Source organism: Phascolarctos cinereus, unplaced genomic scaffold (genome assembly GCF_003287225.1).
Source record: "Phascolarctos cinereus isolate Bilbo 61053 unplaced genomic scaffold, phaCin_HiC Scaffold_1;HRSCAF=81, whole genome shotgun sequence".
NCBI classification, from domain to species: Eukaryota; Metazoa; Chordata; class Mammalia; order Diprotodontia; family Phascolarctidae; genus Phascolarctos; species Phascolarctos cinereus.
The window spans coordinates 217,861,390-218,149,747 of record NW_027555514.1 but is presented as its reverse complement, the minus strand read 5'-3'; the positions used below and the strand labels follow the sequence as shown (position 1 = coordinate 218,149,747).

At 39.8% G+C, this 288,358-nt stretch overlaps 3 protein-coding genes, 1 long non-coding RNA gene and 1 other non-coding gene across 6 annotated transcripts; 2 read left to right on the top strand and 3 right to left on the bottom strand.

Annotated features, from left to right (window-relative positions):
* Positions 1–13,697: 13,697 nt before the first annotated feature.
* NEUROD4 (neuronal differentiation 4) lies at positions 13,698–14,733 on the bottom strand. Its single transcript, XM_020979452.2, has one exon. It carries the CDS (start codon positions 14,731–14,733, stop codon positions 13,729–13,731), a length of 1,005 nt encoding a protein of 334 aa, XP_020835111.1. The 3' UTR covers positions 13,698–13,728.
* A 16,460-nt stretch (positions 14,734–31,193) lies between these two features.
* Positions 31,194–31,255, bottom strand: LOC144455189 (U7 small nuclear RNA). The gene has a single exon (XR_013483901.1). It is a non-coding gene; the product is annotated as a U7 small nuclear RNA (small nuclear RNA).
* A 53,494-nt stretch (positions 31,256–84,749) lies between these two features.
* TESPA1 (thymocyte expressed, positive selection associated 1) lies at positions 84,750–130,942 on the top strand. Its single transcript, XM_020979453.2, is given in 15 exon segments — positions 84,750–84,911; positions 92,189–92,327; positions 100,714–100,796; positions 106,332–106,542; positions 107,687–107,729; positions 114,414–114,463; positions 115,067–115,120; positions 116,706–116,742; positions 117,312–117,410; positions 118,608–118,816; positions 119,645–119,827; positions 119,830–120,225; positions 120,228–120,616; positions 121,190–121,286; positions 129,859–130,942. Coding segments are annotated over 12 exon segments (1,830 nt in total). The 5' UTR covers positions 84,750–84,911; positions 92,189–92,327; positions 100,714–100,796; positions 106,332–106,379; the 3' UTR covers positions 129,969–130,942.
* Positions 130,943–143,311: 12,369 nt separating this feature from the next.
* On the top strand, positions 143,312–216,683 carry LOC144454217 (uncharacterized). 2 transcript variants are annotated; one of them, XM_078145654.1, is made up of 9 exons: positions 143,312–143,924; positions 146,616–146,695; positions 148,266–148,330; positions 163,175–163,325; positions 186,888–186,962; positions 210,270–210,314; positions 212,224–212,352; positions 214,980–215,060; positions 216,528–216,683. In XM_078145654.1, exons 5-9 carry the CDS (start codon positions 186,950–186,952, stop codon positions 216,605–216,607), a joined length of 348 nt encoding a protein of 115 aa, XP_078001780.1. In that variant the 5' UTR covers positions 143,312–143,924; positions 146,616–146,695; positions 148,266–148,330; positions 163,175–163,325; positions 186,888–186,949; the 3' UTR covers positions 216,608–216,683. The 2 variants fall into 2 exon arrangements, with proteins under 2 accessions (XP_078001780.1, XP_078001776.1); XM_078145650.1 differs by having other exon boundaries at positions 212,221–212,352.
* On the bottom strand, positions 148,952–156,741 carry LOC144455927 (uncharacterized). The gene is made up of 3 exons (XR_013484805.1): positions 156,663–156,741; positions 149,696–149,830; positions 148,952–149,058 (listed from the first exon to the last, which is right to left on the bottom strand). It is a non-coding gene; the product is annotated as an uncharacterized LOC144455927 (long non-coding RNA).
* Positions 216,684–288,358: the final 71,675 nt, after the last annotated feature.

Here is a 288,358-nt window from a genome sequence, read left to right as displayed (position 1 = left end):
TCCTTCCCACATTCTACAGTGCATCCAAGCTTCCCTTCTTCCATTCTATCTCCCATTATGTGCTTTTGAACTGATTGCCCCATGCCTAGAATGTACTGCCTCCTCAAACTACCTACCTCATATAAGCCCTCATTTCCTTCAAGACAGTTGCATCACCAACCCTTTCTTGATTCGCACAATTCTTAGTGCCCTTCCTCACTGTCTTCACACAGACAATAGATGGCAGTGTCAGGACCCAAACCCAGCTCTGCCGATCTCAACTCCAGTATTGTTTCCAATATGCCATGCTGACTTTGTCTACAAAAGTCCTGTTTCCTAGTCTCAAAGAGTCCTTGGAACCTTGGGAGAAACATTGTCAGTTCTCTAACCAGGCAAACTCTCAATGGTATTTGAAGGCAAGATCTTTAATCTAATTCACTTCAATTTAATTAAACAAGTATTTATTAAACACCTGCTAAGTGAAAAGTATTGTGTTTAGTGTTAGGAATACAAATATAAACAACATCACCCTAGCCCTCAGAGCTTGTTTAAAATCAACTCAGTTATTTGGGAAAGCAAGGGAGATTAGACTCCTGCACAAAGAAATATGATACTAGCTGGATTGGGAAAGGGGGAAGGAGAGAGCCAGACAAAATGGCCTAGGAACATTTGAGGAGCAAAGAGGAGGGACACCGTTGTTTTTAGCTGATAGGGATCAGTGAGGACTTCACAGAGAGGACAGCTGGCTAAGGCTAACTTTTAGTGCCCTGTTTAGAGGAGTACACGCACCCTCCACATTCCTCTCTTACACCATAACAGTTCAGGCAATGAAATTTAGGTGATTGGTCATGATCTTGGGATAATAATAGTAATTATTAAAAAAAACCTAATGTTTATTTAGCACATGAAGGTTGGCACAACACTGTACCTGTATTATCTCATTTTATCCTCACAGTAACCTGATGAGATAGTTGCTATCGTTGTTTCTATTTTATTGATGCGGAACCTGAGGTACAGGAAGGGAAAATTATCTGCCCAAGATCATATAGCTAATTAGTTCCACAGCCAGGACTGGAAATTTTTTACTGTTTTCTTGCATATCAAGGGAATCAATTACTCAATCAACAATTATTGAATGTTGTTTGGCCTTCTTTTGGAAGAGGACCAATGACATTACGGGTGATGTCTTGACTTGAGCATAAATTGGATTCAAGTGAGGCAGAATTTCACAAAGTCCTCAGCCTCACTCACTCTTCCAGGGTCACTGAGGTCTGGTGGCAAGATAAAAGTCAGGACAACTGACAGTGGCCAAGGATGTAGTTCATGACCTTGGCGTCTTCCATGTCTGACCAAGCTCTAAGCCCTCCACAGCAGCTGCTTCATCCACCTTCAGGGCTATAGGAACACATTGTTCTCATTGGCCCATTATGGCAGGGGAAGTCTTTATTGAGGTAGACGTCCTCCCATCACCAGTGGGTTTGAGGCCTATCAGTACAATGCCTACTGTCAATGAGCTTACATTCTAATGAGGGAGATAATAGACATATATGCAAATATATACAGCAAAATATAAGGTTAATTGATACAGATATAAACAAAGTATTTAAATGCAAAGCAGCTTGGGATGGAAGGGCATTGGGGGAATCAAGACAGCCTTCATATAGATGGTGCCTGACCTGCATCTGAAAGTTGAGAGATTCTTTGAGATGGAGTTAGGGCAGTGAATTCCAGGTCTGGGCTACAGCTAGGGCAAAGATGTGGAGGGAGAGGCAGTGCCCATTGTGAGAGAAGAGTGTCCATAGAAAGAAAGCCAATATTGATAGATTACGGAGTGAGAGAGAAGGAGTAATTTCCAATGAGCCTAGAAAGACAGTTTGGGGCCAGGTTATTTAGGGCTTAAAAAGCTAAATAAAGAGAGTTAACACTTGATCGCAGAGGCAGTAGGAAGCCACCAGAGTTGGCTGGGTAGAGGAGTCATATGGTCCCATCCACATTAAAAGGAAAATTGCTTTGCCCGAAATGTACAGGTTAGACTAGAATGGGAGGAGATTTGAGGCAGGGAGACTAATTAGGAAAAATTGAGAAGACTGGTGATAAGAGCCTAAACTAAGGTGGTAGCTGTCTGTGTGAATGGAGGCTGAGATGAAACATCTGTAGTGTTCTTGGTGGCCAATAACTCAGCACTGGGACAGGCTTTCAAGAGCTGTATAGGAAGGGAAGGGAACTGGAGGAGATAACTTCTGAAAGGTTTTCCTTTGCCATCTGATTCTTTGCTTTCTATCCATATCTCAGCCCTGAGAAAAGTCCCAATATCTCCAATCTCTCTCCTTTCTAAAATTCCTTTCAGATTGCCATCCCTCTCTATGTGTAATGGAATCTCCCAAACTGGGTCCCTTGGTCCCTTGCCTGGCTCCTCATCACGTTCTTCCCCCTTCTCTCCCCCTCTCTCCCGGCTGCTGTCCTCTTTCCCTGGGAAGCCAGGGTTCTTGGAACAGCTGCAGACCATAGTTCCGGAAAGCAGCTGCAGCTCAGAAACAGGGCAGCATGGTTCAGCAATGCTCCATCACAGAAGAGATCTGCTGCATTTCCCCCCTAACACTGACCCTAAAAACCTTGGTCAATTCATGCCAAATGTGGGCACAGTATCAACTCCCCCCCCCACCTCCCTCTTCTGCCTGTCCATAGCACCCCTGCTCAGACCAAACTACCCTCAGCCTCTAAGTGAGTCACCCACTCCAGTCCATGGACCCCTATTTCTTTTCCTAACCTTACACTAACTGCTCTATTGCTTTCACATCCAGGGATCATGGCCATCTCTATGCTGCTCTTTCCCTAGGCCAGGCAGACAAGGTATCTCAAAAATGAGAGGTTGAAATTTTCCTCTAACAATCATGCTGGCTTCTGATCTCTTTTTTATCATTCAGAAAGTTTTCCCAGAGACTAACCTAAATCCTTCATGTTGCAGCACATCTCCTCCAAGTGAGACCCAGGAGCTTGGAAGCCATCTGGATTTCAGTCTGGTACAAGGGGAATGAATATGTGGATTTCCTCTTATTAAGGAGTCTGGAGACTTAACAGAGGGAGAAATTTTTTGTTCAAAAACCTTCTTTTTTCCCACAGTTATCTCAATTTCCTTAATCTCCCTCTTTACTCTTCATCATTCTCTTTTTATCTCTCAGATTTTTTTTTTTACTTTTTATGTTTCTGGGGTGTTTTTTGTCTTTATGTATCTGTATTTCTCTCTGACTCAGTATATTATACTGGTGTCTCTCTAGCTGTCTTTGTCTCTGTGATACCTGACAAAGAGAATAATTCATTGTCTGGAAGCTTTCAAATATCCATATTATATATGATATATGATGATTCATATTATGATGATGTGTGAACCTCCCAAAAAAATAAAAAAAATTAAGATGGATTTGTCTGGCTTTGATCCATTTCTTTGACATTATACAAATGCACTCTTTCCATTGAGGGCTTTCTCTGGCTCTGTTCATCATTCATTCTGTGCCTCTCTGAATATCAGGCTGTCCCTGTTTCTGTCATTGCTTCTACTTCTTTGCTTCTCTGAGACTCTTTCTTCTCTCTGGAGCTTAGATTTTCTGCATTCCTCTCTCCCTCTACCAGACTGATCACCTCTGGCTAAGGAAGGTTTCTTGAGCCCACTTCCCTCACCCTCATCCATGCGGGTGAACAGACTGCTGTCTTGAGATCTTCTTAGAGAATGAGAGGTGGGGGATATGTTGGTTCTTCCTGGAACATAAGCCAAACCACTCGTGAACTCTTCCCTCCCTCCCCCCTCGAGCTCCAAACAGCTCATAAAACCCCTAGTCATCTCTCCATCTGCCTACCTTCCCCACAAAACTCACTGGGCAGAGATTAGGTAATGTCGCCATTCCCACTGGCAATGCCCAGAGAATTGAGACAAAGGAGCCACTGCTGGCTGGCTGGCAGCAGACGGGCTGAGAGGGAGCCCTGGGATCTATCCAGAAGGCCCAGAACTGATTGCAGGCTGTGCCCAGTCTTCAGAGGGCAAACCCATGTGCCTGCACAACCTAGCCTTACCTGATCCCAAGGCTGAACTCTCCAGTTAGATAAGGATATGTTTCTGGCAGCAGGACAACAGACAGGATGGATTCTCACTCTATCTTATAAATTCTATCAAAAACAAACTATGTAAGAATAATAATAGAGGCTGCTGGGTGGCTGGGCCTGGAGACAGGAAAACCTGAGTTCATCCTTGGTCTTCAATATTTACTAGCTGTGTGACCCAGGACAAGTCATTTAACCTCAGTTTCCTCAACTGTAAAATGGGGATAGAATAACATCTACCTCCCAGGTCTGCTGTGAGGGTAAATTGAGATAATATTTGTAATGCAATTTAAAAGTCTGAAAGTGCTATGTGAAGATGATAATTATACCTTATACTTACTATTGTTTTCAGTCATGTCCAACTCTTCATGACCTCATTTGGGCTTTTCTTGGCAAAGATAATGAGTGGTTTCCATTTCCTTCTCCAGCTCATTTTACAGATGGGGAAACTGAGGCAAACAGGGTAAAATGACTTGCCCAGGGTCACAGCCAGTAAGTGTCTGAAGCCAAACTTGAACTCAGAAAGATAAGTCTTCCTAACTCCAGGCCTGGAAGTATCCACAATACCACCTAGCTGCTCCTACCTTACACTTATATATCATCTTAAACCTTACAAATTGATTTCAGGTCCATTACCATATCACACCCACGATCTTTGCGATAGCCTTGTGAGGTCTAGAGGGTGGCTATTATTGTCCCATTTTACAAATAAAAATACTGAAACTCCCAAGAGTCTAAGTAATTTCCTTACTATGACACAGTTAACAAAGGATAGATCAAGGACTAGAGTACAAGGCTTCCCACACTTATAACTCTTACATTTTAACTTATTCAATGAGAAAACAAAAGCAGGAAGTGGATGATGCAATAGCACAAATAATTCAAGACAATAGATAATTTTGAAACAATTTCTTTTGCATTTTTGGAATACATTCACTATTTTTTTCTCTGATAAATTTTACCTTTCTGATAATGTTTTTCTCATGATAAAATTAAAATGAGTCTGTGTTTGCTTAGCACATACCACATTGGGGTGAGGGAGAAAGACTCAGAACTAAAAAAACTCCTAGAAATGTCATTTCTTATAATATTGGTATCTTGAGGATCTGTAATTCTTCTTATAGCTCAGATGAATTGGATTTAACTCATTCAAATGACCTTGCCCTTCACTGGACAAGCATCATAAAATGTCTGGGGCAACATGATACAGCAAAAAATGCCCTGTATTGGGAATCAGTAGACCTAGCTGAAAGTCTAGTTCTGCCACTTATTAGCTCTGTGACGCCTCAATTTTCTCACAGAAGAAAGGGTAAATGATATTACCTGCCACACAGTTAACAGGGAGGAAAAACACTTTTTTCATCCCGAGATTCCTAGAAATCAGGGCCAGAAGAGGCCTTAAAGACCATCTGATCCAAACTCTTCCTTTATAAATGAGAAAACTGAACCCCAGAGAAACTGAATTGTCAAGATCATACGCAGCAAGTTGGAGGTGGCACTCCAGTCTTCTGATGCCAAGGCTAATGCTTTCCACCTGGGTTTTCTGAAGCATCAATACCAAGTGTGACAACTGTATTGACTAGGACCACAGTGTTATGTTGGAGGTTTGCTAAAACACAGCTGCTTATGGAAAAGAATTCCGATTAAGGTGGGCTTGGCCTGAAAGGTTTAGTTAGGAGAATTCTGGAAGGAGGATGCTGCTATCAGGCAGTCTTGCCTCTGGGTGTGTTGCGGGGAGAGGTAGGAGGCATCCCTGAAGATGAAGTCATAGAAGAAGCTGGGCTAGTATATATTCCCTATATTAATCGATTAGTTTTTAAGTACCTGCTGTGTTCTAGACACCATCCTAGATGGCACTGGGGATGCAAGTACTAAGAATAAAACAATCCCTACAAGCAAGGTACTTCTTATGATTTACCTGCAGACTATCTATTCTTACCTAATTGGAACTCTATTACTACTACTACTACTACTACTGCTGCTACTACTACTACTACTACTACTACATCTACTACTACTATTACTACTACATCTACTACTACTACTACTATTATTGCTATTACTTCTACTACTAATAATAATAATAAATAACTAGCATTTATTTATATAACACCTGCTACGTACCAGCACTATACTGAGCACTTTACATTATCTCATTTGGCCCTCACAACAACCTTGTGAGATAGGAGCTATTATTATCATCCCCATTTTACAATTAAGGTAATTAAGACAAATAGAGGTTAAGTGACTTGCCCCAAATCTCATAGCTAGTGTCTGACTCCAGATTTGAACTCAGGTTTTCCTGACTCTGGCAACTATGTGCCACAGTGGATAGAGCACCAGCCTGGAGTCAGGAAGACTAATCTTCATGAATTTAAATTTGGATTCAGAAACCTATTAGCTGTGTCCCTGGGAGAGTCACTTAACCCTCTTTGCTTCCGATTCCTCATCTTTGCCAAGGAAAATCCCAAATGGCATCACAAATAGTTGGACATGACTGAAATGACCGAACAACAAGAATGAATTTCCTGACTCAAGACCCAGTACTCTACCCACTGAGCCACTTACCTAACTGAGCAGATTACAATAATGGGTAGAAGGACAGAAATGCCCCCATGATATAGCCCAGGATTTGTTCGTTTGTTTACCTAATCCTAGAATCTTAGAATTGGCAGGGACTAAGAGATTATCTAAGGCAGCTAGGAGGCACAGTAAACAAAGTGCCAGACCTGGAGTCAGGCAGACTGATCTTCCTGAGTTCAAATCTGGCCACAGACACTTAATAGCTATGGGACCCCGGGCAAGTCACGTAACCCTCTCTGCCTCAATCTCCCCATCTATAAAACGACCTGGAGAAGGAAATGGCAAACTACTCTAGTACCTCTGACAGGAAAACCCCAAATGGGGTCACAAAGGGTCAGATACAACTGAAACAACTAAAAAGTAACAACAACAAGAGGTAGTTATCTAGTCTACCCCAAATCTGCACAGGAGAACCTACAATAATCTCCCTCACCAATGAGTACTCAGCCTTTGCTTGAGGATATATCATGGAAAGGTACTGCCTTCCCCAAAGTATCCTGCTTTGTTTGGGAACAGTTCTAATTATTTTAGGAAGTTTCTTTTCTTTACATGAAGCCAAAAGGTGCCTTCAATGAACCTCCCACCCATTCTGGCAAGTTCTGCCTTCTGGGCCTGTTATTTTGAATATGTGATTATTACTACAACTTGAACACATTGTTTTCTAAGTTATTCTTTGATTCATTGTGACTGTACTGGGCTGACCCATTTATCACCCCACACCTGATGTATAATCAGATGCACCATTATCATGGCTGTTGATCTAATCCCCAGAGGCCAATGTGCCACCTCTACTCATCTGCTCTATTGTGTGCCCCCCCCCTTCTCCCCTCTCCCACCCCGGTAGCACAAGTTTCTTCTCCATCCATTGCCCTTGCCAACCACATTTCCCTCACTTGGCCTCAGCGCTCCACAGCAGCTGCTGTATCCTGAGTCACCAGTTACCTGGGGTGGCCCCAAATTATCCCCGTAATCTTGCCTAGCCAGATGCAGGAATTCAGTGAAGTACGATGAAAACATACACCGGGATGTGGATCCGCGAAGATCTGAGTGTAAATCCTAGCTCAGCCACTTACTGCTGTGTGACTATGAATAGCTTTCTGTAACTGTTTCCTCATCTGGAAAACTGAAATAGTCAGGTCTGCCTTGCTTCATAGTACTGCTATGAGGTCCAAATGAGATAATATACAGGAAAACATTTAATAAACCCCATTATGTCATGCAAATGTAAGAGGTCATTAAACCCCTGAAGCTCCTTTTGCCTCTATGCCAGTAAGGAGACAATGGGAATGAAATAGGGCCTGGACCTTGGTACAGTGATCTCCTTGGTACAGAGAATCCTCACCTATGGAAACTCCCTTGACCAATGTAAGTTAATACGGCACTTTCTCTGAAGGTTATAGCTTTAGAATGTGTGTGCATGGGTGGGTGTTGAAAGGTTAGTATGCCTGGTTCATACTAACAGTATGTGTCAGAAGTGGGACATCAAGAAAGATCTAGGTCTTCTGGTTTTGAGGCTACAATTGAAGGGCAGGTCTTCTTAACTTGAAGTCCATACATGAACTAATGGGCTTCATAAAAAATATATTTTGACAAAATCTTTAAAAATGAATTTTTAAAATTGTTTTTAATTTTAAATTGGAAAATAGGAAAATTGTTAAATTGGGAAAAATTAAATATTATTCAAAAATAGATAATTATTTCATTATAATTGGTTTCTTCTATAATTCTATTTTGTTTTAAGCATTTTAAACATTATTTTGAGATGGGATCCATGGTCTCGCCAGACTTCCAAATCAGACTAAATGGTTTGAATTTCTAGAATTCATAGTGTTTTTCTCTAAAGCTGGTTGTTTGAGGTGCTGGCGTAAAACATTGTCAGTTAGTTCATTAGACACTGGCTTGCTCTGCAATCTCAAAGAATTTGTGACACTTTCTAGTTCTTAATTTCTCCATCAATCATCAACACTTTCCCTCCCTCTCTCTAACATCCATCCAAATATGATGAGAATAAAAAAGAAAGTATTGAGAGAGAAGAGTTTGAAGTGATGATAATATCTGATTTTTATGTAGGGATTTAAGGTTTACAAAAAATTGTCCCTATGTTTTTCTATTTGAGTTTTACAACAATCCTGGGAGGTAGAAAGAATAGCTAACAATTGCTAGTCTTTTTATAACACTTTAAGATTTGCAAAGCAATGTGTGTGTGTTATCTCACTCAATACCCACAATAATTTCATGGAGTAGGTGCTATTGTTAATCCCATTCCCAGAAGCAACTAGGTGCCAGGAATTGGGCCTATGTACTGGAAGACTCAAGTCCAAATCCATCCTCAGACACGTATTAGCTATGTGACCCTGGACAAGACAATTAATTTGTTTGCCTTGGTTTCCTTGTTTGCCTTGGTAAAATGGGGATCATAATAGCACCTACCTCCCAGGGTTGCTTGGAGGATCAAATGAAATCTTATTGGTAAAACACCTGACACATATGTTAAGTGATCTAAAAATTCATATTTCCTTTCATCTTACAGATGAGGAAACTGAGACTGAAAGAAGATATAAATGACTTGCCCAGGGTCACACAGCTAACAAATGTATGAATCAGGATTCAAACTCAGGTCTTCTTAATTTGAAGTCCAACCCCCCGTCCACCCAAAGGTAGATACAATTAGTGTTATTATGAATGTAGAGGATATATATATATATATATATATATATATATATATATATATATATATGTATGTATATATATATATATGTATGTATATATATATACATATATAAACATATATATACACATATATGTATATATGCATATACACATATTATGTATATATAGATAGAGATGTATATATGTGTTTGTATGTGTGTATACACATATACATAGGGATCTGTGTAAGGCTTCAATTGTTTATGATCCTTCAATTGTTAAATGATTTTTCTGAGTAGGAAATTGTGAGCACACAAGGTAACACCTGTGAACAAATTTTGAATCCTTTGAAGGGAAAGTACCCCAGGAACCCAAAAGATTTTTGGTCTGAGTCTAGCCTATAGTAAAAAATTTACATCCCCCTCCATCTTTCTAACACAAATGAAACTGGATGCCTCCAGTTGTGGGGAGGTAAGGGAAGTAGGCTCCCCTTCATGGATTGTCTTCAATCAGTAGTTGGAAGATCACTTGTTGGGAGTGTTATATGAAGCATTTCTCTATTAGAATTCAGATATGGTCTGGGCTAGGTAATTGATGAGTTCTCTTCCAATCTTGAGTTCTACGGTTTGCTTGAGTAAATGATTTTAGGAGAACAGGGACTCTAGTCCAAGAAAGCTGAGAGTTGGGTATGCCTTGTCCCACATTTGATTTGGGAGAAGAATAGGACTGGGCCATCCTCAGGGATTAGTAGTCCAATACTATGTGTATGGTAGAATTTTGGGAGACACAAAAGCCACAGTTCAATCACCACCAAATTCTACCTGAATTTTTCCTATTAGATATTCATTCCTCTGACTCAGACATTTCCTTCTCTAGGCTTCTCTCCTTTAAAATATAAATCTTTAGAGACATAATACATTAAGTCCCTAATACTTTAGTGTGAAAAGTTTTGCCACCTACTCCACCTCTAGAGCATTTGATGAACTCATTTATTGTGAGCCAAGTTAATGCCAAGAGAGTCTGGACTAAGTGAAAAATTTGGCCAGTGACTGAAGCAAGAACTTAAAAAAAAAAAAGGAATCCTTGACGGAAGAGGTCCTTGGACCTGGGGAAGGTAAGGAGCAGCAATGCTTAAACAAGATCTTGCTGACTTCACCATTTTCCACAGTCAGCCCTATTCAGTTAATTACTTAGCCATGAATTAGCACTGTCTAGAATCCTAGGAAATGGATGAGCTTCCCTAGGTAGGAGAATACATTCAACTGTAAGATTCTCTAGATATAGTCAACTCATGAAGGTAAAGAGATATGAGTGCTATGAAATGTGTTCCTGGGCCCCTACTACATCAATTGGTAATACCAAATAGGACCCACCAAGTCTTGTTTGTGTATGTCTGCCCCAGAATATGTGAATCTACCCTGTCTTCATGGTTTTACCCATTTTTTTCACAGTGAATTCAGAAACATAGGAAATGGAAGGAAGGAAGGAAGGAAGGAAGGAAGGAAGGAAGGAAAGAAAGAGAAAGAAAGAAAGAAAGAAAGAAAGAAAGAAAGAAAGAAAGAAGAAAGAAAGAAAGAAAGAAAGAAAGAAAGAAAAGAAAAAGGAGGGAAGAGGGAGGGATGGAGGCAAGGAGGGAGAGAAGAAGGAAGATTCACAAACTGACAAATCACATTTAACAAGATTCACACCTTTATTCATATTATCAAAGGGGTCAAACATTGGCTTTTGATACCCAGAAGGACTCTTCAAAAGAGTAAGATACCTCTCGTGGGTCTGTCTATACTCTATGACATTCTCCAAATCCAAATTTTCTACAAAATCCCTGTGCAGAATCACTGGGCAGAGGACACTAGTCCTGGCCCACTAGCATGTGAAAACAGATTCCAAAAATATATCTGGCTCTTCTTAGTAGGAAAACACAAGAAAACAATTAGCTTGCATAGCCATTCACATTATTGCTGCTTTGTATAAAATAGCTTGGAGTGGGAAATTTGGCATTACCTGACAATCCCTACCCCCCAACCAGGATCACCCTACTAAGGTCATGAGCCATCTTCCAGCTAAGGTCCCAGCTACTCTGTTGATTGGCACTGAACGCCACATTTGCAGAATCTGAAAAATGGGCACAAGAGGAAAGGTAATAATAAATAAATAAATAATATCTAATAAATATGCAGAACATTACACATTATATATAAACCTAAACACAAATGTAGCCAACCTTTCAGAGTAATATTCATACACTCATCTGGGACAAGGAGATGAGACAATGGTGGACATGATAGTGGTCTTCAAATATCTGAAGGACTGTTATGTGGAAATAAGATTAAACTTGTTTTACCTGAATACAGAGAACAGAATAAGAAGGAATGGGTGAAGGGTACAAGGAGGCAGATTTTAAATCAATATAAGCAAAATATGCTAGCAAATAGATACTACCCCAAATGACATAGATGGCCCGTGGGAGGTCGTGAGTTTTTAATCACTCAAGGCCTTCAAGTGAACATTTTCAGGGGTGTTATAATCAGGTTTCATTTTTGGCTATAGGTTGGGAAAAAGTGACCATTGAGGTCCCTTCTAGAGCTGAAATGCACTAAGATCCTAAACAACAGTCTATGAAAAGTGGGGGCACCGTATGCCACTCTCTTTACTTCTTCCCTTCTGGGCTAATAGAATGATGTTGGGCTAGTCTTTTTCTGCAAGACTGCCTTAAAGAGTATTTGCAACTCCAGAGAACACATAAAGAGAACATTCTATGTTTTACACAAAGCTGAAAAAAAATAACTTAGGCTTACAAGGGAATAAGTAAATGAGAAAAACAGGTAAGGTACATATACTTCAACAGTTGTTATTTGTTTTGCTTTTTTTTTTTCCAATGTGGCCTTTGGGAAATAGAATGCACATCAGTCTGACCTCACTCACACACACTGGTCCAATTGGTGAGCCAGGTCCTCCTTTCTCATGATTGTTGGTGGCTGGTGTTTGTTAGTGCCCCATGCTTCTGAAAGGTTAGCACCTCCACACAATGGAACTCTTGTTTTACATACAAAGTATATTTGGCCCTTGGCAGCTTGAATTAAACTAGTAAAGAAGTTCTCCTCAGTTCTTGGGTCATGGGAGAAAAGTCATTTCAGATGTACTAATAAAGATGGAGATGACAAGGAATTATGGGGAATAGGAGAGTAAACTATTCACAGGGAGGTATGAAGTAAAGTTTCAGAATAGAAGAACCCATTGACTGGTCTTGAGTTTCACTCTAATTCTACCATCCAAACTGTAAATCAGCATATGCATTAGCATGATCCTCAATTCACTTTGTTCTGTTCTGGAAATTAAAAGTAATGCCTAGTAGACTGGAGTTGGGTGGAGAGGCAATGGGAAGTATTTTCCATGGGAAAACACACATGAGACACCTAGGAAATGTTTTGTGTTGTACTGGGAAATGATGGCTGAGGGGACTAATGTCAGTGGTTTCAGTATGGTTTACTTAAGTCCAATGAAATGCACTTTCCCCTGGAGAGCTCAGTGATCTGATGGTACATTATGGAGAGACCTGACAGGCAGAAATCCTGTAGTGGGAAAGAGGGATGTTGGTGGCTATTTAATTGCTCCTGTCAGGATGCTTTGTTGGTCCCTAAGTCCATCAGATCTTTACAGATCTCTGAAGGGAGGGAAGATGACTTCTTTAGGTCCTCTTTTTCCAAGAGGCTTAAGGATTGGAGGATCTCAGAATTCCTTATTTCAGCTCCAGTGATGAAAGAAAAGTGCTGACATGCCAATTGGCATGGGAATGCCCATTCCTGGACTGCCAATTCCTGAAACTAAAATATTCAGATCCTAGTCCTCCTTATTAATCCAAGTCAGCTCATGAGAGAATTACAGCCCCCCCCACACACACATGCCACTTCCAGGTTCTCCAGGAAGGCAAATAATATGAGGTGTCTGCCTATCACAAATTTCCTTGAAGACTTCTAAGAAAAGGAAACATTCGTGAAGTCTATGTCCAAACCAAGGCTTTGATAATCAGAAGCAACTTCTGTCACACCAAATTGGTGGCTTCCTTTGGTTATTCCACTCATGATCTTAATTTATTTTATTTTATTGCTTGTCTTGTCCTAGGTACAGTAATTTTGCAGAGCTTTCCCACCAAATCCTGAGGAGAAAAGCACATAGTGCCTTCTGCTATCAGCTAAAAGTTAAATCAGTAGATCAACACACTGTCAAGAGTTTATGGAAAAGGATGGTTAAAAAAAAAAGTCTTAAAGAATAGATGCCCCAAAGAGCAGAGACCATGTATTACATGGTCTAAGTTACTGAAAGATGACAACTTTGAAGCTTATGAAACTCCCACAATAACAAAGAAATATCACCACATCATACTTGGGCTTCTCTGAGGTTGGGAGTTCTGAGGCAGGTGAAATACAATTAATCATTAAAGATAGCATTGATTTGGGCCCCAACTCCATGATGTGGGTATGGGTCATAGGACATGTCAATGGGAATCTCATATCGTGGAGTAGCTGTCTGAAAATGGGATGAGTGCCCATGTCCCCCACTCAGACTTACAGTGGGGTAGTGAGGCATGAAGCTATATGATTTATCTAGATCTGGAGAGCCATCTTGCTTTAAGGAGAAGTTGCCACTAATGCTTAGAGGTGGAGTAAGGGGGCCTTCATAGGGTGGAGTGGTACAGTCAGGTGGGTGACCACCAAAGGATGGCTCCCCCAAACTCTTGAATGTAGGTGGCTTAAGGTGGAGAAGATGGGTCTCCATGTGGCCATAGGGTGGGCTGGGGAGCCCTGGAGATTGATAGCTGAAACTGTGACTGGGGATGGTGGAATCATGAATAGCAGCCTTCTCCTCACGCTTCTCCACGAAGAGAGACTGTGGTCCCAGCTGGAGGCACCCGGCCACCAGGTTACTTGTAGGCTGGGAGAGCCCTTTACAAAGCATGTCCACAAAACCTTTCCCTTCGGGTGTCTGGCCAGTCTCAAGCACTTCAGACAATGCCCAAATGTAGTTTCTGGCCAGTCTCAGTGTCTCAATCTTGGAGAGCTTTTGGGTTTTGGAGTAGCATGGCATGACTCTCCTCAGGTTATCTAAAGCATCATTCAAGCCATGCATCCGAGTCCTCTCCCTGGCATTAGCTTTCACCCTTCTGGCCCTGAATCTTTCCAGTCGTGCTTTGGTCATCTTCTTCTTCTTTGGACCCCTCCTCTTGGGCTTCTCTCCATTCTCTTCCTCTTCTTCCTCCTCCTCTTCCTCTTCAATGCTATCATGCTCTTCAGCCAAGCCACTCAGCATCCTATAGTTGTCTTGTCTTTCATCCTCCTCCTTTATCTCATCCTGGGAGTTCAGGGCTCTGTCCATCCAGGATGAAGTGCTGGCCAATTCCACCATCTCTTTGGGTTTCACATATGTTTTGGCCATCTCTAGACTCTGAAACAAAGGGAAGAGAGAGGGTTAATATCTGGCTAACTGCTGTATTCTTCTAAGTCTAAACTTTTTTTTGGGGGGGGAGGTAGGCAATGGGGTTAAGCGACTTGCTCAGGGTCACACAGCTAATAACTGTTATATGTCTGAGGCTGGATTTGAACTCAGGTCCACCTGAATCCAGGGCTGGTGCTCTACCTACTGCGCCACCTAGCTGCCCCAAGTCTGAACTTTTTACAGGAGGAATAGATTGTCAAAGGAAGAGCACAGAAATGTTAGAAAAGTAGTCTTGTCCCTCTACCTACCACAAGAAAAGAGTGCAGCCACCCTCAGCAGATAAGAACTTCATTGGTTCATAAGAACCTCCAGAAAGGGATTTTGCAATTTCTTTTGGTTATCCATTCCAGTAATTTAGCCCCTTTATTGCCAAGAGAGTCTTTCTTATCTTTTAAAAAGCTTGGGCAAGTAAGACTAGCCATGGAAACATTAGCCCTGGGTTAGAATCCTAGCTCTGCTGTTTGTGACATAGGCACATTACTTACTTTCGGTAATCCTTAGTTTTTCCATCTTCAAAATTAGTATAAAAATAATAAAATAGTATAACACTTAAAAGTCTGCAAAATGCTTTATATGCATCATCTCATTTGATGCTACAATCCTGTGAAGTAGGTGTGGCTATTATATCCATTTTACAGATGAAGAAACTGAGGCTCAGAGACTTTAAATGATTTGCTTAGTGTCGCACAGTCACTAGGTGTCTCATGCAAGATTTGAACCCAGTTCTTCCTGAAGGAGAGGACATTTCTCTCCCTATTGACATGCTACAGTACTGGCCTTAGCCACCAGCATGCTCCAAGGATGGTAACCATTACCTGTAGGTCTCTTGCTCTTCTTCTACTTCACTTCCTTCCTATATTTTAGATCTAGTAACACTGGCCTCTTGTTTTTTTCCTTATTTAAGACATTCCATCCCTGACCCCTTGCCTTTTCACTCATTGCTTCCCGTATTTGGAATACTCTCATTCCTCATCTCCTCTGTCTGGATGCTTCCTTAAAATCTCAGTTTTGCAATAAGCCTTTTCCTTTTTTTTCCCCAGTGCCCCATAATGCTAGTACTTTTCTCCTTAGAGAATCCCCATCTTGTTTGTGCAGAGCTGTTTGCATTAGATTGCAAGCTCTTCCATGGCAGGGGCTGTCTTTACTTTTCTTTATATTTGTTGCTGTTCAGTCATTTCCATCATGTCCAACTCTTCCTGACCCATTTGGGGCTTTCTAAGATAATGGAGTGCTGTGCCATTTCCTTCTCCAACTCATTTTGCAGATGAGGAAACTGAAGCAAAAAGGGTGAAGTGACTTGCCCAGGGTCACACAGCTAGTAAATGTCTGAGGTAGGATTTGAACTCAGATCTTCCTGACTCCAGACCTAGTACTCTAGCTGCCTCTTTATTTTTGCATACTCGGTGCTTAGCACAATATCTTTAAAAAGTACTTGTTGGTATGACTCTAAATCTACTGTTCTATCTGCTCTGCCACCATATAATATAATAATAATTTCTTTAGCAACCTTTAGAGGTCATTAAATAATACAGTGGATAGAGCACCGGGCCTAAAATCAGGAAGACCTGAGTTCAAATCCAGCTAGTTGTGTAACCCTAGGTAACTCACTTAACCTCTGTCTGCCTCAGTATCTTCAACTGTAAAATGGGAACACTAAAAGTATCTATCCCACAGGGTCTTCATCATGAGGATCACATGACATAATATTTGGAAAGCACTTAACACAGTGCCTGGAACATAGTGGGCACTTAATAAATGCTTAATCTCTATCCCTTTCCCTTCCCTTCTTTACCTCATTGGGTTATTGTACTGAACAAATTAGGTAATAGAAGTGAAGCTATCTGTTAAATATAAAATGAATTAGAAATGTAAATTGTTATTCCTATTAAGGATGCAGACTGGACCTGACATTTTAATGGTCTAGGAACTCCCAAGCAAGGAAAGTCTCTCTGCCAGTGCAGGTCAACACTTCCTCTGCAACTTATAGCCTTAGAGACTTTACTGAAGCTCTCTGGGATGAAGTGTCCCACAGCCCAGGGCCACACAGCCACTTATGAGTCAAAGGCAGCATTTGAACTCAAGTATTCATCTCCTCAAGGCCAACTTTCTTAGTACAATGCTTTTGTTTATGTAATTCTTCACTCTGAAGCTGCTTTCCTTGATTGACCACCCTTAGAAGATACTTAGGAAGAAAGTAGCCTCACTTAACCACTGGTCTAACAGAAATTATTATTAATTAACTTATTAAGTGGTAAGTCGAAAACCAGTAGTGAAACTAACAGAAAAAAGCCTGATGGCTTGAATTGCATTTTTTTTGTCTGACCTAGAGAAGCCTAATTTGCTTTGGAGGTCAGTGCAGGAATCACAAAGAGTATAGTCTCCCAAAGAGTTCTGATGAGTCTTGCTCTGTATGGTCTTGGGAGAAGACAATTGGGCACCCAGTCTGGGAAATCACATCCTCTTTCACCTGGCTTCTCTTTCCCCTTCTTCTCTGGACTTTAGAAAGAAAAGAACAGGTAAGCTTTATCATTGAACCTAAAACCAGAGAATGCTGGGACTTTAATTGTTTTGCTTCCCCTAATACACATATACACACACATTCACACACACACACACACACACACACACAAATCCACCCCCACCCCCATATTTTTGCCCTAGGTACCTGGTAATCAGAGCTTTTTTTTCTCCCTGTAACCTCATTTACCTCCTATGAATAATTAATGTCACCAAACTGCAAAAGCAGCCTAGGTTTCATGTTAATCAGCACGGAAATCATGTCAGCTTGACTTACTCATTTAATAAGAGCTCCTGGGTAAGCAGCTTTATTGAAAACACACGTTGGAACCTATTGATCAACTGGCTGCCCAGTTCAAGTCAGAAAATCCCATGTTTAATATGGATGATGGAGCTGGTTTGCTGAGCTGCACTGTTAACTCCAGCAGATATCCAGGGGGAAGGTAAAAGCCCTAATTAACTTTCTGTTAAAGTAACATGGACCTCTCAAAGGCAAGGTTATCTGGGGAGCCAAAGAGGACTTAGTACGCAGGGAAAGGATGCCATGCTACCTCTGGACACAGATGTTGGGAAAAATAAAAAGAACCATTGACTATTGGAGGTGCAGAAAGGGAAAGCTGGGTCAATGGTTCCAGGTGTCACCTTCAGAGGACCACTTTGCCATTACCATTCCTTGTCTTCTTCATCTTTCTCTACCTTGCTTCCTCCTTTTTTGTATTCTCTAATTCATGCTCCTCACCAAAGGCTTCACAAAGATACCAAAAGGGGAAAAGGCAGACAACACGGGAGATAAGAACCTTACCTTGCTCAGGTTCTCCTACCCTCATCAAAATACTTTAGCTCTGAGTTATTCTTTCCCTCCCTGCCTTCCTACCCAGGTCTGACACCACCCCCTAGCCATCCACTGGGATCATTTGGACAGGAATGCTCGATCTTTTTCCCCTTTAGAGTATAAGCCTCTTGAAGTCAGGGACTGTCTTTCAGCTTGCATTTGCATTTCTGACACTTAGCACAGTGTTCTGGCATATTGTAAACCCTTAATAAATACTTGTTGACTAACTTTCTTTTCTAGAGGTATTTAGAGATAGTCTCTTCACAAGCTGTGACTATAACATTTCTCTAAGATTATCTTTGGGCATAGCCAGGAGGCCATCTGATGTGGGGTATAGCTAAGAGAAGTAGATGGGAGATATGAGAAAGGATAACCTTCTGGTCCTCCAGCCAGGCCCTCTTCCAACACCTATTTTTTTGTTGTTCTGTCTTCAGTAGTGTCCAAATCTTCATGATCCTATGGGCTATATCCATGGAGCAAAAATGTTGGAGTGGTTTGCCATTTCTTTCTCCAGTGGATCCAGGGATTCTTTTGCCAGGCAAACGGAAGTTCAGGACTTGCCCACGATCACACAGCTAGGAAATGTCTAAGACTGGATTTGAAGTCAGGTCTTCCTGACTCTAGGTCCGGTGCTCTACCTACTGAGATATCAGCTGCATATTAGTAACTTAGGGCCACTATAAAGTATTATGGCATTTTAGTGCTATGCATTCTGAGGCCCCCAACCCCAAATGGCTCCAAGGGTCATCCCAAAGAGACTGGACCACCAGAACCAGTGACCCCATTCTTCTCCTGACCAGAAGAGATTGGTTTCAAGTCTACAGAGAAAGTTCACATCCTCATTATGCCTAACTTCTGGCCTTATCTCTAGTGTCTCTCCTTTCTAATCTATTCTTCACATGGCTGCCAACATAATTTTCCTAATGCATGGGTCTGACAACATTACTTTCCTACAAAAAAATCCTCAGTGGTCCCCTTTTATCTATAGAAGGAGAAGGAGAAGAAGGAGGAGAAGGAGGAAGAAGATGGAGGAGGAGGAGGAGGGGGAAGACAAGGAGGAGGGAAGAGGAGGAAGAGGAGGAGAGGGAGGAGAAGAGGAAGAAGAAACATTTATGTAGCACTTCAAGACTTGCTATCTCATTTGATCCTCACAACAACCCTATGATGTAGGTGTTATTATTATTCCATTTCATAGATAGAGAAACTGAGGAGGGCAGCTAGGTGGCTCAGTGGAGAGAGTATCGGTCCTAGAGTCAGGAGAATCTGAGTTCAAATGTGTCCTCAGACACATGATACTTACTAGCTGTGACCCTAGGCAAGTCATTGCCTCACCAAAAAAAAAATGTGGCTGAGAAAGGTTAAGAGACTTACCTAGGGTCACACAAGTGTTAAGTGCTTGAGGTTAGATTTGAACTCAGTTCTTCCTGACTCCAACATCTTTTTCCATTTCACCACCTAGCTACCTTCATAAAAATATAAACTCCTTGACCTGGCACTCCAGTCACCCTTCCCCCCCAACCTGGCTCCAGTCTACCTTTCTCCCTGATTTCATTCCAATACCTTTCACTCAGTTTGTGCTCCAGGCAAATAGAAGTTCTCAGTTTTCCAATCACCTCTCTTCTGCCTCAATGCATCAAAGCAGGCTTTCCTTTTTCCCCACCCATCCTCACTTCTGCCTTTAGAAATCCTCTTTGCAATCCAGGCTACACTTCTTCCATGAAGCCTTTGCTCATTAGAAGGTTATTGGTGTCTTCTCAATTTTTCTTCGAGCATTTTATCATGCCTTCATGTTTGCCACCATCCTGTGCTACCTTGTATAACACTAATGTGTATATTTGTCTTCTTCCCTCCAATAAATTGCAACCTCCTGAAGTAAGGAACCATTTTTGTTTTCATCTTTGTATACCAAGGAAATTGTTTTGCACATAGCAGGGGCATGATAAATGCTTATAGAATTGGCAAAGTGAAAGTGGGTTTTTCCATATGGCATTTGAGAAAAATCTGCAGGTGTGTGTGTGTGTGTGTGTGTGTGTGTGTGTGTGTGTGTGTGTGTGTTTAAAGTTTTGGAGAAAGCAGCGATGTGCTGAACCATTGGAAGCTCTACCTTGCACCTCTGGCATATTCTTGAGTATTTGCTTCTCTTATTTTATTTTATTTTTGCAGTCTCCTTACTGAGAAAACCAGTCTCTGGCTATATCTATATCTATATCTATATCTATATCTATATCTATATCTATATCTATATCTATATCTATATCTATATCTATATCTATATCTATATCTATATCTATATCTATATCTATATCTATATCTATATCTATATCTATCTATGTATATATATACATGTACATATACACATACATACATACATACATATATACATATATATGTGTATATATATATGTATATATATGAAATTTTTTCTTGCTTGTAACAGTTCTTGAAGGAAGGTAGCATTTATGGTGTAGAAAAAAGATTCTTAATCTTTTTACGGGTCTTGGACCTCTTTGGCAATCAGTCTGGTTATGCTTCTGGACCCCTTCACAGAATCATGTTTTTAAATGCATAAAATAAAATGCACAGTATTTCAAAGGAAACCAACTCTACTGAGATAGTTATCAAAATATTGTGTTTTTTAAAGTTCACAGATCCAAGTTAGAAAACCCTGGTGTGGTGGCAAGAGCACTGATCTAAGAATCAGTAGACTGCACTAACTTGCTGGGTGACCTTGGGTGGGCATGTTAAAATGGAAACACCATTACTGATCTTATGGTCACAGGGATTTTGTTCAGATCCCATGCCTGTTACTGTCCATTGATCTGGACAAGTCCTTTAACCTCTCTCAGTCTCTGTTTCCTCATCGATAAAAATGGGAGGATGTGACCAGATGACCTTAAAATTCCTTTCCAGCACTAAAGCTAGGATAGTATTTTTTTTATTTGTTTGTTTGTTTTGAGACTGGGTCTCCTCATCTCACCTGGACTGGAAATCTAGAAGCCACTCACTGCCTGATCGGCCTGGAAAATTTGATGTTCTCCCATTTTTCCAACCTGCACCCATTTTCAGTCCTCCCTAGGCAACCTCCACTCTGAGGAGCTGATTCTATTGGTGCCAGACTTATTTGGCTTATCCAATTGGCTTTAGCCCTACTGCAGCTCAGAACTCTGGAGCTCAATTGATGCAACCCATAAGCCTCAGCATCCTTAGTAACAAAGGATTACAGATGTACTGCCACATTCAGCTTAAACATGTGACCAGCCTATGAAGTGACTTACTCTCCAATTAAAGGGTCATACCATATGGCCTCTAAGTCCTTTCTAGCTCAAACATTCTATGATCTCCATGCTGGTGCACTTCTGGCCTCAAATATGTGTGTGTATGTGTGTATGTGTGTGTATATGTGTATGTATATACATACGTATATGTATATGTGTATATATATGTACATATATGTATGTACGTATATATATTTCACTTGTCCCAACAATTGGAAAGTTCCTCACTCTGGGTTATATTGGTCTGGCTATCAAAAGCTGGTCTACTCTTTGAGGATACTTTCAAGGCCATCCTCTTCCACTACCTTTAGTGAACAAATATTACAATTCCCTATTCTACTACACTAACCCAATAGCTCTCATTTTTCTGTGTAGGAGTATATTGGTCTCTCCTCTTAGGTTTCCCTTTCCGTGCTAACCAGAGGTTTTGGGACTTCCCTACTGTATTCCATGGCCAAAGTTTTCAGTCTATCCATTGCTTTACCTAAAGGGCTCTATAGAGGGAGGCATAAGAACTTTAGCTCTTCCCTTTCCATTCCTCTTTTCCCCACTCCTCCTCCCCCCTCCTCACATAAGAAACTGGTTTCACTCCAAGTGTTCTCTCTTCCAATCTTTGCTCAGGGCCATTTTGTTAATGAAGGTCTTGATCCCAGATGTAGGAAAGCTAAAGGAGAAAGATTAATCTTCTTAAATAGGAATCCGGCATCAATTTTCCCTAGCTACCAGCGTGCCCCAAGATAGAGGAATATCTTTTTTTTTTATTTTCGTGATACCTATTAGTGTGAATAATAAATCTCATGAAATGGCTACATTATTCAAATTCATATTTCCATTGGGTTGGAACCAATTACCATTTTTGGTAATTACCATTACCAGTTACCATTTACAAAATTATAACTTCAAATAGTGCAAATTCAAATACATGTGACCACATCATGAAATTCATTGCTGGCACCAATTGGGACCTTTCCCTAGCATTTCACATAATGCCTGGAACATAGGAGGTACTTGATAAATATTTATTGACTGACATATTTAGCATAAAGAATGCTGAAATAATAATAACAACTAGCACTTATATAGGGCCTACTAAGTGCTAAGCTCTGAAATCAGGAGAGTCTGTGTCCTACTTTTGACACTAGTTATATATCCATGGGCAAGTCATTTAAACTCTTCAAGCTTCAGTTCAAGACTGAGAGGCAGCAAAGAGTCTGCCTTGAAGCCAAGAAGTTCAGAGTTCAAGACCTGCCCCTGATACATTGTGGCTGTGTGACCCTGGGTAAGTCACTTAACCCATATGTGATCAAATAACTCTCTAATTTATAAATTGCCAAGAATGTAATGACCTGCATAGGAAGCAGGAGTTTCATCATCAGGGAGTGCCTGTTATCAATGAAATCACAGGTCCCAGAAGGAAGAAAGGAAGCAAGCATTTATTAAGTATCTACTATGTTCCAGGTACCATGTTAATCTCTTCATAAATATTAAACCATTTCATTCTCGAAACAATCCTGGAAGGTTAGGCTCTATTATTATTCCCATTTTACAGTTGAGGAAACTGAGGCAGATAAAGGTTGTGGCTTTTCTAGGGTCACATAGCTAGTAAGTATCTGAAGCTGATTTTGAATTTAGGTCTTCCTGACTCCAGGCCCAATGCCATCCACTATGTTAGGTGAATACAACAAAATAGTGGCTGTCCTCATGGTGTGTATATATTACTGGGGGATATTCCATGTGCATAAATAAGAAAATACAAGGAAACTCAAAGAGGGAAAAAGCCTTAAAAAACTGAAGGGAAACACAGGCATTTTTACAGAAGAGGTAGTGGGTGAGTAGAGCTTTACAGAAAGATAGGGATTTTGGAAATCAGAGATGAAGAAGGAATATATTGCAGGCATGTGGAACAGCTTATGCAGATTACTGGAGGTGAGACATGCCATTTTACATTTTAGGGTGTTGCTAGCTCTTCACAGAATGCATGATGAAAAAATTTAATTCAACAAACTTTTAAAAGTCCCTATTATGTGAAAGGCACTGTATGATAACTCTAATTATTACAAACAGAGCTCCCTAAGGTATACAAAACACTTTTCATTCAATCCCTAAAGCAAAGCAGAGTAAGTCATTTTCCACATTTCACAGAGGAAGAAATTAAGGTGCAGCCTAGCAAATGATAGAACCAAATTTGACCTTGATTGACAGAACCCTGTGTAGCTTTTGGGTGTGTGTCTAGTGGGAGGCTAAGGGGGGATCTGGTACTTCTTAGGCCAGCACATATCGGGAATCAAAGGATTCATAGGATTTACAGCTGGACGGATTTAGAGATAACTAGTCCCATGCACCTGTTTTACCTGAAGAAAATAACATCGAGAGAGGCTAATTGGTTGACCTAAAGTCAAACAGGTAGTAATCCCACCAGTGATAACCTCAGATGTTTCTCTTGCATCACCTCAGCTTCCCCCCACATACACTTCTAACATTACATCTAATGCTCTATCTATTACACAAAGGGTCCTGGGCATCAAGACAGAACAAAATCACACTCAGAGAATAATATCATAGAATCATATGGTCAGAAGCAACCTCAGGGATTGATGATCTAATCCACCCCAGCCCAAATTATGAATCCTATCTAAAAATCTTGAAAATATGCACCTAATCTTTTCTTGAAGACACCCCACCCTCAATAATAGGGAACTCATTACCTTCTAAGGTAGCCCATTCCACTTTGCGATAGCTATATTTGTTAGAAAGACTTTTAAGTGTATTGTTATATGCCTCTATAATATTTTAACATCCACTGGTTCTCCGTCTGCCCTCTGGAGACAAATAAAACAAGTCTAATCTCCCTTCCGTATGGTAACCCTTTAAATATTTGAAGACAAGCACCATGTTTCCCATGATTTCATGCCCTATATCATCTAGGTCACTCTCCTCTGAATGTGCTCCAACTTTTCGCTGTCTTTCCTAAAATATGGCTCCTAGAGCTGGAAGTAATACTCTACATGTATCCTGGTCAGAGTAGAATACAGTGGGACCACTTAGTCATCCACTTTGAACATTATGTTGAACTTGGAGGACACCTGGGTTAGAATATTTCCCTCAGTCTTATTAGCTGTATGACCATGGACGAGTCACAAAATTTCTTGAGTTTACCTACCTCACAGGGTGGTTGTAAGGAAAGTGTTTTGTAAACTTTAAATCACTGTGTGCCTTTGAGTCATTATTATTATAGAACCACAGCCACAGAGTTGGAAGGGACCTCAGAGGTTACCTTATCCAACCTGGACCTGGAAAGTAATCCTCTCTACAGCATCCAGGATGAAAAGAGGCCAACCTATCTTCTTCTCAAAGGCCCCTATAGATGGACAACCCTTTTTTCTTCTTGTGAGGCCATCCCAGTTTGGGACAACTCTGATTTTAGGGAAGTTTTTACGTCCTCTGCAATTTCCACCCATTACTCCTAGTCTTCACCTTTGAGCTAAGTAGGTCTCCATCTAATTATATGTGTATATGTGAGTGTACATGTATAGAAATGTGCATGCATGTATATACGCACATATTTATATATACACATATCATGTGCTCATGTGCATATATGCACGTGTACTACATGTCTACATATATGCTGTATGCATATATGACATGCGTGTGTGTATACATATGTACACACATGCATATATACACACCCCAGTAAACACTAGATTCAAAATCAGGCCTCCTAAATCATAACTAACATTGATATAGCATCTACTATGAGCCAGACACTGTGCTAATGACTTTACGATTATTATCTCGTTTGATCCTTATAACAGCCCTAAGAAGTAGGTGCTATTATCATCCTCATTTTATAGATGAGGAAATTGAGACAAACAGAGGTTAAGTGATTTACCCAGGGTTACCTAGCTAGTAAGCATCTGAGGCCAGATTTAAACCGAGGTCTTCCTGACTCCAGGCCCAGTGCTCCTTAAGCTGTGCTACCTACTTGACTATAAGTCCAGGACAGTTTTTCTATTAGAGAAAAAGTTATGTCCTCCTCATAAATTTGTATTTTTCTACCACAGAAAGAAAAAGAATAGGGATTTTAAATAGAAACAAATTTCTCACTCATCACTAAACTTGAGAAGATTGAAATCATAGTCAGAATCCCAGGAAAGAAACTTCAATTATTGATTTGGCCAAAGATCTGAATCCCAAATGGGCCACTAAGTGTTTACATTAATAGTGATGGGAGGGGGGTGAAGGTTGGCAAAGGGGAGGGAAATATTATTTGTAGCTTCTGTCATTTTATGAGCTGAATCAACTTTCATGCATGTGTTCACTCTTTCATTCTTAGATTCTAACCATTAAGTAAGCTCATTTTCCTTACCGAAAAAGCAAACCTCAGGGAAGTTAAGTGACTTTTAGAGTCATGCAGGCAATTCATAGGTCTGTATGAGAATCAAAATCACTTCTTAAAGTGATACAAAAGGTAACATCTGAGTAACAACAGAGTGCTACTGGCTGGATTACATTGTCTAGAGTTCTAGCATCTTGGGCAAGTCAAGCAGTTGGACTAGATGGCAATGACGATAATGATGACGATAACAGGGATGAGGAGAAGAAAGATGAATATAACTTACCTATCTATTTAAAGTTTACTATCCTCCAAGTTTGGTTGCATAAGTATGATTAGATAATTAGTTGGTAGCAGAGCTGATACTTTAAACCAGATCTTCTGACTCCAAATTGGGTGTTCTTCTAACTTTAAGATTTAATGATTCCATATGGTGCTCATTTTGATTTCTTTCTCTCATCCTATATCAGCCCATACACACACACACACACACACACACACACACACACACACACACACGAACGAACACTTGTTTCAGGCCTCCTGGGCCCTCCTTCATCTTTCACATGATCAGAGAGTTCTGGAATTTTTTTTTTCCCAAGAGAAATGCCTTCTTCATCATCCCCAGTTGTCTGTCCAACCCTGAAAGGGACTTTAATAAAGATGACATACTGGCACTAAGCCTGGAGATTATTTCTTGGTTTTGGTGATGGGGGTGGGGTAATAATGGTGATGCAAAAGGAACATCTGAGGTTGTCTATTTCCCCTTTCATGTTCCACTTGCTCCAGCCTGGGAATAGGATACCCCACCCCCAAGGAAATGTAGCCTTCTACAAATACAGACAGAACAAGGACTTTCTGTTCCCTAAATTCTTTCTCTCTCCTCTACCTCACAACCACACCTTTGCCTCGTCCTATAAGTATGTGAACATTTGCCCACGGGAAAAGTATATTCAAAAAAAAGTCCTGAAAGGGGGGTCTAGGGTGCCAGTCTCTGCTATTAACTTACCGGTTGTACTTTGCAAAATGCCTAAGACTCTTTTAGACTTAGTTCCCAATGTGTGAAATAATAACGCCTCACACTTACATTTTCAGGTTCACATATGACTTCCTATGTATACTCATTCCATCTTCACAACTGTCTTGTAAAGTAGACAGTGAAAAATATTATTTCCGTTTTACCAAAGGAGGGAAAAGAGCCTCAAATAAGTGGAGAGGTTTATCTACAGCTATACTTCCTCTAAGTGGGAAGAGCCAAGATTGTAATCCAGGTATTTTGTTTATAAATTTAGTGCTTTTCCCACTATCTCACAGAAATGAGTTCTAGCCCCATCTGCCTCCTGTGGATGCTGTGAGGTTGTACAATTGTGTCTGTGAGAGCACTGTGGAGGAAGGATGCTAAAGGAATTTGAGGAAATAAAGTTTCCTGGGGACTCCTGGCTTTGAGATAGGAAACTCTCTATTGTCCCCCCTCTCTCCAGAACTCTGGATAGTTGAGGCAACTGTACAGTGGTAGAAGAAGTCTCCATCTTGAGATCATAAGACTTCAGTTAGGATTCTTGCTGTGCCACTTACTGCCTCTATGACCTTAGCCAAGTTCCTTCCCTTTTCCTAGCCTCAGTTTCCTCCTCTGCAAAATGAGGACATTGGATTAGATGATCTCCAAGGTCCCTTTTCATCTTTAACATTGTCTTGAAGCTCCTGGATGGCCACCTCCTTCCCTCCTCTGCCCTTTCTACTTAATATTAGAGAGGAAAGAAGGAAGGAAGGAAGGAAAGAAACATTTATTAATTACCTACAATGTACCAGGCACTGTGCTAAGCATTTTACAAATTTTATCTCATTTGATCCTCACAACAACCTTGGAAGATGGAAGCTATTATTATCCCCATTTTACAGATGAGTTAACTGAGACAAATAGAGGTTAAGTGACTCACCAGGGTCACCCAGCTAGTAAGTGTGTGAAGCTGGATTTGAACTCATCTTTCTGACTCCAGGTCCAACGCTCTATCCACCATGCCACCTAGCTGCTTCATAAGACACACTCCTTTACCCCCAACTTCTCTCTTAGATATGCATGGGTCCCCTACATCACTGATGGGCAGGGGGAAGGTTTCCCCACAGATACTTTAGGACTTCCCTAGGTCCCACCTCACCTCTGTCTGCAAATAGCAGCCTGGCAGCTTCTGGAAGGTCACTTGGTCCCTTGAGCAGTCACAGGATCCAAGTTCCTCTAAGCATCCTGTCTGTGGTTACACCAATTGACTTCAGCTCTCCATATTAGCCCTCTGCTCCTGTGTCTTAGGGAGCCACCTCTCCTTCCCTGATTGTACTCTCTGCCCTGGTTTGGTTCCGCTGTCTCCTTCTCCCAGGTCCTGGTCCCGGTCCACAATGCCTTTGCCTGAGATCTAGCTTCTGTCCGCACTAGTGGACAAGTTGGGTTTCAGAACCTTGCTGCCTTGGTTAGCTCCTCGGCATGGAATTTCAGGACCACTGCCTCTGGGCAGCTCCTCTTCTCTGGTCAGCTGCTCAGAGTAGCTGCAGTTTTGATTACTGCCCCCCTCCTTCTCCCCCACCCTCAGCACCCAGGCTGGGGTGATGGCCCTGCCTGCTGGCTGACTGACTCCTCCTCTTACAGAGAGCACTGGCTGAGAAGCCTCCCCTCCTTTCTCCTCCCCTTTGCTAGCTCCTCCCGACAAGTTGCTGCTAGCCTTTCATGGGAGAAGGGGAGGGGGGAGAGGATGACAGCAGAGTGAAGTCTTTCTTCCCTGGGGTCCACTGGAGAAAATAGGGAAAGGAAATATGGTGATGAAGATCCAGGAAGGTTCTGAGTGTGGGCAGAACTGTCAAGAAACTTTCCATGTCAGAGGAGACAGTGTCAGGGACTTCAGGCAAATTATTTAACCCCTCTTGGACTTCAGTTTCCTTATTTTTAAAACAGCAAGAGTAGTAACTGCACTAGTGCCTTTCTCATGGAGTTCCTAGGAGGATCAAGGGAGTTAATGTATATAAAAATGCTTCGTAAACCTAAAAGAGCTAAATAAGAGTGTGCAATTATTTCCCCAACCATGTCAATTAGTGAAGACTATGAAAAATGAATATTTAAAATAATGATGGCATTCATATAAAATAAACCACTTTCCTCACAACATCTTTATAAGGTAAACTGTCATTCTGTCCACTTTACAAAAGAGGAAGTTAAGATTCAAAGGGGTCAACCTGTCCATTGTCTTGGGTCCAAGTGCTAGGACCAAGTGATTTAATTCCAGAGCTCTTGCTTCCAGGTCTAGTAATGCCATCATGATACTACATACATGTTCTTTGTCATTCGAAATCTCTAAACTTGCTATTTTCCTTACTCCTTAAGGTATAAGGGATAGCTTTGATTAAATGATTAAGGTCAGTGTTTCAGTGTGCTTACCTGTGATTAAAAGGTAAGAAGAGCATAGGGCCCCTAAAGGGAGGCAACAATAACATTTGGAGAGGCAAAAGTGATCATTTTTAAATTATCATTTAATTATTTAATTTATTAATTTGTTATTAATTATTTAATTATTGTTTTAATAGGAGAAAATGTGGGACTGAAGCAGGAATGATTAAGGTTAGAGTAAAGGAAGCCTTGTCTGATAGGGAAACTTGCCTGTCCAGGACAAAGACCCTACAGGAAACGATGATCTCTGCTTTCTGAAGAACTTCAAATATAAAGAGCGTAGGTTCCAGAGGTCTTATTCATAGGTATGAATGCTTTGAAGTTGGATAATAATCTCCAATAATAGGGAGTAGGGGGAAGGGGGAATGGGAAAGATGATTCACTATATGCCTTACCAATAAATGTCTGTCACCGCAAAGGCCTTGTGATCACAATAGGGAAACCCAGGAAGAGGTGGTGCTATTATTTGAATCAAAGCAATAGCTATGTGACTTTAGGTAAGTTATTTTACCTGTACAGTTTTATAATCTGTAAGATGGAAATAGGTGGATAAGATGGTACATGACACATTTGCTGCAGATAAGCCACCACTGCAAAGTCAGTATAACATAGTGGATAGAGTGCTACAAAGTTAGGACGACCTGAGTTCAGATTTCAACACTGACATTAGATATGTGACCTTGGGCTCCTTCCACCTTCTAAGTCATAGGGATTGAGATTTGCTCAGTGGAATATATTCCTTCATGGGGAGGGCACTAAGCTAAAACTCAAGAAACTTACAGATCAAATTACAAATCGTTATTGTATGGGGACGCTCATAACAACAATTCTTTCTTCAGTGGGTTTTCAGGATCCAAGTCAGTCAAAACCTCACTGTATGGAGATTGAATAACTTCCAACCCAAGCTTCTCCTTCCACCTTGCAAATTGTCACCAGACTTCCTTTTTAATACTCAGTACCATTTCTCTTATCTTCACAAAAAGGTCCGGGCTCAGCTTATTCTCCCTGTAGTGATATGAGGACCCATTTCACTGATGGGAGAAATGAGAAACAAAATGCACAAAGAAACCAGGCACAGTAAAGAGAACAATGGACTAGGAACCAAAAAACCTTGCTTCCACCCATTCTTCTGTCACTAACTAGCTCAGCAGCCTTAGGCAAATCACTTCACCTCCATGGACCTCAGTTTCCTCATCTGTAAAATGGGAGAGTTGAGACCAGATGCTTTCCAAGGTCTCTGCCATCTCTTACAATGTAAAATTTTAGGAAGCTGAGTAACTTTCTCCAAGTTGCAAGAGTTGAAACTTGAAAACACAATGTTAGAATTGGAAGAGGTTTTATAAATCGACTTGTTTCAACCCCCTCATTTTACAGATGAAAACCAATGATATCCAAAAAGAAATGAATTGCTGAAGGTCACAGAGGTGTTTTGTGGCATGGCTGAAATCTGCACTCAGGTTTTTGAATGAAGAAAATGATGTTCAAATGAAATGAGTTGAAAAAAGACATTCTCAATTAATTAGTCAACCAACAAGTATTATTTTATTTTATTAATAATTTATGGAATACAACAAACATTTCTAAAACATAGTATAATAAAACAGATGATTACACATGAAATTGCAAATCTTTTATATACAACTTGTTATTCCTTTTAAATATATAATAAAATTATCATTATTTTTTTTTCCTTTTTTCCCTTCCCTCCCCTCAAACCACCCTAGAGATGATTACCATTAGACACACACACACACACACATATGTATGTATGTATATGGATGTAAAATTATTCTATACATACTTAAATTTATTAGTTCTTTTTCTGGATGCAGATAACATCTTTATTTGACTTTTATAGTTAATTTGGTTTTTAATAATAGAAAAAATAACTTATTTGCTCAAAGTCATTCTTAAAACAATATTGCTATTGCCGTATACAATATTCTTTGGTTAGGCTCATTTCACTCTTCATTATTTCAACAAGTATTTTCTATTTTCTTTTTTTTTTTTGAAGGCTGCCCGGCAAAACCCAGAAAACCTACTAGACAAATTCTGAAAGAGCTGTATCACTAAGTATTTTCTGTTTTCAACAAGCTTTTTTTAAGTGCCACTATGTGTTAGGCACTGCACCAGGCACTGGAGATAAAGTACAAAGGAGAAAACAAACCCTACTCTCCACGGGTGTACATTCTAGTGGGGGAGATGCAAAGGGCACATAAGATGTGTACAGTTTAAATATGAAGTTAATGAATACAAATTCAAATAAATACAACAAAGTCATCAAATGAAAGTTAGTTTCTGAGAAATAGCACTAGAAGTTGGGTGGAGAGGGTCAAAAAAAAGTTTCATGTAGAAGATGGTGCTCAAGCTACATTTTAAGGGAAAAGAAAGACTGTGAGGCAGACAGAGGTAAGGGAGCAGTGCATTCCAGGCATGGGGGACGGCCAGTGCAAAGGCACAGGGATGGGAGAAAATGCCATGTGTGAGGAACAGAGAGAAGGCCAGTTTGTCTGGATTTCAGAGTGTGGAAGGGCAAGTATTATCCAATGAGGCTAGAAAGAAAGATTGGGACCAGGTTGGACAGGGCTTTTTAAAAAACCAGTAGTGGAGTTGGTTGAGCAGGGGTGTTCAAATCTGGGCTTCAGCAAAAATTACTGTGACAGAGGTATGTAAAATGGATTGGAGTGTGGAAAGACTTGAGACAGGAACAATCAGGATTAGAACTCAGATCCATTGAATCCTAGACAGGTGGTACAGTGGCTAGAGTGCTGGGCCTGGAGTCATCTTCCTGAGTTCAAATCTGGCCTTTCTTTCTAGTTATGTGACCCTGGGCAAGTCACTTAACCTCTGCCTACTTCAGTTCCTCATCTGTAAAATGAGCTGGAGAAGAAAATAGCAAACCACTCCAGTATCTTTGCCAAGAAAACCCCAAATGGGATCACAAAGAGTCAGACACAACTGAACAACTATTACTGAATCCTAGACCTCACCTTCCGGCTATAACACACTGCCCCTCTCTGAGATAAAGTCCAATCGATGAGGAAGGGGCGGCCTGCTGAGCCTTCTCAGCTCTAACAGATGTAACAGCCTCAACACAATAGGATTAGCTCCTGGCACGTGGGGGGGGGGAGGTGTCGAGGTGGAGGGTGGTGGTGACATTGGGGACTGAAGAGAGAGAAATATGTACATAGGCCCAACTCTGAAAGAGCCAGGTTGGTCGGCAGACAGGGTCAGTCCCAGCCCCTCCAGGTCTCCTAAGAGCTGTCCAGTCTGCTGCTCCATTCTGTGAGCTCAGACAGTTAGGTACAGGGAACAGGCAAGGGTAATGAGTGAGAGGGGAGTGGGGGGTGGAGGGGGGGGTGTTAGTTGTAACCAACTGCTCTCTGAGAAAAGACCCTAGGCTATTTGCATTTATTTTCCCCCACCCCTTTGGTTTGGATCCATTGCATGAGCTGGAGAGCCATTTCTTTCCCCTCCTCTATGTCACCATTGCCTTTGTATGGTTCTGAGCTAACCTGTTGGAACCATCTGCTGGGTGGTGTGAATGGGGCCAGGGACAGCGCTGCCTGCAGCCGGACACCATTAGTCTCTGGAGCAGAGAGGAGGGAGGCAACAGGCAGATTTATGGAGTGGCAATCTGTTCTCCCCAAAGCACCCTTAGCCAAGAGACAGAATGGTAATCCATCAGCCCCACTAATGAATTCATTAGTATTCCCAGTAATCCTGGCCCCCAAAGGGGACAACTGCTTGTGTGCCTGATGAAGCAGGAGATGCCTTAGGGGGAGGGGGGGTGCGCAGAGGAGTTGGAGGAGCTTCCACCAAGACTGTGTTCAAAGATGACCTCCAGGATATGAGCAGACTGTAGGCCAGAGACCTTAAAATTTTTCCTTTCTTCTTTCTTTCTTCCCTTCTTTTTTCTTTCTACCCACACGCAAACATACATATGCATACATGTCTATGTGTATAGCCAATCTGTGCATACATGTACATTTGTGTGTATATATTCATGCATGTGTGTATATGTATGTCTTCATATGTGTATATAGCTGTGTGTGTATGTATGTGTGCATGCACACACATGTTCTTCCTCTAGTGACCTCTTAATGATGGACTAGAAATATTCTAAGACAGGATTTAATCTATTATTTAAGTTTTTAGTAATTTTAAGTAATTTAAGTTAGTTTGAAATCCATGGACTGCTAAAAGTTTATGGTCAGATTTGAGGGGGATAAATAAACTTGGATGAGAAAATTACATCTTTGTTTTAATTAATCTTTGACAAAAATTTAGCATTTCCTTCAATTATGAATTAAAAAAAAATTTTTCTTAGAAGTATTCCATGGGCTTCCAAATGTTAAAATGACCCATGACACAAAAACAGTTCAAAATCTATGCTCTGAAATCCAGGAGCCAAGCCAAAACTTCTAGGGGTTGGAGACTGGTGGCAAAAGGAAACAAATGAAAACTCATATTAATATTCTGAGAATAATAATACTAATGAGGACGACTTCCTCAAAACCCAACCCATCATCCCTGTCCAAGTGATAATGGCAAAGTAAGGGAATGTCAGCTAGTGTGATATACAGGACTTTATGAGCCCTGATGTCACTACAGTATTAGCAAAGAAATAGCAAGAGCCCTATAACACTGGCCATGTAACTGGCGATCCCATTGCTCATGTAAGCACCTCAGCCAGTGTGGAGAAAGTGGTTCCTGTGAACCTAAGAAATAAATGGGCCAGTATAGAATTGCATTCTGGTCCCACTGAAAAGGTTATCATGGAGGACTGTGGAGTAAGTTGCACTTTATGTTTTGATATCATAAGAGAACAGGATACCCCAGAATAAATCAGAAATGCCAATATCTCACCTACTGAAAAGGCTTCGGTGAAGATGTTATGGACAGCAGGAGGAGAACCACCACAACTGTGTATGGAGTGGACTGAAGACTTGAACACTTCCATTATACTCAAATACTATATCTTAACAAAATCAGAAACAGATTTCACCAAGTATTAGGCAGGGCTTCATTCTGCGTTTTTTGTTGACGTTACTCTCAGCTCCAAGTCATACAACAGCATGTAGCCAATTATCCCTAAGACTAGTTTAGACTAAATAAAAGACAAAATTGCACAGCTATTAAAATGTGAAAAGGGAAAAGTTGAAGAGCCCAAGGTCTCTGAAATGCTTCATTTAATGCAAACTCCAGAAATCACATGCAATAGAAAAATTGTTATCAAGAACAGGACTGATATCTCAAATGATTTTCAAAAGGGCATGGGCATAGTTGGTTCAGAATTTTTTTAAAGTCATTTTTAAAAATTTGATGACATGAATCCAATTAACAGACCAATTGTGTAAAAATAGGCTACTTCACATAAGCTGGTATCTACTGTGACCACCATGAATGAATAGCCTTCTACACAGTATTTGACAGAAATTATAAAAACATTTCGGAACTTCTAGATAGCAGTTAATATGACAGACATTGATGTGGTAAGAACCATAAGAGAAAAGATAGAGCTATCAAGGAATATAAATAAGGACAGGTGTTTTGACACCACCATGGTGGAATTAACTAGAGAGAACTCTTGAAGATTTGTGGAAAGACATTTCAAGATTACATCCAGATCTAGCTGGTTTGTTCAGCAGAAAACTGGAACACCAGGCACATTGCTCAGTGAAAAGCAACAGAAAGAAATGAATAGAAAGAAACAAAACAAACAAACAAAAAAAGCATGATCAAAAACTTTATGCCAGAGGCTTGAGGCATCAAGAAATCATCAGAGAGAGAGAATGCCTGAAAGACAATGTGGAGATTTTCTGTTTGACCAACAAAATGAAAATGCAAGCTGGATCAAAGGAAAAACAAAGTTTGTGCATTGTTAATATAATGAATGACAGAACAGTTATGTCATCAAACTGGAAAGCAGTAAGGCCGGATAAGATCCAAAATTCTTGGCTCAAATGCTTCACAATAACATATGATTTATTGGTAAAGCACTGTGCCAGCTTACTGTCAGATCTGAAATTGACTCCTATCTTTCTTAACAGAAGGCATTTCTTATCTATTATCACAAGATGAGAACACCAGTAAACCCTCCAAATATTGTTCAATTACCATTTTGTGCATTTAATACAAAGCATTTGCAGTTTGTATAATAATTAAAAATCTATAAACACTTAGAAGAAAAGAATATATTAGCTGAAGAGCTAAAAAAGAGTGTCACAAAGTCAAATAGTTTAAAGAGCAACATTATCATTTTGATAATTATTGAACAAAACTGCTGCAAAGTGCCACAATATTTATATTTCCTTTATTGGTTAATGAAAAGCCTTTGACTCAATCACACATAATTTATTCAATTGCTTCAAATGTATAAAGACACCTAAGTATACTTAAGAACACCAAAGAATTTGATGTTGACTTGGAAAACTGTTGTCAATTTGGAACACACCATCAATGCAATAATGTCAACCACAGCTGATATAAAATGTGGAATTTTTCAGGAGAAAAGTTTAATCCCTGTGTAGTTTTGTCTAGCCTGAAATTCATTATCATGTTTCCTAAATGGAATTGAATATTGCTTCCAAATTAAAGGTGGCATTGTGCCAAACCATCTTAATGAACATATGACATTAAACTATATGACTACCAAAAACATATCAAAAAGTTCCTTCAACTCAGAAAATATTTCTCAAATTATATAAAAAAGTTCATTTGGATTCAGCAAATGTAAAGTTATTAAGGTATACCCAGGAAAGAGACTGAAGGCTTCAAGCTTGAATCTGGAGTTCGCATTGAATTAATGGCTGAAGATGATACTTATAAACACTTTGGTCTCCTCCAATCAATACACATTGAGCCTAAAGATGTTGAAGGGAAGGCAGTAACTGAGTCCATTAACATTAAGCAACTGATTGGTATTCTGAAATCAAAGCTAAATGGAAAGAACATATTTAAAATGATTAATACCTGCATGATAATAGTCTTAATATTCATTTTCAGAACTATAAAGTGGGCCATAAGATTTGGAAAGTATCCTATTAATGAAATATAGGGCTCAGCTGGCCTTAAGATAGCTATAGAAATGTTAACATTTCAGGTGGTGCAGTAGATAGAGCACTGACCCTAGAGTAAAGAGGATCTGAGTTCAAATTTAGATTTACTAATTGTGTGACGCTGGGCAAGTTACTTAACCCTGATTGCTTCAGAAGAAAAAGAAGGGGGGGGGGGTAGAAAAGAGAAAGAAATGCAAAAACTTCCTTTCCAAAAAGAAGGAATGAAATTAGAACCCATGATAGATACATCAAAGTCTATAGTAATACTTTTGGAAAATGCAGATATTATGTTACGGAGCGACAATCAAGGGCAGTAACAGAGCAACACCACTGAATTTGTTCAACGTAATTGAAAGAAGTTTACCTCAGCATGGAGCCTGTGAAACAATGAAGATCTGAAATAGGGATACAAAGTGGAACTGCTTTCATTGGTATAGGGAACTATATCATACAGGATGAAACTTATAGACCTGGAGAGTGGCCTAAAGTTGAGGTGACTTGCCCAGAGGCACACAGTCATAATGTATAGGAGGTAGGGCTTGAACTCATGTCTTTCTGGCTGCAAGTCCAGCTTTCTATGTACTACTCCATGGTTACCCCACCTATCAGACTGGCTTATTGTAAGAAACAAATCAGATAATAAATATTAGACGAGATATAATGGATGTGCAAGTTTTGAAAGTTTTCACATTCCGTACAGAAATCTAGCTATAACTTTGTAATGTAACTTCTCCCAAGCAAATCTTCTTTTTCCTTTTTTTTTTTTTTGGCAATTGGGGTTAAGTGACTTGCCCAGGGTCACACAGCTAGTAAGTGTCAAGTGTTTGGTCAGAGGCTGGATGTGAACTCAGGTCTTCCTGACTTCAGGGTAGGTGCTCTATCCACTGGGCCACCTAGCTGACCCTCCAAGCAAACCTTCTAATGATCTATGAGGTCCTTAGATTTACCCCCTATAAGGATAATGATAAATTTTTTGTTATTGTTCAGTTGTTTCTGTTGTGTCTAACTCTTTGTGACCCTTTTGTGGGTTTTCTTAGCAGAGATACTGGAGAGGTTTGCCATTTCCTTCTCCAGCTCATTTTACAGATCAGGAAACTGAGGCAATTAATAGTCAACGTTTATATAGTTTTTACTATGTGCCAAGTACTATGCTAGGTGCTTTGCAATCATCATCTCTTTTAATCCTTGAAACAGCCCTGGAAGGTCGGTGCTTTTGTTATCCACAGTTTACAGTTGAGGAAACTGAGGCAAACAACAGTTAAATGACTCATCTGGGGTCACACAGTTAGCAAGTGTCTGAGTTTGAATTTGAATTCAGGTCTTCCTGACCCCAGGTCCAGTGCTTTATTCACTGTGTCACTTTCTATGTGAAACTTTTCCTGATACTCCTGTTATTAGTACCATTCCCCTCCTCAAATTATTTTCTATTTATTCACTTATCTATATACTTGCTATATGCTGCTCAATAGTTGGAATGAAAATTCCCTGAAGGCAGAATTCATTCCATTGTTTTCTTTGCATCTGGAGCACTTAGTACAGTGGTTTACATGTAGTAGGCCCTTAAAGTTGGCTGAATTTATGGTTGAGTTGACAAGAAAGGACTAGGCCACCTTTTCAGACATCTTTCCAGGTATGCTTTACTTAAGAAAGTAGCATAGCACATTACTTCTTGAGTTAATGCCAGCTCACTGTGAATATATTATCCAGTAGGGGCAACACATCTGGGAATTTAAAAAGGAAACATGTAGAAAAACTGGGGGTTGACAAGAAGCCTAGAAGTTTTTCCAGCTGGATTTCTTTGTAGGTGAGAGGGAGCCAATAATAACAAAATAATTAACAATTAAATAATACGTGTATATATATATATATATATATATATATATATATACACATACATACATACATATATATGTATATATATATACGTATATATATATATATATACACACACACACACATATATATGTAATATATATGTAAATTTCATCTGATCATCAGAAGTCTACAAGTTATATCAGTGCTAGGATAATTACTCCCTTGTTTACAGATAAGGAAACTGAGGCTCAGAAAAGTGATTTGTCTAAGGTTACACAGCTAAAAAGTAGAAGAATCAGGATTTGAACTCAGGTTTTCTGAGTCCACAAAATACCACATCTGCCTTCTCTAATTGGTTGACACTGGTTATTCTATGATATTATCCTGACATAAAGTGATATTCCGGAATAATGGCATGCTGGGCCAGCCCAGACCAGGTCCAGGAGAAATGACCTTGAATAACTATAAGACAGACTAAGGTTAGACACCCTGCCATCACAGGTAAGTAAGCTCTAGAACAGATGACCTGGGATTGAAGCCTAGGTCCTCTGATTCCAAGTCCAGTGTTCTTTCCAATGAAGCAAACCACTGTCCTCTTAGCATTCCTAAGTATTCACTCAGATGTGCCCTACTCCTGGTTGGTCTAAGACAGATCTTAGGGACTGAAACAAGGGACTGAGTGTCAAAACACCTGACAGCCATTTTCAGGGTTGCCTCTGTCTTTGTACAGGGCAGTCCACCACTTCCCATTCATCTTCAAGTCATGCCACTAAGTTCCACCTCATACAGGAATTCAAGCTCCTTTCCCTGAAACTCTGAGGGCTTCTGACTAATGACCTTAACCTTTCCTGATCCCAGACCCACTGCCCAAATTCTAAGCCATCTCTATGCCATGCCAATAACTCATCCCTTTTCCTTGATCCCCCACTTGATTCAGCACTACCATTCCCAGAAAGGATGGGACAATCAATTTCCCTATGACTCCAGTCACTATTTCTTCAGTTTCCTAACCAAAACACCCCTCCCTTATTAATTTGAGGAAGTAATTGGGGTATCAGGAAAGGTTTCCACAAAGGAGGTAAAGGTGAGGATCTTCCAGGTCATTAGAAGGCATTCCTATATATGTTGTCTTCATCTACTGGAATGTAAGTTACTTGAGGGTAGAGACTGTCTTGTTTGTATTTTTCTATACCCAAAATTTTGCATGGTGCCTGGTATGTAGTAGGCATCTAATAACTGTTTTTTATTCATTCATTCTATCATCCTATCATCAAAGCCAGGGAACATCTTTCCAGGTTCTTAATGGGAGAAGGGAACGAAGATAAGTGAGGATTAATCCTAACTCAAGGATAATGATAAAAAAAAATGAAAATTTATGTAAAAGGGGGGAAAATCCCTCAGTCATGTATATTAAGTAGTTAGTCAATATTGCTTTTTCTGGAGTTTTTAATTTGAGGCTTGTAATTTTGTGTGTGTGTATGTGTGTGTGTACAAACACATTTATTTATATTTATATACATATATCATATGTGTGTGTTTGTGTACATGTGTTTATTGGCATACATGACTATTTCAGTAGAATTGGTTTCATTTGTAATCCTATGTATTTTATTTCACCATTTAAAAACATGATTCTGAGAAGGGGTCCATAGGCTTCACCAGACCATGGCACAAGGGATCTAGGACATACAAAAGGTTAAGTACCTCTGTTTTATTCTCAGTCTTCCCTTACATTCAATTTTGCAAACTTCCGTTGAGCTCCTACTCTGTCCTCCATTGAAAACTCTGCTTAGCTGCTGGGTATAGTCTGAGAACGCAAAGATGAACTAGACATTCTTCCTCAGATGTTGAGTCCCCTCAGGTGAGCTCCTGTTAGCCCCAGGATGGTATTAGGGCTTGAGGCTGTTACTCTTCCCTGATGTATTTGTCAACTTTTCACTAATTTTTTCCCAAGTTGCTAGAACAAGAGGTTACCCTCAAAGAACTAATTTCATGTAGGTAATATTTTGTACTTTACAAAGCACCAAGTTTTTGTGATCTTTTTAGCATACTACGTTGCTTATTCTTCTCCAGATCTCTGTCACTCCTCCCTTCCCAGCTAATCTGTTTCAACAATGATCCGTTGGGTCACCAATAGCCAAGGACAATGAAGACAATGTGGTGCAGTAGCATTAGATCAGGAGTCAGAAGACTTGGGTTCTTTACCCAGTTTTGCCATTGGTTTTCTGTGTGGCCTTGGGAAATCCCTTCCCTTTTCTAGGCCTCAGTTTCCTTGCCTATAAAATAGGCTGCGTAATGACTAACCATGATTCAAAAGGACCAGTGATGAAGTATGCTATGCACGCCCTAACAGAGAAGTGAAAGACTCTGGGGACAAAATGAAACATATATTTTTTGGACATGGCCAATGTGGGAAGTTGAGTTGCTTGACTACTCATATTTGTTACAAGGGTATTGTTTTTCTTTTATCCCCATGGGAGAAAATAAATTCATATTAATTTAAAAAATAAAATTTTAAAAATAAATGTAGAAAAAAACAAAGTTAACAATAAATTTAAAAATAAAATTTAAAAGTTTGCCTAGATGACCCCTATGGCTTCTCTCACTTCTAACATTCTATCTCTAGACCCAAGACACTTAGGGGTTGGGCATTCTGCTCAGAACACCTCACTTCAGAATCTGTCCATAGAAAAAGTGCTCATGGAAATATTGCTCTGGCAGTAAATGGACATGAGGATCCTCCCTTTGTTGGAATCCAGATTAATGGGGCAGAAGAATTCAATCCCAACTCCCCAAGGTTTCAGAGCCGTTCAATGTTCTCCAGGGAAGAGCCAAGACAGAGATTCTGCCTATTCACAGATGCTGTAAGAGTACCTGGGAAAGGAAGAGACTAACAGAACTCCTCCTGCACCCAGAGTAAGTACCACAAACCAGGCCTGAGGCAAGTAGTGTTTTCACAAATTTTAAAGTGAAGTATACTTAAAAAAAAGTCATTTTAGTGCTGGATACCTTGAGTCAATAGGACTGAGAAACAGAAGATGAAGCTGGAGGTAGCCTTAAGGATCATCCTAGCAGGATTTCAAGAGCAATGGATAAACTCATCCTAGCTAGTGGTATGCTGATTTAACATACAGCTTGGATGGGGGGGGGGAAGGGGAAGACGGAGAGAGAAACAAAGGAGGAGGAAATACACACAAGACATACTTTTAAATTTAATCTGCATTATTAACACTTCCTCCATCACTTACTTAAGTCTAAGCAATCCACAAAATAATAAATCAAACTCTGATTTGTAGCATTTGCTGATTTCTGTGCTGGAAATGTTCACAAGTGCTGCAGCCCAGCCCAGATCCCAGCCCACCATGGGGCAGATTTCTGTTTAACTTTTTCTTGCTTACCAAGTGCTCAACTGCAGAAACCACACTGATGAAGGTTTGAAAGCACGTTCAGCATCCGCTAAATTTGGCACCCTAAGGACGAAGTCACGATACCCTGCCCTAGTTAGGACTCTGAGCCTAGATTTTCTGACTCAATTCAATTCAACAATTCACTAACAACAACAAGAACAACAACAACAAGAAAATTGTATTAAATGCCTCGCCAAGGAAATGCACTGTCCGGGGTGCAAGACTCCTGGGCCAGTTTTTTATTCACTTCACCGTACTTTTTTTTTTTAACATGAAATATTTTTACTATGATAAAGTGATCATACAGTTTTTATGATCTTGGTCTTCCCTTCTTGCCTTTGAACAAGGCCAAAAGAAAAACATTTGCAACTTTTACAACCTTGAAGTGGAGTCTAGGAATATCACCAACAGTATGACCAAATCCAGAATTCAAAACCTCATCATTGTCCTCAGTAAAGTTCAAGCAGCTCTCATTGGAAACAAAAGCAGTAACTTTTTAAAAATTTTCATTATTATCAGTATTATTATTATTTGCTGTTCTTAATTAGCTGGACTTAGACACAGTAGAACTGGGCTGCTTGGCTTCCACACCAACTTTCCCCTTTTGTGAGGGACACTCCTCCACGTGGGTTGGCCTTAAGATCAGTGCCCAAATAGACTTTCTTATGTTGTTTCTCATGCCACTTTTGATCTCTTCGGTGACTGTGGAGCTTCCTAGCTATATGAAGACCATGGCACTTGCCCAGGCTGTCACTGTCCAGGTGGAGGGAAAAGAGAGAAGGCCATACTTCCTCTTCTTTTTTTTTTTTTTGGTTATGCAATAGGGTTAAGTGACTTGCCCAGGGTCACACAGCTAGTAAGTATTATGTGTCTGAGGCCGGATTTGAACTCAGGTCCTCCTGAATCCAGGGCAGGTGCTCTATGCACTGTACCACCTAGCTTCCTCCCTCTTCTAATTATGTTAGTAAACATTATCCTGCTCCTGTAGGGCAACTAGGTGCTACAGCGGATAGAGCGCCAGGCTTCAAGTCAGGAGGACGTGAGTTCAAGTCCAGCCTTAGACTTTTCTTGTAGTTGTGTAACACTGGGCAAGTCACTTAACCATATGTGCCTCAGCTTCCTCATCTGTAAAATGAGCTAGATAATGATATGGCAACCTTAAATTTACGATTGTTTTCAGTCATGTCCTCATCTTCATGACCCTATCTGGGGTTTTCTTAGCAAAAATACTGGAGTGCTTTGCCAAGGAAAACCCCAAACGAGGTCATGAAGAGTCAGACATGATTAATAGGCAAAACAACCAAAAAACCCTGTTCCTATCCCCAAGTTGGGTCCAGAGTATTTGATAAAAAAGGAGATTTTCTATTTCAAGGGGATCTTAACCTTTCCTGTGCCCTGGTCCCTTTTTCTGGTGAAGGGGGAGGGGAAAAGGAAAAAGCATTTATGAAGCACCTATTACACAGTAGGCACTGTGCTATGAATATAATCTCATTTGAAACCTATAGACACCTTCTCAGAGTAGTGTTTTTAAATAATTGCAAAACATGTTTAATTTCAATTAGAGTTTATTGAAAATAAAGATGTAATTTTTTTCCCCATCCAACTTCTTAGATTCCCCTGAAATCTATCCATGGACTCTTTGGGGATATGTGGACCCCAGGTTAAGAATCCCCATTCTAGATACCTATAGTCTATGCCAGCTGAGGAAGGCATTGATAAGATTCTCCTTTAGACACTTCTTACCAGGGTTGGGGAAGTGTTTGAAATCATCATTAAGGGCAGGAAAAGAAAGCTGTGAGGAGACTGCAGTCTGCCCAGGGGTGAGTTAGGATGCATTCAATTCAATTCAATTCAATGAACATTTCTTAAGTGCCTCATCATACAAGGCATTCTTAAGTACTAGAGGTTGGGGCAGCTAGGTGGCGCAGTGGATAGAGCACTGGCCTTGGAGTCAGGAGGACCAGAGCTCAAATCCAGCATCAGACACTTGACACTTACTAGCTGTGTGACCCTGGGTAAGACAATTAACCACAATTGCCTCATCAAAAAGCAAAAAAAAAAAATACTTCTCTTACAATACTTCTCTTACAATGAAATTGTAAGAGAAGTTGTGTACCAACATGAGGACAAATACATAACAAATGTTAAAATGTGATGGAGGCAAAGGGGAGATCCTGACAAAGAGCTGGGCCTTGAAGGAAGAGATGGATGGCAGAGGTGAGGGGAGACTATGATACAAAGTTAAGCATGTCATGGACAAACTCATGAAGGCTAGAGAAAGGGCAAGATGAGAGAGGAATTAACCATCAAGGCAAAACACTTTTCTCATCACTAGAGTCTGAAGGGAAGTGTTTGGAGAAAGTCACCCAAGCTCTGGACAATTTGGCTTAGGTGTTCAATTTGTCTAGAAAGCTGAGTGAATGCGGGGGGCAGAGGGTGGAATAAAACTCAAAAGCTTGCCTTGAACTCTCACGGTTCCTTGTCTACCTATGTTAGGGATCTGTGGCTCTGAGGCTCTGCCCTCCACCTTCACCTCACCAACTGCTTCAGCAAATGAGCTCTGACCTCCATTCCACAAGCAAGCCCATCTACTGCCTTTGGCCTCTCCTCCCCAAGTCCCCGGGGGTTGGGGCTTTCTGGTCCCCATTAGAGATACCTCCTCCCTTCTTCCTCAGTTTGGTGCACATGTTCCTGGATTTAATTTACTTCTGTACATTGTGTGGTTTGCAACTGTCCTCAGAGGAACCTGAAAGAGACAGCTCCATCTGTCAGCCTTCAGCCTTCCCACACCCCCACCTCCAATGACCAGCACCCTCTCCCTCCCTCTGCTGGGACAGTTTCCAGCAGAGCCCTGATACCATTCAGCTCCAGTCCTCTCCCAGTCACACACACACACACACACACACACACACACACACACACACACACACACACACATGCACGCACGCACGCGCGCGCACACACACCCAAACTTTAAGGTTCACCCAGCTTCCCCTCCCCTATATCTCCTTTTCCATTTCGTAGTGTCCACTAGGAACATCCTCTATACTGTAAATACTAAGATTCCCTCTCCTTAGGAGTTATAGTGCCTGAAAAGCCAGGTGAAAGAACAAGCCATTCCCATACACATGATTTTACCTGTGCCCCTCAAGTGATTTGGGAGTCAGCTATAATGAGGAATTCTGGCAGCTGGGGCAAATTCACTTGAAAGGAGGGGAAAGAGATAGTCTAAGATATGATTCCTATATGTGATAGAGATTGATTGGAGATTACAGATGTGGGAGTTGGGAAGGTTGAGGAAGCTGGAGGTCAAGACATTTCAATTGGGCAGGGGTTGAGGTGAAAGACTTTGAGTCAGGGACTGAACTTACTGAGGAAAAGGAAGAGTGGCCTGGAAGTTCATGTGTAAAAGTGGAATGAATGGAGTGAACTTTTTTTTTTGAGGCAATCAGAGTTAAGTGACTTGCCCAGGGTCACACAGCTAGTAAGTGTCTGAGGCTGAATTTGAACTCAGATTCATCCTGAATACAGGGCTGGTACCCTATATACTGCGCCACTTAGCTGCTCTGTGGATTGAACTTAAAAGGAACTTAAAGTTGGGAAGTGTTTTCTGGGTGATGGTGGTAGAGGGAGGATCTGAAGGTGGTAGAGGCATGTAAGAGGACTATGCCACCACTCCTCTTTTGAACTCTGTGCATAAGGGAGATTTAAACAAAAAGTCATCATCAGTCAACACACATTTATTAAGCACTTACTGCGTACCAGGAGAGGTGCCTGGGGTTACAAAGAAAGTCCAAATTAAAAAAAAAAAGTAAAAGTCCATCCCCTCAAGGAATATGTGTTGTAACAGAAGAGGAAATAACTAGATTCATATATAATATGCATAGTAGATAAAGGTTATTTAAATAGGAAAGGCACTAGGACCTAGGGGGACCAGGAAAGTCTTTTTGCCAAAGTTGGTATTTTATCTGATTCTTGAAAGAAGCCAGGGAAACTAGGAGGTAGAAATGAGGGGGTAGAGCTTTCTAGAAATGAGTCATAGCCACAGCAAAGGCAAAGGCAAAGGCAAAGGCAAAGGCAGGAAATGCAGCTGCGAGCCAGCCACTCACTTTAATTGCATCATAGAGCCAGCCATACGTGGAATGCATGGAAGGGAATGCCAAGGCAGAAGGATTCAAAGGTAGAAAAGGGACAGATTTAGGGGGGGGGGATAATAAGGCTTGAAGGGAAAGGCAATGAATCAATTTTGGATAATCTGAGAAGACTTCATATTTGATCATAAAGGTGATAAGGAGCCACTGGGGCTCTTTGGGGAGGGAGCAATGTGATTGGACTTACACTTTAGAAAAATCACCTTGGCACAGCTGAACAGTGGGGAGACATTTGAGCTAGGGAGACCAGTTAGAAGGCTAGTGCAGTGGTCTGGGCAAGAGGCTACAGGGTCTGAATTAGGGTGATGACTGTTATGAGTGGTGAGATGGGGATCTATATAAGAGATGTTAAGAAAGTGGAAATGACTAAACCCTTCAGAAAGCCATCTACAACTGATGCCCTTACTTCCTTTCCTCTCACTCTTTTCTTCATTCTCTGTGGTCTGGTTTCTACCCTCATCCTTCTACCCAAACTGCTCCACCCACTGTTACCAGCGATCTCTTAATTGCCAAATCCAATGGCCTTTTCCCAATCTTCATTCCTCTTGACCCCTCTATACCTTTGTCACTGTTGATTATCCATAATACTCTTTTCTCTCTCACTTTTCAATGCTGCCCTCTCCTGGTTCTCTTCCTTCTTATCTCACTACCCCTCAGTGTCCTTTGCTGCCTCATTATCTAGCCATGCCTACTAACCATGGGTGCCCCCCAAGGCTTTGTCCTGGGTCCCCTTCTCTTCTTCTTCTATACTGTTTTGCTTGGCAAACTAGTCAATTCCCATGGATTCAATCGTCTCCAAGTGGCACATTCTCAGATCTACTTGTCCAGCCCTCACCTTTTACAAATTACAAAGACCAAGCCTTGGCCCACTCAATTTGTGAAGGTAGGAGTTCCACAAGGGCAGTACATTGTATATATTTTCAGTTTTTTTCAATATATTAATTTGTTCTGCTATTTTCTCTCTCTCTCTCTTTTTTTAAAAAATATTATTGTCATAGCAAATGGGTTTCTAGAAGAGGAGAGGTCCTCCTTTCCCCTCCCAAAAGAGTATTGAGAGAAATTTTGGTGATGAAAAAAAAAAAAGATAACAATAGAAGTGTTTTTTTAAAACAACAACAAAAAGCAACAACAACTAAGCCCTAGGAACTTTCTTCATCATCCTCAGATTAAAATAGGAGGGCATGGTAGGCTGACAATGGAAAGGCCTGTGGAACAGACATACCCCAGTATCTGGCAGGGGAAGCTTTCATGACTCCTCATCCCATATTCACAGGGGTCTTGGCCTCAAATACTGTGGAACAGGAATGTGAGGGATACTCAATCAATATTGGGACCATTTAATATAGACTTCTTCTGTTCTCTTCATCTCAAAACTCTTTGACATTATCTCCCAATCTCTCTTCTTTGTCCTATTTGCTGAAATAGAAATAGTTCAACTCCCTGCCAGAGCCAACCTATTCTACACCTGAACTTGATCCCATCCCCTCATCTTCTCCAGAAAATTAAAACCACAATCATCCCCTCTCAAATCTTCAATCTCCATTATTTGTTTTTGTTTTCTATTTCCTTCATGCATACCCAAATCTGTCCTATTCTTAATAAAAAACAAAATGAAAAAGCACTTTTATTAGACTACCATTGCCTCAAGTTCTTATCCAATATCTCTTCTCACTTTTTCACACTCCTTGAAAAAGCTGTCTACTCTTGTTGTCTACACTGCTACTTCCTCTCCTCTGACCTTCTCCTCAATCCTTTGCAATATGATTTCCAACTTTATCACATTTAGAGAGAGCCCCTCTCTCAAAAGTTACACATGATCTATTCATTCCAAATTTAACAGTGCTTTCTCAATATATTCCATCTCAATCTCTCTGTTATAATTGGCACTGTTGATCATCTTTTCTGGAATTTTGTGACCCTACTTTCTACCTGTGTGAGCATTGTTTCTCAGTCTCCTTTTCTGGCTCTATCCATATCAGGCCCCCTAAATGTAAGTGTTTCCAAAGATTAATTCTGAGGCACTGTTCTCTTCTCCCTCTACACATTCTTTTTTGGTAACCTCATCAGGACACATAGGTTTAATTATCATATTTTTGCAGATGATCCTTAGATCTATATGTTTCTCACCTAGTCTTTCCTCTGAACTTTAGTCCTATATCACCAATCACAAAACCTGATATCCCAGAGACATCTTAAATTCAACATGTCCAAAAATTGGGCTCATTATACTTGTCCCTAAACCCTCCCTTCCTTCAAACTTCCCTATTAATATCAAAGATGCCACCATCCTTCCAGTATTTCCAGTTCATAACTTTGGCATCATCCTCTATTTCTTACTCTCATTTACTTCACATGTGTAATCAGTTAACAAATCTTGCCATTTCCACATTCACAACATGTGTAATACCTGGGGGCGGGGGGTGTGATGTTGCATGTTAGAAATGTTAGGACTTGGCAATTGATTGAATATAGATGGAGGGAGTGAGAGAGAGTGAAGACTTGAGGATAACACTTAGATATTGAGCCTGGGTGACTGGGAGGATGGTGGTACCTTTGACAATCATAGGAAAGTTGGGAAGAGAGGAGGGTTTTCTTAGGGGGAAAGTTAATTAGTTCAATTTTGGGCAAACTGAGTTTAAGATGTCATCTGGACAACCAATTTGAGATGTCCAATAAACAGACTGAAGATCAAGAGAGAGGTTAATGATAGATAAGTAGCTCAGAGGATCATTTATAAAAAGATGATCATTGAATCCATACGAGCTGAAGGGATCACCAGGTGAAAAAACATAGAAGGAGAAAAGAAGAAGGCCCATGACAGAGCCATGGAGAGCACACATAGTTCCTGTTACTTCCAGGATACAATATTAACTTTTCCGCTTATATTTTAAAGCTGTACACAACCTGGTCACGACCTTTCTTTCCAGTCTCACTGGAAACTACTCCCTTTCCCCTGTAGTTTATGATTCAATCATACTGATCTCTATTTCTCACACAAGACTCTTCATTTTCTATCACCATACTTTCTTATTAGATGTACTATAAGCCTAGAATGTATTGTGTCACATTACTACCACTATTCTTTTGAATTCACCTAAGGCTAGGTGGCACAGTGAATAGAGTACTGGCCCTGGAGTCAGGAGGACCTGAGTTCAAATCTGACCTTAGACACAGAATGCTTACTAGCTGTGTGACCCTGGGCAAGTCACATAACCCTGATGGGATTGGGATCTGGACCCCAGAAAAGAAAAATGTTGAATTTTCCCACATGGCCAAATCTCTGGATTTTGCCTGAGGCTATGATCCCATCAACTGGCCTTTTGTTATCACCTATGCCCAATCTCCCAATTCTGTTACCCTTAACCTAGCCTAGCCCTCCATTGTCTTCCCTCTCTATGGGGTTCCCTCCCTTAATCTTAGCTAGGCTTCATTTTCCCTAGGCCAAGTGGTCCAGGTCCCTAAAATTCTATTACCTCAAAGTCCTCACAAAACTACCTGACCATTCCTAGATCCCTTCCACAGTCTTTCTGTATATAAGGTCCATCTTGTATCCATTAAGGTGCTCAGATTCTTATAATCTAGCCAATAGCTCAGTAATGTTCAGATTCCTTAAGAGTCTGCCCAATATGATGGATGTTCTAATAAACCTTGTCTTTGGCTGAAAGAAGGCTTGGGTTGAATTCTTTCAGACAGGATCCATGTGTTGTGATTTTGGGGTCCCAGCACCCCTAAACCCCTAAACCTCAAAAACCCCAATTGAGAGAGAGAGAGAGAGAGAGAGAGAGAGATTCTGTGTTCAGGAGGAGAGAGTAACAGTCCCACTGAACAGCATTCTGATCATCTGATCACAACTATAGTTTTTTTCTCAGTTGTAGTCACTGCATCTTAGTAAGGACATTAAAAAGCTGGAGATGATCAAAAGAACATAGACAGCACGGTGATGGGACTTATCATATCCTATGAGTCTCACTTAAAATAGCTGAGACATTTGGCCTGGAAAAGAGAAGACTTACAAGGAACCTGTTAGGGAGGTGTCTTCCAGGGTGGGAAGGACTGTCATGAGGAAGAAGGATTATTCAATTTGTATTACTTAGCCTCAGAGGGCAAAACTAGGAGCAATGAGTAACAGATTTAGGTATGATGTAAAGGGGGGGAAAACAAACTTCCAACAAGTAGAGCTTCCAAAAATAGAATGAGGGCAGCTAGATGGCACAATGGATAGAGCACTGGGCTTGGAACAAGGAAGACCTATCTTCATGAGTTTAAATCTGGCCTTAGACACTAGCTGTGTGATCCTGAGCAAGTCACTTAACCCTCTTGTTTCAGTTTCCTCATTTGTAAAATAATATGGAGAAGGAAATGGCAAACTTCTCCAGTATCTCTGCCAACAAAACCCCGAATGGGGTCATAAGGAGTCAGACTGAAAATGACTGAACAACATCAGAAAAATAGAACAAGCTATTTTAGAGATAGCTGACTTTCATTAACTAGAAGGCTTCAAGTAGAAGCTGAATAATGACTGGCTGGCTATTTGGTGGAGGGGAATCTTTTAAAAAGGCAGATTAGTCTCAGTGAAATCTAAGGTCTATCTCTTAGATCAGTGGTGTCATACTCAAAAATAAACAGAGCCCACTAAACTATTTGTAAGGATCCCTGTGGGCCACATACTGACTTAGAAAACCATATATTAATATTTTCTGTGTTTTATGTTATTTTTATTTACTTTGTTAAATGTTTCCCAAGTATATGCTAATCTAGTCTGTGCCCACTAGGGAGTGTTCCAGGCCCCATGTAATAAGTGGACAGAATGTTTTCCACCTCTATCTTAGATTCTATTCCTATCAACTGGCTCTTCTTTATCGCCTATGCTCAATCTCTCAATTCTTAGTTAATTTAATTGAAGTCTAGTCTTCTATTGTCTAGTACTGGCCTGATGACCCAGGTTATACTTCCCATGCTTGATCTTATCCAGACCCCATTCAACCTCCAAGACACTCCCACTGGGATTCTCCCAGGACCCTCCTCCAGTCACCCTAGTTTACTGGCCAAGACAACTGGACACTCCCATCAAGACATCCCTTCTCCCAGTCCTTCCCCCCTAGACTGCTTGACCACTCTTAGATCCCTCCCATAGTCTTTCTATATATAAGATTCATTCTGGCAGCCATTTAGGGGTTAAGACTTCCTCATGCCCGCCTGTTCTTAGTGGCATCACAAATGAGCAGATTCTTTCTGAGTCTGACCTATATGGCTGATCTTTAATAAACTTTGTATTTGGCTGAAAGAAGGCTTGGGTCAAATTCTTTCAGCCGGGACCAGCATGTGATGATTTTGGAGTCCCAGCACCTCTGAACCTCTAAACCTCAAAAAAACCAGTGGGCAGCATACTGAACAAGAACAGTATAATATCATCTCTTGAAGATATCAGAGGCCTTACAGAATTGGAACAATGTGTATCCCTGTACATGCATGCCTTGACCATATGTGTTTGTTTGGGGGTCTTCCCCAGGTTTGCGAGAAAAATGTTTTGCTGCTATTTGTCTCATTGTGCCATTTCTTTAAATGTCTTTATTTTGAACTAATCGTGTCTTATGGCCAACTATTAAAGATAAGCACACCAGTGGGGGCATATGAGATATGGATATAGAGATGTGGACTCACATAGTAACTTGAAATTATGGTATCCATTCCCTTACAGTACATGTCCTAAAATGACCTGAGTGCCTCTAGGTGCTACATATAAATTTATCAATCAATCAACATATGTGTATTTATTATTTCCTAAAATCCAGAGATACAAAGCCAAAAAGAAAACAGTCCTGATCCTCAACAATTTTGTATTCTGCTGAGTGAAACACACATATAAGGAAATACAAATTACATACAAAAGTAATTGCAAGTTAATTGCAGTTATTGTTCATGGGGACATAATAATTGTGGATGGGGTACTAACATCTGGGAAGGAATCAGGAGAGGCTTTATGTGGGAGGTGCTATTTGGGAACAATCTGTGTAAAGGCACAGAAATGAGATATAGAGGGCAATATTGTTGAGGTTTAGAGGTTCAGGGGTGCTGGGACCCCAAAATAGCGACTCGTGGCTCCTGATCAAATGAATCGGACCCAAGCCTTCTTTCAGATAAAGACTCTGTTTATTAAAGATCCACCATATTGGCCAGCCTCTTAAGGAATCTGAACATTTGTGACACTACTATTGATAAGCTGGCTAGATTGAATCTCAGCACTTTAATGGCAACCAAGATAGATTTTATATACAGACAAACCGTGGGAGGGATTTAGGAGGGCCAAGTAGTTTGAGGTGACTGGAGGAGGGGTCAAGGGAGGATCTTGATGAGAGTGGCCAGTAGGCTGGGGTGACTCGAGGTTGACTGCCTGGGCCCTAGTCCAAGAGAATGAGGTCTAGGTAGGTTCTAGGGTAGGGAGTAGCCAGGGGCCATCCAGAGGTAATAGATAATAGAGGGCTGGTCTAGGTTAAGAGTAACAGAGAATTGGGAGATTGGGCTTAGGTCATAATGAAAGGCCAGTTGATAGGATTATAGCCTCAGGTAAAAGCTAGAGACTTATTTGATCAAGTAAAATTCTAGGAGAGTCCAATGAGGGGGTTTCCGGGTCCATACAAATGAGACTCAAATTCTTTTTTTGGTAAGGGGCAAAGGTCTCAGCTTGGGCTCATACCCTGTCAACATGAGAAGGTCAAAGTGAAAACCGATTGGTTTGGACCATGGAATGAGTATGTGAATTGGAGTAATACCTGAAGGATCCAAGTTGTATAGGCTTTTAAACACCAAACAGAAAAGTCTGTATTTTTCAGAGGTCCTGGGGAGCTACTGGAGTTTATTGGGAGACATAATCAGATTTCTACCACAGGAATACCACCATAGCCACTGCATGCCAGGGTAGGCTTGAGTGACTCAGTCAATCAATCAGCATTTGTTAAGCGCTTATGAAATGCTAGACACTGTGTTAAGCACTCGGGATACAAAGGAAGGCAAAAGATATCTCCTGCTCTCAAGGAGCTCACAGTCTAATGGGAGAGACAGCATGCAAACAAGCAAGGACACTTGTATATAGGACTTGTATATAGGACAAACACGTTGTATGAAAGACAAACAGGAAATTATTAACAGCGGGAAGGTGCTAGAATTAAAGCAGGTCAGGAAAGGCTTCCTATAGAACATGGCATTTAGCTTTTAGACTTGAAGAAAGCCAGGAAAGCCAAGAGGCAGAGGTGAGGAATGAAAGAATTCCAGGCATGGGGGACAGCCATTGAAAGTGCCTGGAGTCTGGAGATAAGATATTCCATTTGAGGAACAGTAAGGAAGTTAGTGTCACCAGAGTACAGAATATGTGAGTATGACTAAAGTGTGAGAAGACTGGAAAGGGTAGAAGGGAAAAGGTTATGAAGAGCTTTGAATGCCAGAAGATTTTCTATTTGACCCTGAGGATGATAGGTAGCCATTGGAGTTTATCGATAGAAAGAGGCTGACATGGTCGGATCTGTGCTTTAGGAAGGTCACTTTGACTGCTGAATGCAGGATAGATTGGAATGGGACAAGAGTTGAGACCCAACTAGTGGGCTATCTAAATACTCCAACATGAGGTAATCAAGGGCTATACCACCATAGTGTGAGTGTCAAAAGAGAGAGGGGAGTGTATGCAAGAGATTCTGCAAAGATAAAATTGACAGCCTTTGGCCTGGAATCCAGGATGACATCTAGGTCATGAACCTGAGGGATTGGGAGGATGGTGTTACCAACCATAATAGGGAAGTCAGAGGGGAAAGATGATGAATTCAGTTTTTGACAAGTTAAGTTTAAGCTGTCTATGAGACATCTAGTTTAAGATGTTCATTTGGCAGTTGGAGATGTGAGATTGGAGGTCAGCAGAGAGGTTAGGGCTGAATAGGTAGATTTGATCAATTAGGAAGTTATTAAAGTAGACCAGGAGAGAAATTATGGAGGTAGAAACAATAAGACTTGGTAACTGATTAGATATGTGGAGTGAGGAGCCTAGGACACCTCTGATGATGCATATCAGCATTATTGAAATGATGGCAAAATCCTCAACAGGAATGGGGAAACTTGGAGGGGGGCGAGAGACAATTTGGACATGTTGAATTTGAGATGTGCTATGGTGCATCCAGTTAAAAATATTCAAGAGAAACTAGGGCTGGATTTGTAGATGGTTTCCTGATTCTCTGATTTCCCTCTACACAAATTACAGAACAAGGAGATTCAAGGCAAAACTTCAGTCTCTAGGGCAGATAAAGTATAGATGTGGCAGCAAGGTTTTCCAGCAGGAAGAACAGACAGAAGCCCAGAAGCAGGTGTTAGAAACTCTTTCTTAAGATAATGTTCACAACTCCCGCCTATCTCCATGTGAAGAGAAAGCACAAGACCTTCAGAGGTCATGGATGATTCCCCCAAACTTCTCTCTCATTCTAACCAAGTTAATCAGGTTTCAGGGGCCCAGTTTGGGAAAAGAAGACAAAACCACCCCAGACCAACAGAGTCAAATGTCTTCGGTAAATATTGGCAGGGCTAATTTATCCCCTCTCTGGGCCTCCCCTTGACTAGCACCCCTAAAGGGGGAGACAATCCTAGCCTAGAAAATACAATTAGGAGGCCGGCCTTCCTGGGCCCTAATTTAATCTGGGCAGCTGTGCCAGGAGCAGGTCCATTAGCATGACACTGGGGGGTGGAGAATGCAATTACTGGGCAATCAGGAGTTTCTGGGGGTGGAGTAGGAAGTGCTGGCAAGTGGGGGGTGGAGGGTACCCCAGAGGATAGAGGATCAGAGTTGGGAAAGGGAGGCAGTGATGGGGTCTCCAGCAGTGGGCAATGCCTCAGATTTGGCAGTTGGACAATTGTATGTCTGATTTGGTGGGGGGGAGCAGGGATTGGGGAGAGCTGGGCCACTCTGCATGACAAAGGTGAGCATTGATGGATGGGTCCCCATGGATCTGACCAGTCTGAAGCTGAAGGGGGAGAAAAAGGAGGTTGGGGATTGAGAGGGGCCCTTTCTTTACAACATTTTTTAAGAGCCCCAGGGCTCTTCCACACTGAAAGGACTCACAGTTATGACTTAAATTTTCAAAGTTTGGAAAACATTTTCATATCTATTACCCATTCACTGGGCATTTAGCCAAAGGCTATCTCATAAATGCCTCCAAATAGTTACTTGAAATACTTATGTAAGGTGTTCTACTTCCTAGTTAACATTTAACAAATATTTGAGAATGATGAGAACACTGATGTCCAGAGAACTAAAGCAATTTTTTCCAACATCATGTAGTCAATGGCAGAATTTGGATTAGACTCTGGTGGTCCCAGAACCCCCAGGTCCAGATTCTTTCCCAACCCAAACAATGTTACAAACCTTAATATGTCCACTCAGACCAGTTAGAAGTTCTGAGGTCCGGAATCAAGAGCTGAACAACAAGATAAGAAATAAAGGATAAGATAAAGGATAATGGAGGAAAGGCCCAGTATAGGGAAGAAGAAGCACTTTTTTTTAAAAGTTTACAATAATATTTTTTTTTTGGCTAGGCAATGGGGTTAAGTGACTTGCCCAGGGTCACACAGCTAGTAAATGTTATGCGTCTGAGGCTGGATTTGAACTTAGGTCCTCCTAACTCCAGGGCCAGTGCTCTATCCACTGCACCACCTAGCTGTCCCTACAATAATATTTTTTAAAACCTTGACCTAAACTTCTGAGCCTATTACCTCCTGCTTGCTCTAGCATGTTATTCTAGTAGTCATCCCTTCCTCTCTCATGCATCTTTAAATCTCCTTCAACTACTGGCTCCTTCTTTTCTCCTCATAGTGATCCTTAGGTCTCCACAATTAAAAAAAAAGAAGAAGAGGAAGAAGTAAAAATCCCTTCACCCTTTTAACCCTTTCAAATACTGTCCTATCGTGTTCCTTGCTTTCACCGCTAAACTTTTTTGGGAAAAAAAATCTCTACTTGACACATTCACTTAACCTATATCTGTGCTGTCCTAGAAATCTAGCTTCCAATTTCACCATTCAACTGAACTTGCTTTCAGCCCCCAGCTCGGGCCTCCATGGCTCATTGTTTAGTTTTGGTGGCTTAGAGTGATTATAAATAGTTTTCTGTACTGGCCAGAACCTTGATGGGTCTTCCCCTCCCAGATCGATATTTTTGTGATGGTAAATTAGGCCATGTTTTGTTTCAATTCTTACCTAGCCTTTAGTCATTGAATGGGCTTTTCCTCAGACAAACTGAGGCCAGGGAAAGACTTTCATTTAGAAAAACTCAGGGTCATCACCAGTTATTTGGACTTTTGTCTTGCCTCTGGACTTCAATGAATGGAAGAGAGACAGATGACTCTTGCACAGCTCTGCCTCACTTAAATCCAATTCATTTACAAGGCAAGACATCACCCTCGTGATGTCATTGGTCCTCTTTGAGAAGGAAGAAAAAAACCACAACAGGTGATCAATAAATTCCTAAGCATCAAATCCAAAATTTATTTTTTTAATCCTCACTCTGCTTATCCTCTCTGCAGCTATTGATAATACTGACCATTCTCTCCTCCTAGATATTCCCTCTTCTTTTGGATTCAGAAACATCCTGCCCTTCTTGTGCCCCATCATCCCATGGCAGCTGGCATCTCAGTGGATAGAGTACTAAGCCTACAGTCAGGTAGACCTGAGCTCAAATGCTAATAGGTGTGTGAGCCTGAACAAGTCACTTGACCCTTCTTTGCCTCAGTTTCCTGAAGTGTAAAATAAAGATAATAGTAATAGTTCCTACCTCACAGGATTGTTGTGAGCATCAAATGAGATCACATTTGCAAAAATCACTTAGCACCATGCTTAGCACATAGTAGACACTATTTACATGTTTATTCATTGCCTCCTCTTCTCCTCAGTCCCAAACACAAACATTCCCCAAGAAAATTTTTTTGTCCTTCTGCTTCATTGGACACTCTCTTCCCAGACAATTTCATTCACTCCCCTATGAGCTATTATATACATGCAGATAATTCTCAGATTTGTAACATCTGCAGTCTTGACACATCTTCTGAGCTACAGGTTCCCATCTCCAACTGCCTTCAGGAGAACTTTTCACCTGGGTGTCCCACTGATAGATAGGTGAAACTCAACAGGGCCAGCACCAAAGTTGTTCATTGTCAGAAAAATGTGGAAGGGGATGGATAAAAGAGATATTGAAAAAGATGGAATCATCAGAACTTGGCCACAGATGACATATGGCAGAGTAATATTGTTTGGAGCTGACACTTAGATTGTGAGATTGAATGACTGAGGATGATATTGACAATAATAGGGAAGTTAGGGAGGATGGGGGGAGAAGTTACGGGAAAAGATGATGAGTTCAGCTTTAGACATGTCGAGTTTAAGTTGTCTATAAGATATCCAGTTCTAGGTGTCTAATAGGCAATTGGAGAGTTAACCTGGAGGTTAGGAGGTTAGGACTAGATAAATCATCAGCATAAAGATTTATACCAGGGACAGCTAGGTGGTGCAGTGGATAGAGCTCTGGCCTGGGAGTCAGGAGAACCTGAGTTCAAATGTGGCCTCAGACACTTGACCCTTAGTAGCTATGTGACCCTAGCAAGTCACTTAACTCTGATTGCCTTCCCAAAAAAAAAAAAAAAAATATATATATATATATATATATATATATATATATATTTTATACCGTATTTCACTAAATAATCTTTGTAGATTTTATGCCAAATATTTTTGCAAAAAAGTGGGATATGACCATTAAATGAAGTTTCCTTTTTTTTTTAATTGTACCAGTATTACTTCAAAATCATTTATTACTAAACTGTCTTTGGTGCAAGATTAGGATGCAGGGAATATGCATGAATATACATTAAAATTGGGAAGATGCAAGTCTTACCATATCCCCTGACTTATTCATGGCAGCTTGGCTTGCCCTCTACTCCACTTGTGCCTACTGCTCTTCATTGGGTTGAGTGACAATACCATTAGTACTGCAGCATTGTAAACAAACCCTGAGCAAGTCAGCTATTGGAAATATCCTGACAATGCTCATGGGCTGATAATTCTAGGCTCCAGGCTCTAAATATGCAAGAGATAAATGCATATCCATATGCTACTGGTGAATACATTGCTGCTCTGTTTAACTTTTAAGCCATGTGATGAACAGAGGTATACCATGCGACGATTACACAATGGAAGATTATAAACCAATTTTTGGACTGAAAAAAAAGAGGTGAAATGATTATGTAGCGTAATACAGTGTAATTGAATCAATGGGAGTTGATGAGGTCACTGCATCAGATATTGTTATTCAGTCATTTCAGTTGTGTTCAACTCTTTGTGATCCCATTTGGGGTTTTCTTGGCAGAGATACTGGAGCTGTTTGCCATTTCCTTCTCCAGCTCTTTTTACAGATGGGGAAACTGAGGCAAACAGGGTTAAGTGACTTGCCCAGGGTCACATAGCTAGTATCCAAGGCCAAATTTGACCTCAGGAAGATGAGTCTTCCTGACTCTAGGCCTAGTACTCCCAACAGGACATCTCATCAATTAGCTTTTACTCCCAACTACTTCCCTCTTTTCTAGCCAAGATGATTTGCCCCCATCCCTTTGCCCTACAACCTACTCTCTGAAATCCCTCCCCCACTAACCTTTCCCTTCTAAGCCTCAAGCTCATCTCATAAGAGCACAGTATTTAAATCTGCAAGAGACTTTGGAGATGGTCTAATCTAACCTCTTCATTTTAGAGATGAGGAAATCAGAATCCAGAGGCAGGAACTGACTCACCCTAAGTCACCCTAAGAAGTGTCGAAGCTTAGATTCAAACCTAGACCCTTTGACTTTCAAATCCAGGGCTCTTCTCATTGAATTTGTAAGCCTTCAAAGACCTTCCTTGCTCTTATCTACCCACAGGGAGAGCCAGGAAAAAAGCATTGCTGTTCCCTAGGCTAAGTCTGGACATGATTCCTCTCACATCTAACACAGCCCTTTACTTGCACCACTCTGATGCATTCAGTATGAACTATCGTATCATAGTTATCTGTGTACGGGGACTACCCCTCTACCAAACAATGTGCCCTATGAGAGCAAAGTCTTTGTCATATTACTTTAATATTTCCCACAATACCTAGCATAGTTCTGTACTTATATAGAGTAGGTTCTTACTCAATGTTTGTTTGTTGAATTGAATAAGAAATTGGTCTTTGTGTTACTTGCCTCAGGAACTTCCATAAGAGTCTTTGAGGAACAAACAGGAGCCTGTTCTGGAGAATGTTATCTTGTGGTATCAAAAACATATGCATTTGTTTTGTTTTGTTTCTTCTTTCTTGTGATTTCTCAAATTGGTTCTAATTCTTCTTTACAACATGAATAATGTGGAAATATGTTTAATACAAATGTATATGTAGAGCCTATATCAGATTGCACACCATCTTGGGGAAGGAGGTGAGAAGGGAGTGGGGGAAAATTTAAAACTCAAAAGCTTATGGAAGTGAATGTAGAGAACTAAAAATAAATTTAAAAAAAAAGCTGTAGTTTGCAGGAGAGGAAAAAAGAAAATATGTGCATTTAGAAATATATTATTTAAAAAGTGTCATTCCTCTCTACCTTGGCCCCACTATGTGATACACACTGATGTCTATCTGGCCTCACCCTAGTTCCAGTTTCTCACAGGGCACAGTCACAGAATCACAGCATCTCAATTAGGAGGAACTTAAAGTTCAACCATATCTGAAAGGAATCTCCCATGACATCCCCAACAAGAATGCATCTGGCTTCTCCTTGAAGGCCTGCAGTGACAGAGAAGCAATTGCTTTGCCAGGAAGCCCATTCCACTTTGGGCTGACTCTCATTTTCACTTTATTTTTTAATATCTATTTTCAGTTCCAAATTCTCTCCCTTCCCCCTGCCTCTCCCTCACTGCTTGCAGAGTCAAGCAATTATACATGTGGAATCATAGCTCTAGTTTTTTTTAAGAGTTTTTGCTTACATTAAACCAAAATCCACCTCTGCCTCTACAGGTTTCACTCATCGTTCCTGGTTTTGCCCTCTGGGGCCAATCAGTTCATCAACAAGCATTGATTCAGTGCCTACTGTGTGCCAGGCATTATGCTAGTCAGGCTCAGGGGATAGAAAGAAAAAGAATGAAGGAATCCCTACTCCCAAGAAACCTACATTTAAACAATGAGATGGGGTGTGTGTGTGTGTGTACAGAATGCAGACAGTAGGTTGGGAGAGAAGGCACTGGCCAGTATGGAAAGGCTTCCAGTAGAAGGTAAATCTCTCTCTCTCTCACTTTCTCTCTCCTCTCTCTCTCTCTCTCTCTCTCTCTCTCTCTCTCTCTCTCTCTCTCTCTCTCTCCTCTCTCTCTCTCTCTCTCTCTCTCTCTCTCTCTCTCTCTCTCTTTCTCTCACTCTCTCCTCTCTCTCTCTCACTCTCTCTCTCCTCTCTCTCACTCTCTCTCTCCTCTTTCTCTCACTCTCTCCTCTCTCTCTCTCACTCTCTCTCTCCTCTCTCTCACTCTCTCTCTCCTCTCTCTCTCTCTCTCTCTCTCTCTCGCTTCTTGAAATAGGAGAGGGATTCTATGAGGCAGAGTTGAGCAGAAAGTACCTTGAAGGTGTGGGAGATGGTCAATGCAAAGTCAATGAGACAGACAGGAAAAGGAGCATTGCATGTGAGTAACAGAGAAAGGCTAGTTTGGCAGGATCCAAGAATGAGGGAGAAAGAGTAATGTCCAACAAGGATAGAAAGATAGGCTGGGGACAGGTTTTTAAAGTTAAACAGAGAATAGGGACATGAACTGGACCTGAGATTTTACTGGTATAGAGACAATCCCATGAGAAACTAGCTCTACCAATCTACTTTCTCTGCAATTTATTTGTTATTGTTATTCAGTTGTTTTCAGTCATTTCTGACTCCTCATGATGTAATTTGGGGTTTTCTTGGCAAGGATACTGGAGTGGTTTGCCATCTCCCTCTCTAGCTCTTTTGACAGATGAAGAAACAGGGTTAGGTGACTTGTCTAGGATCACACAGCTAGTAAGTGTATGAGGCCAGATTTGAACTCAGCAAGATGAGTCTTCTTGACTCCAGACCTGGTGCTCTATCCGTTCCCCTGAAATTTACAGTCTTAGTGAATTTACTAGACATAAATAGAACACTGGGAAGTTAATAAGTGACTTGCCCAAGGTCACATAGCCAGCACGTGCAAGAGGCAGGATTCAACCAAGGTCTTCCTGACTTCAAGGCTAGTTCTCCAGCCACAATTTCACACTTCTTTATTCCAGAAGCAATAGTAAGGCACTGGAATATATTATGTAGGGGAGTGACAAGGACAGATCTGTACTTAATTAAGGAAAATCCCTTTGTCAAGAGTGTGGAATATGCCCTGGAATGGAGAGAGAATCAAGGCAGGGGAAACAATTTGGTGGCTGTTTCATAGTCTAAGCAAATGGTTCTCACAACAAGATCCAGAGACACCTGAGACTCTTTCAGTGGGTACATGAAGTCAAAACTGTTTTTCATAATAATGCTAAAATGATTTAATTTATTATGGTAAATACCAACAGATAAAGTACACATTAAACAAAAGCTTCTTGAGACCCTCTAAAATTTCTGAGTGTAACATTTTTTAAGACCAAGAAAGTTTGAGAACCACTGATTTAAACAGGAGATGATGGAAGTAAGGCAAAGGTGGTGACTGTAAATAGAGAGAAGAGGTAGGACTTGAGAGATGATGTGGAGGTAGAAATGGGAAATGATGGGAGCTGGATAGATACATGTGAGGAAGAATAGTGAAGGGTTGAGGATAACATGAATGTTAAGAAACCAAGAGACTGGCTGAATGATGGTACCTTTGGTAGAAATAGGGAAAGCTTGCTGGATTTGAGGGAAGAGACAATGAATTGATTTGGGACACACTGAGTTTGACATGTCTCTGGGAAATTCAGTTTGAAATGCCCACTAGACAATTAATGATGTGAGATGGAAGCTCAAGAGAAACTGACTAGACCTATAGATCCATGTATCATCTGCATACAGATAATAATTAATTCCATGGGAGCTAATGAGATCACCAAAAGAGAGAGAAGAGTGCCTAGGAAGCCTTGGGGAATGTCTACAGAGTTAGAAGAGGATGTTTGGTTAATGAACAGGCAAAGTAGGGGCAACTAGGTGGCACAGTAGATAGATCATTGGCCCTGAAGTCAGGAAGACCTGAGTTCAAATCAGACCCCAGACACATAACTCTTACTAGCTGTGTGACTCAGGGCAAGTCACTTAACCCCAGTGGTCTGATAAAAACAAACAAACAAAAAACCAAAGAACATGCAAAGAAGACTGAGAAGGAGCAGTCAGAAAAGTAGAAAGAGAGCCTTGAGAGTAGTGTCACAAAAACCCCAAAAAAATATACTGGAAGAGTGGATGGCCACCAGTGCCAAAAGCAACACAGAGGTCAAGAAGAATGAAGACTGAATAAAGATCATTAGATTTGGCAATTAAGAAATCACAGATCATTGATGACTCTGGAGGGAGAAGCTTCCTTTCCTTGAGTGATGAGGTCAAAAGCCAGAGGGCTAAGGAGTGATTGAGAGGTGATAAAGTGTAAGCAACAATTATAGATGGCTTTTTCAGGGAGTTTAGCTGAGAAAGGGAAGAGACAAATAAATTGAGAGAAAACAGAACAGGTCCTCTCTTCCACATGATAACCCTTCAAAACCAGTTATTATGCTTCCCCTAAGTCTTCTCTTTTCCAGGCCAAGGACTCCAAATTCCTTCAACTATTCCTTACAGTAGAGGTGCAGTGTGTGGAGTGCTCAGGGGAGACTAGCGCCTCTGGTGTGGGGTCTTGCCAAGCTCTTGTCAGGGCTGCTTATCTGCCTTTGGTGTCTATCTTCATCCAACTGTCACCTGTGGCTCCAAGAAGCAATAGTTTGAGCAGTAGCCAAACCCCATCTCAGCACACAGGCTAAACCAAGTTGAGGGTAACCAAAGGTCCTCAGACTCATCATTAAGTTAAGGGATTGTCTGCCCCAAGCATGTGAGATATCAAAGATGCCAAGGTCATCAACTACATCATGGGCCATCACCAGTCATCTTGACATTTGTCTTGCCACCGGATTTTGATGACTCTGGAAGAGAAAGTGAGGTTGACCACTTTGCAAAACTTTGCCTGACTTAAATCCAATTCATGCATGAGTCAGGACATCATACTGTGTTATTATGGGTCCTCTTCTAAAATGAAGGACAAACAACAATATCAGAGATGTCAAACATCCAACCCTTGGGCCATAGGCAGCCTCAACGCTCCCAAGTTGGGGGATCATGGGAGAGGATCAGATTAAAATATGATTGGGAAATATTTAATAAAATAAATAAAAGTGCAATAAAATATAGATAATGTTAATTTGTGGTTTTCTAAATTGATATGCAGTGGCAGCTGTCCTTATGTATGGTTTAGTGGCCCCCATTGTCATTTGAGTTTGATACCACTGCCTTATATGATTTGGTTTCTAGCCCTGTTACCGCCTTTCTCTGGTTACTCTGAAGCTTCTCAATACCCTTCCTACAAAGTGGTACCTAGAATATAATTATCAAAATATTGTCTGGCCAGGGAAGAATCCAATGAGACTCTTAGCTCCCTCATTCTGGACAATGCTCCTGACACCCTCATGCTTCCACATGCACAATACATAGGCATATTTACAGGAAGACTTCAGTGTTCCAGGACCCTAGCTGAGGACACATCTTTCCTCTCCCCCCAGCTAAGGCTGCCCTAGGAGCTGATCTGGTCCCAGATTTTGATCTATTCTCCTCCCTAGGAAAGATCCTATGGCTTTTGGTGAGGGGGTGAAGGTGACCTCAGCCTTACTCAAAGGAAGAAAACCCCAATTCAGCAAGCATGTATGAAGTACCTACTATGTGCCCGGCTCTCTGCTAGATGCTAGGGATTCAGAGACAAAAATCCAACATCCTCAGCCCTCAATGAACTGGGATTTTGTTGGGGAGGATCAACATGTACACACATAAATATACATAAAGTAATTTTGTGAGTAGGTACTAGTACCTGGTGGGAGGGGTACGATGGTCAGAAAAAGCTTTGTGTAGGAAATGGCCCCTGTTCTGAGCATCACCGGAAACAAATGTCTTATAAGTGTGAGGAGAGAGTGAATTCCAGGTGTAAGGGACAGCCTGTGCAAAGCCATGGAGGAAAATGAAAGGATATCAACAGCAGGCAAGCTACTTTGACCAGCACACAGAGTGTGTGATGGAGGGAAAAATCATTGTAAAGTGTTTATTATTCTTGTTTATTTGTTTTGTTGTTGTTTTCCCCAGGGGCAGTAGGGAGCCACTAGGCTCTCTTGAGATGGGGAGTGATATAGTCAGACCTGTGCTTTAGGAGTAATATTAATTCAGTAGCTACGTTGAGGGTAGATGGAAGAGGGGAGGCACTTAAGGCAGGGAAACCAATTAAGAGTTTATTGCAATAGTCATAGGATCTTAGAATTATGGAATTAAGACTTGGAAAAGAATGTTAAAGATCACATAATTCAACTCCCTCATTTAAAGACGAGGAAACTGAAGTCTCCAAAAGATGTGACCTCCCCAAGATCATCCAGATAGAAAATGGCAGAACCAAAAACTGAACCAGGGTATTCCACCTCCAAATCCAGCCTTCTTTCCATGGAACTGTGCTGACAAGGCCTTGATGTTTAAATGCAAGATGTATACAATTTACTGAGTTCACAACAACCCTATGAGGCAGGTCTTGAAACTTTTCTTTCCCATGTTTTAGAAATGAGAAAACTGAAGCTCAGATAGGTGGAGTAATTTTTTTTTCTTACCCAGCTTATAAATTTGTAGATCCAAGATTTGAACCCAAGATTTTGGATTCAAAGACTAATGCTTTCTCCACTGTACCATGCTCTCTCTCATCTAAACACCACTGGTCCGAGGCAAATAATATCCATTGAGTTGCCTCTGATCTTCAGAAACAGAGTCTGAGCATCTGTTTTGGTTCAGAGCTGCCATGGCAGGCAGTGAGGATGAAATGACTTTCTGGGAGTTTGCCCAGTGGTGCTCCTGAGCCAAAACCAGAAATACTGGTACATGCTGCCCCTTGGTGGCAGCCCAGCTTTTCTATCCTGAAGGTATAGATGCTAATGTAAACCATCGTCCTCTCTCCTGAGCATTTTTCTGGTTGTTGGGGGAGCCATTGCTCCTGCATTCAGGATAATAAAATTTACAACATGACAGTAGAATCAGTGTGGAAGCACACTGACTCATAGGATTCAAGAGGCGACCATCAAGAGCATTGGGCGTGGAGTCAGGAAGACCTGAGTTCTAATCTGACTTCAGATGCTTAGTAGGTGGATGACATAGTAAGTCACTTAAACTCTGTTTAACCCAGCTTCTGTATTATTAAAATGGGGGTGATAGTATCACCTACTATCCAGGGTGGTTGCCAGGCTCAAATGAGATTATAATTTCAAAGTGCTCAGAACAATGCCTTGCACAAAGTAGGTGCTATAAAAATATTGGTTATTATTATTCAAGAAGTCCAAGGGACCTTAGGGATTATCTAGTGTAACTCCCTGTTTTTAGATGGAAGAAATTGAGGATTTGGGAGGAGAAGCAATTTGCCAATTACTCCAGCATTGGGACTACTAAAATGATAATAGTAATAATAATAACTAGCATTTATATAGTACTCTGAGATTTGCAAAGCATGACTATATATGTTATTTCATTTGACCTTCAAAAAGCCTTGGGAGGATAGGCATGGTTATCCCCATTTTATAGATGAAGAGGTTGAGGCTAAGTGATTTACCCAGGGTCACACAGCTAGGTGGACAGTACATAGAGTGCAGGGCCTGGAGTGAGAAAGACCAGAGTTCAAATCCAACCTCAGACACTTAATATAGATGTGTGACACTGGCCAAGTCACTTAATCTTGTTTTCCTCAGTTTTCTCATCTGTAAAATGAGCTGGAGAAGGGAATGACAAACCACTCCAGTATCTTTGCCAAGAAAACCCCAAGTGGAATCACAAAGAGTCAGACAGGACTGAAGAATAATAATACAGCTAAGTAAGTGCTTGAGGCAAGATTCAAACTCAGGTCTTTTTGATTTCAAGTCCAGTATACTGTAAGCACCATGCTACCTCCTGGCATTAGAAATGATGGGGGGGGGCAGCTAGATGGTGCAGTGTAAAGAGCATCAGCCCTGAAGTCAGGAAGACCTGCGTTCAAATCCAGCCTCACACCAAACACTTGACACTAGCTGTGTGATCCTGGGCAAGTCACTTAACTCTAATTGCCTAAAAAAAAGAAAGAAATGATGGGAAGCTTGGGAGGAAGGGAACAGACCATTCTCAGTTCATGATAAATCGAGAGGGGAGGCTGAACTAGATTGTCTCATACCCTAGGCTATTGGGTTTCAGAGCACATCTTCAGAAAAGGAAAAGGCAGGATAATAAATAAGTCACTTTGTAATAAAATTTTAATGTTTCCTTCATGACCACCCCTGGAGATAGGTCCTTGAAACTTTATTTTAGGGGGAACATTGAGGCTCAGAGCCATTGGTCACACAGTAAATTTCAGTGCTAAGACTCAAACCCACGGTGGTTAACCCCAAGGCCAGGACTTTACCCACTTCCCTTTATTAAAAAAAAATAGTTGTTGGTGTTTTAATCTTATCTCCCTACTAGAATTTAAGATCATTGAGGTCAGGGAGATTATTGAGGTTCTGTCTTAGCTAAACTTGATACCTACTGCAGCAGCTAACACAATATTCTGGGTATGGTAGATATTTGTTAAACATTTTTTGGGGGGCTAGGCAGTAGGGTTAAGTGACTTGCCCAGGGTCACACAGCTAGTAAGTGTCAAATATCTGAGGCCAGATTTGAACTCAGATCCTCCTGACTCCAGGGCTGGTGCTCTATCCACTGTACCACCTAGTTGCCCTCTTGTTAAACATTTAGTAAATAAATGGATGTTTATTGAATTGTCCATGAGTTACTCTCCTACTTTCCTGTGTACCCCAAATCCCTGTAAATTGCCAGCATTCCTGTAACATTAGTACCTACTGGACAACATGATGCAATAGTTGGCAAAAGAAGAGGTAGAATGGTGGAGTGAATAACAAACTGGCTTCTGAATCAGGCAAACCTGGGTCCAGGTCCTGACAGATAGTGGTTCTCTGACCTGTCATTGCCCCCTAGGTTTCAGAGAAGTTACTGATTTAAGGTCTCATCCATAAGATATTTTTTTCTCTATTATTTCCTATTTTTTACGTAATTAGGGTAATCACAAACCATCTCTCACTTTGCATGATCTGCTTTGGCTAGAGCACACCACACTGAGGCATGCATAGGGATAGACCTTTGGGGGATTATTGCCTAGAGATGTGCTGAACCCCGCCCCCCCGCCCCCAGCCACTTGTGGCGACATATGTGCTCAGTGCTGAAGGACTTGTTCTCTGGAATACTAAATCTGTTTACTTTTCTGTTCCCATATGCCTTTCCCTGTCCCATGAGGACATGCTGTGTCAAAGAGAGTGGGTAACTGAATCAGAAAGACCAAACCATTCAGCGGAGCCCCAAAAGAGTGATTCTGCCCTCTGGTGGTTTCTCTTCTTCCTACATCTGGAATGTGTGACATAGAGCTCTTTTTCTTTCTTTCTTTCTTTCTTCTTTCTTTCTTTCTTTCTTTCTTTCTTTCTTTCTTTCTTTCTTTCTTTCTTTCTTTCTTTCTCTCTCTCTCTCTCTGTCTCTTTCAATACATATATATATCAATCTATATTTCTATCTATCTATAGATAGATAGATAGATGATAGATAAATGTAGATATAGATATAATTTTCTTTAGGTGATTGCCCAGAGCTCTAGGATAGAGCATAAAGAGTAAAAGACAACAAGAAAGAGCTTGAGCTCTCTCTTTAGTGACCCCTCTCTCCTAACCCTGAACCAGGTGAACCCAAGATGGGGCTCTTTATTGAGAGACAGTGCCAGTCTGTTACAATTGTTTACATATACATATGATTTAATAATGGGGTAACTAGGTGGCTCAGTAGATAGTGTTAGGCTCAGTAGATAGAGTGACCAAATCTGGCCTCAGACTCTTACTAGATGTGTGACCTCAAACAAATCACTTAAACTCTGTTTGCCTCAGTTTCCTCATCTGTAAAGTTGAGATAATAATAGCACCTACCTCCCAGTGTTATTGTGAGAATGGAATGACATAATTGTGCTTTGTCCCTGGCACATAGTAACTGTTATATAAATGTTAGCTATTATTTAATAATTTTATTCCAAAAACACATATAGAAGGGAGGTGGGTAACTATAGTTCTAATTTTCAAAAAGAGAATAAAGTATAATCTAATGAATTTGATTTCTATTTCTGATGAAATTCCTGAATATATTATGAATGACATGGTCTGTGGGCACTTGGAAGGGGAAGCAGGAATTATTGCAAACCAGTAAGACTTCAAGAGCCAGTCATGAAACTTACAGTTAGCAAGGTATATTAAGAGTCACAGCAGATCCCAACTCTCCCACATACCCGCCAGCAAAGATTTTAAAAGGGCACCAAAATTAAATGATAATCAATAAATCCAAAGAGAAATAACAGCAATCTCTTTCATCCAGGCCTGGACTTCATAAAAAGATAGCCAGAAACCTTCAGGTATTAGGATAGAGGCCCCATCTTGGAAGCCAGCATAGGCTCAGGTAAGTTGGCCAGAAGCCTGCCTTGGACCAAGGACACTTGATGGGGCACTTGGGTCCTGTACTACTCTTTTTCCTAGTAACCTGGAAGCCCAGTATACACTGATGGGGAAATTCCATTGAGATTGAAAGCCAGCACCACTTTGACAGGGAATGATTCAGGCTAGCTTGATGACCACAGAGCTCTGAACCAGCTGAGTCAAGAGGGTGTGAAACCTTAGAGTTCTCTGAGCACCGACACACCAGATCAAGCATGAAAATCAGTGGAAGGAGCATAGGAAATGGAGTTCAAGAACAAAAACAGCCAGATCATCTGATCTAAGTATGGGTCTGACACAAAGTCTTAATCACAAACCTCACTGGAAATTTTGCACGAGCAAAACCAATGAAGTTAAAATTAGAAAGAGAAATTATTAACTGGGCAAAGTTAAAACTATCTGATACTCAATACATGTAGTGAACTGATTCTGAAATCAAGAGCCATTCTCAAATAAGGAAATGGCCAAGGGATATGACAATCAGTTTTCAAAAGAAGAAAAGCAAGCTATCAACAACCATATGAAAAAATGATCCAAATCACTACTAATAGGAGAATTTTAAATTAAAATAACTCTAAGGTACCACTTCATAGTAGATTGGCAAAGACAAAAAATTACAACTATTGGAAGAACTCTTGGAGAAAAGGCACACTAAGGTACTGCTGGGAGAGTTGTGAATTGGTACAAACACTCTGAAAATCATTATGGAACCATACAAATAAGTCATTAAACTGTTTATTCCTTTCACTCAGACTCCAAAGAGGTAAAATAAAAGAGAAAGGACCCACATGTAACAGAGATCCATAGCATGCAACAGAGACTTCTACACATCACAGTAGAATGGGGAGTCTGCCTCTAAGAGAGTCATGATGGCATGTAATGGAAATTCAATGGAGGGAAAAAACAGCATAGATTATTTTGTAATTGGTTCTGGTTGACCAACCATGTAGTGAAGAGGAGGTTCCTTGATTGGCTGCAGAGGTATTCAAAAATACCTGTCAGTCTCAGGAATACCCTCTTTAGCCATGCCCTTGGTGGATTTGTTGGACACCTTCAATGATAGTGTACAACAAAAGACAACGTTTAAGGGGAGAGGCCTTGGGACCTTCTCCCTCTTACACATGTAGCCTTGTGAAAGGGGCAATGGCCATTGGCTTCTTTGTTCTTTTCCTTTTTAGATGAAGGAGCCTCCCTCTTTCTGAGTTCTGAGAGGTCAGAAGGGCACTTTAGCATCCTGGCACTCCCAATGTCCAAGTTTGGCAACCAGCTCAGTATTAGTGCCCCAAAGACCAGGGAGTGACTTTTGGGAATGACCTTAGGGATCCTAGGTCAGTGGTAGTTGAGACAAGGATTCATCTGGTAGTCAGGCCACATATGGATATGCACTTGGCGAAAGCCATATTTTGGAGGAACTATGCTGAATCAGATAAGCTTTCTCCCCCTAGAGACCAGGTGGTATGGAGGAGAATATATTCTCAAAGTATTGAGGTCAATATTTGTATATTGCTCTTGCTGTCTTAAAAACAAATGTCTCTTTGTAAAAGCTAATTGATGTTAAGTGGTTAAATGCAGCTGGAGGTTGCTCACTATGGGAGGGATAGCTGGTTGGGGCTTAGGCTGATGGCAGCAGAGAAAAGGACAACCCAAAGGACACCCTAAAACCTTGAGAGGCAGCTGCAGCCTGTGTCACTCCAGGAGAAAGTCAGAGCACACTTCCTACAAGTACAATAATATTCTTAGCAACATTTTTCATTGTCACAAAGAATTAGAACTTATAAGGTTACCCATCATTTAGGGGATGGCTGAACAAATCATAGTCTATAAATGTGGTACAATATTATTGCTCCCTAAGAAATGATAATAGGAATGTTTTCAGAGAGATCTGGGAGAGGTGAAGGTTGCAGGATGAGTGAACAATTGATACAATGACTAGAACATCATAAAGAAAAATAACCTTGAAAGCTTTAAGAGTTCTGATCAATGTGGTGACCAGCCAAGGCTTTAGAAGACAGAAGATGATGCATGTTTCCCAGCTCTTGACAGAAGGGTAATGGACTAGAGGTGCAGAAAGGAGACATCTATTTTCAGTCATGATAAATGGGATGGATTTGTTTTACTTGACTGTGCAAGATTACTTTATTTGTTCCAAGGAAAGCCTTAATGGATGGGGTGGAGGGGTGGAGGACTGCTAGGAGAGTGGAAGGTAGAAAAGGGTAGTGATAGTAGTATCAAAAAAAGAAAAAAGGAAAGAAAAGTATCCATGAAACATTTTTAAGTGATTAGAAGAATTCAGAGGGAAGCACTGACAAGTAGAGTAGCATTAGAACTAACATGTTGAACTTAGTATATACTTTTAAAAAATAAGCTGTATATAAGATGGAATCTCCATTTGTGTATAATCTTCTTTTTCTGTACTTCTTTATGTGGTGTAGAATGTATTTAGGGAAGACTAGCACCTCTGGTGTGAGGGCTGCTTAGCCCTTTTCAGGGCTGCTCTTCCACCATTTGTGTCCAACTGACTCAACTCAACTTCTATCTGTGACTCCAAGAAGCTGTAGCATACACAGTAGCCACATCCTGGTAAACCATCTCAGCAGCTGAGTTAAACACGTTGAGGTTTATCAAAGGGCCTCCTACCCATTGGTGAGTTAGGGGGGTTTCTAAACCAAGCATGTAAAGCCTTCCCCTGGTGAAATGGTGGATAAGGACAATTGGTTTCAACAGCCATGAAGGTGGCTAAAACAGGTGCTGTGGAGTGCTTAGAGCTTGGTTAGACATCAAACACATCAATGTCATCCACTGTATCCCAAGCCATTACCAGTCATCCTGACTTTGTCTTGCCACTAGAATTCAATGACTCTGGAAGAGAGAGTGAAGCCAATGACTTTGCACAACTCTATCTCACTTACATCCAGTTTAGGCACAAGTCAAAAGATATCACACATACCATTTTATCATTTTTACCTATCTCAAAGTCCTATTGTGACAAGCAAGTGATGAAGCAGCAGTGTAGATACCCTGGGACTGTAGTCACAATCCCGCATACAGGCAGCCTAGGCCATTGGTTCATCTTCTCACTGGACACAGCAGTCAGATTCAGCAGCCCCTGGGTATCTGAGAAGCCTTATTGACAGACTCCACTGACCACCTCCTGGTGTTGAGGAAGGGGCTAGAAAAGGTACCCTAAAACTGTCTGCTTCACTCAACCCTGGCCTGCTTGCCATGACAGGTGAGGATCTTATCCTATAGTCAAAACACACACACAAACAAATGTACAAAAGCTTTTGTAAAGGTGATTCCACTCACCATCAGTATGTGGAATGTGCACATGCTTATGGACAACATGAAGTCCAGTAGACCCAAAAGGCTAATAGCTTTTGTTGTGAGATAACTCAGTAAGTATTACATCCAAAAAGCATCTTTGAGTGAAACAAAGCTGGCAAATTAAAGGCAGATTACTGAAGTTAGAGCTAAATACACATTTTTCTGGAGTGGCCACAGCTGGTGTAGACTTTGCAATCAAAACTTGTCTAGTCACCAAACTTGTATGCTTACAAAAGGAATGAATGATAGGCTCAAGTGATTGTCACTTTCAGGAAAGTACCAGACTACCATCATCAATGCGTATGCTTCCACTACGATGAACCCTGATGAGGTCAGAGGAAAATTTTATGAAGATCTGAAGACCCTCATCACCAATATGCTAAAAGATGGTAAGTTTATAATTCTGGATGACTTCAATGCAAGAGTAGGCACAGACTACCAGACATGGCAGAGAGTCCTTGGGAGGAATAGAGTTGGAAACAGCAACAGCAATGGTCACTTACTAGTGAAGACTTGTACATTCATGTCTTTCTCAAAACCAATACCGTCTTCCATTTACCTAAACACAATAAAATTTTATGGATGTACTCTCACAGTAAACATCGGCATTTAATAGATGATGTCATTGTAAGGAGAAGAGTCAGACAGGATGTGAGAGTGAGTAAGATAGAAGACATCCTCTCCAAGCTAAATATTCACATTCAACAAAACGTGCAGCCCCAAGGCAAGATGACTACTAGAAAATTTTATGTCAACAGATCACAGCCTTTCTCTGAAAGGGAGCAGTTTGTTGCTAACTTGGAGGGGAAAGCTGAGCCAACATACAATTGGCAACAGTGGAGCAGAAAAGGAGTGGACAGCTTTCAGAGATTTGGTGTACAGCACTGCATTTACTCATCTGGGCTAGAACACTCACAAACATCAAGATTGGTTTAATGAAAAATAATGGGGGATTTCAGAAGCTACTAAAAGAAAAATGGGAACTCCACAGGGTTTACCAGCAGGATAGTTCATCTGGCTCTAAAGAGGCAGTGTTTAACTCCATCAAAAGTAAAGCTCAAACAGAACTTCAAGAGGTCTAGGATTCTTGACTCAGTAAGAAGGCAGATGAAATTCAGTTTTATGCTGATAGTAACAATTCAAAGCATTTTTATGATGCCCTGAAGACTATTTATGGGCCAAAGACCTATGGTGCATCTCATCTACTCAGTGATGATGCAGCCATATTGATTAGTGATAAGGATGTGATCTGGAGAGATGGTCTGAATACTTCCATAGGGTCCTCAATGCATCATCATTAATCAATGCTGAAGCCATTGACTGTATACCTCAGGATGAAGTCAATCCCTCTCTAGCTGAACTTCCAACTGAAGAAGAGGTTTTGAATGGCATTAGGTTATAGTCATGTGGCAAAGCTCCTAGTGCTAATACGATTCCAGCTGAGATTTACAAGGCAGAGGGTCTACTGTTCATATAAAAGCTGACTGAAATTTTCTGGGTTATATGGCAAGTGGAAGTGTCCCTCAGGAGTTCAAGGATGGCTCCATTGTCCATCTCTATAAAGATAAAGGAAATAAATTGTCCTATGACAATCATAGGGAGGCAGGAGGAGGTTTCTCTTAGTCATTGCTGGCAAGACTCTTGCCAGAGTCCTCCTTAGTGGGCTGATACTTCACCTGGAAGATGGTCACCTGCTTGAGAGCCAGTGGCTTTAGAAAGGGCTGAGGAATGGTCAATATGGTGTTTGTTGCCCAACAACTCCAGGAGGAGTGCCAAGAGTAGAACTGAAGTCTGTACACAACAGTTGTCTATCTGACCAAGGTTTTTGATACTGTCAGTTGTGAGAGCTTGTGGAAAATTATGACAAAATTTGGTTGCCTGGAGAAGTTTATTAGCATTGTGGGTCAGTTTCATGATGGTATGCTTGCCCGAGTTCTAGATAATGAACAATGCTCTCACATTTTCCCAGTCACCAATGGAGTAAAGCGAGGCTGTGTGCTTGCTCTGTGCTTTTTAGCATGATATTTTAGTGATGTTGTCAGAAACCTTTAATGAAAACAAAAGTGTACATTTGCCTAAAAGACTGTTTTACAGAGAGCTCATGCAAGGCAGGTGCTCATGTAGTGTTCAGAAGAAGCGATACAAGGACACTGTCAAAGTCTCTCTGAAGAACTTTGGAATTAATTGCGTGATACGGTAGACACTGGCAAAAAACACCCAGTATGGCATGTCTGCATCAAAAAAGACGCTGACTGTGCTCTATGAACAAAGCAGAATTGCGGTAACTCAAAAGAAATGTGAGATGCACTAATTTAGAGGCATCTCCACTCTAAATGGTCATATGGGCTATTTGTGCCCAACCTGTGGTAAAGCCTTCCAAGCTCATATTGGTCTGATCAGCCACAGTCAGACACATTGTATTTGACTCCAACATAGTGATGTCATTTTGGTCTTCTTCAAGAATGAAGGACAACAACCGACCGACCAACCAAGCAACTTCTTTATATATGGAAATGTTCACGGTTGTTATCATTTTTCAAGTTCAAAAATCTTTAAGAGATTTTTTTAAAAGTTTTTAAAAAGCAAAGCAAGCTAAGTGAGGGGGGAAAAGAACAAGTCAGGGAGTCTAACATCATTTCCTTTTCCGTTAACATTGCTAAACTGGTAGTTCAGGGCATTACCACAGACATGGTATGCCTTGATTTCAACAAGGCTTTAGACAAAATCCCTCATATCTGCCTAATGGACAAGATGGAGAAATGTAGGTTTAACGATAACAGTTCAATTAATTTAGAACTTCAGTGAGCTATATGTCTATTTAAAACAGATTGGCCCAGAAATCTACAAAGAAAAAAGTGGATAAAGAATGAATATTAACTACATTATGACAATTACTGGGATGAATAGCACATGATGAATTGATCCATCAGTGTCTATCTCTTGAACTGGCACTGAAAATGAACAATGAACTGGACCTGTGGTTTAATAGAATAGGTAAGCAAGTGTGATTGAATTTGGGAAATTGTATGGTGTTTTCAATTTTCTCTCCCTCTCTCTCTCTCTCTCTCTGTCTCTCTGGCTCTCTCTCTCTCTCTCTCTCTCTCACACACACACACACACACACACACACAATCTTGTTAATTAACATGAATATTCTGCTGACGATTCTATATGGCTGTGAATCATGGATCACCACAATTTCCAAAGAATCTCCAAAATTGTGAGTTGTCTGAAAGGCAATGGAAAGATTTACGTAAGTAGGCTACAAAGCATTATCAGTGATGACTTCCATGGCAAAAAAAAAAATGTAAAACAAATAAGTGCACATGTGATCAGAAAAATGAAGTGGATTGGTCATTGTACTGAGTGTGAGTATGGATGACCCACGAGTTAGCTTTAGTGTCCGTGAAATATTGAAAGACCCAGAGGACCATCTTCAGTATGTTGGGTAAGTGTTATGTGGAAGATTTTTGAAAGACTATGAACAAAAGTCACACAGGATGAGAAGGCAGGGACAGGTCACAGGCTATACCAGAGGAGGAAGTATCCACATTATTCAGGTCATGGATCCATCAAATTATTAGAATTTAATCTCATGCTGGCATTTTTGACTTCCATCTCTCTCTCACACATACACACACACACACACACACACACACACACACACACAGACAGAGTTGATTTATATTGAGTATACATCTTGTTAAAACCAGTAGATTCTTTCCCCTCCATCCCCCCAAAAAATCTAGTGCTCCTTACAGATCCTCACCAGCCATGTCATGACCAAAAGCTTGTGAAATTATTGTTTGAACTGCCATAGAAAAGATTCTGAGGGCCCCGGCCATTTGCTACCCTTAATCCTAGCTAGGCTCCATTTTCCCTTAGCCACATAGTCCAGGTCCCAGGAGCTCTGTTCACCTCAGCTTACTGGCCACTCCCATACAAATCCTCCTTAGACCCCTTCTCCAGTCACCCCAAACTACTTGGCCACTCCTAGTTCCCTCCCACAGTCTTTCTGCATGTAATAGGTCCATCTTGTCTCCATTAAAGTGCTTAAATTCTTAAAATCTAGCCACTGCTCAGAGTCTTAGAATCTAGCCAATACCTCACAGACTTTCAGATTCCTTAAATATAAGCAACGTTTTAAAAATACAGTTTTACACTCACGGATAGCTTTGTGTACTTTTTGAACTCCTTTCATGCCCACAATCTCATTTGCCCCTCACAAACAACCCTATGAGGTGAGGGTGGGGGTGGGGGGTGGACCAGGGGTTATCATTCCTGTTTTACAAGTGAAAACACTGAGGCTCAGGGAAGAAGATATTTGCTCTGCGTCGCAGGGATTTTATTCCTGCTGCTTAGATATGATTAGAAAGGTGGTCCTGGAAGGAAATTGGGAGGTGTGGGGAGGCTCAGGTTGCATTTGCCTTTCAAAGGTAAGGAGGGGCAAAAGAAAATGGGCTGAGAGCAGGGGCTCTCTGGCCAAGGGAAAATAGACATGCTGAGGTCTGGAACCAGCAACAAGAGTGGCTTTCAGAGGGGAGAGAAGGGCAGGTGAGACAAAGAGAGGGATAGAAATTGGAGGAGAGAAGGGATGGCTGGTCTCCACTGAGCTGAGGGGATCCCCTCAGTATGCAGAAGACTCAGAAGGAAGGGTGCCTTGAGAACGGGCTGTGTGGGTGGGAACTCACTGGATGAAGCTGCTGACAGACATTTCAAAAAGAAATCCTCTCTCGGATGAGTGGGAGTGGAGCAAGGCGGTTTTCAGCCACAATCCAGTTTCACTTTCTCCTACGTTGTCTTTCTCCTCTGTTTCTCTCTGTCTCTGTCTCTGTCTCTGTCTCTCTGTCTCTCTCTCTGTCTCTCTGTCTCTCTCTCTCTCTCTCTCTCTCTCTCTCTCTCTCTCTCTCTCTCTCTGTCTCTCTCTCTCTCCTCTTTCTCCCTTCCCTCCCCCCCTCCGTTTATGTCTCTCTCTGTCTCTGTCTGTTTCTCTGTCTCTCACTTTCTCCTCTTTCCATATCTAGTTTCTCTTTTCCTTGCTTTCTATCTCTCCATCTTTCTCTTTCTTAGGCTGCCTATATATGTCTTAGTCTTTGTCTCTGTGTCTCCTTATCTCTTTGTTTTTTGTCTCCATCTCTCTTTATCTGTCTCTGTCTATGCCCCCTTTCTACCTCTCTCTTCCCTCTCTCTCCCTCTTGCCTCATGTATATAGTTCTACCTTGCCCTCCCTTTTGCTCTCTGTCTCTTTCTCTTTGTCCTATTCTTCTTGGTCTCTTAAAAAATGTGGTGCCTGTAAGATATCTCTGCCCTGGAGCTGAGATTCTTGCTCAATGGAACTCTAGAGATTTTCTTCATTTCCAATGGAGAAAAAAAAATAAATTTATTTTAAGATGCAGCAATAGGGCTTGAGGTCAGACAAAATGAGCAACTTCTGTGAAAGTGGGCATAATGAAATAATGGGAGGAAAAAGAGTTGGGGAGCTATAGCCCTGTCAGAATTCTTTAAGTTCAGAATAAGTCTGAGATGGTTTCAGAGGAGCTCAGAATGGAGATAGGAGAAAGGATCTTGAGCTGTCAGGATAGAGATGAAGAAAACCCAGCATTCCTAAATATGTACTGATTAGTTAAAGACTGGGGGCCCTCTGTGTGAGCATGGGAAATACCAACTCACATTTTTATAGCACCTTTGAGTTCCCTGGGAAGTAGTTGGAAGTAGAGATTGCAATGGTTAACTTCTCCCTGGGCCAAAGCATAAGGACCCAGCTGTTAGACAGGGGGCAGGGGGTTGCCAGCATCAGCCTTTCTATCTCTTGGCAGCTTTGGTGGGCAGCTGCATTGGCATTGCCCCTAGCCCTTTGGAAAGCTGCCAGAAGAATCTTTGTTTCTTGGCTACTGGATTTGGCCACACCCCAAACCTAATAGTCTCAATTATCTGGGCTACTTTCTACCCCCAGAGTAAATGTAAGAAAAAGAAAGCAATAGCTTGTATTTAAATATTAGTTCTTTAACATATGCAAAATATTTTACTTAAGTTTTCTCATTTGATCCTCACAACAACCCTGGGAGGTAGGCGCCATTATTACCCCCATGTTACATGTAAGGAAAATGAGAGGCTAAGTGAGCTTCCTAGGGTCACACTTTTAGTAGGTATCTTATGCAGAATTAGAATTCAGGTGTCTTCCTGACTCTAGGTCCAATGCTGTATTCATTGTGCCACTTAATTGCCAAGCAAGGTGTAATGCAAAGCCTATGTCTAATATGCTCTAGAATTTGAAACATGCTTGGTGTTTGTTTTTACAATAGATAAAGCTTCCTGAGAATGCTGTTTAAAAGAAAACTGAATTTGAAATGAGAAACTCTGGGTTCAAATTATATCTATGTTACTGCTGTATGCCTTGAACAAGTCACTTAATTATTGTGAGGAAAAAAATTCTCTCTTGTATTTAATTATTCATTTAGGACCTAGGTTTTCCCCCTTTTCTACTTCCTCATTCAGAAATCAGCCCCTGTAGGTTATTCAGGCAGACTTTGTATTTTACTCGGACAAGTCTGGAAAAATGTGGATTCTCCCTTTTGTCAGGCAGGTGACATAAGTAGAAAACTGAGTGATCCCAGTCACATCTCCCAGCCCCTCATTAGAATAAGCCCATCTCTCATTATAATACTTTCCCCTCATTACTTGTTAACTAATCAGAGATGATTTCCACTCTCAGGAACACCCATTTTTCCAAGGGCATATAAGTGTTGAATGGGTTCCATGAGGGGATCTTTGGCCTAAGAGAGACAACCAAACTACTCTCCTTTTATTAATTATATGCTAACATTATTTAAAAAATAATTAATTACCCAGAAACTATGCCTCTTGAACTTTTTAAATGTTTTAACTGTTAGCTTCAGTTTCTTCATCTATAAAATGAGGTCAAAATACATGACTTTTAGGGTCCCAACTGCAAATCTTATGGTTCTATGACACTGTACCTAACAGGTATGCTTCCCAATGGAGACATGACCTTGGGGGGTAGAATTTACCTCTGGGGAGATTCTCTAGGTGTTGTGAGCTTTTGGTATGATATCAATGGAAACCTTGACATGAGTGAAAAACCTTGGTCCATTGCCTTTTTGTGAGCAGCTGAGGGAAAGAACTTCTGGGTTGGCTTTCAGCATCCTAGGGTTGGCAGAGAGAATAGGAGAAAGATGAACATTAGCTCAAAAAGAGTTCCCACCTCTGAGAGAGACTGGGGTTGGGGACAACCTGAAATGGTCTATGTTTCCATCATTTGATGAAAAATACTTTCACTTTTATTCCCTTTTAGTTCCATTAAACATTGTAGTATGTACTTGAGAGAGATGAATCAGTGTGGCCAGTTTCATAACAAAAAAGGGTTATCCTAAAATGGGACAGGGACTGAGCTGTTATTGGATTAGATAAAATCCATCCCGAAACCTAGATTGGGGATTTTAAACCTGGAGTGCATGCCTCTTCTGGATATAAGAAAAGCTTGTCAGGAATATTTAATGAGTGAGGAATATTTGGTAATTAACTATTTTATTGAAACATTCTATAATCTCTGAATTTATCGCTAATCAATGGAGTCATTAAAGGTTTTGTATACTCTTGGAGAAGAATGGCCCATTTCGACTTAAACATGCTCTCCCTTTTTTACCTTTACTCTGGGGGTAGAAAGTAGCCCACATAAAGGAGAGGATTAGTTGCCGGTTGTGGCTGAATCCAGTAGGTAAGAAACAAAGATTCTTCTGCCTTTAGGGTATATTTAAGTAAATTCCAATTATAACAATTTATGCCTCTGAATCAGGCAACCTAGGTCAGTTCTCATGCAAATCCAAAGCAGGAAACTTAATGGAGGTTAAACACAGTGCATAGAGCAAGGCTTGGAGAAGGGAAGACCTGGGTTCAAATCCTACCTCAGATACTGATCCTAGGTAAGACACAACCTTTTTTTGTGCCTCAGTTTCTTCAAATGTAAAATAAAGAGAGTAGCACCTACCTTACTGGGTTGTTGTGAGAGTCAAATGAATTAACAGATGTAAAGTGCTTTTCAAACCTTAAAATGCTATACAAACGCTAGTAGTGACAGGGTACAGGCCCAAGCCGAGACCTTTGTCTCTTACCCCAAAAAGAATTTGGGTCTTCAGGCTCTAGGGAACCTCACCTTGGACTCTCCTTGAATTCTCCGGGTTTGCCAGAGGTTATAATCCTATTAACTAGCCTTTCATTATGTCCAATCTCTGAATTCTCTGTTGCCCTTAATTTAGCCCAGCCCTCTATTGTCAGTTACCTCAGGATGGCCCAGGTCACTTCTCACCCTTGATCCTATCTAGACCCCATTCTCTTTGACCTTCCAGTCACTCCCATCAAGAGACTCCTTAAACCCCTCCTCCAGTCACCTGAGATTACTTGGTCACTCCTAGATATCCCTCCCACAGCCTTTCTGTATGTAAGGTCCATCTTGTCTCCATTTAGGTGCTTAGATTCTTAAAATCTAGCCACAGCTTAGATTCTTAACATCTGGCCCGATTGCATTAGTGATACAAATGGTTAGGTTACTTAAGAGTCTGTCCAATATGACAGATGGTCTAATAAACCTTGTTTCTGGCTGAAAGAAGGCTTGGGTTGAATTAATTTAGGCAGGACCCAGGGGTTGTGATTTTGGCATCCCAGCCAGCACCCCAAAACCTCTAAAACTCAACAGTGCCCCCACAATCTGGGAAATCTACCTAAAATGTTTTGGCCCTCCCTTTGTACCAGAAAAGATTTCTGAATTATTATTGTATTAAAAGATAAAATACATTGATATTATACAATACTATACATATATTTTATGCAGTTCTGAGTTTCCAAACTTTTTCCATGTCATCTGTTGGCTTTGTGTCTGTGGATTTTGCAGAACTCCCCAAAAATTAACATTTAATTTCTTATGCCAACCTATTTTGAGAGCACAGAAAGGGAAACTGGAAAAGGAGTGGAGGAATCGAAGGTTCCAGTGAGAAAGGAGGAGATGATGGCCCTAGTACAGATAGCATAGTGAACAGATGGTAAACAGTAGGGTGAAAGCTTAGTTCTGGGCAAGACAGGGCAAAAATTCACCTTTTCTTAATATGATAAATAACAATATTTAATAGAAGGGCAGTATTAGTGTAGTAGATAAAGAGCTGGCCTCAAGGACAGGAAGACCTGAGTTCATGTCTCACCCTAGACTTATCCTGACTACATCAACCTGGGCAATTCTGTCAGTCTTCTAGAGTAAAAATGTTAAACATATTGTGACCTGCAACAGTCCAGGTGCTGCCCAAATCAGAGTAAAATATAATTGGGAAATATTTAACAAAATAAGTAAAAGTTCAATAGGGCACAGATAAAGTTAATATGTGCTTTTCTAAGTACAGTTTTGTGGCTCCCATTTTTATTTGTGTTTGACACCACTGCATTAGGCAACTCCTTCTAAAGCAGAAAATTGCAAAGAAGGGACTACCTGTATCTTGGTAAAGGAATTTTTTCACTCAGCAGTTCCCTATACCAATAAAACCAATCCCTAAGCCTATCCCTTGCAGCAAAAGAAAGCTTTAGATATAATAGAGAAATGCTAAAGGCCTTTCCATTAAGAAAAATTAAAGCAAAGATGTCCATTCTCACCACAATTAATTTATGTAATTCTAGAAATGCTAGCTATAGCATTAAGACAAGAAAAAGAAATTGAGAGATGGGTTAAGAAGAAACAAAATTATTACTTTTTTCATATGATATGATGGTATACAAAGAGAACCCTAGAGATTCAACTAAAATTCATTGCAAAAGTTAATAACCCCAGCAAAGTAGCAGGATATAAAATAAACCCACAAAAATAATCAGCCTTTCTGTGAATTACCAATAAAACCAAAAGGAAGAGATAGAATGAGAAATTCCATTTACAATAACTGCAAAGTGTAGGAAATGTATGTGGGTTCACTTACTATGATACACATAGGAATTACATAAACACACCTACAAAAAAGTGCTTTATGAAAATAAAGACAGGCCTACGTAATTGGAGATATAAATTACTCATGGTTTGGTTGTGCCAATATAATTATAAGACAATACTACCTAAATGAATTCACTTATTTTAGTAACATATCAATCAAACTGCCAAAGAGTTATTTTATAGAGCTTGAAAAAAATAATAACAAAATCTGGAGGAACAAAAGATCAAGAATCTCAAGGGAAATAATGAAAAAAGAGGTGTGGGGTTAACAGGACCATTTCTGTAGTATTAATTATTAGAGCTATTTTGGTATCAGTTTTAAAAAATGGAAAAGTAATCAGTGGGCTAAATTAGGAATGTAAGATCCAGAAACAAATGAACATAATAGCATAATGCCTGATGAACACAAAGAACATAACTATTCAAATAAGTACTAAGTGTTTGGCAAAATCTGCTGAGAAAATTGGAAAATAGTTTGGCATAAATAAAGTTTAGACCAACAACTCACAACGTATATCATAATCAACTCCAATGGTATAAATAACACATATATGTGTATATAAAATTGTTTATGATGTCACATATTAGACTATATAATCTGCAGAGAAGATGGTAATACATCTTTAATTTCATTTCTAGTGATAAAATCATATCTGTTTCTGATGTTGAACCATCTGACAGTGCCAAGAGCTTTCTTTTCTGGGTTTTTCCATCATTGTGGCTGCTGACGAGGCAGAATATCAGCAGAAGCCCTTGCCAGGTCACATCTCCATAAGATAATTACTCCCTAGGTTGACAGCTAAAGGGGCTGTGATGGAGGCAGGTCCAGTGGTCAATGGGATATTACCATTCCTAGAGCTTTTGGGCTTAGATACTCATGAGTGGAAGTTGACTGGCAGTAGGTTTTGGTAACCACAAGGAAGGTAGGGCCTTCTCCACAGTGACTGATCTCCTCACTGATGGCTACAGAACCTGGGCTGGAAGGAGGATGGATAGCTTGAGGGGCATTGCTATCTCAGGGTCTTGAGGTATCTCCATGGAGATAGGAGGGGAGGCAGTAGAAGTGATAGTCATGGTTTGTTGAGTCTGGCATTTGCTTGTATTGTGGTTTGTCCTTCATTTGAAGAAGACATTAGGAAGATGATGCCATGACTTGAAAATGAATTGGTTTTAAGTGAGGGAGGACTATGCAAAGTCACCAGCCTCACTTTCTCCTCCAGAGCCATCTGAGTCCAAAGGCCAGATATAGATTGGAAGACTAGAGATGGCCCAGGATGCAGTGGGAGACGTTGGCCTTTTTAAGTTAAGATCTTTCCAAGTTCTCATTTTGACTGAGGCAACACTCATTCAATGATTAGGCCTATTGAAGAAGAGAGCCAAGGAATGGCCCCTTTAATTAAAAAAAAAAATCAAACTGTCAGGGGAAGATCCTCAGGGTTTCTGGCCAAAAGAAAAATAATTTCTATTTGCATTCACTCAGAGCCATCAAGGCCCAAAAAATAACCATTAAGTTCTACTTGGGCAGAGACCTATTGTTGTCCAGTCAATGAGAGCTAAAATGAATTGGGTTTAAGGCAAGGTCTTTAAGGATGAAAAGTAGCCATCAACCTCCCATACCTCCTTTAAACTGAGCTAGCTTATCTTCCCCTGAGGCAGAAGTTTGTAGGCAGTTGGTAGGGATGATTGGCCCCTTTTCCACGGAATTTACTTTCTTAGATAATGATTAAGGGGACAGAGCTACCCTGTCTGAGGGGATGTTGCTATTCCCAGAGTTCTTTGATCTAGTTGCTCATTGATATCAATTGATTAGAATTTGGCTTTGATGGTGGTAAGGAAGGTAGGTCCATGTTTTATAATGATTAATCCCTTCCATGTAGGTTCTAAGTAGGGTCAGTAGTCTGGAGGGCCTTGCTCTTCCCAAGGCTCTTTTATTCAAAGCCATAGGATAATTTTACTGAGGTCTAAGGGAAGGTGGTGGTTACAATAATGCTAGTAGCTTGACTTGCCTGCTTTGCCTTCCACATAGTGTGCAGCTGGTTGTTTTTACCATATCATTCCAATAAATACCTTGGCTTTGAGTTAATTGTATCTACTGGCTGACAATTAAAAGTAAATGCATTAGTGGGGTATCATGAGCCATAGTTTTTGGCTGTGTGGAAGCACTGAGTTCTTTGAACCCTATGTAATTGCTCCCCTGGTAACCAAACATTTGATTGGGAACTAGAAGGCAGCCCCTGAGAAGATGCTATACTTAAATTGAAACTATAATGACTAGAAATTCATTGAGCAGTTGTTCTCCATCCCAGCTGAGAGCAGGATGCCAACAACTTCATTTGCAGCATGAGAAATTCAGGTTAGACACTAGGGAAGTATTCCCATGGGGCAGGATTAGTATAGTCAAGGCAGTGCTATTCAGCAGAAAAGAGCCCTAAATTTGAAATCAGGAGACCTAGGTTCTAATCTCTGTTCTGTCAATATTACATTTCATGCCATTCCATTCCACAAACATTCATTAAGTGCCTACTGAATGCAAGTAACTGTGTAATTCAATTACTACTGAATGCAAGTAACAGTTACAAAGATAAAAAACAAAACAATTCTTGCGTTCAAGAGTTTTACATTCTATTGAAATGTCCTCTGTGTCTCTTATCTACTACTAAAACCCATGATTAAAGTAAAAAAAAAATCCTCTCTGTATGACCTAGGCAAAAATATTTTCTGTCTCTGGTCCTCAGTTTCTTTGTCCATGAAACAAAAGGATCAGACTAAATGATCTCTAAGATTCCTTTCAGTTCTTAAGTCCTATGAGCCTATAAAACTGCCCCTTGAGTATCCCACCTCCCCATAGGAGGGACCCATTATGTGTCTGAGCTGACCATGACGAAGCCCTGGCCGGAGACATACAGTGGCTCTGAGTATAGGGACTCAAGCAGCAGCTTTTTTTCTCCTCTCTAGTCTCCTGCACTAGGGCAAAGGATGTGGCAGGGGTGGGGGAGGTGGGATCTGTGAGAGCATATTTGTATGACTTCTCTCATTTCCGCTTCCCCTTCTCAGTGGCACTGGTGACAGCTACTGAATGAGGACAGACACAGAGGCAATACACATACCATGACCTTCAGCTGCCGCCTTGAACTTGGCACCTACTCTGGGGAAGGTGTGGGACCCTCCTCCCCAGATCCCCTTCTCTCTGATCCAGTTTCCTCCCAGAGGACAGGTGAGTGCAGTCTTTTTGAAAGACTGTTTGTGGTTTTACCTATGTTGAGCTGGGTAAGGTTGATTCTGGAGGGAGAAAGGAACTGAGTTTTAAGGTATTCTTGAGGAAAGGGGAGGGTCAAAATAAAGAACACTACCTCATGCTTTACCCCTTCGAATCATATAGGCAGCTTAGGCGGCTCAGTGGATAGAGCCCTGGGCCTAAAGTCATGCAAATCTAAACTCAGATGTTTGCTAGCTGTGTGGCCCTGGACAAGTCACTTTAACCTCTATTCCCTCAGCGGTAAAATGGGTATAATAATATTTTGCACCTGACTTTCAGGGTTATTGTGGGAACATAATAAGATAATACCTGTAAAGTGTTTTACAAAGCTTAAAGCACTATAGAAATAATAGCTATCAGTATTACCATGATACCTAGAACTGATAGGAATCTTGAGAGGCCATTTTATTCTTTCCTCTTTCTCTGAGAAGGACTATCACCAATAGAAAATGATTTCTCTGACTCCTCAAGATTTTCAAGGAAGGAAGAAGTAAAGGAGGAATGAGCATTTATATGGCACCTGCTATGTGCCAGGTACTGTGCTGTGTTTTTTTGTTTGTTTTTAACAAATATTATCTCATTTGACCCTCACAAAAACCCTGCAAGGTGGGTACTATTATAATCCCCATTTTACAGTTGAGGAAATTGAGGCAAACAGAAGTTAATTGACTTGCCTAGGGTCACACAGATAGTAAATGGCTGAGGCTGGATTTAAGCTTAGGTTTTTCTGACTGCAGGCCCAATACTCTATCTGTTGTAGCACCAGAGATCTCATGGACTCACTGGCATTTAGCACCTCTCCCAGCTGGTTGTTTCTTTGAATCTGGCCCCTTATGGTCATTATCTACTATGAAATGTTTCCAATGGGTATCGATTCCCAAATTTGATCTCTAACCTATTGGAAAAGGTAAAATGAGCTTCCTTTTGCTTTAGAGTTAATGAAACTATTCATTCTGAAGTGATTTCAGAGAGATGCTGAGAATAAGAAGTCCCATTCCAACTGTCACTATAAGGTGCTTGCAAAGACTCAGGGAGTTCAATAGGGTATGCACTGTTGTCCACATTTCTATATTTCACAGGTGAGGGAACTGGGCCTTGGAGAAGCAAAGTGATTCTCCATGGTCACATAGCTAGTGAGACTCAGATCTGAGAATGTTTGGAAATAACGTTAAGATACAACAAGAGATATTGGAGTTTTATATTAGGGAGGATGTAGATGAGACTGAAATGTAGAACTGGCTATGGTGAGGTCTAAGAGGACCTGCACCTGTCTGGACTAGGGTGTGAACATGTTAGCTTAGAGGTGAGGGTCAGGAGGAGAGATTGGGGGAGGTGGAAAGATCTGCCCACTGGAGTTTCCCAGAGCCCCAGCTGTGACCCTGGGGAGTGGAGGAAAATGAAACCCCTAGGAGTGAATAAAGGGAAGATAAGGGACCAGGGAGATCCCTAGGGGGTGGCTTGAAGAGTTTGTGGGCACAGAGGGGAGACCCCAGGAAGCCCCACTGCCTCTATCTAACAGATGTGACTCCCCATAGTGGAGAGAAGGGGTTGCCCCCTTTGGCCAGAGAAGGTGCCCCTTCACAAAAGTGTGCCTGAGATGGAAGTCTGTTGTCTTCTGTCCTGACAGCACATGCTTTATGCCCTTATGCCAGGCTACTTGAGGATCTCCAGCAGTCAAGGAGGGTTATTTGAGCAGGGGAAAGAGCGTGTAGTTGTCATCTATAACTACTGATACATGTTGAGACTGTAGCAAGAATGCCAGAGGAAAGGCATGAGCAAGGCTTTCCAATCCCCAGTGTTGTGAAGCGCAGGCAGCCAAAGCCAAATCATAAGATTTAAAATTAGAAGGGATTATCAAGTTTATTTACTCTTCTTTCCTCCCTTCATTTTAGAGGTGAGGACTCTCCTTCTTCAAAGGTGGTAACTATAGGCTGTATCCTTGCCTAAAGCCTTGCCAGGGAGATATATCTACTTCTTAGAGCACCTTCAAGGTCAATTGAAGTGGCCTCCAACAAGCATGGGAAAAATGGAGAGGAAGATAAGCCCTCTCAGGGGGAGGAGGACCTGCTTCTATTTGGGCACCTGACATTTCGCCCTGCTTTCCATTCAGGAAATAGGGGCCCCATGGTGAGATTTCCAGCCCTCCCCTTCTCTACTTTGCACCCGTCCGCATAGAACAAAATGGCCCTGGAGAAATCGGGGGCTTTCATTCAGCAAGACTGAACCAAGGAGAGGAAGGAGCTAAAGACAATTAGAAAGAAAGGGGAAGGGAAAGAGAAAAAGGAGAATAAAAAGAGAAAGAAATGAAAATGGAGAGAAGTCTAAAATGGTCACCATTTCAATAAGTGCGGGACACAGCTTGGCTTAATGTGTGAAGGGGTTAGAGATTGGGTTGGGAAAGAGGGAACTGGGAGTTTGCTCCTTAGTCCCTGGGTAGATAAGCAGGTCTCAATTATCCTCTCAAGCCACAAAGACCTCACAGAACCCTGGACAAACCTACTTTGAGAGCTCTCTCATCACTGCCCACTCATAATCCATCTTCAACACCTTGGTTAAGTTATTTAAACTATTTGCCTCAGTTTCCTAAACTGTAAAATAGGAATAATAATAGCATTTACCTTTCAGGGTTATTGATCAAATATTGAGGATCAAATAAAGTAATTTTTGCAAAGCGTTTAGCAATACCTGGCACTTAGTAAGTGATATATAAATGCTAGCTATTATTACTATTATTATTATTAATGTTATTCAACACATGGCATAGTAGACTATTAAACATTAGGAAGAATTCCCTTATTTCTAAGGCATATGATGACCCTGCCATGTTAATGACCAAAGGAGACTATGAGATCTTCGTTGCTAGAGACTTTTAAGAACAGAAGTTGAGTGGTTAGCCTTTCCTAGGGTAAGGGGCCTATCAGCCTTGAGGTAGGGGAAGGAACAGTAATTTTGGAACACACTGAATATTTTCCAGGTGTCATGGGATTGTGAAGTAGATAAGGAGGAAGGAGGGTGTGTTTCAGGCCCTGGTAGCCAACCCATCATGGAAACCCGGTTTCCTGTTGTTATACTCCCACACTTTTTCACTCCTGCTCTGGTTTTCACCCCAATTTGAAAGATCTGGTGAAATGGTTATGGTGGCTGCCCCCACCCCTATCAGAGTCCATGACAGAGAGAAGAGCCCGAGGAGCAGCAGGTAGAGCCAGGACTGTGTCAAACAGACAGACAAACACAGAAATAGAGTTGGACAGGTCCAGAGACAGAAATAAAGACAAAGGGGCAGAGACAGAGAAACTTATAGACAGAAGAGGAGAGACAGACAGAGACAGAAGGAGAGATACAGACACAGAGACAGAGAGACAGAGACAGAGAGAGGCAGCACTCTCCTGCCTAGAAGTCTGTGCGACCTATATGCTCTGTATTATTAGTCATCGGCATTCATCCCAACAACACCTTCCCTCCCTCCTCCACAGCTCACCTCACTAGCACCCGGCTATCTAATTTCCTCCTACTCCACACTCTAATAGGGCTTTAACTTCTTTCTTCTCTTCCTTTCCATCTCACAGGAAATAGCAGAGACTTAACTCTCTATCCAATGATAACATTTTAATTACTTTTGGCTCTGGGCCAGCCAGTCTGAGATGGGGAGGGATGTCCACACTCAATGCTTGCTGACCTATCCTCCTCTTTGTATATTATTTGTGGCCAGCCCTTAATGCCAGGCTGACTTCTTTCCTGCCATCCACCATGCACCTGGGCACCTTTTCACTCCAGTCACTCACTGTAAGCCTAGCATGGTATTTTGTACATAGTAGGTAATTAACATATGTTTGTTGAATTGGATTGTAAGCTCAGAGAATGTTACCTCATTTCAACATTCAACAATGACAAAAATTTGTCAAGTGTTTATGTGAGGCTGGGCCCAGGGTTCTTAAATTTATGTATGTGTCATGAGCCCCTCTGACAGTCTTGTGAAGCCTATGGACTCCTTCCCAGAATCACATCTTTAAACGCATCAGATGAAATGCTGAAGATTACAAACAAAGCCAATATACAGAAAAAAAAAACAGCTTATCAAAATATTTAAACCAAAAAATGGATCCTAAATTAAGAATCTCTAGTCTAGACACAATCTATTTAAGTTGAAAGATGCCTTACAGAACATCCAATCTATTTTTATAGATAAGGAAACCGAGGCCCTGGAGAGTGAAGTGATTTTATCATACATTTATTTAGTAAATAAAAGAACGGGAATCTTCAGATACTAAGTTCAATAGCACACTAAAGCTGCCTTTGGCTTCAACTAAAGCAAAATGCAAATGAAATAAAGGTCCATTTAATTGTACTATTAATAAAAAGAATGGCTTTTATATTTCCCTCTAATCTGAATTATCTCTGCATCTCTTTCTCTTTCATTAGTGTGGGAGTTGAGACTGACAGAAACCATTTCTCCTTTCCCCTCAACCCAGATTTTGTTTCTCTCTGATGGAGAGCTGAAATTAGTTCTTCTCTGGTTTTGTATTGACTTAAAAAAAATATGTTTAGGGAGCAGCAAGGTGGTGCAGTGGATAGAGCACCGGCCCTGGTTCAGGAGGACCTGAGTTCAAATCTGGCCTCAGACACATAACACTTATTAGCTGTGTGACCCTGGGCAAGTCATTTAACCCCTATTGTCCACCCCAAAAAATGTTTATTTTTTATGTTTACCCTCCATCTGCCTCTCCATGTCAATGTGTCTGTCTTAGACAGGGAGTTCCCAGAGGACACTGGGTGCAGCACCTAGACTAGCATCACCCTGCATGAAAGCTCAATTTGGAATATTCTTAGTTCTGGGCACCACCATTCAGGATGGTTAATGACCTTGATGAAGGTTGTGGAAGCATGCACCATTCTGTGAGGAGGTCTTATTCTGAGACCTGTGAGAAGACAAAAAAAAAAAGGTCAAATAAAAAAAATGAGAGAAGAATTAGGGGAAAGGATGCCTTATGGAAGAGGAATTAGAGTCACCCCCTCTTCATCCCAAAAGGTAGGGGACAAAAGCTCTAGAGAGGTGGGTTGGAAGTGAACATAAGGGAAACTTTGCTAAAAATTTGAAATATTACAAAGTGAAAGGGGCTGCTTTGAGAAATACTGAGCTACCCATGGCTAGAGTCTTCTGGTGGACACTGAGATAACTACTTGGGATGGTTGTTCAGGGATTCTTGCTCTGGTAAGGTCTGGACTCTGAATACTCTCTGAAGGTGTGGATTAAGGGGGGAAATACCTGGAACTGGAGATTTGATTTCAGCCTCAGCTCACTATGTCAACAAGCATTAATTATATACATGTTATGTGCCAGGAACAGTGCCAAGTGCTTGGGATGCAACACAAGGCAAAAGACTGCACAGCTTTGCCTTATTTAAATCCAATTCACATGCAAGTCAAGACATCATTCTTGCCATGTCACTGGTCCCCTTCAAGAATGAAGGATGAACAAGGCAAAAAGCTTTAGGAGCATTCAAGGAGTTTACAGTCTAATGGGGAGATCACATGCAAACAATTACGTACAAACAAGTCACATACAAAATAAACTGGAGATGACGAGAGGGAGAAGGCATGAGAACCAAGGAGAACAGGGGAAGGCTTCCAGTAGAACATAGGGTTTTAACTGAGACCTGAAGGGAGGCGTAGAATCCAAGAGACGGTGACTAGGAGTGGGAACACTCTAGGCATGGGGGGAGTCATTGAAAATGCCAGGAGCCAGGGGCAGCTAGGTGGCATAGTGGATAGAGCACCGGCCCTGAAGTCAGGAGTACCTGAGTTCAAATCTGGTCTCAGACTGAAAACTTGGCACTAGCTATGTAACCCTGGGCAAGTCACTTAACCCCAACTGCCTTAAAAAAAATGCCAGGAGCTGAGAGATGGTGTGTCTTATGTGAGGAAGAGTAAGAAGACCAGTATCACTGTATCGCTGAGTACCTGGGGGTTGAGGTGGAGGTTGTAACATGTAAGAAGATGGAGAAGTCTGGGAGAGGCAGCAAGATATGAAGGACTTTAAACACCAAAGAGAGGGTTTTATAATTGATCCTGGAGGTAATAGGGAGCCACTGGAGTTTATTGTCTAGGAGGAAGATGCAATGATCATGTCAGACCTGTGCTATTTGTTTCTAATGGTAGCCATCTCTTGGGCAGGTATAGGGGTGAGAAGAAAAAAAAAAGAAATTTATACTATAACTTATATAGGAATAGCAAGTTGTATATAATAAAATTATAACTTCATGTGTAATCACCTTTTAAATTATACTATGTTATAGAAATGCTTGTTTTATTCCATAAATTTTATTTCAATTAATTGATTATTTTTTGGAAAATTTTTTAAAAATTGAAATAAAAAAAAATACTTTGACAGCTGAGTGGAGGAAGGACTAGAATGAGGAGAAACTTTTGGCAGGCAAAACCAACCAGCAGGCTTGGGCATAGAGACAGACTACTCAGAATGCAATACTTGTATTGCTAAGCCCTTTACTTTGTTTTATGACATGAAGGGTGGAAAGGAGCATGTTCTTTACTGTAAGATAAACATGTCATGCTGAGAAAATCTAAGTGGAATCAGGTTTTCTTTAGCCTATGCAGAGATGTTCCAGGACCATTCATTTTGATACCTACTTGCATGTTTTTAACCAAACAGCACAATAATATATTATTGTTAATAATAAATTGCAAGAAGTATTCCACCAGGGCTTGGTGTTGTTTGATCCCAGGCTGCCTAACATTTTTATCAGTAGCTTAGGTAAAAAAATAATTGGCACACTTAGAAAATTTGTAAAAAACACAAATATTGATTGCATGGATAATTAACATGTTGGATGAGAGTCACCACACAAAAACATCTTGACAGGTTAGAACATTGGGTAAAATCATTTTGGGGCAGGGGAGGCATAGCTTTGAGGTTTTAAAGTTCAATTTAAAACTCTCAGTGCTCCCAGAAACTAAGCTTTTATGATCACTGAATGCCAGATGTGGAAAGGGTGTCAGAGGCCATCTAATCCTGAAATAAAATCCCCTCTACAACATTTTTGAAAAGTAAATGGAGAACTCTGGTGAAAGGGAAATGGTTTTCTTAACTGCAAAATGGGGATAATAATAGCACCGACCTTGCAGAGTTATTGTGAGCATCTACTAAGATAATATTTGTAAAGTGTGAAGCTCATAATAGGCACTTAATAAATTATTATTTCCTTCCTTCCTTCCTATAGGAGTTCAGAGGGTGATTCTGTGGCCAGAGGTAGTCAGGGTGGGATTCATGAAGAAAGTAGGACCCAAGTTGAATCTTGAAGAATGAGAAGGAATTGGTTTGGCAAAGATGGGGACGAAGGGTGCGGTGGAATATCCCAGGTAGGTAGAATAACATGAATAAAGGCTGAGCTTAGAAAGCTCAAGATATATAGTTGGGAGTGACAAGGGAAGAGATCTCTTTCATCTCCAATATTTCTGTCTCTTTACCCTCCACAGTTTCACCACTCTTGGTGATCCCAATGGGTGTATCTCAAAGGGAAAGTCTTCAGAACCAATAGGAGAATGAAAGGACACATCACTGGCCTTGAAGCAAAATGGGCCATTTCTTCATAATTTGGGGTGTTGAGTAGAGGTAGGGAATTTGGCCATTTTAAAAATGCTTTTCCTGCTAGGGAAAGAGAATAGCTGACATGGGTCATTAAAAAATGCCTCGTGGTAGCCTAACTGGCTTAGTGTCATAGAATGTTAGGCTAGAAGAAAACATAAGAGACCATCTAATTTGATCTCATTTTACATATAAGGGAATGGAGGCCCAGAGAGAGAAAATGACTTTCTTAAAGACAAAATACCATGTTAATGGCAAAGCGAAGGCTTAAAAACCGAAGGTTCTAGTTTCTAATCCCATGCATCATGGTGAATTTCCAAACCTATTTGGAGACATCAGAGGCCACCAGGTTTTTAATAGGTTTCATATTGAGTTTTCAGCTCCATCTCACTAAGAGTTCTCCCTCCCCTGACAGCTGCTGTCCCCAAATTTTTGGTCTGATAACTCTTTACCGCTTCCTCCAGAAAAGGCATCTAGTATCTTATCTCCCTGAAGCACAGCTTCCTCTTGCCACCACTGCCATCATTTTCACAAAATTATCCTATCAACCTTCCCCTGCCTCCAGGCCCAAGTGAACTGAGAACATCCTAATATGTTCCCATAACTAGATCTTAACAGTCAAAGTTGAGTAGAGAATGGATGCAATTACCCACATAATTCTAGTCTCTAAAACCACATACCCAGGGCTCAGTAGCCTTCATAGCTGAAAAATCCTTGATGATTGTTACAGTAACAAAAATAACAACTCACATTTCTGGAGTGACTTATCTATATAGATCCACGCTATGGATTCAGAAAACATTTTCCTCCTGATAACTCTGTAAGATAGTGACTATAATTGTACCCATTTTAGAGGTGAGAAAAGTGAGGCTTAGAGAGGTTTAGCTGCATTTCTCACAGGTATGTATTTAGTAAGTGACAGAGCCAAGAAGTTGCTTAACCCTGTTTGCCTCAGTTTCCTCATCTGTAAAATGAGCTGGAATAAGAAATGGCAAACCATTACAGTATTTTTGCCAAGAAAACCCCAAACAGGGTCATGAAGAGTTGGACATGATTGAAACAATTTAACAACATCTTGACTCCAACTTGTTTCGTTGTTGTTGTTTTGTTTTGTGTTTTTCTTCCATGCTGTGTAGATGTCTATCTCACTGTTATGGAGCATCTATTCTATTGCTGCTTTTTCAAGCAAAAACTGACTCATAGATTTAAGGTTGTCAGAGATGGAGGAGATTTTACTAATCATCTAGTCTAACCCCTTTGTTTTACAGATGAGGAAATTGAGGCACAGAAAAATTAGGTACTTTGCCTAAGGTCACATAGCAGGTTACTGATTTCCACTTCCACTTGACCTACCCAGATATTGGCTGTCATATAGTGAGTGGCAAAGTGGTACAGCACATAGAGCACCAGTCCTACAGGCAGGAAGATGTGGGTTCAAATCCAACCTCAGATGCTTCATAGCCGTGTGACCCTGACAAGTCACTTCACCTCTGTTTGTCTCAGTTTCCTCATCTGTAAAATGAGAATGATTATAGAACCTACTTCCCAAGGTTGTTTTGAGGGCCAGATGAGACAGTGTTTGTAAGCTGTGCAGTACAATGCCTGGCCCAAAGTAAGCACTATGTAAATTTTAACTATTATTATTATTATTATTATTATTATTATTATTATTATTATAGAAGTCACCCTTGGTTTCCTTTGCCATCATCAAAATACAAACGTCATTTTCCTTCCAACAGATTCCTTCTTCCTAACCTACACACTTTTGTCAATGGGATCACCATTCTCCTCTCACTCTGATTTGAAATCTCAGAATGATCTCTAAATTCTCCATTTGTGTCACCGTTACTCCCATGCTGTTTTCCAAATCCTGTTCATTCTACCTCCAAAATATCTCTGCCATTAGACCTTCCATTCCAACCTGAATCATCCAGGTCCTCATTCAGGTCTTATCTACACTATCACACCAGACTCCTTACTGATCTCTTTGCTTCCAGACTCTTCCCCACTCCAATCTATCCTTTACAGAAGTAATATAATGCTAAAGCATGGTTCTAGTCTCCTTCTTCACCCATCAGAGACTTTTAGTGCTTATCCAGTGATGACTGATTGAATAAGGTCCAAACCCTTTGTTACTTAAGGATATCTACAAACTGTCATGTGAAGGATGAGCGATACAATGAAAAGCATTCCAGATTTAGCACAAAACCCGAGGTAGATTCTTGGTTCTATTGTTTACTTAGGTCAGTCACCTTTCCTCAACTATCAAATGAGGATGTTAGACTAGATGACCTCCAAAGTTCCATCCAGCTATGACCTTATAAGTCTAACCTCTTTTGGAAATTAGCTTCTCTTTCTCAGTCCTTGATTAGCACTTTGTACTTGTCTTCTGCCCTCATGTTCTATTTTATGGAATATTTATTTATGACCGTATCTTGTCCTTCTTATTAGAATGAGAGAACAGGGGCCAGGTATTATTATGCTGGGTGCCCAGCAGAGCATCTTGAGCATAATAGAAAACTTAACAAATACTTGTTGAACTAAACTGAAAAATTCTTGTTAAACATGCCATTATGTTTGGGACTCTGTTGTTTGTTATATGATAGAAATTCAGAGACCCAACCCATCTCTGCTTCCATGGAGAAAGCTGAAAGTGGCTATTCAAGCCAGAAAATTCATTCATACCTTCAACTGTTCAACAAATATTTATCAAGTGTTCATTATGTGCTGTGTCAAAAACAGCCAGAAAGGAATAATGCAGAATGTAATCCATAAAGGTTTTCTGTTCAGTGGCACACTGCCTTCTATTCAACACATCCAACAAATGTGTTAAGCATTTACTATGTATCCGACATCTTTCTAGTGTCATAATACGGTTAACCTACCTATCTAGATCACCATTCTACTCCCTATTCTGGAGCATCTCTTCCCAAAACAGAAACCAAGGGTAACTCCAATTTCCTAATACAGGTGTGGTACCAGATAAAATCTGATCTTGCCTCCATGTTATCATGTATCACTCTCTATAGGTATTATTACATGGGGGCTACTAGTAACCAGGCCAAAATTTGGTTCCAATTTACAGATTTTCTCACACCTGGTCCCAGTGTACAATACCCACTCTATTTCTGGTGGAAGAAGGGAAGCTAGGAGGCAGAAGTGAAGAGAAAACATCCCAGGCATGGGAGACAGCCAGCCAAAGGATACTGGCCTTTGCTAGTACAAAAGCAAGAAATCTAGAGAACAGGAAGCAGACCAGTGTAGCTGGATTATAGAGATCATGGAGAAGAAAAAGTGTAAGAAGACTGGAAAGGTATGGAGGGGCCAGGTTTTGAAGCTCTCTATGTGTCAGAGGAGTTTATATTTGATCCTGAAGCTAATAGGGAACCAATGGAATTTATTGGCTTGTTCAAGGCCACACAGTGAGTTAATAGTAGAGGTGCACTGTTTTTCCCACTGGATGAATTTCATTCCAATAGTTAAGGAATTCTTCCTTCTCAATGACTAGAATTCCCAATAACCCACATATAACTCTTTTAGGGTTCAGAGCACTTAATTCCATTATCTTATTTAAATCTCACAATATCCTTCTGAATTATTATTGTCCCCATTTTGTAGAAGAGGAAACTGAGGGCCAAAACAGTTAAGTGACTTATCTAAAGTTGTGTGGATGGTAGAACAGGGACTACAAGAGTTTAAGTTCATTCCCACTTAGCATCATGCAATATGGAGCGAGAATAAATCATCTCATTTACTCTCCAACCCATTTTAGAGATGGGGAAACAGAGGTCTTCTAACTCCAAATCTAGATCTTTTTTCTATCACACAGCACTATTTTTTGACAAATGTACACTCAAACAGCCATACAGATATCACATCTCCTAGCATATGGAGCCAACTATAGTTCATGTCAACAAGAAGAATCTGTATTGATCGCAATGGTGTCTGTTTCTCCTACATTACCCCCAGATCTCTGGCTTTAAGCCCTCCTGTGACCCCCACTGCAGCCCTGGTTGCTTCCCATCACTTTCCCCATCCATATTCTTCATGTTTCAAAGATTCTTGAAGACCCCTCCCCTCCTAACCAACTGTTTGGGATTTTAGAATCTCTTAAAGCTGAAGTTGAACACAGAGGGAAAGCATGTATTGTCTTTGATCTTTCATGGCTTTAGAGAGCATAAAAACTCTAAAATAGACTTGAAACTTGTTGACAAGTCACTCTTTAGCCCTTTCTATTCTAGTCTAGCCATCCCAACTTATTAGAAGCAAAGGAAGATGAGAAGTAAAAGGGGGAATCAGGAGAGAGAGAGAGAGAGAGGGAAAGAGAGAGAGAGAGAGAGAGAGAGAGAGAGAGAGAGAGAGAGAGAGAGAGAGAGAAATAGTCATGCTAGCCCCAAGAGTTTGTAGTCAAGCAATGCTCCCTGACCATTCTGTCCCATCTTTATCAACTTGAGTAGCCACAACACAGAACAACAAGTTATCTATGCATACCCCCTCCCCAGTCACCCTCAGTCTCACTCAGACCCATTTATGGACTATTGCTGAAATCACATCTATGCCTGCTCCTAAAGTAACGAATGAGAGAAATGCACAAAGAAGATTCAAAAAGAGCTAAATTTAAATTTGATGTCAAGAAAAACTTCGTTAACAATCTAAGCTGTCCAAAATGGGCTGTCTTTGGGTTGGAAGGGGTGGGTTCTTCTTCCTTGGAGATGTTCAGCAGAGACTAGGTGACTACTCCTTGAGTATATTATAATGGAGATTACTTTCATGTACAATTTGGACTAGAAGCCACTGAGTCTCTTTCAACCTCAGATTTGGTCATTCTGCGGAGTCTTGCAGTATAGAGGAGTCAAGAACCACAGAATCTCAAAGCTTGAAAAAATGCAATCCCTACCTGAGCAGAAATTTCCTCTACAATATCCCTGGAATCAATGTCCATCTTCTCCTGAAGACCTCAAGTGATGTGGAGACTCTTCAAACATCTCATTCCACTTGTGGAAAGTTCTAATTATTTAGAAGTTTCTCTTTTCATGGAGCTGAAATCTTTCTTTCTATGATATTCATTCACTGTTCCTCATTCTGCCCATTGAGACAAAGCAGGGCAAGTTTCTTCCATATGTACTGAAATATGTGAAGACTGTAGCTCATATCTCTTCCTAAGTCAGGAGTTCTTTAGCTGGAGGGCTGAGAACTTGGGTTTTTAAACATTTTAGTAATTGTATTTCAATATAATTGATTTCCTTTGCTATTGTTCACTTATTGCAGTTGTTTCTGACTCTTTGTAACCTCATTCAGGGTTTTTCTTGGCAAAAATAATGGAATGGTTTGTAGTTTCTTTCTCTAACTCATTTTACAGGTAAAGAAACTGAGACAAACAGGGTCACAGAGTAGTAAGTTATCTGAAGCCAGATTTGAACTTGGGAAGATGAGTCTTCCTGACTCCAGGCCTAGCACTATGCCACCTTGTTACCCCAATTGCCTTTGTAGTCCTTTGAATTTTATTTTATGCATTAAAAACTATGATTCTGAGAAGGACCTATAGGCTTCAACAGACCATGGCCAAAGAGGTCCACAGTACAAAAAAAAAGTTAAGAACCACTGAAAATCTAAGTCTCTTCTTTTCCAAGCTAAACACCCCCACTCCCACCTCAAAAGACAGAGTCTTGCTCCAAGAAGTTCAATGAAAACAAAGTGCTCCCTTATGAAGCTAGTGCTGAGGACAAGGTGGTTGCCTATGTCAAAGGCCATTGATATTCTGTCTGATTTTATCCGCATGAAATGGAGATATGTTCACCCACTGTATAATAAGTCTATGCAATGTGAGCTGTGGCCCACCTGGCTTCTTTCGTGTTGGTTGTTTGTTTGTTTTGTTTTTTGTTTTTAACTAAGGCGATGGGGTTAAGTGACTTGCACAGGGTCACACAGCTAGTGTCAAGTGTCTGAGGCAGGATTTGAACTCAGGTCCTCCTGATTCCAGGGCCAGTGCTCTATCCCTGCCAGCTAGCTGCCCCCTGGCTTCTCCTGTGTTTGTTGAGCCCATGGGATATAAAGCAATATCCTACTACTTGGGCTGCAGAATAAAGAATTAAAACATATCCCTGATGCTCAGAAAGCTAACTATTTAGCAGGGGAGTTAACTAATACAATGGGTATGTAGTCAATAGAAGGATGTGATTATAAAATTCTCCAATATAATATCAATTTTTGCTCAGTCATTTTAGTCATGTTTGACTCTTCATGATCCTATTTGGGGGTTTCTTGGCAGAGATACTGGAGTGGTTTGCCATTTCCTTCTCCAGCTCACTTTACAGGTGAGGAAACTGAGGCAAACAGGGTTATATGATTTGCCCAGGGTCACACAGCTAGTAAGTTTCTGAGGCCAGATTTGAACTCAAGACAATGAGTCTTCCTGACTTCAGGCCAAATACTGAGATTCACTGTGCCACTTAGCTGTTTGTAAATAGGAATAACTAATATTTATATAACATTTTAAGGTTGGCAATGTATTTTACAGATAGTATCTCATTTCATCCTCACAACAACCCTGGGAGGTAGGTGCTATTATTATTCACATTTTATGGATGAGGAAACTCAGGCAGGCAGAGAGGTTAAGACACTTGCCCAGGGTCACACAGCTAGTAAATATCTGAGGCTGGATTTTAATTCAGTTCTTTCCTGACTCCAGGCCCATACTCTATCCATTGGGCCACCTAGCTGTTTCTTAATTAAATTTGACCTAAAATTAATATGCTCACTCTAATAGAGGTACTTAAGCTTTCAGTTAATGGTAATTTTATTTTTCTTCTTAGAAATTAGAAAGACTTTGGGAGTGATCATTTATGTAGCTTGGATCTTTTCTTTTTTTCTTTTTTATTAATTTATTTTGATTTATCAACAATCACTTCCATATGCTTTTGAGTTTAAAATTTTTGTCCCCCTTCCTCCCCACCCGCCTCCCCAAGACGGCGTACAATCTGATATAGGCTATACACATACATTCTTATTAAACATATTTTCATATTAGTGGTGGTGTAAGTAAGAATTCGAACCAATAGGAGGAATCACCAGAAAGAGGAAACAAAACTCAATAGAATAAAGAAAAAAAAGATAGCAAATAGTATGCTTTGATCTACATTCAAATTCCAGAGTTCTTTCTTTGGATGTGGATAGCATTTTCCAACATGAGGCCTTTGGAGATGTATGTCTTAAATCCTTGTATTGCTAGGAAGGGTTAAGTTTATCAATATCAGTCATCGCACAACTTGGCTGTCATTGTGTACAATGTTCTTTTGGTTCTGCTCACTTCACTCAATATCAGACCATACAAGACTTTCCAGGTTTTTTTTGAAGTCAGCCTGCTCATCATTTCTTCTAGCACAATAGTATTCCATTACATTCATATACCACAACTTGTTCAGCCATTCCCCGATTGATGGGCATCCTCTCAATTTCCAATTCTTTGCCAACATAAATATTTTGTACATGTGGGTCCTTTTCCCATTTGTATGATATCTCTGGGAAACAGCCCGAGAAGTGCTATTCCTAGATCAAAGGGTATGCACATTTTTATAGCACTTTGGGCATAGTTCTTGGATCTCTTCTAAAAACTGTCCTAGGGAAGATCAAACCGAAGTCGTCTTTGTGTTTCAGTAAATGTCCCAGTAGCCAGCTCGGGGATTAAACATGAATCCATTGACCTAGAGCTACACTAAAAGTTGAGATCCCTCTTTTCAAAAATAGAAGCCACACTAAGGACTTTAATTCTGAGAGTTTGGGTTGGAAGTGTCTCTGGAATCTGGCTAATTCAATTCAAACATTTATGAAGCATCTGCCATCTGTAAATGCATTAATGCTATACCCTGGTTATCTAATCTTGGTCATCTTTGCTCCTCCTTTTTTTCCTCTCATCCTCTCCTCCTTCCTTCCAATAGCACCCCCTGCCCCAGCCCACCAACAATGAGGACAACCATGAAGGGAAAAGTGGTTTTTAAATGGCGTTCTGGAGGGAGGTGACAGAAGGAAAAACAGACAATCCTTTATCTTTTACTTGTCCCTGGCAGGAAAGAGGCCTTACAGAACAATGCACTGATTGTATGTACCTGGTCTCTGGCTGGGTTTAGCATAACTTGCTAGATAGAGCTCCTCCTCCTTCTCCAGGTGTCTCACTTCCAGGGACCAGCAACAAAGGGCCGAAAGCAGAAACCATCAAATGAATGAGTAAAGATGGCAAAAAGTGAATTGTAAGTGTTTACTGGGCAGTACTGCATGAGCAGAGGGAAAAAAGGCAAAACTATGGGAAGACAGAGCATGTTGATACATCTAGGAAGCCTTCCTGAACTGATCTTGATTGGTATCTGAGAGGAATGAGGGGGAAAGTGCCAAACAGGGAGGGAGGTGGTATTCTAAGCATAGGGACAGAAGGATGGATGAGATCTGATGGTTCATACTAAATAAAGCATGCAAATAAATCTGCAGGTCAAAATACATAATCCAGGAATCATCTCTACTTATCTGGAAAATGCATTAAAGGATTACTTTTTTTTTTTGGTTATCTGGTTTGCCTTATTGAGTTTTAGAATCTAAAGCTGTAAGAGACCTGGGAGATCATCTGGCCCATTCTCCCCTTCCCTCTCATTTTATAGATGAGGAAAACAAGGATCAGAGATATGAAGGGATTTGCCCAAAGTCACACAGCGAGTAAGTACCAGAGGCAAGATTCAAACCCAGATCTTCTGACTCAAAATTCTATACACATTATACTAATATACTAAACTATGCTCCCTTCTTATATATGAATTCAGAGGCTGATATGCCAAGGAGGAAAGTCTTGGAATCCCTATATCTATACTGAGGGTGAAGGAGTGGGCAGGAGAGTGGGAAGAGTGAAAGTTGATAAGATATTAAGTATCAGTTGCAGAAATTCCTCTCTTATTAACCTCCTCTCTATAAAACAAAGGCCCTTAATCTCTTTGTGCCACAGACCCCTTTGGCAGTCTGAAGAAGCCTATGGACTCTTGGAATCTTGTTTTTAAATGCTTAAAATTAAATATATATGATTAGGAAGGAAATCAATTATAATTGAAATGCGAGGTAGTTAAGAACTCTTTCTATAGAGGGCTGAAAAACTCTAGCGTCTTCTACCTCCTGTCTCTGATGCTAGAGAATTGTTCTGTCAGATACTTCTCCCAGGAAAAACAAAACAAATAAACAAACATAAAAGCTTCTGCAACCACAAAAAGTAGATGTAAAGGACTTCTTGGGGATGATGTATGGCATGCAAACATGCAACCTGACAGTGTTCACAGAGTTCATAGCCAGATACTTAAACCAAAACTTGTGATTAAGATGTTTCAAACACTTAGAAGTCTAAACCAGATTAAGATGCAACTTGGCAAATATTTAACAAAATAAAGAAAAATAGAATAGAACATGGATATTGTTAATATGTTCTTTCCTTAGTCAATAAATGGCTGGTTGAAATAATTTTGATCCTGGGCAAGTCACTTAACCCTATTTACCTCCATTTTCTCTTCTGCAAAATGAGCTGGAGTAGGAAATGGTGAACCACTCCAGTACCTCTGCCAAGAAAATCTCAAATGGGATCACAAAGAGTTGGACACTACTGTACAACGGCAATGGCTTCATTTCTATTTGGGTTTGACCATTGTAGTGTAGCCTTCTCTAAAATGCCATGAGCAGATGATTCCAGAATGTTGCTGTGAATTAAGTGATCTGCTTCAGGCTCCCCAGGCTTCTAGCACCCAGGCAATTCTTCCCCTGGAAGACCAACACAAAAGGAAAGGGAAAGGACTGAGATCTTTGGGATTTGCAATGGAAACTTTCTTTTCCTCTGGTAATGAAGAAAGACGAGGTTCAAATATTAGTTTTGAGAAGTTTGATGGGAGTGGTCCTCAATTTAGCTATGTAGTTTGTGCAGCACCATGGATACCTCTGCCTGAAGACCAGGGCAGCCTTCTAGTGCCACCTTCTCCCTTTAAACTAGGTCTGGCTTGTTTCCACTCCCACAAGGCTTTGCTCTCAGCTGCTCTTGTGAAATATCTGATAAAGAAAAGCTAATCTGTGCTGTTCAATCTTTTTATCAAGGACTTAGATGAAGGCATAAAGACCATGCTTTTCAAATTTGCAGAGTACATGAAACTACAGGAGATTGTTAACACATTCAGTGATAGAGTCAGGATTCAAAAATATGCTGACAGACAGAAACCATGGGTGGAACTTAATAAGATGGAACTTAATAGTGAGAAATGGAAGATCTCACAGATGGGTTCAAATACAAGATGGGGGAAACAAGACTCCATGATATGGTCATTCATGCAGACAGATCCTGGAGAATTCCATGAACTGCCTGCTCAGGATGGGTCATTAGTGTGTGACACTATAGCCAAAAGTACCCATTCACTCTTAGGCTTCGTTATCTGGAGTATTGGATCCAGTTCTGAATATATCACAGCTTAGGAAGAATGTTGACAAGCTGGATCCAGCATATGAGAGGAGCAGCTTTGTACAAGAATGGTAGAGGGCATTGGACTAAGATTCAACAGGATTAAATTTGAACCCTAGTTCTTCCACTAAACAATGTATGGCCTTGGTTAAGATGCAAAATATCCCCATGTCTCCATTTTGTCATCTCTTAGATAAAAAATTTGGACTAGATTGTCAGAAGTGATGGTTGGAGTGATAGGCTTGGACTTAGACAGACCTGGGTTCACAATCTGTCTTGGATAACCATTATTTATGTGACAAAAAATTAACCTCTCATAGCTTCTGTCATTTATAAAATGAGAAGGTTGGACCTCATGGCTTCTAATGTCTCTTCTAGCTCTAAATGTTTGATCCTATCATCTTAGAGTTCCCAACCAATTCTTATCGTTTATGAAGCTGTGTCCAAGAGCAAGGGGGTTGGTGAAGTGACAGGATGATGAGAGCTACACAGAGATCTGTTAAGGAAACTGAAAATGTTTAACCTGGAGAAGGGACCTTCGAGGCATGAGATATTTAATATTCAAAGGCCTGTCACGTGGAAGAGAGAATATACTTGTTCTACTTGCTCTACATGGCAACAAAACTGGAACTAATGGGTAGAATTTGCCAAGAAGAAATATAAAGAAAATATTCTGAACAATTAGAGCTTTCCACAAGCAGAAAGGGCTGCCCCAAGGGACAGTAGGTTTCCCATCACCAGGTTATGACAGAGCAATGATCTACATGGAGCAATCAGGAGATCAAAGATGTAAGGCCTTGAGACATAGATATCCATGGGGCAAGCTCTCTCCCTTGAGCAGTTTACTTTCACCATAGGAGAATCACACATTCACATGCATGCATGCACTCTCTCATACACATACAATGACCTCTGTGCCCCTGCCTGGCCTTATGATCTTTAGCCAATGCTCACTACGAGGTAGAGCAATTATCCCCCATGTTATTATGGCCTCCACTTGAAGGCCTGATGGAGGTAAGAATTATATTACTCTCTCTCAGCACAACTGTATCTATACTCTGTATTTTGTATCTTGTAGTCTCTTCTTTGCAACTACCTCTAGCCCAAATATTCTTGCTTGGAATAACAGTCCTGCCCAGAATTCAAAGTCTTCCAGCAGAGTTTTGATGGCCACTTGTCAGGATATCTAAAGGATGGTTTTTGGTGTTAAGACTAGATGGACTAAGGGGAGACAGTATTATACAGTGGAGGAAATGCCGTATTTAGAGAGAGAAGACCTGGTTTCAAGTCCTATCTCTGTCATTTATACGCTATGTAACCTTGGGCAAGTCACAAGCTCTCTGTTTCAGTTTCTTCATCTGTAAAACGAAGGTATTGGACTGGGTGATCTCGAATGTCCTTTTCATTGCTAAACTGATAATTCCATGGCTAAATCCATGGTTCTTAAACCATGTGAACTTACAAGGGCACTGAGGGATATTTTAAATTTTCAAGTTTTGATCTAGCTACTTAATAAATAGAACCGTTAGGTATTTCTTTTGTTCCAAGAACACCATGAAGAAATTACAGAGACACTAGGGCACTGTGGATGGAGAAAGTTTGGGAAACTTCTACTTCCTAGTGGCTCATCCCATTCACCCCCCACCCCCCACTTCAGGTTGCAACTACTCAATCCAAGGCCATTGAGATCCAATCCCCCTCCAGAAGTAGTAAGGGAATTGGGGTAAAAAAAGGAGACCAATGTTAACTTCTAATTTAAGATTTTATGATTCTATCCTAAGATGTTGTCTGACAGTTAGATAAAGTGTTATTTTTCTGAGAGTCTTTTCCTTTCACGCCTGGAGAGCACCTGATTGTTGCTCTGGTACTCACATTACCTCATTTGGTCCTCACAATAACACTGTGAGGTAGACATGAGACTCATTATTATTCCCATTCTTCAGAGTAGAGAACTGAGGCATAGAGTCCAAGTGATGGAAACCAGGACTAAAACCCAGGTCTCTTGACTTTTAGTCTGACACTCTCTTTACTACATCCCTACTATATTAAAAGATCTTAAAAAACTCTCAAAATGATGAATTTTAATGGGGAGATTTCAGGTTTTGTGAAAAGGAATTCTGTAGTTCAAGGAATACCCTTTCAGGGCCCTTCAAATTTTCTCATGTAAGCCATCACACGCTCAAAAGGCTGACTCTTGAATTTACATTTTTCTTTTGGAGGAGAGAGCAGGGAGGTACATGGCGAAAAGAAGTGTCCAGACTTATGATTTGATCAATGCAAGGAACTCCCCTCATGGAAATTCCTTCCATTGATACAGATCAATTATTTGTCAGCAATGTAAAATCTCCCAGAATACTAAAAGGTTTTGACCAGCCCAAGATCTCATAGCAGGGGTCTTTCAGAGTTAAGACTTGAACTTAAATCTTCCTGACCCCAAAGGCTGGCTCTATATCCACTGTTTCTATATTTCCACTTTTAAAAGGAGAATGTATCTTAGAGTGTGAATCAGAAGACTTGTTTTATAGTTGCAGCTCTGCCATTAACTAGCTGAGTGACTATGGGCAAGCTGTAGAATCTAAAACTCATGGAATACCAGAGCTAGAAGGGCCCTTAGAGACTCCCTAGTCCAGACTCTTCATTTTATAGCTGAAGCTGAAGTCACTGAATCTCTCTGAGAAGGCTTTTTTTTTACTTAAAAAAAACAGTGATAATAACTGCCTCTTTTACATCAGAGAATTATCATAAAAATTCAGTGAAACATTGTGCATTACACTATTTGAAAACCATAAGATCTGATATAAATATAAGGCCAGACTATATCATAATTCTCATAACCATCATCTTTTTTTTTTTTTGCTTTTTAGGCAATTGGGGTTAAGTGACTTGCCCAGGGTCACACACCTAATAAGTGTCAAGTGTTTGGTCTGAGGCTGGATTTGAACTCAGGTCCTCTTGACTTCAAGGCCGGTGCTCTATATACTGTGCCACCTAGCTGCCCCCAGCCATCGTCATTTTCTTCATCATTTTTATTTTGTCATCATTATCCATAATCAAAGAACAATAAATGGTTGAAAATTGTAACAACAGAGATGTTTAGACAAAATTCACATCAAAGAGATTGTAGAAAGAAAAATTGGTCTCCTTTTTTTACCCTAATTCCCTTACTTCTTCTGGAGGAGGATTGGATCTCAATGGCCTTGGATTGAGTAGTTGCAACCTGAAGTGGGGGGTGGGGGGTGTGAATGGGATGAGCCACTAGGAAGTAGAGGTTTCTTAGTTGGTCAGATGGATGTCACTGTGGCTCCTTTTACAGGTCAGTCTCGCTATAGTTGTGGAATGCTCTGAAGTCCCAGTGTAAGCCATGGAAGGCTCTGTGCTCAGCCCCACATCCTGGGAAAAGCGGCGGGCATGGCTGCAGAAGACCCACAACTGGCAGACGCAGATCCTAGAGGAGGAGGCAGCAGCTGCCTTGCAAGATGTTCCAGACCCTGAGCCTCCCAATCTGGATGATGTCTTCTTGGAAGGTGAGGAGAAGTTAGGCATCCAGAAGGACTTGAGGCCATCAGAGTGGGCTTCTCTGGGGAAATAATGCTAGCATAGCTGGGCAGCGTGTAGACTTAGGAGAGCCTCATTTTGACCACTTTCAGAAGGTTAAGAAGATTTGAGGCATTGGGCAGAAGACTGAGGGTACTTTGCCTATAAAAGATGGTGAAAAGAAGTGTTGGTGAATGAATGAATGTGGTTGTGTGGTTGTGGTATGGTCTTCATTCTCAAAGAGGACCGTGACATCAGGGAGATGATGACATGACTTGCAATTGACTTTGATTTGAGTGAGGGAGTGCCGTGCAAAGTCACCAGCCTCACTTTCTCCTCCAGAGCGACTTGAGTCCAGTGGCCAGATGTCTATCAGGATGACTGGAGATGGCCCAGGATACAGTGGGAGATCTTGGCCCTTTTAAAGGTCTAAGGTCTTTTCAAGTTCTCACTTTGAGTAAGGCAACACCCAATCAGTGAATAGGCCTCTTTAAGAGGTGAGTCAAAGGATGGCCCCTTTAATAAAAAAAAAAATCAAACTAGGAGAGGAAGACCTTCAGGGTTGCTTGGCCAAAAGAGAAGCAGTTACTCTTTACATTCACTATGAGAACGAATGAATGAATGAATGAGAAGCAGGGAATCAGTCTTAAGGAATCTGACAATGCGGTGGCATTAGTAGGATACCAAAATATGAGAACTCAGCCCCAAGAGTATATAGTGTCCTGGAACTAATCTGATTTATTGTAACATACCATGGAAAAAACATTGTACTGGGAGTGAGGGGACCTAGCATTCTTGTTTTGTCTCAATGATAGAATTTCTGTGTGACTTGGGCAAGTCTTCCTATTTCTATTTCTTTGGGGATAAACACTGCCCTGTTTCCCAAGGCAGTCATTAACTTTCATTGAGGAGGTCATCCAACCTAAGCAAGGGAGGTCGTATTTTTATTACACTCAATCTTAGGAAGAAAAGACAAGCCTAAGTAGTAAGAGTGCCATATCACTGAGACTGAATTGAGTGACTGTTGGTAATGAGGTAGGTAGAAGAAGGTAGGAAGTGGGGAGAGGAAAAAAGTGACACCTTGGTTCAAGTTTCCTTTGATTCTCTTGCTGACTTAATTTCTGATTTCTTTAGAGAGCCCCACAAATAAAATTGAAGACTGGCTTCAGGATTGTGGGTAAGTGCAGAACTATGACTTGTGTGAAGCAAGCCAAAGTGGGAGAAAGCTGAGTTCCCTGACTCCTAAGCTAAATTTTCACTCTCTGGATTTGGGAAGAGATTATAGGAAAGTGTTTAAGATTGTGAGTGTCTATCTTACTTTTATTGCTAGAGCTTAGGGTTAGGACTAATGGATGGGCCTAAAGCTTTACAGGTTAAGATATAAGTAAGGATTTGAGTTTGGGATTGGGATGTATGTTGGGAGTAGGGATTAGAGTTGGGACTATGAACTAAAGTTAAGAGCTATGGCTGAGTGGCCCTAACTTGGGATTCACAGATTTCTTTTTTATTTGTTCTGGGGCCTTAAGGGATAAAATAAGGAAAGGGGAGACAAAGAGCTGGGTACTTTTTCCTAAAGGATAATTCATATGAGGATCGAACTGAATGCGAAACTAAGAATTAGATGTCAGAGAAGACTTTTTTTCCCCCCTAGAAATAGTAATGCTAGGAGTAGAACTAGGTCAGGTGCTCAAGCTAACTTTTTGAAATCTTAGACACAGTAGCAGACACAGACATAGAAATAAATATTGACATAGACATAGACAAACACAGATGAAGTGGTAGACATAGACATAGATATGGGCATAAGCATAGGCATAGAACTGGAACATCTTTTTGGCATCTTCTTCCATGGCATAGTAGAGAGAAAATTGGATTTGGAAGCAGACAAGCTGGTTTTTGTTCTACCTTGAGCATTTTCCTTCTCTGAGTTTTAGTTTCCTCTTCTGCATAATGAATAGGTTGACTAATCTGCTATATAAACTCACTTCCAACTCTAAATCTCATAATCTTAAATAACTATAAATTAGGTTGTGGTTCATGTTTTTTCTTTGTTGCAAGAAAGGTTTCTATTATGGGCAGGATATATCAAGAAATGATTGTCATAAAAGACAAAAGTATTAATAAAATAGACAAATGAAAATGAAAAATAAAGCACAGAAGAGAAGCTGTGTTTTATTAAGGTCAAACTGATGGACTGGATGCTGTAATCAAGCTTCATTTAAGAGTACAAAGTATACACATTCTGGAATCACTTTTTTATAACTCACCCCAGGACACAGAAAGGTAGATGAGACCTTGGAGACAGTGCCAGACCCAGAGTCAAGAAAACTTGAGTCTAAATCCAGCTTCAGACAGTTACTAGCTGTGTGATCCTGGACAAGTCACTTAACCTGAAGGAAATGACCAATCACTCCAGTATCCTTGCCAAGAAAACCCCAAATGGGGTCATGAAAAGTCAGACATCACTGAAACGACCAAACAATAACAACAACAACAATGACAACAACCAGGAAACATTCTCATGCTTGTGATTAACCTTAATCCAAATATTCTGCTTGTTGGTTTATGAGAGCCAGTTGAGACAGGAGACATGAAATCAAATCCCAGTTCTGATGATGTGTCTATAGGCAAGTTATTTCACTCGTGTACATCACATTTCCCACATTTGTAAAATGGGACTAATAACATTTGTCCTGCATATTTAGAGGACTTTTATGATTTAGAATTAGAAGGCAAAGTAACTGTATTGAGTAAAGTATTTTATAAGTCATGAAGTCCTATGAACATATAAATTATGTAGAAAATACTTCAAAATAAAATAATGTATTGGTTAGAACAAATAAGATGGGAAGCTACGGCATGATTAATTTAAAACAGTAACCAAAGGTTATTTCTGGACCGATTTTAGAATAGAACCCACAGGGGCAGCTAGGTGGCACAGTGGAGCATAGGACTGACCTAGAGTCAGGAGGACTTGAGTTTAAATCCAGCTTCAGAAACTTACTAGCTGTGTTACCCTGGACAAGTCACTTAACTCCAATTGCCTCAACAACAACAAAAAATAATGATGGAACCTATGGTATTCCTACAGTGTAATCTATTATTATTTAGCTGGGGCTGATTTCAAAATCTTATGCCATTCATTGAGCACTTGCAGCAGTAGAATTTTGGGAATAGGAGATTAAAGGATTATGTCAGGATTGCTTTGAAGAAATAAGAAGCACACCATCACTCCCACTCTCTTAGATTTAAAATTAGCCATGGGTAATCAACAATGCAGATACTGAGAGCTGACTTTCTTTGCTAGTGTCCATATTTTCTCTCCATGTTCCTTTGTCTTTTCAATCGAACCCACCAAATTCTTGTGTCAACATAAGAATACTGAAGTCCTACTGGATATAGAGTCAGAAGACCTGGTTTCAACCATGCTCCTTTGTCTTTTCAATTGAACCCAAGAAATTCTCATGTCCACGTAAGAACATTGAAGTCCTACTGGATTTGAAGCCAGAAGACCTGGGTTTGAACGTTGACTGTGTTACTTCATAGAATCACAGTCTCAGAATTAGAGGAGACCCCTGAGGCCATCCATTCTACCTGTGCCTGACTTACAATCCCCTGTATAACAAAACCAACAACAGAAAAAGCTTATCTAGCTTTTGCTTGAATATTTCTAGTGAGAGTGACCCAATAGTGCCCTGACATAGCCCATTCCACTTTTAGGTATCTCTAACAATTAGAAACTTCCTCCTACATCTGCTCCTTTGCATCTTCCATCCACTTCTCTTAGTTTTGCCCTCTGACCCTGAGCAGAATAAGTCTGATTCCAAAAGATAGAGCGTGGAATGTTTGAAGATAGCTATTGTGCCTTCTCCAGGCTAAATGTTCCTGGTTCTTTACACAAACATTAAGAATTTGAAACCATTTGCTAACCTCATTGCTCTCCTGTGGAATCTCTCCAACTTATCAATGTTCTTCCTAAAATGTGGCACAAGAATTGAACTGACCAGGGAAGAGTATGGTAGGAGTACTACCTCCCTCATTCTGAATACTGTGGTACTCTTAATGTAGCCAAATATTAGATTAGGTTAAGTTGGGGGGTTTGGGAGTTTTGGGGAGATTTTTTTGGCCTGCTATATCTCAGTGTTGACTGATTTTGAGGTTTTTAGTATGCTAAAAGTTTCGATTACCTTTCAGATGAATTGTTATCTAATCACACCTCCCCCATATTCTGTTTGTATAATTGCTTATTTTTATTTATTCTATTACATTTAATCTCATTAGATTCAGCTCAAAATTCTAGCCTATCTTTTCTCACACCAACTCTGTAATTTGATATGATAGCTGCCTGTTCCAATAGTCATCATTCACAAATTTTATAAGTGTGCTATCCAGGCCTTCATCTATAATGTTGGTAAAAAATGTTAGATGGAAAAATAAACAAGGACAAATCCTCATGCTACTCTGTGACAGACCTTCTTCTATTATGACTTCAACTCATTACTAACCATTCTTTGGAGTCAGTCATCTTATTTTTTTAATTTTCTTTTTTTTTTTTATTTTGAGCTCTTAATTCTCTCCCTACATCCACCCTCTTCCCCACCCACTGAGAAGGCAAGTAATCCAAAACCCATTATACATGTCGTGCGAAACATAATTTCAAATTATGCATGAGGCCAAAAAAGAGCAAGAAAGTGGAGAAAAAATGCTCCAAGTTGCACTTAGAGTTCACACAGAGAGTTCTCAGGACTAATGGCATTTTGCTTTGAGTCTTTTGGAATTATTGTGGATTACATTACAATATTGCTCTTATTGTACGATGTTCTCTTGGTTTTGCTCACTTTACTTTGCATCAGGTTATATAAGTCTTCCTAAGTTTTGAAACCATCCCCTTCATTCTTTGTTTTTTTCATCCCCTTCATTATTTCTTACAAAACAATAGTATTCCATCACAATCATATTCCTCAACTTGTTCAGCCATTCCCCAATTGATGAGCATCCCTTCAATTTCCAATTCTTTGCCACCACAAAAAGAGCTGCTATAAATATTTTTGTACACGTGGATCCTTTTCATTTTCCTTTGATCTGTTTGTGATACAGACCTAGTAGTGGTATTGATAAGTCAAAGGATATGCACAGTTTGATAGTCCCTGGGCATAGTTCCAAATTATTCTCCAAATGGTTAGAGCAATTTAAAATTCCACCAATAGTGTATTTAATGTACCTACTTTCCCACATTGCTCCAGTATTTGTCATTTTCCATTTCTGTCACATTAGTTATGCTGATAAATGTGAGATGGTACTTCAGGTTTGTTTTAATTTTCATTTCTCTAATTGTTAGTGAGTTTAGAGTTTTTTTCATGACTATTGTTAGCCTTTCTTCCTTCCTCTGAAAACTGCCTGTTCACATCTTTTGATAATTTATTGAGTGGAGAATGTTTCTTATTTTCCTAAATTTAACTCAGTTCCCTATATATTTGAGAAATGAGACCTTTATCAAAGAAGCTTACTGTAAATGTTTTTCCTAGTTTCCTCCTTTCTAATTTTGACTATTTTGGTTTTATTTGCATAAAAGTTTTAAAATTTCATGTAATCAAAATTATCTATTTTATCTACTGTAATTGTCTCTATCTCTTGTTTGCTCATAAACTCTTCCCTTATCTGTATATCTGACAGACAATTTTTTTTCATGTAGAGCCAATCATTCAACTAGTTTTAAAACCACTATAGCTCACTCTCTTGTCCTCAAGGAAGTAGGAGTTGTTGTCAAATGCTTTATGCATATCTAGTTAATCTATATCTTTACTTCCCCTTAATCTTCCTGTAAACCTGTTGCAAAAGGAAATGAGGTTGGTTCTGTGTGACCATGAAGCTATGCTGGATCACTGAGTTCACTACTTCTACATTTTCTAGGACTGCTTCATAACCATACCTTTAATGTTACTTTTTGAATTTTTCCCCAGTGATCAGTCAAGATTCTACTCCCATTCCTTAGTACTCATGTGGCCTTACAATAGTCACTTACATTCTATAAATCTCGGTTTCCTCATTTGTAAAATTAAAGGAATAGACAAGATGATGTCTACAATCCTTTCCAATTCAAAATCCTATGCTCTTATGTACTGTATATCCAGACATTTACTAGACGTGATGGGGGATATAAAGAAGCCTCATTCAACAAAGCCAATTCAACAAACACTGATTTAGTACCCATTATGAGCAAAGTATGTAAAACAACAAATATAGACATATATTAGCACAAAGTATATACATGAGATTTTTACATAGGGGAAATTCCCTTTTAACTAAAAAAGAAATAACCCCCATGTAGTAAACAATATAAAGTTATAAGTAACACAGGGTAGGAGCCATACCACTTTGCACAATGCCCAGCAGTACCCCGCATAAAAAAGCACTGTCTGGCTATAGGATGGAGATAATGTTGTGCATTTATATTGTTCCATGAAGAAGAGAGAAAATAGAAGTAGGGAAACCAACTAACAGAAGGTTATAGTACTATGTTATGTTATATTATGTCATGTCATGTCATGTCATATCATATCACATCATATAATATCTTATATCATATAATATATTATAACAATATTATATTATAACTCTATATAACTATATGTAACTATATATATAACTATAACTATATATAACTATATACATACATATAACTACATATAACTACATATAACTCTCTCTCTATATATATATATACATACATATAACTACATATAACTACATATAACTCTCTCTCTCTCTCTCTCTCTCTCTATATATATATATATATATATAATGATAGTCTATGAAGAGTCAACTCAGTGGGAATATGAAGCAAACCCTCTTGGACCTTCCTTGAACAACATGGGAAGCCTGACATCAGTCAATTAAGAAACATTTATTAAGTACTTACTATGTGCCCAAAAATATGCTAAGTGCAAAAAAGGCAAAAACAGGCAATGTCCTCAAAAAGCTTACATTCTAATTAGGAAAAATATACCAGATATAAACAGAATAAATAGAAAGTAATCTTGTAGAAGATGAGATGTGAATTAATTCATGAGGAAAACCAACAAAACTAAGAAGTAGAAGTGAGAAAGGAGAGCATTACAGCCATGGGTGATGGCCAACAGAAAGGCATGTAGAGGGAAAATTGAGTGTCATATGCTACAAATAGCAAGAAAGCCAGTGAAGCTGGATCCCAGAGTTTATGGGAGTAAAATAAAAACAAAAACAGAAACTTGGAAAGACACAAAGGACCTGGGAAACAGTACAGAGACATCGATTTTATTTTATTTTTTTGAGTAGGGTATGATATGGTCAAACTGATACTTTAGGAAAATCACTTTGGCAGATGAATGGAGGGTAGATTGGAATGGAGAAGACTTAGAAAGGTCTGAATCAGGGAGGTGGCTGTGTAAGTGAAGGAAAGGGGACATATAATGAGAGAGATTGTGAAAGTTGAAATGACAACATATAGCAACAGATTAGATGCATGGGGTGAGAGAGAAGTCAGAGATAATTCTGCAGCTGTGAGCCTGGGTAATTGAGAAGATGGTGGTATTGTGGACAGCAATAGGGAAGCTGGGGAGAAGAGAGATTACTGGGAAAAATGAATTCTATTTTGGGCATTTTGCTTTTGAGCTGCCTGTGAGGCATCCAGTTGGAGATGTCCAAAAGATAGTTGGTGATGTGAGTGCTCAGGAGAGAGACTAGAGCTAGGTCTATACAGCTAGGGATCATCTGCATAGAGATGCTAATTAACCTGGGAGAAACATGAGCAGCCATCTAATTTCCAGGAAAATTCTATTATCTTTATGGTAAAGCAGCACAAACTTAGTTTTCTGTATTTCAGATCCTCCGAGGAAGGGTTTCCTGAAGAGCCCGGCCTGTCCATCCATGGTGGTGAGTGCTGAATCTATTCCCTCCCTCATTCTCTTTCCTGGACTGTGGATTGTATCTATTTTTTTAACTATACATTTTCTTGCAAATATATGCCATTGATCCCTGGAAGCTCAGGTAAGGGATTATTGATGGTTCACAGAATGGATCAGTTGGGTTTTCTCCATGTACAGATAGCTCACTTTCTAAATGACAGCACAATGTATTTTTGTCTATATTACCACTCAGTCAATAAATATTTATTAAGCACTTATTATGTGTCAGGCACTGGCTAAGCATTGAGGATACAAAGAAAGGCAAAAGATATGTGACTGTGTAACTGATTGTATGGGGGTAGGGGAGGGAGTAGGGAAAAGGGAATTTTAGTTACATGTGACTATGTGTGCAGTTGTGTATATTTAAACATGAATGTATATAGACATGTGTTTCATTTGTGTGTACAAGTGTGCATACTTACTCATGAGTTTGTATGGAGTTTTGTGTATCACGATTTTGTATACATGTATGTGTGACTGTATACATGTATGCCCCCTCCTGCTTTCCTATCTCTTGGGAAAGCAAGTCTCCTTTAACTGAGATCTTCTTGGTTTCTTGTTTATGTCTAAGGATATCCCAGCCATGAAGCCAGCTTTGATGATGACCTGACCTTGGGAGCAGAGGGTAAGAGCTAAAAGGTCCAGGGTGGGGTCTGAGGGAATTATCAAGAGCAGAGGCTTAAATGTGGGTTCTGGAGAGGGGTTAAGCATTCCTCTACTTTGGATTAATGGAGATTACCACCAACACTGTGAAATTTGAAGGATGCAGAAAAGCCACACACACACACACACACACACACACACACACACACACACACACACACACACATGCACACACACACTTTTTGAAATTCACTATTAGAAATGCATTCTTTTGGATCCCTATATCTGTCTTTAAAAATAAAAAAGAACTTCTCAAAGGAGTGTTATATTAATACAAATCACCTTAAGCTTCTGGGGACTTACTCTTACAACAACAGAACTACAGACAGCCAGACTTGGAAGGTATATTAGGGTTTACTCCTAATATCTTGGTTTTAAAGATGAGGAAACTGAGACCTAGAGAGGCAAAGTGACTTACCAGATACTTTCTTGGAGAGATAGAATAGCTTGGGAACCTTGGGGGGTTAGGAAAGGGATACCAGCCCTGAGAAGATGAGGGGTTGATCAGCTTCCTACTTCACCATTTTCCCTTGGGCTGGCTCTGTTCATCATTATAATCTAAGACAAAGAATATGCCTAAGCTGAGCATTGTCAACAGACAAGACTCTAGAGACTTATCATCTGAGACTAACAAGACTGGCACACAAACCCAAGCCTAAGCATCCCAGAGCAGTCCTGGTCCCATGCTATAGGAGCTGAGATGGAACATCTAGTCTCAGTCCTGAAGACAGTCTGATGTTATGAAGAAAACACTGGGTTAGAATAAAAGACATGAGTTCAACTCCCATCTATCTTGACAAGCCATATAATTGTGAGCATGCCCTACATCTAGTTTCTATTAGCCATATAACTGAAAACAAATCACTAGCCCTTTCTAAGCCTCAGCCTCCTCATCTGTCAAACCTGGATAATAATACTTGTACTAATAATACTTTGTAAAATATTAAATAAATGTGAGCCATAATCATTATTCTCATCATACTTGCCCATGGACACATAGCCAGACTTGAACTCAGCTCATCTACTTCCAAGGGCTCTTGGTGAGACCAGATGGGAACATAGCTGGCCCTAAGGTCAGAGGACATGGATTTGAAGTTCTTCTCTTCCATTTTCTCAGTGTGTGACCTCACACAAATTATTTCATCTCTTGTGGCCTCACTCATCTATAAAATAAGGAGTTTGGTCTGGGTGAACTCTAGGGTCCTTTCAATTGATTTTAACATTCTCAGATTCTAATAATTCCTGCCCCTGGAGAGCTTTACATTGCTCAAGCAACCCCTTCCCTCATAGGCATTCTGGGAAAGTCCCAGTATGAAGACAAATCCACGGACATAGACAAGAACACAGACAGGTATTCTCATTAAACTGATACAGGGATAGAGTAGGGGCTCCAAGGGTCAAGCAATAGGAACATGAAAGGTGGTCCACTTAGAGGTAGAGGAACAGAGGAAAAAGGGCTGGCCACTTAGACTGGGACAAGATGAAAAACTCTGACCACTTTTTTCACTGTTTCTTTGTTTTCTTTTCCTTTCTTCTCCATCCCTCAGCAATTCTGTTAGCATCCAATGGTAAACTTCTTTCCAGGTGAGTGATGAAGGCCATTCCAAGGCAACTGGTGCCCTGCTGGCCAACAAGAAAGGTGGCCTTAGGATACTTCCATCTTCCTTGGAGAACACCCCAAATATACATTGCTCATGTTACCCTGGCCTGTTAACATAGGCCTCCAGCATCCCACCCCCAAAATACTGCCTTTCCAAATACCTTCCTTACCTTTCTCCACGGAACTCATAAATACCATGTGGTCCACCTGGCCATTAGTAACCAGTATGGGAATGAGAGTATCTAGCAGAAGGAATGAGTTTGCTTAGATGGGAATGAGAACATTTAATGGAGGATGAAAGTGACCCATATGGACACTGAGGTAACCAGACAGAGAGAAGAAGGATAGTAAGAGGGAATTGAGATGTTGCCCAGACACGGTATTGGAGGGCCCAGTGGGAGATAAGAATAACCAAAAGGGCATCCAGGTGGTAATTAGATTAACACTTCCACCACCACCATCACCCATCTTGCCGAGAATGGCTTGGGGAGCAGTTATCAGAGATGGTACTTCTTGTGAGAAGGGCTAATGACAGTATTTCTAATCCTTACAGGAGTTTCCTGGAGAAAACCAGGCCAGGGCATCTACTCAACCTTGGCTGCAGTATGGCATCTAGCAACATGACCAGTGGGACCAATAAAACCAGTTCAAGGTAGAAAATGCATGGCAGTTGGGGGAATGAGAGCAAAACCTTCAGGCCACTTTGAGCTTCCCTTCTCCTTTTTTCAGTCTCCTTTTTAAAGCCTATTTCCTGAGGCTCAAATTATCATTCATCAACTGTCAAATAGTAATTAACATCAAATGAATGATCAAAACTCTTTTCCTGCCCTGTACCATTGTGTCTACAGAAGATACTGCCCAACTTTTTGAGTCTAATTTGAAAAATAGACAGTCCTTGAGTGTTAGTCTTGAGAAGGCAGCTCTAAGATTTCAACATTGCAGGACTTCCTTGTGGATAACAGAGCTGACTAGTTAAAGGTACCAGTAAAAACTAAGCAAGTCAAAATAAGTATTTATAGAAACACATTTGATTTTTTTTGGGGGGGCAATTAGAGTTAAGTGACTTGCCTAGGGTCACACGGCTAGTAAGTGTCAAGTGTTTTGTCTGAGGCCAGATTTGAACTCAGGTCCTCCTGACTTCAGGGCCAGTGCATATAGAACTGTTGGACAATCTAATTCCTAATTCCTATCCTCAGGCAATTTGGTGGCAAGGGTAGGCAGAGAGAGAGAAAACATGGGCTAACATTTCTAAGTCATTTAAGATTTAGAAAGTACTTTCTTCATAACAAGCTTGTGAATTAGGTAGTATAACCCCTTTCAATAGTAAGGAAACTAAAACTCTAAGAGGTGAGATATTTGCTCAACTAGGAAGTGTAGGAGCTGAGATGTAAAGGAGATCAGGGTGACATATCAGATTTTGAGTTTGGGGATCTTTTTTCTTTCCTTCCTTCCTCCTTCCCTCCCTCCCTCCCTCCCTTCCTTCCTTCCTTCCTTTCTCCCTCCATTGCTCCCACCCACCCTCCTTCCCTCCTTTCTTTCTTTCTTTCTTTCTTTCTTTCTTTCTTTCTTTCTTTCTTTCTTTCTTTCTTTCTTTTTTCTTTCTCCTTCTTCCTGTCTTCCTTTCATCTTTTCTTCCTTCCTTTCCTTCCTTCCTTCCTTCCTTCCTTCCTTCCTTCCTTCCTTCCTTCCTTCCTTCCTTCCTTCCTTCCTTCCTTCCTTCCTTCCTTCCTTCCTTCCTTCCTTCCTTCCTCTCTCTCTCTCTTTCTCTCTTTCTTTCTTTCTCTACACTCTATGATTGAACTCATTGTTGGAGGCTGTCCTCACTGGCCCCATTTTTCTCTATCCACAGCATCTCAGAGATTCTGGACAAAGTCCGGGAGGATGCAGAGGATGTACTCTTCAGCCTGGGCTTTGCTCAAGACAATCATAGAGCCACAGCTCGGATTCCTGCCCGCTTCTTCACCACCCCCTCCCAGGCAAAGGGCATTGACTTTCAGGTGTTCCTGAAAGCTCAGGTGCAAAGGATAGAGATGGAGGACCCCTGCTTGATGCTGGCCAGTAAGTGTCAATGAAGGTCAGTCTATCCCACTCTCCCCTCAAAACCCCCAGGGCTGAATGGTCTAAGCCTCAGGTGATCTCCTCTTGGTCATACATTCCAGTGTCTCTAATCTGGATTCCTGAATGTCTGATTATGATCTAGAATTTAATTCAAAATCTTATTTTATGGATAAGGGAGTGAAGGGAAGAGGTGATGTGACCTGGCTAAGGCTATACAGGTAATAAGTGGCAGGGATTTGAACCTAGCTCTTCTTACTCTAAATGCTGTGCATTGTTCTGTTATACCATGGCAATCTTTCTGATATAATTTAGGTCCATTTCCTCTGAATCAGGATCAGGGAAGACAGACCAGTGGGTGTAGTCTGGCAGTAGTTACAGCAGTTGGAGGCAGCTGAATAGCATAGTGGATAGAACACTGAGTTTAGCCTCAGAGGGTAGAACTTGGAGCAGCTAACAGAAGTTACAAAGAAGTAAACATCAACTCCAAAAAGAAAATTTTTCTAACAAGCAAAGCTGTTTAAAAGTGTAATGGGCTCCCTCAGAAAAGAATGAGTGCCCCATTACTCGAGATTTCAAGCAGGGGGTTGAACAATTGCTTTGTGGGGTCTTTGTAGAGGAGATTGTTCTTCTGGGGACCCTGACAACTCTGAGATTCTCTGAATCCCCAATCCAGTCAGTAAAGCTGGTCAGGAGACTCTTCCTTTGCTTCTGATCATTCCTGGAAAGTTTCCAAGGGGGTTTCAGAGATTCTGAAAGTCCCCAGGATTCTCCAGAGATTTCCAAGGGGATCCCAGAAATTGCTGATGGTTCATCACCATGTGCCCACAGGTCGGTTTAAGCAGGTGCAAACGTTGGCCACCACAGCTGATGCCTTTTTCTGCCTCTACTCCTATGTGTCCAAGACTCCTGTCCAGAAATTCATGCCATCCCAATTGTTGTGGCCCAGTGCTGCCGATGCACCCCTCATCCGGGTCCTTCCCCCGGAACCCGAGGCCCGATCCCCTGTGGAGCGCTTCGGAGAGCAGTATCCAAGATGTGCCTGTACACATCCCCTCGGGATGGACCTTCTGAACCCTCTGCTTCAGCTAAAAGAAATAGTTTAGATAAAGTGGTTTGGGAGGTGATGGATAGGGTAAGAGAAGATAGACTTGCTCTTCATGTGGGTTCAGGTGGAAAGGCTGCCCCAGACCTCTACTCCGGAGCAGAGGCTCAGTGGGGGATTCCATCACCTCTTCAAACTGAAGAACTTATCTCTAAGCCTTCCTACTGCAAAGATATAAGGAAGACACAACCTGTGGACAATGGGGATCTGGAAGAAGAGAGAGACAATAAATGGCGTAATACCTATATTGCCAGCCAGCCCCCTGCAGTGTCCACTCCACATATTTGGAAGGCATCTACTCCACAGCCCTTCACTGCACAGACACTGAGATGGCAAAGGCACAGACCAGAGCAGATATGGAGTGGAGAACAGAAGCAAAGAAACAGATTACTTGGGATGGAGAAAGAGAACTATGGGTACAGAAAGACAAAGAAGAGACATATTTAAGCAAGGAGCAGGATGCCAACAGTTCTCAGGAGCCTTGCAGGAGCCAGAGGAATCCTGGAAGCACAGGAGGACAAGCAAGAAGGCGGCTATTCCAGAGAAACTATCAAGGTATAAAGGGGAAGAGAGTCAGCCCCTTAGAACAGGCTACCACTGAGGAAGAGTTAAGGAAGAGCTCAGTGGGATCAGCTCAGCCCCACGGCATACCCCAGAGATTCACTGAACAGCGGCAGGACTCCTTGGATTTGGAGGAGGTGAGTGGAGAATTCTGGAAAGAAAGGGATGTGGGTCATTGCCCTAGTGTTGAGGGGTTGAGTTGCTAAGTAAGATGGCAGAAAGGGACCCTAACTATATAAAAGGCAAAAGAGAGTCAGATTGTCCCCTCTGAGAACCCTAACCCTCACGAGCAACCTAGGTAGACCCATGTCCTGCACCCCTTGGGACAGATCTAGTTGGAAGAAATCCATGTTTTGTCCTATAAGAAGTTTCCTGAGACTTTGGACAGATGGTGGAATTTCTAACTTCATTTTTGTCTCTATAGAGAACTATCGGTACTAGGATTCTGCATACAAAAAAGTGCCCAATCTGTTGACTCTAAAGTCAGCCATGCTATATGCACATGGTTTTATATGGACTTCATATTTCAAAAAAAAAAAAAAGGCCATGAGCCTGCATCCCATTATCAGAGTTCCCTGTTCCATGACAAGTAAGCTCAGCCTTTCTGGATGGACTAGATAAGAGCTCTTAGGCTCTGTATGGCATTGTACTCCAGGGCAACCTTACCCACTGCAGCTCCTAATAGGGCTTTTCATGATTTCTGGCAACAGATACTTAGCAACAGTGATGAAGAAGGGAGCAACTGGACCAGTGAACCTGAGTGTCCCCGTTCGCTATCCCTTGGCACCTCTGGATGGAATCCTAGGAGTAAGTATCCCTCAGGAGAAATATTCTGATCCCTGGGATTCCCTAGATTGAGAGAGTCATGGGGACTAAATCCCTTGAAACCTCAGGCTCTCTTGATGAACCAACACTTGGGGAACCATAGGAAACTTCCATCCTTTGGAATCATGCCTTTCATATCCTCTGATACCATCACTCAAGGCTTAGGCCTCTTTCTTGAGACTATAGCCTTGAGGACACCTCTACCTCCTCTCCCATAATTCTTCCATCTTGAACAAGCTCCTCAAGCTGGGTGCCTTTAGAACAATAAAAGCTACCTCATCCCAGGCATGAGAATTGATTGAGACATACATTCCTTATAGATGGCAATAGCAGATATAAGAAGTAGGAATTGAGACCAGCTTTGTCTAGTTTAGAAGCTTGGTGTCCATTCGAGCTACCTTTGATGTGGATGTCTCTGTCTACCTTCAACCTAGTCTCTTCTTTCTATAGTTCCCTATGAAGTCTCTATTCCCTACCCAATTGTCCCCACCTCCTACTCATATCCCAGGAGGAAATGCCTCAGTGTTCCCATTCTGGCTACCAAGGAAGCAATAGTCTGCCTTCCCAATTCCTTCTCCAACTTAGGCAGACAGGTGCTCCCCAAGCCATGCTATACAATCATAGAACCTCTGAGCTGGAAGGGACCTCAGGAGCATTACTTCAATTCAACCCAAGCAATACTGCTATCTAGAGCATACTAACAAGTTGTCATCCAGAATCTATTTGAAGATAACCAATGATGGGGAACTTACTGTGTCCTGAGGCTCACTCTACTTGTAAATCACTCCAGTATAGAAAATCTTTGTTTAAATTAAGCCAAAATTTGCCTCCATACAACTTCTACTTCTGGTCCATGTTCTATTCTCTGAAAATAGATAAGTGAAACATTCCAAGGATTAAAAAATATATATTAACCTCTCTCTGCCTGAGAAGTGAGAGAAGTGGACTAGATGTTTGCTCTCCCTTCCAAATATAAATCTAGTTTCTATGATCATGTCCCCTCTAAGTCTTTTCTTCAAGATAAACATCTTTCAATTCCTTTAACTGATCTTCCTATGCCATGGTTTTGAGACCTTTTGCCAACTTAGCTACCCTTCTTTAAATGTACTCAAATTTGTCACTATTCCTTCTAAGACAAAGGGTCCTGAACTGGGCCAGATATGTTCTGATTACAGCAAAAAAAAAATGTACCTCTCACTCTGAACAGCATACCTCTGTTAATGCATTTTAAGGTGCATTAGCTTTTTGGGGTGCTAGGTCATACTGTTGACTCATGTTGCACTGGGAGTTCACTTAGATGACCCTGGAATTTTAGGAGGTTTTTGCTCTGATTATCACCAAGCCAGGCCAGCCTTCTTTATCTTGTATTCACGGGGTGAGTCTTTTGAACCCAAGTTCAGGATTTAGATTTGTCCATGTGAGAAGTTCATCTTGACTCTCTAAATGACAGATCTCTTTTAGTCCTAGGCTTTAACTCTCAATTCTCTCTTCTTTCACTCACTTTCCTTTACCTCCCACCTCTGAGTTATTTCCATCTTTCTTTTGTCTAGGACCCTGAACCCCTTTAGTCTAACCTCTCCAGTCCCTTGCTTTTACCTGTTACCCATCAATTCTCTCTAGTCATCATTAATAACCAATTGTTCATTTACATAGAGGGTAAAAGTTTGCACAAGAGAAATCCAAACTGATAACTACTATAGAAGATTTTCTACTATGTAACTCACTTTTTACAAATTCCTATACTTTAGGGGGAAGGGTGTGAAAGTAGGGTGTTCTCAGTGGTAGCAGTTAGTCTGAAACAGCAAATTATCCTCACCTTCTTTCTGTGTTGCTTTGGGGTAGAAAGAAAGAAACAAGGAAAGAAATAAGGAAAGAAAAAGAAAGAGAGAAAGAAAGAAAGAAACAAACAAAGAAAGAAAGTAGGAAAGAAGGAAAGAAGGGAGGGAGGGAGGAAGGAAAGAAGAAAGAAAGAAAGATGAAAATAATTTGCTATTTATATATCTATATAAATCACAGGCCCATCCAGGTCTATCTATCTATCTTGAGATAGGTAGATAGATAGACAGACACAAAAAGTAAAGATAATTTGCTGTTTCAGGCTATCTATATTAATATAAATCACCAGCCCATTAAGATCTATCTATTCATATCTATGTAGAGATAAATAGATAGATACATAAATAGATAGATATGGATGGGCCTGTGATTTAATAAGTGTAGGCACATCGTAGAATGGAAGTTCCTTTCATGGAGATCTCTACGATTTTAAGTCACAGAAAATTGTCTAGGGGTGCTGAGAGAATCAATGGCGTGTCCATGGCCACACAGACAGTATGTATCAGACAGGGCTTGAACCTAGATTATCCTCATAGCCAAGACTGGCCTTCTATGCACTACCCCCAGTCTGCCTCTCTGGAATCCTTATAGGATATTTTGGGCAGCTTGTATGTAAATCAACAAAGCACTAGTTGATAATAGTAATTAGAGTTAGGTGCTAAGAGTTGATGCATAGTGGGTAAGTTGGAGTGGAGGGAGCCAGGTGATTCAGATAGGAGGCAGAAAAAAGCAATGGAAGGAAAAGAGAGAGCTGAGGGAGTCTGGTCAAAGCTAAGGACCAAGGAGAAGTATACAATCTGAAGACCCAAGATGGAATTGTCAGATGGACAAATGTGAATACTCAGCTTGAGTCCAAAAAAAAATTCCCCTCCTAAAAGGACATATTTTCAGTCATTCAAATGGGAGGAAGAACACAGAGGAGTACTTGTAGACCGCTAAACAGATATGAATCAATGATTTGTCATACCAACCCCAAAAGTTAAGATGACCTTAAACTGAATTAACAGAGGCCAGACTGAGAGAGGTATATTCTACCCTAGACAGACCTGGAGTTTCATGTCCATTCTGATGTTCCTGTATTTTGAAAGGAGCATTGACAAACTGGAGTATATCAAGATTTTGCCCACAAAGACATCAAATAAGGTATTACTGAGAGACAGCCTGAAATAATAGATAGATGGCCAGCTTTGAAGTCAAGTCTTGCCTCTAATAAATACAGATTGTATGATCCTAAGCAAGTTACACTCTCGGTGTCCTGGGCAATTCTCTAAGACTGCATGTAAGTTATAGAAAAGATCTCCATGGAGGGAGTTTCCCTATTGGGAGTTCCCCCACGTAGAAGGCAGCACAGGTCTGGTTTTAATTTTTTTAGAAAGCATTCTAAAGAGAAATGAAAATAGTTTGGGAATTATTTGGAATGTCTGACATCACTTTAATTCTTCTTTCACATACCTTTACCCACTTCATGGGGTAGTGGAAAGAGGATGCATAAGTGGGGTCAAGGGGTCTATGCTCTAGTCTCTATTCTACTGGGCAATTAAATTCATCTTTATGGGCCTCAGTTTCCTTGTTTGTAAAATGATGTGAGGTAAACTAAGTGACTTCTAAGATTTCTTCTAACTCCTATACTCTATCAATCTCTGATGCTCTATAACAAGGAAAATAACTTTGAATTGACTGGCAGTCATCATATCCCATCTTATCATGTTATATCATATCCCAAAGTGTTCAACTGCTATTTCCCCACAAGGTGTCAGACTTGCAGTAGTAATTGCTAAAATAGCTTTTTCTTGAGCTCCCAGATGCAGGAGCTGTGAGCTGGTCTGATGAGTGACAAAGTCTTTTCTAATACCCTGTGCAGAACTGAGGGTACCAGTCACTTCCAGAGGAAGTGCCCCCCCCATTTGTTTTCCTACCTTTACCCTAGGATATAGAAGGTTAGGAAGAGAAATTGGGAAGGTCGTACCTAAAGAAAGCAAAAGAGTCATGACTTTGGATAACCACAGATGAAGTTAGGCTTCAGTTAGAACATATAGGATTGTAGTTGAAAAGTCTTGAAACAAAATAGTTAAGTTCCAAAAGGAGCAACGAAGGTTCCCACTGGAGATCCTGGAAGAATGGGAAGCAATGTCACCCAATGGATAGGGTACTGGACTTGGATTCAGGAATACATGGGTTTAGATCCCACCTCAAACACTTACTGGCTGTGTGATCCTGAGCAAGTCCCTTGCCTTCTCTGTGCCTCACTTTCCTCATCTGTAGAATGAATCAGTTGGCCTCAATGTCCTCTGAAGTCCCTTCTTGTTCTAGATCTGTGATACTATGTTAATAAAAGATCCCCCTTGGGGGGAGGAGAAGAACTCTACTGAAATCAGAAGACACTAGTTCTAGTGCTGGCTCTACTATTAAGTGCCTTTGCAGGTAGTTTCCCATCTCTGAGTTTCAGTTTCCTTCTCTGTAAAATGGGAGACTTGGGAGGCATGATCTTGAAGGACTCTTCCAACTCAAGCATTCTCCATATGACCCTATGATTCCTCTGGCATAGTCCTACTCTGAGAGAAGGAGAGAGACAGGATGGTAGCTCCAGACCCTTAACCCAGCCCCTATTATACTCCAGGCTTTGGTTGCCTCAAGCCCTCTTTTCCCAGAAGCATGAGTTCTCTTCTGCTCCCTTGATTCCCCTCAACATTCCCAGGCAAGCTAAAGGGACTGTAGGAAGGAAACAGTTCTAAAGACAGCTCTGTACTGCTAGGGATATAGGCCCCATTAAAAATATGCAAAAGTATTATTCATTCTGCCATCAAAGGCAGAGATAAGTAAAGTGGGGTCTCTAATCAATGAAAAACAATCCCACCTCTGCCTCCCCCAGTCTGCAATTATCTCCCCTGGATGCATGATGTCACTGCACAGCTGTGCACATACTTCTAGCTCTGTGACATGTGCATGTGGGAGGAAGAGGTGAGGGGGAGGTCCTGACAACTACTTCCAGGATCATCTCATCTATTCCAGTTGCTCCAAGCTCAGATAACCCATGTCCCTGGACACCTTCTCTTCCTGAAACTAAAGGTCATTCCTTCTCACACCCTCTCCTCTGAGAAGGGCACCTTCCAATCACCTCATTAGTATGGTGCCTGGCTCCTGGGAAATGATGAATAAATGCTTATTGGTTGCCTGCCCTGGAGCTCCTTCACACTTCACACCCCCTCTGCCTGAGGCAATTTCCATTCTCTGGACAGCCCCTGCCTTCAGGAGATCCAGGACAGAGTCAGGCTCTGTATCGTACTGAAGGTCTCAAAACTCCCAAAACTCAAATGGGGAAGAGGCCTCAGAGATCATTTAGTCCTACCTACGTTTAAATATCAATCCCTCTAACAACATCCCAACAAGTGGTCATTCAACCTCCATGAGAAGACTACCAGTAATGAGAAATGCATTATCTGGTGAGTCCATTCCATTTTGGACAGGTATAATTCTTTTATTATTATTATTATTTTTTTTTAAATTTTATGTTCTCCATTCTTTTTTTTTTTTTGGTGAGGCAATCGGGGTTAAGTGACTTGCCCAGGGTCACACAGCTGGTATCATGTGTCTGAGGCTGGATTTGAACTCAGGTCTTCCTGACTCCAGGGCTGGTACTCTATCCACTGCACCACCCGGCTCCCCCAACAGGTATAATTATTGTGAAGCTTTTATTTCAAGAGGAAATTTACCTCTCTGCAGTTTCCACTGATCTCTATCAGTTCTGCCCACCAGGGCCAAGTAAAACAAGTCTAATACTTTGTTATGACAGCCTTTAAGATACTTTGAGGAACCATGTTTGAGACTCATCCAGCCCCTAAAGTCAACTTTTGATGTTCCGTGCTAGGAGAGGAGGAGCAGGGCATGCTAGCCAACCCCCAAGAGAAGAAGATCTAAAAGTATTTCTACAGAGGTCTGAGATATATCATGGCAAATGGTACCAGACTGTTACAATTATTTGGCTGAGTTAAGACTGAAATGCATTTCGAAACACAGACCAAAGATACGCAGGTCTTGGAGAGAACAGGAAAGCCATCCGAAGATGAAGTTTTTGCCCTGCAGGAGCTACAGCTGGAGAATCAAGAGGTAAAAGAGACTGAGCAACTCACTTTCTCTATTTGGAGCTCTGTCTTTTTATCTGTGAAGTTCATAGGGTTGGAGTAGGGGATCTTTAAGGTTCCATCCAACTTGACCTGGTTAGCATTCCCTTGGGACTCCTTGATGGTTGGTCTGTACTCTCCTATATTCCAGTATTTATCATGTATGTGGTCTGTACCATGGCCTATCTGTCTCTATTACATCATGACAAGCTCTCCTCTCTTCAGGTCATGTTGTCCATTGCATGCAAAAGTGATGCTTCTCATCCGACGCCTGACATTGAACTGGGATGAGTTTGTCAGGCTCTATCCATCCTCCATCATGTAACAATACCAATAACAATATCTTATAGTTCACATTAAGAAAAAAAAATCACATTCACATATATTACTCAAATGAGACATTGCATGCAAACTGTTTTACAGACCTTAAAGCTTCTATGTATATTTTAACTATTATAACTATTTTTATTACTCCATTTGACACTTATAACAATCCTGTGAGAGAAGGGTGATTAGTCCCATTTTACAAATGAGAAGACTCAGCTCTGATCTTAGGTTGTATCAAACCAGGCAAAGCCCACCTCTATATTCTGCACCAGGTAGACCACATCTAGAATACACCTTTGGACTAAGGACCAATTACCATATTTTACATCATTATTCCTTCAAATGGTGCAAATTTTAATACATGAAACCACTCCACAGCATTCATTATTTGTACTCATCAGAACCTGGCTGTATGTTGTTCTATTCCAGGTGCCTTATTTTAGGAAAGGCATTATGAAGCTGGAGCATATCTAGAGGACTTCAGCCAGGAAAGGGAAGGGCTCCAAGATCATTCCACATGAGGACAGGTTGAAGGACTTGTGCTTGCTTAGCCTGGAGAAGAAAAGACTTGAGAGTAGGAAGGGTAGGGCACATGATAACTGTCATCTTGTGTCCCAGGGGCTGTCATAGGAAAGCAAGGTTTGTTTTTTCTGCTTTGCCCCAACAGGCAGAACTGGGAGTGATAGAAGGATGCTGCAAAGAGGCAGATTTAGGATTTATGTAGGGAGAACTTCCTCATAATCAGAGCTCTTCAAAAGTGAGCATGCACCCTCAGGTGACGGTAGATTACTTATCACTTGATGTATTGAAGCAAAGGCTGGACAATCATTTTGCAGGAATGTTATAGGGGAAAGATCTCTTTTCAGGTGAGGTTTGGACGAGACATCCCCCATAATTCTGAAATTCTGCCATCTGAGCAAGTGGACTTCGGAAAAACTGGAAAGACTTGTAAGGACTGATGCTGAGTGAAGTGAGCAGAACCAGCAGAACATTGTACACAGTAACAGCCATGTTATATGATGACTAACTTTGATATACTTAGCTCTTCTCAGCAATGTAAAGGTCTAAGATATCTCCGAAAGTCTCATGATGGAAAATGCCATCCAAGTCCAGAGAAAGAACTATGGAGTTTGAATGCAGATCGAAACATACTATTCACTCTTTTCACTCTTTTTTTTTCTTCTGTTGTCTTTTCTTTCCTCTTTCTTGTGTTTCCTCCTACTGGTTCTAATTCTTCTTTACAACATGACTAATATGCAAACATGTTTAATAGGAATGTATATGTAGAGCCTATATCGGATCACAAGCCGTTTTGGGGAAGGATGCGGGAAAGGAGGGAAAGATGAATTTAAAGCTCAAAATCTTATGGAAGTGAATGTTGAAAACTAAAAAATAATTAATTAATTAAAAAACAAGAGAAATTCTGCCGTCCTCTAGAGTTTAAGTGACTCATCCAGCACACAGAGTTAGAAAATAGTGGAGCCAGGATCATTCCATGATCTCAGGGCATTTCCCTGATTTATAAAATGAAGAAATTGGAGAAGGTGATCTTTAAGGTCATTCATAATTCTATGACCTGAACCTTGCTCTTCTAATTCCAGCCCAGTAGTATTTTTCTATGCTATGGAGGCCTGTGGAAGAGCCAAAGGCAGACTGGCCCACATTGGAGTCAAACGCATGATGTTTGTCTCTCTAACCCAGAATCCTAATCCCCTGAGCTAGACAGGATACATGTCTGAGTTTGTGACTTCCTTCTTGGCAGAACCCTCTGGCTGAACATGGTTTGCTTCCTTGTTAAAGGGCTCTCCTACATCCATGTACAGATACTAGTTTTGAGAGAGAAAGGTCACTCTGACTTTTGGGAAATTTCCTATGTGAACAATGAGGCAAGTAAAGAAGGTTGAGTAGAAGAAAAAATAGAAAAAAAAACTTTTTTGAAGTGGGACGTTACTGATGTTTAAGAAGAGCGAAAGCTCTTAAATTGTAAAGTAGCCTAATCAGTGAGATTCAGAGTCTACTCCTGCATGAACTGGAATAATATTAGTAATAATTAGTATGTATTATATAATATTATATCATATCACCTCAGAATATACTCATATGTAAAATGAAAATGAGGTTTGGCTTCAGGCTCTAATACTCTGGCTTTCTTTACTTCTATGACCTTACAGTTAGAAAAGAATTCTTATGGGGGTAAATAAATTCTTCCCCTCCCCAGCTCTCCTCAAAATTAATCCCAGTTGCTTATGGTTTCTCATTTGTCTCCACTACAGGCTTTCTCCTTCACACCTGCAGCACCCACTCTGACAGCAGTGGCTTCGTAGAGGATCAGCCCCTTCCACCTCCCGATCTCTCAACTGAGAAGGTTTTCCAAAGGATCTAGTCCCCAGCTTCAGGGGCCTCGGGACACCTGATATGAACATAGCAAGGCCCCAGAGAGGCCAGAAGGTATCTGGACAGAGGTTCATTTCCAAGATCCTGTTCCTTGCCTATGAAAAAAGGGAAAGGTGGAAGAGCTGGTGAAAGCTGTACCTGGGGAGCAGCATGCTTAAACCCTAAATTTAGGGACTGGGGGAATCAATTGAGGGTGGGAGGAGAGGGGCTAAAGGAGACTTACAGTTTCAGTCATCAACTAGTCTGCAAATACTGCAATGAAATTATGCCAAAGAGGAAGGGGACCAATTCATGAAGCCATCTCCCAGACTCAAGTTCCATGTGACTCTACTCATGCAGATATTCAAATAGCATCCCCTTCTGTTGTATCACTGCATACACTTTGTGCACAGAAATAATTCTAGGTGGGAAGAGAATTAGCCCTGGAAGCTTTATCCCTAACAGTTCCCACTTGAGGTTATGTCAGACACCCATGGTGATAGACACAGTCATGCCTGGGAGAACATGGAAGAAGGTATTGTTCAAGGATGAAGCTGTTACTGACATTATGACAAACTTCATCACCATCACCAAACCCTTCCATGGTCTCTGTGCCCAGACCTTGGGCAACTCACAACATGACAAGGCACACAAGGTTCCCCAGGTATACAGAGAACACCAGAGAACTTGGGGACATACAGGGAAAGCCACCAAGAGATAATGTATATCTAAAAAAGGATCGCATATGCACAACATGTGTGGATACATATAGGCATGTGTATGTATATAGCATATATTTATATATGTATATATGTATGTATACACACGCATATGTATACACACACTTATATTGCTCATCTACAGGAGATCAAATCTGTTCTGATACCTACTAGCTCTGTGACCCTGGACAAGTCACTTAACCCTGTTTGCCTCAGTTTCCTCATCTGGAAAATAAGCTGGAGAAATAAACGGGAAATCATTCTAGTATCTTTGCCAAGACAACATGGGGTCATGAATAGTAAGACATGACTGAAACAACTCAACAACAACCATACACACACACACACACACACACACACACACGTGTGTGTGTGTGTGTGTGTGTGTGTGTGTGTGTGTGTGTGTGTATTGCAATTTGACCTAGAGGGATTTAAATAGAAAAGGGAAGGGGAAAGTTGGGGGAGAGGGGAGGTGAACAAGGAAGAGGGCCTATTCATCTACAAGCCACTGCAGAAACAATCAAACTCTGGAGCTGGCCTGTTATGCCAGAGGAGGTTTCACCTAGTTTTTGTTTGTTTGTTTTATTTTCTCTCTTCTCTCTCATTCCAAAGGAATTGTCTGTAATCATAGCATTTTATCAACAGTAGTGCGGAAGCCCCACTTCTATCTTCTGGCTGTCATTGGCCACAGAGGGAGAGGGAGGAAATATCCCCTACAGAGCCACTGCCTATGTTTGCTGCTTATAGCCCCCAGGCTTCCTTAGCATCATAAAGTTTCTCAATTTGTTCATCCCACAAGGTGCCCCATCGTCTCCTGGAGCATCCTGCCTTGAGCTCTGTGGCCACAAAAACCCAATGGAATAGGTTGGAATAGGATTTTTCAATGAGATCAGGTATTCTGAGTTATCCTCTCCATTCTCTTCTCTTTGTTCTCGTCCAAGGTGCAAATGAATACCAGCATATAATGGAGACTATAAAATATTATTATTCTCCATGTTTCCTGCCAGGTGAGAAGGGTGAACTATGGAGGGCTAGTAACTACCTCAGTCATTGTTTAACAGATCATCCACAGTGAGCCCCAATATCCAGCCTCTCTGCAGCCCCAGATCCTGTGTCTGCTTAAGAAAAGGTGACCTTTCTCTGAGTGATTTCCACCTACTGGTCCTTGTAAAGTTGAAAGGAATTTTCTGAAATCAGAAAAGAAAAAGAAAAACTTAAAAGCTCTGATGTATTTTTTAGGGCATTAACTAGAATGTCTTATCTCTGTAGGAAAAATATTTTTTATAATGGGAGAGCTGGCAATCCAAAGAACAGGAATTAGGCTTATTTCATGTCTCTCCAGAGCACAAAGGGTAGAAGTTATAGGAGAGAAAATTTCAGCTCTACATATAAAAGCTCCCTGTAATCATCAGAGCTGTCAGAAAATGGAAGAGATCCAGGAAGTAATGTCAAATGAAAGTAGCTGAGCAAAGCCTCTGACTGGATGGCCAGCTGTCAAGGGCATTGCAGAAGAGATTTGGGCATTAGGTCAGAGGATGAACCAGGTGACCTTTAAGGCATCTGCCAACTTTGCGATTTAATGGACCTATGATATGAGGATAATATAGACTCTCTGAGGGTAAGGATTGTTTTATTTTTTGTCTTTATATCTCCAGTTCTTGGTACAGTACAGAAATCATAGATGCTTATGGCTATTGGTCCTCATCATCCACACATGTTTATGAAACCCCTATTATGTGTAAAAACATTTATTCTACAGAGGACATAATCTCTGACCTCAAGGAGCTTAAAGTCTAATGATTCGGAGAAAGAGAGGAAAGAGAAGAGAAGATGAGAGGGAGAGATAGGGAGAGAAACAGAGAGGGAGAGGGAAGAGCAGAGAAGATGAGGAGAGGGAAGGAGACAAAGAGGGAGAGGGGGAGAGAGGGAGAGAGAGAAAGGGAGGGAGGGAGGAGAGGGAGACAGGGAGAGAGAGAGAGAAAGAAAGAAGAAAGAAAGAAAGAAAGAAAGAAAGAAAGAAAGAAAGAAAGAAAGAAAGAGAGACAGAACATTCATTATAATCAGGGAAGGCTTCCTGGAGGAGGTGGGCTTTAAGTTTAAAACTGAAGAACAGATCAGGTTATCATAGCCAGGAAAGGATAGGAAGAAGTCCTGAGACCTGACAGAATCTTTGCTAAGTGACACGGGCAAGGGCACAAGTCTCTCCCTTAAAATAAGAGAAGTTCTCACTTGCCTGGGTGGAATATGTTGGTGCTTAGAGACAAAATGGACAAGATGACCTCTCTGGGTTTGTTCCCCAGGCTGAGAATGAAACTGCAATGACTCCCTGAGGAGGGATCCTACTTGCCCCTCACATTCTCATATGCAAGTGCATAAATAAACAAGGCAGTGTATTGAGCAATGCTCCCTCCCGCTCTTCTAATCTCCACTAAGTGATGGAAGGTTTTGAGAGACAATCAGTCCTCCCCTTTCTTTCTTTCAATTCTACCAGGACCAATTCACTAATAGAGACCATCCCTACTCCCATATGCTGGAGGAAGGAGGTCTGTGGTGTAGTTGTGAAAGGACCAGCTAGATGTAGCCATAGCTGGAGACTGTCTCTACAGGAGTGGATGGTGGGACTTAGTCCCAGATCTTGTCAGACATGGACAGCATCCAGACCTTGAGTTAGTTTCCACCACAAAAATCCTCCTCTGGTGCCTTATTGTGATGTGGAGGTAACCCTGGGATTTAAAAGGCTATAATACCAAAGTGTAAGCACTGGAAATTCCTATTCTGATGCTGAATTAGTTATTAATAGCATGCACTTATATATTTCTTCCCATTTTACATGGATGATCTCACTTTTTTATCATAACAAAAATATAGGTCTTATTATTCCCATTTTAAAGATGAGGAAATTGATGTTTTATCATTATCGTTAATAGCATGTATTTTTATATATTTCTTTACATTTTGCATAATGACACCACTTGTTAATTATCACAAATGATATTATCATGATTCCTGTTTTAAAGATGAGGAAACTGAGGTTTGGAAAGATTTGGAAGCTTCCTTGGCCCCATAGCTAACATAAGGGGAACGCTGGTTAATGCTGCTCCTTATTTTTCCTGAGAACACAACAAAACTAAATAAGCCAGAGCTGCAGTGGGAGGAAGCAGAGTCAGACAAAAGAGAGGACTGTCCCACCCTTTCCAACCCCCAAAAGGGAAGGATTTGCCGGATGTTGCCTGGAATGATCAGAAGCATCTATGCAAGGCCTTAAACCTAAAGGAGGCTTTGTTATTACTTTTTTTTTCACTTGGCTGTGTTGAATATGTTCCTGCGTAGAGACAAGATGGACAAGATGACCTCTCCTGGTTTGTCCCCCAGGCTGAGGAGGATGAAATTGCAATGACTCCCTCAGGCAAAATGTAGGTCATCCAGCAATTCCTGGCTCCCACAGCCTCTCCTCTTCCTGCACATCCTCCCCTCACTTTCCACCCCCCTCCTTCAAATAGAAAGAAATCTCAGAAAAAAATGAATTCATATTAGAATCATTTGCTGCAGGGACAGTGATGCTTATGGTTCTATTCTTGGATCAGGAACGAAGGCTCCCCTCTCTTCTTTTTCTCCCCCTCCCTTCCCTTTCCTCCTCCCTGTCTCCTCCCCTTGCTCTCCCAAGGTTTCCCCCTCCTCACTCTCTCTTCTCTCCTTCCCTTCACTCCCCATAAGTTCCAGTTCCCTCCTCCTCCTGTTCCTCCTCCCTCTCCCCTTCTCTCCTTGCTCTCCAAAGTTTTCCCCCTCCTCCCTTTCTTTTCCCTCCTTCTCCTCCCTTTCCTTTTCCCTCCTTCTCCTCCCTTTCCTTCTCCCTCCTTCTCCTCCCTTTCCTTCTCCCTCTCCCCTAACTCTCCCAAGCTTTCACTCTCTTTCCCCCTTCCCTTCACTCCCCTTAAGTTCCCTCCTCCTCCCTTTCCTCTTCCCTCTCCCCTTCCTCCCTTGCTCCCCCAAGTTTTCCTCCACCTACCTCTCTCTTCGCTTCCCTTCTCCCCTCCCTCTTACTCCCCCAAAGCTTTCTCCTCCTCCCCCTTGTGCAGATAGAGTTGCTTTAGCCCTGCAGCTGAGCTGAGAATCTGGGAGAGAGGTTCAGGATGCACATGCATGAGGGGCTCCCTGTGGAGGACCTCAGCATCCCCTGAGTCCACTCTTCGGTACTTCCAGCAGGAAGGCTTGGGAGGCTTCTCCACCCTTGCTTGCGGATGACAGATTAGACCATGGGTTCAGCTAATGGGAGAGCTGGCAATCCAAAGGTTCTTTAGAGAAATCATCTCTCTCCACAGTGAGATGTTTAATTGGTGGGTGGTGTTTTAGAAAATTAATCTTATGATTTAGTAAGTACACCCAAGTGATACACTCGCTAAAGCTGAGTGTTAGAATAAACTGAATTTAGAACCAGACCTTTCAAATGCTATTTATAAAATGTTAAAGATTTTCAAAAATAGTGAAATGTGTTGAATCACATTGCTCTTACACAAAATTATTCATATAAATACAATTAATTAATACTAATTATTAATTATTATTATTAATAGTAATAGTTGAATGAGAACAAAAGGGCCTTTTGTAATATTCATAAGCAAGATAGGGATAGGCCTGTATCTATGAGTTCATTGGCATAGGGAACTCCTAGATGAGAAAATTTGCTCCACCAATTGAACCTTCCCTGTAATTTATAGTTTTGCCCCAGGTCATTCTGTCACACGAATCCAGGTCCTCCTGGCTCAGAAGGGTTTTATATTTGAGCCTGGAGGTGATGGGGAGCCACCATCAAAGGGGAAAAACAAAGGAGTTTGTGAGGTACAAAGTCACAGAATCAAATTAAAAGGGTCCATAGATGGCATTTACACACACGTACACAGAACCATATATATACACACACACATATGTAAATGTCTTACAGATAAGGCAGTTGAGGGTCAGAGACATTAAATGACTCTGCAATGAGAGGCTTTACATGCAGAGAGGTCTTATGTGTAGACAGGGCTGTCCTCACTGCCCACAGCATATAGAGGGAGTGTCACTGTGTGAAGGGAGGCAGACAGTCTCTAGCCTCTTCTCCCCAAGCCTTCTGCAAAGGAGACTAATTCCTGCTGGGGGGTAGGGGAGCAAGAAATTGGGGCTGGAAGACACTTGGCTCTCCTCAGAGAGGATACCAGGCTAGAATTATACTTATCTGATCTTTTAAATATTATTAGTCTAGGGGGTATGATTAGGATCAAGCTAACTTCTGATTGCTTTGTCATTATTGGGGGAAAATGGGACCCCAAGCTCTACATCTAAGGCTTCACCCCTTTCCCACCAAATACCAATTCCACAATGAAAACACACAGGAAATAGTAAAGAAAACCATTTATCCAAATCATAGCAAAACAGAAATCAAAGAAGGTATAATGTATGTGTATGTGTTTGTGTGTGTGTATACATACATATATTAGACAATGCAAAGTGAAGGAGGTCTCCCATTGGGAGAGAGATAACTCAGTCAAGAGAGAGAGTCCCAGATCTCACCCAAGGGAAAATTCCCCAGTTTCTAGAGTAACAAGCGGGAGATAGGGACATGATGGAGACTGCCAACTCCACTCACGTCTTCCCAGAGTCTTTTCTTTCAGCAATCTGAAATGAAGTTGGCACCTTCCATCTTCCCTCTGAAGCTGGAAGCCAAAGGTACCCAAAGTGACTCAAAGGCTGAAGAGTTCCAAAGAGGGCTGAACAAGACTGGAGCTGTCTTTCCTCTCACCAATTCCACCTCACCCCTCACAGGACAGAGCATTCACCTCCACCAATAAGGAGAGAGACCTATACCAATGGGCCTTGGATCAGGGGTTATAACTCAAGTAATATTAGTATGTAGGGTATGTCTATGTGTGTGTTACTATGTTGCCCATATAGGTTAGGTGTGTCCACATGGGTTTGTCTAACTGGCTTGTAAGGAGGCAGGAATAAACATTTCCATTGTCTCCTTCCCTATCCAGGAAGGGAGGGAGGGGAGAAGGAAAGAAAAGAGGGAGAGAGCAATGAAGGAAGAAAGGAAGGAAGGAAGGAAGAAGGGAAAGAAGGAAGGAAGGACTAATTAAGACCCTACCACTTCATATACAGTTTGAACTGTAAGACTACTGAAAGTTCTCCTAACTCTCAAATTCTGTAATTCTTTGATTCTAGCCCTTCTGAGGCCTAAGTCAGCTACAAAGAATATTCTTTAATAAATCTCATTGAAGGGGCAGCTAGGTGGCTCAGTGGATAGAGCACTAGCCCTGGAATAGGGAAGACCTGAGTTCAAATCCAGTCTCAGACAAGACACTTGACACTTGCTAGCTGTGTGAACCTGGGCAAATCACTTAACCCCAATTGCCTCAAAAAAGGGGGAAAAAAAAGAATAAATCTTATTCAAACATATAAGCTTTGTAAATGACTTTTCTCTTTTTCTCCTCCCTCATGTAAACATTTAATTATTGAATGAAAAAGCATCTATGTTTCAAGCACTGTGCTAAACACTGGGGATATGAACAGAAAAATGAGATAGTCCTTGATCTTGAGAAGCTCTCATTCGAAATGGGGAGACAACACATAAATGATGTTATAACTAGATTTTGAATGATATAGATTAAATGCAAATTTGATATTGAATAAATGAAAAAACCAGGGGTCTGTATTAGTAAGACAGACTCAAGGATCTGGAGGGTATAGTGGCAGGGCAGTTGGTAAGGCTCAATGGTTTTCCATCTTACCAGAAGAACTATTGTTGGTAACTTCCTGCTTGTCCAAATGGGTTTTAGTAACCATGTCCAAGAGATAGGGCAGCTAGGAAGGAATGAAGAAGGAAGGGAATGGAAGATGGTTAAAGGGGGCTGACCTACAGTGATTGAGAAGGGGGGAATTAGACCTGAGGAACAGAGGGAATCAGAGTCTGCGAGGGGGTAAGAGTGGGTCAGAATCCAGCTGGGAAGAGGAAAATGGATAAGGAGGTTGGCAGAAAGGTTTGGGGCAGGGGAAGAGCTCCAGCTCTTGCTGGGCCCTCTAACCAACACATTTAGAAAGAGGCCTTTGTCATCAAAGATAGAAATAGAAATGAGTAAAGGAAACTGAGCAAACCTCCTTCTTTTTGTAAAATTCCCAGAACTCACAGAAATAGCTCGTGAATGGCTCTAATTGAAGGAAATATCTTGTGCACATACAACCAGATTCAAAATGTGTCCAAAGTAAATATACAATGAATACAAGGTAATTTTGGTGTGGAGGGAAGCACAAGCAGCTGGGGGGATCAGGAAAGGCCTGAGGTAGGAGGTGGAGCTTGAGCTAAGCCTTAAAGGAAGAAAGCTATTCTGAGAGTTGGAGGTGAGGAGGAAGAGCATTCCAAGTGTGTAAGAATCTGGCCTGTGTCTGTGTGGCAATGGAAGTATAGACACTTTCTCAGGATCCCACTAGCAATGCTAGAGTCATGAACTATATAGGAAAGCTTCTAGGATTGTTTGAGAAGAATTCTGCAAGAAAGATATTGGAAAGAGAAGGAAGAAGAAGCATTTCCAGTATTTGGGATATGTCTTCATCTTGGGCATGTGAGGAGGTCCTGTTTCCCAGATTTGTTCCTCCAAGCTCTTTTATTCATACAGAGACTATTGTGATATAGTGTAGTGAGGTTCATGGAGCTCTGGGCTGCCAAATTCAGTCATTTAGTAACACTGCCCCCTCAAAGACATTTCCCCTTCTGCCACAACCCAGAGAAACAAGGAAGACATTGTATTAACTACCCTCCTTCTGGTGGAAGGAAATCTTTCCTGCCCCCACAGTCAGAAGTTTAGCACTGGACAGGTTATTTCCAATTGGACCGTGCTATCCCTGATCCTCTTCCCCGCATGAATCTTATCTATTTCTTTGATGCCTGATTATCATTGTTATTGTTCAGTTGTTTCAGTCGTCTTCAACCTTTTGTGACCCCATTTGGGATTTTCTTGGCAAAGATACTGGAGCTGTTTGCCATTTCCTTCTCCAGCTCATATTATAGATGAGGAAACTGAGGCAAACACGATTAAGTGACTTGTCTGAGGCTAGATTGAACTCAGGGAGATGAGTCTTCCTGATTCCAAGTCACTGCACCACCTAGCAGCTTAATGATGCTGTATACCCCTTACTGGATAAAAATAATCTTTCATGACAACCTGTGTTTGAATGGTCATTTGAGTTATTAGGAATTAGGATAAAAAGGTTCTGAAACAACAGCAGAAGATGCATTAGTTCTTCCCTCCTCCTCAGTGAGAAATGTGAACTACAGTTACCTATAGATCCATATGCTTCTTCACTTTCAGAGTGTGCCTCTGGCAGGCTATCACCCTTGATCTGGTCACTCCATCAGAGAACAGGGCCCAGATGAGTTTGGCACAGTGGAATGAACATTGTATCTGTAGTCAAAAGATCTTAGTTTGAACCCCAGATGTGCTACCTGGGTGATCTTAAACAAGTGATTTAACTACTCTGGGCCTTGGGTTCTTCACCTGTAAAATAATATTGGACTAGATGATCTTTACAATCCCTTCTAGGTCTAAATTTTAGATTCTGGTAAGTCCAGAGAAGGCTGACTTTCTTCCATTTGGTGGTATCAGATTAACCCTGGGGTAAAATCCCAAAGGTCATGGATCATAGAATTTCATGGCTATAATGAAGGGGTTGTTAGCCCAGTGGCCACCATCCTGTGGGCCAAGGAGTTATTATAAGAAGCTCATTAAATGACTGAGAATAACAAATAGTAAACTTACCTTCTGTTTACTGAATCAATCATTCTCCACATATCCTTTCAGTAGATCTGTGATCATATTGATATTGGTACTTAAAATTAAGACGTTTGAAACCCATCCATATCTACCCATCTAGTGCAAGTCTTGCTCATGTCTTTCTGCCAGTTCCCCACAAGGGATTGACCCATCTGCTAGGGACCTTCTTCTAGTTCTTTTGGTATCTTATTATTTTTTAATATGAAGTGTATGGAGTGTTCAAAAGGACTAGGATCTCTGGTGTGAGGACTTGCCAGGCCCTTTTCAGGGCTGCTCATCCACTTTGGTCCTACCTGATTCATCCAATTCTCACCTGTGGTTCCAAGAAGCTGTAGCATGTGCAGTAGCCACACCCCCAAAAACAGCCTTGGCAGATGGGCTAAACAAGGTTGGGGGGTAACTGGCAAGCTTCAAACCTATTGGTGAGGTAGGGGATGTCTACCCCAAGCGTGTAAAGACTTCCCCATTAGAATAGGAGGAAGAGAACAATTTGTTTCAGTGACCACAAAGGCAACTGAAGTAAGCTTTGTGGAGCACTTAGAGCTCGGCTAGACATCAAAGACACTGAGGTCATCCACTGCATTTCAGGCCATGGCCAGTTATCCTGACTTTTGTCTTGCCACTGGACTTTGGCAACTCAGGAAAAGAGAGTGGGACTAAGGACTTTGTGCAGCTTGGCCTTTCTTAAGTCCAATTCGTCCTCAAGTCAAGATATCATCAATGATGTTGTTGGTTCTCTTCAAAAACAAAGGACAAAGAACAATAATTTTCAAATATATGTAGACACAGTCATAATTAATAAAAATTTAAAAGCAATAGTGAATTCCTAATAATTTTGTCCCATTTTTTCAATCAATTCTAACAGAGTAGCTACTATCATGTTGCAGGATCCATATTTTAAAAATTATTTTAAAAAGTAGTTCTCCCCAGAAATAAAATTGAAGGCTGTGTAATTTTAATGACTAAGCTTAACCCTGGAGAAGAGTTGAGAAAATGGGATTTCTTCACTTTTTTGCAAAGGTGGGGGACTATTACATATACAGGCAGATACAGTAGATACGTTTGGCTCATTTAATTGAATTGATTTTTTTCCTCTTTATTTTCAAGTTTGACATAAGGAATGGATTACTGGGGAGAGGAAGAGAGAGGAGTATATTCAGAAACTTAAGTAAACTAAAAGAAAAAATAATATAAAAAAGATTTTTAAAGGATTTCTCATACTTGAAAAAGTAAAAAACTATTGACTTAGTCCAACTCCCATTTATTTTTCAGATATAGATACTAAGGTCCAAAGTGATGAAGGGTCTTGGGCCAAAGTCACTTAGCAAATTAGTACTAAGACCTGAGTTATTAGATTTCCAGTCTGGTACTTTTATATGTATTAGGTATATAAGGCATGGACCCAATCCTTTAACTCTCTCTTGGCTCCCTCTCTTCCTGGGCTAAAGCTGGTTCACTCACTCCAACCTGCTTCAACACTAACAGGTATGGTGGTTCTCTAGAGGGTCAGCCATGTGGTTACCCTCTTATTGTGGGGAAAATAAACATACTCATAACTATAGTTCCTAAGCCCCCATCAGTGTGCTTCATGGCAACACCATTAACTATTAATAGAATTTACTAAGCCAAACATTAACTAACCAAAAAGGCAAAAGCAAGATTAATCATAACATAGCATTTATTCAGTAGAGGGAAAAAAACAGGAATAACCAAAAAATAGCAGTTCACTTACAAACCAGGTTCACACTCTCCAACCAATGCACACAATGACTGTAGGGGAGAGTGGGTACACACTTATAGAAATCTAACAGTGAGGCACACGAGCAAAGAAAGCCATGTGCCATGTACTACTCTCAACTTAGTTGACAGGTCTAGCTGACGTTTTGGGAAACAGTCTACACCACAAGTCATTTGCTCCTGTTCTGAGCCTCTCTCAATTCTCACTACTACTGAAGCACCTGTTAAGCCATTGTAGCAGTATTAAGCTCTTTTAGCTAATACCCCTGATCCTGGTATCTGCAGAGCTTCCCAAGCCTGATACCTTGGCTAGGTCCTAAGGCATTGACATGCTCTTTTAATGAAAAGTAATTCTCTTTAATCCTGGGATCTGAACACTATTTAGGTCAGCTCTCTATAGGTTTTAAGGGGATTTCCCCTCTTGAGCCAGAGAGCAGTAAAGGATGAGATAGGCAAGACTCGATGCGCTTTCTTCTCTCTCAACCTGTGGACAGAGCTAAAAAGGAAGACAGCCTTTACCTAACCAGCTCTTCACAGAGTATGGGATGCTGCTTTCTCAAATCAGCTCCCAGTATCAAAGCTTTCCTCCAATCAGATCAGGTCCCAGCATCAACTTCAGATCCTACCTGACTAATCAACTATACTTAGCTCCTGTCAGCTTCTCAGCTCTCTTAGTCTCAATCATATTCTCTTATCCTCTCCTGGCTTCGAAGCCCTATTGGTTTCTGCTTTGTCTTCTGGAAGCAGCTTCTCTTATTGTCTTCTCTAGCTAGCTTCAGTTGCCTTCACAGATGGCCCACAAGTGGCTCTTCTGGTTGAAATTGTACCTTCCTCATGGAGTAATCCAGGCTGAGAAACCTCAGATCCAAATTTATGTCAGATGTGACACGAATAATTCATATAAAATTATTCCATAGACCTGAGTCCTGAAAACAGTCATACAAAATTAGCTCCTAGGAAATAATGGACCACACTCATCACTACCATTAGTTAGTACCATTCCCTCTGAGAAAGAAGTCTTCAGCCTGGTCCTTCAGAACTTTTTTTTTTGTTTCTCCTCGACATCTGTTTCATCTGAGGAGTTAATTTTCTCTCTCAGGTCCTCTCATGATTATGGTTCTCCTTAAGCTGTTTTCTGTGTTTCTAATACAAACATCCTTTCGCCGCCCTTTTTAGTAAAGAATATGTCCCAATAAGAAAGGGGCAGTGCCTTCCATCCAATATATCATATTGGTCAGTTGCAGATCCTAAGAAATCTTAAACTGCCTTCTGTAATGTTACAGTGATTATGACATAGGGATCATTTCTCTTAGAAGCAATACATTTGAGCGTTGATTGCCTAACTGAAGACTTAGCACACAGAGCCCCTGCTATTCTTCATCTCTTCTCAAGATTCATCAGGCGATAAAGAGATACAATAGGAAGGGTTAAGGTTAGACATTGAGAAGGACTATTCTGCCAGAATATCAGACCCCAGGGACAGTTTACTGAGAAAATGATGAAATAGTCTTCCCCAGTGAGCCAAAGTGAATGAAAAATTAACTGAAGCAGCCTAGGGGGTGGGAGGTGCCTTGAATCACTTCAAAAAAGTCTTTCCTTCCCAAATAGCCTATAAATCTTTTGACAAGCATGTGTTCTGTGTATGTTTCCTTTCCTGGAAAGGCCATAGAAGGTGAACACATTTGTTCCGAGAAGGATGATAGAAGAGTAGTCCAATACTCAGATGTAGTAAGTCATAGTCCTTTGGGAAGAGAGATAGAAAATGATGACCAAGATATTAATTTATCTCTCATTTGGAGTTATTGCTGTTGTTTTTAAAGTTCCTTCAAGTTTAGAGATCATCTAGACCAGTGGTATCACTCAAAGAGAAACAGAGGTCACTAATTCATACGTAGGGATTGTTGTAGGCCACAGTTTGACTTAGTTTAAAATATATATGTTTTATTGTATTTTTATTTATTTTGTTAAAATTTTTCCAGTCACATTTTAATCTTATTTGGGCTGCAGCTGGGAGTGTTGTGGGCCGCATGCAACCTATGTGCCATGTGCTTGACTCCTCTGATCTAAATAAACCATTTCTCTCTTTTCAAACAGGACTGAACCATCTGAGAAAGATGGATGTTCACTCATCTCTTAAAGATTTCCCAGGGAGGGAATGCCACAGTAACCTTGAATCAAATCGGTGTCTCACCACCCTTATCACCAGGGTATTAATGTTTGACTTAATGCCCACTGCCAGCAGCTTTAAGAGTGATTGACACTGACAAACTGGAGTATCCAGAGGAGGGTGACCAGAATATTAAAGTGTCTAGAAAGCATCATCAACTGGGAATGCTTAGCCTGGGGAAGAGAAAGTATATATGATAACTGTCTTCAAATATTTAATGAGTCACCAAGTAGAAGGGAGATTATGTGAACCCAAAGATGGCCTGTGCCACTAACATTTGAAAACACTATCAGTGTGTTTGGAAGTCAGAAGTAATGGAAGTGTGGTACCACTGGGATTCAAACCCACCAGTGGTATAGCAGACTGTGTTCATGTTCCATGTGTGATACCATCTATGTTCCATGTGTGATACCATGTGTGATCAGTGAAGTTCCTCAATCAACAGGACCATTTCAGGCCTGGGCTTCAAGGTGCACAGGCTTTACAATTTGAAGGGGTTCTAAGTCATCTAGATCCTGAAACTCACTACAACAAAGACAAAGGTAAGTGGGGAAAGGGCAATGGAGATTTGCTTCTGGGGATTCAGACAGTGGTAGCTGAATGCCTGTTCCACCTCTAGGATATTGTCAGAGTATGTCTCTTCTCCCACTATCTTAGGACCAGGCTCCTTGGTGGGTGTGAATTATGAGATCATTTTGGGCCTTGAGGACCCACTCACTATATTAATGTTCCTACTCCGCTACAAAGTCTCAGAACTATAAGACATTCTGGGCTGCTGGGAAATAAATTAGAAAGCCACAGGGATTGTGCTAAGTCATTGAAAGACTCTTGAGGGTGATAGCCACATTCAAGTAGTTATTCTCCATGCTACATAAAAAAATTTCCAGCTCCTACTCTACTTATCCAAATTATCCAAAGTCAATATCTGTGGAGGTGAAACTCCTCTGCCTTTTCTACTCTTCTCAATGGTCTCATCCCCCTCCACTTTAGCCTTAATCCTTCACAATCCATATCATGCTCTGTCCTTGCAGTGCACTGTGCCTTCTGGAACCCCTAACCTTTTTTTTTTTTGATGAATCAGTGGGGTTAAAATACCTATGTGTCTCTGCTATTCACAGCCCTGTGCTTGAGGTCAAGACCCCCCACTAAACCAAAAATAAAGGACAAAGGGATGTAACATATGTCTTGGCTACCGGAAACCTGAAGTGAAGGAATTATGGTCAGACATACTAGGGATGTCAATGGAAGTGACATGAAAGAAGCAGGGTGAATTAGTCTATGAACTAAAGGTCTAAAACTTATCAGTCAACAAGCATTTATTAAGCACATATGTGCCAAGCACTGTGCTAAGCACTGGGGTTACAAAGAAAGGCAAAGATAGTCTCTACTCTCAAGGACCTCAGTCCAATGGGAGAGACAAAAAGCGAATATTTATAAACAACCTTTGTGAAGGATAAACAGGAAATAATTAAAAGGAAGGCACTATGTTTAAGAAGGATCAGGAAAGGCTTCTTATAGGAGATGGGATTTTAGTTGGGACTCAAAGGAAGCCAGGAAAGCCAGTTGATAGAGATGAGGAGGGGAAGCATTTCAGGCAGAGGGACAGCCAGAGAAAAAATGCCTGAAGTATTTCTATTGTGCCTTAATGCTGTTAAAGAATGACACACAACTGGGTTCACTAAAAATTTATGATATCTAATTTTGACTAGGGCATTTAGGTGGCACAGTGGATAGAGCACCAGCCCTGGAGTCAAGAAGATCAGAATTCAAATTTGGTCTCAGACACTTCCTAGCTGTGTGCCTTAGTTCCACATCTGTAAAATGAGCTGGGGAAGGAAATGGCAAATAATTCCAGCATCTTCACCAAATGAAGTCATGAAGAGTTAGATACGACCGATCAACTAAACAACAACAACAACAACCATAACAACAAATCTCAGCTAGATTCTCATTGATGTACAGCAATTATTCTATTGCTCTCCGGTTCAGAGCACCATAGAACTAGAGCTAATGGGGAACTAGAGGCCTTTGAATCCAATCTCTCATTTTGCAGATGAGAAAAGTGAGGCACGTTGGAGTTTATTTTTAAGCCCAGTGAGGTAGATTGCCCAGACACTGGTGTCTAAGATAAGATTTGAACCCAAATCTTCCTGACTCCAAATCCAGTGTTATATCCATTTTTTATATCCATGTTGCCTCTTCTTCATTATACTCTCCAGAGTCCATTTCAAACTTCTTTCTCTTCCAGTCTACTATGACACCTCCTCCCCATCCCTTCAGAAGAAGACCTGGCCTTTTCTATCACTGAGAAAATAGAAGTCACCCCTCTTCCACTGTACTCTATACTTTAAAACCTGTTTTCTTTCCTCATTTGCTCCATGATGAAAATCTATGAAAGTCTATAATGAAAAACCCTTTTCCCTTAAGAAGCCAATAATTTTACTGATGCTCCTGATTTCCTCTCCTTCTGTCTCATCTGGAAGCTTCCTTTCTGCCATTTCTGCCATTATTTCTTCTTTCTCTCATCTCCAATTTCTCCTTATCCACTGACTCTTCATCATTTAAAAATGTCCCCAAAAATGTTCATTTTAAATCACCTTCATTAACTCTGTCATCCTCTTAAATTATCCTTCTACCTTTCTCCCTTATATAAGCTAGAGTTCTGTAGTATCTGAAGCCATGATTCTGAGATGAGAAAAATGAAAAAAAAAAAGTGAGAGAAAGGTCACACTATTTATGACACCTTCCATCCATTTCCAAACCATGCTGCCTGCTCTGGACATCCTGCTCTTCCCACCTCTACAGCCTGGACTGTGGCCCTGAGAACCTGGCCTTTGACAAGTGTGCTTCATCTTGCCCAAAGCCAGGGCACTAAGGCACTTCAAAACAATTTCCAAATAGTGCTATTTCTCTTGTTATCAACACTGGAAGTAGAACAGCATTCCTAGGACTGTGGATTCTTCTCTGGCCCACAAGCAAACCACCATACCACTTTCTGACCATCACCACACCTCACTCCTCCTTTCCAGTTCCAGCTCCTCTTTATTATATATTATATATCTAATATATCTCACCCTATTAAAACATTAAAATCTCTGAGGACAGAAGACCATCTGCTTGCTTGTTTTCTGTATCCCCACTGCTTATTACAGTACCTGACACATAATAAGAGCTTACTAAGTACTTTTTATTTCATTTCATTTTTTATTTTATTTTATTCATTATGCTGTAAGACTGGCATTAGTCATGAAGAACTTCCTGGAAGAGGTATATTTCACACGACAATTTAAAAGAAGTTAAACAATATGAGATGGTAAGTTTTCATCTTGCATTCAATGTGTCTGTGATCCTTAAACCTTAATCAGTAGAACTTTGGGGTTTTTTTAATTTTTTTTAAATTATTTTTAGGCAATTGGGGTTAAGTGACTTGCCCAAGGTCACACAGCTAGTAAGTGTCAAGTGTTTGGACTGAGGCCGCATTTGAATTCAGGTCCTCCTGACCTCAGGGCCGATGCTCTATCTACTGCACCACCTAGCTGCCCCAGTCAGTAGAACTTTGTAAGGTCAATTTCATATGGAAGGAGTTAGCAGCCCATAGACAGAATGAAGGTAAGTATGGCTGTAAGAGGTGGCAGAGGCCTCCACACCAATACTGAAATCCTGCTTTCAAATGATAATTACATGAGTTGTCCCAGGAAGGCAATTAAGTTTTGTTCCCCATTTATTTTCCTGTTTGAATTTAACTATATTATTTAAATTCTTTACCATTTGATTTATATCTCTAGCATTATTTGTATGTGGAGTATCATATAAAGTATTCCCTGTACAACAGGGAAGTTTCAGTACAATTTCAAGCTTTGTTGTTGTTCGGTCATTTCAGTCATGTCTGCCTCTTCACAACAGTATTTTGGGTTTTCTTAGCCAAGATACTGGAGTAGTTTGCCATTTCCTTCTCCAGCTCATTTTATAGATAAGGAAACTGAGGCAAACAAGGTTAAGTGACTTGGACAGGGTCACACAAGTGTCTGAGGCCAGATTTGAACTTAAGAAAGTGAGTTTTCCTGACTTCAGGTCTGGCACTCTATCTACTACACCACTCAGCTGCCTACAGTTTGTAGCTAGCAAGGCTTATAACTGCACTAAGACTTTTTGGGACACTCTGTACTCATGGTCAATCAAGCTGTGACTACCAGAAATGACCACCTAAATCACTTCATACTGAACATGCATGCTAAATGATCATAGGATCATAGACCTTGGAGGCCATCTGGTCTGACCCTTTCATTTTATAGAGAAGGAAACTAAAGCCCAGAGAGATTATATGACTTGCTTAAGGTCTTACTGGTAGTAATGGCCATAGGTAAAATTTGAACCTGCCACTTCTGACTCTAGAACCAGCATTCTTACTATGTACAAATGGGGTTCAAAAGGAATCTTTATAAGTTGGAAAAACAGACAAGCTGGAGAGTATCCAATACTAAAATATGGAAGAGCTTTGAGCTCATGTCATATGAGGATCAGGTGAAGAAGGGGAGATGTTTAGCCCAAAGAAGATTAAACTCAAGGTAGATATGATAGTTGTCTTTAAGTATCTGAAAAAATGTCACGTGGAATAGACTAGACTTTTCTGTTTGGCTTCAGAGCATGGGAGCAATGCATGGAAACTGCAAAGTATCAGATTTAGGAAGAAGAAACTTCATATTAGACAAAAGTAAAGTGGGGTATCCTGGGAAGCAAAAGTTTTCCCTTCACCAGAGGCCTACCTGCAAAGGCTGGATGGCCACTTCTGGTAGTGATGTGAAGAGGATATTTGTTCTCCAAGTCTTGTTGGAATAGATGGTCTCTGAAGTTCTAATTCTAGATTTTCTGATTCTATTTCTCAGATGGTGGAAGGGAATCATTGGGAGACATGGAAGGCCCCAAAATAATGGTTGCCATGTTGCTGCTGGTAAGATATCATGATGATGCTGAGGGTGATGGGCTTCCATTAGGCTAAATCTAAATGAGGTGGACATGGTGGGGGAGAGAGTGTTGGAAGAGGAAAGGTGTCTCATATGATTTGCTGAAGTGGAAATGGAGAGGAGGAGGGTTAGGAATAGCAAGTTTCAAATCCTTAGACCCAACCCTGGCTACAGACCCCAAAGAATTTGAAGGAATTGCTTTGAACACATATGAAAGCCCTTGGATCTCATAGAACTTGTATGAAACTATGATCTATTCAGCTGGCAAAATTCTTCCAAGCAGTTGGGAATCTGACTCTAGAAGAGTAACATAGAGGCCCAGGGCCCAAGGTCCATCCACAGTCCTTCTTTTCTGCACTTTTTCTTTCTTCTCTATGTGGGCACAACCCCAGTGTCTCTAGTCCCATCTCTATGCTCTAGGGTGGCTCCTAATGAGGACAAGGCCATCTAAGAAATATTGCACACAGACTGAGATTTTTTTTTTCCTTTCCATCACCAAGTGAGTTTTATTAAATGTCAAAGACTCTGTCCCCAGCTCCATAGGTGGTCAGAGTGATGGGAGGGGTAGAAAGAAGGAAGACAAAGAAGAAAAGAATGGGACATCACGCCTATGGTCTCTGTTGCCTCTCCTGGGTGTTCCTCCATTTAGACTTCATGAAATCCTCCAGATAGCGAATGACTCGTTCAATGTAGTTTTTTACAATCTTCACAACATCTAGAAAGAAAACATCAACAGAAACTTTTATCTTTACCATCATTATCACCTTTATTGTGAAATTCTCTCCAACAAAGGGGCAGAATGCTCTCCCCCCTCCAGAATGAGATACCACCAAGTAGCAGGAGAACAGAAGGGGGACAAGAAAGAAGGATAGCCCAACCAAGATTCAAACCTCAGACCATGACCCTTGTCAACATGACCAGCATACTTTGGGGTAGGGGTGGGGGTGCAGATAAGGGATGGATGAACCTGCCCTTCCCTCCATCCGTCTACCTAGTGAAACATGCTTCTTCAAAGTGGGGAGGGTGAGATTAGACAGCCTCTGTAGTGCTTTCATTCCCCATCTTGAGGGACCCCTGAACTGTGGAAGAAGTGATCCCTTAGTCACCCCCTGAAACACTCATCCACATCACATTTTTCTTAAATCAGTCATAGTAGAGAGCCTTGGGGCTCACTGTCCTAACCTCAGAATAAGGAGAGACAGAGGAAGGAGGAAGTATAGACATAATCTCAAGCTGAGTTACCTGGGAGGCTTAGTATACATTGCTTTAGTAGGAGCATATGCTGAAACCAGAGAAATTGAGGGACTAAGACAGTAAATCCACTCTCCATGGGTAAACAGATAAAAACATACTGTATGTTGAGGTCTCTGGGGTGGTGTCAGGAGCAATGGTGGCTCTGTCTCTGGCATTGATACTGGTACTCTCCGAGTCACTGACTATGATCTCTTCCTTCCAGGAAGTGTTGTCCCCTACTGTCTCTGAAGGGACTGGTGAGACAAAAGAGCTCTGGATCAACTCTCTGTTCAAAGGCAGCAACCTGCTCTTGTTTTTTCAATCTTTTTTTTTCAATTGCATGTAAGAACAATTTTTAACATTCATTTTTTTAAAAATTGACTTCCAAATTCTTTTCCCCCTTCCCTCCTCTGACCCCACTTTGAGAATTTGATACATATAGTCATGCAAAATATATTTCAATATTAGTTTTGTTATGAAAGAAAATAAAGACCCCCCCACTCCCCAATAAAAAATACCAAGAAAAATAGACTGTATAGATATAGTAGATATAGATAAATATGCTTCTGTATGAATTCAGATTCCATCAGTTCTTTTTCTGGAGGTGGATAGCATTTTTCATCATAAGTCCTTTGGATTTGTCTCAGATCAATGGATTGCTGAAAATAGCAAGTCATTCATAGTTAATCATTGTACAATATTGCTGTTGTTGTATACAATGTTCTCCTGGTTTTGCTCACTTCACTTTGAATTAGTTCATGTCAGTCTTTCCAGGTTTTTCTGAAAGCATCCTGCTCACCATTTCTTACAGCACAATAGGATTCCATCACAATCACATACCACAACTGATTTAGCCATTCCCCAATTGATGGGCATTCCATCAATTTCTAATTCTTCACCACCACAAAAAGAATTACTATAAATATTTTGGTCCATGTAGGTCCTTTTCCTTTTTCTTTTTTTATCTTTTTGAAATACAGACTCATTAGTGGTATACAGCAAGCTTATCTTGAAAAAATGAAAGATTCAGAAAAGCAGTGAGGTCCTCTTGAACTGGATGACAGCCATACCTTTGTCCTCTGTCACCTCCAAAAATAATTTGGCTTCCCTCTTCCTTGCCCTGTCCTGTCCTTTATTCTGAGATTGATCTAATCTCATTTCTGATGCTATTATCAGACTGTTAACTATTGACACACAATAATCTTTGCACAGGATGCTCCAGAAGACAGTGCTTCCTCAGGATCCAAAGTGAGGATCAGGACCTGATATACTCTTCCTTCCAGAAGACAGCAGCTTCTGGAAGTTCATCCTGTTGGAGTGGATGATCAAGCATTTGTCTTGGATTGTAGTTAGATGTATTCTTGTTTTGTCCTCACTCTTCCTTCTATCCCTTCCCCCGCCAACCTCTCTTCTACCACACACACACACACACACACACACACAACACATACACACACACACACACACACACACACCCCTACCCAATAACAGCTTTTGTGTCTGTAGTGACTATGAAATCCAGTACCTACTGCAACTCTGAGCCAAGAGACGTGATGAAAAGATCCCCACATTTGAGCCAACAGATCTGAATTCAGAAGCTGGCTCTTAAATTTCTAGTGTAATCTTAGATTATTTCATTTCTAGGTCTCAGTTTCTGTCTGCAAAACGCAAGGGTCAGATTCAATTTTTCTAAGGTCCCTTCCAGCTCTGGGTCTTATAACCCTAACCAGGCATGCAAAGCACATTTAACTTAATTTAGTAAACATTTGTTACGCCGTCCTTACACATTAAATGACTCTCAATGCAAGTAATAGATGACTTCATCTTTTTTTTCCTAAAGATCAAAGTCCAGTGATAAGAAACCCTTGATAGCTTGTCCAGTCTTTAATTATCTTTATTATCAGAAAAATTTATCCTTCTGTCCAGCTTAAATCTTTCCAGTTGTAATCTATATCAACTACTTGTCAATAACCATGGAGAATATCTTGTCAGCATCTTCCATCTAATGACCTTCCAAAAAAATGTATAAACTCTGCTCCAAAGGACATTAGACATTAGATCTAGGAGTTCTTACCTCAGAGTTCATAAACTTGTTTTTTTTAAAAAATACTTTGATAATTATATTCAATATAATTGCTTTCCTTTGTAGTCCCATGTATTTTATTTTATGCACCTAAAAATATTATTTTGGGAAAGGGTATGTAGGTTCCACCAGACTTCCAAAGGGTTCTGTAACACAGAAAAGTTTTTCAAATCTTTTAAATTATCTAGGCTGACCTCCTCATTTTACATCAAAGAAAACCAAGACATATAAAAGGAAGGGAAGACAACAAGTATTTTTTAAAGCACCTACTATATGCCAGGCACTGTGCTAAATGTTTTACAAATATCATCTCAGTTGATCCTCACAACAACAGTGTGAGGTAGGTGCTATTATTATGCCCATTTTACAGCTGAAGAAACTGAGGCAAATACATGTCTATGTGACTTGCCCGGTGTCACATAGCTGATATATGTCTGAGAAAAGATTTTAACTCAGTACTTCCTGATTCCAAGCTCAGACTTCTATCCACTGCCCTGATAACCTAGCAAATCACCTGATCTTGCTAACCTCTACTCTTTCCTTTCATGGTCAAAATTGTTGAAAGAATAGTAGTCATCATTCACTTTCCTCACCACCCATTCCTTGTTTTACCTCTGGCAATATGGCTTATATTCCCACCATTCTAAATCTGCTCTCTTCAGATATAATCCCTTACCTCAAAGAGTTTAGATGATACTAGGGGAGAAGAGAATTGAGCATTACAAAGAAGAAATCTGGATAAGATGTGATGAGAAATTCAAGGAAGAAGACTCCTTTTAGCTGGGGGAAATCAAAGAAGCTTTTCGGAGGAGATGGTTACCTGTGCTGGGCCTGGAGGAAAGAAAAGGACTTTAATAGGCATAAGTGGGAAGTGAGGGGAGGGATTGAGAAACTATTGAGGCATGATTCATTGACTGGAGATAGGCACAGCAAGATGAGAAAGGTGAGTCACACATTTTGACTTGTCCGTAGAGTAGAAACCAAAAGGGATTAGTATGAGATAAGGCTGATAAGGTAGCTAGTTTTTGAGGGGCTGTGAGTGCTAAGATAATGAGTTTATACTTTGTTAGGCAATGGAGATCTACTTGTTGTTGTCCTTCCTTCTTGAAGAAGACCAATGACATCATAAGGGTGATGTCTTGGTGAATTAGAGTAAGGCAGAGCTACCAAGAGTTTTGAGCGCAAGAGTGAAGTGATTGGAGTAGTTTATTAGGAAGCATAGCAGTGTAGAGGATGAGCCTGGAAGCTAGAAGACCAGTGAAGGAGGTTGTTACAATAACCCAGCTGAGAGGACATTATTGGCCACCTTTCTTTTTCTTTCTTTCTGTCTTCAATCAGGGTTAAGTGACTTGCCCAGGATCACATAGCTAGTAAGTGTTAAGTATCTAAGGCAGGATTTGAATTCAGGTCCTGCTGACTTCAGGGCCAGTGCTCTATTCACTGTGCCACCTAGGTTCCCCACATCCCTCTTTTTTTTAATACCTTGACTTCTGTCACATTAAACCTATTTGGTTTTCTTCTTACCTCTTTAACTGCTCCTCTTATGTTTCTTTCCCTTACTGTCCCCCTAATGTAAATATTCACAAAGCTCCATCCTTAGCTCTATATCCTTCTCTCTATATGTTGTCTCCTTGGCAGTCTGGTTCCCTCCCATAGATTCAACTATCATCTCTCTGGTTGACTTCCAAATCTAATGCCAGCTCCAATGTCTGTTCTAATATCCATAGCTATATTTCCAAGAATGTCTCCACCTGAAAGCTAACACCTTGAATTGAAAATGTTCTCCCCAAACCCTTCCCTTCTTCTAACTTCCCTCTTTCTGTTCGTGTTGCCATGGTTTTGCTGACATCACCCAGGCATTAAACCTGGGTCATCTGACTTTCCTCTCCCTCACTTTCTAAAAGCATCAATGGCTAAATCCTGTTGAATCTGTCTCCATAATATTGCTCATATTTGCACCCTCTTTTCAGAGTTCTTGTGAGAAAAGAGCTCCACAAATCTTAAAATGCCATATAAGTATGAATGATTATTATTGTTGTCATTAAAACATAGCCACGCTCCTAGCTCTTATTATCTTACCCCAAGATGGCTCTGGAGAAGAAAGTGAGACTGGTGACTGCACAGCCCTCCTTCTCTTAAATCCAATTTGCTTGCTTGTCATGGCATCACTTCCCTAATGTCATGGTTCTCTTCAAGAATGAAGGACAAACAGCAATATTTCCCCAGAATTATGGTAATAAACTTCTGACTGATCACTCTATCTCAGTCTCTTCTCCTCTACAATATCTCTTTCACACCACTGCCATATTCTTCTCCCCACTGGATAGCTCCAATCACACCATTCGCCTACTCAAAACTTTTCAATGGTTCCCTGCTGTCTAAAGTACAAACTCCTTAGCCTGGCATTGAAGCCCAACCTCTTCTAGGTCTAACCTTCCTTTTAGATCTTTTTCTAACTTTGAACAGCAACAATAATAGTAATTCAAACTTACCTAGCATTTTAAGGTTTCCTCACAACTCCATGAAGTAGATAACAAAAGCATTTTAGGACCATTTTACAGATAATGAAATTGAGGTTCAAAGAAGTCATACAGCAAGATGCTAGGTCAAGATTCATACCCAAGACTCTGCTGACCCCAGCATGGCTATCTACTGTACCACACTATTCTGAGGCTTTTCTAATCTTACCTTTCCTCTTTTGTTGTTGTTCTTCAGTTGTTTCAGTTGTATCTGACTCTTCATGACCCCATTTGTGGTTTTCTTGGCAAAGAAATGGAGTGGCTTGCCATTTCCTTCTCTAGCTCATTTTACAGATGAGGAAACTAAGGTAAACAGGGTTAAGTGACTTGCTCACGGTCACACAGCTAATAAGTAGCAAGGGTTGGATTTGAACTCAGCTCTTCCTGACTCCATGCCTGACTTCAACTTACAATCAGAAGAAATCTCTTCTATCTTATGTGAACTCTCATACAGCTAAATTTAATTTATGGGATTCAGATAAGCCCTAAGTGATTTGTTCATGGATATACAATAAATAAATAGCACAGCCAGAACCAGAACTAGGTATCCTGACACTTGGATTAGTGGTCCTTTACCTAGTAGTTAGAATGGTGGACTTGGAGTCAGGAAGAGCTGGGTTCAAATCCCACCTCATATGTTTGTTAGCATCTTGTGATCCTGGGCAAGTCGTATAACTTCTTTTGACTTCAGTTCCTTATCTATTCAAAGAGGATTAGAAGACCTCTAATGCCCCTTCCAACTCAAAAACCTGTGATTCAATGATCCTTTGGTAATCAAAACAATCTTCAAGTTGTACTTCTACCCACTTGGTAACCACTCCATACTCTTCTCTCAGTTTCTGGACTTCTGAAGTTTTGTTTTTAATCTTTCTTTGGGTTAAATCCCTTTTCTTATAATAGAAGGAACGTTGGCTCTGGAGTTAGAGGTCCTGGATTCAAATTCCATCTCTGACATTTACTACCTGGGTTATCATTGTTGTCCTGGTTTCACATTTTACTCCACTCCTAATTTTTTGAACTCCAGAGAGTTGCACTTCTGAAAAAAAATAACTATAATAATGTCTTAACATGAATATGACTTTCCCATACGAACAGTAGTCTGAGAGAGAGTTATATTTCTAACCAAAAACTTGATGCCCAACTTTTTATCAGAATTGCCACAAATGCCACATTTAATCACTTTGAAAGGGCACAAATGAAACTTTGTAAAGGCTTTATATAATATTGGCTGCCAATTATGGCTCTTCTCTCTTGGGCCTAAAAGCCCCATTTCCAGCATAGACACACAGAGGATTTCTTCAGAATGAGACTTTGTGGAAGTTTGACTTTGGGCAGCACTCTATCCATCTATCATCATTTCACAATAACCTTTTCTCTTTGGAGCTCCATACCATCTGCTCATGCTGCTCTTTCCCATAGAAAGGTCCTAGAGACACCCACATATCTATAGCAGTACGAGTAACAAACAGAACGAAACTAGAAAAGTCAGTGCTCTGTGACTGGAAAAGAGCTGAACAAATTGTGATATAGAAATGTCATGGGATATTACTGTATCGCAATGAGGAATATGAGGAATTCAGGTAACCACAGGAAGACAGGTATGAATTGATATACCTTCTATTGTCAATTCAATTATCTATGCTTAGTTCTCAGCTTCTAAGACATCGATGAGCCTTTTAACATAACTGATCACTATTCTTACTCACTCTCTTTTCCCTCAACTTCAGAAACACTCTCTTGGTTTTCCTCCTACCTCTTAAATCCAAATTCTTATCCTTTCCTGATTCCATTACCTCCCTTTAAACCATTTGTGTGAGTATGCTCCAAGAATCTGGCCTTGGCTGTCTTCTCTTCTTTCTTTATGCTCAGTCCTTTGGCAATCTCAATCACTCCTAAAATTCCCACTGGCACTTATTTGGAGTGACTTATAAATGATTATTTGTAGTCTTGACCTCTCTTCTGAACTCTGGCCCTGTTCGTATATGCCTTCACATGCTTCTCTGTATTCATTATAGTAGCTTTTGAAAGCACAGTGATATTTCATTTATGGATCACAACTCATTTAGCCATTTCCCCATCAATAAGAATCTACTTTTCTTTCAGTTCTTCACTAGAAAAAAAAAGTGTTGCTATAAATATAGTCTTATTCGATCCTCCTGAAGGCTTTATGAGTGTTGACTGGTTAAATAATTGGGTTTGGTTCTCTGATATTCCTGGCCCAACTCCAACCCCTTAGGGACAAAGCAAGACTGATTTCCAGCTTCCCAAGGCTGGTAGAGACTTAGAGAGGTCATCTTGTCCAGCTGCCTGTCTCTGGACAATCCTCCCACCCAGCCACCCCATAAAAGCTGCTGCAATCTCCCCTTATTACAGAAGCCTCTGGATGGAGCCTATGGTCTGGGAAGGGGTGATTCTCTTCTACCTCTACTCTCTCCTGGGTGGGGAAGTTGGGGTGGATGAGGGTGAGGAAGTAAAGGGACTTACAGCTAGAGCCCACACAGGCCACACTGACCAAGAACAGGATGGTGAAGAACTTCATGGTTTTAGAGTTGTGGATGACAGCCTAAGAAATGCAGGTGATCCTCAAGTTGAGGAGAAGGCAGGCCCTTTTAACCATGGCTACATCCAGTGGGAAGTAATGGGAGGGAGATATGGGCATGGATTCCAGGAATGGGGCTCAGCAACCCAGAAACTCATAGAACAGGAAAAAAGACAGATGTGTCTTCAGGCTCTGTTCTGGGAGGGCAAGAGACTTGGAGAAGAGAACAATGACCTCTCTGTCCACTTAGGGTTTTAATTAGGTAAGGAATGGGCCTGCCCAAAGACAATTGGGTGCATTCTGATGATGACAAGCCTGAGGGTAGAATTTCCAGGGACTCATCTGATCCTAGAGGCCCCCTCCCCAAAGAAGAAGCTCCCCAAATCAGGAAGAGACTTATCTGGGAGTGGGAGATGTCCCACCAATGGAAGGGACTTTAGATAATACCTATCCTGCCCATTTCCCTTTTCTTGTCCCATTTTACACAGGAAGAACAAGATTTTTTTAACCTCGGGCCTAGAGGGAGGACTGTGACCCACACCCAGGTGGGGCTCCTGTTTCCTTGCAACTACAACCACTTCTCTCCACCCTAGAATTACAACCCAGAATTGGGTAATGGGATTGGAGTTGTCAAGTGACACCAGGTCCTGTGCCCACTGCTAGCACAGGGGTCCCTTATAATCTCTTTCTGACCACAAGTTCAATCCCCATACCATCTCTGAGTACTGAGTGCTCCGAGTATTGCCACTGCCACTGCCACTGCCGTCCAAGATGGCATCTGGTGTCCTTTGCCCAACACTGTGGTCCTGGACAGCCCCCACTCCAGTTTCTACAGATTTATCTTTCTAACTTCCTAAATTGTTCTGGATTAGAAAAATGACTCAATGTGACTTTCTTTTATTCAATTATACCACTTAGAATTCAATTTGATGAAGTTTTAAAAGTTGTATAGAAGGTAATGTCGTCACTTGGCAAAAACGCTCACTTTATTCTACCATCTTGACCTTGTTTTCCATTCCCCTTCCACATGCTTCTTGATTCCTCTTGCCCCCAAGAGCTCGGATTCTACTTATCCTGAGGCAGTGTGCTATATGTGAAAGCACTTTCTCAAATGTAGTGGTCTCTCTAAGCACCATATCCCTGCAGATTATATCCATTTAGGATCTTTATCTCCTGTTACAGAGTACCACTCTCTCCCTATGAAAGTCCTCTTTAGTAGGACTCCTTAACATCACTGAATCAAAATTTCCTCCTTTCCTTCCCTCATCCCAATCCATCGCTTTGCCAACTCACCCATTTGCCAATATCCCCTCTTCTTCCTGAGAGATTATGAGTTATTTTCCCTCCGTTGTTTGCCATTGACATGATTAGGACATGTCACACATCTTCCACTATCTTTTCCCTCCCATCTCCCTTCTTTTCCTCCCATTCTACAGTTTAGAGTAGATCCACCAAAAAATAAGAAAAGCATTTTGAAGTTTAGTTGATGGTGTTTCAGACCTATTCCTCCACAATCACTTCTCTTTCAGTTCTACTTTTGCTTTTGTCTCCTTCTGTACTTTTAGAAAGAGATATCTTAACGACCGACCCCTTTGTTATTATTATTTGTTGTTGTTTTTAATTCCACAGACATCTTTATATTTCAATTTGTTTTTCTTTATTTTTTTAGGATAATTTATTTCATTACTTATGCCTTCCTTGGTTGCTATCAGCTGTGTCTAGTTTTGTAGGAATTATTTTTTAAAAAAACCTCTCTTTTATTGACGATCCACTATATTCATTGAGGATTAAGCTTATGTTTGTAGAGTATGTCACCTTGGATTCTATCTTGAGCTCTTTTGCTCTTTGGAATACTTTATTTCTGCATTTTCTAGTAAGTATAAAATGGTCTTGTATCATTAAAATTTCCTTTGTATTTGAAGATCTTTTTCCTGGTGGATTGCAGAATTTGTTGTTTGTCTTTGGAAATGTTAAGTTTAATGGGTCTGGAGGCTTGTAGTATAGGTTGTGTTTTGTTTTTCCTAGAGTGCTCTATGTATTCTTTGAATTAGCACTTTGTTTTCTGTGGCTAGAAGTTCTGGGAAATTTTCTTATATTATTTTTTGCATTGTCATGTTCTGGTTCTTGACTTAGCATGTTTTTCTGAAAGATTATGATCCTTAATTTATCTCTATGAATCATGTCTTCAAGATCAATATGTTTTGCTTGTATATATACATATAAAGTGTTCTTTATTTTTTTTGTTGTTTTTAGTTTTTTTGCTTCTCTTTTTCTAGATTGTCCTTCACTTCTGGTATTTATATTCCCAATCAATTGTTTTACTTTTGGGTTCTTTGGAGAGACCTGCCACCACAGATTTTTGCTTTTTGTTTGTTTGTTTGTTTGTTTTAAATTCTATAATTTCTGCTGCATGATAAAAATTTCTGTTTTCATGATTCTTGTTTCTCCCTTCAATTATTTGAGAACATGCTGCTGTGGTTCTATGCTGTCTTGGAAGAGGCTCAAGTGTTGATTCATTTTCCTTTGACTTGAAATATTTATCCAAGATGTTTGGGCTTAGTCCAATGTCCTAAAGGTGGTCACTTCTATTATTCATCTTCCCTATCTGCTTGTGCTCAAGATTTTAAATTGAGTTTTCTCTCTCCTGAGATCTTTGTTAATTTCAGCCTTTTTTTCATCATATTCCCCTATCAGTAATTTTCTTATTCCTTCTTTGATAGAAGATCCCCTGAAAACTGGACCTCAAAATGATCTCAACCTCTTCTTACATTAGGGAATTCACTTTTCACCATCCTCAGTCCCTGACCTAAATGACTTCTGGAGGGACTGAACTGGTTCCAGTTGGATGCTAGTCCCCTTTCCTGCAGGCCTGGTGGAGCTCCACACACATGCTAGTATACTGTTCCTAATTTTTGTGTACTTTGGTTCTGTGGCTGAGCATAGCTACAGTTCAACAAATGTGCTACCACCGTAAGCAGAGCAAACTTCCTAATGTCTTTCTAATGTCCTGTGTCTTTAGCCTACAGAAAGAGTTGTAATTCTTTTACTTTTTGTACAGAATTCTGATTTTGGAGAGTTTTGAAAAGTTGTGAATATCAAAGAAAATGTCTAGGCATCCATCTTATTGTTCACATGACTCTCCTTCAAAATGTCATCACTTCATCTTCCTTTAGAGCTCTATCTTTTGCTTGTGTTTCCTATATTAATTCCTAGTTTTATTGCAGGATGGCCCATAAAGAATATCTTTAACATTTCTGCCTTTTGCATTTATTTTTATATTTTGCACTGGCACACGATCAGTTTTTATAAAGGTATCCTTGATCCTGAGATATATGGGCATTTTTTTAATATTTCCATCCAGAAGATTCCATATATCTTTCAGATCTATTTTTTTTCTAGTATCTGTTCAGCTCCACAATTTCCTTTTTGTTTATCTTCCTGATGGATTTATCAGGATCTCAAAGAGGAACTTTTTAAACTTATAACTTTCAAAACTGTTTTTTCCTTATGTCTTTATGGAACTGGCCTTATATTTTTTTATGCATTTAGAGGCTATGCCTTTCAATTCACATAAATCTAATAATGACATTATTTTATTGTATTGCCTTTAAGCATAATATAAGATAATAGAGGACATAGTCTAGGATAAATTTTCTATTTATCTTCCTTAACAGTGTAAATTTTTATTGTTGTCTGGCCTAAAATAGTGAATATGATTCCTGTCTTTTTGGAATAGTGTGATAAACAATATATTTTGTTCTAGTCCCTCACAATCATTCTTTAAGTGTCTTTATGGGTTTGTTTTGTTTTGTTTTGTTTTTGATATGCAGGAAATTGTTGGTGTTTGGATTGTTTTATTCATTCCTCCATTCTCCTTTTAGGAGAAGTTCAATATACTCACCTTTTAAGGTTATAACTGTTAGGTTTATGCTTTCCTCTATTTAATTCTTTACACTGACTTCCTTCCATCCCACCCTTCCCCCAACCCCAAACTTCTCTACTTCATCACTTGATCAATGTGATTGACTTTGCTTACCTTACTTTGATCATAGTCTCTACTCCTACAGGCTTTCCTCCTGTTTCTCTGTGTTTCTCCAAGCTCCTTAAATTTATTTGTGCAAGTGAATTGATCATTCATAGACCTAATCAATGAAAAGTGGCTATATTGGGTGGTGTTAAACAGCTACAAAAATTGCAATCATGGTGGGTGGTCCCCTTAAGAAATGTGAATAAATCTCTTTAGTAAATCAAAAAGGAAGCAACATAGAGTAATAAAAGATGATCCATGGCTCCAGATTACCTTTAATAGCCAGTTCAGGGAATTTAGCACAGAGATGTGAAGTGAACCCCCATTCCCAGAAAGTTTAGGAGAAGATTACTTGGAGTTGGAGAAGAGGAAGTCATTAATAGCCAGTGAGGCTGCCTCCTGAACAGAAGCCCAGACAAGGCAGCTGTCAGGAAAAGGAAAAAAAAAAGATCAGGACTCTGGCTGCAAATCTGCTTGGTAAGACCAGGCCCCAAGGTTTGGTTGAGTCAGAAGGTGTGTTGCTGAAATCCCTCTGCTCTATAGAACCCAAAGCAGTTATTTTCTGTCTCCTTTTTACCCTTAGGGCTCCTTCATAGATACCTGAAATCATTCTTCCTGGGGAAATCTGCTTACCTTTCTGTTTTAAAACATTTAGTTTGTGTTCACCACAGGCCTCTTAGCTAGATTGTGTACTTGTTGAAAACGCAATTGTGAAGAGGCAATTGAGGGAAGAACAGCCTCTGAAAAGATGGTTATATTTAACATTGAGGGGGTTTTCTAGTGTTTTTTATCTTAGAGAGAGAGAGGAAGAGAGACAGAGACAGAGAGAAAGACAGAGATGGAGAGAGAGACAGAGACAGACAGAAAGAGAGAGAGATGGAGAGAGAGACACAGAGAGAGACAGAGACAGAGAGAGAGAGAGAAAACATTATAGGTCTTTTGATATAAAAGAAATGTTATGAGAAGGTTGGGGAAAGAAAAGGCAAAGATGAGTTGTTGAATAATCCTGCTAATTACTGATATACATAAATTATTACCAATCTCTATTTCCCCCACCCTCACCATTCTAGCCCCCATTTCTACTACAGCAAGAGTGAAGAAGTCTGATTTGTGGAATTTCCACTTCCCATGGAGCTGAATATGAAACACAGTCCCTTAATGGGTCTTGATGGGAGGGCGCAGTAAGTCCCTGATTGGCCCGCTGTGACTGGGAAAGAGGAGTGCATTAAGCTGAGAATCAGAAGGAATTTACTATTGTCAAGGAATCTTCCCCCTCTTTCATTTATAAGAACATCTATGGAAATGGCTGTGCTATTTCTATTTTGGACTCCACTTCCTTTGTGTACACTTTCTCTTTCTTGGACTTACAGCAAAAGGAAGTGAAGAACCTCTCTCCTCCCTGCCCTAGGCGATAGCAACTTGGTTTTAGCCTAAGGGTAAAAAGGAGACAGAAAATAGGCAAGCTGGTGGCATGTTCAAGTCTCTGACTATTGCTTCTTTTTTCTGTGTTTTTTTTTAATCTGAGCACAGATTATCAAGTAACAATTCTAAGAAATTGATGTTTCTAGCCTTGACTGAACATAGATTAGGAGTTTCTGAATTCCTAATTTGGCCACCAGCTGATCAGATGGAGGAGATAACTGAAAGAGTATGTTTATAAGAGGACAGAATGACCACTTTCAGGATCCTTCTGTAGGAGAGAGAAAGAGAAAGGAAGCAAGGAAGAAAGGAAGGAAGGAGGAATCCATGCTTTAGCTGGCCATAACTGCTCTGGGCTACACAAACAGTGTAGATCTTAGGTAAATGCAAAATATCCACCCAATAGTCCTACAAAGTTATCTTATTTTCTATGGGAAGTATGACTGAAATGGACTAATTGAATGATTAATGCTTCTTGAATTTGTTCTTCTAGTATTTTGAATCTTGTGTAATTTCTATGGTGAAGGAAATACAGAGTTATCATATACCTGACGGTCTTATTGTACACAGTGACTTTTCTACAAGAACTAGTCATTCATGTAATGAGGATTGGCACATGTGCAGAGCATTTCTGCTGTTTTTCACCACAGTGGAGATTCTGGTGAGCCTGTTATCAGAGGAATCATGTAATGTGGAATGTGGGAAATCATTGGAACATGTGTAGACATTTTGTGACTGGTTCTGGTCTACTAACCACATGGTGAATGGTAACTTCTTTGGTTGGCTCCATAGCCAAAAATAAAGGTGTTTCTTAAAAAGATACTAGGGACAATAGCCTTGAACATTATTTTTCCTCAGTGGCTCACTCTTAGTTTGACTCCTTCATTGCTGGCAGACAATGTTGTAAAGAGGGAAGGATTCATTAGACCTTTTCCCTCATGAGGTCAACATATGGCCCCATGAAGTGGATCTCAGTATTTTATCTTTGTTTTTTGTTTTTATCTGTTTTAGATGAAGAGATTGGAAACTCTGACCTTGTGACTTTCCAAAAGTCAAGAGAGAGGCATCCCTGATTTCACAGCCAGCTCAGCATCAAGGCCCCAAGTAGCAAGGTGGACCTTTGAGTTCCAACCCAATAGGAGCTGAAACAAAAACACATCAGGTAGCCATCAATGTTTAGACTTGAACTTGGTGGAACCAATGAGATGCAGGAACTGATCCCACTCCCTCCAGAGACAGAGGTGGCATTGGGTGGGGGAGGGAATGTGCCTCAAGGTGTTGGTGGGGGTGTAGGGGCAATGTTTGTAATTTTATTACTGTGAAACCCTGAGGGAAGATATAGCAAGCCTCACTGTGGAAGAAGGAGACCGACCATACTTTCTACATCCCACATTTGAGGAGAACAGGCCATCCCAGGATTAGATTCAGATCTGTCTGAGCACTGAGTTCCTTATTATTCTGCTTTTCTTCTTTTACAATTCCCTCTCCAGGTGAGTGCAATTGAGAATCTTCCATGCCCTGCCCTTCATAATTCACCAATCCATCCTCTTAACTGGAATAATATTCATTTCCTTTCTCCAAGTCTTGACTTTCTTCTGTTTCTGCTTTATTTCTTAACCCATTTACTCTATCTTGAGATCTAATCTCCTATTCATATACTTACACATAATTACTTTATTCTTTCTGTGTGGCACATGCAAGATATGGCTCTTTTGCTCTGTAATCCATCCCATTCTATTAGCCCAAATGCAGATCATTCTCATTTTTCACTTTCCCATGTTTTCCTTGATGGTTTTATTTTTTTAAGGACTTTCTTCTGCTAAACCTCACTCCCTCTGGCTCATCACCATCAGTTTTCTGGACCTATGTCTTGCCACTGGACTCTGATGACTCTGGAGGAGAGAATGAAGCCAATCAATGACTTTGCACAGCTTGGCCTCACTAAAATCCAATTCACTTGTAAGTCAAGACATCACCCTGCTGATGTCTTTGGTCTTCTTCGAGGACAATAACAATGACACCTCATTCCCTATGATGTTAATTAATGAAGTGAAAAGATCACTATGGTATTAGAAACTCTGCTTCCTAGCTTACTAGACTTATTTTTTACTCCATGCCCTTACATTCTCTGCTTACCTAATCTAAGAACAATATATTTTGCCTTTGGTCTTCTGTCTCCCTGACTGCCCTGAATGCTGGCTGCCCGGGAGCTCATAAAACCATTCTGATTAGATGTTATGTTTTCCCAGGAAATGTAGCCTTTGTTAAAGAAGAATCCCTGAATTAATTAGTTTCTTTGAATGAAACCCATTATGAGGCATTGATTATTCCTATTCTTCATGTGAGTGTGTACTAATTTACCCCTCAACTAGAAGGAGACACGCTTCCTGGTCTCCACTCCAGGTTTTTTCACTCCAGTAATTTGCATTTTTCTCCACATTCTCCAAGGTATTCCAAAGAAGGAAGGATGCACTTCCTCCTCCCTTTTTAAAAGGTCCAATTCAGGAATGACTTTCATCACTTGCCCCTATTCTTTCTGCCTGGGCAATCTCACTCTCATTTATTAATTTGCATAGTAAGGTGGGTCCTTAATCCACGAAGTATTCATTTAATTGTTTCTCCATCCCTTCTCATGATTCTTGTATCTCCTTAAAAGTATTAGCCCTTAGTCCCTTTTGGTCCTTGATAATTTCTCTTCTTCTCTTTCTTTTTCTTTTTGGATCCTCTTTCCTGTTCGTTGTCAATTTGGTGAATGGAATGCTTCATTCTCTTCCTTTAAAATATTGGGAGTGGGGAGTTCAACATTGCTGAAAAGAGAATAATAAAAGCCATTGCAGAAATAGTTTTTTTTAAGACTTCTGCTTTCAGTCACTCAGGAGGGTGCAATGGGATATGGTTAAGGGGTATGAGTTCCTCCCTAAGGTCTCTGCTGTTACCTTATATACCCTATAGTCTTATGTAGAAATAGTTCTCATTTTATCTTACTTTCACTGAAATTTTAATTACTAAATGTCTGAAAAAAAATTCTTCATTCAAGGTCATGGAATCTGTGAAGAGTACTCAAAACTTTCTTATTCTGCCATATGAAATTAATAATATTTTGTGTAAACGAAAATGGATGTAACTAGCATAAAAAGAGAAGCAGCACATCATGTGTCTTCATCTCATAGTGATCTGTGCCCCCTTTGAAAAGTTAGCAAGCTCATTAATGCTTTGCAGAAGCTTTTCATCTGCTTTAGTACTTCATTTAAATTGTATTTATTTTTCATATCACCAAAATTTCCCACTGGATCCCTCCTTTAATCCTCTCCCAGAGAGTCATCATTTACAAGAATTTTTAAAGAAAGAAGAAAAGAGTCCAGGAAAACGAAATGAAATAGTGACAAACTCTCATTTAATACGCAATATTCCATTCCACACCTGTGGTCCCCTACCTAGGCACAGACATTGGGGGAAGTATCTTCTAATATCTTTCTTTGGGGCAACCTTAATGAGCACAATTTTGCAGTGTTTAGTTTATGTCATTGCCATTCTTGTTTTTGTTTCTGTTTTGTGTTTACTTCAACTTACATTCCTGTAGTAACTGCATATATTACTTAACTGGTTCTGCTTACTTTACATTGTGTGAGTTTATATGTCTTCCCTGATTTTCTGTATTCATTAATATTCATCTTCTCCTACAGCACAATACTATACTATTACATTTATGTAACCATAATTTGTTTAGTCATTCCTTAATCTATGAGCATTTACTTTATTAGCAGTTCTTTGCTACCACAAAAAGTGTTGCTATGAATATATTGATGTTATCTGGTCTTTCCTCTTATCATTAAACTTCCTAGGCTATATTTCTAGTTATAAAATCTCTGGTTCAAAGAGACATTTTAATTACTCTCTGCAAAATTCCAAATTGCTTTCCAGAATGGTTGAACCAGTTCACAACTGTATCAATAATGTAGTCATAACTTTCTATGACCCTTCCAATATTATCTCCATTTTTCTCATCTTTGCTGAATTTCTAGGTAAAACCTCAGAGCTGTTTCTATTTAGTGATTTGTAACATTTTTTTTCATATTCCTGTCAATAGTTTACAATTCTTCTTTTGAGGATAGCTTGTTCATATCTGTTGAACTCTTATCTATTAAGCAATGGCAATTGCTCTCATATATTTGTTAGCTATCTATATATCCAAGGTGGTAGCCTCATATCAGAAATGTTTGATGTTAAAAAATTCCCAGTACTCTGCTTCTCTTTTTATACTAGTTCCATCCATTTTGTTTCACAAAATCATATTAATGTCATATCATGAAACTTATAAGTTTTTTTTTAGTGTAATTGCCTCTTTCTTACATTTAGATAAAAATTCTTCCCCAACTATAGTTGTGAAAGTTATATGATCTGCCTCTCTTCTAATTCTTTACGGTATTGTCTTAAATATTCGTCATATATCCATTTTGAATTTATTGTACTATATGATGAAAGCTATTGGTCTAACCTTAATTTCTGCAATACTACTATCCAATTTCACCAATAATTCTTGTCAAATAAAGAGCTCTTTCTTAGGTAACAGGTTTTCAATTTTGTTGAATACTATGTTATGGAATTGGATTATTTCTTGTGACTCCTTGTCTAATACGTTTCATTGATCTAGGTTTTTTTTTTCATTTTTACCCAATACTATTTTTGATTATTATGGATTTATAATATAGTTTGACATCTGGAAGTGCTATTCCCTCTTCTTTACTACCTTTCTTCCCATTATTTCCCCTGATATTCTACATCTTTTTTTCCTCCAAATGAATTTTATTTTTCTTCTGTCTTGGTACAGCACTAAATCTGTGAATTAATTTCAGTGAGGTTGTCACTTTTACTGCATTCCGTGGGCAAGTCATGAGCACTGGATATCTTATGAATTATTTGTTATTCTTTATATCTCTAAAGAGCTTTTTTTTAATTATCATTGTACCTCTACAGGAGTTGCATGTAGTTTAACAGATTGACTGTCAGATATTTTATACACTTAGAAACAGCAATAATTTTGAACAGAACTTTCCTTTTTATTATTACATCCTTAATTTTGTGTATGTATGTATATAATTTTTGTGAGTTTATTTTGTAGCCTGAAATTTTAGGAGAGCTATTAGTTATCACATATAGTCTGTTTGCTGATTCCCTAGGATGACATCCCCAGGATGTCATCAGCAAATAGAGATAATTTTGTTTCCTTTTTACCTATCTTTATGATGATCATTTCTTTCTTTTATCATATTACTATGGCTAGCACATCTAGATGTGTGTCAAATATAGTGGGGGAAATGGAGCATCCTTGTTTTACAATTATATTTGTTGGGAAACTTCTATTTTCCCTCATTTACTATAATGATAGCTTTTGATTTTAGATAGATATTTTCATCATATTAAAAAGAGCCTTCTATGCTTGAACAGAGTATCCCAAAAGTTTTAGTGCAGTTTTAAGCTTCTTTCTAAGGTTTTTCACATGATTGACTGTTATTAGCCAAAAGCTTTTTTTGTAACTATTAACATAACCATGTGACATGAGATGCTTTTTTTTTTTTTGCTAGGCAACAGGGTTAAATGACTTGCCCGGGGTCACACAGCTAATAAGTGTTGTCTGAGGCCTGATTTGAACTCAGGTCCTCCTGAATCCAGGGCTGGTGCTCTATCCACTGTACCATCAAACTGCCCCAATATGCTTTTGTTTTTAACATGATGAGTTACATTAATTACTTTAGTAATTCAGTTTTTCAGCTAGCACATAGATAGTACATAGTATGTGCTAGGCACTGTGCTAAGTTCTGAGGTAGCTTTCAGACTCTGAATGTTGAACCATTCTTGGATCCCAGGTATAAATTCAACTTAGTCCATTAAAAATGAATGAATGAACAAATGAATTGATTGTTGTAAAGACAGCGTCTTCCATTTCAGCATTGCATTTGACCAACTCTTTCATGTTACCCTTTTGGTTATAATGGAGAAAGTTGTGTTTGATGATAGGATGTTGTTCTTACCATTTAGTTATTTAGTTGTTTCAGTCATATCCAACTGTTTGTGACCCCTTTTTGAGTTTTCTTGTCAAAGGTACTGGAGTGGTTGGCCATTTCCTTCTCCAGCTCATTTCACAGATGAGGAACTGAGGCAAACAGGGTCCACATCTGTAAGGTTCAGAGTCACACATCTAGTAAGTGTCTGAGGCCAGATCTGAACCCAAGAAGATGAGCCTTTCTGACTTCAGGCCCAACACTCTGTCCACTGCATCATCTAGCCTTATGATAGCATAGTTAGGGATGTTTAAAACCAGTTGAATGACCAGACTCAGAGTACTCATTAATAGTCTACATCAACTTGAACGGATCCTTAAAGTAGAGAGACTCAGGGATCTCTCTTTAGCTTCATTTGACATTTTTTTTTAATTATGGCTTGGACAAAGGTAGAGATGGCATTCTTATCAGATTGTCAGATGTCTTGAAGCTTGGAGAGATAGTTAAAATGTTGGCTGAGATCCCAAATTATCTTGACAGGCTAGAACAATGGGCTGAATAGAAAAAAAATACTTTTAATAAATTCTACGTGGGGATTCTAGAAATCATCTTCATTAGTTCAGGATGGGAGGAGAAATGGTTAGTCAACGGTTCTTGGGAAAAACCCAATAAAAATCAACATTGTGACATGGCAGCCAAAAAAACTAATACTAACCTTGGCTACAGTATTAGAGACATGGTCTTCAGTTCTACTATATTCTGTCCTGACCAAGCTACATTTTGGAGCATTGTGTTCAATTCTAGAAACATTTTAAGAAAGATAAAGGCTACCACATGTCCAGAAGAGAGCAAATAGAATTGTGAGAGAATTGGGAAACATACCATATGAAGATCATTTAAAAGAACAGGGAACAATTAGCATTGAGAACAAAAGACTTAGAGAGAACCTTACAGGATGGTCTTCAAACACTTGAAATGGTCTATCATGGAAAATGTATTTGACCTCTTGGCTTCAGAGAAGAGAACAAAAACAATGGGTCATGGTTGCAGGGAGACAGATTTAGTCTTGATGTGAAGAAAAACTTATTAGCAATTAGAGCTATGCAAAATGGAATGGGTTATCTAAGGAGACACTCTGTTAACCCTCACTGGACATCCTCAAGAAGCTGATCACTTCTATGATATGCTTATAGAAGGGATTTTTGGTCAAGTAAGGATTGGACTAGCTGGTCATTGATGCATCATCCTTCTCTTATGTTCTAAGATTCTGCAAATCTGTGTCTCCATGGAGAATTCCAGCCCTTGTTAAAATAGGCTCGAAGAGAAAGAAGACAGTTTGAAATAGACTCTGTGGAGAGGATAGTGAAGGAGAGGCAGCATGGATATTACATAGTGGTTATAACATTGGATTTGGAGTCAGGAAGATTTGGATTCAAATCCTATGTTAGATACTTATCAGCTGTGAAACACTGGGCAATCTACTTAAATGGGCTTAAGTGTACCTCAGTTTTCTCATCTGCAAAATGAAGGAGTTAGGCTCTGAGTTCCCTATTAGCTCTAGTTCTGTGGTGCTTTGAACCAAGGAGTAATAAAATAACTGCTATGCAGCAGTGAGATTTATTGTTTTGCTGTTGTTTAGTCAGTTTTTTAGTCAACTAGTTTAGTCAACTAATTAGCCATGTCTAACACTTCATGACTTCATTTGGGGTTTCTTGGCAAGGATACTGAAATGGTTTGTCATTTCCTAGCTCATTTTATAGATGAAGAACTTAGGCAAACAGGATTAAACGACTTGTCCAGAGTCACACAGCTAGTAAGTGTCTAAGGCTGGATTTGAACACACAAAGCCTGGTACTCTATCCACTGCACTACCTAGTTGTCCCATATACTATACCTTGCATATATTTTGTATTTATTCTATAAGTATGTATATAGATAGACAGTCTCCTCAGTAGAATTAACTTTGAGATTAAGGATTGCTTCGTTTTGGTGTATTTCTGCCTCCAGTGCCTAGATAGTGCCTAACACATAGAAGACACTTGCTACATTATTGTTCCTCAGTTTACTGAAAAAGTTTTAAAGTCAAGAAGCATTTATTTTTTTCAGATTTTGTTAATTTATTTACTTTTAGTTTTCAACATTCACTTCCACAAGATTTTGAGTTCCAAATTTTCTCTGCATCTCATCCTTCCCCCCACCCCAAGATGGCATGCATTCTGAATGCCCCTTCCCCTAATCTGCCCTCCCTTCTATCCCTTCCTTTCTCTTATACCCTTCCCTTTCTATTTTCCTGTGGGGTAGGATAGATTTCTATACGCCATTGCCTATATATCTTATTTCCCAGTTGCATGTGAAAACAATTTTTAACATTTGTTTTTAGAACTTTTGGTTCCAAATTTTCTCCTTTCCTCACTCCCCACCTGTCTTCATTGAGAAGGCAAGCAACTCAATACAGTTATGTATGTGTAGTCATGCAAAACACTTCCATAGTAGTCATGTTGTGAAAAACTAACTATATTTCCCTTCATCCTATCTCACCCCACATTTATTCTATTCTCTCTTTTGACCCTGTCCCTCCTTAAATGTTGCTTTCTGATTACCCCCTCCCCCAATCTGCCCTCCCCTCTATCATCCCCCTGCTCTCTTATCCCCTTCCCTCTCTATTTTCCTGTAGGGTAAGATAGATTTCCATACCCAATTGAGTGTGTATGTTATTCCCTCCTTAAGCCAAATCCAATGAGAATAAGAAAGAATCATTTATTAAGTACCTACTGTGTGTCAGGAATTGTGCCAAATGCTTGGGATCTCTCCCCCCCCAAAGATGCCAAAGATGACAGTCCCTGACCTTAAAGAGCTTAATAATGTCAAATGAAGCAGAAGAGTCAAGGTTTAGGACTGAGAAAAGACTGTTAAATTTAGTGACTACTTATTGACCTGAGAAAATGTACAAACTCCTCAGTCAGGCATGCAGGGGACTCCAGTGTCTAGCTCTAACCTGCTTTCTAAAAAAATAAATAATATTATTTTTTATTTGAATTTAATCATAAACGAATAAATATGTCAATATACAAATTCAGTGATGGCTCATGGTTGGAGGTGTTTAGTTTAGCAGAGAAATTTTTTTCTTCCTCTTTGAGGACCCCTCCCCCCAGGTGGGCAGGACTGCTCCTCCTCTCCCTTCCTCTCCTCCTCCTTTCAGCCATGAGCTCTCTCTTGTTATCAGCTTAAGGGAGGTATTTCTCTAAACCAGTCCTAGGAAAAGCAAAGGAACTTCTGAGGGAAGTAACTCTGTGACCCTACTTACCACAAACTTCCGTATTCATTTTGATATCTACTTTTGGAGAGCTTAATAATATGCTTCAATGATGATATCTTTGGTTCATTAGGTTCCTTCTGTGTATGCAGAACTGACCAATTTCTTACTTGGCTGATTTTACTTTTTCCTTAAGCATTCACAGGTGACACAATGAATGGTATCTTAGATAAAGTGGCTTCTTTTGAGAACATATAGCCATAAAAGCCAACATATTTTTAAATAAATTTTAAATGAGATATACTGGCTTAGTTCTAGAGATATAGAGCAAGGTAAGAAATTGGGGACTGGGAGAGAGTAGAAGTTTCATCACCTGGGTTTTCTGCAAACCAAGCCACTCTGGGGGCTCCTGGTGCTTCCACATCACGCAGCTACAATCTCTTCTTTTTGTCTTCTACCCTGATATGGAAAACAGTAGCACTCAGGGCTATCTCTTCCTCTTGTTCCTGAGCTTAGCCTATCACCTAGTTGAAGCCTATGTTGGGGGAGAGATAAAAGCTAGGGTCTCCTTTGCCTACACATACACACACACACACACACACACACACACACTCAATCCTCACACAGGAGACATCTGTTCTTCCATACACTCTATTAGAGAGGAGGAACTGAAATTATAATCATAGTCCATGGCTTTCCAAACAAACAAACACAGTTGTATCCCAGTTACACAAAGAAGAAAGATGCTTGCATAAACTGTGAGCTTATCACATACAAGAGTATTTTTGTGGGGTTATTTTTAAAGAAGAATATTTAACAAGGTAGTAGCAAAACTATTCTATTTGTATCTTCTTCTGCCTTTTCGTTTGTCTTCTGTATGTTTTTAAATATTGATACTCTCTTTTTTTCATATCTATCATATCCTAGAAACTCTGAAATCCAGGCTCAAAACTCCCTGTTATGCCACAGTCATAAGATTCTTAAAGAAAAGCCCAATCACTTTTAGACAAAAGCATCATTAAGTCAGCAATCATTTATTAAGTGCTTACTGTATGGTAGGCACTGTCCTGAGCTCTGGGATGCAAAGAAAATAAAAAAAAATTCAGTCCCTGCCCTCAAGGAGCTCATATTCTAGTGAGGAAGACAATACATAAAAGGAAGAGAATGAGAAGGTATCCAAGGTAGGGGCATGATGGAGAAGTCCAATGAATTGTAGCCTGGTGAGAAATGAAGAGATGATGAGCTTGGGTGCTTTCCAGGAGGAATCATCCAATCAAAGAGAAAGACCTTAGGGGAGATGAGGGTATTTCTGGGGTGTGAATTTCAAGGCTGAAGTGATCTTCCAGGATGAAGAGGTTTCTTAAACATGATAGAGGAGTCCAGAAAAGTGCATCTTGATGGGAAATGAAGAGGTGGATGAGAAAAGGAATCTTGCAAGGATGTATGATGGGATTTGAGTTGTCTTGAAGGATGTCAGGAAGTGAAGATAAGGAGGGAGGCAAGCATGGCCTTTTCCCATGCCTGGAAAGCTCACCCTCTTCACATCTCCCTCTCAGCTTCCTTCATGTTAAAGACAAAATCTCAACTTTCTACAAAAAGTCTTTCCTGCTTCTTCTTACTCCTAGCACTTCCTTCTGTTGATAACTTCAAATTGATCCTGCATATATCTTGTTTTCATGTCAACTGCCTCCCCTGTTCAACTGTGAGCTCCTTAAAAGCAGGGACTGTCTTTTAACTGTCTTTGTATCCTAGGTGCTTAGTACAGTACCTGGCACATAGTAGGCACTTAATAAAATGTTTTTTGATTGACTAGCTAAAAAGAGAGGGGGCCTGATTTCATCCTCTGCATCAGTTCACACAAGTTTTTCCATGTTTCTCTGAATCCAACATGTTCATCATATGCTCCATCCCACTCTTCAAGTCTTACATATCTTAGAGTGAGAGTGAGCTTTCATGGACCAGAGCTGATCCTGTGGGCTGAGCCCATACAAATTTCAGTTCCTCTTTTGACTCTTTGCCCCACCCTCCCATGTATGCACCTGCTTGCGTGCACACACGCATGTGCACACACACACACACACACACATGCACACACTTGGAGTTAAGGAAAATATCTTAAGTATAGCTTACATCTAGTTTTCCCCAAATGTGTTACAGACTCCCCAGGACCCACAAAGATGTTTATTGCACAATATCCCATAGGCGATAGTATTTATATCATTCCTCAGCGATTAAGTACATGGCCCATCAAGGATCCACAGGGGCCCATGAACAAATACAGAAACACAAAGCGTACAAATAGTGCTCTCATTAGTATTCTCCCAAGAAGGAAACTGAACTGACAGCTGTTGTCAGGCCAACTTTCCATCATTCTAGTAAACCTTTTTTTTTTTTGGTGAGGCAATTCTGGTTAAGTGACTTACCCAGGGTCACACAGCTAGGAAGGGTCAAATATCTGAGGCCAAATTTGAACTGGGGTCCTCTTGACTCCAGGGCCAATTCTCTATCCACTGAACCACCTAACTGCCTGTAAATCCTTCTTTCTTGAAGGGTTACCTCAACATTTGCAGCAGTAATTTTTGTTTTAAATTCTTCCTGGAAGTAAGCAAATTCCTTGTCATTTGACTTACCCTGTTTGAGTAAGTGAGGCAGCTAGGTGGCATATCAATAGACTGCTACCCTTGGACTCAGAAACACATGCATTGGAATTCTGCCTCAGACAATTATCAGATGTGTGACCCAGGGCAAGTCATTTAACCTCTTTCAGTTTCAGTTCCCTACTCTGTAAAATTTAAATAATAATAATATCTACCTCAAAGGACTGAAGTGAAGATCAAATGAAATGACAAAACCCTTAACAAACCTTAAAGCACCATGTTAAGAGCTAGTTACCACTACCACCACCACCAATATCATCCTCAACATTATTACTAACTGACTTTGCCCTCCATGTAGCATGCTGTACAGCCACTGTGAATAATCTTGGTCTTTCTGCAAGGAGCATGGTGCATTAAGAAATTATCTTTCTGAGTAAGTGTGATTTCCAAACCATGAAGTCACCATTGAGACAGCTGTCAAAACTGGTGATACCCAGGAAATTACTGCCCCCACTCCTTTGAATAGAAGGATAGATTTGAGGCTCACACTGCTTAAAGAATTCAACATCCCCTTTTTCTCTACAGGTTATGGAAGTTCAGGAACAGTATTCATGCATTCCTTGCTCAGGCACTATATAAGCCCTGTCCACCAAATATCTGTTCATGTTCTTTAGCTATAAGTCACTATTGGGGAAAGAGAAGGTCAGAAGGAGAAAACTCTTTAAATCACCATTCCTTCCAACACTCCAGAGTAAAATGCTGGGCAAAAGTCAGAGGGAATCCTGGGTAAACAGAAGAATCACATGTGACCAACTTGTTGTTATAGGTCACAAGGAGGGGCAGCTGATGCCCAAGAATTCCTTTTCTTCTCTGTTGCTGCCAAATATTGTCTTACCTTCTGTGGGGTTCTCATCAGATAGATTGGAATTCCTCAGACTGATAAGGAACTATCCTGAGCCACCTCATCCTCTCTTCTACTTATTTCATATTACATGTCACCACACAATTTTAGTCTTCAAAGTTCATGACAGATAGAGCTGAGGGCTGGGGCAGGGGTAACCTAGTTCAGCCATCCCCCTTCCCTCTATCCAAATGATAGCTGTTAGAAAAAGCTTTTGACAAAACGCAGCACCTATTCTTATTAAAACACTAGAAAACATATAAATAAATGAATATAAAATATAAATATATGTGTAATATATCATATTATATATTTTATTTATATTATATATATAAATATGAATATAAATGAATATAAAATACAAATAAATAAATGAAGCTTTCCTTAAAATGATAAGTAGCATCTATCTAAAACCATCAGCAAGCATTATCTATAATTGGAATAAGCTAGAAGCCTTCCCAATAAGATCAGGGGTGAAACAAAGATGTCAATTATCACCACTATTATTTAATATCACACTAGAAATGTTAGCTTTAGCAATAAGAGAAGAAAAAAATGAAAGAATTAGAATAGGCAAAGAGAAAGCAAAACTATCACTCTTTGCAGATGATATCATAGTATGCTTAGAGAATCCTAGAGAATTGAATGATAGCTGTTCATTTAGTTTTGAACTTCATTCTACTGGGAGACTGGGGTGGGCAGTGGTTGGTAATGAGCATCTAAAAGTGGCTAGGTGTTCAATTCATATTAAGGGGTGAATCAAAAGAAAAAAAGAGAATACAATCGCAAACCTTAGGGTTAGAAGGAAAGTCAAGATAGCAAGGAGCCAAGGACACTGATAAGCATTTTATTGACCTATCCAGTTGAGGTCAAGGTGTATGGAGGCATCTGAGAAAGAAGTGTGAATTTTGTCAGGCTCTTTGACTGCTCTCTCTCCCTTTCCTGACTGCCCAGAGAATTTATAGCACATACCAAAAGTTATTGAAGGGGGGTCTGGGGACCCCTCAGGACTCCCAAGTTGCTTTCAGGGAATTTATTAGTTAAAAATTATTTTCAGACTAATGCTAAGATAATTTAATTTCTAATATGGTAAATATTGATAGATATAACCCACATAAACAAAAGCTCTTTGAGTTCCTGAGTAATTTTGAAGAGTATAAAGGAGTTCTGAGATCAAAAAAGTTTGAGAACCACTAATCTACACCATGTAGTAGGGTTCCTGATCCTACATCACGTAGCATTTTACTACAACCTAGTTTGTATTTGTTTCTAATCACCTCCCCTGGGTACTCCTAAAGGAATAGGATCCTCCATATTTCTCTTATTTCCCCCCAATATGTTCCACATTGTCTGTCACTTAGAAACCCTGTGAAATAAGTACTTGCTGAGTAAGCCAACAAGGCAGTAATTGAATAAGCTGATGGATGAATTTGACAGCCCCCTGATCTGCCTTATAAAACTTTGTACCTCTCCTGTGCTCTATATAATGTTAATTTTATTAGAGTTTTTTTCCCCTGCACACAGTGTCAAGATTTGGGGGACAGTCTTTTCTTATAAAGGATTTGTAAGAGAATATGTTCAAGAGTCACATGGGCTGAGGAGGCCCAGGTGGGTCACAATATATGCCATTGGAAGGAGTACTCACATAGGTGAGACCGCAGATCCATTGACGCAAATGTATGTAAGGACACATATGAGGAGCTTGGAGAAACTTTAGACATCATTTCATATAATCACCTAATTTTATAGATGGGAAACCTAACACTCAGTGAGGTAAAGTGATTTGCCTAAGGTCACATGGCTGGTGAATTCCAGAGCTGGGATTCAAACTGGGTTCACTTACTCCAAATGTATCCTCTTTCTAGTATGCCACACTACCTCTCGTGTTTACCCCTTCTGATAGGAAATTGAATAGAATGGAATGGGAAGGGACAGAAGAGAAGGGAAGGAATGATGGAATGGAATGGAACAGGATAATGGAATGGAATGGAATAGAAATGGAACAGAATGAAGAGAATGGCATGAAATGAAATAAAATGGGACAGAAAGAAATAACAGAACAGAATGAAATGGAACAGAACAGAATGGAGTGAAATGGAACAGAATGACTGTCAAGCAAACTAAATACTTAAACTAGACCAACCTTAGGCTAAACTGTTCAGTAGGATTTCCTAGCCCCTCTTCTTCCAGTACAGACCATTTTTATCTTGACATACAAATGGCAACGTTGATGGAGGCCTGGACTTAAGAGTTAGAAGACTGGTTCAAATCTTTTCTCTTTCCCTTGTGTACTTACTGATATAAGCAAATCACTCCTTCTTTCTGAGCCCTGCTTTATTGCTCTAACTCCCTCAGAATTTTTGTGAAGAAAATACTTTGAAAACTCTAAGGCATCACGAACAGAGGAGTTGTCATGATTCTCTAACACTCAAGGCTTGACAGTGGAAGAGCCTCCACCCCAACTCAACTGCACACAGAATCCCAGAATGTCTGAATGGGAAGGGACTTCAGAGCTCCCTTGTTTAAGTCAGAGCTATAGAGGAATATCCTCTGCTCACAACACAGAGTCAGCCAGCCTTTCCTTGAAGATCTCTGGTGACAAAAAATTCTGTCTCCTAATATAGCCCTCCATCTTGTAGACAGCTGCACATGTTAGAAAGATCTTCTTTAGATTGAATAAAAATTTTATTATTTTAACTTCCATCTATTGGTCCTAGTTATATCTCCTGGGATTACTATAACAAATCTAACTCCTCTTCCATATCAAAGGTCACCTGGGATCTGGAACTCATCCTCCCAAAGTCCAGTCTAGGATTCTCTAAGTATACTATCATATCATCTGCAAAGATGATAGTTTTCCTTCCTTAACTTCCAAGGATGAGCTTACCAAAAGTCCCTGTGCTAATGGGAAAAGATAAGAGGGCTTCCCCATGTCAAACAGTCTTGCTGAAACCATCTGCCACCACTATTGTTGTCTAATCCAAAGATATGGTAAGATTCTTAGGAAACGAAAGGTAAAATTGGGGCTTTCGTAGTAGGCCAATTCATAGACATGTTGGATAACTGGGCAGACCCTCCAAAACCCTTGTGCAAATGACCATCTACTTCAGCCATGGTTAGGAGGAAACCATCTCTCCTACTGATAGATGAGAAAGCAAGGACTCACCTGATTGAAATTATTTCCAGAGTCTCAGGGTTTCCTGAAAAAAAAAAAGAATTTTGAAGCATGTTTGGAAAGAAGGAAGGAGCAAGTATCACATAGTTAAGTGACTCTCACTACTAGGTCTGTGGGCTGAGAAGACTATACTACTTCCCACCTTTCTTGGAGGATGGGAGCATCAAACATTATTTGTTCATTTATCAGGTTTGGCCAGGAAAGTGGCAAATAGCAGCATATATACTCACAGGGGAGAGGGGAAACAGGAACTCCAGAGAAGTGAGGTAATGAAGGCTAGATGCTTTCAGGAAATTCTGTGTAGGGCTAGCAGAGGTCATCAGACTTAATCCATCCTGCAGAGGTCAGCAATCACTGGTCAGTCATTCTTGAACAATCTCAGCTGCATCATTCCCCAGAGCCACCAGAGCTGTGCTAGCAACCACTATCATTCAGTCTTTGAAGAAGAGACTAGAAAAACACAAATCTTTTGCTAAGTGCTTGACTCCACAGAGTCACACAGCCTCAAGATGGTCCCAATCTTCCACTCAAGGGATTGAAACTTCATCCTCCTTCTCCTTTAAGCATCTTTTTACCGGGACTCTATGGAAACCAATGCCAGCCACCTTCACATACAGCCTTCCTAGAGTCTCTGTTTCAGAATATGTCTTTCTGTGTATGCTGGCAGTGGTGTGTCTCACAAGGCCAGGCTATATCTAGATCTCACCCTCTTTTTTCTTCTCTCTCTCCTTTTTGGTATCACCGTGTTTCCCCCTTCCTTTCTGTGTCCTTCTTGCTCTTTTTATGGTTCTCTTTTTCTGCCTGTTGTTTTTGCTCTGCTTTGTGTTTATTTTCCTCTCTTTTTTGCTCCTTTTAAATCTCCTTTTCTCTCCTTTTCCTTTGTATCTCTTTTTTTTTGCCTTTCTCACTTTGTTCCTCCTAATCCTGCTTCTCTCCATATCACCCGTTGACTTCTCAGCTCATTCCTATACCTTCTTTATCCTTTTTTGTCCTCTTTCATGTGCATTTCCCCTTCTATTTCACTGCCCGACAGACAGTTCTCACCTTCCCTCCTTCCCATCTCCCCCTCACCTATCAGCCATTATTCCCTCAGGCTTTTGGTTCTGGCTATTGACTTTGCATCCAGCCAAACATTTGCCCAGGACTTAATACCAGCATCAACCTGAGAATTGCCCTGGTATTACTACTGCTGTTTTCTGGGACTACAAAGGGGTTGAAATGCCATGGGTACAGTTTAGGAGTTTAGGCAATCATAGTTTGCTCCAAGGCCCTGGAGTTTCCAGCCCCTGGTATTGTCTCAAACTCTTCTGTCTATAGAGTGGCCCAAAGCACTCATCACTGAGTCCTGTGGTCGCTGTAGGGACACCCTGAAGGATCAAAGAAACAGAGGAAGGAAGCAGGAGAACCTCAACTGCATATACTGCTCTTACAAGAGTCCTAAGTACTAACCCAGGGCCATAGGACATTTTCTACTGGGGCTGTTTTGGTAGATCTTTATATCAATGCTGGGAAGGAGGTCTTCCTAACTCCAGGCACAGGGCTATATCCACTGTACCAGATGGATGCCTCTAGGGCCTGAAGTAGAGTTGTGGTGGACTTGTGAGTGGAGAGATAGTATAGAGATAAAGGCAATAAGATTTACTAACTGGTTGGATATAGGATGTAAGTGAGAACAAAGAGGCTGGGATGATAATAATAGGTAACATTTATGTGGAATTTACTATATACCAAGCACTGTGTTAAGTGCTTTATAATTATTATCTCATGTGATCTTCACAAGCACCCTGGAAAGTAGGTGCTATTACTATCACCATTTTGCAGGTGAGAAAATTGAGTCAAACAGAAGTTAAGTGATTTGCCAAGAGTCACACAGCAGCAAGGTTGGATTTGAACTCAGATATTCCTGACTCCAGACTTAGCACTCTGTGTATGCACTGCACAATCCAACCTCCTGAATGACTGGAAAGATGGCTGTGCCCTGCAAAGAAAAGTGTAAGTTTGGAAGGAAAGACAATGCATTTTTAATATGTTGAGTTTGAGCTATCTTCAAGGACTCTAGTTTGAAATGTCTATTAAGCAGTTATTTATACACAACTGGAATTCAGAAGAACAATTGGGCCTCTCTCTCATGTGAGACTAGGATATTTGAGAGAGTCCAGTGCATAGAGATTATAATCAAACCCACGTAAGCTTATGAGATCACTGAGAAAAAACAGGTGGGGGGGAAAGAGCTCAGGACAGATTCTTGGAATACACCCACTTTCAAAGGCAAGACATGAATGATGATTTAGCAAACTAAGAACGAACAGTCAGACAATTAGAAGGAGAAGAAAAACAAAACAAAACAAAAACACCAAAAAAAAACCGCACCAAAAAAACCCTCAAAAAACAACAACCACCACCACCACAGCACCAACAATAATGTCACTGAAACCAAAAAGTTAGAGAGTATCCAGGCATAGAGAATAGTCAGCAGTGTCAAGTGCTATAGAAGGGCTAGGAAGAATGACATCTTACTAAAAGATCATTGGATCTGACAATGACAAGACCACTTGGTAATTTGGAGAAAGCAGTTTCAGTTGAAGTCAGAATTCAAATTTTAAGGGGATGAGAAGTAAGTTATATACAAAACACATTGTCTGGAATGTAATAAGTGCTTAAGAAATGCCGGTTAATAGATCTGGGAACCTAGAAACACCAATAAGGCACAGTCTCTGCTGTCAAGGAGCTTACAGTATAAACATGGCAATAAGACTTGTTCACCAATGTCTATGTAACCAGTTAGAGCTTTCACTGGGCATTGCGTGCAAATGTGATTGCTTGAACCCACTTCTCATGGTTGCTGGCTTATTTCCTCATTAAATTTCCCTCAAGGTTCAAAAGCTGTCTGGGCTATGAGTACACTCAAAAAGTACTAAAATTGCAAAATTCTCTCTCTAATTGACTCTTAATCCTGTATCTCAGCCTGAACTAAGTGAAATCCCCCCCCTCCCCTTTGGTTAGCTTTATATCTCTTAATTTCAAATTACCCACTTGTTGGCTTGGATTAAAATTGTTATCAAAGCCCATAAACTCTAATAGTAATTTCAAATAAGGCTACAAAAGAAAAGGTATATCAGGCAACAAGAAAACATAGCTGGGGGTTGGGGAGGAAAGGATTGGATCCTCCTCCCTTTGAAGTAGGAAGAGGAAAAAAGCTGTCAGGCAGATAAATTAAAGACACTCTTCCTGGGCAAGGGAATACAAGTGCTATGGCCTAGATTCCAGTAATCTCACCAATACTTCTCCTCATTCTGCTCCTTCTCACTGGTACATTTTGTCTATTGCTCTTATCTAGTCAGTACTTTGCTTCTGTTCCCGATCTGTTTGTCTTTGTGTCCCCTGATTTCCCCTGGTCATCCCCTTTTCCTTCCAGCTCAATAAGGAAACCAGGACCTAGACATAGCCCTTGTTCCTCTTCTCCATTTCAATCAAGTGAGAGTTTCTAGAGGGCTGGTCTCAGAGTCAGGAAGACACAGATTCAAGTCTGACCCCCTACACATACTGGCTGCATGATCTTGGGCAAGTCACTTATACTCTCAGTTCTCTAGAGCAGATAACACTGTAAATCTGTTAAGTTACAGAGAAGGTAATGACTTGCATTGGTAAAGAGAATTTTTTTTTTATCTAGGAGTTCCCTTATGCCCATAAAATCCAAGTTCTTGTCCTTATGCCTATCAGATCTATTATTTGATACAAATATTATTTGCTATGGAGGACATCCATGCTTTATCCTAATCTTATAGGAAAGATCTCTAGCATTTCTCTATTACATGTTATGTTGGCCTTATATAGAGTTTCAAATTGTTTCAAATATATAAGAACCAGAGAAGTATTATACTAGATAAATGGTTAAGGAAAAGGGAAAGAGGCAAGAAAAAAGACTACATATCAACAACCACTTGAAAACCATGGGAGAAATGCAAATTAGAACAACTTTGATATTAACACTCACACCCATCAGATTGACAAAGCTGAAAAAAAAAGATGATAACAATTGTTGGAGGGCTATGGCTGTGAATTGATCAAACTACTCTATAAAGCAATTTGAAATTAAACCCCCTAGATTTTTAAGCTGTAGATAAACTTTATTAAATAGTATTTTACTTTTTACCCAGTTCCATGTCAAAAAAATTTTTAGCATTCATTTTTACAAGATTTTGAGTTCAAATTTTTTTCCCTCCCTTCCTCTCCTCCTTCCCTTCTTCCTAAAACGGTAGGCAATTTGATGTAGGTTATGCATGTGCTGTCATGTAAAATATTTCCATATTAGTCATAGTTGCCAAAAAAAAATCAAAGGGGAAAAACATAAAAAAGCATAAAGTAAGTGGAAAAAAAAGTATGCTTCAATCTGCATTCAGCATTCATAAGTTCTTTACTTGGACATGGATAGTATTTTCCTTCCTGAATCCTTTGTACTTGTCTTAGATCATTATGTTGCTGAGAAGAGCTAAGTCATTCAAAGTTGATCATCACACAATATTGCTGATACTATGTACGATGTTTTCCTGATTCTGCTCATTTTACTTTACATCAGTTTGTACAAGTCTTCCCAGGTTTTTCCGAAATCTGGCTGTTCATCATTTCTTTTTGCATAATTATTGCATTACATTACATTCATATATGATAGCTTGTTCAGCCATTCCCCAATTGATGATCATCCCCTCAATTTCAATAGTACCACCACAAAAAGGGCTGCTACAAATATTTTTGCATGTGTAGGTCATTTTCCCTTTTTTATGATCTCTTTGGGATACAGACCCAGTAGTGGTATTTCTGGATCAAAGGCCATGGGTAGTGTTGTTGCTCTTTAGATACAGTTCTAAATTGCTCTCCAGAATGGTTGGATCAGTTCACAACTCTACCAGTGCATTAGGGCCCCAATTTTCCCAGATCTTCTCCTGTATTTAGCATTTCCTTTTTCTGTCCATGCTAGCCAATTTGGTGGGTGTGAAGTGCTGCCTCAGAGGTGTTTCAATTTGCATTTCTCTAATCAAAAGTGATTCAGAGCACTTTTTTCATACGCACATAGATAGTTTTAACTTCTTCATTTGAAAATTGCCTATTCATACCTTTGACCATTTATCAATTAGGGAATGCCTTGTATTTTTGTAAATTTAACTCAGTTCACTTATGTATTTGAGAAATAAGACCTTTATCAGAGACACTTGTTATAAAGATTGTTTCCTATCTTTCTGCTTTCTTTCCAATCTTGGTTTCACTGGTTTTGTTTGTACAAAAGCTTTTTAATTTAATGTAATAAAAATAATCTGTCTTACACTTTGTAATGTTCTCTATCTCCTGTTTGCTCATGAATTCTTCACCTCCACATAGATTTAAGAGGTACGGTATTCCTTGTTCTTCTGATTTGCTTCTAATTCTAATTTGCTTATGGTGTCACCCTTCATATCTAAATCATGCCAAAGGTCTATCATTTCTGACTTTTTAAATATCTCTTTGCTGTCTTAGTTTCTTGCTCCTTTTTTTGGTTGATTTGTCGAGTTCTGAGAGGGTACAGTTGGAGTCCCTCACTAGTATAGTCTTGCTGTCTGTTTCTTCCTGTAACTCACTGAACTTCTTTAAGAATCTGGGTGCTATACCACTTGGTGCATACATGTTTAGCAGTGATATTGCTTCTTAGTCTATGCCACCTTTTAGCAAGATGTAGCTTTCTTCCTTATCTCTTTTAAATAGGTCCATTTTTGCTTTTACTTTGTCTAAGATCAGGATTGCTATCTGTGCTTCTTTTTTTTTTATTTCAGCTGAAGCATATTAGATTCTGCTCCAGCGGCTCACCTTTACTCTGTGTGTGTCTCTGTGCTTCAAGTGAGTTTCTTGCAAACAACATATTGTAGGATTCTGGTAGGATTCTGGATCTACTCTGCTATCTGCTTCCATTTTATGGGAATGTTCACCCCATTCACATTACAGTTATGATTACTACCTGTGTTTTTCCTTCCATTCTATTCTTCCTGCTGTCTGTCCTTTCTCTCCTTTCACCCTTTCCCTACTCGCCAGTGTTTTGCTTCTGTCTATAACCTCCTCTGATCTGCCTTCCCCTCTGTCAGTCCCCATCCCCACCCCTTTACTTAATCTCCTCCCCTCCTACTTCCCTGTTGGATAAGAGAGATTTCTATATTCAACTGATTGTGTATATGATTCCCTCTTTGAGCCAATACTGATGAGTGTAAGGTTCAAATGATGCTTGTCATCCACCCTCTCATCTTTCCCTCCATTGTAATAGGTCTTTCATGCCTCTTCATGTGAGATAATTTACTCTATTCTACCTTTCGTATTCATTGTACTCCTCTGTTTTTTTATGTCTTTCTCTCAAATGCAAATTCACCTTATACCTGTACCCTCTGTCTATGTATATTCCTTCTAGCTGTACTATATTAGTACATTACTAGTGATTCAATTTTTAAGAATTACAAGTATCATCTTCCCATCTAGGGATATAATTAGTTTAGCTCTATTGAATCCCTTATGTTTTCTTTTCCCTTTTTACCTGTTCATGGTTTTTTTGGGTCTTGATATTGGAGGTCAAATTTTTGGTTCATTTATGGTTGTATCCTTAGGAAAGTTTGAAGTCCTTCCATTTAATTGGATGACCATTTTTTTCCCTTGATGTATTATGGTTAATTTTGTCAGGTAAGGGCTTCTTAGTCCCAACTCCTTTGCTTTCCAGAACATTATGTTCCATGACCTCCAGTCCTTTAATGTTGCAGCTGCCAAGTCCTATGTAATCCTGATTGTGACTACCTGATATTTTAATTTTTTCTTTCTGGCCACTTGCACTATTTTTTTTTACCTGATAGTTCTAAAATTATAATGTTCCTTGGAGTTTTTATTTTGGGATCTCTTTCCTGAGGTGATTGGTGGATTCTTTCAATGCCTATTTTGCCCTCTGGTTCCAGGACATCAGGGCAGTTTTTCTTGATAATTTCTTGAAGGATGTTATCCAGAGTCTCCTTTTGATAATGGCTTTTAGGTAGTCTAATGATTCTGATAGTGTCTTTCCTAGCTCTATTTTCTAGGTCAGTTGTTTTTCTCAAAAGGTATTTTACATTTTCTTCCATTTTTTCATTCTTTTGAATTTGTTTGATTGATTCTTAATGTCTTACAGAATCATTACCTTCCACTTGCCCAATTCTAACTTTTAAGGTATTATTTTCCTCAATTATCTTCCGTACTTTTTTTTTTCCATTTGGCCAATTATACTCTTTAAGGAGTTGTTTTCTTTAGTGGATTTTTGTATCTTCTTCTTCATTTTGCCAATTCTACTTTTTAAGCAGTTTTCCAAGCTGTTGACTCTTTTTTTTTTCACAGTTCTCTTGTATCACTTTCATTTTCTTTCCCATTTTTTCTTCTACCTCTCTTATGTGACTTTTAAAGCTCCATTTTGAGTTCTTCCATGAATTCTTTCCGGGCTTGAGACTGTTTCCCATTTTTCTTTTGGGTTTTGCACACAGGTATTTTGGCATTGTTGTCTTCTTGTGAGTTTGTGTCTTGGTCTTCTCTGTCACCATAATAACTTTCTAGTCAGATTCTTTTTTTTGTTTTTGTTTTTGGCTCATCTTTTTTTTTTTGTCTTTTCCCTTTCTTTTATATTTGAGCTCTGTACACAGGGTGGAAGGGCACTGTCTTATCATCTTGTGCCAGTGGCTACAGGCCCTGACTATTTACCCAGTGTTGCCCTAAGGTTCCCAGGGGATCTTTGTGGGTGGTGCTGTGGTACGGGGATGAGGTGCGGGGGGTGGCTGGTGCTGATGGAGGCCATAGAGGTCTGGCAGCTTACCTGGTGCTGAGCCAAGGTCCTAGTGCTGATTTCTGGCATCTGCTGAGGCAAGTGGGGGCATTTCTGCATTTCTCCAGGGCTACACTGAAGCACATGGAGGTCTGGCCTACTTTCTCATTATGTTGGAGGATATCTATTTGCCCAGGGCCTCATCAAAGCACATGGTGGTTCTCAGAGCTGGAGTCTGCCAGTTCCCTGGGCTATGCTAAGGCATGTGGGGGTCCTGGTGTTGGTGTTTGCCTGCTTCACTACACTGGGGCTCAGGATCTCCCACTGTTTTCCTGAGGTGGGGCTTGCTGCTGCTTTGCTGAGATGCTTCCTGTCTGGAATGCACAACACCTCATGTGTTCAGAGAAAATAAACTACCTATGACACCTACTCTCCTAGGAGTAGCCAGGATCAAACTCATTGCTTTATGGTTCTAGAAGTCTTGGCCTCCAATCAGAGTTCTTGAGGACTGTGCCATCCCCAGAGATTATAGAAGGATAAAGCCTTCAGAATTACAGTGTCAGAGTTGGGAAGGACCTTAGCCCAATGTAAATCTGAACAAGAACACGCTCCAGTAGGTAGTCAACCAAACTTTGCTTGAGGAACCTAGAATCTTGAACAGCAACTCATTCCAACTTGGAATAGCTCTAAGTGACCTAGAAGTGATATCAAGTCAGAGCAGAAATGTCTGGTGACTACCTTATGGGTGGCTAAATTGACAGAAGATGTTAAAGAAGGGAATGATTAATGAGGCTATCATTACCAGAGTACCTAGTTTACACTGGAGCAAGGCAGCAAACAATTCTGGGAAGAACAGCTATGCATAGTAGAATACATATATCACTGACCATGTATGTACTAACCATGAATACCCATTGTGTTCTTTCTTAAGTTAAAGAATTTCTGTCATATGATCCAGGTCTTGTTAACCTGCTTGTGTGAGATTTGAGAATTCTCTCCTTTCTCTTGTGAAGGCTTAGAAATCATCCAAATCTGAATATTCCCAAAGTGAACCCTGAACAGAGGAACTAGCCAAATGGAGGCACTAGGTAAGAATCTCATTAATGAATCCAGCTTATCTAAACCCACATCTGAAATTCTGGGTCACAGATTATATGTTTATCATGAGTCACTATTTAACTTATTTAAATATCACATATTTTTTAAGGCAGTTGGGGTTAAGTGACTTGCCCAAGGTCACACAGCTAGTAAGTGTCAAGTTTAAATATCACATATTAAGAGGTAATGAGGTGGTAAAATGAATGGAGCACTGGACCAGAGCTCAAATCCATCCTCAGACACTTAATAGCTATGTGACTGTGGACAAGTCATTTAACCCCTGTTTGCCTATTTCTATAAAATGGGGATAATCATAACACTTGCCTCCCAGGGTTTTTAATGAGGATAAAAGGAGATATTTGCAAAGCACTTTGCAAACCTTAAAGCACTATATAAATGTCATTATTATTATACTACTATGACATACATCTAGTATTATTTGCAGGGGCTTTGATTTTTTTTTAAATTGGGATAGCATGCAGCCAAGACTGAAACTTTTCTTTCCCCAATGCAATGTTGTGACAGAAGAATATTTGCCCCTGCACTCCCTCCACTCATTCCCAACAATTCCACATCTCTGAACTAGAAGGCTAGTTAAAGGGAACAACCTTACCTTTTTGATTTGCAAGGGATTTGAGGCATGTGAAGGGACAACTGGGAATAGAACCATGAATTAAATCAGTCTATCAAACCTCAAGACCCATCCCAGATGCTGATACCAGCTTGGTACTGGAGAGATGATGATCTGTTTTGAAACTGCAAGGGTGGAGTATTCCAGATCACTGGTCTTCTTCCATGAAGCTAGAGGTCAGGAAATTATAAAACAAAGGGGATATCCAGAGTAGGGCCCTTAGTTGGCACTGCCCTAGAACTAAACACAAGGAGACCAAATGCCTCTAACCAACATTAGGAGTTTCCAAGATCCCTCATCACTGTTAAGACTGGTCTTCACTTAAAACTACATAGTACTGCCATGGCAGGAGGCCCTGAAAGAAATGGCAATAGGAGCGATGACTGATGCCATCTGCTGGACAGGTATGGCAAAAGCAAAGCTTTTGGCTTAGGAGCGGCAATGGAGAATGAGGATCCGATGATCGTGCTGTTTGATGGAACTTTCAAAGAACATCAGACAGGGGGAAAGTGGTGCTGAGCAGACAGTTAGAATAACAGTTCTCAGACGCTTTGGCCTTGGAACCCCTTTACACTCTTAAAAATCACTGAAGACTTCTAAAGAGCTTTTGTTTATGTCATTTTAATCTATTGATATTTGCCATATTAGAAGTTAAAACAGATCATTTAAAAATATTTATTAATTCATTTAAAATAACAATAGAAATCCACTGTATATTAACTTAAATAACATTTTTATGAAAAATAACTGTTTTCTCAAAAAACAGTAAGAAAAGTGTTTTGTATAGTTTTGCAAATCTCTTTAAAGTCTGGCTTAATACAAGACAGTGGTATTCTAAGATCTCTTCTCATTTATATTCAAAGCTGCCAGGTTTGGGGAGATATTAACTCTGATTCCTTGATACTTAAGGTATTTATTTCTGGAAGCTTGTTCTTTGAAGAGGGAGCTCCGGATTTTGACCATGAGTTATTCTTGGGACTTTTTTCCTTTTGGGGTTTCTTTCAGAAGATGATTGGTGAATTCTTTCCATCTTTACTTTATCTTCTAATTCCATTTGAATTGCAGCTAAAACCTCCATATGTGTTGTCTTTCTCATTATAAAATAAGCTGCTTGAAAGTGGGATTGTCTGACTTTTCTATTTGTGTCTCCAGTGCTTAGCATGGAGCTATGCACATAATAAATACTTAATAAATACTTTTCTCAATTATTCATATTAAAGGCTTTGTATATGTCAAATACCATGCTAAGCAAAATAGATACGAAGAAAAAGCAAAAAAAAAAGTTTCTGCCCTCAGGGAGTTCACCTTTTAATGGAAAGACACAGAACATACAAGGTAGATACATAGTAGATTGACATCACTTTACGGGGGAAGATACTAGCAGCTGGGAGGGGATGGGATTGGCAAGGGTCTTCTGTGGCTATTGAGCTGTGTCTGAAAGAAATCCAAGGATTTTAGCAGTGAGAGCATTTGGTCATGGGGTTAGTCAGTACAAAAATGCAGAGACAGGAGATGGAATATTATGGCAAATAAGTAAGAATGGCAAATAGATCAATGTAGTTTGACCACAGAATGTGTGGAATGGAGTAATGTGGTAAAAAAAAATTGGATAGATAGGAAGATCCAGGTTGTGAAAATCTTTATGTGTCAATCAAGTCTTTCCATATTTTTTGAATTCTTCATCTTTAGAAAATCCTGGGTTTGAACTCTAACACTACTACTTATTACCTGCATGAGCTGGCAAATAATTTTATGTTTCCAGGCCTCAGTTTCTTATTCTGTAAAATGCAAGTGTTGGATGACTTGATCTCTAAAATAGCTTCTTATTATAAATAACATGATCTCAAGGGATGAAGGGAACTCTTCAAAGAAGGAGATTCCGGTCTGTCAATCCCCTAAACATCCCCCTCCCCAATTTTTGAATCAGGGCCAGGACACTGAATAGATCTCTTGCTGGTGTCCTTGGACTCTTGGCAGTCTTCCTGCTCCTTGAAGAGTGTCCTCTTTAATCCCTTTAAGCTGTAATTTAATCCTTTAAAGTAGTTCAGTGAGCTGCCTAAAGGACAATTTCTTTATCTAAATGACTTGAGCAAATACGGATGTTTCTTTCTCTGTTGATTTGTGGTGATTGTGTAGTTGTGGACTAGAGAAGGCTGGCAAAGTAGCTAGACAAGATGACCTCACCTTCCCTTCTATCTTATCTACACCACCTCTCATGGCCCTCTTACTTGTAAGCCACATGTCTCATCCCACTGGGGAGGACTTCTCAGGACCCTCATCCCTAAAGGTACATACTGAATGGCCACCAGCATCCATTATGCATGCCTTTCTAGTAGTGAATAGGTCCATGAGAGAACTAGGTGAAATTGATTTCTTCAGAAGCCAGAACCATTGGTCTAGAAGAGCCTGTTGGGTATCAGGGCTGGAACTGGAGACAACTTTGTGTATCCACTGAGTGTGCTGTGGCATGATAGAACCATGATAAATAGTGTTGGTATCTACCTTATATATTTGGCAACCTCCTCCACTTTCCAGGAGAGCACTACACACCATCCCACCATCCCCAGACCCCTTTTCTATGTAGACAGTAGTATTTGGCCAGATTGCCATTTAGAGTAGTCCTGATCTCCTACTCAAATTCCACTGATGGATCTACCTAGTCTTCTATGGCAATATGGCATAGAAGACCAATAACTAAAGCCTGATATCACACAGGTGGGACTCTGCCTAGAAGCAAGATGAACCTGACATAGGCCGATCATAGATCATGGAGAGGAACAAGCATAGCTCTAGCCCACAGAACCCCTCTGTTTTAGAAATTTTACTCCCTCATTTGGTGACACCTCATTGGAAAATTGATTGAGGGGTACACACCTCTTGGGGGCCAAGTATGTCCATCCTATTTTAGCTACCTAAAAATGGACAAAAGATAATCCCCATTCACGGACTCTGTTTAATTCACTTTACAAAAGTCAACCTTCTGTGAGATCACTAAGCCAGTGGAATTCTAAAACATTCAAGGACTCTGCATTGTTCTTAGCAACCATTGTTCCAATAACTTTAAACTTCTGCCACCTCCCAAGTTACTTGATGGTAACAATAAACAAACAAACAAATAAATAAACAAACAGATAGATACATACATAAACAGGTGAATGAGTGATTAAGTAAGTAAATAAGCAAATAAATAAATAAACAAACAAAAACAGAAACAAAAACAGAAACAAAAAAAAAGCCCTATACTCTGACCTCCTTTGAGGAGGAATCCACTGCCCCAGAAGCAACAGGATAAATCTGAGGTTCTTGTAGTACCAAGATGGATTCCCACTCTTTATCCTCAATTCCACTCCTATTCTTTTCTTTTAGAGACATCATTTTAGTGGGATTCAACACAAATAGTAGGTAATCTACCACTCTCATTTTGTTTCAATTCCACTAGCTTTAGTTAGTGGGATTCAACTAGGATTTCCAGTGAAACCTCTGGGTCAAAGACCTCATTTTCCGTCATGGGCTGTGACCCCCTGCTCTCCATCCCCACTAGTATTGTCCATTTCACATGTGCCATTCCTGAGTCGTTGAGTTAACCCTCTGTCTTCAGGGCATGGCCCTTGGAAACCAAGAGTTTTATCCCTAGTTCCTGAACGTACATGACCAGTTTTATTTTGTTTTGTTTTCCAAATGCTGGAGAGCCAGTTTTTTTAGGATCATTAATAACATCCAGAGAACGGTGCCCCGGTAATATATTTGTCCTCTGTCAATATCCTTATGTACCCACTGGGCTATCCCTTTCAGATTAGTGGGGACCTTCTCTGCATCCCATTGAGAAGATTCTCTGTATTGTAGTCAGAAGTGCAGCAGCCCCAAGGTGACTGACTGCAATATCCAAGCAGCCCTTTCTTTGGCTCCCCTTTCTCCAAAATACCCACCCCCACTTCAACCACAAGGCAAAGTCATTCTTACCCAATCTTCCCAACTGACTCCATGTGTTTTGGGCCAAACATGACTGGCTAGTCTGGTGATTCGTATTTTGAATTGATACAAAATGAGACAGTGGTAGATTACCTACCTTTAGAAAAAAAAAGATCAATCACTTAACAATTGCATGGAAAGAATATTTTGCAAGGATACTGCACTCATTTAGGTATCATCTCCACATGGAAATGCTTCTGGTCAGAAATATCAGTCAGTTAATAAAGATTTATTAAGCACCTATTATGCATCAGGCACTGTGATAAGTGTTGGGAACACCAAGAAAGTAATAAAAGACCATCCCTGCTCTCTTGGAGCCCATAATCCAATGGGGGAAACAATACACAAACAACTATGTAGACAAGGATAAATTGGAGATAATCAACAGAACATCATAAGTTATAAGAAGACTAGAAAAATGGGGGAGAAGAGGGTTGTAAAGCAATTGAAGAAAGAAGCACAGGTGAAGAGGAAACAAAACTACTGATTATTACAGTTTATATGTTTTTCATAGAGAACCCGAGTCAACTGAAAATTAATTGAAAACAATTTCAGCAAAGTTGCAGAATTTACAAATAAATCCAAATAAATCATCAGCATTGCTGCATATTTACTCCCCCCAAAAAAACACTGAAAGAGATATAAAGAGAAATTCAATTTAAAATAAATATATAAAATATTTGAGTGTATCTACCAAGACACACACAGGAACATGTTTCATCAAAATAAAGACACCCAAATAATTGAAGGAATATTACATGTTCATGAATAGACCAAACTTTTATAATTAAAATGATACTACCTGAATTAATTAACTTATTCAGTTCCATGCTTATCAAAATACCAAGGGATTATATTATATACTCAAAACAAAATAATGGAAGAACAAAAAATTGAGAATCTCAAGGGAAACAATGAGAAAAAGTGAGAAAGTGGAGGGTGGGGCCCTACCAGGACCAGATATCAAACTCTACTACAAAGTAGTAATTGTCAAAACCATACAATACCATTTTGTTTTTTTATAAAAAGAGACAATGATTGGGGCAGATGGTGCCTACATCATACAGAGGGAAATAAACCTAGTATCTTATTTTTCAATTAACCCAGAACCCAAAGCATTACTTTTTTCTAAAGTTTCATATGCACCTATTATGGAGTTAGTCTCATCTTCTAGGTTTATCTCAGGGTTCTCTTAACCCATAGTCTTTCACCACTGTAATTAAACTTTTTTTCTTGCGTAGTCCTCACTGTAGCACTAGCTCTTAGATTAGAACTTTGCACTAAGGTCCAGCTCTGCCCCCACACACATACGCACTCTTACATGGGATGGGATGACTTTTTTTGGTTGTGTTCCTCTCTGCAGTCTGCATGCCCTGTTGATCCACATCTGTTGCCTGACACAGTTCTGCATTCAATGACTGTATCCTGGCACATCACCCACCCCATCCTACCCCCACCTTCTTACACAGTCCTGGCCTAGGACAATGTGCTGGGCCTGGAGAGGGTCCTATCCACTGGACATATCTCTGAATTTTGCCTCCATGTTCTACTAGTCCAATATGAGCACTGGCCTCAGCCACATAATTCTTTCTATCTTTTTGCTCTCAAGAGAAGTCCAGTCAACTGGTCCAGACTGGATATTAGAAAACCTCACTGATTTTCTCTGAGGCATTTTTGCCTATCTCCACCTCTTTAACAGCCTGATACACCCACTCTATATCAGAAATCACACTGGTTTCAGGCCTTCTGGACAGTCCTTAGGCACAGGTTACCCATAAGCTGCCTTGTCATGCCCCTACCTACCAGGAATAGTTTGTCTATTTGTTTTGGGTTTTTTTGCTTTTGTTTTTTTTCTCCTAAATTTGTTCTAACATAATATTGAAGATTGAGCTGGCCTCTGGACTCTTGAAAGGCTCTGACAATGCATGTATGCATACATACGGTCTAAGCCTTCTACATCTCCTTGCATAATGACCTAAAACAACCTGCCCTCTTGGAATTCTAACAAGCCAGAAACAAGATCCCATATCTTCAGGTTCCAATAGCAAAGATCATGCTGGTTTAAGGCCCCTGCTTGAATATCCACAAGCACAGTGTCTGCAATTTTCTGGCTGTCTTCTTGTGTAGTCCTGGAATTAATGGAAGTGCTTACTAGTGTTTCCTTTTGATTTTATTCATCATTATTTAATTTGATATTCTTTTAAGTCTTTGCTGGCAAGTTCCTTAGAGGAGTTAACTCTGCTGTAAATTTTCATATCACAATCTTTACCAGAAAACCATCCATGGCTTTTTAACCACCAAATTCAGTCCCCATCCTTTTTGACATGTTGGTTATGTTTGATCAGGAGATCACACTTTCATTAAAGGTATTCTCTCCTCCCTGTTGTGTGTGTGTGTGTGTGTGTGTATGATGCTAACCTGTTATGGTTTTACTATTGTTTTAGCTAGACTTTTTCTTGGTCCACGTGACAGCTGTAACTACCTCAGAATTAGAGGTATTATGATTTCCTTCACATTTCTAGGTACAACTGATATATAAAGGGCCACCACAGGTTTTCAGCCAATGGATGGACCAAATTCCTGCATTTTTTACTTACTGCACACTGAAACTACAAGGGTAGCTCTCATGTTGGGAAACTTCTTTCATTAAATGAAAGAAAGATTTGAAAGAAGTGCAACTAGTGAAATCCTCTTTGTTTTCATATTGAATTAATAGTTCCCTTTGAGTTATAGTGACTTACAACTTCACATTTTGGTTGCTAAAAGTTCAACAGTTTTTCTCTCCCTTTGCAACTTTTGTAGTAAGCTGAGTATGTTTTGACATATTTCCCTCCACCGTCACTACCCTCCCCCATTCTAAGATAGTGGCAGCTTCTTCCAAGTTTATTCCCACGATATTCCTCTTTGAGATAAAGAATTGCTTCCTAAGATCACTGAACATGTGTCATCCTTCAGGTAATTATGAAAAACTATGCATTATAGGTAGTATTCCAGAAGTACAAATTTGTGAGAAAAGAAGTAGAATACAGAAAAGAAGTTTTGATGGAAAATTAAAATGATATGGATTAGAAATGATTCAAAGAAGATTGCATCTACTTCATTAGAAGCAGATTGTAGGTTAAATTTGAGGAGATTTTTGGTAAAATATGTTGAAATTGAGTACTTAAAAAATTTTTGAAAATGAATCCTGGTGTGTATTCTTCAATGAACTTGAAGAATTACCTGTTAAAAAAAAATAGCTCTAGACATGTTTTTTTTTTCAAAATTAAAATGGTATTTCTTGGCATCTGACACCATCCAGCTAATCAATCCCAGTACTCACACATTTATTCAGATGTATAAATGTATTCTGATTAAAACTGTGGTGATGGACTGATATGAGTGGTTATTGTATTATTGACACAAGGCTTTTTACTTATTAACAGTGCTATTTTTTTTTGTTTTGCTTTTTGGTGAGGCATAGGGGTTAAGTGACTTGCCCAGGGTCACTTAAGTGTTAAGTAAGTGTCAAGTGTTTGGTCCGAGACTGGATTTGAACTCAGGTCCTCCTGACTTCAGGGCCAGTACTCTATCCACCGAACCACCTAGCTGCCCCTAACAATGCTGTTTTTGAACTACATTGTCTCAGAACACATTTTTTACCAAATATGACATGACGAATTCAGAACTAGACTGACAGGAATAAAGTCACTAGAAAAAAAAATGTGCAAACAAGGAGTCATAAGTAATAAAGTCATTTCTGAGTAGTTAAAGATTTTTTTCCCCAAAAAAAACCCCACAGTGTTATTTTCAAAAGTTAAATTGCTAAGCTTTCACATACCATTAATTCTGAACAAAATTATGCTGAGTTGAGCGTTTTCATGCTAGTTTATTTTAGGCTGCATACTCATTCCTTAACTCTTTGTTTGGCTCTTTCCTATGTATTCTCACTTATCAATCAACAAATTAATCAAGTTATTCAGGGACATACTATATGCGATTTTAGCAATTTCTAGAGGGAGGCTCAAGCCGTCTTGATTAGCTAAGCATTTTCACAAGATTTGTTAACAAGTTTTGGATTTTGTTTTATGATAATTACCATTCCTTACGGTAGAGGATAAAATTCATTGGCAATTACACTATTTATAAAGTTCCAGATCACCTGATTTGTTTGGTGTTGTTCTAACATCTGTAAAGATACAGCAAACTGGGCCAGCTAGGTGACACAGTGGATACAGCACCGACCCTGGACTCAGAAGGACCTGAGTTCAAATCTGGCCTCAGACACATAACACTTAGTAGCGGTGTGACCCTAGGCAAGTCATTTAACCCCATTTCCTAACCAAAAAAATTTTAAAAAATGCAGCAAACTGCATTTTCAATGCTTCTGGTATGAAATTAAAAATATACATTTTTTCAATTACATGTAAAAACGATTTCAACATTCTTTTTTATTTTGAGTTCCAAATTATTTTCTTCCCTCTTTCACCACTCTCCTTCTTGACAAACCAAGCCACTTAATATAGATTACTGTACACAATTTCTGATTCTCACTGTTCCAATACCATTTTTATTTGAAACTCATTTATGTTTTTCTACAAATTTCTGAACAATAAGCTACAGGGCACTGGTGCAGGTAGGAAGTGAGGGGAGAATAGGTGGGAGGTCACAACCTACAAATTTCTAACAGATAGCAGCACAATCTTCTATGAAAATGACAAAAAAAAATTGAAAGAGAATAATCTCCAGACCTAGATAATGGTTCAAATTTTACTTGCAGGTTGAAAGAAGTACAGGATAAAGGAAAATTAATGATTTAACAATAGAGCCTGAAGAAGGAAAAAGAGAAGGTAGTTGGCAAGATAACTAAGAAAAGGTAAATAGAACAATTAGAGGGTAAAGCAAATTGATAGACTGGATAGTGGGTAAGGCAACTTGACAAAACATATAGGTATAAGGCTGAAAGGGGAGGTATGTGATACTATAAAGTTGTTGACACTAAGAAAAAGAAATTGAATGAGACTGTGAGGTTATCAGGGAATGATAAATAACCTGAATTATACCTGTAATAAAAGTTCTAACTTGATACTTAGTAATGATATCCAAATGCCAGTGAATAGGTGTTTCATTTTGCTTTGTTTCAATGCTGAAAAGCTGTGTGGAGAATAAAGGAACATGATCAGTGGTTTCATTATGTATGATTTCTTCTTTTTTTTTTAATTCTACCACAACGAAGTTATCAAAGTATCTGTGGTCATGTCTTCTTCCTGAAGGAGAAGAAGAGATTTGAAGAAAACTTTTTCTACATTCTAGGTTGTTAGAGAGACTAAATTTTTCCTAAAGGAAATAAGAAATGAGTCATCAATGGAAAGTATACTATAGACCACCTATAAAAGATAGAAGAAGAGTTTGAGAAACAGATAAAAGACCTGGGCTAAGTGTATTATATAGTTACAGTGAGATGTTTCTAGAGATCTCCTGTGCGCGCTCTCTCTCTCTCTCTCTCTCTCTCTCTCTCTCTCTCTCTCTCCCCTCTTCTTCACTATCTTTATAATAATTTTATCCTTCAAAAGTTGAAGAAAACAAAAAGGGGAAAACGTATTCTGGATTTAGATTCTTGCCTATAAGCAGGAAAATTTTGCTTCAGTGGAAATAATGGGAAACCCGGGGGGCAGGGGAGCATGGGGAATTAAGATTCTCTCCTAGGCAAAAAAAAAAAAATGAAATTTGGCCATAGTCTGATATGTACCTACAGACTAAAATGCTACAGGGGAAGTTTACCCCTAAGGGATGGGAGTTGCTTAAGAATGAATTTCTTAAGACACAAAGGGAAATTATTCCATTGAGGGAGAAAAATCAAATTTGCCTGAAGAGACTGATGTGGATCCCCAGGGGCCTTGCCAGCCAACTTAGATTTTCAATAGAAATAATACAGAGAAGATGGAAAAAAATCCAGATAACAGTTGATGAGCATAAGCACATGCCATGGCCTTATTAAAATAGCATCAGCTACGCTGGCCCAGAAAAAGCCAAAGCTGGCAAGTAAAACTAGAGGTAACAAAAAAAAATGTATTTTGCTAGGTTATATTGAAAGAAAAAGAAAGGTTAAAGGATGGATGGGGCACTTGCTCAGCTCTGAAAGCAGCAAGAGGGCCTGAAGCTTGGGACATGGTACCCTCCCCTTCATGGACAAAGCCTAACTTTAACATAAAGTTGTAAGTCAAGAAACAGGCTGGGAAAATGAGCAAACAAACAAACAAACAACAACAACAAAAAAGAACCTGACCATAGATGCTACGTTGTAAAGGATTCTGAGAAGATAGAGGAATACATCTTCAGATTTCTCCCACAACAAAACAAAATAGCACCTCAGGTGCATAGAGATGTAAAAATAAACAAAATTTGGGTCAGAACAGTGGTCTCCCTGGAACATTCAGAGAAGATTCAAAGAAAAATCCCAGGACCAAGGTTTGGTGCCTGTGAAGAGTAAACACCTCCAGGCTAGTTCCATTGAAACTGTAAATGGTGAGCTCTGGAGCTAACTGGGTTGGGAGATAGCCTGAGCCCCAGTCACAGGAATTTTCACCTCCCAGACAGTGTGGGGAGTTTGGTATCTGAGTGGGGGAAGATTGAGAATATTGAAGATTCTGCTGATAAGGGATACCAGACCCAGCTGTGCTGCCACATGGTCCTGGGTGAGAAAGGACTAGCACATATGAGTGCATACGGAAGCAGTAAGGTGGGAATGCTGCTGGCTATGGGCACTCACAGGAAGTCAGAGTTCTTGGTTTCAGTTCCAGGCTGGAGGGGACAACTGGAGGAGGATCTAAGGCCAGAGACACTATCCCCTATACCACAGGACTAGAGGTGATGACAATAATAAGCTGCTACAAATTTAAAAAATAAAAATAAAAAAGAGCAAATACAGGAGAAAGAACCCAATTACAGAAAGTTACTATGGGGATAGAAACTAGGTTCATCTTCAGAGGAGGATAATGAAGCCATGAAACCCTTTTCTACTCCAAAGATTAACATCAAATGACAACCTGCCCAAAAAGAATTCATAGAACTTTTAAAAAACTTTAAAAATCAAATGAAAGATATTGAGGAAAAACATTTTTTAAAAAAATAAGAACAATCCTAGAAAAACAGGATTATGAAAAGAAAGTCAACCAATTAGAAAAGGAGATCCTGAATCTTAAGTAAGAAAATGACTCCTTGAAAATCATAACTGGGCAAGGAGAAAATAATGAAGTTAATAGAGCAAGAAACAATAAAACAAAACATAAAGAGTGAAAAAAAAACAGAAGAGAATGTGAAACATCTCATAAGAAAAACAACTGATCAAGAACAGAAAAAAATAAGAATTATCAGATTATGTGAAAACTATGATAAAAAAGAATCTTGATACAATAATTAAAGAAATAATGAAAGAAAATTGTCCTGGAGCATTAGAAAAAGAGAGGAAAGTAAAAACAGAAAAAAATCCATTGAGCACTACCTGAAAGGGATCCTAAAGGAAAACCCACAGGAATATCTTAGTCAAATTCCAAAACCCCTAGCTCAAGTATAAAATATTATGAGAAACAAAGGTAAAAAAAACAATTTAAATATAGTGGTGCCAGAATTAAAATCTTACAAGACCCAGCAATAGTCACACTAAAAGACTACAGGTCTTGGAACACTGTATATCAAAGAGAAAAAGAACTGAGGTTCCAGTCAAAAATATAATACCCAGCAAACTAATCATAATTCTGAATGAAAGAAAGAATGGACATTTAATGAATAGTCAGACTTTCAGGATATCTAAAAAAACCCTGAACTTAACAGGAGATTTGACATACAAGAGCTAAGAGAAATATGAAGTACATAGCAAAGTCAAATCATAAAGGACTCAATAAGGACAGAATATTTATGTTTATGTATGTAAAATGCATGTCTAAGATTGTTATTAGTAATTAAGTACTTTACAAAAAAGGCTGGGGTAGACCTGAATATGATATGATTTTTAAAAGTAAGACCATTTAGGAACATATATATGTATGTATGTATGCATGTATAAAAGTCTTCTAAATTCAAGAAAAAAAAATGCTTAGGAGATAGGGAGGAGGAAGAATAAATGGGGAGAGATTTTTAGAAAGGAGGGTGAGGGAATAGGTTAAAGGGGAATATAGAAGGGTGTTTAGATTAATGGGAATGGAAGGATAAGGGAGAGATTCTTGGAGGAGGCTAGGTTAAGTAATAGGAGGGCAAGGTAGTGGGTAGAAGTAAAGTAGAGGATTCAGGAGGCATGGGAAATAAGAGACATGCACACACATAAAATAAAGATCAGTAGTAGAATTTGTTAGGGTAAAAGGAGTAGGGATGGTAATCATGATCTCAGACAAAGTTAAGGCTAAAATAGATTTAATCAAAGAGAAAAACAGGGAAACTAAACTATATGTCAGACATATTTATAAGCATTGTTTTGGACTATTTAAAACAATTAAATAGTATAAGATGGGAATATTGCTATGATGTAGGAAATGACAAGTTGAAAAATGACAATTTGAAAAATACAGAAAAACTTGGATATATGAAGGAAAAAGGTTGTCCACCCTCAAAGAAACAGAGGATAAATGACTATAGTATGGTCTTACATAGATGCATATGAATGTATGTATGCATATATACACATATATGACTATGATTATTGATATCTAAGTATATGTATATGTAAGTATATATATATATGATTACTTATATCTAAGTATATGTATATACATAAGTACATGTATATATACAGATATCTAAGTATATGTATATATAAGTATACATTTATATGTATGAGTGTATGTGTGTTCATATATATGTATGTGTATATATATTTGTGTGTGTATATATGTGTGTGTGTATATACATATACATATATATACACATATATGTACATATATACATATACACATATATACATATGCATATATACATATACATACATACATACATATACATATACATACATATACATATACATACATACATATACATATATATAATATATATATATATATATATATATATATATATATATGCACCTAATTGTGCCTTCTGAGGGTGTAGTGAGGAAGGGGGAAAAAGAACAAAGTAAAAAGTGCACAGCACTACAAAGAAGCAAAGAAAAGATGGACGGCTCTCAACACAATGCATAGTACTTGTTATATAGGCTTTCTTGAAATATAAATTTATTGCTGAATATTTTGAATCCTTTCTTGTGTTCTGCTGTGCTTGGCATGGCATGACATGATGATGCTTTTTTTTTCTTTTCTTATTTTGTGTTGTTTTAGTATTTGTTTCTTTTTTCTTATTTGTATTTAAGTTTAAAGTAAAAAAAATACAAATAAAAAAGAAACAATAAAACAAAGTTGAAAGAATAAAAAAAAATAGAATGAAATGTGAAATATCTCATTGGAAAAACAAAAATAAATATTTTTCCAGAGAGACAATATAAGAATTATTGAACTATCTGCAAGCAGTGAAAAGCAACAACAAAAAAAGAGCTTAGACATCATATTTTAACTGCTCTGATATCCTAGAACTGGAGGACAAAATAGAAATTGAAAGAATCCACCAATCACCTCTTGAAAGAGATTCCCCAAAAAGAATAAATTGATGATGATCAACATTAGGAAGCCATTAATATTAAGTAGGATTAGAAACATCTTCTTCTAGAACATGGGATGAAGGAAGACAGGGAAGTCAAGAGACAAAGGTTTTGAGAAGGGAGAGCATTCCAAGCATAGAGGACAGCCAAAGAAAGTGCCTGAAGTCTGGAGATGGAGCATCTTGTGCAAGGAAGAGCAAGAAGGTCAAGGATCATTGGATCACTGAGGTCATGGAGAGGAGTGAGGTATAAGAAGATTGAAAAGGTGGGAAGGGACCAGGTTATAAAGGGCTTTAAAAGACAGAAGATTTTTATATTTGAGCCTGGAAATAATAATAACAAATAACTTCATTAGAGCATTTATATGGTGCTTTAAGGTTGAAAAGAGCTGTACATATGTTATCTCATAAGGAAACACTGAAGTTTGTTGAATGAGGAGTTAGGGAGGTTGTTGAACAGGGGCCGAGACAGCAAGTATGCTGGAGCCAACTGGGACAGTTTTTTGAGAGCCAATCACTGAATTTCCAATGTCATCATTTATACCTAGTAGTTGGCAAACATTATAAATCATGGTTTATTGTTTTCTTGATTTCTAGACTTAAGAAAATGATAGAGAAAATGTTGATCATATATATTAAACTTTAAAGTGCACTTGGACACAATTTTTTTTTCCTAGAAAGCTACTTGTTAAACATTTATCACCTCTGTTCCAAGAGGACTAGATACTCTTAGATCCAAAGACAAGAAAGTTAAAGGATACTCCAAAAGAAAAATAGGAGTCAGGAGAACAAGAAAGAAAGATGATTAGATTTGGATTCTGGGATTAGAAACCCAGCTCTAAGAAAGACCTATGTGAGAGACACAAGGAAAAAAAAAAAAACAGTAGCAGAGAAACAGCAGCTGAATGGTGATGGAGATGGTACTGAGTAATATATCACAGACTTATAGGAGAGGACCTAAGTCCCAAACAGGAAGAGGAAGCAAAGTCCAATGGAGAGAGTATTGGACTTAAAGTCAGGAATGACTTAGCTTCAAATCCTGGATCTGATACTGTATGTGTAACCATTGGAAACTTGCTTAATCTCAGTAGGCCTCAAATTCCTCATGCATAACATTAGTATTCTAATAGAACCAACATCCCAGAGTTGGTGAGGATCAAATGAGACAACATATGAAAAAATGCTTTAAAAACCTCAGGGTGCTATTCAAATGTCAGTTGATGGTTTTGTTCTTTAGGTTACAAAGAATCTCTCAAGAGGTGAATTAGACAAGGCCAGTGTGATGCCACTCATCATCAGGTGGGCCATGGATGACTTGGACACCAGCAGGGACTTATCAAAGCCTAAAGTTTCAATCAAGGGAAATGATCACATGAACCTGTACACTGGGACAAGAACTATAAAGGTGGAAGGAAGCATGATGGGTTGGGTAACTGAAAGTCCAGGATTCTACCTTCACTAAATCAAGGAGTAGCTTTTCTGTGACCACCCAGTGGGAGGCAGTCACACTGAGGGAGGAAGACACAATCCACAGTTTCAGGAACCCAGCAGGTCCCCTCCCCAGTAGCAAAATCAGTGAATGCCTCCCTTCCCCACACCAAATCCCCAAACCCCAAGAGGAAGCAAAGAGCATAGTAGCAGAAAACTTAGAGAGAGCAGGATATTCAGTCAACAAGAAAGAAGTACTCCCTTCTAAATTTTGTGGCCTTGAACCAAACCCTTATTACCTCACTGTAGTTATGGCTTCTCTGGGAACTGGACTCAAGTGACTGAGTAATGGAAAGACATAATGTGGAACAAGCAGTATAAATTAGCTATAATCAACAAAAATAAAATGAAAAGTTCCGCACGTACCAAACTATTCAAAGCAACAATTTTGGTGGTACCAGAGGACTGGAAGCAAAATGAACACCTATCATTTGGGCACTGGTTAATCAAGATGTATAATATGAATGCAATGGAATTATCTTGGTCTGTAAGAAATGATGAATATGAAGAATTAATAGAATCATGTACTTATGGGAACTGATGCAGAACCAGGAAAGCAACATGTTGTTGAGTCATTTTTCAGTCATGTCTATCTACTATAGTGCCACATAGTTGCCTAGAGTCAGGAGACCTATGTTCAGTTCTCAGCTCTATTGTCTCCTAGCTTAGATTTTTGATTTAGGCAAGTCTCTTTCCTGTACTTGGACTAATTTGCCCATCTATAAAGTTCAGGGTTCAGCTTACCTGCTTGAGAATCTCTCTTCGAATTCTAATTCTGCTAAGTCTTTCAGTCAATTTCACTTGGACCTGATCTACAAAGGGGTAGAGTAGATGAATTAGAAAAGGGGCATTACTGAAGAAGAGGAGAAAATGAGAAAGAGGCTAGTGCTGGTAGTGTGGACATTAATACAGATGGCTTCCCCCTGCTACTCCAGGGTGATTGCAGCAAAGGGAAACATGGAGCCTACCCCACATCAAAAAGAGGACTCCTCATTTATCCACTCAGGAGATGAGCATGGGCAGGAGAACATTTCCTGAGGCATAGCCTCAATTTCTCCTATTAGAGAAACAATTCCTCTCTTCCCTATTATATAGACAGAGAGCAATTTAAAACCCAGGCTCTGCCGCCCTTCAATTCTAATGCTCCAAAGAAGCCTTGGATTAATTCTCTTCCTTTTTAGCTCTAGGTAAGAGTTGACTACGGTGAATGAAACTGTTGATGTCTTGTTCTAAGTTATGACAGCCCCCAAGACACCTTGCTATAAACTGAGGGGACAGGAAGTACAAGAGTTGAAGTCTGGGACATAGGGGTTATAGAGCTTGGGTGGTCCATACTTGGGCACTGTGATAAATCCCCTGTCCTGAAAATTACAGAAGTAAAAGAACCTAAAATTAATTTAATTTAATTTAAATTGCCTTTAAATGGGGATGACAGTTCAGGGTAGAATAGAAGAGGGTAGTTGGATTCATTTGATTGCTTTGGGACAAGATTTCTTTGTGACATCTTCCCTGATGGCATCTCCCTGGGAGATATCTTCCTATCCTTGCTAGGCACCCCAACTCCTGTTCCTCTCTGTTTGTGACCATAAAGAACTAAAGAATGTAAAACCTTGGAGCTAGAATGGGTCTTGGAGATCATCCAATTCAACTTATACATGGAAAGAATCTATTCTACGATGTCCCTGACAAGTGATCATCCCATCTCTACTACAAGACTTCAAATAATGGGGAGCTCACTACCTGTTAAAACTTCCTATTGCAGTTTTACATAGTTCTAATTGTTAGGACAATTTTCTTTAGATTGACTTTGCTTAAATCTGTAACTTTCACTCTTTCCTCCTAATTCTGCTCTCTCAAGCCAAGGAAAACAAGAATAATACCTCTTCCACATGAAAGCTCTTCAAATATTTGAAGAGATAGGTATTATTTTCCCTGTGGGATAAACATCCTCATCTTCATTAACCATTTCTTATATTACATGATTTCAAGACCCCTTATCCTCCTTTGTAACAATAGTTCAGCTCATCAGTTCCCTTCCTTATCTCTAAGGGAGTAATTGAACATGATACTCCAGGTAGGTCTAATCACTTCTGAGTACAAGATCTTCACCTTCCTTATTCTGAAGACTTTGCCCTTAGAGAACATTCACTTTTTGGTCTACCCCAGCTATTGACTCTTAACAACCTTGTAATGCCCCCAGATTCCCAGATTTTGGCTTATTATCTAGCATGGGACTACAAGATCAACAGTACAAGCAAAGGCTTCAGAGAAACAAAGGCACCACGAGTTCTGAGAAGCACATTAATGAGAGAGGGATTCTGGGATGTGCCAGAAGAAGAGAGTCAGTCCCCTGACATTGTGAATGACCGGCATGAGCTGGGCTTTGAAGAATAGCATGGGAAGTGAGGGTTGAACAAAGCAAGATGACAGAAGTGTCACAACATGAGGAACAACTAGCAACAACTGTGTGAGTCATGATCTTTGATTTAGAGCTTTGAAGGGATGTTAGAGAATGGCTAGTCCAACCCTAGGGCAGCTGCATGGTGCAGTAGATAGAGTGCCAGCCCTAGAGTCAGGAAGACTCATCTTCATGAGTTCAAATTTGGCCTCAGACACTTACTAGCTCTGTGACCCTGGGCAAGTCACCTAACCCTGTTTGCCTCAGTTTCCTCATCTGTAAAATAAGCTAGAGAAGGAAATGGCAAACCACTTCAGTATCTTTTCCAAGAAAACCCCAAATGGAGTCATGAAGAGTCGGAAATGGCCAAACAACAACAACAAAAAGTCTAACCTTATTTTATAAATGATGAAAGTCAGGGTCACATAGGTGATATGAGCTAAAGCCAGAATTTGAAGCTAGTAACTCTGATTCCAGAGCCAAAGTTCTTCCCAATGCAGACCTCTTGGTTGCCCTTGGGTAATGTGATTCTTGAGGGTCTCTTATGTGAATTCTATCTGTTAACTTGACCTAGAAGTAAACCTAGTCTGCTTTGAGCTTCATGAACCTGTCAACTTCTAAAGGGAATTGGTAACTATATCCTGGAAATGATGTGCAAACTTAGACATAAAATATCACAACACAAACAAATTAGAGGAACAAGGAAGAAGTTTCCTTCTGGATCAATGGATAGGGGAAGAGTTCATGACAAAAGAAGGGATAAAATAGATCACAGAAGATAAATTGAAAACATTTTATTACACAAAATTTAAAAGTTTTTGAACAAGCAAAACTAATGCAGCTAAAACTAGGAGGGAAACAATTAAATGAGAAAATAATCTTTTCAGCATGATTCTGTGATAAAGGTTTCATTTACAAGATATATAAGAATTTGATTCAAATTTATAAGACTAAGAGTCATTTCCAGGTTGATAAAATTCCACCACTAACAGTTAAAGAAATGCAAATTAAAGCAAATATTATGTACCACATCACACCCATCAGATTGACAAAGATGGGAGGGAAATGGACAATAACAAGTGTTGTAAGGGCTGTGGGAAGATGTGTACATTAATGGACTATTGTTGAAACTGCAAATTGCTCTAGCTAGTCTGCAAAGCAGTTTGAAGCTATGCACAAAATTGTGCATGCCCTTTGACCCAGTGATACTACTTTATAGAGAATGGTCAGTGAGATCCCTGGCTATCAGCAGGCCTCTGAGGTCTCTACCCTAAGGCAATGAAGCCTTGGGGGGACTTAACATTGGTCTGAGCAAAATCTTTGCAGGAAGTAATCATAAAATCATAAATGTCAGAACTAGATAGGGTTAAGAGAAAATCCAGTCCAAGCCTTTGGTTTTTCAAGATGAAGAGATTGAGATCAAGAAGAGGAAGAGATTTACTAAACTCACATATCCATTTAGAGGCAATATCAGAGATAGAAGAAGGTCTCCTGACTCCCAACAATTAATGTCCTTTCCCACTAAAGTCATGCTTCTTCACTTTCCCCCATGAAGAACAAAGATGTGGTCAAAAGGATTTTATGAAGGCTACTTGGGCCCTTTCTACATCTTCCCCACAGCCCCAGCACTATCAGGATGGTTGAAAAGAAATCAGTCGATAATAAACAAATTGCCTTAAAAATGTAATTATTAACTGATAATAGATAATTGGTTGCAAATGAATAATTCCCCAGGCTTCTGTCTGAGGTGGCCTTTACTGAAATGCCTGGACCTAAAATGTCTGACTGGAAAATTTCATGAGATTTGGGAGCTAGAAACCCCCAATCCACCCACCCATAGCTTGCACAATGACCAAGGAATAACAAAGCTCCCTGGTGCTTTGGTACAAGTCAGAGATCAAGAGAACATTTGGGCCTGTTCAAGTCTGAATGAGATTGGGGAGGAAGCAGTCAAGGTCTGATTCCTTGACCCCTAAACTTAATCTTGATTTCTCAAGGAGAACTTCTAACTCTTTCTCTCAGTCCAGAACAAATAAAGGGAGTCCAATTAGGATGCAAAAGCTAAACAATTTGAACTCTCAAAGCCATCTTTCTGGCCTTTAGAAAGATTCTTATACCAGCAGACCTCCCATTATAACAGTGACAAGTGGGCAGACAGTCTTCCCTTATCTGTAACATATAGGCTTGGGCCTAGTTACCAAAATCAACCTCCATGTGTCAGGTGTAGATGAGCTTTGAAACAGAGAGAGAATGACACCAAAGAGACAAGGAAGAGGACAACATCGGTAGCCAAGAAAGTCAGACACTGCCCCTACCCTACCCTTGTTGACTTAGCATGTGACACTTGAAAGGAGGGGGTAGGTGAGGGAACAGAGGGAGGAGAGGATCCACCTCTCCAGCCTGACTCCCATTGGCTGCTGGCGTCTTTAAAAGGATCCAAGCATGTGAGTGGCTCATCAACACCTCTTTCTCAGGCTTAGGAAGCTTCTCCACGTCTCCTCTGCAAAGATGAAGTTCTTTGTTGTTCTCTTCCTAGCAGCTTTGGCTGGTGACCTTGTCTGTGGCCGTGAGTATGACCTTCTTCCCAGACCCTCAGCAAAGAACTGGGACCCCCAAAGAAACTTGAGACTCAGCCTTCCCCAATTCCATCTCCTGTATGAGGTGGCAACCTCGTCAATGACCACATGAGCACTCATCATGCTTCTGCTCCTAAGACTAGTTTTTGAGTCACAAAAGGAAAAAAATGGAAGGGACCCTAAAGCCATCTGGTCTAGTACAGCAACCTCTTAAAGCTGAAATAGGATCTGGGTTTTGTAATAATCGTGCTATAGTCTACACACAAGTCATCAAGTGATGATTTGGTACCATTGTCTTTTCCATTTACATTTTTTTTATAATCAGCGTGCGTGTTGTTTTCTATATAGCTCTTAACCTTGTTAAGACTGAGTAGTCCCTGAGACCCACAGGCTGCCAAATAATTAATATGGCCAAGGGAAAGAAGATTGGATAAATCCCAGGATCAAGGCCTGGCTAAGCTACTTATTAGCTGTGAATTTTGAAACATCATTTAGTCATCAAACATCTCTTAGGCATCAATTTTCTTCACATTACAATAGGGGCTAACACTGTGCTGCCTAATTTCAGGGTTGTTAGAAGTATTGAATAACATAATTAACATAAAGCTCTTTATCACTGTAAAGTAGCATAGAAGAGTTGGTTATTAAATTAAGCTTTCCCTACTGTCACTAACTCTATCTAGTCCCAAGCCCTTGATCCACCCCAGATCCTCAGAGAGGTCTGACCTAAGTCTACTTTAACCCTCTCTCCTCTCCAATCCATACAAGTACCACAATGATCTTCCTAAAGTGAAGATCTGACCATGTCATCCCCCACCCCTATCTTCACCCCTGCCCCAATAAATCCTAATGATTCCCTATCACTTCTAGGATAAATATATATACTTTTCTGTTTGGCATTTGAAGCTTTTTTTTTTTTGGCTAGGCAATGGGGTTAAGTGACTTGCCCAGGGTCACACAGCTATTAAGTGTTATGTGTCTGAGGTTGGATTTGAACTTAGTTCCCCCTGAATCCAGGGCCAGTGCTCTATCCACTGTACCACCTAGTTGCCCCCATTTAAAGCTTTTCACAAGATGTCCTAAACCTACCTTTCCAACTCTATTATGCGTTGTTCTATTGTCTAGCCAAACTTGCTTCTTGCTGTTTCTCAAAAATAATAATCAATCTCCTGTCTCCCCACCTTTGCCTTGGCTGTTCCCCTGGCCTGGAATGCCTCCTCACCACTGCTTCCTAGAATCCCTTGTTTCCTTCAAGACTCAATTCAAACACCACTTTCTACTTCCAGCCTTTCTTCATTCTACCCTCTCCAACTCTTAACATCCATCCCAACTTTCTTTGAATGTACTTTTCAGATATACTGTATAAATTAAGTTATGTACATTGTTTCCTGCCATAGAATAGAAACTCTTTGAAGGACAATTATTTCATTTTGGTTTTGTGTCTTCTGTGTCCAGGACAAAGTAAGTGCTTAATAAATGTTTATTGATTGATTAATGATCTAGACCCTTTGACTCTGTGGTACAGAGGCTCCTGGTATGGAGGCAGGAGGCCTGATGTGGAGTCTGTTCTGTGACTTAGCCCCACAGTCAGCATCTTGCAAGGAGAGTTTTATTGTTCAGTCATTTTAATCATGTCTGACTCTTTGTGATCCCATTTGGGGTTTCTTGGCAAAGATACTGGAGTGGTTTGCTATTTCCTTCTCTAGCTTATTTTACAGATGAGGAAACTGAGGCAAAGAAGGTTAGGTGACTTGCCTAGGGTCATACAGCTAGTAAGTATCTGAGGCCAGATTTGAACTCAGGAAGAGGAGTCTTCCTAACTCCAGGCCGAGTGCTTTATCCACTGCGCCACCTCACTGCCCTGCCAGGGGAGCATATGCTTTTCCATACATTTCCACAAGGCTCTCCTTTGGAAAGGTATGAGCCCAAATCAGAAGAATGCCACCCCTCATAGGGGTGTGCAACCCCAGGAGTAGCTTGGCTGTGTGAGAAAGTTTCCCAGGGTAAAATCAGTAGGTTACAGATAACACCTCTTACCTCCCTCCCACCTTTCCAGTCTTCTTGTACCTCGCACCTCTACCATCTACTATGTGACTGAGTAACACTGGCTTTTTCATGTTCCTCCTTCCAGAAACTCCATCTCCTGACTCCAGGCAGTTTCACTGGCTCCCTCCCGTGCCTGGAATTCTCTCCCTCCTCATCTCCTTCTCTTGGCTTTCCTGTCTTCCTTTCAACTAAAATCTTACCTTTTACAGGAAGCCTTTCCCAGGCCTCCTTAATTCTTTTACCTTCCCTCTGTTGATTATTTCCAATTTATCCTGCATCTAGCTTGTTTTACATAGTACATGTTGTCTCCCCCATTAGACTTCAAGGTCCTTGAGAGCAGGGACTGTCTTTTTCCTTTCTTTGTATCCCTTTTTTATTAACTGACTGCCTGCAGGTTAGATATTAGGCAAAACTTCTTGGCAAACAAACATGTGACAGACAGGGCGATTATGATTACTTTATTCACATCTTTGTTTCTGATATTTTTTCCTTCTGGTCTGCTCTTCAGTCTAAAATGGGGCTGATCCAGTTCCCTCCTTTGTGATTTTTGCTTCTGTTTCTTTCTTTGCAGAAGAGACTCCCTCTGACCCTGGGGCTGAACAGCCTGTAGACAATGGTGAGTCCCTTCTTTCCTTTGGACCTGAGTTCCTTGGGGAGTGGGTGCCAACAAAAAAATCCAAGGAGAGCAAGAGACTGACTCTGTACTCCTGTGGCTCTCAGTCTGACACTGAGAGAGAACACGTGGTCAGGATCCAGACCCAGGAGTGAGGACAGTACCAAGAGATCCTAGATTGGGCTCTGGACATCAGAATTGAAGTTAGGTGAAGGTGGGAATGGGGACAGCTAAGCTGAGAAGGATCAGTTAGTAAAAGGCTCCAGTAAGACAGAAGTATGCTTCTAAAGAAGAAAGGAAGACAAGATGGGGTGGAAATCTCAGCAGAGCATAGTATGTGAAGGTCAGATGTGGGTAAGGGTGAGGTGCTAGATGGAGAGGAAGAGAGACCAAATTTGTTTGAATGTAAGAAACTGGAAAGAGCACAAGATCAAAGAAGAGAAGTTAGGGCACCTGCAATGATGTTACTTCCCTGCTGAAATATCCTCAGTGGTCCACCACCCGTGTGCCCCTATAAAGTCCAAATTTAATAGTCTGACAGCAAATCACCTTCTCATTTCCTCCCTAATGTAATTTTCAGATTATTTTTTTTCCTACTAGATCCCCTAGATGTGACCTACAGTTAAGCAGGACTAGGAAATTTGCCATTTTCCAAGCTTGGTGGAATGAACCAACCCCACCCCACCCCCCACCACCTCCACCTAAAAATCCTACACAGTATTTATTTATCCAGTAAAAATCCTACCAAAATGGTACCTCCTTTCTGAAACTTTCCCTGGCCTCTTCCTCCAGCAGTGAACCTCCTTTGTATGTACTCCCACCATGTTTTCTTTGTGCCCCTCTTGTGAAACCATGTAGGATGGTGGAAAAGCCCAGGACTGGGTTGGCAGGATGTTCAAGCCCTTTTCTGCCACTCACTAGTCCTGTAACACTGGTCAAACCATAACTTCTCTGAAGCCTTAGTTTTCCCAGTTGTGAAATGCGGACAGTAATGCTTGCACCACCCCTTTACAAGGTTGCCCTGGGTTAAAATGCTATGGAAGTATCAAGAGTTGTACTCAATATTTAATTAATTTCATCCTGCCTTATATTTTAGTTATTTATGTTTGTCTTATCTCCCTTATTAGATCCTAATCTCCTGGAAGTCAAGGATGTATCATTACTATTCTGTGTACCTTGCCTTCCACAGAGTAGGTTCTCGATGAGTGTCTGTTGAAATACTAAGTGAACGAATGAAGGGGCTGATGAATACTTTTTTTTTTGCTTTTTTGCTAGGCAATTGGGGTTAAGTGACTTGCCCAAGGCCACACAGTGAATGAACACCCTTTGGCCTACATCAACAGGCATAGTGAACAAAGTGCTAGGCTTGGAGTTGGAAAGACTCCAAATCCAGTCAAGGGAATTTATTGGCTGGACTCTAAGAAAATCTCTTAATCTCTACGTGCCTCTAGCCCCTCTCTAGGCTTTGTGTACAAATCATAAACTGAACTAAGGATTGGATCTGAATTTGTATAGGGAGTTCTCATACTAGAAATTTGCCAGATTAATGAAAATATAGATCCTTTCCATGTTCCAGTAATACCAGGACAGCAAGAGGACAGATGGCAGACCTTCCTCCTGATATCTCCTGACATACTCTATCTGCCTGTCCTGCAAACAATCCAGATCTTCCCTCCATAAATCTGGGCCATGTTTTGGTCCCCATTGGTCTGAATCCCCCAAAGTCAAAATTCTGCACAGATATCCCTGCCACTGGGAGCAGCCAGACTGGTCTGCTCCTCAACCCCAATCCACTTCCCAGACTTCTCCCAACCCTTGCCAAAGTTGGGGAAGATTTGAGTTGCCCAAAGTCAGTGATTCAGAGCTATGTTTTCAGCTGGAAGTACCACCTGTACTTCTTTTGAACTAGCAGTCAACCCAGAAGCCCCTGCAGAAACATCCTCAGAGCAAGTGACAGCCCCTGTAGAAACAAGTTTGGACACTGCACAGACAACTTTAGCAGCTGAAGAGTCAGAAGAGAATCAGATAGCCACTCCTCAAAGTGAGTATCTGACTGTCAATGACCCATGTCCCTGAATTAGTCTTGGGGAGGTGTCTCTGGGGATGGGCCACATAGACATATAGAAGAACACATTTTCATATGTGGTCCCTAGAGCTACAAATGGCTGCTTCTGATACCACTTGGCTCACAATAGCAAAAGTCATTACATGAATTATCTCATTTGTACCTCATAACAACTTCTGTAATGTAGGTTCTATTGTCCCTAGTTAATAGGGGAAAAAATGGGTATCAAAAGGTCTGAGATCTGCCCTTGGTCACACAACTAACACATATCTAAGTCAGGACTGGAACCCAGATCAATGGCCTCCAAGGTCCCTTCTAGTTCTAAATTTATGTTCCTAAGGCTATCTCTCTTGTGCCTTCCAAACTATTTTGTATTTTTTCTCTTTATATTGATTCTATGTGTGTTGCATGTATGTGGTGCCCACCTCCAACCCTATCCAGTCCTCTGTTCCTGGGCTGGTGCTGGCTCACTTGCCCCAGGCTGCACCCACTTGGAAGGTTGGACTTGTTCTCCAGAAGAAGAAGTCATGGCCACCATACTACTACAACTCACTCTCGCATAGTTCCTTTATGGGACAGGTATACCATATGTCCTCTGCTGGATGGTATCACTCCTCTTTTGGGATTCTCTACTCTCCTGCTCAAGGAAGTTGATTCTTTGCTTCTCCTAGGCTACTGAAATGGTATAAGCTCTTTCAGCAAAAAGCAACCTTAAGGCTGTGATCTGCAGAGAATCCTAGATCTGCCTTCTTGGAAGCTACATAATGCTCTTTCATTTTCAAAGAGTTTCCTTTAAACCTAGGATCTGCAAAAGTATTCTGGTATCTTTATGGGTTTTGAAGGGTTTACTCCTCTCAAACTAAAAGATGGAAGTAAAGGGTGAGGTAGGTGAGCCAATGAAGGGTGTCCCCTTTGCTAGAAGCCATGGATATAATACGAGGGAGCAAGGCAGCCTTTCTGCAGCTAGCACTTCAACAGCTTAGGATGCTATTTTCTGCCATCACCTCCAAATATTAAAGCTTTCCTCCAATCATATCCATTCCCCACAGCAACTACAAAGCCTATCTGTCTCTATGTATCTGGTCTCAGCTTCTCAGCTCCATAGACTTATGTATTCTGGTGTCTGATATCTCAGTTTCTGTAAACAGCTTCTCTCATTGGCTTATCTCTGTCTTATTGATCTGACTTCTCATCTTGCTTCTAAATTCTGGAGTCAGGGATTCTTCATATGTAGTGACATCTCTCTCTCTGATGTTGAAAAGCCCCAAATCCACATTTCTATTATATTTGACCAAAAGAATTCTTAATAAACAATAGTACCACTGGGTATAATGGTATACACTGCTCCTGAGCAGGGTGAGGCTGGTGCATTGAGCTGGTGAACTTGAGATTAGGATATCTGAGATGCAATAGGACTGAAGTTGGTTAGCTGTCTGCATTAAGTCCAGCACCAATATGATGAGACTCTGAAAGACAGGGAACACTAGACTGACTAAAGAGGGTCAAATCAGAGCAAGTAGAGTAGGTCAAAGCTTCCATGCTGATCAATGGTGAGGTCCAGCCCATGAATGGCTGTTTCACTTCCACCCTGAACCAGATAAGGAGACTAAGTCTCTCTCTCTCTCTCTCTCTCTCTCTCGGCAAGGCAATGGGGTTAAGTGACGTGCCCAGGGTCACAGAGCTAGGAAGTGTTATGTGCCTAAGGCCGGATTTGAACTCAGGTCCTCCTGAATCCAGGGCTGGTGCTGTATCCACTGAACCACCTAGCTGCCCCCAGACTATCTCTAAAAATAAACAACAATCCCATGGTCCCTAGCCAGTTCTTTGGTTTAATTTAGAGTTTCCTAGCATTAAACTGCCAAGTCCTAAAAATAGTCATATGTATATTAGCTGCTGGTGAACAATGCATTACAATCACCTTTCCCATCATTCAGTAGGTCAATCAGTCAATAAACATTTATTAAGCACCTACTGTGTATCTCTGATGGGCACTTTGTCATTCTGTTCCTTTCAAAACTTTATGTGTCTCTCCTTTTATCTGAGGAACAGATTTTTTCCCCCCTCATGCTTCTCAAAAAGCTGTTTTTCTCTGTATTTCAGACAAAGTCCTTTTTTTCTGCCTCTTTCAATAAATAAACTTGTCTCCTCCCCCTTAAGCTCTTAGTTAATTATTTCATTCTCTATATTTGTACCCCCAGGACCTAGCAGATCTCTTGCACATAGTAGCTGCTTAATAAATAAGGTAGAAGAGCAGTGTGGAATAGTGGTAAGACTGTTGGACTTGGAGTCAGGAGAGATCCAGGTTCAGATTTCCCCTTCTATACCTACAAGCTGTGTGACCACAAGCTCATCACTTAACATCCTAAAGTTTGTTTACCCACCTGTAAAATAGAAACAGTAATTGTAAAAACTTTCGTGCAGATCAAATACTATGATGTTCATCAAATTCTTTGACAAGCACACAATGATAGCTGCAATGATTATTATCACTGCTATATCTCCATCTGGGCCACAGGGACAGTTTTTCAAAGGGTTCTGATGGGGTTGGAGGGACGTTTTTATCCATGGATAAGCAATTCTACTAACACAATTTCTTCAATCAGAAGTGGAACCCAGTATCACCAGATTACCATCAATTAAGTCTTTGCCAACCTACGTGAAGAGCAAAGTTGAGAAACTTGAAAGTAAGTACATTCAAAGATTCTCAATATAAACCTCTGCATGTTTTCACTCTAATGCTTCCAACTCTCACCTAATAGGATCAGTACCTCCCTAAGTCCATATGTAAATTAGGATATACACACATATGTATGTATATACACCATATATGCATATATTATGTACATATTTGTAGCCCTACTTTTAAATATTTTATTATTTTCATTTTTCAATAATAAGTATTATTTTATTATTCTGTCCCTTCCAGTACTCCCATTAGACATTTTTAAAAAATCCTTTAATTCATAGCTACATGGTCCATCAAAACAAATTCCCATGTTAACCATGTCCAAAAATGCATGTCTCTTTCTTTAAGTCTGACATCTCTGTTACAAGGGTAATGGTATACTTCATCACCATTCTTTTGGACTAGTGGCCGATCATAGAACTTAGCAGCGTTCTAAAATCTTTCAAAATCGTTTTTCTCTACATTGTTGCTATCATTGTATAAAAAGTCCTGCTAGTTTTACTTAACTTCACTCTGTACCAGTTCATAAAAGTCTTCCCAGTTACCCCTAAAATTGTCCATTTCATTACTTCTAATGGCACAATAATATGCCATCACCTTCATAAGCCATAGTTTGTTCAGCCATTCTTCAATAAGAGGAATAACAAAACAAAATTTTATCTACCCTGAAAAAAGCTGTTATAAGTATTTTTGTACATGTAGATTTATTTCCTCTTTCTTTGATTTCTTTGGAGTATAGGCCTAACAAGAGGTATAACTGGGTCACAGGTTATGCACAGTTGGTTAACTTTTTTTTTTGGCTAGGCAATGGGGTTAAGTAACTTGCCCAGGGTCACATAGCTAGTAAGTGTCCACCTAGCTGCCCCATGGGTAACTTTCTAAGCATTGTCCAAAATTGCTTTCCAGAATGGCTGGACCCATTCACAGCTCCACCAAGAGTGTATTAGTGTACCTACTTTCCCATGCCCCTCCAATATTTGCCATCTTTGCAAGTGTGATTAGTGTAAGATGGAACATCAAAGTTGCTTTAATTTGCATTTCTGCAATTATTAGTGATTTCAAATATTTTTATGTGATTGTTGATTGTATCTCTTCTTTGAAAACTGTATCTCAGTATTTTTAAAGGAGAGTAGGATGGGGTGGGTTATGAAAAAATATCTCAGTATCTCGCCATTCCAGTGTTTTGTCACCTGAAGCACTGGAAAATCACTAAAGTCCCTTTTAGTTCTAGAATGATTCTAAGCTTGTCCGTTCTGTACCCTAAGCCTCAGAATAGGAGGACAGGTTCTTCCAGAGTATCTAACCTCCATCCCTTCTGGTATAGTTGTCCACCTCCTGCCCCTCTCCCTGGATTCATGGCAACAACCTGGGAGTAAGAAAGTGTGGGTTTGGTTTGGCCTAAGTAACTCTGACCATCTGTTTCTTAAACAAATTTTGATTCCTATTCCCCTCACCTTCCTTCTAGAGAAAATCAAGACTGATGTGAACGCATTTAAGGAACTTAAGAAGTATCCTCGGAAAATTGTGAAAATATATTCGTCCTGACAACCTGAAGAAACTGGCTAGAATTCAGCCTTCAAAGGAATTACAACCATTGTATACATGGTTCAGGGCTATTAAATTGAAGCATCAAACATGGTGTGTGTGAGGTGTGCGTGTGTGGGTGCTGTGGGGGCTTTCAGGGTATAAAAGACTGATCTGGCATCCAGGTGGGGTGGGGAGGAGGCATGATTGGTTCTTCACAGTCACAAGAATGCAAATACTCAAAAACATTGAGACATAGACACATATGAAGAAAGATAAGTCAATTCACCATTTCAGTAAGGAAAGGAATGTTGACCAATGTGGCCAGATTGATTAGATTTTTCCATCATTTTCCCAAGTGCTCCTAGATCCCAGATAGTAAAAGGACAGGGGTTTTTGTTGTTGTTCTTTTGTGGATACCAGTCTCGGTAAGGTGTCACCCACATCCCCCTGGAAACAAACTAGAAAGAGCAAAAAACAACTTTGAGAACAGCTTTGGTCAAAGAGAAACTACAGGGGGAACCTGGAGGATCAAAGTCAGTCTAAGAACCACAGCATCTCCAAGTTGGAAGAGGTCTCAGAGCTTTTCTAGTTTACCCAGTAGATGTAACCAGTTAAGTGCTTAATACAGTGGCTAACACATAGTAAGCTCTATATAAGTGTTAGCCATTGATTAATTGTTTTATTACTATTATCAGATCAATATTCATCCAGCCTCTATCTGAAGGCCTCCTGTGATGGGGAACTCACTATTCATTTATGTGTTCATGTGACAAACATTTATTTAGAGTCTACTCTATACAAGTATCTAGATGAGAAACACAAAGTTTCAATAAGTTATTGTTATTCACCTCCTGGAATTTACAATCTGATTAGAGGGTAAGCAAGTGATATTGGTAACTACAGAACACAAACTAGAGAATTGGTGTCATCCCAAAAAATGAATCCATAGTCAAAACAACTATATATATATATATACACACACACACACACACACACACATATACATATATGTATACATACACTATATGTATATATAAGCATTTATAATTTTTTTATTTTAATAAAGTCTGTGAGTGATAGAGACATTGGGAATGTTTTTAAACCAAGTAGGAACAGAGAAAGAAGGGAAAAGCAGAGAGGAAGGAAGGAAAAAAGCATTTTTTAAGCATCTACTGTATACCAGGCACAGTGCTATATACTTTATAATTGTATCTCATTCAATCCTCACAACAACCCTGGGAGCGCTATTATATCCCACTTAACAGTTGAAGAAATTGAGGCAAACAGAGGTTAGGTGACTTGCGCAAGGTCTCATAGCTAGTAAGTGTCCAAGGCCAAATTTGAACCCCTCAGATCTTCTTGACACCAAGCCTAGTGCTCTATCTGCTATGCCACCTACCTGCCTCTGGAGAGGACCAAGAACAGAGAACATTTATGTATCTTAGCTAGGAGGAGGCATGAGGGTCAACTTGGGTGATGTTCCTAAAGTAGACTGTACACAGGCATGTCCCGTGTTAGTGTGATATTAAATGGGCAGGTCCCCCACATGTAAGATTTACAAGGAAAAAGAATATTTTCCTTTAATGGGGACTCCCATTGGTCACATGGGGGAGGTGGTGGCAAGAAGAAGCAGGACTGTTAGCCAGAGCTCCTCCTCTTCACTCACTCATAAAGTATGTAAGGAACCTAACAAGTTTCCCAGGAGACTTTATAGGTAGATACCCAAACTTGTGTTTGCCTCTATTGCTTTGAGGACTTCCAAATTGAATCATTTCTTACTTTTCCTCTTACCTCATACTTCTTCAATTGATACAGGGATGTGGTCCTGTCTCTCTACATAGATCAAAATGTCTTCTCAAATATCTCCTTACTGTTATCATTAATTACAACAGATAATGATTTGGCAATTGCTGGATTTTCTTTTATGAGGAAATATATTCCCAGATTATAACAATAGTGATGAGCAATTGGAAAACAGCTGCCTGGACTGACCACATTAAGTAATGAGATCAGTGGTTTCTAAGCTCAGTCCTCTCCTAAAAAGAGAGGAAATAACCCACAAGTTTAATAGATGGGTTTGGGTGTGTGGGGGGGTGTGGTTTATTTCTTTGCTAGTCCCTCTTTAATAATGAATGAATTAAACTCTCTCCAGCTTCTGCAGTCTCACCAACATGCCTCATCAGTTCTCAGCTGAGGCTGAAAGGGAAAGATTTGTCCTTTTTGATTTTTCCATGACAGAAGCCTATGGAATAGCAGAGAAAGAGGGGGGAGGGGAAAGCCGGGTTAGGGTTACTTAGTGACTGTCCATAAACTACTTAATCGTATCTACACACTCTTTCACACAAGGTAAGAACCACGATTGAAGATCTTCTGACTTAAGATTTCTCTTTCCCAGAATCCCTTACCTAAGAGCATTCTGCCCAAAAGGAAGGTACATTCTGATGGCTGAAACCTACCTACTTATCTTGGGTTTACTGACTAGATTTCTTTCTCAAAGACCATGCCTTAAACCAAATTCACTTTGAATCCCATTGATTGGACAATAACCACTTAATGGTTACTTCTTCGGCCCTCTTGGCTCAGAGTGAATGTAAATAGTAATAGCTTCTCTTTCATCCAGCAAGCCTTCAGATCTTCCCCTCTAGTTTGATTTTTTTTTTCAATCAAGGGCCATCCCTAGACTCTCTTCTTCTACAGGCCTATTCACTGAATGGGTATTGCCTCACTCAAAGTGAGAACTTAGAAAAACCTTAGCTTAAAAAAGTCAAGGTTTCCCACTGCACCTGGGGCCATCTCTAGTCGTCTCTGATTTATTTCTGGGCACTGAACCAAGATAGCTCTGGAGATGAAAGTGAGGCTGTTGACTTTGCACAACCCTCCCTCACTCAAATCTAACTCAATACAAGTCATGTCATCAGCTCCCTGATTTCGTAGTGCTCTTCCAGAATGAAGGACAAACCTCAACACAACCCAAAGCAATCCCAGAAAGTCAAATTCAAAAGATGTCACTAAGCTGGTCAACTCTAAACCAGTATCTACTTGACTGTCCTGACTTCCTAATAACACTTGAAATGCAGGTGCTCCTTTATTAAAAAAAAAAAGTATATAAACTATATGAAGTCTTTGCTCTTTGCTCACTGGGATGTCAGAGATCCTCCATCCTTCCCAGTCGAGATGGTTTCTCAGTTTGTAAGTACCATGGATTGGATGGAACAGTGTGTTTATTAGTAGGTATACTCTCCCTCCCTCCCTTGACCACTTACTTTCAGTTACTACTTGGTACATTCTAATGTCTAAAAGGGACAAGTGTCATACGATAGAATACAGGAACACATTTCTTTACTGCCATGAATCTGAGGCAGGAGTATGGGAGAACCTTTTCCCATCCCTTGTTTGTAAAAACAAAGGCATGCATGAATTGGGAGTGTCTATTGTCTGCACTGAAGACCTAAAAGAGGGTAAGGCATTCATTACAAATTAATTTACAATGAAAGAAATTACCTGTCAGATCTATGGATAAGTGAAGAATATATGACCAAACAAGAGATAAAAAAAAAAAAAGATTCACAGGAGGTAAAAATAAAAAAATTTTGATTACATAAAATTTCAAAGTTTTTGCACAAACAAAACCAATGTAGCTAAAATTAGAAAAGAATCAGGATATTGTGTGGGGGTGGGAAATCTATGCAACAAGTTTTTCAGATAAAGATTTCATTTTATACACACACACACACACACACACACACACACACACTAAACTGATTAAAATTTATAAAACCATCACCCAACTTATAAATGGTAAAAGAATATGAACAGGAAGTTTTCTGAGAAAGAAACCCAAACTATTAATATCCATATAAAAATGCTCTTAACCACTAATAATTAAAGAAATGCAAATAAAAACAACTCTGACATACCATTTCACAGCCATCAGATTGAAAAAAAAGTTGACAAAAAAAGAAAATGAAAAAAAGCTGGAATGATTTTGGCAAAGTATGTACATTATTAATGCCCTGTTTGTGGAGCTGTGAATAGGTCCAGACATTCTGGAAAACAATTTGGGATTATGTCCAAAAAGCTATTAAACTGTGATTCCTTTGGTTCAGTAATATTAATATGCCCCATACTCTTAAATAGAACAAAGAAAGAGGAATATGACTTATACATACAAAAACAGTTACAGCAACTCTTTTTTGTGGTGGTAAAGAATTGGAAACTGAGAGTGTACCCATTAATTAGGGAATGACTGAACAAGTTATAGTATAAAAATATAGTGGAATATTGGTATGATATAAAAAAATTATGAAGGGGATAGTTTCAGAGAAACCTTAGAAAATGTGTGTAGGTGGATTCAAAGTGAAGTGAACAGAACGTGGTAAACAATTTCTACAATAACAATGTTACTTTAATGCAAACAACTTTGAAAGACTTTAGGAACATGGATCAGCAAAATGACCAAGCACAGTTCCAGAGAACTCACGATGAATCCTGCAGCTCACCTCTGGATAGAAAGGTTATAGATTCACATTGAGGCATTTTTTTTTAATTTGGCTAAATATTTTTAAAAACTTTTTATTTTTTGCAAGGCAATGCAGTGAAGTGACTTGCCTGGGCTCACACAGCTAGTAAGTATCAAGTGTCTGAGACCAGATTTAAACTCAGGTCTTCCCGAATCCAGGGCGGGTGCTCTATCTACTTTGCCATCTAGCTGCCCCTTTACATGGCCAATGAGGGAATTAGTTTTGCTTACAATTAATGCCTGAAACAGGTTTTGTTTTTCTTGCTTTCTTGATGGTAGGAGGAGGTGAGAGATAGAGAAAATAGAACTGCAAATAAAATTTCAAAAAACAAATGATCTTACATTTTTAAAATTGATTTCCGTTTTATTAAAACCCAAGTGATCATTAAATGCTTATGTGTCAGTCTCTGAATCCATTGAAAAGTGAGCCGAAGGGAATTTTTCAAGGGTGGGGAGCTCAGTTAGATGTAGATGTTGTTAACCTCAAAGTTTGGTTAAAGAAGGCAAACAAGTTAGGTGATACATGATTATATAGTTTATTCCCTTTTAGCTAGCAAATCATGTCAACATGGAAGCCAGAATGTGATTCTGACTCAGAGATTAAGCAAAATGAGAGAGGTTTTATACAGTTTAGAGTGATCAGACTCAGGATGTCTGTGTTACAAAAAATACAGCCTCCATATGTTTGCCTAACATAGCATGGGAAAGGAATTTTCCCAATTGAATAAGGTTGTAAACACAATAAAACAGAAGAATGTCAAAATGTCAATAGAAACTCATGATAAGAAAAGTCCCATTATTCAAGAGAATATCTGGTCCCAGACATCCTGGGCTTAGTTGATCAGTTTTATCTGTTCCTGGAATTTGCTGACACAGGAAAGGTTGTTTTTAGTTCACTCAGAGAGAAGATTAATTCAGGTTTTTTGGCCCTTATTTGGGCTCAATTGATCTTAAATGATTATCAATGCGTAGTTTAATAATTTGAGCAATATTCTATTTCACCCCCTAAATTATATTGGGACCCCACCAGTGAGGGAGGTTTTAATCAAAACTATTTTAGAGACACCACCATGTTGGCTTATAGGTCATAGAAAAGTTAAGGCATTTTCAGGCTGAGCACAGTTTGCTGACCAGCAGGCATACCGGCCTCTTAGGAAAGAGTTATTATTCATATATACACATGAGAGTAATGGGAAAATCCTGGACTAGAGCACAATTGGATGGATAATTCAGATACTGCATTCAGCTTATTAAACTTACTTTTTGTATAATTAATGCAAAAGGAAATCCAGGCAGAAGAAGAAAATATAGATGAGAGCATTTAGGTAAAGATTCATTGAGATAAAAACAGATGCTCTTTTTCTGCCATGACAAAGTAGTTAACACTTTCTTGACTTAAAGAATTTCATCCTTCAAAAAGTGGAGAAGTAAAGGAATATGATTTTATCAACAAGGAGACATGAGTCCCTGAAGTAGAAACAAAGGGAATTTTGGGAAAAATGAGCACACAATTTTGACAAATGTGTCAGAGAAAGAGCAAAAAAAAAAAGTCTCTCTCTCTCTCTCTCTCTCTCTCTCTCTCTTGCTCTGGGTGTGGGTGTGGGTATGTGTGTGGGAAAGTAGATTTCAAACTCTTCATAAATATAAATAAATCCTGTGGGCTATCTCTGGATTCTACAGGATATGTCAGACCAGGAAGCTCTCAAGAACAACTGTTCTGAAGACATCAAGAAAAGCATTTCCTATAAGAAGAAAAAGGAAGATTTTTCTAAAAATTCCATTGTTGACGTACAAAGAACTCACTAAACTACTTTGATTTTTAAAAGACAAACTGAAAAGGGGAGCATGAGAGATATCCAGTCAGGGATGAAAGAGTGGTACAGTCCTATATGAATAATATGAGAAGCACTAAAACTCAGAATGAGCTGAGAGTATCAAAGGAAGCTAAGGAGAACAAAAGAAGGTGTTTTCCTAAACAGAAACATTTCATATCACACAAACCTCATTTTCTTTTTTTACAGCTACTAAATGGGAAAATTCCCCCTGAATTCTAGTCCCCTCACTCTGAGATGATCTCTCATTTATCACATATGCCATATACATATATAACATCATATAAACATGTATATGTGCTTGTGTGTATCTTGTTTGTACGTAGCTGTTTGCATGTTATTATCCACGTTATGCTTTAAGCTCCTTGAGAACAGGAACTGTTTTTTTCCCCTTTCTTTATATTCCTTGCACTTAGAATAATGTCTTCTCGTATAGTAGGTGCCTGATAAACACTTGAATTCACCAGGAAAAATGTTGTAGATTTCAGCAAAGGATGAGGCAAAGTCTCTCACATACCTTCTGTTCACAAGATGGACAGATGTGGGCAACCCCACGGTACATTTTGGGTAGATGCAGAATTGACTGAATAGCAGCACACGCAAAGAATAGTCATTCATTAGTCTATGTCAGGGGTGGGAAACCTGTGGCTTTGAGGCCACATGTGGCCTTCTAGGTCCTTGAGTACGACCTTTTGAATGAGTCTAAGTTTTACAGAACAAATCCTGTTATTAAAGGGATTTGTTCTGTGAAGTTTGGATTCAGTCAAAGGTCTGTGCTTGAGGAACTAGAGGGCCACAGGTTCCCCACGCCTGGTCTATGTCAAAGTCTTGAGTGAAACATTTCAGGGATCTATGCTTGGTCCCTTGCTGTTTAACAATTTTAACAATGAACTTGACAAAAGTTTGCCAAAATTTTAGATGACACAAAGCTAAGAAGTATGGTAAATGGTTAATGGATTCACACTCTAAAAAGCTCTAAACAGATTAGAAGCTTGGGTCAAAGCTAATATGATTATAGCATAGAATTGGCATAATGATAAAGTCCTATATTTGGGTTCAAGTCATTAACCTTTTAAAGTGTGAGGAGGACATGAGCTTTGCCCTGGAAAGCTGGGGAGGTTTCCAGCTTTTGTTCCTTCCACCATCCAAAGTTTCTATTGCCTTTTTCATACTTATTGGATCTCCAAGGCAATTTGCATTGCCAGACCCTAATTATAGGGGCGTGATAATAGCTGAAGATGCAGTTACAAAGAAGAATAAATATTTATCCTCAGTATCAGTAAGCCACAGAATGAAATAATGACCACTAGGGGATATACTTAGATTAAACAAAGCTAGAGTCTTGTCCCATCATATTTATCATAGGTCGGTCTTATGATTTTCAGGATGAGGCCTGAAAGAACAATTTTGATCTCAGATCATCTCAACATCATCTCCAATTCTCAATTTTGATGTCACTTCAACCATGTCCCACTGTCTCATTTCAGGACAAATTTTTATGAGCTTGGTAGCAAGACACAAAAATGCCTTGCGATGACTTTTCACTTCATTGTCTTTAGCTCTGCTCAAGTGAGAGGACAACTCTGAAAGGGGAAGGGGAGTAGAGCCTACCCCTCCTAGGCCACAGCTCTCCCCACAAGAAACAAGAACTCCTGAGCCTGTTTGTCTTCTCTTTTCCATCGCTAGGGAGTTCAAGTTACAGGAATCTGGTCGTTAGAATCCAAGCCCGGTGTTGCAGCAGCCCCACACCAATGCCCTGAAAACTAAGCAGCAATGTTTGAGGGTGACCTTTGGGATCTCAATTACAAGAGTCAGCTAACATCAGTGTTGCCTCTGGAAGTGACTTTAAGTGAGGCCACTTCTATGGAGGAATGGAAAAAAAAATTTTGATCTTCACCCCATCCCACCCCAGACTGAAGTGATATAGGAGGGATTATGCTCCCAGGGTATTGAGTAAAATGTTACATTTATTCTTGCTATAACTGTGAAGTAAATAATGCTTTATAAAAGGAAAAGAAAAGTCTTATAACGACTCTTAGCCTTCACTACTACCACGTATCCCTGAGTTCACAATGTTGGAGACACCAAGTTAGAGAGAAATTTTAGCACTTGCATTTCTCCTGTTTTCCATTTGTTTGTGCCTAAATGTTATTTCAGAGACTGTCACCCCATTGCAGAGAACTGAAACCTATTACAGATCTTTGTTAAAGAGAGCTGATTATAGCATATGGGGAAATTTCAGAAGAGTTGTATAACATACAAAAAGATTGAACAAAGGGTCTCTCCTGATTTCAGACATGTAATTACCTCTGCCTGAACCCTGCCAGTGAAACTCCCTTATGTGTCCTTACATGTTATATAACACCCCAGTGCTGGACTATTGATATCTGATCTGTAAGCTCCAATTACAGAGCCAGTTCCCAGACAAAGAACTCAATTTCATGTAAGAAGTAATGCCCTGGTCCGGCTCAGTGAAGTTTCTACCCAGATCAGATAGCTGGCCCACTCCACAGGGATTTAACCAGGGCCTTCCCCTGCTTTTAGAAATTTAAACTCCACCATATTCCCTCCCTTTAATCTGTTTTTTTTAATTACCATTTTAATAAACTAATAAAATAACTTCAGTAAAGTTATTTTTGCTACAGGGTTATAGCTTTCCTTCCTTTATTGTTCCGTGATCCCCAAACTTAGGTCCTTCAAGGTCAATAGATACTCAACACATACTAATAAATGATTGAGAAATAGGAAAGAAATGACATCTTACCTCTAGCAGGAACCTGAACAAATCACCTGCCCTAATTCCCAGGCTTCAGGGAGTTTAGGTATTATCTCCATTGTGCAGTGGAAGCCCAGAAATCAATGTGACTTGACCAAGGAGGTAGTCATGGAGAGCCCAGGCCTCCCACCACCATGTTCTGTGTTACTTCCATTATACCATTCACGTTCTCAAAAACTAGCCCACCACCCAAGTAGCCCTCCCTCTCATCTCTTCTATCCTGTTTTTACCTTAGGAAGGGGGAGCATTCTTCCTTCTATCGAGACTCAAAGGAGGGTATTGACAGTCAAGAGAGCAAGAGAGCCATAGAATGTTAAAGTGGAAAGGAACCTTAAAGACTATGTAAGATCATAGAGCCTGTTAGTTATAGGGGGAAGTTGTAGAATGGGTCGCAGGTCTATTCTGTATGGATTGACAATTCAGTTTGGAGATTGCAGACAGATATACACAGAGAAGCATATAAAAAATTATTGTTGTCATTCAGTCATTTCAGTCATGTCTGACTCTCCATGACCCAATTTGGTGTTTTCTTGACAGAGATACTGGAGTGGTTTGCCATTTCCTTCTCCTGCTTATTTTACAGATGTGATATATACATACAGATGTGATATATACATACATACAGTAACTATATATATAGCGTGATATAGATATATATATTTACACACACATATACATATATATGCATGCATGTATGCATGTACATATGTGTATACATCCACAAACTTATATACATTTATATGTGTGTGTGTGTGTGTGTGTGTGTGTGTGTGTGTGTGTGTGTATCCATAAATATGGAGTCAGCTAGTCAACAAGCATCTAAGTACTTTGTAGATGCCAAGCACTATATGCTAAGCACTGGGAATACAAGGAAAAGCAAAACCACAGACCCTACCCTCAATGTGCTTATATTTCACTGAGGAAGCATGATAGTGTCAACCCCCAAGTTGGGGCTAAGAAAGACAAACAGAATCAAGTTGTATTCATGTTTATTTCTCTTAAACGGGTGGCGTGCTTGCAGAGCTACAGTTGGAACTGAGCTCACTTTCGGATTAGGTTGTACAGATTATAAAGACAAAAAGAAAGCACAAAGCTGGGTGGGAATGGCCATGCCATGACCCAATTAGGTACTGCCACAATGGGTTTGATTTTCCCCATGAAGAGGTTGTTTCACAAAAGTCAGTAGGTGTCCCAAGGTACATGGAAGAAGGAAGAGGGTCAGAATGGAAAGTCCCCACGGTCCTGGAACTAGGATGCTTGACTAGTTCTGTTCATTATAGCTGATAAGAACTGGCTTAAGTCAATTCTGTGGTTGCCTGCAGTGCAGAGCGAGTTTTTGGTTTCAGCAAGCAAACACTGTAAAGAGTCTCTAGTATGTCAACCTCAAGGGCTCAGTCTGTCTCCTGATTGGCTGATTCTGATTCCAGGTCAGTCCAGTCTACTCTGGATAGCAAGGGAACTCAAGCAAATCAAGGTGGCCAGTAAAGTCATTAACCATTCCATTTCCACAATAGGAATAAGATTCTAACTCCTCCTGCCCACACAAAGTTAGGCTAATTTTTCCTCAAAAGGAACAGAAACCATCTACAAGTTTTGTTTGGACTAAAGGCCCAGACTGGTGACATCACTTCCTGGTTAAGCAGCCATGTTAAATGATTGGGACCATCTGGGAAACTTGATTGGTGGATCATAATGGGCAATTCAAGGGAGCTTCCTTAGTGAATCAGTTGAAGGTGTCCTTAATGCCTACCCTTATTGAATAGTTTTCTGCTTTGGCTAAGTAAATCTCTTTTTGTTTACTGTTCAATTATCTGTGAGTATCTCATTTTGTCCTCATATATAACCTAAACTAAGAGGGTACTGGCCTTAGTGAAGACCAGGCCAGAACAGAGAAACAACCAGGGGCTTGCTAGTACCTGTTTGACTACTGGATGGAGGGAGAGAGGACAAACAAAAAAATAAAAACAAAAAACACCCGACACATTTTAAGTTTAATCTGAACTATTAACATTTCCTTTATCATTTACTTCCGTCTGGATAATCAAGAAGACAATAAATCAAACCTTGATTGGTTGCATTTGCTGATTTTCAAGGTGTAAATGCTCACACTGAAAATTTATAATAAGATCTGTAGAGACAGTTCAAGTTGCCTCCATAAAACCCCTGGAGACAACATACAAATACCTAAGTATGTACAGGATTCACACACACACACACACACACACAGAGAAGAAACAGAAAGTAACCACATCACACCTATCATGTTGGGTAAGATGACAAAACAAGAAAATGATAAATGTGGGAGAAGATGTGGGAAAATTGGAACACTAATGCATTGTTGGTGGAGCTGTGAAATGATCCAACCATTTTGGAGAACAATTTGGAACTATGCCCAAAGGGCTATAAAAATGTGCGTATCCTTTGACACAGCAATAGCACTTCTAGGGCTATATCCCAAAGAGATCAAACAAATGGGAAAAGAACCTACATGTACAAAAATATTCATAGCTGCTCCTTTTGTGGTGGCAAAGAATTGGAAATTGAAAGGATGTCCATCAATTGGGGAATGGCTGAGCAAGTTGTGGTATATGAATGTAATGGAATACTATTGTGCTATAAGAAATGATGAACAGGCTAACTTCAGGAAAACCTGGAAAGACTTATATCGTCTGATGCTGAGTGAAGTGAGCAGAACCAAGAGGACTTTGTACACAATAACGGTCAAGTCATGCAATGACTACTATTGATAAACTTAACCCTTCCCGGCAATAGAAGCATCTAAGACATCCTGGTGTACCTCCTGGCCTAGAGACAAGCTAAGATGGATAGGCCTGCTCCCTGCTCTCACTCCGAGGTAGGCTTTCTTGCAAAACCTCATACTGAATTCAGAGTACCTTTCGGGAAAACTGAAAACAGAGAAAGATTACTCAGGAATAGCTTAATTCTAAAGAGATTCAGAGTGTACAGATGTACACATTTGGTTTAGACATCAGAAAAATTTTGTACGGCAGACGGGCACGTGTGAAAAATAAGAATGAAATGAAGTTTGGGGAGCTATTCATCTTCCCCACAATTTATCATCAAAAACTCTCTAAATGGTTCCTTTTCTTTTGTTGGTGGCCATGCCTAAGAAATGAAAAAAAGAAAAAGAAAATACAAAACATGTATTTGAAGCCAAATCAATTAGGATTAAATTTTCAGGCTGTCATATAGTCATTTATCTCAAATGGAAAGGGCTGTTGAGGGGCTCCAGAAAACCTTAGTTTGGGACATGTTCTTTGGGGGAAAAAGGGGAGGGATATTAGTTTTGGACTCCCTGCTCATCCCTATAGGTTTAACTGGTAACAAATATACATACATACATATACATATACATATACACATACACATACACATACACATACACATACACATACACATACACATACACATACACATACACATACACATACACATACACATACACATACACATACATATACATATACATATACATATACATATACATATACATATACATATACATATACATATACATATACATATACATATATACCCAAGAGTTTTCAATAGTCCATTTAGTCTTCCCTAATATATATTAAAAAAAAAGCCTAGTTTCCTCTTGACCAGTGGGAGGTTCTTAAAAGTTTTTTTCCTGTTCTCAAGATCTTATGGAGCTTATCAGATCAGAGGCCAACTTTATAGCAGTCCTTGGGCTCAAACTATGCTAACACATTCTACCCACAGTCCCTGGATGAGAGGATTTTTTTTTCAGACTCTGTCTATAAACTCATAGTTTTTCTCAAACAATATAGATAGATTAATCTTAGCTATTTAGAGTGAGGTTTTCCAAACATTGTCCCAAAAGTCTTGGTACAGTTTTAAGTTATTAAGATTATTTTTATATGATATTATTTAAACTATTAATATTATGTATGTATGTATGTATACTCACATATGCACATATGCATTTTTTTTGATATTCAGTCATTTCAGTCTTGTCTGACTCTTCATGACCCCCATTCGGATTTTCTTGGCAAAGGTACTGGAGTGGTTTGCCATTTCCTTCTCCAGTTCATTTTAGAGATGAGGGAACTGAGGCAAACAGGTTTAAGTGACTTGCCCAGGGTTACAGAGCTAGTAAGTGACTGAGAAGTGATTTTAACTCAGGAAGAGGAGTCTGTTTTACTCCAGGCCTCACACTCTATCCACTGAGCCACCTAGCTGTCCCACATATCATAGATAGATAGATAGATAGATAGATAGATAGATAGATAGATAGATAGATGAATATATGTATGTATGTGTGGATGGATGAATGGATAAGGATATGGATATTTATACGTAAACAGTACACATATTTAATCATATATCATGTATCGATAAGCCTAGTTTTGAATATCATAGAGATTATAGATATACTGCTTTTACCTCTCCCTTTGCCTCTTAAACTTATTGCATATATGTATATAAGTACATACAGACATATATACATACAAACCATGAACACCTCCCCAGACCATTTTGAACCCCCATCATCTGAGAAAGGCCTAAAACCTGGATGGACCAATCAGGAAAAAGACATTTTGGCCCACTCCGAGCTTAACCTACCTATGTTCTGGCATAACAGACATGATTGTGCTGTGCTCTCTGAGTGAACCCAAAATGCTCCTTCCTGTGTCTGAAACTACAAGGCCAGATGAAGCTGATCAGGAGCATTCTTCTGTTTATGACTGTCCAGGGCAGGATGCCTTGAACCAGACACTATCTTGAATAATGGGACTTTTCTTATGTTACGCTATGCAATATATAGTTATGTTAATGATATAAGAAACACAGACATCCTAGATCTGTAATTTCAATTGACTCTTTGACACTTCTCTTATCTTACTGTACCTACAATCTGTCCAATTAAGAAATTCCTTTCTCATGTCATGTTTAAAACATAGGGAGACTATAATTTTGGCTGACATAGACATCGTGAGCAAGCAAGGGAGGGAGGGGTAAGAGGGAATTACTCTGAAGATATAAACTCTCCTTTGTCTATCTGTCCTTGGGCTCATTTTCTCAATGAGCTCCCATGCATGACTCTATATGGAACTTCCTCTCTCTTTGAGAGAAATAAACATCTACATACAGCTTAATTTTGTTTGTCTTTCTTAGAACAAACTCAGTAGTAGTTGACAAAATGCAGTTATAGTTACGTGTAACCAGGTTTGTGAACTGATTTCCCCAGTGGCCAGGAAAAAGTCTGACACCTAACTGTGAATCCTAGAAACTGTAGTCCCAGAGAGAAAGTGTTCTGTCCCTGCCCTAGGAAAGACTGAGAACATTTACAAAGAGCTCAGCCAAGGAAACTGAAGGCAAAAGTTTGAGAAAAGGGTTGGGTTTGGAGGGACAGCTGTGAATTGGTGGGGGTTCTGAATGGAGATTAATAATGGGGTATTGATGTGACTGGACCTTCCTGCTTGCCATGACACCTACACCAAAAGGATGAGAAGTCAAGAGTAACTTGAAGGACCAAACTGCATCAACTGAATGCGATATATTTGCCCACACCAGAGAGAGCAGGATGAAAATTTTTGTTTCAAAGTGAAATGATAAATCCACTTGTTATTATTTTAATTGAAAGTTCAAAAGAGAAATTCTAGGACCTGGCACGTAGCAGTCAGTTAATAAATGTCTACTGACTGATTGGCAGGTGCCCTCTATGATTTTCTCTATATCTTTAAATTGTTTCTATTTCCTGATTTTGTTTCATATAATGCTGGTTGATCATAAGCTCTTTGTAATGTGTATTTGCATGTTAATTCTGTACAAGGAGATATCAGTGAATTACTGGGAATACACAGAATTCAGGACTGTACAGGGCTCTGAAACTCTGTCTAAAATAATCATGATGAAATCTTGCCTTAGATATTCTGACTTGTAATCATGAGAGATTTATGGTTTGGGTTTTATTAATAACTTTTTAAATTCTTAGATGAACTTTGAAATCACTTCACCCCAAGGTTAAAGAAATCACTGACAAATCAGAGTCAGGTGGAGTCTAGAAGGCCTAGGGGCATGTCCAGCTTCCAAATGAAGGAAGGGGTGGGGTGGGGGGCAGTGAATTGGGGAATGGGGGATTGGACTAAAAAGGAAGATCATGCTTCCTGGGAAGCTCAGGAGGAGGAGAAAGATGTGGTCCTGGAAAGAATCTCTGCCCGCATCCCTTCAGTGGGAGGAAAAGCCCTTAGAGAGACAAATCTTGTAATCTCTCCCTGTTATAAATATTCCAAATCCCATAATAACACACACATATAAAGAGTTCAAAGCCCTCACAATCTGGGTCCGCCTACATTTCCAGAATGATTATATATTATTCCCCTTCATGTATTCTACAAACTGACCGGGCTTCTTGCCATTCTACATCCATATGCTGCCTCCATGACTTACAGCCCTTCACAACCTGGCATCCTGCTGTTCCTTATGATGGATGCTCCAGTATCTTGTCTTGGCACTTTTACATAGGAAACATGCCTGCCATACCTGGAATGCACTTGTTCCTCACATTTCTTAGAAACCTTAATTTCCTTCTAAGCTCTACTCAAAAGCCACATTCTCTGAGGCTGATGGTCCTCAGACGCCAGCTTCTTTCCTGAACTACCTCTCCCCAAATCGGAGACTTTCATTTTTAACATTGTATCCTTAAAGTCTAACACATAGCAGGTGCTTAATAAATGTTTGTTGATCATATACCTCCTCTCCATTACCAGAATGTTCATTCAATTTTTGTCTTTATATTTCATTGAGTTATTTTTCTGTCACTATTTAAAAATCCACACACAAAATCATTGAGCATTTCATTTGATTGGATAATTATAGTATTTTTGTCTTTTATTATTCACGTAGGGCAACTTCTGTCTTTAAGTAGAGATAAATTACTCTAAAGAAAGAGATCCTAGATATTTTCCCCTTCTAGTCAAGTACCTTGTTTCTTAAATAAAATTCTTGTCTGTTTTTTTTTAAAGGAAAATATAAGATTGTGCTAGTAGTGGCAGGAGACAGAAAGAGCTGTGGAACCAAAGGAGTATGTCACCACCCATTTATTAAGCATTTACTAGGTGCCCCAAACCCTGTTTAGAGCTGGGAATAAAAAGAAAGGCAAAAACAGTACCTACCCTCAAGGAGCTTACAATCTAAGGGAGAAATCACACATAAATGACCACAGATACACATAAGGTGTAAACCTGATGGATAGAAAGAAATCTCAGAGGGGAAGATTGGGGATGGGGAGGGAAACAGGAAAAGCATTCTTGTAAAAGGTTGAATTTGAGTTAAGTTTTAAAGAAAGCCGAGGAAACTAAGTAGTGCAGTGAGGGAGGGAAGGAGGGAGAACTGGATGTTCATTACAGGTATGGGGGACAGTTAGTGCAAATGCTCAAAGTTAAGAGATGTGGAGTGTTGTGTGCAAGGAATAGTAAATAGGTCAGCATGGTCAGATTGGGATTGTAGAGTGTGTGGAGGGGAGTGCACATAAGAAGTCTAGTAAAAAAGGAAGGAGCAAAGTTGTGGAGAGCTTTAAACTCCCCAAAGAGGACTTTTTATTGCTCTTGGGGATAATAAGCAAGCCACTAGAGTTTCTTGAGTGGGGAAAGTGAGCGGTCAATCCTGCACCTTAGGAAAATCACTTTGGCAACTGAGTGGAGAAGGGACTTAGACTGAGGAAAGACCAGCTAGAATGCTGTAATAAATAGTAATACTCCAGGCAAGAGATGGTAAGGACCTGAACAAGGGTTGTGGCTGCATGTATGGAGAGAAGGGGAAATATTTGAATGGTGTTGTAAAGGAAAAAATGACAAGATTTGGCCATAGCTTGGATGTGTGGGGTGACAGTGAGTAGTCAAGGATGACACCAAGGTGGCAAGCCTGGGTGACTGAACAGATGGTGGTACTCTAGACCAGAGGTGGAGAACCTGCAGCCTCAAGGCCTCATGTGGAGCTCTAGGTCCTCAAGTGTGGCCCTTTGACTGAATCCAAACTTCACAGATTCCAAACAAATCCTCTGTTCTGTGAAGTTTGGATTCAGTCAAAGGGCCATACTTAAGGACCTAGAGTGCTATATGTGGCCTCGAGGCCACAGGTTTCCCACTCCTACTCTAGACAACAAGAGGGAAGAATGGAAGAGGAAAGAGTTCATGGGAAGAGATAATGTGTCTAATTTGAGAGAAGTAGTTAATAACTACAACACAGGCAGAAAGAAGGCCACCTTAAAGTGGAAAGCTTCCAAGTCTTTATGAGAGCACACACAAGGCACAGTAACAAGGAAGTTCCTGGAACATTACAAGGAACTTTATTAGATGGGCCTGAAGCATTGAGACGCAGCCAGAAGGAGGAGCCATGAATGTTGTAGCAAGAGGGATACAAGAGACCACCAAAAATCAACATTTTCATTTATGTAAAATTTAAAAGTGTGAAGAAAATCTGCACAACTAGAATAAGAAATAGGCAACTAGGTGGCATGGTGGATGAAGCACTGGGCTTGGAATCAGAAAGACTCATCTTCATGAGTTCAAATGCAGCCTAAGACCCTTACTAGCTGTGTGACCTTGAGCAAGTCACTTAAACCAGTTTGCCTCAGTTTCCTCATTTTTAAAATGAGCTGGAGAAGAAAATGGCAAACCACTCCAGTGTCTTTGCCAAGAAAACCCTAAAATGGGGTCATGAAGAGTCAGACATGACCGAAACAACTCAACAGAAATAACAGAATAGAGAAACTAGATGGAGATAGGAGGTTGCTGGGAATAGACAATGAAGGGAACTGAAAGGAAGAGGTTTGAATGAGGTCTGGATAAGATCAAAGGTGGGAAATATACTAGGATCACAGACTAAGCTTCATTAGGTTTTCAAAGGGAGATAGGGAAAAGAATAAGAGACAAGGAAAGGCCAGTGGAGTGGAGTATAGCCTCAGGCAACCTTTTGAGACCAAGTAGATGAGTGAGGTCAAAGAAAGTTTAAAGGTTTTCTGGGGCCTGTAGACAAATGGGACCCAAATTCTTTTTGGGGAGAGGGGTACGTCATCATCTAGTATGTTCCAGGTATTATATCAGGTGCCAGAGACACATATAGAAAGAATGAAATATTCCTGCTCCCAAGGAGCTTGTGCTGCCTTGAGCATGCTTTGAGGATAAGAAGTCAGGCATTCAGTAGCCAGAAGCACAGAACTGATTTGCTTTTTCTTCCTTGAGATTCAGATTTCCTTATAGTCACATAGGCATCTGGGGTCATCTGGTTGTATGGTAACTGAACATGCTAAATGCCATTGGGGTATGTATCTATAGTCAAGAGGCAGCTGCCATTGGACTATTATAGATCAGAGTACCTAGAACCTGAGACTCCATTGGCCAGAAACAAGGATTGCCAACTATTTCACATCTACTTAGGATGGTTAGAAGCAAAAAGGAGAGACAAGTTGTAAATATACTTCCCTTCCTGGCTTTCCCTAGTGTACTAGATTGTTTTATTATTATTACTATATTATATATGTATCATTTGTGATCAAATGATAAGGTTGACAGTGTAAAGAAACAGAGACAGATAAAGTGTCGTATAGGAAGGACTACAGGTCGGCCAGTGTGGCTGGATAACGGGGTTCCTGAAAAGGAGTAAGATACAAGGAGGCTGGAAACATAGGAGGAACCAAGTCATGTAGATCTTTAAATGCCAAATTGTGGACTTTCTATTTTATCCTGGAGATGATTGAGAGCCACTGGGGTAGCCTTTTTAGGCTTAAAGGAAGCAGCAAATGAGTCAGGTTGGACTGCTTCTCCTGCCTAGTGCCACAAGGATCACTCAGAGGATGAAGTAGCAGCAGCAGCAGGGGTGAAGATGCCACACAGGCTTGGGACCAAACCTGTGCAAATTCATGGAGACAGGAAAAAGACAGCACCAAGAACAGCAAGGAGATGAGTTCGATTGGGATAGAGAGTGTTTAAAGTATAGTCTGGAGAGACTAGAACCAGATTCCAAAGTTCTTTAAATGACAAATTCACATCACACTCTATGGGCAATGGAGAGTGAAAGAGACAGCCCTGTGCTCTGAGAATGATGACCTGGCAGCTATGTGCAAGATGCATTAGAGAGGGGAGGGCCTAAACAAAGGGAAACCAACCATCCAGGTGAGAAGTAATGAAGGCGTGAAATAAGGTGCCTGTGCCATGAATACAGAAGTGGAAAGAACACCCAGACAAGAAAGCATCCCTCCCTTGTATGGAGGGCCAGAGAGAGGTGTTGCCGTGGCAACATTTCTCCCTTTCTATATCTCCACCCCCCTTGTGAATGTATATACCCATATATGTCTATATCTACCTATCTATATCTATAGATACAGATAGATAGATAGATAGATAGGTATTTCCTACTCTCTCTCCATCTTTTATGGAAGGCTAGAAAGAAATGTTGCCATGGCCTCTCTCACTCATCTGATCTGATGTTTCCCTGTCAGGAAGGGATGCCATCTAGCAGTTTTTGTGCCATAGCCCAAGGCCATTCCCTCTAACTGAGCACTGCCTCAGTGAGACTGAAGGACCCTCTGTAGTGTGATATTTCAGAGTCATGAAGTTGCATACTCACCTCCTGCCTCACTTGCCTTCCCTTCTCCAACATGGATCGCCCTTATGCCTTCAGCCTTTCCTCTTCAGACCATTCTCTACATCTGTTCTCATGATGAGTTACCTCTGAGAAACCTCTGAAAGCAGAGAAGCCCCAGATGAGACCTATTTCTGTCTTCTATGAAGCTCCCTCCAACAAAAGAAAAACAAAAAAAATTAAAATAAAAAACTGGTTAAAAACTCTGTACACATCTCTCTCTCTCTCTCTCTCTCTCTCTCTCTCTCTACATATATATATACATATATATGTACATACATGTATGTATATATATGTACATGTATGTTTGTATATATAGATGTATTTCTCTTTTCTAGTGTCTTTCTATCTTTCCTTCTTTGCATCTCACTTTTTTCTATGTCTCCCCTTCACTTTCCTCTTCCTCTATCTCTACAGTATTCTACAAAAAAGACAGGATCCTATATGCCCTAGGCATAGGACCCCTGCCCTTTGGATTGTCCCAGGCTGTTTCAAATCCTCTCCCTCAACCCAACCTTCCTGCCTAGAGTCCTTTGGGAAGAATTTGAATTCTGCAGAGTTAATTTTTTGACTGTATTTGCAAATGGAAAAAATAAAAAACCTTTGCTCCTGAGGAGGGAAGAAAAGCTATCCATCAGAAACCACAACAGAAGCATTTGTCCTGTACATGACCTAAGAGACAGCCATACCCAAAAACATCTCTCTCAGTCCCAGCCATGGGCTCAGGTTTGGTGGTAGAAAAGCAATCTAGGCATCTGTAAGCTGGGTGTCCTCTGTAGATTGTGGAGATAATGCTGTCTTTTATGATTCTCTCCAGACACCACAGGGCCTGTGGCTCAAATACAGCACCACCTGGTGGACAATTCAGGCTCATTCCCTCCTTCAATAATATGATGTCATGTTGCCTTTCTGGGCTAGTCAGTCAATAATCATTTATTAGGCTCTTATTATGTGCCCGACACTGTGCTAAGCATTAGGTATATAAAGGCAAGATCAGACCCTGACCCACAAGGAGTGTACACTCTAACGAGGAAGTCAATATGTAGAGAATTAATTCATAAAATAAAATGTTGTTCTTTGTCCTTAATTTTTGTCAAGGATCAATGATATCATGATAGTGATGTATATACAGAGGAGATGGAAGAAATCTACAGATTTACATTAGCAGTAAATGTCCCCTGACCTCTGTCCATCAGGTGTCTCTGGAGTAGACTGTGCTAATGATGAGGTCCAGAGGTTTAGGGGTGCTGGGACCCCAAGGTCACAATATGTGGGCTCTGCCTGAATGAATTCAACCCAAATCTTCTTTCAGTCAGAGAAAAAGTTTATTAGAGATAAATCATACAGGCCAAACTCTTAAGGAATCTAAACATTAGTGATGCCCATAAAGATGAGCAGGCATGAAAAAGTCTCAGCATTTAAATGGGAGCTAGGGTGGATCTTATATACACTCAAGTAATTTTGGGTGACCAGAGGAGGGGCTGGGAAAAGGAGCTGGGTGACTGGGGGAAGACTTTAGGGAGAATGGGAGTGTCTGGATAGGGTCACCCAAGAATAGACAAAGAAGGACTAGGCTTTTATCTGGGTAACAAAGAACTGGAAGGAAGAGGTTGATAAGATCCAAGACCAGGCTTCTTCCTTAGGATTTCAAGGACTGTCTTCTTAGACAGATAGGGAAAGATCAGGATAAGAATAAGAAATAAGGAAAGGCCAGTTGAATGAAGTATAAGGGTTTTCTTGGGCCCATAGACAAATGGGAGCCAAATTCTTTTTGGAGAAAGGGGCAAAGGTCTCAGCTTGGGCCCATACCCCATCATTAACACATACTCACACATATGATCTCTAGGGGTAGATATCTGGCCACTTTGGATACCTCTTAGTTTTTTGTCTCTGCCTTGCCTCAGGGATGAATATTTGGGGCAGGGGAGAATGTGCTCTCCTTGCCTCCCCCTCCCAGAATCTCTAGGTTCTTTCAGAATACATTTCCAATGTTATCTGCTGCATGAAGCCTTTCCTAATCCCCTTGCTTCTAGTAGCTCTATCCTCAAAATCATTTTATTTTGTGTATAACTGTATGGATTCAGGTTGTCCCCCACAAGACAACATAAAATCTTTGAGGGCAGGGATTATTTATTTATTTTTTCTCCTTTGTATCTTCTGTATCTAGCATAGTATTCGGTAAATAGGAGGCATTTCATAAACATTTGTTAATTCACTGATTAAGGTAACTAGTGTCAGGGAATAAGCTGACTTCTGTGAATTTATAGCACTTTCAAAGTTTGTAAAACCCTTTTCAATAGTTTGTAGAACCTGTTTCAATAGTACCTCTCTCTAAACTTTAGCACTCTGGACCTTGTTCTTTTTTTTAATTTAAATTTTATTAATTTATTTTGATTTATCAGTAATCACTTCCACATGCTTTTGAGTTTAAAATTTTTCTCCACCTTCCTTCCCACCACCCTCCCCAAGATGGCACACAATTTGATATAGGGTATACATTTACATTCCTATTAAACATATTTTCACATTAGTGGTGTTGTAAGTAAAAATTAGAACCAATAGGAGGAACCATCAGAAAGAAGAAACAAAATTCAACAGAAGAGAAAAAAAAATAGCAATTCAACTTTCATAGTTCTTTCTTTGGATGTGGATAGCATTTTCCATCATGAGGCCTCTGGAGATGTCTTAGATCCTTCTATTGCTGGGAAGGGTCAAGTTTATCAATTTTAGACATCGCACAACATGGCTGTTATTGTGTACAATGTTCTCTTGGTTCTGCTCATTTCACTCAGCATCACACCATACAAGTCTTTCCAGGTTTTTCTGAAGTCAGCCTGTTCATCATTTCTTCTCTCACAATAGTATTCCATTACATTCATATACCACAACTTGCTCAGCCATTCCCCAATTGATGGTCATCCTCTCAACTTCCAATTCTTTGCTACCAGAAAAAGAACTACTATAAATATTTTTGTGCATGTGGATTCTTTTCCCATTTGTATGATCTCTTTGGGATATAGCCCTAGAAGTGCTATTGCTGGGTCAAAGGGTATGCACATTTTTGTGGCCCTTTGGGCATAGTTCCAAATTGTTCTCCAAAATGGTTGAATCATTTCACAACTCCACCAACAATGCATTAGTGTTCCAATTTTCCCACATCTTCTCCAACATTTATCATTTTCCTGTTTTGTCATGTTGGCCAATCTGATAGGTGTGATGTGGTACCTCAGAGTTGTTTTGTTTGCATTTCTCTAATCAATAATGATTTAGAGCATTTTTTCATATGACTATAGATGGCTTTAATTTCTTCATCTGAGAACTGTCTGTTCATATCCTTTGACCATTTATCAATTGGGGAATGGCTTGTATTCTTATAAATTTGACTTAATTCTCTATATATTTTAGAAATGAGGCCCTTATCAGAGAGACTGGTTGTAAAAATTCTTTCCCAATTTTCTACCTTCCTTCTAATTTTAGTTGCATTGGTTTTGTTTGTGCAAAGACTTTTCAATTCAATATAATCAAAATTATTCATTTTGCTTTTTGTAATGTTCTCTATCTCTTGTTTGGTCATGAATTCTTCTGTTCTCCATGGATCTGATAGGTAAACTATTCCTTACTCTTCCAGTTTGCTTATAGTATCAGCATTTATATCTAAATCATGAACCCGTTTTGACTTTATTTTGGTATATGATGTGAGATTTTGGTCTATGCCTAATTCCTGTTATACTCTTTTTCCAGTTTTCCCAGCTGTTTTTTTCAAAGAGTGGGTGCTTATCTCAGAAGCTGGGATCTTTGGATTTCTGGACCTTATTCTTGCGTCACAATGTTCTCTTCCACGTCACCAGGGTTAGTTGTACAGCACCACCCCCATGATCTAGAAAATCCATGTATAATTTTTTGGCCCTCCCTTCCTACTAAAGAAAAAGTCTGATTTTTTCTTTTTTCTTTTATGGGGTGTTTACAATACCTTACTGTAAAATTCGGGTTAATTATTTGGTCATAGGCTAAATTATACAATATGTATATGCATTTCTGAGTTTCTAAACTTTTTCTATGTAATCTGTTGGCCTTTGTGTATTATCTATAACTTTGACAAAACTCTCTCAAAATTCCTATTTAATTTCTTATGGTGACCTGCTATATAGCCAAACCTCCATGGGGAAAATCAAGATGGTAAAGTATAACTATAGACAGTAAGCACCCCTAGGGCAGGCACTGGTGTTTGTTTACCTTTCTTTGAATCCCTAGCAGTTAGGACAGTCTCTGCCACACCCTAGGTTCTAAGTAAATGCTTGTTGACTTGATTTACAAGATAATGTCATGCTTTCTTATCCCTTCTAGTTAATTAACCCCCTTCACTTCTGTACTTCTGATGTTTGCTCCTCTCAAGGTTCATCAATGAGTCCTGTCTCTCCCTTCCCCCCACATCCCCCAACCACATCAGTTTCATTAGACAGCTTCTCCTCCTTTTCATCAAAATAGTTTCTCTGATAAAATTAAGGGGTAAGAAAGGATTATACTGGGAGAAGGAGAAAGGGAGAAGTAGAATGGGGTAAATTATGTCACATAAAACAGACAAGAAAAGGCTTTTACAGTGGAGGTGGAATAGGGGAAGATGAGAGGGAATGATTGAATCTTACTCTCATCGGATTTGGCTGAAGGAGGGAATAACATACACACTCAACTGAGTATGGAAATCTATCTTACCCTACAGGAAAATAGGGGGGAAGAGAGCAGGGAGATGATAGAGGGGAGAGAAGATTGGGGGAGGGGATAATCAGAAGCTAATACTTCTAAGGAGGGACAGGGTCAAAAGAGAGAATAGAATAAATGGGGGGCGGGGTAGGATTAAGGGAAATGTCCTTAGTTTTTTACAACATGACGACTATGAAAGTGTTTTGCATGACTACACATGTATAACCTGTATCGAGTTGCTTGCCTTCTCAATGAGGGTGGGTGGGGAGGGAGGAAAGGAGAAAATTTGGAACCCAAAGTTTTAAAAACAAATGTTAAAAAAAAGTGTTTTCACATATAACTGGGAAATAAGATATATAGGCAATGGGTTATAGAAATCTATCTTGTCCTACAGGAAAATTGAAGGGGAACAGAGGATAAGAGAAGGGGGGAGAGGTAGAAAGAAGGGAAGATGAGGGGAATGGATATTCAGAATGCATGTTATCTTGGGGTGGGGCAAGGGATGAGATAGGGAGAAAATTTGGAACTCAAAATCTTATGGAAGTGAATGTTGAAAACTAAAAATAAATAAATTAATAAAAATTAAAAAAAAATAAAATCGATCGATCAATTAAGAAAAAAAAGAATTGTTTCTCTGTGTCCTCAGACCTTCATCTTTGCTGAGATGACTTCCTCCATAGTAGGCAGTTATGCCACAAGCCAGCTATGCTTTTCCTCAACCCTTTGAAATTTGCTCTCTTGAAATTTAAGGGGCATGCCAGATTTTATTTGGCTCCTCTCCTCTGTCAGATATTTTATGATGCACTGATCACTTCCTCCCAAGGTTCCCATCATTCCCAGCAGAGAAACCAAAGAATCTGGAATGTGATTAAGGTAAGTCTTCAATCACATTGCTAGTAAGTGTCAGAGAGGTTTGAACCTAGGTCTTTCTGCATTCAAGTCTATACCTTTCTCCACTATCTCATGTGACCTCTCAGAATAAGAGAGCTAGTTCCTCTTTCTTGTTAAAAACAAGACTTAGGATAGAATATAGTCTTCTTGGGTGGGTTTTAAGACCAGGGTTCTTAACCTAGAGTCCATGAACTTGTTTTCGTTTTAATATTTGATAACTACATTTCAATATAATTGGCTTCCTTGGTAATTCAATGTATTTATTTTATATACTTAAAAATGTTATTCTGAGGAAGGGCTCATAGGTGTCATCAGACCATCAAAGGAGCCCAGGACACACAAAAAAAGTTAAGAACCTCTGTTTTAAAGGACAAAATTAGCATTAGGTAAAATCAGGCAATGCCAACTTGCCTGGCTGTTGACAGAATTCTTTGTTATTTGTCCTGACTCTACTTCAGAGCTGAACTGTCTGAAGGCAAGGACTACAGCGTAGCTTGTATTTCTTTGTATGCGTTGGTACTTTGCATACTACATAGCATGTGGTAGGTTCTTGATGCATGTTTGTTTATTAATTGGAAATATGTCACTCCTGTACCACCATGATGGTCTCTCCAAAGGAGACCAAACCATTAGCCAAAGTGTTCAGGCACTCCAGCTGTCACTGTTCTCTTCCTCCCGGGTAAGTCTTCAAAGGGTAATTTTTTACTCCCCACCCAGGTCCTAGGCAAGTCTCCCTTGGCAATGGAAACATGCTTACTTAATAGCCTCAAAGCTAATCAGGGCCTCTAAGCCTCTTGGCATCTCTCCGTCTCTGAAAGAACATTCAGATCAGTTTGACCTTCACACCTAATGATAATTTAAGTTGAAAATTCCTGGTGCCAGGGCCAAACAATTTCCCTCTCTGAGTTGGGAAATAGGTTGACTATGTGAAAAATGATTTCTCTTAATAATCTCTGTCTTGGACATGCAGAGCTTCCCCCCCTTTCCCAGACTTCTGTCCAAAGTTCTTCAGAAGGACGTTACAGATAATGAGATTGCATTGAATCTTCTTATCTTGACGAAACTCCAACCCAGGCCTAAATTAATTTTATCCTATCCAGTTTCTGGTGAAGACAGATTCCCAAGACTGGGGATGGTATTTCCTTTGATGGTCAGTGATAGTGGCCCCTGTGAACTAAGTGATCTAAGTCAAGTACTCAAGACCTCATTTTAATATAACTCACCTCCTTGTATGTTGACCAATCATGGTTGATTGGCACCCCTTGGGAACACCTACTCTTTGAAGGGCATATAACTCTGCACCCCAAAATCCTAAAGCAAGCCAGTTCTGAACTGGCCCCCTTAGCGGCCAATCATAGGTGGCTTGTTGTGGCATAATAGCCTACTACTGAGGAAGTCATCTTCAGTTTGGACTAAACTCTCACGCATATCAAGCCAGCTTGAGAGAAATTAAACTGTGGATGCACGTACCCTAATAATAAATAAATTGGGGTTCAGGACTGATAAACCCTTTTTGGTTTTTAAGCCTGTTTGAGATTCAAAGGACCTGTGTTAATAGGCCTCTTCTACAGTACTAAAGCTCCCTCCTAATACCCCTTTCCCTTTCTGGAATCTTCCATGGTTGGAACCTTCTTTCCTATACTCAACTGGGCCTTGAGAGACAATCTCTAGTGTTTCACTTCCTGTGAATGTACAGGTAGGAAACCAATCAGACACGCCTCAGTGAGATTGTGTTCCTTATTATAAAATCCTGTTTCAGTGCTGCCCATATTGTTTGGAGAATCATAGACCTATGGCAGGAAGGAAACTCAGATACCATCTAGTATAATTTCCTCTTTTTTTTCTTTTTTCTGTGAGGCAATTGGGGTTAAGTAACTTGCCCAGGGTCACACAACTAGTAAGTAAGTTTCTAGTATGAGACTGGATTTGAACTCAGGTCCTTCTGACTCTAGAGCTGGTGCTCTATCCACTGTACCACAAAGCTGCCCCATAATTACCTCATTTTAAAGATGAGGAAACTGGGGTCCAAAGAAGTTAAATAACTTGCCTGGGATCATATAGGCAGTGAGTGGTAGAACTGGGATTTGAACCCAGAATCCCTGATTCCAAATCCAACTCTCTTTCCACTATACTACCCTTTCTCTTAGGTTACCCTATACTGCCCCACTGTGTAGGCTGTCTTGGCATGGCTATAGTTTCAGTATGTTGCCCTTTAGAGAGAAGGAATGATATTGGCTCACAGATTCAATTGTAACTAGGATGAAGTGAATGAGGCTTTGTTTCAGAGAACTGAATTTAAAAGGTGCTAGATTTGGAAATATTGATAGCCTTTAAATTCCTTCAGCAATCTAAAAGTGATTGCATTTAGCACAGTTAGCACAAATAAATTAGGTGAATTGGAAGCTACCATAAATTAGATTGGAATAAACCCTTATTCATAAAACTACTAAATCTCCTCCTTGTCCTTGAACTGCCCCGATAAACTAAGTGAAGAGGGATCCAGGAATCCTACTTACTGAACTAAGAGAAATATCTGGAGATTGGTGTAATGATTCACCAAGTTCAAGGATCTGCCTCTTGCAGAATCTATATTGACTTCCTCCTCCCATTGCCATAGCCTGAAGACCAACATACCCAAAGCTCTGGTGAAATCCCCAGTTATATATATATATCCTTCTTTATCTTTCTTAGTTTAAGAAGGTCTTAGTAGGTGTTAGAGTTAGAAGGGCTTAAGTTTCCACAGGTAGAACAATGCAGAGATTTAAAGAACAACAGCTCCAGGAAGTTAGTACACTGCAGGTGGGCTCGAGTTTAGCCAATAAAAAGTAAGTTGACGGTTCCTTAAAGACCCCAAAATCAAGATAAAGGTCAAGCCAGCTCAGACCCGAGGACACCTGAAAAATGTTAGTGCACCTGCTTAATGAACTTCATTACTATTATCTGACAAACCCCGCATAAAATTAGAGCCTCATTAATGAGTCATGGGACTTGTGACCAAGGGAGGGGGCACATAGTTGAGCATATCAAGAGGAAACATTTAAGGAAAGGTGTAACCTGGGAAGGGATGGACCAGTCCCGACCTGGGAGGTTTCGTGCTGAATTCAACTACATAAAAGCACACTTGCCCTTGCACTCAGGGCCCACCCCTCCTGAAGAGGGGTGGAGCCCGCTTCTGGCCAGAAATGTCTAAATCCTCTGAACTTTCTCTGTAATAAATTTTCTTGATACTAAAGTTTTAGTGTCAAGCCTACTTCTAACAGTAGGTCTCACCTACTGCCCTAGATTGGGGGACATTTCTATTGTTGGCCTGGTCTGCCCCTCTAACATCTTGTGTGTCTCAACTTGAGTTACATAACTGTTTGCTGTGTGACTTCTCACACATCCAATCAAGACTGATTGTTTTCAGTATTGAATGGTCAGTCTAATTCTTTTACGAAGCCCACTATAAGTCACCTATAGACTGGAATACTTCTAAGCCCCAAAAGGAAGCAAAGTTCAGACAGAGTCAAGTGGTTTTTCTTCCAATACACACATCCTAGCAAGTCATATCTCTCTTCAAAGAACTTGGACCAAGGGGCAGAGGAGCAGAGGAACAGGCCTGATCCCTCTATCTCAAGAAAGGCAAGAAAAGATATCAAAAGGATCAAAGTTATACCAGGTGATTAAAGTTTCTCTAGTCCAAGGGAACTGGACTTCTTTGCCCATCAAGGTGTCTGTATTTAACACATATAAAACCCTTCAGTTCCAGGCAGTTCATTTACCCATCTAGCCCATGCCAAGGCTGGCCTAGATCCAACTCCATGACATACAACAGGCCCCTAGGCCATAACTTATTCTTGGCCAAAGAGAATGTTTAATAAACATAGACTTTAATTAAAGCTAACACAGACAACTAGACAGTCTCCTACACTGGCGCGCAGCATGCTGAGTCACCAGCTTTGTCAACTGGAGCCAAGAGATGGCTCAACTCAGTGATCCTTCCATCAAAAACAATGCTAACCTATTTCATGCACCAAGTGGGATACTGGGATGAGCTAGATAAGAATTGCCTTCCATGGACTCAGTGCTCAATATATTTTAGTGGGTTATTTAGTCAAAACAAGTAGAATAAAATCATAAATCTTAACTCTGGAAATTTTCTCAAGAGATCATCTGCCTTCAAGTAGGATTTTACATACAAAGGGAACTGAAGCCCAGAAGGCTAAAAGCCAGTGAGTAGTGGTTACACTGAGCCTTCCTATGACCTAATTCAGTGCTTTTGCCATGATATCATACTACTTCTCAAATACTAGCCTAGCCTTCAGGCAGCTTCCCCACTCCTCCATTTCTTCTTTCTCTATATAACATGACCACCTTAGGAATTAAGGGTACATTCAGTGAAAATATTTCTCAAGGCAAAAGACAAAACATTGCTTAAGACAAGAGGTTTCTGCCTTCAAGAAGCTCACAATCTAATGGAGGAAGACAAGACATAAAAAGAAGCTGAAAGGGGAGTAGAGGAGGGCATGGTGTAATTGGAGACCTGAAGCAGGGTGGGAAATAATGATATTGTTGTACAAGAACCCCTCCTTAAATGGAGGATCTGAGTGGACCTTTCTGATGTCCAGCCTCCACACTTTCCAATTGAGGGAGGTAGGGATCCCAGGACCAGGGAAAGCTGAACAAGTATGAGTTTAGAGTTGTTTTGATCTTGCAGGAAGATGAGGGCACAGGAAAGAGCACCAGGGATTTATTCTATGTTATTGATGCAACAAATACCCTTCAGAGAAGGGCAGTGATTTGTCATACCATTATAGAATGTCTGAGCTGGAAAGAATCTTAGAGATCATGTAAAGTCACAGAGCATATTAATGGCCAAGCAGTGAGCTGAATCCAGATCTCTCCATACTGCCTTAACTCTCCATTTGGAGAGATTTCAAACATACACACAATTCAACTCAACAAGCACTTATCAAGAACAAAACAATGTTCCAAGTAATAGGCTTACAAAGAAATCAAAGGGGGGGGGAAGTCACTGACCTCAAGGAACTTCCTTTCTACTGGGGAATGCAGTGGTGCCAATAAATACAAGCTAATTCAAGCTGTAATCACTTAATGCTCATGCATTAAAGACTGGAAGGATAAAGAAAAACATCCTAGGGGGATGGCATCTGAGCTGAACCTTGAAGGAAAGTGGAGATTGAAAGGTGGAGATGACAAGAGAGTGCGCTGCAGGGCGTGAGAGACAGTCCACGCAAATATTCAGAGATGGGAGATGGAAGGCCAGGTTGGGAAAATGACAAGTCAATTAGTTTTACTTGGACATAAATTATATGAAAGAGCATAATAGTGTTGGGCATTCAATGTGAGGAGGGCTTTAAATGCCAAGCTAAGCAACCTGTGTCTTATCCAAGAGGCAATTAAGAAGCTACTCAATACTCTTTAGCAGGAGAATAATATGGTCAGACCTGTGCTTTTTAGGAGGATAATTTTTGCCTCCATATAGAGGATGGATTAGAAACAGAAGAAACCAGAAGAGAAGTAGGGAGACTGATGACAGCCATTAAAGGCTTGAACTAGGGTGGTGGCTATATGAGTGCAGAGAAGGGGAGGGATGGAATAAATGTGACAGATGTAAAGCCAATACTGCTTGGAGATTGGAGGAGCCAGTGAAGAGAAAATGAAATAAGTAGGATTTGGGGGCTGGAGGTGTGAGTAATCAGGAGTGTTGTGTCCTGAACAGATAAAGAGAAGATTAGAAAAGAAACATGTGTCAAAGTTAAAATGAGTTTCGTACAGAATTTATTAGGTTTAAGTTGGTGATTGATGTTGGATGAGTATGAGGAGGCTGGAGGAAGGAGGAAAGATTTTTAGTTGTATATTTAGCTAGGAAACAAAGGGAAAGACCAAAGAGAGGAAGGAAGGAAAGAAGGGAGGACAGAAGGAGGGAGAGAAGGAAGGAAGGAAAGAAGGAAAGAGGAAGGAGAGAGAGAGGGATGGAGGGAGGGAGAGACAGAGAAACAATTTAAGTAGTTGGTAGCATAGGAAAAATGGGAGGAAGAGAACCTCTAGGACTAGACTACCATTAGGATAGTATAAGCAAAACTAGACATAGGCATAAACTGCTGACTTGAAAGAAAAAAGGAATAAAAATAAGAGAAATAAATGGAGAAAAACACAAGACTAGCAATCATAATTTTAAAATTTTATTAATTTATTTCAATTTATCAACAATCACTTCCATATGCTTTTGAGTTTAAAAATATTCTCCCCCTTCCTCCCCACCCCCCTCCCCAAGACGGCACACGATCTCGTATAGGTTATACATTTACATTCCTATTAAACATATTTTTACATTAGTGAAGTTGTAAGTAAAAATTAAAATGAATAGGAGGAGCCATTAGAAAGAGGAACCAAAATGCAACAGAAGAGAAAAAAAAATGAAAGCAATTCAATTTCCATAGTTCTTTCTTTGGATGTGGATAGCATTTTCCACCACGAGGCCTCTGGGGATGTCTTAGATCCTTCTACTGCTGAGAACGGTTAAGTTTATCAATATTAGACATTGCACAGCGTGGCTGTTATTGTGTACAAACTTCTCTTGGTTCTGCTCACTTCACTCAGCATCAGACCACATGAGTCTTTCCAGGTTTTTCTGAAGTCAGCCTGTTCATTATTTCTTATAGCACAATAGTATTCCATTCCATTCATATACCACAACTTGCTCAGCCATTCCCCAATTGATGGACATCCTCTCAATTTCCAATTCTTTGCCACCACAAAAAGAGCTAGCAATCATACTCTTAAATGTGGACTAAACAATACATTAGAACACAGGAGAGTGACAGATAATAGTAATAACACAAAAAACCAATCTACTGCATACAAAAAACACATCTGAAGAATAAAGACATATCCTGAATGAAAATGAGAAGCTGGAACAAAATTGACTAAATATTGGGTGACTCCAGAAATGTAGGAGTTATAATTATGTGATCAGTCAAAACAAAAGTAAAAACTCATAATATTGGATGAAATAAACTATGAAACATTATGTTCAAAAGTACTACAAATAATGAAATAATATAAATATTAAACATATATGTCCTAAATGACATAAATTTATAACTAAATTTCCAAAAAAAGAAATAGAAACAGAGATTTGAATGTTCTTCTTCAAGAGCTGTATAAATGTAACAGAAAGAAAATATAGAGCTGAGTTGGATAAGTTAGATCTGAAAGACTTGTAGTGACTTCTGAATGAGAGTATTAAATTATGTGATTGTGTGTGTGTGTCTTAATTAAATGTGTATGGAGAAGAGTGTTTGTGGATATTTGTGGAGAGCTTAGAGCTTGGTCCAACATCAAAGATTTCAGGGTCATGCACTGCATCCCCGACCATTGCCGGTGGTCCTGACTTTTGTCCCGCCACTGGATTTAGTGACTGTGAAAGAGAGAGGGAGGCTCATGAGTCTGAGCAATTCTGCCTCATTTAAATCAAATTCATATGCAAGTCAAAATATCACCCATGATGTCATTGGTCCTCTTTGAAAATGAAGGACTAACAACAACATTAACAACAAGACCCTTGTTCTCAGAGGTTTACCTTATCAGTCCTGGACTAAGAGTGGCCACCCAATAAGTTTAGTATGCTACATCCCAGTAATAGTCACAGTCCTTTCCAGGGCAGCTAGGTGGTACTGGATATAGAGTTCTGGGTTTGGAGTCAGGAAGAACTGAGTTTAAATTTGGTCTTAGACACTTACTAGGTCTATGACCCTGGACAAGCCACGTAACCATGTTTGCCTCAGCTTCCTCGTCTGTAAAATGATCTGGAGAAGGAAATGAAAAAGCTTTCTAATATCTTTGCCAAGAAAACCCCAAACGGGGTCACAAAGAGTTGGACATGACTAAAAAATGATCAGACAAGAACATTTCGGAATCCTCAAGCTCAGTTGATCCACCAGCCTTAGCAACCCACACAGCAAGAAATACAAGCTTGTGACAATACACTTGGCCAAATATATTGAAATAAAGATGTAAATTTTTTTCCCCATCCAAGCTTATGGATCACCTTGGGGGCCCATGAATCGCAGCTTAGTAACCCTTATGAGAATATCTCTGATAATCCAGTGTCCACTTGAAAAATTTCAGTGACAGGGAACTCGTTATCTCCTGAGGAAGTTTAATCTATCCATAGGCAGCTATACATGGCAGCAAATTCTTATTAATGAGAAAGAGATACATAGCACCTCTGTGCCAGACACTATAATATTATTTCATTTGATCCTGGCAATAACCCTATGGGTAGATGCTATCATTACTCCCATTTTATCATTGAGGGAACTGAGGCAAACAGATTAAATAACTTGCCCCAAGTCACACAGCTAATATCTGAGGATGGATTTGAACTCAAGTCTTCCTGGTTCTGGGCCTAGTGCTGTATCCACTAGGCCACCAGCTGTCTTGATGTCAAAGGAAAGTTTAGCTTGCTATAACTTCCAACTATTGGTTTTAATTTTCCCCTCTGGAGATAGAACAAGCCTTACCTATCGCCTGACAGGATATATAGTATCTGGATATCATTCCTCTAGCATTCATCTCTCTTCTTCAGCTTTCAAGGACATAAGTTTCCCATGAACTAATTGGAGCCAGTGTGCTAATGAAATGGGTTGGAATACTTTCCTTAGATGCATCATTTCTGCTGAAGATGTATGGGTGTGGTGGTTGTGGTAAGATTCCAATGCCAAGAAGAAGGAGAGAGACATGCTTGTGTAGGCCAAGGAGGGAGACTTTGTGTAGCATGTTGACTTTGTGTAATCCCTATGAAGGTGATTAGGGTGAAGCCATCTTTTCCTGTTGGCAAATGAAAAAATGAGAATAACTGGGTTTTATGCAGATCATCCAAGATAGAGGCATCTATGTGGGAGATGGCAAGGACCTATCTCTAGGAGAAGGTATTATTGCATTGCCATGGGGGTAGGAGCAGCCTCTTTCCTTTGGCTGCATCTTTCAAACTACCAGATTGGGACAGTCTCTTTCTCTTTCCAGCTGCTCCAGAGGTGAAGGTCTTGTTCACCCAGAGCAGAAGCACCATGCACTCAGCTAGGTGGAGGGAAAGTGGTCCTCCCTCTTCCTTCCTTTAGGCCCTGTGGCCTTAAGAATAGGGTTTGGAGTTTGGATCCGTTTCGGTTCTTTGTCCTAGGATAGGAGAGCTCAATTCATGACCTTGAAAGAGAATGGAAAGGGGAATAAACATTTATATAGCACCTGAAATGTGCCAAGAGGCAGCTAGGTGGTGCAGGACTTACATCACTAGTCTTGGATTCAGGAAGACCTGAGTTTAAACCCAGCCTCAGAAATTTCCTCGCTGTGTCACTTTGGGCAAGTCATACAACCTCTGTTTGTCACTGGAGAAGGAAATGGCAAACCACTTCAGTATCTTTGCCAAGAAAACCCCATGGATAGAGGTTCACAGGGTCACAAAGAATTGTACGTGATTGAAAGAACTGAACAATAACAACATGTGCCAGATGCCAGGCTAAGCACTTTATAAATATTATCTCATTGGATCCTTGCAGCCAAGATTCCAAGTCACATATTGCTTCCAGTCCAGCAGGGAAAACATCTAAGATTTTGGACTCGACCTTGGTGGGATTATGCTATAAAGGAACTTAATTAAATTGTGAATCCAATCTCTTTGCCTTACCCAGAGAATGAAGTGGTACAAGAGGGGATAATGGCATTCAGGTGCTGGGTGAATGGAGGATTTTTGTAGGTTTGTTCTTGCTATAACTTTGAAGTAAATATTCCTTTGTAAATGCTAATCTGACTACTAAATGGTTAAATGGATTTGAGGTGCCAGGGACCCCTAAAACTAGGGGAATACAATCAGTGAGGGCTTGAGCCAATGGCAAGGACTAACCATTTCCCAACTCCCTTCAGGGTTCCGGAGAACCCTGGAGGAAGGATGAACTGTAACATAGCTGGCCTTTAAGTAGTATGGACCAGAGTAGTCACTGTTACACAAGGAACTGACTGGACTGTGATGAGGGCTTCCTAAAAAGAAAGGAGTCTGAATCCATATTTGAAAGTAGGGAAAGAGATGGGACAGAATATCAGCTTCCATCTTTGGTTTGAGGACTGAGGAAGCTATGTCGACTCCCACCACCTCTTTGCAACTCTGTCTCATCTTTCTGTCTCTTTGTCTCCTTTCTGTCTCTCTATCTCCTTATCTCTAGGTGTCTGCCTATGTATCTATGTCTTTCTGTGCCTTTCCATTTTCCTATGTATCTTCCTTTTCCTCTTTTCTTTCTTCTTCTTCTTTTTTTTTTTAGGCAATTGAGGTTAAGTGACTTGCCCAGGGTCACATAGGTAGTAAGTGTCAAGTGGTTGTTCTGACACCAGATTTGAACTCAGGTCCTCCTGACTTCAGGGCTGGTGCTCCATCCACTGCACCACCTAGCTGCCCCTCCTCATCTTTTCCTCAGTGTGTATATGTATGTGCTTCTCTAAAGATATTTCACCTTCTCTAGGTCTCTTCCTCTGTGTCTTCACTGCCATTCTTCTGCATCTGTAGCTCTTCCTCCTCATCTCTCCCTCTCTGAAATTGTAGAATGGATTCATGAGGTGTACTGAGAATGCAATGTGGATAAATTCCAAAACTTTTTGAAGGAACTAGAGCGACACTGATTTTGCTTGTGCAAAAGCTTTTCAATTTTATGTAACCAAAATTCTCCATGCCATCTCCTTTCCACTTAAGAATTCTTCTGTTAGTCATGGTTAGGGGGAAAAAAACAGTAGCTTCTCTTCTTCTCTAATTTATGTGACCTTTTAGATTTAGGTTGTGTATCCATTTAGAGCTTTTAGTGGCATATGGTATAGGCTGACAATCAAACACTAGATTCTGCCTGACTTCTTTCTAAGTTTTCCCAGCCGTTTATGTGGAATATGGAATCCTTACCTACAGGACATGTCCAATTGCTTCTGGATTTTGTTTACCTAATTTATTCCATTCATCAACATTTCTATTTTTTTTCACTTCTTCTGATATATCAAATAGTTTTGATGATTATTGCTTTATAGCATAGTTTGAGATCTGATACTAAGCCGCCTTTGTTCCTGCTTTAAAAAAAAAACAACAATTTTTCCTTTGAGAACCTTCATCTTTAGTTCTCCTAGATGAATTTTGTTATTATTTTTTCTTATTTATAGTTCCATAAAGTAACACTCTGGTAGTTCAATTGTTAGAGCACTAAATTCATAAATTAAATTGAGTAATACTATTACTTTTATTATATTGGTACAATCCAACCCTAAATAATAAATATTGTTCCAATTATATCTCTTTCTTGATTTCTATAAAGTGTATTTTATGGTTATATTCCTACATCTAGTATGTCTCTTGATAGCTTAACTCCTAGATATTTATACATTTTGTGGTTATTTTAAGTAGAATTCCATTTGCTCCCTTCCTGCTGGGTTTGGTTAATAATATATGGAAGGGCTGATGATTTTTGTAGGCTTATTTCACATCATGCTTCCTTATTGAAATTATCAATTGTTTCAATTAATTTTTACTTAAGTGCTTAGCAGATCATCATATCATCTGTAAATAGTAATAAGTGTGTTTTCTCTTTGTCTTTCTCTTTGTCTAAGCTTATTCTTTCCATTTCTTTTTCTTGCCTTAACGCTGTAGCAAGTCCAGAATTATATCAATTAATGCTGCTGCCAATGAACATCCTTGAACTATCGTTAATATTATTGAAAAGCCCTTACTCTAGTTTTTCTCCATTATAGATAACACTACCTTTGGATTCTAGATAGACTATTTACTATATTAAGGAAATGTCTGTTTATCTCTTTACTTTTTAGTGTTTTAACATAAATAAGTTATAATTTGTCAAAAACATATATTAACAACAATGTGATTTTATTGCTTTTTTTTACTGATAGTATGTATTTTGTATATAGTATTCCTAATGTTGAACAAGCCTTGCATGCTAGGAATAAATACAGTTTAGTTATACTAAATATTCCTAATATGTTGCTATAACCTCTTAGCTAACCTTTTTTCTAATATGTTTTCATTGCTGTTCATTAGAGATATTGGTCTATATTTTCTCTCTGCTTTAACTCTCTCTAGTTTGGGTATCAGGACTGTATCTGTCTCAAAGAAAGAGTTTAGAAGGATGCCTTCTTTTCCTATTTTTCAAAAAACTGGAGCTAATTATTCTTTGAATATGGGTTAGAATTCACTTCTAGATGCATCTGCACTTGTGGTTTGTTTGTTTTTTCCCTCCTTTGGGGGTTTATTTAAGGCTTCTTCTTTTTCTGATATTAGGTCATTTAAATGCTCTATTTCTTGTCCTGGTAATCTGGATATTTTAAATTTTCATAAATATTCATCCATTTCATTTATCAAATCTGTTGGCATATAATTGGGCAAAATGGTTTCTAATAGCTTCCTTTATTCCTGCTTCATCTATTGCAAATTCTCCTTTTTTAATTTTCATTTGGTAATTTGTTTTCCTCTCTTCTTAAAATGAAATAACAAATGGTTTCTTCATTTTTTTTAATCTTATACACACAAAGACACATACACACGTACATACACCAGCTTCTATTTTTATTTGTAAACTGTTGTTGTTGCTTTAAAATTTTTGTCTTCATTAAGTTTTAGAATTTCCATTTTTGTGTTCTGATGTGATATTTTACTTGTTGATTTTCTACTTTTTACTTGTATATCCAATTCATAAATCTCTTCTTTTTACCCATATTATTTAGAATCATATTAATCTCCACTTGAGTCTGAATTATTTCTTCAAATTCACTTTTTAATTATAGCTTAATTTTTTGTTCCCAGACAAGGATGTGTTTACTGCCTCTATGTTTTCATATCCATTTATGAAGTCTTATGTTGTGAAGTATGGTCAATATTTTTAAATGTGTAATGAAAACCTTTGAAATATGTCTACTAATTATTCTCTTCAGTTGCATATACTTGTACATATATATATATATATATATATATACATATATATATGTATATAATCTATCATAGCTAATTTTGATGAAGGTTTATCATAGCCAACTTTTCTAAAATTCTATTCAGGTCATTAATTTCTTTCATGTCTATCTTTTTGCTAGATTTGACAAGGTCTGAAAGGGGTACATTGAAATTTCCCAACAATTATTGTTTTGCTGTCCATTTCTCTTTATACTGCAGTCAACTTTCCCTTTTAGTAGTTAGAGGTTCTACCAAATGGTAAATAGCAATACTAAGTATAGATTTGCAAATCTACATTTTTTGTTGTTTTTCAGTCATTTCAGTAGAGTCTCATTCTTCATGACCTCATTTTGGGATTTTCTTGGCAAAGGTGCTGGAATGGTTTGCCATTTTATTCTCCAGATAATTTTACAGATGAGGAACTGAGGCAAAGAGGGTTAAGTACTTGCCCAGGGTCACAGCTAGTAAGTGTCTGAGGCCAGATTGAACTCAGGTCTTCTTGACTCCAGATCCAATGCTCTGACAACTGTGTCATCTAGCTGTCTGTACATATCTAGATCTAGATCTAGATTTCCATCTAGATCTAGATCTATGTAGGCACAGATATAGAGCCATATTTTTTTCTTTTGGTTTTTATATTATTTCATGATCTATGGTGTATTTAAGAATAATGCAGTTTCCCTGCTTTTCTCTTTAAACCACATCCATTTCTACTGTTGCTTTCTCTGAGATCATGATTGCTGTGCTTCCTTTTGGGGGGATTTATCTAAGGAATAATAGATTCTACTATATACCTTCATCTTAACTCTGCAAATCTTTTTTTTTGTTTTGTCTTTTTTTTAATATAAATTTATTTATTTTTAGTTTTCAACATTGCCTTCCACAAGTTTTTGAGTTCCAAATTTTCACCCATCTCCCCCCTCCCCCCCCCCAAGATGTCATGCATTCTGAATATCCCTTCCCCTACTCTGTCCTCTCTTCTATCTCTCTCCCCTTCTCTTATCCCCTTCCCCTTCTATTTTCCTGTAGGGCAGGATAGACTTCTGTATTTCCTATATTTATTTCCCAGTAGCATGTGAAAACATTTTTTAAACATATGTTTTTAAAACTTTAGGTTTCAAATTTTCTCTCTTCCTCCCTCCCCACCCACCCTCATTGAAAAGGCAAGCAACTCAATATAAGTTGTACATGTGCAGTTATGCAAAACACGTCCATAGTAGACATGTTGTGAAAAACTAACTCTATTTCCCTTAATCCTATTCTGCCCTCCCATTTATTCTGTTCTTTCTTTTGACCCTGTTCCTCCTCAGAAGTATTTACTTCTGATTAACCCCTTTCCCAATCTGCCCTCCCCTCTATCATCCCCCTGCTCTCTTGTCTCCTTTCCCCCCTATTTTCCTGTAGGGTATTAACTCTGTAAATCTTGATGATTCAAGTATGTTTGTTATAAAAAGGCATACCCTGTTTTCTCATCCATTCCATCATTCTCTATTTCACGGATGAGTTCATCTCATTCACATTTATAACTGTTAGTTGTACTGTTATTATATCTTATTCTAATGTTTCCTTTCTTTACCCTCACCTTCATCTTTACAGAGAAAAATAAAGTGGACAAAGAAAGGGAATTAAAACCAATAATCAATAATTGGAGTGGTCTGATCCTATTCCTCTACCTTTCTGATCCTCACTCAACCCAAACCCAGATCAATAGCTTTTATATTTCATTTCTGTCTTTTTAATCACCTCTCCATAGTTGAAGTTTGTTTTGTTTATCACTATTACGTTCCCATTCTTGTTCCCATTTCTATTATTTCCTCTCCTTAAACCCTCCCTTCTTCTTTCCTGCATCCATATATTTCTCTGTTCACATTAATATATTTACACAATAAACCCTAAAAGGAATAAAATAACCATTTATTAAATGCCTGCACTAAACACTTTACAAATATTATCACGTTTGAGACTCAAAACAACCTTGGGAGGTAGTTAGTATTATTGTCCCCATTTTACAGTTGAGGAGACTAAGGCAAACAGAAGTTAATTAACTTTCCCAGGAGAACACAACTAGTAAGTGTCTCAGACTAGATTGAAAGGAACTCAGGTCTCCCTGACTGCAGGTCCAGGGCTCTATCCACTTCACCACTCAACTGCCTTGGGTGTATGTATTTGTGTGCTCAACTTTCCTATACAAGGTTCAGATAAGAGTGAGGTTCGCAAGATGACTGCTCTTTCCCTTCCATATGTTTCTCCAATATTTACTTTTTCCAACATTTTTTATTTATTCTCTCAGAACAAACAAAAGGAAATAAAACTATACCCAAGCCCTAAATTTATCTCTCTTCATAACTTACTTTACCCCTGAACACAGGAAGATTCTGAAAAGACAATGTATTTTCTTTTCTTCCCCTTATTAGTATGTAAACTCCCAATTATCATTTAATTCCTTGTAATCATTTACTACATTTGCCTTTCTAAGTTTCTCTTTTCTCCTGTATGTGTTTCAAAAATTTTATTCAGCTCTGGTTTTGGTAGCTGTTTATTATATATTTTTTTGCTATGTTCTTTTCCATTCTCATCCCTCAACCTAACTCTAGTCTGACTCAGGTAAGAAGGAGACTCATGAAAGCCCCGCTTACTACTCCTCCTCTGATTCCACATTTGCCTAATTCTCTTATCTAATCTTTCCACTGATTTAGCAGAATGGTTCCATCCTGCTTGGTGTGTGTGTGTGTGTGTGTGTGTGTGTGTGTGTGTGTGTGTGTGTGTGTGTATGTAATCCACCAAGCACCTGAGTGTGTGTGTGTGTGTGTGTGTGTAATCCACCAAGCCCCTGAGTGTGTGTGTGTGTATGTAATCCACCAAGCCCCTGAGTGTCTGTGTGTGTGTGTGTGTGTGTGTGTGTGTGTGTGTGTGTGTGTGTGTAATCCACCAAGCCCCTGAGTTTTTCCACCTTTGTTCCTTCAGCCTGACTCAGAAATAGTAGGCTTTCTCTGTTGTTACTCAGAACTTCTCCACTTTGTTTTTCTTTTTTAGGCAATTGGGGTTAAGCGACTTGCCCAGGGTCACACAGCTAGTAAGTGTCAAGTGTTTGGTCTGAGGCCGGATTTGAACTCAGGTCCTCCTGACTTCAGGGCCGGTGCTCTATCCACTGCGCCACCTAGCTGCCCCAAAATCGCATTCCGAGAACTTCTTCACTTTGGAAAGGTTTTTCCAGATTCCTTTCTAAGCTCTTCTCCTTCCAAGTTCTTCCTCAATAACTCTAATTTCCTTCCTTATCTCTTCTTTCTGCCTCACTCTTCACTTTTGTCTAGACTTTCTATCCACTCTTAGGACCCTTGTGTCTAATGCATTCTCTTTTCTGCATTTCTACTTGTAATAATTGCCAAATTATTCTCCTCTTCTGGAGGTTAATCCTCAAATTCTCCACTCATAGTATTAGAGGTATTTTTAATTTTTACTCATGACTTTAGCCTCTCCCTTAGGAAAATGTTTCCAAACCCCTGCTCATATTCCCAAACCATCTCTTTCTTATGAATTGCTCTTGATCCTGAAACACCTGGAGTAACTTTCACACTGATCCCTATGTGTTCATTACTTTATTGAAGCCCCAAAGGCTATGAGCAAATCCCTTGGCCAACATAAACAGATCTCTGGTCACACCCAGGGAGGTTTGTATCAGGGCCTTATGCCTACTGAACTGTATTCTCACCTGATAAATCCATCAGGCCTAAAAGGGGAAGGGTGATTTTGACCCCAGCCTTACACTTTATTACCTAGTTTGAAGAGGAATGATTAGAAGCAGAGTCAGTTGCAGCATGAAAAGATATGAATTGAGAAAGAGAATGATACAGTAGAGTAATGGTTTGGGGGTCAGGAGAGATACAGGTTCAAATTCTACCTGCATCACTTATGAGTTTTGTCAAGTTGGGCGAGTCACTTCATCTCTCCGAGCCTTGATTTCTTCATCTGTGAAATGGGTATAATGATGTTTATATTACTTCCATCACTGGGTTGTGGTGAGGATCAAATGAAGTAATATCTATTACGAGACTTAAAGCACCATCAAAATGCTAGATATTATTAGCTGATCTACTAATATATAAAACAACCTGAAAGAGAAGTTGAAGCCCCAAAAACACAATACATAGCAACCACTTATAAGTGGATTTATAAGTTCATAACAACTTATAAATTCATAACCATTTCTAGGCCCAGCAAGGAGACAAAGAAGACAATTAAATGAATGTGAAAGTAGGAAAACAGAAGAGTTGAGAAACTGAATCCTAAAAAGGCTTTACCCACAGTTGCAGGTGGATGGCTCTTCCAAAGGATGCATGGTCCACATGGAGTCATGCTGATCCAAGATTCTTAAGAGGAAAAAAACAAGTCTTGGACCACCATTACAGAATGTTAGAAGGCTACAAGGGTTGCTTCAAATGATAGAAGGCTTCTGCCTGGACAGGAGGATAAATCTGAGTTAGTCACCATCCTAAGTACTCTTTTCTGCCACATAAAAGGCAACAGACAGCCCTGATCAGCTCAGTCATTTGTGGGCCCAAAACTTGGGCCAATAGCTAATGTGTACCAGTTCCCCCCTCCCCTGCCCATTCTGAATGACAGAGTCATAGAATGTCCAAATTGGAAGAGACCCAATGGTTGAAAAAGAGTTATCTCTACAATATATACAAATAGTCAACCAGACTGCTTGAACATCACCAAAGAAGATTAAATTCACCTGTTGTCAGGGCAACCCATTCTAATTAAGTATCTCTGAAGTGGAAAAAAGACACAACAGAGGTGCTAAGATTTTATGTCCATTAATTAAGCTAACTCCACATGCCTGTGCAGGGTGGGGGACCTGAGGCCTTTAGGCCACATGTGGCTTTCTAGGTCCTTGGGTGCAGCCCTTTGACTGAGTCCAAATTTTACAGAATAAATCTTTTTATTAAGGGGATTTGTTCTGTGAAATTTGGATTCAATAAAAGGGCTGCACTTGAGAACCTAGAGGGCCACATGTGGCCTTGAGGCCACAGGTTCCCCACTCCTAGGTAATAAGTTAGCATGTCACCAAAGTAGCATAAAAGTGTTTGTTGAAACAGTTATGTTCTAGGAAGGTTGACAAAAAAAAAATTAAGGGCCCTTAAGGTCTACTGCAGAGGTTTTTAACCTTTTTCCTGTGTCCTAGTGAAATCTATAAATCCCTTTTCAAAATAATGTTTTTAAATACATAAAATAAAATACAGAGAATTTCTAAAGAAACCAATTATATTGAAATATAGTTATCATTTTTTTTTAAATAAACAAGTTCACATACTCCAAATTAAGAATTCGTGGTCTACTACATGTGAATTTAATTAGCACTGACCAAGTTTAACCTTTTGGGCCTTTCACTAAATATTGGGACTTGTGACACCCCATTCCCTTTAGGGACATAAGAATTTGGTTTCTTTGTAAGTCTCCAGAAGAAATGGAAAATAGTTCTTGGCTTCCATTCAAGTACTTAGGTTAATGATACATTGACTATTGGGCAATTTTCTTAGACTTGACAAAAATAAATGCAGTTTCCAGTCATAGTAAATATGATAGGCATTGGTTAGGCTCTCCCATTAATCCCTGGATGCCCAAGGACTATGGAGCAGTAGCTAAAACTAGGTAGAAAACGAGGTTGTAAAAGTGATGATACATAGCTCTTTGCAAGGTTAGGAGGCTTAAGATTCATAACCAGCTGCTTGCCTTTATGATCATGTCTGTAATGCTCCCCTAGTGGGCTGCTGTGTTTGTGACATTATCTGAACAGCCCTGGGGCTACCAGAGGGGGCAATAGTAGCAATTGCTAGGAGTGGGGCTATAGGCTCTTCTCAACCTAGAAGACTCACTTTTTCTCAGGCTGCTTCCACTTGGAAGCATATCTCAAAGCAGCCAGTGAGGTAGAGGGAGCCTCATCTAATTTTCACCATGGCTCTTTGATTTCTAATGTTCCTATATTCTTTGTTTATCTTAGTAAAGGTGTAATTAATACCGTTGTAGCTAGGTTCACTTGTGCTGAATCCTTAACCCAGATACCTCAGCATTAATTAAATAAATTCTCAGGTAGTAGTCCAAAGAGTTTTTAACTTGGAGTCTGTATACTTGCCAGAGCTGTGCAGTGTTGGAAGGCTCCAAAGGAAAGTGTGGGAGAGAAGAGGTATTAGGCTGTCCACCTGACAGAATGTCTACAGAACCCTTATGCTGACCTCATTGTTGCATGCCTGTGAAACCTAGACAGTCTAATCGCTTCCATTTGAATTGTCTTAGGAAGATTATGAAGATCACCTGGCAAGATAAGGTACCAGACATCGAGGTCCTTTCTTGAGCTGAACTGCCAAGCATTCAAACACTACTGTAGGGAGCACAGCTCTGATGGGCTGGCCACACTGTTTGAATGCCAAACGTGCATTTGCCTAAAAGATTATGTTACAGAGAACTCACACAAGGCAAACACTCACATGAAAGTGATACAAGGACATTCTCAAGATCTCTCTGAAGAACTTTGGGATCAACTGTGAGACATCAGAGAAACTGACAAAGAACCACCCAGCATGGAGTGCCCACATCAAAGAAAGCACTATGCCCTGTGAGCAAAGCAGAAGCTCAAAAGAAATGTGAGATGTGCAAATTTGGAGACATCTCTACTCCAAATGTTCATATGGACTATTTGTGCCTGACCTGTGGTAGAGCTTTCTGAGCTCATATTGGTTTGATCAGCTACAGTCAGACACACTGTACTTGACTCCAACATAGTGATGTCATTTTGATCCTCTTTCAGAATGAAGGACAGCAACTATCATTATAATTCTTGCCCATGCATGCTTCACATGTCATACATAATCTGAGGCACACATATACATGCAATATAATCTGCAGAATCGGATATTGTTTTGATTGGGGAGAGATTGTGTCAAGGACTGCAAACTTCTCTCCTTCCAGGGTACTTGCTTTCCATTTTCCTGCCCCCCTCTCCCTTATCAATCTGACTCTGAATGGCACAAGAAGGAGGCTCAGGTAACTTGAATGAGCCCATCCATTTTATCTGAGAAGGATTTTTGTGGCCCAAGGGGGAATTTGAAGTTGGAGGAAGACTCAGGAAGTTCTTCCAAAAAAAACCAAACCAACCCCTAAGACTTGGAGGAGGGCCTGATACAGGTGGAGGGCACACTGTCAGGCCATTGGGAGAGAGATGACATCAGACTGTAAAACAAACCTTGAGCCAATCTAGTATTGAAGAGAGAGAAGCTTTGGGGAATTGAAAGAGATAGAATATTCCTGACCTCTGGGATGATTTCATTAGCCTAAAAGTCAGAGAACTATAGTGGTACAAGGGATAAAGCGAGAGCAAAGCACCTTGTTTGGCATCTTTCTGTAAGAATAGAAATACTCTGTTTCTCAGGCTAGGCAAAGGACTTTATGTACATCCCTCCTAGGAGTGGTCAGTGAAAGAGGGTTTCACCTGAAGATCCTCACTACTGAGACCATGCAAGGAACCCCAGTGGGAGGTAGCAATGGGGAGTGATGGCTGACCCCATCTGTTAGAGAACTGTAGACAAAAAGATGTTATGCATGACAGTAGAAGAACCTTAATCAGGAGTGACAATGGGGGGGGGTGATGACCCTAACATCTGTTGTGACTTGCATAGAATAACATCTGTTGTGACTTGCATAGAACTCTAGGAAGAGTGATGCTGTGCAGATAGGCAGAACTGTGACAGGAAACAATGATAAAGAGCTACCACTAGAACCAATGCTGGTCTTCTTGAGTCACATAGTGAGGAGCCATACTATCAATGAATCAACAAACACTTCTTGAGCATCTAGTATGTGCCAGGCACTGTGCTAGGATCTAGACAGCACTAGAGGCAATATAATCTGCGATGTCCAGGACATGACTATAAACAGTTAAAGCCATATAGACTTCTGAGAGAGAACTACTCATAGGAAGGTTGGTGGCAAAGTGGAATAGAGTCCTAGGCCTGGAGTCAGGAAGGCCTGAGTTCAAATTCAGCCTCAAGTATTTACCAGCACTTGTCAAGTCACTTAAGTTCTGTCTGCCTCAGTTTCCTCAACTGTAAAATGAGGATAGTAATAAAACCTACCTCATAAGGTCGTTTTGAAGATCAAATGTGATCATATTTGTTTAAAGCACAGTGCTTGTATTTATACTTACATTGGTTCTGTTGGGAGTATTACTTTTTTCTTTGATCTCTAGATAAATCTTGTGACTTGCAAACATACAAGCCCATGGCCATTTGTATACTCATTAAAAAAAAAAAACTAATAGGACTGTCAAATGAACAGGAGTATAGGAATATAGGAGAATTAAGGTCTTACAAAAGCTCTAACCAGCATATGGTGGTAGGATGGTTAACTTTATATGGAACCAACCTGGACCAAGATTTGGATAGATGATACTAAGTCTGGGGCCATCATTAAAGTGCGTGAAAGGGCTCACAAGAATTATTGCTAACAATACTTTGGGTCTTGTTAGAAATGAAGTTTCCATCTTATCTGAATAGAAGCAAGAAGTCCAAGAAGTGAAAAGCTCCCAAAGTGTACCTTGCTCCTTTGTATTTGGTAAGAATCTCTGACACAGGGCTTCCAAATGAATGAATGAATGAATGAATGAATGAATGAATGAATGAATGAATACAGATATCTGAGTCTTTCTGGATGTTAAAGTCTTTCTCCTTACATTACTGGTATATGCACTCACTAGTCTCTACCTGGGAACTGATTGGGAAGATAGAACCCTGCCAAGGTAAAGGACAGTTTGGCACAATCCAAAACAAAACAGTCTCCTGGAACACCTTGAATCCAGGAAGGGGACAGGTGAAGTTACCTTGTCTATAGTTCTTTACCAGCCCCCTCACTGCCACAACCTTCATAAATCAACAGAGAAAGATTCCTATTTGCCTAAGTTATTTTCATGAAGAAATATGCCCTTAAGACAGTCATAAACTATGAAGTCATGCAGCCTATGGAGATTTAGGAGATTCTCATAAAAATGGGGGTGAAGAGAGCTTCTCTTTGCCAGAATCCTTTTTGGCAAATGTGGCATTATAGGAATTAACTTCACACTTTAGTATCATATGATTTAAACCTGAAAGGGATGTTAGAGGTCATCATGTCTGACCCCTTCATTTTGCAGAAGAGGAAACCAATGTCCATGGAGATGACTTGCCCAAGGTCACGCTGGTAACAAGTAGCAAAGTGGTAGTTTAACCCAGAATTTACAAATATGAAGAATTCAAAGACATGTAGACAAGGAAGTGGGGAAATCAAGGGGGAAGAAGAATTTATAAAGCAACTACTATGCAGCACCTACAGTGTGCCAGGCACAGTGCTAAGCACTTTTACAAATATTATCTTATTTGAAAGCTTTTATAAAGTGATACAGAATAAAGAAAACAAATCCAAAAAAAAATAGTATATGGAAAGACTTGCATGAAATAATGAAGAGCAAAATGAGCAGAACCAAGAGAACATTGTATATAATAACAGAAATATTGTTTTAAGAATGACTTGGAGTGAATAAGTCATTTTCACTATTATACATACCCAAATTAATTATAAAGGACATATGAAGACACTATATGCATCCAGAGAAAGTACTGATAAGTAGAAGTATGTATAGAATAATTTTACATATACACCTATTTGTGTCTAATGGTGGCCATCTCTAGGGTGGAAAGAGAGGAGAAAAAGAAATTTACAGGAAAACTTTATTATATTTTTAAAAAAATAGCAAGTTGTATATGATACATTTGCAGTTTCGTGTGCAATCATGTTTTTTTTTAAATCGTACTATGTTATGGAAAGGCTTGTTTTATTCCATAAAAGAGAAGAAATAATATATGGAGTGATTACAGTTCTAAAAGACATTAAAGGAAAAACTCACATTAAATATAATATGTGATGATAGTATCATATATACTGTTTCCTTAAACTTACCGCATGAACCTTCCTTCCTAAACTTCTGACACTGGAATAACTCTCATCTGAAATTCTCAGCCCAGGTTTCCACTAAGTGTCAAATACTCAACTCCCAGCTCCATGGTACTGTTCCAGTCAAGCTGATCCCACAAATGTGAACCCATTACTGTTCTCTTCTCATCCCCTCCACCCACACCCCCCTGTCAAACTCATATACACATGTTTACACATCTTCCACAGGTGGTCATGACAAACTTGTCATACTGAAAGCAACGATACCCTTAAATACCCTTACTACTCTTCTGTCATTCCTCATCTGTTGTCCTTCCTAGACCTATTAAACTATCTTTATTTTTCTCTAGGGAACCTTCTCTGATGAAGAGCTGTTCTCTCCCCAGACTTCAGGGCTGATGGCTTATAGTCTCTGGGCTCCACCAAATTCCAAGGAACTTATTTAATCTGAGATTTCCAACTTTAAATTTCCCCAGATTTCTCTATATTTATCTTCTCTCCTTTGTATCATAGTTATTAGTGTTTATTTTCCCCTTCATCAGATTGCAAAGTCCTTGAGAGTAGCATCAGAGTCCCATCAATCCAGTACAAAGCACAAAGGAAGGCAGAGAGAAAAATTTGAAACTCAAAATCTTACAAAAATTGAATGTTGAAAATTATCTTTATATGTAATTGGAAAAAATCTAATACTATTATTTCTTTTTTTAAAGAGTTAATGCAGGGGCAGTAGGTGGTGCAGTGGATAGAGCACCGGCCCTGAATTCAGGAGGACCTGAGTTCAAATCTGGCCTCAGATCAAACACTTGACACTTACTAGCTGTGTGACTCTGGGGCAAGTCACTTAACACCAATTGCCTAAATAAAAAAAATAAAAAAATAAAAACCACTGTGGGACAGAACAGGGAGAACATGAAGGAAAGGAGAATTAACATGTCTGATGATCTTTCACTCTCCTGAATTCTTGGCAGGAAGCCATTTCAATGCTGTGGAACACAGGAGTCAAGAGACCTTGGTTACAGATGTGGCTCCTTCCCTTGATTTGCTACATGATCCTGAACATTTGTGACGTTGTCATGAGGAAAAGATGTTCTTCCCTTTTCTGGGAATGTAAAAGAAAGAGGTGGGATTCCACCCTCTTTAAGGTCCCTTGAAACTCTGAAGTTATGTGATTCTGTGAATAACTTCCCGAGCCTGCTTACAACTCACTCAAGAAAATTAGGCTCATGACCTTGCAGTACACACCATCTTTCTGATTAAACCTGTTGTTCCCTAACTAAACCCCTGTGCTTTACTTATCACTCTTGGCTTTGGAAGGCTTTTAACTGTTTCCAAAACTGAAATCCATCTTCATAAGAAGACATTCCATAACTCATTACACCATAAGCTTGGATTTGGAAGAGGCCACAAAAATCAGTACAACCATCTGGTTTTATTAAGAAGGAATCTGAGGATGATGGAGTAAGTAACTTGCCCAAGTCACAGAGCTAATAATAGCAAAACCAGAATTCAAACCAAGGTCTCCTGGAACAAAATCTGATAGACTTTCCCCTACACCACAAGTCCTGCTTATGTGTGAAGTTTCTGGTAGACAAAGCAGGACAGTGCCCAGAATACCATCCATCCTCCTGCATGTACAGAGGACACCCCTTAATCCAGCTTAGACACATGGGGGGTATCTTCTCTTCTTAACATCCTCAGGGAAGGAGATGCTATCTCAACTCTTCACTAACTATTCTGTGTCATCCTCCCTCATACATTCCTACACAGCTCCTTTCTTTGGGGAAAGTTGAGGACAGGCCTCAGTGAATGAGTTAATAAGTTCTTTTTCTTTTAAAAAGGCAATTGGGGTTAAGTGACTTGCCCAGGGTCACACAGCTAGTAAGTGTCAAGTGTTTGGTCTGAGACCGAATTTGAACTCAGGTCTCCCTGATTTCAGGGCCAGTGCTTTGTCCACTGAGCCACCTAATTGCCCCTGAGTTAACAAGTTCTATAGAAACAACAGTGTCACTTATTACTAAGGCCAATAACTCACATCTATATAGAGAATTAAGTTTTACAATGAAAAGAAAGGCAAAATATTCATAACAACATGAAAAAAATGTTCCAAATCACTAATAGTAAGGGACATGGAAATCAAAACAATCCTAAGTTTTACCTCACAATCTGAAAGTTGGCAAAGATGACTAAAAATGTCAATATTCAATGTTGGAGGGATTGTAGACTAGTAGGCACAGTCACAAATTATTGGTGGAGCTATGAAATCATAAAACCATTTTGGACAGCAATTTGATATTATTCAAACAAAGTGATTAAGGAAAAAATGTGTACCAAAATATTTATAGCAGCACTTTTTGTTATAGCAAATAACTGGAAACAAAATAGATGCCCATTGATTGATTAAACAAATTGTGGTACATGAATACAATGGAGTTTTACTGTGCTGTAAGAAATGATATGTGTGATGAATAGGGAGTAGCATAGAAAGGTCTGTATCAGAGGTTCCCAAAGTTATTTGGCCTATTGCCCCCTTTTCAAAACAAAATATTCAGTGCCCCTCTGGAAATCTACTTTATTTAACCCCTTTTTTTTTGGAAATTTATATCATCTCAAAAAATATAAAATTATTATTTTTTTTCTTTTTTAAAATTAATTTATTTATTTTTAGTTTTCAACATTCACTTGCACAAGATTTTGAGTTCCAAATTTTCTCCCCATCTCATCCTTCCCCCCAGCCCAAGATGGCATGCATTCTGAATACCTCTTCTCCTAATCTGCCCTCCCTTCTATCTCTCCCCCCCTTCTCTTATACCCTTCCCCTTCAATTTTCCTGTAGGGCAGGATAGATTTCTATACCCCATTTCCTGCATATTTTATTTCCCAGTAGCATGTGACAGCAATTTTTTTTTACTTTTGTTTTTAAAACTTTGGGTTCCAAATTTTCTCCCTTCCTCCCTCCCCACTCACCCTGATTGAGAAGGCAAGCAACTCGATACAGGTTATACTGTGTAGTTATGCAAAACACTTCCATAGTGGTCATGTTGTGAAAAACTAAGTATATTTTCCTTAATCCTAACCCAGCTCTCATTTATTCTATTCTCTTTTGACTCTGTCCCTCCTTAGAAATGCTTGCCTCCAATCTGCCTTCCCCTCTATCATCTCCCTGTTGTCTTGTCCCCTTCCTTCCCTACTTTCCTGTAGGGTAAGATAGATTTCCATACCCAATTGAGTGTGTATGTTATTCTCTTCTTAAGCCAAATTCGATGAGAATAAGATTCACTTATTCTCTGTCACCTTCACCTGTTTCCCATCCACTGTAAAAGCCTTCTCTTGTCTGTTTTATAAGATGATTTATCCCTTTCTACCACTCCCTTTCTTCCTCTCTCTGTATAATCCTCTCTCACCCCTTAATTTTATTCTCCAGATATCACCCTTTCATCTTCAACTCACCCTGGGTGCTCTCTCTCTCTGTCTTTCTCTCTCTCTCCACACACACACACACACACACACACACACACACACACACACACACATTTTCCCTCCAACTACTTTAATACTGACAAAGGATTCATGAGTTACAAATATCATCTTTCCATGCAGAATGTTTTTTTTTAAAAAAGACTTATCTTAAATTTAATAATTCATTGTAAATTTGAGGTGTTTTTCCTGCTTTGAAATTTTGATGATCCAATATTGCATCATGTAACCATATAGTATGGTATTGTAAACAAGTCATTACATGCACATATTACTGCCTATGCATGCTGGACTTCCCAATAATGCATGACACTCTCTCCGGCCAACACTTCTTTGTTAAGAGCTGTCAGCAGACGTTACCATGGATTAGTTATAACTTGCATTTTGTGTTTATTTGGAAAATAATGTAATCACTATGAATTTAACTCTGTTACACAACAGATGAAATATGTACAATTTATTTTCAAAATTTTCTTCTTTCTTTATGCTTTCACTGCCCCTTTATTTTTATTCAACCCCCCCCATTACATCCCAGGCTACTACCACCCCTCATTCTTTCAGTGCTCCCTAAGAGGTGATATTGTCTACTTTGGAAACCTATGTACGAACTCATGCAACACGAAGTAAACAGAGCCAAAAAAATATATATACACAATAACTAAAACAATGTAAATGAAAAGTTACAATCAAATATTAAAAAAAGAATAAAAGTTGATGTGACAACACTACAAACATCAACCACGACTCTAATGAAAAGATACGATAAGTAACAGCCCCAACCCACCCTTCATGGAGGTAGGAGATCCACAGGTGTTATACCCTGTACACGTTTTCAGACTTTTTCAATATAATTATAAGTTATGCTGATTTTTTTCCTCTTTTAAAAATATTATTTGTTATATGGGATGGCTCTCTGAGAGAGGAAGAAGGATACTGGAGATAGTCATGGGGATAAATATAGCAGAAGACATGAATAAAATTATTTTAAAAAGTTAAAATTTAAAAAGAAAAGCAAAATTATTTTACAAAGTATATTCTTCACAACAACTCAATGAAGTAGGTAATACAAATATTATTACCCAAATTCTATAGATGAGGAAACTGAGTCCTCAGTGATCCCCAATTCTAACCCTATTTAGACATCTGGCAATTCAGAGTTGAGGATAGGAAGCAGGAAGATTATGGTGGAGAGGCTGCCTAGTTCATGGAGTACTAAAGGCCAACTTCCTCATGGAAAAGATGTGTGCAAATAGCAACACTGTTGATTTTCTAATGTTTAGCTTTCATTTGCCAGGACTATGTGGGATGAGGTCAGGAATAAGGTCAGCCTTTCACACAGATGAAAGCAAGAATAGTTCCAGGACCTAACCTCATCACTTCACACTATTTTCTACTTCCTTTTGTCCCTCTTTCTATATTCCTTTAACATTCCCATCCCAACTGCTGAAAAGAAAAACTAGATCAAGAAACCTCAATTCCCTTGAAGTGTTAGAGACTTAACTTGTACCCCTTCCAAAAGAGATCTAGTATTTTTTTTCAAAACCAACTCAGTGGATGAGGCAATGATTAACCATTAATGAATTCATTACCAATAGTAGAACTTCAGATACCATTCCACCTGCCTCAAGTCATGTCATGTCACCTAGCATTTATTAAGCACTTACTATGTACGAGGCACTATGCAAAACACTGGGGATACAAAGAAATGGGGAGAAAGCCAGTTCCCAATCTCGAGGAGCAGACAGTCTAATGGAGAAAGCAACATGGACATCATGAACAAACAAGATATATTCATCAAAAAAAAATTTGGTAGTCTTAGAGGGAAGACACAAAGATGAAGGAAGATTATGAAAACCTTGAAGAAGGTCAGAGTTGATCTGAGATTTGAAGGAAGCCACAAAATTCAGGAGGCAGAGATGAGGAGGGAGAGCTTTCCAGGCATAGAGGACAGCCAGTACAAATGCCCAGAGTCAGGAGATGGAGTGTAGTGTCTGAGAATCAGCAAGGAGGTCAGGGTCACTCGTTCATATGGAAGGGAGTAAGACATAAGAAGACTAGAAAGGTAAGAAGGGGCCAAATTAAGAAGAGCCTTAGGGGCAGCTAGGTGGTGTGGTGGATAGAGCACCACCCTAGAATCAGGACGACCTGAATTCAAATCCAGCCTCAGACACATAACACTCATCAGCTGTGTGATTCTAGGGAAGTCACTTAACCCCAATTGCCAAACAAAACAACAACAACAACAAAAGAGCCTTAAAAGCAAAGCAGAGAAATTTCTATTTGATCCTGGGGATAATAGGGAGCCATGGCGTTTATGGAATGTTAGAGGGGGAGATTTGGTTACCCCTGTGCTCTAGGAAGATCAGTTTTGAATGGAGGATGGACTGGAGTGGGGAGAGATAAGGCAGGGAGACCAACTAGCAAGTTCCTGCACCAGTCCAGCTGTGAAGTAATGAGAGAATGGGCCAGGCTGGTGGCAGTGTCAAAAGAGAGAAGGAGAAATATAAAGAGATGTTATGAAGGTAGAAATGGTAGAATTGGACAATGAATTTGATATTGGGGGAGTGGAGTGAGAGTCAAGGATCACACTTAATTTGCAAGCTTCTAGGATTGGGAGGATAATTGCCCCTTGAAAGAAACAGGTAAATTAGGAAGAGAAGAGAGTGGAGGAGGTGGAGTGGGGAGTAAAGATAATGAATTCAGTTAGAGACATTTTGAGTTTAAGATATCTACGGGAAAACAAGTTTGAGAATGTCATTAGTCAGTTGTTGATGAGAGACTGGAAATCAGGAGAGAGGTTATGGTTGCATCAATAGATCTTAGATACATCTTCATAGAGATGATAATTGAATCCATGGGAGCCGATGAGGTAGCCAAATAAAATAGCGTGGAGGGAAAAAAGAAGAAGGCCCAGGCCAGAGCCTCTCAGGACTCTCCAGAGTTAGTGGGTGTGACATGGATGAAGATCCAGCAAAAGAGACAGAGGAGAGGCCAGACAGGATGAAGGAGAACCAAGAGAGAGTAAATCATGAAAACTTAGAGAAAGAAGAGAATTGAGGAGACAGGAGTACCCAAGAGTGTCAAGGGCTACTGAGAAGAACTTGGAAGAGTGACAGGGCCATGCAAATCTCACTACGTGGAACTCAGTCTACTCTGCCTAAGGCTAAATTCGTTATGTTCCATGGAGGAACAAATTCTAATTGAGGAGGTTAAGGTAGAACTTCCAGTTCCCAGCATGTCAGATTAAAGGCACTAAGACTCATAACTAAGACAGAGAGGACAGCTCCCCATTCCAAATGTTGAAGACTGGGGACTTGATGGAGAACTCAGCAGTTCAGACCCCAACACAGAGCATGAGAAATTCAGATCTCATCTCTACTGCTGGATTTGTAACCAAACCATGTACCTAGTTCTTACCTGGCTTTACCAAGTGGAAACAGGACCAGTGTTCAGGAACAAAGGCTTTGACCTTTTCATCCTCCTCCTGGAAATGACAGAAGGGACAGGCTATGAACCCCAGAAATGGAAATATCCATGTGGCATCCTGGAGAAAAATGCTCTGCTTAGGGGTTTAATGTCATTGCTCTCCATACACACACACACACACACACACACACACACACACACACACACACACACAGAGTTTGTTGTTGTTGTTGTTTTGTTTTTTTCTGTTCATTTCCTTTCAGTCACACAGGTTACCAGGTCATCCAAATTAACACAAATTCTGACCAAAACATGGGGAAACCAAGGCTCAGGTGTCACAAAGCAAGTAAGCATAAAAGGGATATGAAGGGTTGGGGACCCTGCTGTATCCCTAGCCCTAGCTGAGAGCTAGGCTGGTCACTGGCAGATGGAAACCTTGGGCCAAACCTTCTTTCCTGTTAACAGACAGAGCTACTGATCACACCTCAATAAAACTCATCTTGAGACCTATTTGTCCAGATGAAGGTGGGAATAAACCAGGCAAAGTCATCCACACTCCTTTATCTGACCAATAGCATAACTGACCATCTAGGGTTTGGGGTACAGTCTCTGACACAAGAACAAAACCAAAAAAATAACTAGAACATGATAATTGATCTGCTCTAAATAATCAAGTTTATAAAGGTGGGCACTGTTTTCACAGCCCCCTTTCCTTTTAGAGCCTTCTACCCCATCCCTTGTTTATCCTACCCTCACAACTGCACTGGGGAATAGGGAAATGAGTGGATTGTTATTTCCAGGACAAATCCAAGTCCAGTGAGGGGAAGTAATGTGACAAAACTCCGAGTCATGGTCAGGGCCAGGATTAGACCTAAGAGTTCCAAGGCATCTCGTGATTTCCACCATGGAACTTTGGCTAGTGAAAACCAGGCTGACAGGTGGAAAAACATGTTGGCAAACATTGATCAGCTGCCCTGGCCCCCATCCATTATTGAGGCTGATTTCTGGTGTTGACAGCTTGTTACATTCAACTATTTTCCCAAATCTTCCTTCCACTCATACAACCCACACGCTAACTTAGCTCCTCTTCGCCAGCTTGCCTACCATTTTTCTCTTATCTTTATTTTTTCGATGCTTTATGTATGTCTTTTATGTCATAGATACTTCTTCAAATACTAACCCCTCCAAATTAAAACATCCCTTGTAACAAAGAAAAAACAATTAAGAAAAAGCACCCAATCCTGTAATTGCATTTGACAATATATACAACATTCTGCCCCAGTAATCCTCTGCCTCTCTGCTGTGGTAGAGAGAGGTATGTTTAATTATCTGCTTTCTGGGATCATTATTGGCCACTTTGTTACCCAGAGTTCAGTTTCCTCTTAGTGTTATACATTGCTATAGTCATTCTGAACACTATTCTTTCATCTCTGCTTATTTCACAGTGCATCACTTGATACAAATTTCCCCTCAGGTTTTCTGAATTCTTTACATTCCTTCTTATCACACAATGATGTTCTGTTGTATTCATATATCATAATTTTTCAATTAACAAATATTTTCTCTCCTTGCCACTCCACCCTTATTTTTTTAAAGGACAAAATAAATCTCATTGTAATATAAGCAAATACATACATACAGACACACACACATGCACATATATATATACATATATGTGAAAATATGTATGCATATATGCATGTATTCAAGCATAACATTCTGCAACCAATCAAGTCCAAAAATGTATGCCTCATTCAGCTTTATATTTATATAGATAGATCTATCTATCTATCTATCTATATCTACAGATAGATAGACAGACAGACAGATTCTGTCTCTAAGGAGGCGGATAAAATGCTTTATTTTATGTCCTTTGGAATCATAGTTGATTATTTCATTGTTCAGAGTTCTCCAATTCTTCAGAAGACTTCATTTTTTTACAATATTGATATCATAGAACAAATTGTTTTCCTGGCTTTATTCATTTCACTTTACAATTCATGGATGTGTTCCCAGTATTCTCTAAGCCCTTTCTTTCTATTATTTCTTCCAGTAAAGTAGGGTTCCATCATATACGTATGTCATAATTTGATAAGTCATTCCCCCTACTGATTGATACTTCCTTTATTTCTAGTAGTTTGCCATTAAATCTTTGTGTAACAATTTCATCTTTCTTTGATTTCATTAGAGTAAAAGACTAATTACTCAATCAAAATTTAGTGACTTTGGGATCATTTCCAAATCACTTTTTTTTGATGAGTCAGTTGGGGTTCGGTAACTTGCCCAGAGTCACACAGCTAGTGAGTGTTGTGTGTCTGATTCTGGATTTGAACTCAGGTCTTCCTGACTCCAGAGCCAGTGTTCTATCCACTGCACCACCCAGTTGCCCCATCCAAATCACTTTCCAGAGTGGCTGTACCAAGTCACAGCTCCACAAATGATTTAATAATGTACTTGTGTACCCTCAGCTCCTCTAGCAGTTATCATTTTCCTTGACATCCATGACAATCTGATGGCTCTGAGATGGAAAATGAGAGTTCTTTTCATTTAAATGTCTTGAATTATTAATGATTTTGCAACCTTTTTTTACATAGCTGTTGATAGCTTGGATTTCTTCCATTGAAAACTGACATAATACCTTTGAAAATTTATGAATTAGGGAAATGGTTCTCATTCTTACAAATTTGAATCAATTCCTAATATATCTTGAAAATAAGACTTTTATCAGACATTTACTATCAAGATGGTTTTCACACTAAACTGTCTCCATTACAATCTTAGCAACCTTGGTTTTGTTTGTGAAAAAAATTTCAATTTCATGTGATCAAAATTGTTCATGTTATTTTTTATGATCTGCCCTGTTCCTTATTTGGTCATAAAATCTTACCCTATCTGTAGATCTGAAAAAGTAATTTCCTCCCTGTTCTTCTAATTTGTTTTTAATATAATATTTTATATCTAAATTGTGTATTCATTTGGAGCTAATCTCAGATACCTGTTTTTCAGCCATTACTCAAGTTATAGGCACCCACTTTGTTTCCAGTTATTTTGTTACCACACAACTGCTTCTACTAATATTTTGGCATACATTGATCTTGCAATTAGGGTATGAACAATATAATCACTTTTCTTTCATAATTTTAAGCTATTATCTGGAATGATAGGGAAAATTCACAGCTCCACCAAAAGTGTTATCAATGTACTTTTTTTTCCCCACAGCCCATCAAGTATTGATTATCTCCATTTTAGAATTTAATTTTTAGTTTCAAATTCTCTCCTTCTTCTTCCCTTCCCCCACTCTTTCAAAAGACAAAATAAATATTTTTATAATCATGAAAAACAAATTTCCACATTAGCTATGCCCTAATTTTTTTTTTAATGAGAGAGAAGAAAATATGCTTCAATCTGCACTCTGAAATGATCAGTTCTCTTACCAAAGGAGGACAGAATGTTTCACCATGAATCCTCAGAATTGTATTTGGTCATTCTGTTGATCAGAGTTATTAAGTGTTTCAAAGCTATTTTTCTTTATTATGTTATTGTTACTGGACAAATTGTTCTCCTGGTTTCGCTTACTTCACTTTCCATCAGTTCATAGAAGTCTTGCCAGGTTTTTCTGAAACTATTTCCTTCATCATTTCTTATAGCACAATAGAATTCTATCACATTGATATACCATAATTGATTCAGTCACTCCCCAATTGATAGGCATCCTCTCAGTTTCCAATGCTTTGTCACCACAAGAAAGAGAAGATATAGAAATAAACCTTCATATGTACTTATTTATATTTTCCACATGGGTCTTCTTCCTGGGAAAGGGACATTATGTAATACCATTTGCGGCAGAGTTCCAAATTGCTTTCCAGAATGGGTACACTAGTTCAGAAGCTCCACCAACAGTACATTCATTCACCTATTTTTCCACATTTTCTCCAGCCTTTGCTAGCCATGACCACCCTAACAAAAAATCAGTTATCTACCCCTAACCAATCCTTGTTGACTTAGCAAATGGCTTTAGGCAAGAGTAGGAGGAGATGATTACAGAGCTTGCAGAAGAAGGATGGTACACAATTCTCTCAACTTCCATTGGCTTTTGTCATCATTATAAGTGCCCAGGAAGGCAGGTGGCTCCATTAACTTCCCCCTTCTCTTCAAGAAACCTCTCCATATTTCCTTAGCAAAATGAAGTTCCAAGTTATTCTTCTCATGACTACTCTGACTGAAGTTCCCATGGGAGCTGGTGAATATGGCCTTGTTACCCAATCCCTCCCTCATCAAAGGTCCAGGACCCCCAACAATGCCTGATTCTTATTTTTTCCACTCCTACTTATAGAATAGGAGTTAGCCTTCCTAGAGTCATGTTAGCCTTTCCTAAGACCAAACACTGCTTCACAGAAAGTAAGATTGTAGTGTTGTTCTGTCATGTTTCAGTCATGTCTGACTCTTTATGACCCCATTTGGGGGTTTCTTGGCATAGATACTAAAGTGGTTTGCCATTTCCTTTTCCAGCTAATTTTACAGATGAGGACTTGGGACAAACAGGATTAAGTGACAGAGCTACTAAATAGATGAAGGAAGGTAGATTTGAACTCTGGAAAATGAATCTTCCTGACTCCAAAACTGGCACTCTATCCACTGTGCCACCTAGCATCCTAAAAAGCTAAGTGAGACATTAACAAACCTGTTAGGTCAGGAGTCAGCAAACTCTAAAAGGACAAGAATCATTTTAAGAAATGCCTTAGAATATAACTCTTTTTAAAAGAGCTACATTACATTTCATAGTGAAATATCAATTTTAAATTGTATGCATTTAATTTATTGAAATGTAATTATAACTGACTATATTATATACTGAAATTTATATACATATACATATGTATATACATATATGTGTGTATATATACATATACATACACATACACACATATACATATATATATACACACACATATATGTATGTATATATATGTATGTGTATGTATGTGTGTGTGTGTGTGTGTGTGTGTGTGTGTGTGTGTGTATGCCAGAGAGATTTTTTTTTATACCAATCTCCTCTCTGGGTTACACATTTTATGACCTTATATATTGACATAGTACTACTAACAAAAAACCGAACACAATTCTTCCTTGTCTCCTGAAAGCCCTTGGTGTGCATTCCTTTATCTACTCCCATAAGCATATTAGAATAAAGAGTTTATTAGATAAAGTAGCTGTCCTTGTGAAAGAGATGCCAAGCCAAGTATTAAAAGAAAGAAGTATTTGGAAAGAAGCATATGAAGAGGAGAGAATTAGGTGGGTAGAAATGTTGAATGAACCCACAATTAGGGTGAAAGAGGCCCATCCACTTGATAAGAGCTCTCTACTTGGTGAAGTGGGAGGCAGAAGACTAAGAGAGCTCTAGGCCTGGCTGAACTCTCCTGACTCTAGTTGGATGAGAGGGAGGCCAGGAAGACCAGGGTAAGTAACCCCAGGAAAGTCATTTACCCTGACAATACTCCAGGTAATGCTCTAAGAGAACATGTTGCCCCTTCCCTGCCCCCAAAAAAGTGCTGACCTGCATTGAGAAAAAGTGAGAGAAAGAAACAGAGGAAGAGAGAGAAAAAGACAGAGAAAGAGGGAGAGAGGAAAAGAGAGCGAGAAGAGAGAAATAAAAAGAGAGAAGAGAAAGAGAGAGAGAGAGAGAGAGAGAGAGAGAGAGAGAGAGAGAGAGAGAGAGAGAGAGAGAGAGTTTCCTCAACAGGGAGTTCCCTGCATCGAGCACAGATCCAGAGACAGGTGGAATAAATATGAATGAAATAGACAATGAGGAAGAAGCAAAATATTTCTACTACCATATCTGTATGTGTTATCTTTCGCTCTCTTGCAATCTGATGGCTTCCAAGACAACAATACTAAACATATGATAGTATACATTCTGACAATCAGGTTCTGATCCATCCTCTGCGCTAGCAAGAGAAATCCAGATTCTGCAATGAATGGCAATGAAGACCATTTGTAGATATTCTAATACTGCCACGAAAAGGTATTGCCTGAAAGGAAAGGCACTGGGTATGGAAATGCCCTTTACCAATGAAAGCTGTTAACACCTTCTCTGAAAGTCAGTCTTAGAGAGCTGCCCCAAAGCCCTCAAGGGCAGTGGTGGTGCAGGGGATAGAGAGCCAGATCTGGAGTCAGGAAGACCTGAGTTCAAATCTGACTACAGACACTTATAAGGTGTTCGGCCCTGGGCAAATCACTTAAACTTGTTTGCCTCAGTTTCCTCATCTGGAAAATGAGTTGGAGAAGGAAATGACAAACCACTCCAAATCTCTCTTTCCAAAGAAAAGCCCAAATGGGATCATGAAGACAGATATAACTGAAATGACTAAATAACAGTAAAGCCTTCAAAAGTTAAATGACTTGCCGGGGTCATACAGCTAGTACATGTCAGAGGCAGAATTTGAATCCAAGTCTTCCTGCCTGCATCCAACAATACAAGCTGCCCTTAAACATCTATAACTTGGAATAAAAGCATTTTTTTTCCTTCTCAGTGCTTAGGAGACAGAAATAGGAGAATGCAACATTCAACAAGTATATATCTTAGATCAACTGCAAGAGTCTTTAACCTTTTTTGTGTCCTGGACTCCTTTGGTAGTCTGGAGAAGCCTACAGGCTCCTTCCCTGAATCTTTGTTTTTAAATATATAAAATAAGTTATATAAGACTACAAAAGAAGACAAAAGTTAGTTTAAAAAATAAATAAATAAAGGGGTACAACTTTTCCCATTCAAATTCGTGGGTTGCATGAAATCCATCCATTGACTCCAGGGGGGTCTGTTGGCCCCAAATAAAGAAGTCCTAATTTAAAGAAAAGAATTTTCAATATATAAGTGGAATGATTGCAATTAGACATCTGAAAGACTTCATTGCAGAAAGATGTATGTGAAAAACAGAATCCTCTGGGCTCTCTCTCCATCAGCATCCCTGGGTCTGAGACTTTTCCCCTCTAAATTTGGAACTGCAGCCCATGATGGGTCTGGTAAAAAAAAATGCCTTCTTTGTGAATTTGCTTTTGTTTCTCTAGGACAGATGATACTTGCACTAACAACCTCTGAAGGCTGTTGTGGGGAAAATTCTATAGACAGGAGAGCTATTATTGGTAATGATCTCAGTCATTGCCTCATGCCTTTGATTTCAGTCATTTATGTTCAAGTCTTTTCACCCCTGTTAGAATGTAATCGAGGATACAAATGTGTCTGATTTTTTCCCCTTTATATATCAGAGTCCTTTTATTCTTACAGCAGAAATACAATAGTAGATTTTCCATGAATGTTTGTTTACATGCCTAGACTTCCTCTGACTCTTTGTGAGTATCTTATGTAATACATGAAGCACTTCACTGATGTAATGTGTTGCCATATCAATCATCAATCATCAGGCATTTATTAAGTACTTAACATGTGCCAGGCACTGTGCCAGGTGCTGGAATGAACAAATAACATGAATGAAACAACTACAAATTCAATGAGAGCTCTCAGCAAGAGTGCAATATCATTGATGACCACCAGGAGAAACTATACTCAAGCCATCAAGCAAGTGGTCTCCCCACAGTCTACCTGGCATGTGTGCATGACAGCCACATTGGTCTGCCTGCCCAGGCTATTGGGGTTCTCAATTTAGATTAGGGGATTAAAAAGTGTGTGTGTGTGTGTGTGTGTGTGTGTGTGTGTGTGTGTGTGTGTGTTTTATCTGTGGCTCCATCCCTATTCTTCAATGAAAATTCCTACGTGTCCAGGACCCTATCTCTAAACCTCAGAGTAAAAATAAAGACAAATGTTGTGGAGAGAAATTGGTTTCCCTGGTTTGCCAGACCAGTGGACCTTACATTAAGGGATAGTCTCTAGTGCTCAGAACCTTCTCTTCCTGGGGTCCCTGCTTCTGTTCCCAGGCTGATCACTTCCATTGTCCAGTCATGCTAGATGCTCAGGCCACAGTAGCTGGTAACACAGGACTCAGACTCTCCAGGTCCATTGTGCTCACCTACATGGTAGGCAAAGACAGTCCAAGGGGCAGACTGAAAGTCTATAAAGGTTAAAAGAAGGAAAGGGAGAAAGAGTCATTCTAGGTGCCAGCATCTAGATCTCCTTCTCCTCCTCCTACAAGCCATTTTTTGTTCCAGAAAATACACAATATGAGATTCTGTCCTTTTTCATCATTTCTTGGCTACTACTTTCAAAATGTAATTAAGAGAGAATTTTGGGGGGGGGATTAATACTCATAAACAATTCCTTGAAAGTTCTCCTCTATCCTCAAATGCTCATCACCCCAGGTCCTAAAGTAAATAAGAATTTAGAATAGAAAAGTACAGAGGTTACACTCTGTAGAATCAATGAGTGAGTTTACTAAATTAATTGGTGAATTAATGAATGAATACTATGGGGCCTTCTAGATCAAGAACAGAAATTCTGTACTCTCCCACCCAGGCTCTGCCACATACAGACATGCCTCATTTTGCTTTATTGTGCTTGGCAGATGTTTTGTTTTGTTTTCACAAATAGAAGATTTGTGGCAATTCTTCATCGAGCATGTCTTTCGGTGCCATTTTTTCCAACATTATGTACTCACATCAGGAGTCTGTATCTCTCTGCATCTTAATTCTCATAATATTTCAAAATTTTTCATTAATATTATATCTATTATGCTGCACTGTGATCTTTGATGTTACTATTGTAATTGCTTTGGGGAGCCACAAACTATACCCATATAAGACAGTGAACTTAATCGATGTGTACTGATTGCTCCACCAACAGGCTGTTCCCAGACTCTCTCCTTCTCCTTGGGCCTCCCTATTCCCTGAGACACAACAATATTGAAATTAGGCCAATTAATAACCCTACAGTGGCCTCTAAGTTTTCAAGTGAAAGGAAGATTCAATCTATGTGGCAAACGTCATCGTTATTTTATTTTAAAAATCGCCACAGCTGCCCCAACCTTCAGCAACCACTACCCTGATCACTCAACAGGCATCAACAGGGTGGCAGGACCCTCCATGAGTAAAAAAGATTACAAGTTCCTGAAGGTTCAGATGATGGTTAGCATTTTTAGCAATAAAGTGTTTTTAATGGGGCAGCTAGGTGGTGCCGTGGATAGAATGCTAGGTTTGGAGTCAAGAAGACTCATCTCCCTGAGTTCAAATCTCAGATACTTATAATTGTTTCATACTTGGTAACTTTTTATGGTATGTTTTTAGATGTCCTTAGTACAATGCCAATGGTGATGAGATGAATGATTTTCTGGGTGAAACAATTTGAAAGCACATCTAACTAAATTAAGGTCACGTGATTGGAATTAATTGATTTTGTTTCAAGTTTAAATACATGATAATTGTTTACTGTATTGTCATATTATTAAATTTTCTTATATTGTGTAATTTGGTTAACAATTATATCACCTACATTGTTAGAAAAGCAATTTCTCTTATGATCTAGATGTTGTTAGATTAAGAAGTGTACTGACAGAAAAAAATGAGTGGTTCAGGAAGCTGTTATGTCATTCTATCTGACATTGTGCTGTAATATTCTGAAGTACTGTAATGTAAGAAATCATAAACTTCCAAGTTTTGTCTATATATATGGGGAGTTGCAGCTAAAATTATTTGGTTCATGAAAATTAAGACTCTTAATTAAGGTATTTGGAGTTATTGATGATCTTAGAGTCAAGTTCCAGGTACAATATTACAGCCATTCAATTCAGAAGAGAATCCAGGAAAGGCCAGAGTACCTAGGACTGGAGTCCAAAGTGGGTATGGGACTTGGATTTTGGGATGGGACTTTTTAGGAATGGAGCTCACCTATGTATTCTAATCCCCTTCCCTTCCATAGCTACTGAGGTCATACAGAGTGGAAGGGTGTATGTGTGTATGTGAAGATTATGATCCTCATGAGGAAACTGAGGCTCAGGCAAATTAAATGATTTCCCCAACATCTCTCAATTAGTAAATGTGTAATTTGAAAAGATTTCCTGACTCCAACTACAGTGAGCATGCTGCCTCTTTCTCTCAACACATGCCCCAGATGTAAGCCAGCAAAGTATCAGAAATATATCAGTATACTGCTGCCCTACCCCACCCCCCCGAGACCCTGCATGACTGTGTATATCTGTCCACACCCAGAAGCAGATGAACATGGGACACTGGTTGAGGACTGAGCTAGATACTCACCTTCAGTGGAGCAACAGCCTGAATGTTTGTGATTATACTTTTTTGATGTAAATATTTCTTCATAAAAGCTAATTTAATTCTTAGTGGCTAAATGGAACTGGGGCTCAAGAGACCTTCATATACTTGGGGGGAACACCAAATTCCAAATGGTTGGAGTTATTTGCAGAGAGCTTAGATATCCCTAATCCTCTTAAGGATACTGGAGAACCTTGGGGGAGAAGTCAAATATAGCATACCTGGCATTTAGGCAGTGAGGATCTACAGTGATCACTTTCATAAAGGGCTTTGCACACCTTAATGAGATCGTACTTCAGTAGATCCTCATGGAGATGAAACATTGGGGAGAAAGGTTTGAGAATTCTCTTATCCATGAATGGGCAGCTGTACTAACACAGCACCAACTGATTTTCAGAACCAGGACTTTTTGGAAAACTTGTAACATTTTATAAAAGCAAGTATATCCAAAGGTGGGCCCCAGAAGGAACCCCTACACGATTCCCTTCCCAGGCCTGTAACCGTCATTGTCTAAACCTAAACAAAAAATATGAACTTATTTCTGAGGGTGAGGCCAGCTAAACCTTTTCTTTGTTGGACAGTGCATAACATTGGCTTTCAGACATCCCCAAGTTTAGTCAGTCAGTCAACAAGCATTTATTAAGCAGGTCTTATGTGTTGGGCACTGGGCTAAACACTGGAGATACAAGGAAAGGCAAAAACAATCAACAAAACTATAGTCCTTGACCTTAAGGAGCATATATTCAAATGGGGGAAATAACATATAAATATCTAGATAAATACGATATATAGAGAAAGACCATATGAAAGGACTCAGGAAAGGATGAGGAACTGGGAAGACCAGGTAAGGTTTCTTGCAGAGGTGGGATTTGAACTGAGTCAAGAAGGAAGGCAGGGAAGAGGGCAGAGCATTCTAGACATGGAGGGTGGCCAGTACAGAGGCCAAGAGATACGAGATGGAGTGACATGTGTGAAGAACTGTATGTAGACGACATCTCCAGATTCTTCGATTTTATTTGAGGACCTGTCCCTCATCCCCTAGTCTGTCCAACCTGGTTTTTGCTCAGACAAAAAGAACTAAGAAATTTGATTTAATGCTGACAGGGTGGGGCTGGTTTCCCAGGCACAAACCTCCAGAACATCCATTAATTGAACAGTAGAAGGAAACTTTTAATGATTTTTTATAATAATCTCAAATCACAATAACCAATGTCTTGACCATGTAATGTTAGATTTAATAAGGCCTCCCCACAGATTTATCCTGAAAGGTGGGTGGACATAACTCCTTCTAACCCTCTATACCTTTGTCTATTGGTTTTCAAATCAAGCTATAAAATTTTCATTTTCAATCTTTCTACTTAAAACAAACTCCCTCATACTGTGTCAACATGCTTAACCCATCTGAAGCTGGCACATGGGCACCCAGAACAACTATCCAAGAATGGGGGAGGGGGCTTAGAGCACTTGAGCTTGCTGTTGTACACCTCCATCTGTCCCCAAAACATTTTTTTCACCTTACACACTTTCACTCAAGCCCTTATTTCTCTTTCCTTATCTTTCAAACTCAGCTTACCTCCATTCTTTTATATTCAACCATATCCCAGAATGCACATACTATTGTTAGACATGCAGTGGCTTATGTTTCCACTGGAACACAAGAGTGGGATGCTGGCTACTCCCAAACCTCATTAACAGATGACAAAGGCTTGACTGCCTAATTACACAGTTTTCCAAACTAAAAAAAAGCATACTCACCCCAATTTTGTTCTGCTTATCTTCACCTTTTAGATTCTGAAATGAGTTAATGCCTAATAATTTACAAATAAGCAGATCTGTATTTCTCTCACATCCTTCACAAACAGCTTTTATAATATTAATATGCATTTAAACAAATCATAGAAATCCTAAAGTGATCACATTTAAGACTATGATAGAAAAGCCCTTATCAAAGTGTCTTAAAAGACAGAAAGACCCTTATTTTTGCAGTTTTAAACACATTGCCCTGATATCAGATACACTGGCAGAAGGGGTGCAAAGACAATTCTCTAGATTTCATTTAAACATAATCCACAAACTTCAGCTTTAGTATCTAATTAATCTTGAATTTAAACTCTCAACTTTTCTCTCTCAGTTCTTGCTATATTGGGCTGCTTGGTCGAGATTCTTATCAGTCTAAAGCTGCTGCTAGCTGATTCCACCTTCCAGCTAACTCCAGGGAGAGTCTTACCATGCTTTTTCAATTCCATTACTTGTTATCTAACTTTATTCTTATATCCCAACTTGGCCAGAGTTGGCACCTCCCACTGAAAGCCTAAGGTGGGAGTTATTTCCAAGTGTTCTCTCTAGTTACAGACTTTAGAAGTTCCTTAGAAGTTTTTCTGGCTCCATTTGAAATCCTTCACCACAAATATGACAGTCATTTTTACAAACAGTGACACAGACAGAATGACAAGAGAGACTGACAAGAAGACAAAGTACACACAAATCTAACTTTCTTTTTGGCTTTTTAGGCTTTATTTTTAAGATAAACCAAATTAGAATTAGAATTTTAGATTTGGGGTTTTTTTTAGAATTAGGCTGGTCAAAATCAGAGTTATCTTCAGTATATTAGTCTGGACTGGTGAAAGGAACCCCAATGAGGCCAATATCATTCAGGATTATCTTTAGTCAGTTGATACCAGCACTGGCAACATTTATGGTCATCACATCGATAGTGAAAAGGCAGCAGTTTTGTTAGCCAGATCCCCAGTTTTGAATTCTGACTGACTCATAGCCAAATGATAGCCAAATTATAAAAGACATTCTTAACTTCCAGGAGATCTCTCTTGAGGTCTTTGTCCCTAGAGTCACTTGGAGGAAAATGCAGACTGCAGCGTAATACAGGGAGTCCAAGAGGTAAGGAGCAGAGATTTTGGGGATAAGATTCATCCACCCTTCAGGGCTGGGACTTCTGGAGAAAAAAAGTCCTGTGGGTGCTCAATCCCAGTGCTGTCAAGGGGAAGAGTCTAGTCTCTAAATCCAAGTCACAGGGCACCATTTAAATGTCAACCTTTCACAGAGTGTGTTATAAGAAAGGCAAATGAAATTAGGTTGTGTGTCTATGTTTTAATTTCTTTCAAGCTGGTGACATGCATTGCATGGGAGTTACAGTTTGGAACTGCCACCCTGCCCCCCCAAGTGGGCCAGTCCAGAACTGGGGGTTTGGGATGCCAGTTTATATACCTTTTCAATAGGGGCTGCTTTTACCCCACCATCATTTTACTTCTGGACAGAAGAAATACCTGCTCTATCAGACCCCCGCCCCCAACCATACCAGACCACTCCCAGCCTTGGGCTATCTAGGCAGAAGAATTTGTCTTAACCCAAGCCTGAGCAGACCTTTGATTAAATCAACTCAGGCTTGGGCTGGGGTTTTGCCAGGATAAGACTCAGTGTAATCTCAATATCAGTAATGTTCTTGTGAAGAATTTTGTGTGTGGGGGGGGATTCTGAGTATCTAAGATATTGATTACTAAGAAAAATCATTTTTCACAGTTCATAGTTTAGCTTATTTCCCATACAGCTTAGACCCACGTTCCAAAGCCTTGCTTCTCTATTCCAGGCCCATAACTGTCTTTGAACCATGTACCAACCTGCTCCCTCCCAGGTTAAAGACCTCTTTCTTATCTATCTGCCTCCCTTCCCCATGTCAGCAGACAAATTCACATTACTTAAAAATCTCTTCAAGTGTACTTCTTCAGTCCACTTAACAAGTGAGATCTATATATTTTTCTCCTTTATTTTTCTTACTTTTTTTTTTCTAAATATGGTAGATATGGAAATACATTTTGGATGACTTTGTATGTATGATGGGTATCATATTTCTTGCCTATTCAATGGGGAGGCACTGTAACAAGGAAAAAAATTGGAAATTAAAATAAAGATACAACATTTTAAAATAATAAATAAAACCATCTAGTCTTGTAGTTTTTTCTTTCAGAGTCAATTTATGGTTCATTCAATTTCTTGTTATGAGACTGTATAGTGCAATTTCTCTTATTTTTTATTCTATTAATATATTCAATTTTTTTGGAAATATTCATCTATTCCTTTTAAGCTGTGAATTTTTTGTAATATGAATGTTCCAAATGTTCATATATTTAGACAAAATAGTTTGTAATACTTTCCTTTATTTCTTCTTCATCTATTGTGATCAATTCTTTTCCATTTTTAATAACGGTGACTTAGCTTTTTTTTTTAATCAAATAACCTAATGGCCTGTCCATATTATTAGTCTTTTCTCTTTTTAAATTAAATTTTCCTTTTTCAATAAGGAAAAATATCCTCCCACTTTTCCTTTACCCAGCTCCAAATTGAAAATTAAAGAAAAGCAAATTTCTAATGATTTGGACGTTGGTTATTTCACTCTATTTAAAGGCCTTAAATAAACTTGTTCCATGAGTGGAAGGAAGGAAGGAAGGAAGGAAGGAAGGAAGGAAGGAAGGAAGGAAGGAAGGAAGGAAAGAAGGAAGGAAGGAAGGAAGATTATGGTAACAAACATGTTTACTGGAGCAAGCTATATTTCTGCATGGCCACGTCTGAAAGGAAAAATATACTAATATATTACATATATATGCACATATATATATATGTCTCAGTCCATACTCTCAGTTTTTATCTGCTCTATCAAGAAGTGGATAGTATGTTTAATCATTAGTCCTCTTGAATAGTTTTTGGTCATTACATTGATCAGAATTCCTAAGTCTTTCAAAGCTGTTTGCCTTTACAATATTGTAGTCAAAGTAGAAATCATTTTTCTAGTTCTGTTTACTTCACTTCACATCAATTCATATAAGTCTTCCCAATTTTATTTTTCTGAAACCATCTCCTTCATCATTTCTTATAGTATAATATTATTCCATCCCATTGATTGTTCAGCCATTCTCCAACTGATAGTCATGATAGGCATTCCCTCAACTTCCAATTTGCCACCACCAAAAGAACTGCTATATTTTTGTACATCTGTAGCTAGAGTTTGTTTTGTTTAGGACTAACCCCATTCTTAATCTACTTAACCACTAATTTATCTCTTCTCCCTTTTCCTTCCTATTTTCCTGCTAAATGAAATGAATTTCTGTACCTAATTTTATGTTTGTATTCTTGCCTCCTTTATTTTATTTTTTTATTTTTATTTTTTGCTAGGCAATGGGGTTAAGTGACTTGCCCAGGGTCACACAGCTAGTAAGTGTTATGTGTCTGAGGCCGGATTTGAACTCAGGTTCTCCTGAATCCAGGGCCTTTGCTCTATCCACTGCACCACCTAGCTGCCCTTCTTGCCTCCTTTAGATGACAATAAGATACAAGTTTCAGCTGCTCCCCTCACCCCTTCCTCTTTGTTTGTTATAGACTTGTAGTTGTGCTCTCCAATTAAGAGATAATTCTTCTTTTCCTTTCCCTCCCTCACCCACATTTTTCAATGTTCTTTTAAAATCCTCAAGATTTAACAGAACTACCTCATTCCTTCTACCTTAATTAGACTTCCTCCATAACCCCTACTGATGATAGGGTTCAGAAAGGATAAAATGCATCATCTCCTGCTACTTATCTAACAGATTCTTCTCAATTTCCTTTGCTAGGTCTTCATTCATATCATGCCTATGAACTATCAGTATGCCCAAAGACTTTGTCCTATACCCTCTTCTCTTCCTCCCCTACACCATCTCACAAGGTCATCTCATTAGCTCCTATGGGTTCAATGATCATCCCTATGCAAATGATTTCCAGATCTACATAGACAGCCCTAACATTTCTTCTAAGCTCTCAACCTGTATCACCAACTCCCTCAACTCACCATGTACAAAACAGAATTCATTATTTTTCCCAAAATTTTCCACTCTTCCCCACTTCTCAATTACCGCCAAAGGTGCCACTATCCTTCCAGTCACCCTGGCACAATTTCTGTGTCATCCTCAATTTCTCCTTCACACTTACCCCACATTTCTAATCTATTATCAAGTCTTATTGCTTCTACCTTCACCTTCCTGACTGTAATTTCACAGAATGGACTCTTAGGGCAACTACACAATAATTCAATACACATATTCAAATAATGCTACTTTTCCCCCAAGCCTTTTGGGAACTCCTCTCCTCCCAGACAGTGTCATAGGATCATAGGATCTTGGAACTAGAACAGGAAGGGACCTCAAAAGTCACCCTTGTCCAAAACCTTCATTTTGTAAGTAAGGAAACTGAGACCCCATTGGGCAAAGTAATTTGGACAAAGTCACATAGGTTATGAATATCAGAATGGGGACTGGAACTCAAGTCCTCTGACTCAAGAGCAAAAGCTCATCAGAACATTGTACAC

Coding starts and splice junctions, on each gene's coding strand:
- LOC144454217 (XM_078145650.1), top strand. Junction 210,315..212,220: donor TGAACAGCCTGTAGACAATG/GTGAGTCCCTTC, acceptor CTTTTGAACTAG/CAGTCAACCCAGAAGCCCCT. Junction 212,353..214,979: donor TCAGATAGCCACTCCTCAAA/GTGAGTATCTGA, acceptor TTCTTCAATCAG/AAGTGGAACCCAGTATCACC.
- NEUROD4 (XM_020979452.2), bottom strand. CDS start 14,733: ATGGCCAAAACATATGTGAAACCCAAAGAGATGGTGGAATTGGCCAGC.